Genomic DNA, 280,281 nt, shown 5'->3' with positions numbered 1-280,281 from the left:
GAAAGGCTGAGATGAAGCAGGCAAGGGGGTTTCAGACTAATCCCTCTTATTCTGTTATGCTGAGGGAGGACACTTTGCACAGTCCCCACCAGCAGCACCCAGAGCACGAAACCCCAGGAGACCACTCTGTTGCAGAGCGTGGCATGGGGAGGACACACCCCCCTCACACATTGCTCCAAATATAGATCCCATTAACCATTGCAATTAACACGAGCCAGGCCCTCTCTCCTCTTTGTCGCCCCAGCCAAAGCTGTACATAAAAATAACTGTTTATTACACAGCAGGCAGAGCCCGGCTTATCACTGCAGACAGGAAATTGCCGTGCAGAAACCGCACGTTTCACTTTTAATAAGTTTGGCAGTAAAACATCTCGTCAAACGAGGCCACGACAGGGCAATAATGAAGATTCCATGTGGCCTGTAATTGCTCACTGCTCTCCTGGGGGTGAGCCAGAAAGCGTGGAGCGAGGTGGGAGACGTATGGCAGCATCATCTGCCCTCACCTCCTGCTCAGGGAGCATCCTTCCTTATCCCTGGCAGCATCCCCGGATCACTGGCACCCTCCAGGACATGGCTGAGGAGAAGGTCTGTCCCATGGAGTGCTGGAGGAGGTGTCGGAGAAATAGGGTGGCTCTTGGTGCTCCAAGGGAAAGGAAAAGGTTTTCTGCTTTCCAAGCAGGACTTTCCAGCACTGAGTAGTCTTCAAGGCTGAGTGGGTACTCTTGCACACCATCCATCCCCACCCTTATCCAAGAGGGATACAGTCTCCCGGAGGTTTTGCACAAGTGGTCTTGGGGGGGGAACTGAGGATGGGGAACTCAGCATGGCAATGGAGGGGTCCCACAGGTATCCCTGTGCTGAACCTCTGCTACGGAGCTATCCTGCCAAAGGCCAGGAAGTGACACCGTGCCTGTCTGTTCTGACACCCTCGTGCTGGTGGTCTCAGGCCACCAGCTGGTGACACTTCAGCCAGGTGGCACCGGCTGCCAGAGATGGTCCCTTGCATCGAAGGGTGGTGGTGGTGTTTCCAGGTGCTCCCTTCATGATGAGTCTTTCTTTCCCTAAAGGAAACCAGGTCCAGCAAGGGATCGGTCAGTGCCCCAATCTATTTCTGTAGCTTCTCAGCCTCTGTTTGATCCTTTGGATGCTAGTGGACACAAACCAGCCTGACACAGGCCTATTCAGAGTGATGGGAGCAGCTCGGGGCACCCTGGCGGGGTACCCCAACCACAGATGGGTGATGGGGATGCACCATGCAGCCTGCAAAGCCCAGGATGATGAAGCAGTCCCTCATCACCTGTGGAGGCAAAGCTGGGTCCTTGCTGCCTTCTCTGAGTTAATCTCTGCCTGAGCTGCCCATTCCCACCAGCCATTCCCCCTTGGCAGGGAGGGAACAGAGAGGTCCAGGAGGATGTGGTGCAACCAACACTGTTAAGATGAGCTCAGGCATCGAGGTAATAGGAGACAAAATGATGCATGTCGAGGCTGGCACTAGGAAATGAGGCGGTTTAGAGTCACAGCAGGAACGTGCTGGTGCTGGCAGGGACCGCTGGCAGGCTCCCGGGTGGGCAGGAGGCTTTGTTCGCCTGCAGCACTGCTCTTGGGGAGTTTACCTGGAATTACTGATCCGCATTCATAAACATGATCACATTAATTGGCTGCCGAGGCTGCAGTCGCCGTCTCCTCTCAGCACTGGGACTTCATCTCCCTTCCCATCCCAAATGTCAGGATGTGTCTGTTCTTCCATCCACTCGGCACCATGGCCAAGGACAGAGAAGCAGTTGGAGAAAGGAAAGAGGCAGAGGATGGGTGAGTCCATGAGCCTGGAGCCAGTGACAGACACCCACTGCCACCACCTCCGTGCTGCAAAGCAGCGCCTTGAAAATAAACAGCAGACACCTTCTGGAGGGGACTGGGAGCTCTGCAGGAATCCCTGTAACCCTGGGCAGTGATGACTTGGGAACAGGCACCTGGGCTAGAGACCAGCTTTTATGGCAGGAGCAATGACTGGTGGGCAGGAGAGGGACCAGTTCCCAGCTGAGGACAGAGACACTCAGGCTTCTCAGCCTGAGACCAGGCTGGTGCTTGTCTCACTTGGAGCGGGGCCAATCACTTCTAGTAAATTATTCATCTGACAAATTTAGCCTGTTATTCTAGTCGTGCTCTACCCAGAGTTTTACAGATTTCATTATTATTTCAAATTGTGCAAACACCGCAGAAACCTCTCTGGGGCTCTGGCGCGCTCTGCCTTCATCTCAGCTCATCTGCCACACCTGGAACAGGATTTTTACCATCTAGTGCCAAACCCTCCTTCCCCAGCATGGCCACAGGACCTTGTGGAGGTGAGTGGCATCCCTGTTCAGCATTAGGCTTCTGCTGAGGGGAGAACTATCTACTGTGTGAGAACCATCTACTGATGACCTGGGGGTCAGTGGGATCACAGGAGACCATGGCACACCAATGGACCCATACAAACATATTCTGACTTTTTTTCACCTCCATCCTTGTATCTGGGGCAGGGGAGAAAAATGACAGCACTGTTCAGCACTGTTCCCTTGTATTCTGCACTATCTTGTTTCCTAAGCCTGGTCACCTTGGGAAAGCAGGAAAAGATTTTCCCTTCCTCCCGACATGCCATAATTTCTCCTGTGAGGTTTCTTTGTAGTCATGAGGGTACAGCTAAAACTTTGCACTGCCAAAGAGAATCATATGCCTCTTGCAACATATACAGCCTGGGAAAGGAAGGGAGATGGATGAGTTTTGTGGTGGACAAGCTAAGAGCTATCAGACCCATGAGTGGAGCAGCAATGTGTCTGGGGAGAAGTTGTCAACCAGGAATGGTCGAGGCACTTTAACCTTTCATCTCAACACAGAGTGTGAAGGAGAAGAGCAGCCAGTGACACCACCTCCTTGTCTGCCCAGAGCTGGTGGAGAAATGCCACCAGCATTGCAAGCCCATTTCCCCCACATCAGGGCTCATCACTCATGTGATGATGATCAGCTCACACTCACTTATGGGGAGAAAAACTGGGCAAAGAGGCCCAGGAATACCAAATGAACTATCCCCAAGGGCTGCTAATGCACAGTTTCACCAAAACCACCAGAAAATAGCATAAATTTCTACATAGGGACCTGCCAGGGCTCCCTATGGAGCCCTGTATTATGGGACACTTGAATTACTCTTATTAAAGGGGGATTAACTAGCTGAACAGCAGGGTCGGAAGTAAGAGATGCAAAACACAGAGCAACAGATTTAAGGAAGAGGTTTGCTGGCCAAAAGAAAAACATAAAAGAAATACGAAAAAATAAATTGGAGTGCTCTAAATCTTTTCTTTCTGACCAGGCTGAAGAAGCTCATGGGTGGTAAAAAAGGGGAACGACGGAGCGTGGAAACACTTGTCCTGCATCGCTGTGAGCCCCATTTGTGGCAGGGAGAGGGAATGCTCAGAGCGGGGCCCGGTGGGACAAGGATGGACGTGGTGCCTGGTTCCCTCTGGAAGACTAGTGATTTTGTTGTTGTATGGCTCATCCCACCACAACAAGTCACAGTCTGCCCTAGGGCGCACGGCCTCTGCCGCGACACCAAAGGCGTGGGGACAAGATGGTGACTGGGGCTGCCTGTGGCCCTTCTCCACTTCTGACCACCTCGGACGTTGCTTTTGTGAGCCTTGAGAGTGAAGCAACGAGAGGCGGGTCTGAAACCCCACCTTCAACCATGCCCTGCCCAGAGCTGCCCCCCGCGACCCTGGGGAGCACAGCCTGGAGGATGCAAACCTTGCAGGAGCTGCTGCGCCTCAGCCCACCCCACCGTCAGGAGGAGGGATGCCCACAGGGCCAGCACTGCACCGCAGGAAACACACAGGAAAACCACAGTTTCTGTGCCAGGCTGCACTCCAGGGCACGGAGCTGTATGCCCCAAAATAAAAACCACCCCTCCAAAACACGAGAGGCAAGCTGAATCGCTATAGTTGACCTACGAAAACAACAACCTCGTGGCAAAGCAATGAATTTACTTTTTGAGTACTTTCGTTTCTCGTGCACATATCTTTATGTCGCAACTTTGATTCTGATAACACTCTGTTGACCAATTACGCACAAACACGCAAAATATGCATAAAATTTTATCCCACCCCCAAAACCCAACACCTCGAAGGTGCCCTCCCCACAGGGTGAGAGTCCTGAAGCCATGAGCGTCTGGTTCTGGGACATAAACCCCAAATATATCCTCAGACATTCCCAATTCCCCCCTCGCGCTATAACCGGGGCCCCAGAAGCCCCGCCCACCGCTCAGCCCTGCCGGGCCCCGCCCCCGCATGCAAATCACCCGCCATTCAGCCAATAGGGGCACAGGGGGCGTGACCACGGCGGGACTTGCTCGGGCATGTGTGAGCGGCGGCTTCCGGGCGGGACACGTGGGGAGCGCGGCGGGCCCGGTCAGGAGCGGGGCACAGGGGGGACAGGGGGCCTTGGGGTGGGGGAGCAGGGGCAGGGGGGCAGGTACGGGCCTGGGAATGGGTGATGGGGCGGGCAGGGCGCTGGGGCCCGGAGCGAGGCAGAGAGAGCCCGGGTAATGGGCGGACAGGGCTCTGGGGAGCACGTAATGGGGTGGGCAGGGGGGGTAGTGGGGTGGGCAGGGGGGCTGCGGATCGGCGAGAGAGTTGGCAAGGCCATGGGGCCGGGAAAGTGGCGGTTTGGGACCGGGCAATGAGCGGCAAAGGGGTGGGGACAGGGTGTGACAGTGTGTCCGTGTGCACCTCCCCCCCACTGCCCCCCCCCTTCCCTGTCCCATAACTCCTGTCTGTGCCTGCGGGATGGGGGGGGTTCCTACGGGGTATGCGCGTCGTTTTTGACTGGGGAGAACGGGGGCTGCGCGGCACTCATGCCCCCCTGTGCACACTCCAGCAGGAATGCCACCTGGCAAAGGGCAGATGACCCCGCTGCTGCCCGCCCCGACGGTCTCTGCGCCCACCCTGCAGGGCACCCATGGCCCCTCCGCGGGGGGCTGCCCTCAGGCCCCGAAGGGTCCCAGCTCGCCGCAGGGCCGCAGCAAGAAGAAGAGCCGTAAGCACCAGCGGTTCCTGGAGCGCCGGGCACTGCTGGAGCAGAAGGGGCTGCTGAGCCCCCGCGAGCACAGGAGCACTCAGACCCCCGTGGCGGGGCCAGAGGCACACACCGCCCTCACCAAGGCAAATGGCACCATGACACAGCGCTCTGGCAAGGTCCCCAAGCCCAAACGGGTCATCTCTGCATCCCTGTCCCCATCTGCCTCTCCGGACAGTATAGCCAGGCACCACTCCGTACTGCTGTCCCAGGGGAACGACAGCTCCAAGAAGGTGAGAATGTCCTCACTGATCCTGCGCCCGGGCAAGTATGTGGCCATTGACTGTGAGATGGTGGGCACCGGCCCTCAGGGCAGGCTGAGTGAGCTGGCACGGTGCTCTGTGGTGAACTACGAGGGGGATGTCATCTATGACAAGTACATTCAGCCTGAGCTCCCCATCGTGGACTTCCGGACACGCTGGAGTGGCATCACCAAGCAGCACATGAAGAGAGCGATTCCCTTCAAGGCTGCCCAGGCAGAGGTGAGGGGAAAAAGAGAAATTAAAAAAAAAAAAAACAAAACAGTATGTTATCTGCCAAACACAAATTGGGGTTTTTGGTGGCCCATGCTGAACTGCTCTGAGGCAGAGACACAACCACAGGATGGGAAGCCTCTGAAGCTGTGCAGTGGGTTGTTTTGGTGGCTGTTGCTCCCTTCTGGGAACCTAAAAACTGGAAGTCAAGGAGCTTAATTTAATAAAAAATGGTTTATTTTATGCTTAATTGGTGTTTCTTTTGCTGCCTGTCTAACCCTTTCTGACTGTTCCAGATCCTGAAGATCTTGAAAGACAAGATTGTGGTAGGACACGCCATCCACAATGACTTCCAAGCGCTGAAGTACTTCCACCCAAAAGACAGGACTCGAGACACCAGCCACATCCCTGTGCTGAAGCAGAGGGCAGGGCTGCCTGTCAGGGCCAACGTCTCACTCAAGAACTTAGCCTGGCACCTGCTCCATAAAAGGATCCAGGTAAGCACCAGGAACCTTGAATGGGAAGCAGTTCCCGGGTTAGCTACAAACCTGTGTGGTCAGCCTGGCCCTCCCACCTCCATGGGTGCTTTTTGTGAGATGGAGATGGCACTTGTTCACCCTGTGCCTCTGGCTATAAATAAACTGGGAGAGCCCAGGGACTCCCAAGCTGACCATTAAACATCTCAGTAAAACGTGGACAGGACCTGTGCCCTCCAGAAAGTGTTGAAGAGATACCTGTACCTCCTTGGTTGCATCAAACCTTTGCTGTCTCCAAAACCCACAGCATTTGTGTACTTCTGAGCAAGCAGACAATGTGACCTGTGGGATTTTTGCTGCGCCTTTTGTCTAACTGAGGCTTTTCCCCCTTTGCTCAGGTTGGCCATAAAGGACACTCATCGGTGGAAGATGCTCAAACAGCCATGGAGCTGTACAGACTGGTGGAGGTGCAGTGGGAGAAGGAGCTGGCCCATAGCCTGCCCCCCCGGCCCCCCAGCCCCGTCACAGACCCCACTGCAGACAGCAGCCAGTACTTGGATGACCAGTACTGGCCCACAGACCTGATGGCAAGTGGCCTGTGATGGGGGACAGCATCTCCTCCGTGTGTTTTGGGCCATCCTGGTGCCTTCAGCTCTGGAAGGTGGAAGTGACCGCTGACCTCCTTCCCCAGGGCTTGTACTCCATGGGTCTGCCCAGTACCCAGCCCTGCCCAAGGATGGAGACATGGTGACACCTGGACACCAGCAATCTCCCAGAAATGCTGTCTGCAGCCCCTAGTTTGTGCACAGAAATGAGGGCTGTGGCTGCACTGTGTTCATCTGTCACTTTGGGATGAGTAGGGTCCCTGGCGTCAGCCTGGAGGAGCCCCCATGGGCATGTGTGGTGGGGGCTACCAGCACATCCTCCGTGCCTTCCATGGGCTTGTCCCCTTCCCAGATGGAAGTGGCAGGTTTTCCTGTGGAAGGACTGAGGTGTTTTGCTGATGCCCAAAGGTGCAAACCATCCAGGGCCAGTAAACGATCAGCTTCCTCCTTTTTTTCATAGACTTGTAAAATATGCTGAGTTGGAAGGGATATGTCAGGATCATAGAGTCCAACTCCTGGCCCTGCACAGGACACCCCAAGAGTCCTGCTGTGTGCCTGAGAGTGTTGTCCAAACACTTCTTGAACTCAGACAGGCTTGGTGCTATGACCACTTCCATGGGGAGCCTGTTCCAGTGCTCAGCCATCTGGGTGAAAAACGTTTTCCTGATATCCAACCTAAACCTCCCCTGACTCAGCTTCATGCCATTTCCTTGAGTCCTGTCACTGATCACAAGAGAAGAGGTTGGTGCCTGCCCCTTCGCTTCCCCTCATGAAGATGTTGAAGATTGCAGTGATGTCTCCCCTCAGTCACCTCTAGGCTGAACAAACCAAGTGACCTCAGCCACTCCTCATAAGGCTTCCCTTCCAGTCTCTTCACCATCCTCATGGCCATCCTTTGGACGCTCTCTAGCACTTAAAGTCTTTTTTAATGTGGTGGTGCCCAAAATTGCACACAATACTCAAGGTGAGGTCACAGCAGTGTAAAGCAGAGCAGGACAGTCCCCTTACTTAGTATTCCTTCAAGTCCTGTGCCTCGGTCGTTAAGATGTTGAAGAGAACTGGGCCAAGGATGAGCCCTGTGTAACCCCACTAGCGACAGGTTGCCAGTCTGATGTCACCCTGTTCACTCTTTGTGCCCAACCTGTGAACCAGTTGCTGACCCATCATGTGACATGGTTATCCAGCTGTGTGCTGGACGTTTTGTCTAGAAGGATACTGTGAGAGACTGTCCCAAAAACATTGCTGAATTCAAAGAAGATAACATCTACCAGCATGCATTGATCAATCAGGTGGATTACCCTGTTGTAGAAGGAAATCAGGTTTGATGAGCAGGACTTTCCTCTCATGAAGCTGTGCTGGCTGTGATTGATGGCTGTGTTGTCCTCCAGGTGTTTTTCAATACCTCCCAGAATAATCTTTGTGATTTTACTGGGCACTGAAGTGAGACTGACAGGCCTGTAGCTTCCAGGGTCCACCTTCTTGCCGTTCTTGAAAACTGAGACAACATTCGCTGGCTTCCAGTCAGCTTGGACCTCTCTAGATTCCCAAGACCGCTCAAAAGTCATTGGGAGAGGCTTTGTGATGACATCAGTTAGCTCTTGAAGGATTCTTGGATGAATCCCACCACACCCCATAGATTTGTAGGGATCCAGCTGCACAATAAAGCCTGAGAAAAAAGTCTGGATCTGATCAATGTCCAGTGTGGACAAGAGCATAGAATGCACTTCATTTTAAATAAATTATTGACATAATTGTCCAGTTCTGAATTAAAAACTGTTCTTGCTAAACCCTTGTGTACATTCTGCATGATTTGATCTGGCAGTTCTACAGGAGCAAGAGGGTGGGGTGAGATTGGCCTGAGTACTGTGTCATGCTCCAGGGCTTAAAACCCACCTGCAACTGGAAAAGGTGCTTCAAATGGCCTGACAGTGGATGGAGTAAGTAGTTCCTTGGGGTACAGGCTTGTCCTCTTTGGAGGAGCAGGGGATGGGCTTAGCTGGAGCTGTGCAATCCAGCACTTCATCTGCTTGGAGAAAGCTCAGTGCAAGCAGGCATCCTGCTCTGTCACCGTCCAGCAGCGGGGCTGTCCCAGCTCAGGGAGCTCCCTGTGTTAAGGAGAGGCACTGTTGCAATTTGCTCACCTCACAGGTCAGTGTTCCTTCCCCCAGCGTCTGTGAGTGAGAGCTGGGCAGGCATGGGTGACCTGTGGCATGGGTTGCTGTGATGGTGTGGGGACAGGGTGATGCTCACCTGCAGTGACTCTGCCTGTAGGTGACATATATGTGGCTGCAGAGATGCGTCCCAGCTGGGTGTGGGAGCACCAGAGAGGGTTTTGGGGCTGGACACGGAATTGTGTGCTTCCCCAGGGAACTGAACAGCCATGGTTATAGAAAATTAATAGTTTTTTGCCATGTGCCTCAAGGTCAGCCCTCAACAGCCCTTTAGCACAGTCCCACTGCCTGGGCTGTGAGACAGGAGGTGGCAGAGGGAGCTGGAGGGCTGCCAGCACCCTGGGGACTTTGGGGAGCCTGGTGCAGCACACTGGGATACAGCAGCCAGCACTGGAATGGAGCTCACAACTCCCTCGGCCAGGCTAGACCATCCCAGGCTTTTCCCAGCAAGCTGTGGGAGGTAAGGAGAGCTCAGCCCCAGCCTTGGGAAGTGGCCAAGGCAGTCGGGTGACGCAGGCACACCTGACGCACACAACAGTGCCATTACCAGGCACATCTTGCACTTCCCTTCTTAACTCCTCCTTACCTGGTAGAGGAAGCCAGGAACAGCTCAGAAATGCTTTGAAACGTGTCTGACACATCCAAAAAAATCTTGGTCCTCACAATGGCCCAAACACAACCATCCTTCAACAGATATAGTAACCTGGGCTCTGCTGTGAGCTCATGGTCTGAGCACTCTCCACTAGACCTGGTAGGAAATACAGCCTCACAGTAGGACTTTGAATCCTGCTTGTTCCATTTTCTCCCAGGTGTGTTCCTGGTGCAGCAAGCTGTAAAACAGGGCCAGCACCACCCCCTGTGCCAGCCTTGGGGTGCAGCTCAGCTGAGCCCCAGCAGAATGCCATGCAATGTCAGCAGGACCTGGCAAGGTATGGCAGGGACTGAACCCCACGGGGCACAAAGAGGGGTGCAGGAGGAGCACAGCTGGGGCAGGCTTTTCTGTTTCCTCCTCTCTGTCATTTCCACCTCTCCCAGTGGGGCAGGAGAGAAGTGAGGGTGTAGGAAAGGTGAAAGCTCAGTGGGCCTGCACGCAATGGTCAGATGATGGGGGCATTCTAAAGGCAATGCAGCAGCACTGTCTTCTGCTCCTGGAAAAGCAGACCCAGAGGAAAGACACAGCAGAGGGATGCTTTGCTTATGACCATATAACCTGGCCCATGTAACTGCATCCCCTCGGGGGGCACTCGAGTTCATGGGGCACCCCACAGCTCCAAACTTGTTTATCCACCTGAGTGGAGGAACTTGTTGCCTCCCCAGCCCCCTGCCCAGCACAGCCCTGGGGTTGCACAGTAGCACAAAGCACTGAGAGCTTGTCCCCACTGACGCCTCACTTATTTAACCCTCCTCCTGGAATTCCCTCCCTGCTTTGGGAGCAAATTTGGGGGCAACAAAGCAGGCAAAGGCCAGCTGCTCTTTGGTGCTGACACACCCTGCAAGCTTTGCCACAATCTCCAGTACTCTGGGAGGGTGAGAAACAAATTTGGGGGTTAATCCCTATTTGCATCAGGTGTGAGGGGCTTGGAAAACCCCAACACTGTGCTGCAGCCCCCAGCCCCCCACAAAAACTGCTGCTGAGCAAACCCCACACGGATGATTAGGGGTGGTGGCAATCTGCTCCCTGCCAACGATGTTTGCTCTGAATAATCTAAATGGTGACATTAGGCCCATTTTCACCCTCTGAGAGCTAATCAGGATTTTCACAGGTGTTTGTGAATATTCACCAACATGCCAACTCGGAGTTGCCATGGCTGAACACGCTTGGGCTCATCACACACTCTGGCTCATCCCACAAGCGGCCCACTGGTGCTCATGTCGGGAGGCTGAGCATCTTTAGGCGGATGAAGGAGAGCGGGGCTGTCTCACAATTTATGCTTAATTTTGCGGTAATTGAAGAATCTGCAGAAAACTCAGCCATTATCTCAACAACTCTGAACAATGATTAACCCAAACCCACGAATCCAGCACTGGGCTTTTTTATCAGAGGGAAAACATTGTCAAATGAGTTTTTTTCCAGCCAGCTGCGAGTGCAGGTAACCGATAAGCCCGTCATTGGAGTGGGGCTGAGCCAATGGGAGCTGATGGTGACAGCTTTTGCTTCTGTCTAGCAACAGCTTCTCCTTGAGCAGCAGACACAATCCAATTCTTTCTGTTGCTTTCATTGAGCTTCCCTCCTACTACATGGGAGTTTTCATGGGGGACACTCAGAAACTGAGTTTCATGTGGATTGCCCACGTTTTTCTGCATGTTTTGGTGTCTATTCCTGTCCTGCATGGTGAGAGCTTTGCAGCTGTAAAAGGCTCCATCCTGCTCATATCCTGGGCTCTGCTCACACCCTGTCTTGTCCATTCACCACAGCTCTGTCGGGTGGATGTTGGACACCCATAGGGTACTTGGAATAGCACCATAGCAGAACAGCAGCTGTACTGGGGGTCCCTGTATCAGAGATCTGTCTGATCACCAATGCCTGACCATGGTCCAGCACCTCTCCCATCTGCTGGGGGCTGTTTGCATGGGGACCACAACTGGGAGCAGCATCCCCTGATCAAACACCCGGTAAGCTTTGCTGCTGGCTCTGCTTATCATGGTACATGTGGTTGAAATGTCACATAAACTCCAAATCAGCACCATAGAATATCCCGAGCTGGAGGGAACCCGCCAACACCCGATTACACAGGATATCCCTAAAAATCACAACATGAGTGTCTTGGGGTGGAGCAATACCTAATAACAGCCTGGAGCAAGCCCCCAGCCTGAGACTCTCTGTCCCCTCGCTGTGGGGACACAGAGGGACAATTCACTCTTTTTGCAGTCAGAAACACGAGGCTTCGCTCGAGCATTCACCAGAGACCAGAGCAGAGGGAGGACCCGGCCCCCTTGTATCCCTGCCCCATCACTACCCCCACCCACCATCACCCCTCTCTACCCTCTGAGCGTAAATTAGAAGGGAGAAAACTCTCAGACAACTATAAATTAAAATCCTAGGAGTTTTAATAAGCTGCTTGGCCGGAAGAAGCAGATAGGTGTGATGTGGAAATGAATAGGCACATCTGGCAGCCGCTTAGCACCTGGGCTGCAGGAGGGGTGTGCGTGATGTGTGCGTGTGCAAACCCCAGCACAGCCTCCCGGATTGGCTGCAAAACTCCTTCCCGACCAACGCCGGGGAACGGGGTGGCCTAGCAACAGTCTTTTCCTAATGAAAAACAAGCCACTTAACTAACCATCGTGACTGTGTGCATATGAGAGGAAAAGGCACAGTTCCCAGCAGCTCCATCCTCCTTAGGGAGCTGGCCACAAAGGGGGCTGCAAAGGGTGAGCCGGACAGGTGGGGCAGCCTGACCCAAGTACCCCTGTACCTCTCAGTCCCTGCTCCATGGATGCTTTGGGTGCGTGGGTAGGGTTTGCTGTAGGCAAAACACAAAGAAGCTCCCGGGGATAAACCTGGGGGGGGGGCCTGGGGGTTGGGTGTCAATAGGTCATGGGGGCCATGAACTCCTGAAGGGCCATCTTTAGATCAGGAGTGCTTCAGGACAGCCTTCTCCTGGCAAGGTGTTCAATTCCCAGTATGGCAATATGGGGAGAGGACCCAGCCCAGCACACCAGCACTAGAAGCAGCAGTAGTTTGGTGTGGTGTTTCCTTCATCCCCAGTTGCTGCATCGGCTCAGGGAGCTTTAAGCTCTGCACCAAACCTGTGGTCTTTCAGCCTGCTTTCCCCCTGTCAGCTCACCTTGGGGGTGGTGGGGAGATGATAGAGCATCTGTGGTGTTCCTTTTAATTTTCCATTCAAAACGAGGCTTCATCTCAGCTGAAAGCACAGCCTGTGCTTCCAGCTCAGACCTGCCCCACAACAGAGCTGCCTCCATCACTCCGCTCCTGCACACCTGGGGCCCCTCACAAAGAATTAGAAATAACCCTTTATTATTCATTTTTTTCACAAACAAGAAAACATAAGGCAGAGCAGCAAGTGTGGTATGCTCCAGGCCAATATCCCTGCCACAATGGGTGGAGTCAGGCAAAGGCTCTTCTCTGGGGGGACCTGATGGAGAAAATTAAAAATTAACTGGAGTAGAGGGAAAGCACAAAACGTGACTCCTCAATCCTGAGTGGAAACCCCCCCATCCCGGTTTTCACTCCATTTCTGCCCATTTCAGGTTTGTGCCGTCCGGGCTGTTCACTAGATGGTGCCCTCGGGCTGCTGGTTCCTGAATTATCCCCTCGCAGGCTGGGATGGGATAGGGCCCGGCTCTACCCCGAGTTGCCAGGATGTATTTTCGGCAGCTCACCAGCACAAAAGTGGTGTGAAGGCCACTTACATTGCTCAGTGTTTTGGCATCTTTGGTGTCTGGTAATGCACTGCAAGCAATGGTTGCTCTCCCATATCCCAGGTCTACTTGAAACCATTAGTATTTACAGCCCTAAAACAGGAGGAGAAGATGGACAAAGAGGCAATTCCATGGCAAATGCATTTGAACAAAATAGCAGCTAACCATCCACACCTGTCACCAAAAAACATGTACAGCTCAAGTTTTGCAGCACCATGATGGGGGAAAGAGGAGGAAGACAAGATAACACCCATTAGTGTTACTAGGAAGATAGCACTTAATTTAGGAATGTAAAACAAGGGGCATAAAGAAACATTAGCTGTCTCTGTTGGGGAGGAGCCCTGCTATGGGCAGCAGGATGCAATGAGACAGGAATTCAGGGCATGCTGTGGTCCTGTGAATACAGGACCACCCATAGATCCAGGGCAGGAGCAGCCAGAGAGGCTGCAGGGCAATACTGGGATCAGTTTACCATCCTGAGACATCACTGTTTGCATTCAGCCTTCACCTGGCCAAGATGAAGGCTTTTTCCTTTTATTGGAAACCACTTCTGACTTTATAAGTTGGGGATCTCAGCCATGAGTGGCAACTTCCAGGGGCCAAGTCGTCCAAGGCCACTCTGTGGTGGCACTGTGGGACGTGCAGGTATCCCCTTTAATCTTCTGGCCTCTTAAAACAGCAGAACAATGGAAAAGATCAAAGGCCAGAGCTACACAGACAGGTATTTGTTGTCATTTTAAGATGCCATTAATATGCAATTTAGGGTGAAAAGGTTTCTCCAAAACTGATTTCTTGTTGTCGCTTATCTCTGCCCTGCCCCAGGCAAACCCTGAGTACTCCTCATACACAGGGACTCATAATCCTCCAGGTCCTGCAGAGCCATCCAGACATCGGGGGCTGAGCAACAAAGACAGGGAACTGTGCCAAATTTTTGTTGTTATTTTTATATTATCATTTTTAGGGTTTGGTTTTTGGTTTGGATTTTTTTTTTTTTTCTAATCCTAGGCTGATCAAGCTAGAAATAATGGGGGAGAAATTATGTTTGCCTTCAGCATCAGCAGCCTAAATGTCCTGGAGGGAGACATCTTATCAATGAGTCTTGAGGAGTTAACATCAGCAGGAGGCAGGAATGATCCTCTTGGCCTCTGGCATCATTGACTGCAATAACAAGAGGGGAAAATGGCACTCAGAGGCCTCCTTAGCATCTCTTGTTTTGGGGATGAATGTAGAGAATGAGCACATGAACACAACTGCCTACAGAGCCTCCTTTTGATCTTCTAGGTCTCCCTTATTGGAGGGAATCTTGACTAAACAAACTCATTAAATTGGGAATTTAATCCCAAGTACCTCCATGGGGACTGCTCCCCAACAATCAAATGATGCTCCCGCCTTGGACAGATTTAGGTTCATCCTACCTCTAGGAATGGCACCTTCCTTGCCACTGGATCCCACTCTCAGAAACCTGGACCTGAGACGGATCTGCCCCTTTAAGCCTGGAGACATGACAACCCACTGCCTCCAACCCTGCAAATAAACCCCCATATTTAGCACCTAAGTCCGTTGTCAGGTAAAGCTCCACATCCCTTCCATCTCCATGATTTGCCTTTGTGTAAGGTCAGGCTATCCCCTTGAGAGGGAACTGTTTTGCAGCCCATGGTACATTGAACAAGGATATGTTTTCCACGTTTACTTGTAGCTCAGGAGAGAAAATTTGCAGTAGGAAACCAACTCCTGGGTGGTGGGAAACACTTGGCAGAAATGGTCTCTGTGTCATCTCAAACCTTTGCTGGCACCAGGCAAGCACTGAGCCCCCCAGGAGGGGACAGGAGCAGTAGGTGTGGGGAGACAGAAAGACGAAGCAGCTGAAGGGAGTTGAAGGGGAGGGATTTTTCCCCTTAAACTTGCCTCTAACCACCTCAGGCCACCACTGCCTCCCCCAAGGGACCCATTTTGCCTCCTAACAGCTCTGTACATGGGAATTGCTGCAGTGGGGGGCCACGGGGTTATGTGAGGCTCCACCAAGTGTTCTGGGCACATACCCACTCCCTTGCCAGGAGTGGGCACAAAGTTTGAAGGCAGGGGGACTGACTGCATCCCCCAGCCCCCTGAGAGCCTTACAACGCAGGATCAGGATCAATCCTGCCTGCCTTCATCCCTCAAGGCTGGAGAACACCAGTGCCAAAGCCAAGACACTGAGTGTGTGTGCACCAATTTGGCCTGTCCCTCCGTCCCCGGGAGCAGAGCTGACCCGCTCGGCGGGTCCCGATTAACGGGACGTTTTTGAGCAAAAGCCTTATGAAACTGCCTTTCACGGGCAGCACAGAGGACAGTTGTTCCCAGGGCCAAACCTCCCTTCTCCCCTGCTCCTGCTGCGGGATTCTCGGCTGCTCGGAACCCGCAGAGCCCGTGGCGAAGGAGGAGAGGTGGGAAGGGGGATTTACGGCTCTGTGCGAGGCCAGTGGGAGGAGCTGTGCCGGGGCAGGGGCTTGGGGAGAGGGTGGCATCAAGGCAGGGCTGCAGCCGGCTGACGCCAGCCCCACTCTGCGGCCTGAGACCCTTCCAAGGCGCCAGCCGAGGTACAGATGTTCCCATTGTGCATCTTGGGAGCCTTCTCGGAAAACTCCAGCAGCTTCGTTCCTCAAGCTGCCTTTTTAGCTCCAGCTTTTGGGGTTTTTTCTCCTTTTTTTTTTCTTTTTTTGAAGCGTATATATAAGTTTGGAAGAGAGCCTTCTAGCTGCTGCATTTCTTTGCCTCATGCCAACCCCTTCAGAGTTTTAAGAGCTCCTTCCCCCACTTTGTGTGTGTCCCCCCCACCTGAATGATCGTCACCATCCCGGGGGCTGGCACTATTCTGCTCTGGTGCAAAGGAACCACTGGCAACCACAGCCTGTTTTATGCTGCAGGAGCTGGTTAGTGGGGTGAAACAGATGGGTGGAAGAGTGGGCTGTGCACCTGGGATCCTACAAACCAGTTCTGCTCTGGTGCTTCCAGGCGTTTGGTGCTTGAAGTACATGACCCCGTGACACACTGCTCCCTGACTCAGCTTTCCCACCACCAGAACAAGCAGCATTGCAGTGGGGAGAGGAGAGGTTTGCAAACCACTTTGAGATTCTAAGCTGCAGGGTTTTGTTTCCCCCCCTGCTTCCTATGGGCAGAAGCAGCTAAGGTGAGTCAAGAAGTGAGATGTGCAAGAGAGATGTTAGATGAGCCCTCAGATGCAGCAGGAGAGGCAGCTTTGAAAACTCAAGCTGAGAATGGAGCTGAAAAATGATGGAAGGATCTGGAGAAGAATCAGGCTCTTAGAACAGGATCAGGGCCAGGAATCAGAGCTACAAGGTGCTTGCCCCTGTCTCTAGCTCTGTATTTATGGTGTGCTTGGTTCCTCAAGGGAGAAGGACTGAGCAGTTCCTTGGGTTCAGTCTAGGTGTGAGGATAGAGAGATAAAACCCTGCTTTGGGACCTGCTCTGGTCCTGCATCTCATCCTGCCCTTGCTTAGAAATCATTTGGGCCAAGCCACAGAGCACCATGATTTCCCCATGGCTGAAGTTCCCGATTAGCCTCCAGGTCCAAATGCAAAAGAAAAGCAAAGAGAAAGCCCTGCAGTGCTCTTAAACCCTCATCCTGGCCTGAATCCTCTCTCAAGTACAGCATCCTTAATGTTAGTGGTGGACCCAGGTGTCATTTAGTTAAGAAGTGCACCTTAGAAGAGGAGAAATTACCCAATCTCTCCTTGCCAGCATTAGCAGCTTATGGATAAGAGGGTAATAAACAAGAATCAACTTCCAAAGAGAAACAGAAAAGCAACACCACTTAGAGCCAGAAAGAAACTGAAAGGGCACATTTGTAACAGGAAAGATATTTACAGGCTACTAGCAGCGAGGAAAGCCATGGCTTTTAAAGGGAGCAGGGGCAAAGGGCGTCTGTTTTTCAAAGCAATCAGGAAAGGGAATTCTGAAAAGCAAACACAGCTCCCTGAGACCTTAAAGAAAAGGCAGAAGATGGTGGGAGTCACCCTCAGAGCACAAGGACATCCAGATCAGGGACCAAACCAGGAGGCACGCCAGTGGCAGGGTGACAGGCAGGGCTGGTGGCGGGAGGGAAGGCACGGCTCCCACGAGCCCTTTGCTGGCGACAGACTGCCTTGGGAAACTCCAGGCTGGGGTTTTAATCTGGTCCTGCAGATAGGCTCTCCATATCAGTTTCCTCCTCCAGGCACAGGGCCCTTGGGGCTGGTGAGCCAGCATGTCTGCCCACTCTGATGGTGGCAAGAGGAAGAGGGTGGCTGGGGGTTGGAATCACTGTGGTGCTGATTTCATGCTATTTTGCTTCGTATGTTCTCTAAAAATCATGGACCACAACTGTGGGTAGCTCCCAGCCAGGCCACTGCAGCCAAGGCTCCATCCCCAACCCATAAGTACAACCCAGACTAGAATCTACTATCCTCCAATGTAGAAAATTGGGTCTTACAGAGACTCTTCCATAACCTGCAAGTTGCATTTAAATCACCCAAAGCTTTACCTCTACCCCTTCCTGTCTGTCTTTGAGATCCCTGTGCCCACCAGGAGCTGTGGCCCATCCACACTTTGGATGGGCATCCCAGACAGAGCATGGGCACAGTGAGATGCTGAGGAGAGAGGTTTCAGAGGCTGCCTTGCTGAACAGGGAACTTGAACACCTTTTTCACTCTGCTGAACACTTAAGCAAGGCAGAGAAAGCCCCACAAGACAGCTTTGAGGTGTCAGATCTGAGAAACTGAGAAGCATCTGTAGGATTAAGGAGCCAAGCAGAAGCTTTGAGAACACCTTCAGCCCCTTCCTATGACATCTACACCCCTTTTGAAGTCTTGGCTCATATCCTAAAAAAGCTAACAGTTATAAAGAAAAACAGAGAGAGAGGGAGGCATCTTCCAGCAAAGAGTAGTGAACATGCACATCCTACTGCTGTTCATTAAAAGTAGCTAATAATCTCATTTTTTTCCCAGCTCAGATAAAGCACTGTGTATAAGTAGATAAGAGGCTTACATACCCAGGAGGCTCAATTAATGTTGTTAGTTCACACGGCCTCAGGTACAAGACATTGCTGACCCCAAGCTGCTGCTACTAACTGTTTAAAGAATATCTTTATTTTAAGTTCTTATAATCCAAAGACTTTTATTTTTGTTTATTCCTATTACTCTCCTCATCTCCACAGCACTTCAGCACAATGTTCCCTGGCTCTACAGGTACTGCTGACTCTACATCAGCAGCCTAACAAAAATTCTCTTCCCTCCCCTATCACCTAAATCCTCACACAAAAAGAAGAGGCACCTGATGAGACTATTCTTACAGAGCCCCACTGCCAGTACGGGCAGGCTCAAGTGTGCTGGGTAGAGGCTGCTCTGCCCACCTGTAGCCTCTGTCCTACAGAAAGCAGGAGCTGCCTCTGGTGTTATTTTAAGTGAACATGTGGGGCCCAAGGGTGTCTGGGAAAGGGATGGGTTGTTTTTCTTACCCTGCTGGTCAAATTTGCTCACACTGAGGTAGTTTGGGCTATTTACTCTTCTGTAGTCTTATCAGAGAAGAAGCATTTGGTGATTTTTATTTTTTTCCCCAGAAAAATTGTGAGATTTGAGCTGGGAATGCATTTTCTTAGTGATATGCTGAGGTACAACTCCCAAAGAGTTTCTCTATCTTTCAGAGGTGGCTCTTAGGCTGTACCCTGTGCAAAACCCCTGTGCTGGGGCATCAACACGTCCTGCAGCTACTTAGTGGTTTTTTCATCACTCACTGGCTGCGGCAGCAGGATTTGGGCCTGTCTTTTTTCCAAAACAGCAAGGTGTCCTGCACTGCTGCACCCAGGAGGACAGCTGTAGCAAAGAAAAACAACCCAGAGATGCCCCTGAGCTGCTGGGGCATGGTCATGGGAGAGAGCTGTGCTACAGAAGCACTCGAGATAGTATGTGTGCAGTTCTAGCTGAGAGCTAGAGATGCCTGTAGGCCCATGTGGGGCACAGCTGCCATGAGCAGGATAACCATAGATCAAGGGAATAGCAAGGGTCAGGAGAGCTGAGTAGGGCTGTGTTCATGGCTGAGGTTTGCTCAGCACCTCTTCCACCTGCTCTTATGTCTCTGCATTGATGGGTGCCAGAACATCCTAAATATTTACAGGATGAGGCAAGCAGTCTAAGTGGAGGATGCTGTGCAGACGTGGTCAGCAAGCCCAGCGGTGGTGAGCAGGGGGTTCCCCTGCCTCTGTGGGATAGGGGCACAGCTGAAGATGTCAGCAGCTGTAGCCCACCCCTCATCCCTACTGGCATTGCCCAGAGCACTGCCTGTGCCCTGGCAATGGAACACAAATGTCTGCCTGTTTCTTCCCTCTGCTTGGATTTGGGAGGTTCCCTGACCCAACCTTCCAAGCTTTGTTTCCCTTTGGGCATCATTGGTGACCACATGTGAAGGTGACTTTCAGACACTTTCAATTCACAGCCTCATGCTCTCCCCAGCAACCCAACCCACCTTGCAGCTGATCTCACCCACATGTGGGTGAACCTGGCACAAAAGTACACAGCTGCTGAAATAAACACTGTGTTTCCTCCCAAGGTGGGGTACATGCTGTCCCTATGCTCCTGGACACACCGTGCTCCAGGTTTCATCCTGCATCTATAAACTGGTGGCTGTTCTTCAAGCCAGCACACACCCTTCCCCTCCTGCCTTGCTCCTCTCCACCAGCACAGCCCTCCTCTGGAACTTCACCCAGTCTCCAAAAGGCAATATGGGTGAGCTCTGCTGGCTCTCATGGCAGGAAGGCTTCAACAGCATCTGCATTGAATGGACTAGAGAAGATTAAGTGCTCTCTCACTCCTGAAAAGCACATTTAATTCACTTTCACTCTCTCCTCCCTCTCCCCCAGACCTCCCTGGCATCCAGGACACAGGGACTTTTATTATACCACTGAAAATCTCGAATGGGACTGATCTTTTTTTTTTTTTTTTGCCTGTTCCACCCTTTAGAGAAATGTCTCCTGTGATGGGTCACCAAGCTAATGTGTCTGCTGTCATGCACAGGCAGCTCTGGCCCCACAGCCTGGCAGGGGGCTCTCCCAGCCAGCATCTGCTTGGGGCTCAGAAGGCCACAAGAGCAAGATTTAAAGCTTGACAGCGGGGAGGCCTCCGAGAAAGGATGTGTTATCAGCCAGTGACAAAAAGTGTCTCTTGTCTTTCGGTCCCCTTCAGTGTTTTGGAGGAACCCGGCAGAAGCCCTGAGGTGCTGGTAGGGTGGCAACAGGATGGACAGGAGGCTGCAGATGGCTCTGGGATGGGACTAGCCTGCCTTACCCTTCCTCCTCTATTTCTCTCTGTGTTGGGCTATCAGTTTGTTTCCTTCCAGCCCTTTGCACTGAGCACCTGTGGCAGGGCACAGCTGCTTGACGACATATTTGAAATTCCAGAAATGTCTGAAATTAATTCCATTTCCTCAGCTTGTGCTGGGGATGCTGAAGGCCACTTCACTCCGGGTTTGTCCTGCTGGAAATGAGCTTCCCTTAGCATTGCACAGGGGCCAGCCATGAAGCTGGGCTGGGTTTATTCTTAGGGAGAAAAAGCAGGCTATGGCAATGTGAGGGATCATGGGTTATGCATGCACCTTCCTCTGGCTCAGCTCAGCAGCAAGGTTGCTGTCTCCATGGGGCCAAGCTCTCCTTGGTGTGAAAGCCCAAAGGGCAGCAGGAACGCAGGTGGGAATGCTTTTCTTTTTTTTGCCAGCAAGAAGCAGTCATAGCTCAGCATCCCTTGACTTGCCAGGTGTAGGTGTCTGAGTTTAAATGGGAAGAGACTGGATCCCCACTGGGGCAGACAACTGAAAAATGTACTGGCTGTGAGGTACTTACAGAAACCTCTCTGGACCTGCCTCATTAAAACAAACTGGGAATCCAAAGATTTCTCTTAGGAGATGCACAAGCAGGGAAAGGTGCACCTGCCTGTTTAGTGAGCTCCCCATCCCAGAGTGGCTTCTCTTTATTTGCTGCCCTTTACCAAGAGAGTTTTGAATTAATCCTGCATCCTATGCCTGACTTTGAGGTTCAGTGCCCCTCCAGCCCTCTTGTGACAGACACAAATTCACTGATGTAAATGTGACAGCGATTCTACACTGCTGCAGCCACAGCTGCTGCAGTGTAGGAGGGCACCTGCAGAGAGAAATACACTGCTGCCATTGCCTTCAGCCCTGTTTTTCATCCTTTGGGATACTCCAAGATTGTGTCCATGCAGAAGTCCATGGCAAAACTCCAGCTGTGCTTAAAGGTCTCTGGTTTCTTATTAGGAAAACTTGCTGAAGAAATAGTAATAAAAACAGTATTTCTGAAAGAAAACCAAATGCCAAGCAAGAATAGTATTTTCTCCTAAAGATGCGCCAATGATGAGAAAATCCCCAGTCAATAAACTGCAAGACAAATGCTAAGCTGCTAGAAATCAGGTGGGGCTGTCTCCAATTAGCCTGTTACCATGTGAAGGCAGCACATCTGGATTTTCTTTTGTTGCTCTGACATTTCTTTTCCAAAAGCCATAAGTGTCTAACATTGCTTTTATTTTTCCTCCAAGACAGTCCCGCCTTTCCCAGCGCTCATTCCTCTGGCAGTTGTGCTTCCCTACTGTAAGTGGGTGAGGTGCCAGCCTGTGCCTCCAGGCTCTGAAGAGACAGTTGTTTGCCCCAGGGAAGGTCTGGCAGGTGAATTTGAGCTGTATAAGAAGAGCAATAGGCTTTCAAAATCTGAACCTGCCACAGCAATGTTAACAGATCACCCTAAAGCAAGTCTTGCAGCTCTGATGGTGAGGATATCTTCTGATCTCCACTGTGTGGGAAAAGGAAAGATGTGAATAAGGCAAAGTGAAGCAAGACTTTCTGTCTCAAAATGACATCAGGCTTTGAAGATCAAAGATTCTTCCATAAAGTCCCTGCCATGGGCTTACCCAAAGGCTCCTGTAACCCCTGGATCTGCCATAGAAGTTGCAAGGGGGCCACTTTCCACCAGTCACTCAACAAGCTCTTGGGGGATGAGTCAGGCTACAAATAAGGGCACAACAGCCTGGTGTACCCACAGTTTGGATAAGGCATGGTGGGCTGTATCTTTCCTTCACTCAATAGAAATGGGGAGAAACCTGTCAGCCAATGGGTTACTAAAGTCTTTTGCCTTATCCCTTGTTCATGGCTTGAGAAGAAAGCACTTCTGCAAAGTGTGTTTTTGTTTGAAATGAGTTGTTGAACTCCTTCCCTCCCCAGGTGTCAGACTGCAGGACCTCTGTGGTGACAAATCTGCATTGCTTGCTCTGATGGAACACAGGTCAAATTTCTTTCTCAATCCCTCACTCCAAAAAGGCTCTCCAATATTTGCTTAAAAAAATCACTCTTTCCATGTCCATTCTGCCAGTAATTTCTCTTACTGGAATCTCTTGTAGTTCAAGTGCTGTCAAAAGAAGAAAAATTGCCCAAATAATCTTATTCCCTAGTGTTATCACACACGGGCTGCTCCATCCAGAATGTGTCCACAGTGGGGCAGTGATGGAGTCTCCATAATAATTATTATTATGGCACAACTAAAGCCTTAAAAGGGATAGTGGTTATGGGCAGGAAAACCTGCAGCTAGCAACCAGGTCCAGTTTATGCAAACACAACCTGACTCACAAAAGCCATAGTCAGAGGAAGAGTTGAGAGCTCCTTCTGTCATCCCAGGGCTCTTCCTGGCTTTTGCTGGGCTGGATGAGCTCTGGGGTGAGCTGTAGCCCAGGCTGAACACGGTACCAAAGCATGCTGTGTGTGCCCCAGCAATGCAAGCCCCTCTGTACTTCCCCAGGCCAGCCTGAGCTTGTGTGCACACCACAGACTCCTCTCACCACTTAACCAGCTGCAGGACAACAAGGACGGCTGAAATCCCTCAGTGTCAGCACTGTTAGGAGAGCAGGAAGAAAGTCCTGAAGGATTTCTCTTCAAGTAGCATAAATGTTTTCCAAGCCTCAGCACACATGGAGAGGATGCTTCTGTTTCCAGATCTGTCCCATCATGTCAGGGCTGGGGAAAGCAAGGATATCCATGACTTTCCCTGGGCACAGTCCCTTGAGGCCACACCTTATCCATTCACACTGACTGTAGCAACACCCCTTCTGGCTGTTCAGAAACAAGCTGTGTGTGACTGTACTCTATAAAGACATAAACTCCAGAAATTGCTGAAGAAGAGGACCCTGAGCTTTCTTTGCAGTGTATCACACTTCTCCTGAGTAGCACTCCCTCCTTGAGACGCTGGACAACACATCCAGCAGTTGTTCTGTGATGGATCATTAGTGCAGGATATGTGCTGGTGTCCTGGCCAACCTGTTCTTCCTGCCCAAAGTCAAGTACAATCTTCTTCTGTCCCTGTTTTACTGTGGGGAGAAGCAGAGAAAATTTCAAAAGAGTTTGTTCAGTTCTCATAGCAGAAATGTGACTGCCTGGTGCCTGCAGCCTGTGTCTGCAGAAGGGATGATCCTGCTGAGCTCCCTTCCCATAGTGATCCCTGTTGCTTTTATTATCATCCTTGCAGTCAGGCACATTGACCTAGAAGAACCTTGTTCCTACCTCTTTTACACATCTCTCTACCTTCCCTTTGTCTGGGGACAGAGCTCTTGTCCGGAGGATCAGGGAAGACTTCTGCACAATCATGTGCAGAAAGGTGGAATTCTGGGAGTGGGATATTTAGATGAGTATTTGGTGGACAGATGTTTCACAGCCATTATGTGAGCAGGAGAGGAGTTGAGTTTTGATATCCTAAAACACCTACCTCTGTTTTTTTCCTGCTGCTTTGCTGCCCATCTGTCCCAGGCCAGGCAGCCAGAAGAGGAGTGCTGACATTTGTGTGTGTGTGTGTGTGTGTGTGTGTGCAGTTGTCAGAAGCTGTTGGCTGGTAACAGAGGTGTTTTTGCTGGTGACCTCTGTGAATAGGGTTAAAAAGTGATGATGAAGGCAGCATTGCACCCAGGGCAGAGCCTTGCAGAGCCTTGTCTCCCGTGCCCCTGGGACAGGCGATTTTGGCAGTCTGTGGTGTTTCCCTGTGTGCTATGTCATGCCACACATTCCCAGTTCATGAACTAGGGGACAGCTACCCCAGCTCTAAAACATACCACTGCCATCTTTCTTCCCAGACATCCTGGCTCCCTCCTCCACAGGTTACCATGGGAGCCACAAAGCTCTGCCAAAGTTCACACCTTATAAGAACTTCTGAGTGGAAAATCCGAATCTGTGCAATTTCCACACTTTCAGTGGCAACCTCTCCATCCTTCCCCCACCCTTCCCAGTACTTTGTTATCCTATGGATCCACAGATCAGACAGTCCTCCCCCATTTCAGTGTCTATGCCCTGCAGCTCTGCTCTGTGCCTGCCCCAGCACTCAATGGAGCCATTGATTGCACACCCTGGTTTGCTTTGGCCTCCAGTTCAGCTCCTCAGAAATCCTAAAAAAGAGACACCAGCATTTCCCCAATGTATATCTAGGAATTAAGTATTTCAGGAGGGCTACACAGTCCCAGCCCTAGAGGTGCAGCAAGACCCACAGGATTTGACTTCATCTCCTCCCTGCTCCTCCTCAGGTCTCCCCAGGGATGAAGAGCAATCACTTTCTCAAAGCAGACATCACTTTCTCAATGCTGTGGGTACAGAGATCTCACAACTACTTATCTACAACCCAGGCCCTCCACCACTTGTTGACCAGCTCAGGGATTGGTCTATTTTAGGGCCTTTCTGCATGTATTCTGGGACATCCCTCTGTCCCCTCCTTCTTGCCCCTGAAGTGCCCTGGAGTAAAGGCATGTCCAGCTGGTTCACTGGCTGATGCTTTTGGCTTTATGTTAATGGAAAGTTTTCCTCTGCAAGGCAATTTTTTTTCCTTTGGCCAGTCACAACTAAAATCCAGTCCTCAATTTAGCAAGGACAGAGCAAAGGTCTCTGTATATGACTTGTGGGTTCTGACTGGCAGAACTTAACATCATATATGGTTGTTGACTTTTCAGGTTTACAGATGTACAAGTCACACATTTTGTAGACCAGCTGGTAGGAGGTATTTTCTTTAAGCTCTTTGAGAGCCCCAGTGAAGAACAGCGAACATTTCTTATCCCCAGGCTACATACTTATTTTATCCTTAAATGTTCTTAGTAACTATTCACAGATTAACTCTCTATTTTTCTTGAGGAGTAAAGGTGAAGATAAATTATAGATAGCAAGGGCTACCAACAGAGACAGGAGAGCACGGCTGAGAGCCTTTTTTCATCACTACAGTGTGATGCAGGGAATTTAACAATCTGCATGTTGCAAGGTGAAAATTACACAGACCCACATTTCGATGAGTTAGGTAAAGATTCACATATACATATTAGACATACATAAAAGCACATACACATGGAGAAAATGAGCTTAACTAATGGTTGTGCCTGGTACTTACATTGCTTTCTTCATGAAAGGAGCTCAGCATGGTTTATCAAGCTGTATGAGAGCACTTTTCCCTCGCCATTGAAAAATGGAGGTAGTTGTTTTGGTGTTTCATAGCAACAACTTGAAAGGGAAAAAACAGTGTCCAAGCAGAGTTGCTGGCTAGACTGGGGAGGCAGGTTTATTGGAGGGTGCTAATGCAGAGTTAGTTCCCTTCTTCCATCAGGTGCCAGGGGAACAATTTGGTGACCACAGGCTACCAGAGACCCCATCTTCCTTGTCAGCCCAAAGGCAACCTGTTGTGGTGTGGCTGGTCTTTCCATCAGAGCTGGCTTATGCTGACAGCTTCTTACAGAATTTACAAAAGAGTTTGACAACGTATGTCCATCCTGGCAGATGTTCCTTGGACTGTCCTGTCTGCTGGCACGGTGGGCAGCCCAGTCCTTGGATGGGTGGGAAAAAGCCTGGCTTCCAGTGGGAGCAGCAGGTGAAGGTGACCTCCACACTCTCTAGAAGACCAAGAAAGTTCTTACCTTGTGGACAAACATCTCGCAAATCAGTTTCAACCAGGACATACTTGGGTTCTCTGGAAATGCCTTATGGATCCATCTGCAAGCTTGAAAGGTATTCATTCCCTCTATCTACAGCATGATGGAGTCCAGCCATCCCAGTCCTGCCCAGTACTGCACTGTACTTTGTTCTTAAACAATCAGCAACCCACCCCCCACCAAATTTTTATTCCAAATTGTGCCATTCCTGATGAAGCATGTTGGTTGAAGGAGTTTTGGTGCCTGGATTGTCAGTCTAAGCTGTTTTTGCCTTGGCACGCTGTCATGGGGGGACCAGCACTGGTTTTCCATGACTGCTCATGACCCACAGCAAATGAGCAGATGAGAGGAAACATCTATCAGAGCCATCTGAGAATCAAGCACCACCACACATGGACCAGGGTTCTCCTAACTTCAGGGGATACTGTTCCATCCCAGTGAGCAATTTCCCATCAGTCAGAGAATTGTGTGGTGACAACAGAATGAGAAGATACCATTGGTATTGGCTTCATCCTTACTGTTGCTCTCTTCTCAATTCTAGCAGCCGCTCCTTTTTTTCCCCTTGATTCCCTTTCTCCTTTCCTCCCTGTCTCTTCTCCCCATGCCTGCTCCAAGCCATCTCTTCTTAATTACCTGCATGTATTTTTTAAAATGAAAGGGCTATACAAACAGAACCCTGTGAGTGCCAGGCTAAATTCCTAAAACAAGCTTTCTCTTCCGGGAGGAGACCCAAACACATCCACTCATTGATTGGGCCGCTAGCTGATACTCAGCTTACCCCCCTCCTCCTGTATTTCAGATAGGTTTTCTTTCTTTATTAAACGTCTCTAAAAAAACCAACAGATTGCCTGTGAATGACCACACAGTAGAATCCTACAAAGCTCCCATTCATGGCCAAGAAACTTGTACAATCCCAGTGGTGCAACAGAAAGGCAGCTCTTTATAAACCTACCTGAGTTAAAAGGTCAATGGCCATAAACTCCCCCTCCCTGCTTTCCTGCAGGGTTTGGGTTTTTAATAGTAATCGGTGCTTTTTTGCTGTCACAAGGAATAGGTCTTTTGAAGGGTGGAGGGAAGGGTTATTTTTTTGCTTGAGGGCTGCAGGGAAAGAGCTGTATCATGCTGAGAGATATGCCCCAGGACCCCTCCACTGCTGTTCCCTTTATTCAGTGGAGCTTTTGGTTGGATAGATTATCCCTGGCTTGGTTTAGTTTGTATTGCCGGGCCTGGAAAGCAGGGAAGTGCTTTAGCATGCACATGATCTGAAGCTGAAAAAAGCTCCTGTGGATGATGACCATGGATGTGGCCTCTGAGAGAAGACAGGCAATGGAGTTAAGTGGTCAAGAGTCCTAAAATCAGGCCAAATGTTTTGATCAAGGACAGGTGAATTTTTACAATGTCAAAAGTCTCAGCTCTTCCAGCAGCATCCTTTCCTTTAGCTTTGCTACATCTACATGAACATGAGCTCTACCTTCTCTGAGTGGGTTCCTGAGCCAGAATATTATGAAGAGCCTGTGAACATCATTCATTTAAACCTGTGATGGATTCCCAAAGAAGAAAACAGATGAGTAGGCTGTGCTGTGCTAAGTCAGGACCTTTGAGTCCCATTAGCAGAAAACTCTCAAGGGTTTGTCCCAGAAGGAAGAACATTTGCCACATTCTTGGGCTTCTAGGAATTGACCTGGATATTTCCTTATCTCTGATAGCTGTAAAATGTAACTGATTCTGAAAATGTTAAGTAATTTTTATAGAAACAATTAAATCCCTTTCCTAAAAATCCCTGAGGAGACAGAGTCCTCCATTGCAATACATAACTCATGTGACTTGCAAGGGCTTGCAGCTGAAGTGTTTATGGATTGAGAACGTATTTCCTATCTCAGAAACACATTTTTATTCAGGAATTACATGAAAGGGCAACAGTTCTCCATGACAGTAGGGATGGATGAATAGGTAGGTTTGGATGAAGGCAGTTTGTTCAAGTGAACTTCAAAGACATCAGCACACAAGTATACACACTCAGTGTGGTGGGAACAAAAGGTTATTTAAGTTCTTCCACTAAAAAATATCAATTTTTTTAGCATGTGTAAGGTGTTTAAGCCCATATTAATATCCTTTAAATCTCCCTTTCAAACACACTACAAAGCCTTTCAACGAAGGACTCATTTTAATGGACTTAGAGGTAATCTTGTTTTTTACCAAATAAAATAAAGGTTTCACTAATTAAAAATGTTACAACATTTAGACTGCTCTTTTCTTTCCATTTCTTTAATTAAAAGGCATCTTGGGGGAAGGTTTCGAGAGCTGTATCCAAGTTTAATTTAATATTCCTAATACCGAGGCCAAAAAGGAACAAGTTGTTCTTGAAAGAATTTCATCCAGGAGATGGAGAGGGTGGGAAAGGCTTGGCTTAGCTATGAGCAGCTAGTTCAGGTGGTTGGATCTGAGCAAACCCTTCACAAGAAGAACAAGGGGGTACGTGAAGCAGAGACGGCATTGCTTCGTCTCTGTTGCCATGGAGAGCGGGGTTAAAATAGACACACTTTTGAGTTCAAGGATGAGGAATACACTTCTTGGGTCCCTGAAGAGCAACCATAGTGACGGCAACTCTAGCCCCATGTTCTTGGTTACACATCCCACCAGCTATCCATCACCTCCGCAGAACATCATCTCACACAAGGGCTGCATCCCTCCCAGCCGGCCAACAGAAGGATGTGAGAGCTCGCTTTGTGCACTCATTTGACCACCCACACCACCCTGGCAGGCAGCTCAGGTACAAGCTAGAGGAGCAGGGCTGAGATTTGGTGATTCCTGTGTATTTGCTGAGAAATGGTAGGTTATCTGTTACTCAGTCTTGGTGGTCAGCAGGTATGGTTTCTTTGGTGGAAAACCAGACAGGAGAGGTTCTACTCCGTCCTCTTTCCTGTCCTCACTCAAACTCCTGTTGATGAGCACCTCCTCTGTGCTTAAAATCAGTGAAATTACCAAGGCTCATAAGAAAGCTTGTGTTTGTTCTCAAGGGCTGTTTTTAAACACAGATCCCTGACTCAGACACGAGTTGGCACAGTGGAGCAGGGTGGCCAGCTGCCTCACTGCAGAGAGGAACAAGTAGCTGGAGGCTGGAAGGATGTGAACTTCAACTGGCTTTGCCTCTAGGAAAGTTGCTGTGGTACCACACCCTGCACCTTCTTCTCCTCCTAACTGTGCTTGAACAAAGACCAAATCTCAGCCTGCTTTGCAGTGGACACCCTATTGCACAGTGCCACTCTCTGATTGACTCCAAATCCCACTACCTTGGCTTTGAGATGATGCAAGGCATTGGGTCAGAGCTAAAGGGTAGGGAGACAAAGAGGTCCTGGTATCCATATAGTGCACAAGCTTATGAGAAATGGCATCCTAAGGGCTGCAGCTGTTGTCCCTTTCAGGGAATGGGAAAGGGCCAGGGGCTTGCTTTTCCCCATGGAAGGAAGGAAATTGGGCTAGAGGATCATTGTAGGTCCCTTCCAACTGAAATATTCTATTCTATTCTATTCTATTCTATTCTATTCTATTCTATTCTATTCTATTCTATTCATCATCTAAGCCTATTTCCTTTGGCCAGTGAAGAGAGAGATGAAGTTCTGGCTTCTGCCTTGTTCCAATGAGCAGGAATAGGTGAAGCCAGGTGATGAAGAGGAAGGCTTCTCTGGCTTGATCTAAACAGACACCCACAGCACTGATCATGGGAGAGGGCCTGCTCTTCCACCTCTCAGCACAGAAGTGGAATGTCTCTTCCACTTCTGGGTGGAGGAGCCCTGAAAAACTCTTTTGGTCTTGTGATTGTTTTACAACCTTCATCTCACTCAGCACCTGAGCTGTGAAAACAAAGGATGAGATGGTGGGGGTCCAAACCTCAGATTCAGCAGGGCACCTTGTCACTAATTAGCATAGAAGGTCTCTAGGTTCACCCACTCATCCTTCCTGGACTATAAAAGCTATTTTCAAAGCCTGGCCTCGTGTCTTTATAGGTGTTGAGCAACGACACCCTTCCGGCTCAGTCACTTGCGTCTCTCCCACACATCTGTTAAAGGACCAGCAACTACTGTTAAAGGGAGCATGAGACATCAGTCACTTCTGGAAAATGTTAGCGTTTTCCTGCCTGATATACTCAGCTAGCCTGGAATTATTTAAAAAAAAAAAAAAAAAAAAAAGAAAGGACTTTTCCACAAGATTTCTGGGAGGGGTCTACAAAAAGGAACTTGTTGTCAGCCACAGCTTATGACTAATGTAATATAAAAAGCATCTGTTTGGCAGAATTTTAAGCAATGGACTGTTTCAGGAATGAGGGTATTATTTTATGTGCAAGGCTATATTTAGAATTTGTGGACTGCAGAGTCGCAAGAAAATAATTGCATCAAGGAAATCTGGTGGAATCACAAACCATGAGAATGCAAAGCCTGAATCATCTGAGCCCTCAGGAGCCTGGGATTTATTCCACCAGTGCTCACAGCAGCTCATCCATTTGTTGGTGTTTGAGGAATTTCCTTAGCTTTAAAGCAGTTTATGTTTCCCTGTTGATATATTGACCAAGGCAATAATTGCAGCATGTGAGAATGACTGAAGCTGTAAAATGGTCTCTAGACCCTTAGAGAATAGACTTCAAACTCTCTTGTTTTGAACTATCTCTCCTCCTCCCGGCATGGGTGCATCTGAAAGCTCTGAAGATAGGAATCCTGTTGTTCAGATGTGGCTTTTCAAGTGGTGATTCACACCCTCCTCACTTGGGCACCCTGGCATCTCCTCCTCCCAAGAATTGGTCTAGAATAGAAGATGCCCCAAGATGGGATGGCACTGCATTAGGCTGTGACACCTTCGTCCTCTGCACACCACGAGATCCTCTTGTGCCAGCGAAAATCCCCCCAAAGGGCTGTGGGCTCCTAGAGGATGCACTGCTTACATATATACAATTGGAGGTGGGAGGGTTGCACAGAGTGACTCTTGAGTCCCCATATGGCAGGACAGCAGATGTATGAGCTGATTGTTTTGAAATGGGGGGAGAGTTTTCAGCTCAGCTGTGACAGGAGCACGCAACAAACTCTCTGACCCTTACCTCCCCCTGTCAGTGCCAGACCCCTTCTCCCCACATCTCCCCCTACATGTGCACAGTGCTTCCCCTCCACCTTGTGGGGCAGATGGCCAAGGATTCAGAATTCAGAAAGTCCCACCACAGCTTTTTTCAGCCAGGGTGGCATCCCTATCCCAGCTTAGCCCTCCCCAGAAACATTCAGCTTCACGGCTCTTGGCAGTAGGCTATAGTGATCTTTTTGGACTCATATAAAATTCTACTATATCTGCAAAGCAGTGTTGATAGTAGAGGCCACAAGGAAAGCTGAGACATATTTCCTTCCAAACTCTTGTGTTGGATCTCAAAAATGATCTGATCTGGTGGTTTCATGTGTAGTCTTCAAGGCACTTCAACAGTTTGCAGTTGGCTAAGCTGATGGCTGGTTTTGTTTTTAAATTAAATAGGTATTTTTATTGAGGTTTTGCTTTGGTTGCACAGCGATGGGTCAGGCATGATCCTGACAGTCACTGATCTTGCCTTTTCTGGCAATAATAGCGTGTGTTTATCCCAGGGAAGCAGGACATGTGAAAGGTGCCAAGGGCTGGCTCAGATAAATTTGCCTTGCAAAAAAAACCATAATACCTCCTCTTCACTTCAGCAACTGAGACGAAGAGCATAATGGGTTTCAGTTACTTTTATTTGGGCAGGGAAGACAAGACCCTCGTCACAGCATCTCAAGGGACAGATGAACACAAACTGTCCATAGCTCCTAACCTCCCTCCAGCTGAAGGGCACGTATGGCACCTAAGAAGAGCCTCTTTCTTCACAAGTCAGTACACTGCCATAGTGTCCTCAGTGAGCAGGAAGGAGGGATGGGGCAAAAGAGGATTTCAGAGAAAGAGATGAGAGTGGTGGTGACATTTATTTCAAGACCTTCATGATGAAAGGTTCCCCACGCTGTGAGGACTCATTCATGCCATTTCAGAGCTGGCATTCAACCAGGGCTTAATCCAGTGCAGAATGAAATCAGGCATTATGAAGAGATGGATGGTTGTAATTGAAATAATAACATAAATATAATTGAAATATAAATATATGTATACACACACATACACACACTGTATAAAACCCCTGTGGAAACAACAATAACCTTTTAGCTCTGCAAGCCAACAAACCTATTCCTGTAACTGCCTCTAATCTGTATGTTTGCACCTGGGATTCTTTAAGGAAATGCAGAGTTGTAATTAACTGGGGGTGTGGAGAAGCCAGATGAGTGGGATATTCACACTATGAGACCAGAGTGTGAATATGCACTGGTCACAGGGATAAAGAGCCGGCGTGGTAGTTTTGTCCCAAGAGAACGTTTTACGTGCTCTCCTTCATCAAATAGCCCCACATTGCAACTCACAAATTTCCTCCAGTGACCATAAAGATTTTCAAAAAACTTTATTTCTGAGTTAGTCATTTAAAAAGTGACTCTGTGACATTAAAAAAGGCCCTTGGATTTCATTAGGCTCCTGCACAGCTTTAGCAGCCCTGAAGCTGGTACCAAGCTGCCATGTGAAGTTACAGTGCCTACATTGTTGGTGGGAACCTTAGGGAGAGAGGTTTCTGGACATGCCCTAGCGTCCACTTTCAGGTGATAACTTCTTGGCTAATAAACACATTTAAAACACAAAATATGAATTTCCCTTATTGCTTATGACGGAGTGGCTGCCAAGCATTGGCAATTAGGATTATGTCTGGAGGGGGAAGGGGCTTAGCCAGCACCTTTGGATGTTCAGTGCAGGAGACTTGGCTCACAGCTGAGACCGCTCCCACATCTGGCTAGAAGAGCTGGCTTGCTGTCACACTTAGGTGAAGCTTTAAACTGGGCCTAGGTCTGACTAGGTGAGGCACAGCTTGCCCCAAATTCCCATGGCCCAATCCCTGGGCAAGCAGTTCCTTCTTTTTCCCTCTCGACATTACTGTTTCTTGCCTGGTTTTATCTTGAGACCGAAAATTGTCTGCAGGGTCTCCAGATGCAAACCACAGCGTCAAAGGTGTTCAGGAGGTTCTATAAGCAAAAAAAAGGAGTTTATAAATCCAAATCTCCAATCAATCTAACACAGCCCACAATGGGTTCTTGCCTGTTCCTGTCCTGGACACTGCAGCCCACAAAGAGACTTTTGGAAGGAGATGATATTTGTATTGCTTGTGAGAAGGATGCTCTGTAAACAACTGAGACATACATAGCTATATCAAGTTAACACCATGGTGTGACTAGTGGGGCAAACAGAGAATCTGACAGAGCGAACTCTGGAGCTGAGAGTAACAGGGAGGCTTCATTTTGTCAAGGCAGATGTTGCCATTGGGTGGAGTGTCTGGTGTGTGTTCTTGTCAGTGACAAGTCTGAAAAATGCCAAAAAATTGTCATCGGTGATTAAACTCCCTCACGCAGGGAGGCTTTGGGAATGGTAGTCAATGGCTTTATAATTAGCAAAAATTACTGAGAAAAGTGTAATCTGAATGCTTCTTTTCTCTCATCAAAGACTTTCTGTCTCTAAGTCCCCTTCTGAGCTGGTCTGTCTCCCAGCCCAGCTTTCCTGTGATGACAAGGGACAACAGACTGCCTCAGATCACACAAGGCAGGACAGATTCACGCTTGCCAATGTGTGAATCATATAATGACCAAAGAAACTCTACTGGAGTCTTCGAATGCCAGTCAGCATTTGCATTGCACCTGATCCTGTCTGGGTGGTCAGTCCCAGGCACGGGGTTCCCTGCTGGGACTCACCTCTGCCAGCTAAAGCAGTGGATCATTCAGTAGACTTGGAGCTGGCTAACAGAGTTATAAGCCTGTGCTCTTGAAACTCTCTGATCCCCCCAACCTGCAACCCAAAGATCCAAACTTTAGAACTAGGACCACACCAGGACCTCCAACTCTGAGCTTGTCCTGCTGTACTGAGCACAGCTTCTGCACCTGGTACCATTAAATCCTCTTTTCTAGCTGGATCACACATGTGTGGCCGGAGGAACAGGAGCCTGGCAATGTTAAAGCAGGGTTGCTGACGTTTTAGGCACAAATTACACTCAGGAAATGTATCTGGTGTGGTTTTGCTCCCCGTCATACGTGTATGAAGGCTTGGCCAGCACATCCTGGCTGATGTGCAGAGCGTGCAGAAGCCTGAACTTTTCCTGTTGATGATCCCGAATGAGCCCCAGGGAACTGTGACAGATTCACACCCATGCTGGATGAGGCCCCAAGAGGATGCGTAACACCCCTTCTACAGGCAGATTGCATACATTAGTGTAGGAATTTCTCAGGAAACCCATTCTTAGGGAGAGCTGGCTTCTATTTAGCAAATGCCACATGAAACAAGCTGTTATGAGACTGCTGTCTTCCACAGTGTGACGAAACCCTTTTTTTTTGAAGGAGTCTTCTTGAATATACAGATTTTATCTTCTCCCCCTCCTCAAAAAGAAATCCACCATGCTTGTATCTGAGGCTATATTCACCTTCCTAGATGGATGGACATGCCTCAGCCTACTCCCATTCATATGAACCCAGGGAGTGTCACCAAAAACCAGTGTCATGAGGGTCTGAGTGAACAGGTACAAGGGAGCTGGTGGCACTGTGATTGTGTGTTGGCCTCAGGCAATACAGTGACAGTCAACAGCGTGATGTGTCACTTCTCAAGTATATAAAGCATGTATACAAACACCCACAGGTTGCTCCTGACTTCTTGGATGTGACTCCATTGATTGCAAGGGAAATGCAATGGATAGGGGAACAAAGAAGCCTCGGGAGAGGGACACAACACAAGTGGCAGGTATTGCTCCCACTGCATTCAACAGCTGGCCCTGTAAAACATACCACCAAACCCAGCAAATATCTGGATAGCAGAAGCCCCTGCTCACTGCTCCAGGAGAGGTCCCCAGAGGCTTCAGTGGAGCCTGGGGTTCCCACCGGAGCCAGTGCTCAGCCTCCCCAAGTCCCGCAGCCTCCGGTGAGCCTTGAGCAGCATCCTGCCCACTGACTGGAGCTTCTTAAGCCTCAAAGACTGGAGGTGTTGTTCCAGGCATAAGGCAGCAGTGTTTTAAGCTGCTGTTCCCCAGGGCTTTCTCTCACAAGCTCTGTGATTACGTCATGTCTCCAGTGAGGTCAGTGCTCAGATGGCTGTAGATGGAGTTTCAAACTGCTCCTGGCTTGCTGGCGTGCTCTTGCTGTGCAGGATGTGGCCAAGCCAACACCAGGAGGGTGCAATGGGATTGTCCCCCCTCAGTAGCCCTTTCTTCGGGGGCTGGCTTCCCACTGCACACCCATGTGAGTCCCGTGGTGGGAAGAAAGGGGCACTTGTTTCTTGCCTACTGTTAATAGAAAGGGCTGGAAGTGTAACCAGAAATGACAACTTGAGTGAAATGTGATGCCTCTGGAGGGGCCCAGAAGGCAGCAAAGTGGTGCCTTCCAGCCATGCCAAAGACCCTTTTCTCCCCCTCTCCAAAGAAGCAGTCAGCTTGGGAAATCTTGTTTTCACAAACGTATATTTTTCCCTGTAAAAACAATAAATGGTGTTATTGATGGGCAAAGCTGAGGTCCAATGTGGCCACACACTGTGAGGCTTGGCTGGCTTCCTCTGCTGTCGGTAGGCTCTTCTTTTCCCAAGGAGACTTTGGATACTTCCTTCTGCTGCAAGGGCCACACATAGAGACAGAACAATCCATTGAAGGATGCTGTATACCCCATCCAGTCCCATCCAGGACCTAGGAGGTGCAGAGGAGGCCGGGAGGATGAGACACTGTAATCAGTGCCTCTAACTCCTTCTGTCACTGCTGATCTGCAAGAGCAGAGCCTGCCTGAAGCCTAAAGGTCCAGTCCAAGCTGACCAGCCCATTTCTCAATAATAAATTTCAATGGACAAGGCTGTAAATTCATATACACACAGAAATTACCATCCTCAGGTGGAGAAACAGCTGTGAGCAATGGCTGCTCTTTCAGTCCCACATACCCCATGGGCAGGCCTGACTTAGACTCATCATTATCTCTCAGGTACAAGTGATTTGGGAGTTTTGTTGAGCACAGATGCTCAGGCAAAGGTCCAATCTCATTTGGATAAGGTCTAAGCAAGGAAGAAAACATTGCTTAGTGTCTGGCTTGGACAACGTGTAATTCTCAAGAGCTGTCTTCACAGTTTTCCCCCAACATAGTCTTTGACCAGTATTTGCCAAAAGAAAAAAAAAAAAAGGTCAAGCCCTACACAGATGTTAGAAAAGAAAAGTTAGAGCAAATAAATAGTATCTGGCTTCATACCAGGAATCCAAACTATGAACAAAACCCAATGGCCAGTCACCATTAAAGTAAACATAGCAGAAGAAACCAGAAACTGACCAAGATTTGATCTCTTCCCCACACATCTGCAATACCAAGCTGCTTCACTGCTTTACATCCCCCCCTGTCTCTCCGTGCTCCACGCATCACATCCCTTTCACAAGCTGACCCCCACGCGAGCACAGGCACACTCACACATGCCCACACACACACTCACCCTCACACACACCTTTTCCTCCTTTCCACCCAGCCCACTCCACTCGTTCCGGTCAGCGCCCTGGCTGCCATGGCAGGGATGCTGCTGATTCACATGTCGTCACTGGCAGCTCCTCTCCCACATCCCTTGGATCTGCTGCGCCGCACGTCGCTGGCGCATGGTGGGGCCAGGAGCATTCACCGCCGTGAAGTAGGGTACTGGGGCAAATGCCCACGGCATACCAATGAGGGGAGAGCTGCCCGTGAGCAGACACAGAGCAAAGGTTCCCTATTCTCTTTTCTTGGCTGACGGCACATGTGGGGCAGCGGAGATGTGGGAGAGCAGGGAAGGAGCAGTGTGAGCCAGAGACAGCAGTAGGAGCTCTGTCGCACTTTGGGATGAATGCTAAGCAGACCCCACCGGGCGGGAGCGCCCAGATGAATGGGATCCTTTCACATCAGCCTGACAGAGGAGGGATTTCATAGTTCTCCGAGCAGCACAGAGCTGCCTTAATCCAGGAGATACAATGCCCTGCTCATACGGCTCAGGAAACAAAATAAATATGTTCTTGCAAAGACATCACAATGAAGCTTTTAAGGACTCAACGTGAGAAGGCTCTACCTGGTTCTTGGGTCTCCTTGCATGTGCAGCAGCTAAGAGCCAAGTTTTTTATTTTCTCTGCTTTTCTCAATATTTGCCCCCATCGCTGAACCTGGCTCTGGGGTGGAGGAGGAAAAGAATATTTCCATGTCGGCTCTCCTCTAAAAATAAGCAGAAACAGGAACCCCCAGGTTCATTCTAAAGAAAACAATCACAGATAGTCCTGGAAAAAAACCCCAACAACCAAGTAGAAATACAATTTACTTTGCAGATCAAGTAAAAATAAGCAAAAAAAGACAAGAAGAGCTGGGGGAACAGTGTCCTGGCAGGACAGAGATGATGTCTGTTCCCCATGTCTACCATCTTTGGCATCTCTACCAAACAGCCATGACAGTAGCAGCATCATGCAGTAGCTGTGACTACAGAATAACCATGGAGTGAAGCTCAACATTGAGGACCAGTGGCCACTCTTTCCAGCTTCCCATTAATCCCACATGCAGGGATTCAGCAAAACAGCCCCACAGGGTAGCGATACCAAAGGCAGTCTATGTCAAAAATCAGCTGTCGATCTGGAGATGAGCCCTTTGCACCATGGCTTAATCCTCCATCAGGTGCCCTGGCCTGCAGGACTGCATGCTGCCCCAGCTCAGCAGAATCTGGTACCCAGCAAGCTCCAGACGGCTTTGAGACTTTCTCCACCTTCATCCAGCCATGAAACAAATTTCAGCCTGCAGGACTCTGTTGTCACACATCAGCTCAGGAAGCTGCCTGCCTGTTCTACACATGGAGGTACCACACAGCAGTATAAAACTGTCAAATCCACCCCTGAGATAGTTTTTGTCAAGCTGATCAAAGCGTGAAGACATGAGGAATGCGCAGAGACAAAGGTTTTATGACCAGAACTGGTGGCTTCTCCACCAGACCTTCCTTCCCTCACCCAGGCCATAAAACATCAGCTGACAGCAGAAGAAGTTGTCCCTCCTATCAATGAGCAGAGATGTACTTTTTGCAGACAAAGCTCTGCCTCCCACAACCCTAGCAGCCTGTTGTTCCACTACAAAACTTCTGGCCACATTTTGCTTTCCCCAAGTGTTAAGCTCTGTAAAGAACCCAGCGCCGGTGCCCATCATTGAAACGGAAACGCGCCTTCCAAAAATTAGCCTAACTGTGGCCCTCGCTCTTGGATGGGTGTTCACTCCCAAGTTCTGCAGCTTGTCTGGATGCAGAATAAAATGCCCACTTTTCTGCCAGCTTCCCCTGCCACTCCATGTGCGAGGACTGACATTCCTGTGCTAGAGCTGCCGAGGTGAGGCGGTGGGTTGGCTGGGAGAGCGGCAGCTCTGCAATTCCCCAGGCCCATGAGCTACCAGAACTGCCAGACTGTGTCAAGCAATGTGTGAGTCACCACTCAGCTTCTGCTTAGCAGTGAAGCAAAAATCCACAATTCTGGCAAAATTTAGGCCCTTTTATTATTCTTTCTAGCAGCCGTACCAAGCAGGCTCTTTTAGCTTCCCAAACCGAAGTTGAATAGAGCTGCCAAGGGCTGTCATTCCAAGTTTCTGTTTCTAATTTCCTTGCAGTGGAGATGCTGAGATGGCTGAGAATATTTCATTTTACCACCTGGCCGCCAAAAAGCTAGGTCTGCATTTTGGGTGATGTCACATTTCCTGAGCTTTGGAGAATGATTGTCTCTCCTTTCTCTTTTGGTGCAAAATGAGCTCAATCATTTAAAAAAAGAAATCCCTCATGAGCTGCCAAGGAAATACCAATGAGAGAGACAGGAACAAAAGCACAACTGTAAAATCAGGGGAGACAAAAGGATTCAATAAATCTGATTTTTTTTCCCCACACAGACTGTAGCATCCATGTCAGCTAATGACAAGAATTATTTGGTGACATTGGAAGAATTTGGAACAAATCTGTTCTTCTTTAACAGCCCTGTGTCTAAGCCACCCATCCCAGTGGGTTTGTGGTTAATCTGGCTAAGGTCTATGGCCTCTTTGACAAAAGCTGTAGCTCCCATACAGCCCTTCCTAGCAGGATTCATCTCAGAGATGTTGGGAAGATGAATATATGATGATGAATATGCTCTCAAGCTCAGTGGCTGAATTCATTTGTGTGGCCAAAAACCCCATTAATAGTCTGTACACACAACACATATAGTTACTTTTTAAATACAGAGGCATTGTCCAAAGGTATTTCCATTAGCCCTGTTTACTCCCAAACCGCTTGAGCTTAGACATTCTTGACGTCCTGAACCTAAATGTGGATGAAGTGTGAGGCAGCTCTCCAAAGGGTGAGACAGAAGGGAAATCACTGTGCCAAGCAGCTTTAATGGAAAAAACATTTGAAATTGCCACAGTTCACTATTTCTCTTTTTTTTTTTTTTTTTATCCTGGGTAACCCAAAAAGTGCAATGGCTGGGTTAGAGCAGAGATAAGGATTAGGTGCTCATGAAGAAAGAAAAGATATCAGTCAGGAGGGGAAGGCCAGATTTGGTTATAGGAGTATCTCACTACTGGAAAAGTTTGAAAACTGATTTTCTGGAAATTCCCACAGGAGCAGCAGTCTCCTCTTTGTCTGGGTATTTGCCTTTTCTCCAGTTTGCTAGTGAAGTGACCCCAGATTCTGTGAGAATGCTTGCTACCCCAAAGCACCTACAAAAGAACTCCTCTTCAGTGATTTTTGGGTTAAGAACTATCCGATGGCTCTTTCCAGTTAGCTCCTTATGCTGTGCCACACAAGTGCACAACTTGTACCAAGTTTCGACTTTGGTTTGAGTTTGATTTTGTTCTTGACTTTGTTGACTTCGGTTTTTTCCCCTTTCCGAATGAAAAAGAGGAAATCAGTTTAAAAGAGCAACAGCAAAAAATAGGACCTCTATGGCGAGGCCATGTGAGCAGATGACCAGCAAGGCTTAAAGGGTACAGGGATTTGCAAATATTTTCACCCAGGAACAATGTTCCACCACTTGTAAATAGCAGCAATTCAAACAGAGAGCTCAAGTTCAGAAATAAATACATGAATCACTGTTTTTATTCCTTAGTCACATTAGTTATTAAATCCTCAGGAACACCAGTTCTTCCACTCTCCTAGTTGAGCTGGGAAAAGCAAAAGTGTAAGGCCAAATGCTGACTCAGAGCAGCAAAGTAAAGCATATATGTCACAGAAGGGATTTTGAGAGTCATTCTCCATTCTTTGTTCCTCCTAGAGCTCTTCTGAGGCTCTCATTGAGGACTCACAGCTTTAGAAATGTGTTTTGGTTTGATCAAAATCAAAATAAAACTTTCCAGCTGAAGGAGAGCCTGGGGGTCTATGGGTGTGGGGTGGTTCTGCTGACTGGTGTGGAATGCAGTGGGGATCTAATCCCAGCCACAGCTGGCCATGGGACTTGACTCTTCTGTGTTGCCACCACTGCCTTAGACCTGCAGATCCTTGGAGCTATGCAGTGCAGGAGCCGGGAACAGTTCTTCTGCTGGCTGCAAAGGCAGCTAGTGTGGGTTCCAGTGCACCAGGCAAGCTTCTGGAGCATCTCCCAACATGCCAGGGATGGCAGCCACCACACAAGCTTTTATTCCCACATTTAGCCCCATAGAGAAACAGTGTTGGTGGGTTTTGGCAACAATGAAAACACATCAAAAAAGAAAATTCTTGGGAGAGGAAATGGGGAGAAAATGGAGAGACTGAGACTGCATCTCTGTCACCTAAGGAACAAAGAGAAATAGGCGCTGCTAATTAATGGTTGTTTTTCAACATTATGTAAAATGCTTAATGAAGTCTCATTTGAACAAGAGCTGCCCTGATGTGCCAAGGGATGTTTGAGCCCTTTCAGTCCTCAGCTGGCTCGCTCACACCTCGGCCCTGACGAGCCCGCCCGGCTGCTCCTGCAGAAGCAGGGCATTCATGTTCCCGGAGTGTTAATGATTTCACCCTCCATAAACCCGGCCACTCAACCGCGCTTAGCGGACACACACTGAGATGAAATGCTCTCTTTGAAGGCCAGGAGGAGGTGACAGGACTGAAGTTTCTTCCTGGGACAGTTTCATCTCCATCACGGGCGAGGTCCCCATGGAAGGATTGTCTCATTCCCATCTCCCGTGGAAGAATCTAACCCCCTTAGCCTCACTGGTATTGATAAATTTTAGCATAATGAGCCATCCCTTGGGCTCATGGAGGTTGTTAGTGGCTGACCTAGAGTATTTTCTTGGCTCCTGCTTTGACAAAGGGGCAGAGGACTCCATACATCCTGCAGCTGTGCCAGCTTTGAGGGGCAGAAGACCTTCTCATTGCTGAGCTCTCCAGCCCAGGCACACATAGTTAATTTCTTCCCCAAGCACTCAGTTGACAAATTTTACAGGAGGCTGGGAAAGTAATGAAAATAGTCTGCACTGCATGTTTATTTGAAAAATGCTATAAAACCCTCTGAATCATTTTCACACTGAGGTGATCTGACCAGCCCGACAGGGAATACTTAAGGTAACAGGCCTGGGCCTGCCTGCGTCACCCAGCTGGGCATGGTGCTCTATATTGCTGTTAGGTGCTCCAGCACCTGGGGGTGAGTGGGAGTCTGCTGCTATCTCTGGGCTACTCACATTTGCATCCAGCTGTGGGATCCCCTGGAGCACAGGACACAGGGAATAAACCTGAACCAGGGATGCTCCTGCGCTGGAAGTTCTCAAGTGGTGACTTAGGGTAGCACAGCATCATCCTGATCCAAGGCAAGGGGAAAGGAGGCAGCAAGTTAAAAATAGGATTTTCATTCTGTTTTCAAGGAAAGAAAATGATTCAGCCATTCAGATGAGGTGAATTAAATGTGATCCTGTCTCACAACCAAAGCACTATGGGGAGCCATCCCTTTAGATGAAACTTCATAGATTTGTCTCCCTGAAGTTCCTTTGCAGCTCAAAGGAACTACAGATTCCAATGTGACACAGTCTCTCTCCTTCTGAAAGGTCTAAGGGAATTGTGGGTACTACTGGATTAAAGTGTTTTCACTAGTAAGGCTCAATGCCAGTACAGATGTTTCTGTAGGTTTTGTCCTTGCTCCATGCACTTGGCTCTAGGGCTCAGTATTTCCCCCTGTGACTTTTTGCATAGGTGTTCATGGCAGAAAGATCCAAACCTGCCAGCTCCACTGAGTGAAGCAGCTTTATACACTCTCACACGATGGTAACATCCACTGAGAAAAGCCAAAGGAGCTTCCTGCTCCCAGCTGTCACTGTCCTGATGTCTTGGGTGGGGAAACCTCTGGTAACCAGCTCAAGGGATCACACAAGAGGGTGACGGGGCAGAAAAAGATGCAAATAAATGGGTTTACTCTGAGTAGAGCTGTCAAAGCTTGTTTTGACGAGATGTTGTCTGATTTCCTTGCTGGGCAAGTTCAGCCATCCATCTCAGGAGCAGGTGGGATGGTTCCCTGCCAGCAGGTCCATCACGAATGTGCTGGGGCAGTGAGGGGTGGAACTGAGAACTGGTGGAGGGTAAGGGTTTTCTCAAAGTAGGGAATGGGGGCACAGAAAGTCTTCACCTTCTGGAAGACCTGTGGTCCAGAGCAGATGGAAAACCAGGAGAGGAGCAACAGATTCTCCATAAAACTACATGGTGCTTTTGGAGGGAGGAAGGTATTTCTTTCATGGGGTAGCTGAGCTCAGAATTTGGACCAGTGTGTGAGACAACAACTCAAGCTGTGCTTCAGGAGGACCCAACAATGCTTTTCCCAGCGACCAGAGCTCTTTCTCCCTCTTCTGCATCAAGAAATGCTCTGCCATCCTGTGTCAGAACCTCTGTCCCCCAGAGAGGTGAGAGCAGCTTCAGGAGGACAGGTGAAATTCCTTAGCTGCTGGCATCGTGAACAGGACATGTCACATCAGTGCAGGAAGACAGGAAGGGGACACACACTGCAGACTTCCTGAGCAAACAGGGAACTCCATCCTGTCCCTGACACAGCCCCTCCAGCCACCTTTGCATGAGCCACACGCTCCCCTCCACGAGACTGACCATCTGCCAGCCTTCCTGCCTGTCCCTCCCATCCCCTCCTTCCTGCCTGCCCAGATAGTCTTTCCTGCTGAGGGAAAGCAAACAGCTTCTGTTTATTCCCTTTCCTCCATCTGCTAGTGTGTAATAGGAGCCTGTTCCACCATTTTCCCCCTTCTTTTCTCCCTTTGCCTTGCTGAAGGAGCCGTTCTCCATCGAGGCAAGAGGCAGCCACCTGCACTGCCCCACTGCAGATGTCCACCCTGAGACACAGTGCTTGGTCCAAAGGAGAAGACTGAGAAACAAACAAAATCTTCCATTTGCCTTGACATCTTTGAATATTTGTCACAGGAAGACAAACCCAAAACATGACTTTATGTGGAAAATGTCTCTTCTATTTTTGACCTCCCAAGGCTTTTTTTAAAATTGTAATTGTCACCCCTAATGAATTAAGAACGGACCTTTCCACAGGGAGAAATTTAAAAAAAACACTCATTCTAATATCACTCCTTCCTGTTCTACTCAAATGTGCAGGATAGCCCACAGACACTGAAAAGCTCTGTGGGATTTGGGGTCTGGGGTGCAGTGGAAACATCACAGCTCACTTGCACAGCTCCTCCACCACACAACACCACTGTTATGGACTCATAACAGGACACTCATGGTGTTTGCCCTGTTCCTGCACACTTCCGTGTGACTTTCTGTGGAGCTTAAGCATGAAAAATCCTGCATAAATACATAAACAAGATTATTTTCTAACTAAGCACCGTGCTTGTAATTTTTCTAATAAGAAATGGCTACAGAATAGCTGGGGGGACAGGTAGGGGGGTTTGAAGGTTCATTCTTTTTTCTTTCTTTCTCTCTATCCACCCAAGTCATATTCTCTGCATGTGACATCACATTAAGCTGTCCCCTGGCAAGACTAGAGCAGGTTCCCGACAGGGACTTGCAGCAAAGCCACACTCAGCATGACAGCATTTCTGTGACAGCATGTCAGCTCCCTGGCTGGATGTTCTTCCTACCCTGTACGTGAGTCCCACATCATATATTTCATTAATACTCTCCGGCAGCCTCACCCATGGGAAACTGGGACTGTGTTTGTCACATCAAGAGATGGCAAAACCCACCCCAGGGTCTGGAAGCAAAAGGAGCTGCTGGCAGCTTTTCTGAGTTGTACCTCTGCACTGCACAGGGAGTTCCCAACACCCAGCAAATACCCAAAACGTCCTAAAACTAATTTATTATTTTTTTTTAGTAGTGGGTGGAGATGGGAGGGGCTCTCCCACCCCCGCTGCGAGTTATCCAAGGTGAGTCTCAACTATATTGGTCTGCTTCCAAATAAAAAACATCATTGCTTACACATAGTATTTATATGTTCCTCCACCCTGGTTTTGGCTCCTTCCCACTTTTCTTCACAAACTGCAAGCTGAAAAGGGCCATTCAGGGAGGCTCAGCAACACAAACACGGCTCCAGCCCCTCTGCCAGCTCCCTGCTCCATAGTGAGAACAACAGATTTCAGCAGGAGAAAAAGATTTCTTGGCCCCTGTTAACATTTTCACTTCTCACACTCAGACTGTGTTCCCTTGGGCTTTTCTTTTTTCTCCTTTCCTCTTTTGATGCTAATTTTTGCAATAGAGACCTTAGCAGCAGAGCTGCAGACCGTGTAAACTCCAGCTGAATTTTATATTTCTACATAAGCCTGGGGAAGCAGCATCTTCGTCCCACAACCCCCCTTCTGAGATAACACTAAACCAGTGTAGGTGGCCCTTGGTTTCTGCTCCTGAAATCTGATTCACTACCAATAAGTGCAAAATGGAAAATAAACACAGATATGCATTTCCCCATTGTGGATTTGGGCATACAATTTGTTTGTGGGGGTTTTTTCCCTTTTCGGAAGCTGATTTTCTTGCTTTCTGTAGTTTATTAAGTGTGTCCTAGTAATCAGATCTTCAGTGAAGACAAACCAGTGTGACTCCACTTAGTCGCTGGAGCATGGCTGATTTGCATTTCACAACCTCTTCACACCTCAGTTCCAGCGACCTATAGGCATGTATGAACACACTTCCAGTGTCTCCATTAGTGCTATGAAGCCAATTTTGAGAGGAAATTCTCAATCTCTTCACCGTATATCAATTCACTGATGACATTCTTAAATTCTTGGACTGATAAACATGAATTAGATACCCCCTACTTATCAGTGCAGGTGAAATCTGGGTAAAAGCGGGGCAGAAGCTTCTCATCAAAGGGAAATGTCTATGAAGAACATCATTATTGTCCTGTTTTTGAAAACAAAACCAGGGGGCTGGGCTCTGGTAGACAACCACCAAATGCAGATGCCAAGTGAACAAAGGCTGTGACACAGAGATGACCCATGGGCTGGCTGGAATAACTCAGAAGCTCCTTAAAAATATGTAGGAGAAAATTCTGGGGACCTGTTCCCATGCTAGGGTTTGTGGTGGGGGTGGCAGGATGCTGAGCAGGTACTCCCATCAACTCCATCCCAAATGGCATCTCCTCTTCAGGTAGACAGAGACAAAGAAACTGGGAGAAGCCAGGGACTGAAGCTGGAGTTGTGCAAGACTTTGTATGGGAGACATGGGAGTAATGGCAAGCTGAGGGGAGACTCTGCAATAAAGCAGGCTGCGGGAAGGACACAGAGCTCTTCACTCCCACAGCACCACCCAGAGCTACACCATCCCCTGAGGACTGCTCATAAATCCTACCCCAGCCCATCTTCACTCTCCAAAACATCCCTGGCAAAAAGAGCACTGCTACCTGCCCTGATGTAACCAGACCTTGTCCTGGTCAGCTTGGCAGAACAGCACCGCAGGAGCAAAACCAGGTCACAGTTCTCTCCCTGGTGTCCATCACAACACTCTGATGCTCAACTTAGGAATCTTACAAGCCTTTCTTCTCCCCATGCGCTTGGGATGTGTGTTTGCTTTGGCCGCCGCGCCCCAACCTCCATTTCATTTATAATTTTTGTATCCAATCACTTTACACACAGCAATGGTCTCCAGTCAGAGCAGACACAGGTCCCCACTTGTTCCAGGCAGAGCCATAGACCACACAGTGTTCTGAGTCGCGAGGAGGAGGAAAATGGAGACAGAGAAGAAGTGACTGACAGACCCAGGATATGGCGAGTGGAGGGGACTGGGTCATGGGGATGCTGCCCCAGGGGTTTGTGGAGCTGGGTGAGCTCCATTTCTTAAACAGCTTTCTGTTGTCCACGCGAAGGAAGAGTGGTTTTTTTAAAAAAAATGCCAGCAAATCACAACTGCCAGCTGAATACAAAATGCAGTGTTGTTCATGGTGGGGTTTTTCATCCAGGACTGGTTTTGACTGTAATTTTCCTGTTGTTTGTTGCCACTTGTGGTGTGTGCGTATGCTGTTGTCAGCATGCTCTGGTGAAATGAGACATTGGTGGTTTGGTTTGTTTGCTCTTCTCCAGGAAATGTGACTCCCTTGTGGCAGCCTGGTCATGTTGCTCTCTCCTGCCTCCTCATACAGATGCAGAGGTTGTGATGGTGTCTTTCTAAAAGCCATTACAAAACTGGACCTAAGGGATGTACCCTAGAAAATACAGAGGACTGGGGTGAAGATGGGCACAGGATCCAGCTCTTTGTCTTAAGCACAGCCTCTGTTCTCACACAAGGACAAGACACTCATTGGCATCCAAGACAGTGAGGGAACCTCAGAGGGGTAAAGCCTTGAAGTGGTGGCCATCCATACACCAGGCTTTGCACCACACTCTGCATCTGGGCTGAGACAAACCTCGTAACTCAGTGGCAATTAACAGGTGCACTGAAGTTGCCTAAAGAATTACATAACATCCCTACCTCTTTCCTCCTTGAAGTGCTTATGGCTTGTGAAATGCCTACTGTATTACGCTGCCAACTTTTTCAAGTAGGATTTTATACTGCTCTTTATAAATATCAGTGCACACATCTATAATGTCACCTTAGGACTTGGCTAAAAATCTCCAGGTCTCATGGTTAACATGGTTTCTTGGGATCCCTTTTCAATTTTCCTTTGACAGGTGACTTACAATTCACTTCTATTAATTTTGCAACATGCAAGGGTCCCATTATGAAATAAAAGACCTATGACCAAAGACACACATCATTTCCAGATGCTGACCAAACACAGACCAAAAACCACCCTGATCGCTCAGAAAGGCCCAGAAATGAGACACAGATCTTGTCCTTGCTCTTGGGGAACTTCCCAACCTTCTACTTTGCTTATCATCTTTCTAAATCTTGCGTCACAAGCAAAACTTTGTGTCACAAACAGATGAAAGGGAATGCCTTTTGGGAGCGAGAAGACTGTCATCCCTGTGACTGTGGCAGCCTGGCACCGGAGAAGTTAAACCCCAGTAGCACCTCTGAGTGACTGGAATCCACAAAGGTGTGCAAATGGCAGCCAGCCCCTCAGAAGTGCTGAGTTTGCCCAGGGACTGCTAAATTCCTGCCTCTCCCCATGCAGTTGACATCTTCATCCCCACCAGCTTGCTGGCTGCCTTCCCTTCCCTGCGGAGCTGGGAGAGAGAAATGAAAACACAGATGACTATGAGGCTAGAGAAAATGCTCTGAAAAGGTGATTTCTGGCAAAGGAGGATTTGCCACGTCACGGGACACTTCTTGGCTTCAGCCCTACAAACAGCTCCCACCGAGGTAGCCAGCAGCCTGCACGGAGGAGGATGGAAAAGTACCAGTGAGTGCTCTCTCCCAGGCCTCCTCCTCCCAGGAGGGGCTCTGCAGACACCATGCACACACACCCCTCTGCTGTGGTATTTAACATGGGGCTGTGGGGAGCGTGATGCTTTCAGAGGGCACGGGCCTCAAAGGGTCACAGACACTGCAATGAGAGCAGGGAGAGTGCAGGGAATACCTGACCTGGTCCTTGCAAATCTGTATTAGAAAAGGGTCTCCAACTGGCCCTGATCCCACAGCTGATCCAGTACCCAACAAGGACAATGGAGGAGTCACTTGGACAGTCCCAGGATTTCCAAGCCTTGCTCCAAGGAAAGGTGTTAAATCTTTAGGCAACTCTTACCAAGCTCCAAGCCCAAGAACCACAAGATGCCCCAGAGAGAACAGACAGGTTGATCTGAGAGCTGGCTGAATATTTTGCAGTCACTATTTAAAAACGGGACATGAGCAATTTATAATGAAGCAGTGTCACCAGCTGGCATCTGAAAAGCATTTCCTCTCTGTCAACGAGCAGGAGAGAAACTGGAGGGAATTGTGTGAAACCAAATTTCATTTGCCTTTATTTATAAAATGATTCCCCAGCTCAGCAGCTGAGTAGCCTCAGAATGGTTTTTGGGATCCAGGTTCAGAGCATGTCCCCTGATCCAGCAGCAGCAAGCTCCTCAAGCCCTGTTTGTGGTGTGGTATGGTTCAACACCCAAGTTAAAACTCATCCTGGTGTCAAAAAGCATGCCAAGACAGCACATGTGTATGAATATCAGCAGTGGAGGCATGGCCATATTTTCTTAAGCTGATGCTACGTAAGAGATAAGAAAATTCAAATCCCATGTTTGTGGGCTTCGTGCAGCCATGCAGAGAAAGAGAAACAGCTTTCCTCTACCTCTGAATCTGATTTGCCCATTATCTCCCAGCTCCTGCCCTCCAGCCCAGGGAATAATTGAGAATACAGACCTGTTTATAATTCTCCTCCATAAGCACATGAGTCAGAGCTGCTGCCTTCATTTGCAGGTAATCACGCTAGTGAATGCAGCCACACTAGTTCCTTGCCTTTTAGCATCCTTAGAGGGGGTCTTTGAAGTTTTAATGCTTTGGATCTGGATTAGCTCTCTCGACTCATTATTTATGGCCATTTATCCCAACCTGAAACAGGTCCCACAAGCTCTCTGGTAAGTGGGATGAGAGATCATCTAATTCCAAAGGAGTTTCTGGCAGTGTCACTGTCCTCTACTTAAAACAGCACCATCGAGAACATTTAGCTTCATGATTTTTCTGTGATTTAATGCCATAATCACCCCTTCCTTGCCTCCACAGCTACCAGGGAGTCCTGGGGCCTGTTCAAGTCACCCCACTCTGACACAGAAATGCACTGTGCAAAGCATGTCTCATCTGTCTGGGCAAGGTGGGGAGAAAGGTAACATGTTGCATTGCTGCACAAGTCATAAATCATTATGTTTGTTCCCTGTCTGGCTTTGCTGGGCAGTGGGCAGTCAGTGCTGCGTTCATTCCTTACTTTTCATTACTCCTGTGGCTTCAAAGGCATTATCATCACATACCTGTGCTAGGACAGTGCTGCCACTTCCCCTTTGTAAATGGAAATCCAGTTACTGAGAGGACAAGACTTGCCAGAGGTCACAACATCCAGTAAGAAGCAATGGAAGGAACTGAACAGCTCAACACTGACACAGAGCATCCCTCCTCCTACCAGGGTGTAGGAAACCCACAGAGGGACAGCTCTACAATTTGTATCTCCCACCAAGTACCACGCACTTAACATAACTTGCAATCTGACTCATACCAATCCTAAGTCATTTTATAGGTGATTTGTCATTTGCTGTCAGTCATGTTCCTGGTATTAGATATTAGGAAAACCTTTTTTCATGGAAAGGTTTATCAAGCATTGGAACAGGGTGCCCAGTGAAGTGGTGGTGTCACGAACCCCGGAGGCGTTTAAAAGCTGTGTAGATGTGGCACTAAGGGACATGGTTTAGTGGTGGACTTGGCAGTGCTGGGTTAGCAGTTGGATTCAATCATCTTAGAGTTCTTTTCCAACCTTAATGATTCTGTGACTCTACAATGTCCCGATCCCATCAGTGAGCCTGCTCTGACCTCTGAAGATCTCAGCTTAGTAACATGGGAGGGAAGGGAATTAGAGAGCAGCACTCCTTACACCTCCAGCCACCTCCCAGAGCCTTCAGCTTTGCTAATATAGGAGGAGCATTAGTGTCTCCATGAGATGCAGTCTGTGGCTGTAGCTTGATTCTCTGCACTGGCCGAGTGCAAAGGTGCACTCAGACCATACAAATAACCATTTAACCCCAGATAACAGTTTAACTCTCACTTAATTCAGTTAAAGGATTGAACAGCAGGTATCTGTTGAGTTCTGGGGAGAAAAATACAAAGGCAGCAGGCAAAGGAGCCTGTTGATTTAGGAAGGGTGACAGAGAGAAAACAGCTGTCCAACTGAGCCGGGGAGCATGCAGCGAAGTGCAGGGCCCACTCTGAACCTTGCTAGACAAGGGTGCTCTGTGCGTGGAGAGCTGCAGAACTTCCAGTTCTTCCAGAAGTCCAGGTCTTGAGTCTCTGTTCCCTGCCAGATGCCTGTGGTCACCAGCTCAAGGGCACTGGCAGCCAGGACAAGATGACCAGAGCTGCCTCTTCTTTCCTCAGATCGCAGAGTTATGCAAATTGCTCCTGGCTTAACAAACTGATTTCAATTAAACACAGGTCTCTTTTTACCTGAAGGTTGCAACGCCATCCATGACACCACTAAGACCAAGAGGGTGTGTTAAATTCCTGTCGTCTTCATCCAAGGCCTGAAAGAACATGATGGCCAACAGACAGAGCATCCTCACTAATCCGGTTTGTACCCCAGACCGGGCACGGTCCTCGGCATTTTTTGTTTAGCACTCAGAAACCCATCTCCATGCACTCCCCTGCTGTTTTACTGATGAATCTTAACCTTCTCCCAAAGGACTTCATCCTGCCATCACTGGCAGGTGCCCTGGGTTTATGTTCTCTGTGACACCTTCAAAGCCTAAATATGAGTGCTGTGTCAGGGCCACTTCTTGCATTCCCATATTTCTTCTGTCTTCCCCATAGAGGCACTGTTTATGGAAACTGCCCTAGGACACCAGCAGAGTTCTAGTTAAGAGCATCAGAAGCCTTGGCCATTTTCCTTCAAGAGTACCCCACTGCTTTAATTTCTGCTCCCAACTGTTCTGAAAATGGGGGGGTTACCTCCTCTCCAGCCAGAACAGCTTATGATACCTATTATATTAGACCACTGATGTTTTTAGGAAGATTTACCAGCAGTTGTTTGGAACAAATGCCTAGCAGCTGGAGCAGGGCCTGGAGAAAAGACATCTTCCATAAAATCCCTCTCTGTACCTGATTAGAACTCAGCAGGCTTTTCTGGTGAGACACTGATGCAATTTTTGGTCTCAAAGAGGAACTTTTCAATAGTCTGAAGTGGCTTGGTTAGTGAATTAAGAACTGGACTGGGAACAAGATTCCTGCTTTTCAGCCACGTGGCTGTGTGCAGCTTTGGTCCCATCCTTTAAATCCGTTGAGTCAGTTTTTCATGAATTTCTATAAAGGGGCTGCTCTTGGGTAAGTCTGGACTGCCAGCAGCACAGCCAAGAATGATTAACCCAGGTAGCTTTAAATGAGTTAGCAGAAGTGCTAGAAGGAATCCAGCCCCAGGTGTTGCTGTGCTGTGGATTCAGCCCTCTCCCCTGCAGTGATGGGAGTGAGCTGGGAGGCTCTCAGTGCACCAGTGTGTCAGTGGTAGAGACACCCCACCACATCAGCCAGCCCACTGTTCACATCACTACAGTCTGCAGTGTGACTGCAGTAATACAGACACGCCCAAATTCTGCTGCCTGCTCCACCTTCAGCCTCTCATCCCAGACATTCACCTGGTCAGGTGGCTTCTGGGTTGGCTTCTCTACCCAACCCAGTGAGGGGAAATGTATCTTTGATCAATTCTTAAAATCACTTTTTCTCTTACTCCTGCTTTCTCTCTGCTGGTATTTTTTGGTCCCACTGGATGCTGGAGCTTATGCAGAGGTGTCTGACGTGAGAGGTGAAATAGGGAGGCAGCCACAGACCCTGCAGTCACGATCTGTGAGTCTCCAACGGCAGCAGGTTGGCAGCTTCTCAGCAGACAGCACTCACCCCAGGACAGAAAATTAAGTCTGAGTGTGTTTGAGGTCAGTCTGCTCTCAGCTCTTTAAAGCATCCCATTGAGATCTCAGCTCTTATTAACCAGTTCCTTCAGTCCCCTGCAGCTCATGGTCATGCCTAGAAAGGAAACCTCCTTCTACACACTGAAGTTCCCTCAGCAGGAGCTCACTGCAGTGCAGACCAGGGCCCCATGGGGAGGTTGAATTCAGGTGAGGGAGGCAAATGTATTGCTGTCCTGTGAGCAAGAAGCTGTTACACCAGACCAGTCCTTTCTTCATCTAGCCTCATAAATTTCCCGTGTAATTTCTTTTGCTGTACTGAAAAGTGACCATTTATTTCCAATCCAAACTCTCTCACTGGTTTCTGATCCTGGTTCTTTGACACTGATCTTGGGGCAGAAATTTCCCATCAGCTCTCTCCAGGCTTGTTGCTTCAAGGGACCTTAAAGTAATTGATTTGTTTTACATTGTATGCTTATATTCACTAGCTAAATGTTTTTCAAATGAGCTTCCTGTTCAAAGCTGGATTTCCAAAGAGGTTCTTGAGTAACTCCTTGTCATGTAGCAAGGGGTTAGTTTTCCTCCTGTGCTCAAGCTGCCTTTCTGGTTTAAGTCATGCAGGCAAGTTAAAATTAAGGTGTCTTTGTTTTGAAACTGCCAGAGGACAAGAGTGAGAGAGCTTGGCAGGGCCAGCAGCAGGGAGGTAATGCTTTCAGCATCCACTGGAATAAACAGCAGAGAGTGTGCTGGACTCTTATTCTGAGTGTGCTTGTGGGTGGGGACTACCAGCCTTGTGCAGGGGCAGTGATCATGTACCTGGCACAGGTGTTCATGGAGGCAGCGATGCCACCTGAGACCAGTGCTGTGGTTTGTGGGGTCTGTGGGGAGGGCCCCCGGGGTGCAGATCAGCACTGAGCCCAGGTAGCTGGGAGGGAGGATGCTTTGGATCACTTTGTTTCCAGCTCTCCCTTTCCCACCACTCGTGCCACCGTGTTTTGCCCTGGTGCCTGCTCTCTCCTGCGTGTGCCACACACTGCATGGCTGCAGCAAAGGCACTGGACCACTGGCTTTCCTAAACCAGAGACATGCCAGTAGCTTATTTGCCCACGTCAGCAGAGAAAAAATGAATGTCACAAACCAACCTCAGCACTAACGGACATGGAAAATTGGCAGGGAAGAGAGTATCATAATTGCAGTGGCTGCTGGAGCACGGAACAGTGCTGCCCAGAGACACACATCAAAGGAAAATCCCTGCCGACCCGGCTGGCTCTGCCATCAGCCCTGCTTCCCTCCTCCATCTTTTGTCTCCTGCCCTGAGGGTACAGTAAGCCAGAGTGCCTGCCAGCCCTCTCCCTCTGGATCCAGAGTGGGAGGTAAACACAGTGTGGCTTTAAATAAGGAAGAGTGGCAGTGAAAGGATCGATGCTGCCTGAGTGTCTCAGGGGCTGCTGGGGATGGGTGCTGTCCTTCCTCACACCCCAGCCTCCTCCCCACAGCCTGAGCGGTGCTAAATAGAGAAGCCTCTTTGGGGACAACTGGTACCAGGGCTTTTCCAGGGCTGGCATGAATCAGAGGACAAAGATGAGAGCCACACACAGGGCAAATGGAAAAATCCAACCAGCTCACCTTGCTGGTGGCTAACAGAGGGTTATTCTTGGCCACCCTCCCCCTGTACCAAGGAGGAGTGCTGTAAACACTGTCCCAGGGCCTGTCCTGCCTCCTGCTACAACTTCCCAATTAATCAGCATCCTGAGTTGCAGGCAACCGCTTAGTAATGGGCATAAACACTCATCTACTTAATCATATTCCCAATGCCCAGGTTGTCCTTGGCCAGCAGAGGCTTGATGAATGCCATGTTCCTCAGGTCTCTTCTCAGCCCCAGCAGCTCTAGTGCAGCACCTTCACCTGTGACAGGCAGGTTCCCCAGGCAGATCCTGCCCACCTAAGCGCCTTTCCTGCCCCTCCCTGATGTCTAATAGCAGCCACCACAAGCTTCACTCACCTCCTAAGCACAGCAGGAAAACGCAGTATATTTGTGCCTTCTGTTGTAAAGCTGGCACATGGAAAAACAGAGGGAGCATGGGCTGGGAATTGGAGATGTCCACAGAGAAATGACCTTCTGGATTGGAGATAGGTCAGAAATTTCAGGAGAGCCCAAGGGATATTCCAGCAGGGAATATCAGGCAGGTAAAGGTACAAAGTCAAAAAGAAGAGGAAAGGAGATGAGCTCCCAAGAAAGGGGGTTGGGCACAAACTGAATGGAGTACAGAGTGACTTCTTGCTTTGCTTCACCTCCACAGTTCTCCCTGATCAACATCATTAAGTTCGTGTCCTCTGCCAATACCACCATACATCCAGAGCAACACACTGCAGCAGCTGAGGCGACACACAAACAGTTGGGCTGCTGTTGAATTGCTGAATTATCCAGGTGCTGCTAGCTGGCTTTCAGAAGAGTTAAATATACTGATGTTCCCATCAAGAATGAGAAGACCAGGTCATGTCACTTTGCCCTCAAAGTCAGTGGCATTGCTATGAATATAACCCAGGAGTCTCTGCCTGTCCCTCTGCCAACCACTAGGCACTGCTCCTCCCTGATGTCTAATAGCAACCACCACAAATATGCCTCACTCATCTCCTAAGCACAGCAGGAAATAAATGGCCACAGTATATTCGTGCTTTCTGTAGAGCTGCTGTTCAGCTCTGGCGCTGCCCTCAGGTAACCTGGGAAAGAGTGGCTCTTGTGTGACACCCAAGACACTGCTGGCCACAAAATGATGTAAGCTTTAAAAATGAAACAAGCAGAAACAATAAGGAAGACAAACCAGAAAGCAGCAAGCACTTCATTTTCATGGGAAATGATTTGCAGGATTTGCAAGAAGAGTCCGAATGCCTCTTCCCCTGCCTGGGAACAAGTGTACCAGAGCACTGTAGGCTGACTTGTGGGCAGCTAAGTACACGTGAAGCAGGGATTTTTTAACATGGCCCTAGGCAGGGCTTTGCAGTTCACATCTCTGCTTTTAAATAATGGTACTTCTGTGTGTCTGAAGCTAAAGTGACACCTCAGCCTGGGTAGGGAGATCAGACAGTTCAACAATAGGTGCCGTGCAATAAGGTAGCAACGGGTGTCTCCACAGGTACATCAGTCCTCTACTCCTGTATCAGTGTCCCCAAAATAGATTAAAACATAAACTCAAGATCTTTATTTTCAGGGTTCTGACTGAGCCCAAGGGATCAAAAAATCCCACCTGAAAAGATCATATATCACTCACACAATTCTCTTTTTGAATGGAAATACACAGGATACAGAAAATGCATCAGAAAACTGAGAACTCTGGGGAATGCAAAGCCCACTGTGACAGGTTTCATGGAAACACCTGGGGAGAAAGAGGCCTATGGTGGGCTTTTCACCAGAGTATGGACAAGGCTGAGCAACTTGAGTCTGTCTTGGTAATTTTTGCATTAAAAGAACTCCTCTGCTGAGTGGGTTCAGCAGATGGAAGAAGTAGGTAAGAGCTCTTAAAGTATGTTAGAGAGGTCTTCAAAATAGAAGGACTGATTGGTTTTACACACTGGCAGAGAGTTAAAACTGAAACTGGGTGGATTTAACTGAAGGAGACACCAAGGGTTTTGATATTGAGAAGTAATTTGGGCCCTTGGACCTTGCTCTCCTCCCTGCATGAGAGTGGTGTCTCACCCACACCTGACCACCCAGGATGGTGGAGTCTGGGGGAGGGAATCAGGGAACATCATGGCCCTCAGTACCTTAGTTTGATTCCAGCCCCTGATGCACATGCTCCCCTCCTGAACAGTTTCTTTCTTACAGCTTGAACACTCCACATTGTCCTTCCCCACCATTTTGCAGGCAAGGTCCTTCTCCTGGCTGCTAGTGTTAACACAGGTTTCCCTTGTTCTGTCCCTTGAAATTTCCAGTAAAGCGCCTTTAATACAATCTCTCTGTGGCTGTGCTAATTATGTGTGAAATATTTTTTCCCCCCATAAACCAAAGAAAACAAATCAACACAGTAAGATCCTTTCTCTCAGGCTGTTTGGCAGGTCTCACAGTCTTCAAAAAAGTTACCTGAGGTCCACACAGTCTCTGCTGTCTTTTCACAACAGCTACTTTTGGGTTCCTGTAAAAAAACCCAACAAAAGAAAAGGTAAAACAAATCATAAAGCCCTGAAAGGCTATTTTCCCACCTGAATAGCCCCAAGCCAAAGGACAGGCTGTCTGCTGAACTGCGTGCTCTGTGTGGGGCCTGTTTCTGAAGGAAGGAGGGACATGGGGTAGAGTAACACACGCCTACCACCCTTGCTCCCTAGTGTGGGGGTTTCCTTGGTCTGCTAATTCTGCTCTGGTTTATCACTTCCCTCAGCTGCTGCTCAGTTCTACTTTCCCTTCCTTGTCACCCTGGCCATGCATCCAACCTATTCTAATAGTGCTTGGGAAAAGAGAGGTCAGAAAGCGAATGACCCTCAAGATGAGCGTGGCTGTCATTTCTTCCATGCAGGGAAGTATTATTACATCTTTTTTCCCAAAACCAATACCAAGCACATACCACTTAAGGCAACATTATCCCCATATTTAGGATTTATTTGAAACACCACAAAGAAGAATGAAAGGCAGGAAAGAGGTCAAGTATATGTGCTCTGGGAACAGCTGGTCTTGGGGCTGTGACTACGCCAGGTTTGTTACTCGCTCCCCTGAAGGGTCTTGGCATTACATCAGGTTTGGGCTCCCAGCCCATTCTTTCTGAGGTGGCTGGGCCCCTCCTGGGGACAGTGACGTTATTCCTGCAGCCTGACATCAGCATCATTACATCAAATCTCACCTTCTTGCCCGCTCTCAGCTGCCTCAGGGCTGTGAGATTCAAGTCACCATTAACTCACCCTTCAGAGGAAGCAGTTTTGTCACAGTGACTGTGCTGGAGCAGCATCATTGTATAAATCCCACTCAAACCTCAAAGGAGCCAACTGGGGCTGTGAGTTGAACCATTCCACCTCTGCTTACTCCAACCCCTCAGGGCAGGACCAGCTGGGGAATCCTGCAGCAACCCCAGCCCAAGGTGTCCCAGGCTGAGCCCTGAGCAGCTGCCCCAGCCCTGTGCACAGGGCTTGTTTCTGGAAATGCTGCATCTGGCAGGGTCCTTCCTACTTCACAAATATTGACACGGAGATCTCAGCAACTCAGCCAAGGAATAACATTTCCAGGGAGCCCTTAATCTGCAAAGCTGCTCCGATGAAGATGGGGAGATTTAGATTTTAGTCCTTTGCTTTCCTCTGCACTGTAGCAACTCCTCAGATGGACCTGTCCAAGCCTGACCCAGATTCGGGCACCAAAAACCTCTGGAGAGGGACAGAAATGCCTTCTGGAGCTGCAGCCACCACTTTGCAGACCAATGGGGGATGTTTCCCAAAAACATACAGATGCCAGGAGGCAGCAGTTGTCAAAGAGAGACCTGTTAAGAGGCTCAAGCACAGTCCCAGCTGGGTTTTTAAGAAAGCAACAGTAGTCAATAAAGTAGAAGTGTACAGGCTGCTGGGAAGGTGTCCTGAGGACTTCTCCCCTACAGTCTTACTTGGTCTGGCATTTGGCAGTGAGTGTGGAACTAATCCCAGTGTGGGTGCAAAAACCTAGGGCAGTTTGAAACGTTCTCTCCTAACACAAGCACAAGCCAAGGCAAGTTTTTCACACCAGCCACACCACAAGTGGCTCAACTCAGGCTCAAAAATCTATTGCTCATCTCATCCACCTAGAAACTCAGCAGAGGGCAGAAAGAGACAACAGTGTGTGGGAAGGGCCCAGCAGCACCGAGACAGGGAAAGGAGGAGGTTGTTTGGAGGTGTGTTTGATGATGGAGGGCCATATGAACATCTCCCTAACTCTGGATGCTCCTCTGAGAACCACTCCAGTGCTGGGGAAAGGATGGGAGGGTCACAACCTCCTCTCCAACCATGGTCTTTTTAATGGAAGGTTTGATCTGCCCCCCTGAGTACTCTGAGCTAAAAGGTGAGGCGGGTTATATATTCCACTGGCAGAAAAAGGTGAGATGTGCTATTAGGAGTAACCCTGAGGATATTTCTGGGCCTTCTGACCTGAAACTCCAGCTCCACCTAGCCACTCTACAATCTAGACAGAGAAATGTCCTCTCTTCTGCAGCAAACAAAAAGACACATTTGCTGAAGAGTGGAAAACAAGGAGTAAAATGCTGAAACCAGAGGAAGAGGTTTCATAGTTAAACAAACCGAGGGAGAGAAAGACTAATGATAAATGTAAGAGAAGTAGAAGGAACAAGCTACCAAATCACTGCCGACCATGAGGATGGATAATTTATCAAGGTTTCCATGTGTCATACCTGAAGAAGCCCCCTACGTTCTTCCCCATTCATACAGGCCTGCAACTGATCTCTGACTGCTCCAGAGGTTGCAGACAGCAACATCCAAGAGGGATCTTGCATCCACATCCATTACATGTGGGTCTGTGTAATTATTACTGTCGAATTGTGGAGCTTTTAGTGGGATTTTGGTTTTGAGATTGACTTTTTTACAACATTTTCTTGTTTACCAGCATGAAACCTCTTTCACTTGCAAATTAGGAAGCGAGATATAAATGGGAAGGGGAAAATGAATGTTCTGGGCAGGATTGAGAGGGTTAAGAGGCTCAAGGGATTGTGTTAATGGGATGACAGAAGAGGCTGAGTGCCCAAGAGATGAGTGTGCACCTCTTACTGAGGACTGAAAACCTGTTAACTACCATAAGAAAATCCCACTGCCTGCTGTGAATGTTCTTGGACTTTGTGCTTAAAAAATGACCTCTGGGCTGTTGCATGCAAGCAGAGCCAAGTCTCCCTGCAATCTCCTTATTCATCAGCTGAAACTGCTCAGCCTGAAGGATTCCTAGAAAGCTCTTTGCAACCCAGTGCTTTGGCCTAGTCCTATGCAGGGGCTTTAAAGCTACTGGCACGATGGCCATGACCTTCAGAGTGCGAGGTACAGAAGATGCTCCTTCTAGGTCCTAAGAGGAAGCCTCTCTCCCTCCAGAAATAAGTGACTCTGGGTGGGGAGCACCTCATTCACCCCTCAGCACTGAAATGCACAGGTTCATTCCTCCTGTTTCTCAGCAAAGACTGGCCAGAGGAAAAACCATACCCAGAGCTGCAGAGCAGCTCCTTCCATGATGGCAGGTTGCTGCTGGTGTTTCTGTTGAGCTTTCTTTTTGCCAACAACAAAATCAGCTCAATATTTCCTTGTGGAGGGGCATTGGTATGCTCAGGTCAAAGCCTCACCAGAGACCTCTCCCACCTCCAAAGCACCTGGCATATACCACTGAGGTCAGAGAAGCTTTCTGAAGAAGCCAGATGAAGTTACATCTGCTACTGCAGCCTATTTGCTTCTTGCTTTTTGCACTCCTGCATCTCCTCCCTGCCTCTGCCTCACTGACCTCAGAAAAGCAAACACTTTTCACTGGAACAAAACAAATGCCACAAAAGAACTTGTTCAACAAAAAGAGCAAACAAAACAAAAGGAGAAACTCTCTGCAGAATTTCCCCTGAGCAGTGAATTTCGCTGGGGGTCAGGGAGACCTCCAGGCTTCCCCTCTGCCGCAGGCAGGGGTGGCCAACCCCTCCTGGGAGCCCTGCACACTGCTGGGAGCGTGCAAAGTACGTCACCTCTGCTGCCAGAGCAAAAGGGTGCAAGACTGTAAATACCCAGCCCAGCAAACCTGCCGGGCTTGACGTAACCTCCCCATCAGCTTCCAAGGTCAACAGCGACCTGTTTATACTGTGCGGGGTGAGAAGAGGCATTCTGGGAGAAAAGCAAACAGAGGAGATGTCCTGTGCCCATACAAAAGGTGCTGTATTCCCGTGTTGCTCCATCCCCGGTTGGGAGGAACATAAAATTAGCACTGTTTTCATTCATTCATTGTACAAACATTCCACGTGGTACTCACCCCCACGGTTTCCTTGCTGAGCCTGAAAGTCTCCATCAGGGAGGCTGGGAGGGGGGCGAAGGGTAGGTTCAGTCCAAGCAGCTGATTAACAAGGTGAGGTGAGGGCATGAATGTGGCAGAAGGGGAAAAAAGGAGAAAGGGAGAGCCGAGGGTTGTGCGTGAGGGGAGTGTGCGTGGGCAGTGAGCTGCACACAGCATCACCCTGGGTAAGGGAACAGTCCACACTATACCTCCTGGAAAAAAGCTGTCTCGCCATCACCCAGGGGTGGCCAGGAAGGGTGGACACATATCACACACCGTGACCATGGAGCTGTGCAGTGGGAGAGAGGGCAGGTCCCTTGTACAACAGGGGCACTGTGGATGGAGCTTGATGGACTGTGCGGTCATGTCTTGACAGATTAACAGACCCATGCCACCCAGGGCTGCCCAATCCCACTGTTTAGGAGATGTCAGCCCTCCCCATCACCCCAAAACACAAGAGCAAGTATACCTGGGGTGTCCTGCAGGAATGCAGAAGGATGAGCACCCCCAGGGACACCGGCCATCCCCTCTGTGTGCCAAGCACCAGTCCAAATGGTGGTGTGAGCCTTAACACCACACATGTTTAAGCTAGTGGTGCCCATTGCCACCAGACCCTCCCTTTGGCCATCCAAGGATTGAGATAAGATGCTGGGCAGCCTGAACAAGCACAAGATGCCTCATCTAGGTGAGCCAGCATTGCCCAGCGCCAAATCTTTGACCGAAGGTGTCCATCCCCACTCCCTTCATACAACCCTGTTGAGCAATTGGAAAGACACCAAGCAGACGAGAGAAGCTAAAAAGAAGAAAATACTTTTAAAAAAAATCCACTTCCAAACAAACCCTGGTCTGTGCACACCATCCCATCCTCTGGCCTGGGATTCTATTTTTGTCAGGGGATGAACAAGCCACAATATCGGGGTGGGGGCGAGCGAGCCCCGCTGTTTACGTCTGCCGGCGCAGGACGGGCTGTGAGCAGAAGGCAGCTCATTCAGCAGGAACCAGAGCGCCCTGGCCACTGCAGGTTGAATAGGTACATTGTCCAGCACGGAGGTTCAGGAAGGGCACCGTTTCCAATCCGGGATGCAAACAGGGCTGGGAGAAGTTGTGTGTGTGTATGGGGTTGGCTTTTTAAATATGGGGTGAGTTTTCCACCTGCAACAACAAGGATGATATTCACTCTGGAATAAAGGGGTGCAGGTGCCGTGTTTGGGGGGGAGTCTCCTCTGTGTCCTTTTTACCCCCAGATGTTGACTCATTTCTTTTCAGTCCCCTCCCACGCTCTCAGGATAACATCTTAGTAGGCAAAGCCTGTGATGGAAGGTTTTAGACCCCTCATAATTTTTAGCTAGAGGGATTTCATCACTATCTCTTTCCATCCCTCCAGTGGGACTCCAAAGTGAGGCCATACAACCACCCTGCTCAGAGACCCAGTGACATGAGCTGTGACACGGACACTTCTACATTACACCATGCGTTCCCCATCAGGGGACCTTGGCTTGGAGAAGTGCAGGACTCAAATGTGAGGGTCAATGCCAACATTCTGAGGTGGCAACCTCGCCCTTGCAGAGCATCACTACCCATCACTGCTCCAGCAAAACAGCTTAGCAATGCAGCCAACACTCTTGAACTGCTGCAGCCTTTGCTGGCTTCAAAAGAGGGAATAGGGCTGAGAATGGAGATGTTCTGGCTGTGACATTGGCTTCGCCCATAGCCTTGAGCACGTTGCCCTGCCTCTGTGAGCCTCAGTTCCAGCGCCAGGGCTTCAGCAGCACCGCAGGGCAGCGGGAACTCAAATACTGATCACTAAAGGAACCTGTGGCTGATCAGGAAGCATCTGTTGCAACATCAGATAACTGCCTGGAAAGGCAGAAGCGATACTTTTTGGGCACAAGCTTAAAACCCCTGGATTGCCCCTAGATCTCCAGCACATTTTCCTGAGCACGGTTCATGGACTGAATTTGTGCATCACCCCACTCAATCACCTGTGCACAGAGCAGCTGGGATCCCATACCCTCTTCTCATGTCCCCACTGTTTTCTTTTAAATACCTAATTAGCTTTTAATAGGACACAGTAATCTCAGAAATTGTGTGATTTAGGGACACAAAACGCTCCTTTTCACCCTGAGAGTAAGGCAAGGATTTGAGCTGAGGGCTGTAAGATGACTGGACTGGTAGATGCAGGGAAGGAGCAGTAGCTCACAACAGTAAGTTGTTTGATTAGAACAATTTTTTAAAGCAGTTTGAAAGATTTATTCTTTGTTGTACTATTTGTTCTATTTCTTTCCCTCTCTCTCCTGGCTGGAAAGCCACCCAAGCCCACCTTTCATTGCTTTTGGAAAACTGCAACTCTCACCTTAATTGACACAACCTTCTTCTGTCTGGTGTTTTTTTCCTTTTCTGCCCATTTTCATTCAGTGACTTCTTCCACCATACATATTCTGGATATTCAATAGTTTTCACAGCAGAGCTATTATCCACTTTTCCTTGGCCACAGGGTTTGTTCTCTGTTTAAATATTTGCGCTCCCTGAAGGCTGAACTTCACTGGGAATAGACATAAGCCTCCCTTGACCTTTATAATGACATGTAAAAATCTTACCTAACTGAAAGCACTTTTGCAATGTGTTACCTGTATTTCAAAGAGCCATGAACTGTTGCTTTCCCACTTTAAACAAAAAACAAAAGCCATCTATGTGACTGTTTTTGACCTGGCCTCTCCTCAGCTTAAAGAACAAACAAACACAAGAGCAGTTTATGAATCACAATTTCTCTGAACATATTTAGCTGTTTTTCCAATCGTTCCTGATTGGAACAAAAAGCTGGGACAGCCAGCAGGTACTGAGCAGTTTCTGCCCCTTTCCTGAAGCTGCTAAGAAACCACTTTGTGTGGACCATCACATTTTCCTAGCTGGTCAGCTCCAAAGTGGAATTTTCTCTGTTCCTTGGCTTAAGCTCACCAAAGGTTTGGATGAGGTTTTCTTTGCCAAACCACAGCAGCAGTAGAGGGTACACAGGACTCACAGTTATTCCACAGCAAAACAACTAAACATGTACATTTCCCAAAAGATCTTTATGTTACAGGGAGAAAGGGCTGTGGTCAGGCTTGAGATGTTTCAGAGTGTCTCACGTATGTGGGTCTGAACAAAATCAGCCAGGTCACATTTTATAGCTCCTGTCTATGTGCTTTTTATAACCAGCTGGAAATACCGAGTCCTGCCTAAAGCATGAGCTGTCACTCCCCATCTGAAGTGTGTTTTGCCTGTCTCCTCTCATTGCTATAGCTACACTGTGCTGCCCAGTGCAGAGACACCCCAAGCTAGTGAGGAGGGGAGGCATGTGATGCTGCAGTGCTGCCTTGTCTGTCTCAGCCCAGTCAGCATCTGGAGGTAGTGGCAGCCCTAGGGTGGATCCAATGTCCTTTGAGGAGGTGGGAAGGTCCCCACTTTATCTCAGGCTCCAAGAGAGCTGAGAAGAGACTTTGGACAAGAGCTTGAAGTGACAGGACAAGGGAGGGTGGCTTTAAACTGAAAGAGGCTAGATTTAGATTAGATATAAGAAAGAAACTCTTCACTCCAAGGGTGGTGAGGCACTGACAAAGGTTCCCCAGAGCAGCTGTGGATGCCCCATCCCTAGAAGTGTTCAACGCCAGGTTGGATGGGACTTTGAGCAACCTGGTCTAGCGGAAAGTGTCCCTGCCCATGGCAGTGGGGTTGGAACTATATGACCTTTAAGGTTCCTTCCAACCCAAACCATTCTATGATGAAATAAAGTCCCAGAGTTTCAAGTGGTGCTGCAAAGGCACTGTTCTTTCTAATGGGTGTGAAGCTTTCCCACTGCCCTTTTGACTTTTAGCATATGGGCACCTGGTAAGTTTTGAAGTTAATATCTGTTCCTGCTTTGCTATTTAAAAAAAAAAAAAAAGGAATTGGGATATAATCTAAGGGGCAGACTCACAACTAAAATTTGGTATTGAATCTCTGAGATGGAATAAGGTACTTGTGGAAAGAAGGGAGTCTCCATGCTCTGTGGTCTGGGAGCATTACCTGTCAGGGTGATGGATACATGGCTGGGGGTTATGAACCTCAGGTCAAAAAGTGAGACAGTCAAGGAAGCAAGCTTTGAAGTGAGGCATGGGATCAAATAACTTATGGAGAGAGGAGAAACTATTATATCATAAACCAGAAAGCAAAGGAGGGTGTTAGGAAAAGAGAGGGAAGCACAGACATTAAAGATCACATTAAAAGAGAAATGGCAGGAGAGATGCTGAGGGCAGCCATGTGGCTTGGGTTCAAGAAAGGCACAGGAGAACATCCCTGTGCTCAATTTCAGACTTTACCTTTGCTTTAGGCTGGTAGTGATCTCTTCCATGTTAGAAGAGAACAGTACCAGCATGTTTCTTCATGCAAGCCTGAAGAACTTCAAACCCTGTAGCTCTATCCATGCTCAGGTTTCACTGCTGAGGTACAACAGGGTTTTCAAACAAAGGAATTTTTCTCAATTGTGAACATCTCAGCAGTTTCCCATCTGCTCCCAGCTGTCATCTGGCCCCTTCACAAGCCAAGTTGTAGATCTGCAGCAACAGACCCATTCCCTCCTCCCTGAGCAGAGCTTTTTGTCCCTCTCAAAGGTATCAGCATCCCCAACAGAAAAAAAAAATAAAAAAAACCACATTACAGTCCCTTCAGCACTTTCTCACAGCACCAGAACTGCCAAGGATTCAGTTATGGGATCCTTCTCAGAGTTTTGAGGTGGTTGCTTCAGGGTGCACCATTACCAGGTGTGTACAGACTTCATTTCTCCCCAGTTCGCCACAAGCAGCCTTCAGGCAAATTCACTCTCAAATGCATCCTTTCTCTGCCTTTATATCACTTATCAGTTACTGATGTTCCAGGTGCTTCCCTTTGCATAATGCTGAACATCCCTTCCCTCCCTCCATCACCTGCCTCCCTCCCTCAGCAGCCAGTGGGCCATGCAGGAGTTTCCTAAACTGTTCTGTTTGCTGCTGGTTTGGGGCTTCCCAGTACATCTGCTCATTTTTGCTCAGACTGCAGTGATATTAACTGCATTGCAGACACAAATACTTTGCTCAGGTTCCTTAATTAGCTTCATCTTATTTTAGTTTGAAAAAAAACACGTTCTCTTTTTATTACACAAACTATTTCTTCTCTCTCAACCGCTTGTGGTGCCCCAGCCAGTTTGCTTCCAAACCAGAAGGCTAAATTTAATCCCCCATTCCCCATTCAGCTTTCTCCATTTACAGTATTTTTTTGGTAATGCTTTTTTTTCCCCTTTCTTTTCTTTTCTGGGTTGGGTGTATGGTTTTTTTTTTCCCTTCTTTCCAAGAGGCTGGGCTTCCTTTTCTGTCCATAAGCCCTCCTATTTCCCCCTGCCCCCTGGATGCCTGCCTACCTTTACTCTAAAATCCAGAGGAGGATCCAATACACTTAGTTTGCCAGCTCTTCAAGAGGTATCTAAGGAGGCTGACAGGAGTTTGATGGTCTCTTTTGCAGCCAGTGGCAGCTAATGTGGTCTGAAACCCTCTCTCTCTTTTTTGCCATTCACACACAGTACTTACTCTTCAAGCCTGCTGCTGCTGCCACTGCCTGAAAGGACCTGAAATACCACACAGGGAATTTTGATTTCTTCTGGGGAACCGGGGAAGAAAAAAAAAAAAGGCAGGAAAACTCATCTGGAGATTGTGAAGAAGACATACAGGAACAGCAAGAAGTGGCAAGCTCTTTCCTTCTTGAACACCAAAAAAGACCTCATTTCTCTGCCAGGTGTATGGGACTTAGATTTTGGAAGCACTGCACTGAACTGTTAAAGGTAACGTATCATACTTTCCTCCCTGCTCTCTTTGGTGTCTTTTCCTTAACTTTCCTAAGTGCTCTAGAGAAGCAGGCTCTCAGTCAGGGGATTGGTCGTTTCCCTGGTGAGCAGCTAGCAGAGAAATGTGAGAAAAGTTGGAAAATAATTGAGCCTGAGCTTCTTCACAGTTTCCCTCTTGCAAGCAGCGCTGCTGTGAGAGGGGAGCCTGTGCCTGGAGTGTGCCCCGGTGTGATGGTCCTCACCAGCATCCCACCCCTTACAGGGAACAAACTACAGCCAGAGGCAACAGCTGTGTGTCAAGTTTGCTGGTTGGCTTGGGGAAGGGAGGGAAAGCAAAGATGGCTTAAGTGGTCCCATAGCCAAAACCACGAGGCAGGAGAGCAGAGACAGGTTATCCCTGTTCTCCCTCCCAAACAGACCCTCCAACCCATCAGTGTTTCTTTGTGATGGATTTCAGCTGCCGCTGGGGCTCGGGGGATGTGTCTGATCCTGCTCCTGAGCTCTGGGGATGGAAGCTGCCGGCACATTGATTTGTTGAGAGCATCCTGACCAGTGCCGGGGTTTCTCATGGTCACGGCTTTGATCGGTGTCCTTGCTCTGCCACGGGGCAGGCAAAGGGCGACCCCTGAGCTGGAGGGGTGTGAAGCTCTGTAGGGGCTGACAAGTTCGGGAAGAGAATGAAAAGAGCCGGGATGCTGGAGGGTTTTACAATGCTCCGCTTGCATGAAGATGTCAGGGATCAGCGGCTGGCAGAGTCCCCTGGGTTATTTCCAGTGAGTTGCTCCAGGCATTCCTCAGTACCTGCCCGCTTCCCGAATCCATTTGCAGACGAAGCATATTTTTAGCAGTAGTTTTCAGGGAGCTGAGCTCTTCTACAGAAACGGACAGAGCAAAACCAGCTTTATTTTTCAGAATCTCTGTCAGAAATTTCCTTCTTTTCAAGACTTTTCATGTAAACCTTGCGTTCAGTAGCCCTCTGCACACAGCAGAAAGTGTATGTTTTAACCTTTCCCTTTTGAGGGGTTTAACCAAAAAATGTCAGTTTGAAAAGCTTTCCTTGCTGTCTAAAATAGCTTTGCCAGATGTGGAAAGGGGGAAACATCCCACAACGAAATAGCTGGGAGAGAGGAATTTCTCAGCATTCCTCACTGCTTTGGCTTTCAGCTATAAGCTCCTGGTAAAGGATGTTGGCTGGGCAGAGGGGCCAGTGGTTTGGGGACCAGGTTTGGTGGGTTTTCAGATTCTGCAAAGGCACTTTTGGAAGTTGAACTCTTTCTTTCTTTGCTTTGGTTGTTTGATGTTATATTTTCCTGCTGGCTTCAAGAGTCTGTATCTGCCTGACAGGTCAAAGGGGAGATGTTGCCCCATTCTGAGATGTTTTGAGTTGCTGTCAGAGTGCAGGAAGGGGAGGCATCACCTCCCACCGTCACTGGATGGGGCAGAGGCTGAGCTCTTTCTGCAGCCTGAGCAGTCTTTGGGGGGAAGCTCCATCTGTTCCACTTGAACTGCTGTTTAATGTTTCCTATAATCACCTCTGTGTACAGTAGCAGGGTTTAACAGCAGCACGAGGGCTTGAGGATGGATGGGCAAAGACAGATGACAAGATAGGAAACTGAGGGTGTGAAAGAGATGCAGGGAAAAACTTATTAAGGAAAACTAGATATTAAACAAAATTCAGCAAACAGCAGCTCATCAACATAAAATACTCCCAAGTTAGTGAAGAGCATTAAGGGGTTTTTAGAGGAGAAGAGAATAGATGGTATCACTTAAAAGATAAAAACGAATTAATGAATCTGTAAACGAAAAAAAAACAGATTGCTGTTCAGTGCTCTGCTATCACTCAGAGATGCACATAATGATTAGGAACCCTGGAACTCCAAAATCCACTCCATTATTGGTCTTTTCTCTCCTCTTCCCTCTCTGGGGCATATCCTCTGCAAACGTAAGTTGCAAGACTGAGTGACTTCATTGCCTTCCCATGCTGACTTACATCCAGCGGGAACGTGGGCTGGTGGAGGGCCAACTGGTCTCATTTTAAAAATCAACGGGACCTTTCTTAGCTGCCTGAGGCATCTTTTCCACCACCACCCGCCTCCGTCTCCTTGCTTCCCCCTTTCCCTTGCCTGTGGTGGGACGGCTGCACTACCACAAGACAACCTAACCCAAGCTGTCCTCCTCCTCCTCCTCCTCCTCTTTCCCCCCTTGCCCAAACCCGCTGCAGCCTCCACGTGTGGAACAAGCCGGGCTGTGTGTGCCGCTCTCAGGCAGCTTCCCAGCAGCAGCAACAAAAGCCGTGTTCATAGCGGGTCTGGACCACATAGGGAGCCAGCGCACGACGGCTGCCGAGCAGCCCAGAGCAGCCGGGGCTGTTTAGAGAGTGAAGGGGAGAGAGAGAGGGACAGCAAAGAGAGGGAGCTGTTATATTTAAAAAAAAAAAAAAAAAAAAATTAAAAAAAAATAAAAATACTTGAGCCGAGTGCAACAACGGAAACCTTACAGTTTACTTTTAAAAACTCAGAGCTTCCTTGTGAGCGGGCAGAACAGCCCAGCCTGTGTGCGCGGGGCAGGACTGCGGGCTCTGCTGTGTGCACAAGGGCGGTGTGTGAGCGCTGCCTCCCTCCCCTCCCTCTCAATGGGCTCACAGTATAAATCTAAAGAAGCTTTTTGTTGGCCTGATGAATAGGCAGGGGGTTTTGTCGCGCTACCCGCGCTGCCTTTTTTGAGATGCTTCACACCGAGATTTTTTTCCTCCATGTGCTTTTCATCGGACTTTCCTTTTTTAGAAAAATTTCCATGTCTCCCTTGTATGATATTCCCCCTCCCCGGCGATTGCTCCGTACAGACCAGAGAGCAGAAGGGTGGGGGAAGGATGAGAAATACAGGAATCATTCGACTTGGGTACCCCAAGACTCTCTATGTGTTTTAGCTTTTGAGGTGTTAAGTAGCAGCCCCACAGACTGCCTTGGTCTAATTTCCTTCCCCTGCTTTACAAGCCCAACCACTGTGCAATCGGCTTCAGTGATCTCACGCTCCCGATGGCTTCAGCCCCTTGACAGAGGCAGCTGGAGCCGTGTCACCGTGAGCAAGTGAGGATGAGGGAGGTGATGTGACTCGAGCATGTTGGTCAGAAAGCGAGGTCCAGAAGCCACCAGGACCCCATTCCTGCTGTACAAGCTTCATGGAAATAGCCTAGGAGCCATTTTCCATGGCTCTGGCTGTCCCTGAGGCTGGCTGAGGGGGAAACCTTGTTGAAACCCAAGGGAAACCTGGGGAGCTGGAGGGGAGGACAGAGTGGAGGCCACAGAAAGAGCTCTGCTGAGAGAAGGGACCAAGAGATGAAATCAGGGGAATGGGAGACCTCTGACAAGTATAATCTTCTGGGGTTTCACCTTTGTAGTTGCTCTTTATGTCAACCAAGGCGTGGCAACACGTGGCTCTTCTATTTACCCCACTGCAAGCCAGAGGGCACCTGGGTCAGCTGAAGTAGGGAGAACTTTGGGCAACACCCATAATTAATTCAGGCGAGTAGTCCTACCTCGTTGCTCAGTTCCTCCCAGGTCGTCACTGTGTCCTGGTTGTGTGTAGGCTTATGACGGAAAGGAGCAGTGACTTCTGTGAAAAACTTGGGTGATGGGATGTCCCAGGAGAGGCAGGTCTGGGTGGTTTGACCTGGTAGATGTGCTTGCTATGAGATTAGTGAGGCACCACATGAATCTCAAACACGAGGATAGTCCTGGTTGCCACCATGTTATCAGGGAACTGCCTGGGAGCCAGGGACCTTCTGACACACCTTAGTGTGGAGGAGCTGAACCCAGCCTTCCTCTGTGCTCAGCGATGGGTAGGGCAGATCCTGGAGGAAAGGTACTGGCTTCGACAGAGGCCACATCAGGCAACATGAGACAAAAGGGTTTCTGCTAGAGCAAACATGTCACATCGCGGGGATGAAACAATCAGGAAAGGAAATTTCTTCTGGCAGGGTGGTGCTCATGTGTTAGGCCTGAGAAGAGTAAAATTGTCTATTAAGCCATGCCAAATAAACTTAGTGTGCATTAGCGGGAGAATATGGAATGTAAATACTCATGCTTCAAGGCAGAAGGTAACCACTAAATGCCTTGTGTTAAAAAGAAACTTCCTCCTCAGCCATTTGTTCCCTATTTTTCAATGATGAGAACTTTGCTCTGAAACTGGTAATATAGGTCTTGTCCAAGACAGGATACTGGTCTAAACACACCATTAGTTTCATCTGGTCTGGCAATTTCCATGTGCCTTTGGCTTCTTCAATGCCCTCGGTTAACACTGGGCAGAGCACTCAGACACTCTATTATTCATTTAATTAATGATGTAGACAACCACTGAAAGACAAAAGAAATCATCTGTGATGGCTACAGGACATACAGATTTGACTTAAGAAATTTAAATAGGAATAATTTGACAGGGGAAAAAAAATCCATAGGGGAAATTAACGGGAAATGATGACGAAACATCTTCTACCTGAGGTTAGATCACAGACGGGATGAGAAAGGTGTGTGAAGAAAATGCAAAGGCCAGCAGATGATAAACAGATGAAAACACTGCTGATCCCTTCCAGCTGGAGCTCCCATCCATCATTCACACCTATGCTGGGAAAGCAGACTCCGTGCTGGTGATTGAATAACCTGTAATCCACGGCAAAACCTGCTGCTCCTGCTGGGGTCCTGTATGGGGTCAGGGATAAACACCCCTGGAAATCCCTGGGCACTGCAGGCTTTGCACAGGGCAGGAACAGATTCAGTAGTTTTGCTGGCACAAATCTACTCACTTCAGAAGATTACTCTGGCTTAGCAGTCCTGTGGTAGAACAGCTATAGATCTCAGTGTAATTAGCATTACATCATCTGTACCACAGTTTCGAGGTTGAAATAATCATGTAGGTTACATATTGGAAATTACAGGATGGATTTCACATAAATTATTAACTGTCACTATTACTTAGCCCCAGAAAAATAGTTTCTGTGGTGTTTGGTGTATAAATAATAACCCAGCACCTCTATAGCGCTCAGCTTCAAAGTAATGCTTCAGTGCTGTACCACAACAAAGACACTCCCATTCTGTAATAACCAGTCTGCAAATGATGTCTTTTCCTCTGTTGTAAATTATACTGTGCAGTTACTGCCACTGCTGCTATTGCATTCAGACTGGTAAGTAAATAATACTCTTTCTCTACCATTGTATCTGGGGTTTAAATAATACCCTGTCCTCATACAATAGTTGGCATGTAAGTGTCACCCTCATCCTGCCCAGCACTTTGGAGTGCACAGAACATCCTGCTGCTGCAGAAGAAATTGCAGCTTTCCTCTCCGTAGTATTTGCCCTCTAAATATTACTCTGCTGTTTTATGTAGCATTTATTGTATAAATAATACCCTACTGCCTTATAGTAATTGATATGTTTGTGATCCCCTCAGGCTGCAGGGTTCTTACTCTGCTAACACTGCCTTCCTACACCAGCACTAGGTGACACAGCAGGGCTGTGCAAAGAGGGACACTGGGCTCCCAGCTCAGCCCTTCACCACTGTTACTTGGGCCTTCTCTCAAAACCAGAGTTGTCAATGGCCACAGAGCTAATGCTATCCTGCAACCATCACTGTGTGTTAGCAGGAAAATCCCTTTTCTTAACCAGCAACCCCACAGGATCATGACCCTTCGTGCTGTCCTTCAAGATCATGAGCTACTTTTCCAGAGATAGGGTAAAATCCTTGACCCTCCATAATTCCCAGATTCCCTGCAGTTTGCCTCCTAAAAGAAACAACCCCTTGATCTAACTTACAGCAGAGATCACCTACTAGTCCTACTGTATGGTTTCCTACCTGTTATAGGAGACATGAAATTATTCAGCACCACCAATAATGTTGTGTTTAGCAGAGGACAGGAGGGTCTTCATTGCTCTTGTTGTTAAGCTCTGAATCTGTCCAGCATTTTGAAATGCTTCAGACCAACCCCAGCACACCCCTGAGCCTTTGTGCAATGCTGTACCCTTTTCATCTGCAAAATCATTCCTGTATTAGCACAGCAATAGGAATATGCACCTTCCTTTATACTTTCAGTATTTGGGGCCATTCTGGCCACTTTTACTGCATCCAGATAGGCATGTGGGTTACAGGCATGAAGATCTCAGAGTCAACCAAGATCTTCATTTCAGTTCATCTTCAATGCTGTGCATCCAGCTCTCACTAGTACACACAGCATATCTCTGAATTGGATCACCCAGGCACCATCACCCCTCTAAACAATACAGCACCAAGTTCAGTGTGGGCTACAAAGCCTTCCTGAGAAATTAGATAAATTCTCAGGTGAGCTGGATATCATGCTGCCCCTTTTCCAGCTTTTAAATCCACACAGGACACATCACTTCTGTTCCTGTTTTGGTCATTTTTAGACAATGCCACTGGCCTCCTACTTGAATATGCATATCAAATCCACATAAACCCATGTACTTTATGAATATTATGCTTAGCCTTTTCTTTCCTAGGTGCTAAGGTCCTCTGCTCCCTCTGTATCCTCCATGGCAGCTTACCTGTTCACATATTGATGGAGAAAGGGTGTTTTGATAGCTCCAGAAACATAGTCTAGCTCCAAAGACAAGAAGCCTGGGGATTTTTGTGCTTGAAATGGAAAGCACTTTCTCACACTGCAGTCTCAGAGTAATGCTGAAGTTTTACTCATGCCTCCATTATGTGTATTGGTGAAAGTGAAGATAAATACACTGGTTGGCACCTTCTCTTCAACCCTGGCACAGTTCATTTCCAATTTCTTCTATTCTACAACTGGACTGCTCTCTGTTCTGCAACTGTAAATGCAGCTGACTGCTTTTCTGTGGCTCTGTATGTGGTATCTCAACCATCAGAGATGTCTTTCTCTTCTGTGCTGTTGGGTATAATTAAACAATAATGTTTCTAAACTCATGGGGTATGAGGGTCATTAGGCACTCAGCTGATTGGATTAATCTCCCTTATAAAATTAGTCCTTTTCCAGAGGCTGCTTTAGGGACTGAAAGCCTGTTTTGCAGCAGAGTCTCCAAAGACAGAGAGAAGAAGTTCTGCAAATTCCATTAGGTGTCTTGCTCATCCATTCGCATCTTTAAATTTTGAAATGCTGTGCAAAATTTGGCAGGCCATTGGAGTTTTACTAAAATATTTTGACATTCCCAGTAATCTCACAGCATCTCACAAGAGAGCACAAGAGAGTATCCTTTGCTACTGTGTCAAAACTTGTACTCAAAATCTTTGAAAGCTCAGTTTAGAAGCCATCTGCTAACTTTGTTAATGATTAGTGGGGCTGATTTCTCTTGCTCTCCAAAATACTTGTGACATCCTTATGGTAGGAAGCAGATTGCACTGAGTTGTGCACAGAGCAAGCACAGAGCTCACAGCCTAAGGGGAGAGGATGTCCAACATGGCTTTTGAACATCCCCAATGCCCACAGAACAAATATCACCATAGACCCTTACCTTCCCAATATACTTCCGTTAAAAATAATTGATTTAAAGTATGACTCATTCAACCATGTTTGCAGGAATGCTCATCCTAAATGTTAGACAATATTTTTGTTTTGAACATACAGCTGTCAACTAGATTTCCTGAACATTACTCCTGTTGTGTGGTTTATTTAAATTGTGGATCAATGTCCACTAATGCTGTGATGGCTCTCCAGTTGCATGTATGGAAACTCCACAATCTGGAGACTGCTCCCTAACAGTGCCCAAATGTTATGCATGATTAGATGCAGTTCTCACACTGTGTATAAAAGCCTTACAGTGTTTTCTTTGCTATATTGTCTTAAGGAATTAGTTCTTCTCCTGTCTGAAGGCAGAGTTCTCTGTACAAGCTTGTGGTGGTCTAAACATCCTCTTGAGGGCTCTCTCTGATGTCTTTTTGGGACTTGCAAACAGTTACCAGTCTAGACTAGGTTTTAATATCAGATCTTGGGCTTAATATTCCCAACCTCAGAGGTAAATGGCATCTTTACTGCTGATTCCAGTGGTAACTGGATCTGGCAACCAGATAATTTACCTGCCCATCTTATTAGAAGAATGACAAGACAGGTTGGTTAAAATAGATCATAATTATTATTTGCCTTTGAATTGGTCTTTTATGCCAATATTATAAAACAAATTTTCCTTTTTTACAGGTTTCCCTTGCTATCACTGCATGTTCAAGTTAAAATACCAACATAGCATGCTCCAAGATCCATTTTAAAGCCTATATCTTGTCCACTAATGCTGGACCATATTTGCAGGTTTTAAGCACTTTGCTAGGCAGTTATTTTGCCTACAAGGGGATCTGTGTTGGTGCGTTTCTGTTCCTCAAAATGTGGGCACTGTTGGTTTTGAGCTGTTCCACATATCTCTGGAAAAACAACATTTTCTGTTGCCCTTACAGAACAGTTCACCAAACACTGGACAACATTTTGGCACTTTTTCTTAACCACATCTCATACACAGGAATTTATTTACCTCTCAGAAAAGTCGGTATTCCCATCTAATTGCTGTTTTGGTTTCCTCCATACCTCACTTTCTCTTTTTGAAGACATACGGACTTTCCTTAGCAAACTGTAGATTCAGGCTTAGCAGAAGCAGCTCTCCAAATGTCTGTGGCTTATGTTAAGGTTAAATTTCATTCCCTTCACAGTCTACAGCTCACAGAACAATTTTATATTTCATATAAGAGCCTTGCTTTTATTCAGGATTCCCGTGGTCTCCCCAAATTCACATTTGTGCTCTCTAGGCTTGGCCAGCAGCACACTTTCTAGACTGCAAGATCTTTAAGGCAAAGACTGTTGTCTGCCTGTGCTGGGCTAATTCACTGGAGCCCTGAGATCTGAGCTGTAATGAAAGGATTATTGATATTCATTCATTGACCCCAGACTGAAACTCATTTTGAAGAGGGTAATTGTCTTCATCTTGCTCTCTCTTTCAATGTCACATCCACACAGTTGCTCCTAAGTAATGCTGTACCTAAGCCCACTCATAGAATCATGTATGTGTAGAGAGAAGGTTCTATATATACATAATATACCTTCAGGTCAACAAGTTTGGCTGTTTCAAGTGCAGTGTCTCCACTCTTTAGGGTACTTTCACCATGTGTTTGAAGGGAACAGACCTTTCAGTGTGGGCAGAGTTTTGAGAAGACACTGAGACCTCCTTTGGAAAAAAGGGAAAGGCTGTGATTGAGTTTTGGACCCAATGATGGGTCTTATGTGATTAAAAATGTATCCTTTTACATGTGTTACCTTTTTCAGAAAGTGTTTGTATGAGGGGGAATCTTTGGACTAAGCCAAAATTGAAATCTCAAGACAGGGAAGTGAAACTCTTCTGGCAATTATCCTCTCTCCTGTGCTGAGGGGACTCATTATCTTTCCTTCTGGGTGGATGAATACATCACAAGGAGAACGACATGCACCTTCATGAAGGGCCAGGGGCTGGAAAAGAACAATTTCCGAGGCATCTTTTCCATCACCTTGTTTCTTCCCTTTCAGCTTCCTGCCAGTCTCATAAAGTAGGACTTAAGGCTTTCGAGGTCTCTGATGGATTATCCTTCTCAGTGGCAGACCCAAAACAAGCTTGTTTGGCTGTTATCTTCTTTCTTGTCGTGTTTTGTTTTCTGCTGTACAATTTGGCCTGGTTCTAAAGCACCACTATAGTAGAAAAAAAAACAAGAGAAAGATTTATTTTCTGCCTGGAGTCACCATTGGTTTCTTCCCAAGAAGAAAAGAACAGGCTGAACCAAAGGGAGGAATTACTGTTTCAACAAAGTGACTTGACAAGTGAATAGGAGCAGTGGATGTGTGTCTGTGCACAATGGAACTGTCCCTAACAAGGAGAGCTGAGCATATCCCAGTCTTCCCTACGTGGTGAAATCCCTTTGGAAAGACTGGTGCAGGACAGGGTGGTTGACTGCACTTTGAGATACCTCTATTCCCCAAAAGGAATGGAGCAATGTTAAATTAAACAGAGCACTTACAGACTGAGCCAGTTAAATTAAGTTAAACACACTCTGTGCGTCTTAGTCAAGAGGGAAGAGAGCACTGCACCTCAGAATGGTCTCCTGGTACATGAACAGTTTGAGCACACAAAAAAAGGAAGGAACTGTGCAGGGATACAGAAGATGCTCAGAGGGCTGGAGCTCCTCTGCTATGGGGACTGCCTGAGAGTTGGGATGTTCAGCCTGGAGAAGAGAAGGCTCCGGAGAGACCTTAGAGCACCTTCCAGTACCAGAAGGGGCTACAAGAGAGCTGGATAGGGACTTTGGACAAGGGCCTGGAGTGGTGGGACAAGGGGTAATTGTCTTGGCCTGAAAGAGAGCAGGTTTAAATTAGATGTTAGGAAGAAACTCTTTCCTGTAAAGGTGTTGAGACACCAGTACATGTTGTCCAGAGAAGCTGTGGATACTCCAGTGCTGGAAGTGTTCAAGGCCAGGCTGCATGGGCCTTGAGTGACCTGGTCTAGTGGAAGGTGTCCCTGTCCACAGCAGTGGGATTGTCACTAAATGATTTTTAATGTCTCTTCCAACTCAAACCATTTTATGATTCTATGACTACCAGGTGCCATGAGATGGCAATGGCTGGGGGAGTGACTGAGGATGAATATAATGAGAAAACATGAAAGAAGAGATTATCTGGTGAGATTTTAATGGGCCTTAGACCATCCAAACGCTTACAGGAAAGCCCCTGGTTTGTACAGCCAGACAGCAGCCATGGACACTGCCCCTGCTCAGCACCCATTGACTGCTTGGCTCAGTCCCTGAAGGGAATGCATTGTCCACATAATCTTTCACCACTGCTAAAACTGTCAAGAGTGGGACAAAGTGGTCTGGGAGAGCTGGTCAAGGAGGAAATGAGAGGAGACAGTGAACCATTCTCCTGCTGTCATGCATGAGGCAGTTTCACAGGGTGCAATGCCCAGCCATTGATTAAGTTTTCCTAGAACCAGAGATGGGAGTGAAAAGCTGCTTCTCTTCCTTAATCCTTCCTGTTCCATTCAGGCTCCTAGAGAAGTACAAGCTGGCATGGCTGTTTTGTGCTCAATTTAGTTGTCAGAGGTTTGCTGGCAGAGAAAATGGAGAAATAGGAGAGTCTTGCTCAACACAGCCAAGGCAGCAAAACCCTCATTTATAGTCTGAATGTGAAGCTTGTGGTCTCTTTATACTGTGTGCCCTCTCCATAAAGTGGAAGGCAAAGTGAGCCCAGTGCCCACAGAACTGAGGTTCATCATATCAGTACCAGACAGCAGATAATTTTGATTAAAACCCACTCCAATGTTTTGGTTAAGACTCTTCTTCTGGCACCAGAGTCCATGAGATCCTTCAGCAGCAGTGGCAAAACCCACTTGCATTGTGGCTGGGGGTTCACATTGCTGCCAGAAAAAATATCTGGAGTCCTAGTGAGTAGAGGCTGAGAGGAAAAGCTCTTTACTTCTAGGAGACTCCCTCTGCTTGCCTTGCACAAAGAGTGTGTGTGAATGTTTGATATGCATGTGCCTTTCTAAAGAGCCACAAATACTTTGAGTATCTGGAATCAGGAGAAAACAGTAATCCCTTGCTTCTAAACTGAAAATGCACAGTAGGAAAAGATGCTTCTCCATCTTCTGAAGGAAGTAAAAAGTATGTCAAGAAATTGGTAGACTCCAAATCTTGCAGATCGTTTATGACAACTGGCAACAGTCGCTTGGACCACTGGCACTACTGCCTGAACAGCATGTGGCAGGATGGCTCCCCTCTTTCCAGCCAGTAACCAGAAAAACCCAGGCCCTCTCTCATGCCATTTACCCTTTTGTCTTCCAGGTCATCCCAAAGGGAGGATCAGTTTGAGATTCCACCTTCCTAGCAAAACTAAACTGTTCATGTCTTGAATTTATGAGGCAGGAAATCTACTTGGGAGGAAAGCTGGGGCTGAAACAGCCCCATTTAAGTAAATCTAAGCACAGTGTTTACACAATGTCTGGAATTAATGCAGAGAAAACTTTCAGGTGCCAACTTTGGAAAGAGAAAATGGGGAGCAAAAAGAGGCAGATACTAAGACTGTGATGAAGCTGGAAGCTCTTCCTCTAGGTTGGATGAAAGGTTGCTTTTAGTGCTGTCAAGCACCAGCAGTATTCTGTACTCACTAAGGCAAAGACCAAATGGGATGTGATTGTTCACTTATCTCTTTGTGTTGAGCTGTGACAGTATGGGGAGGTTTAGTATTACCAGCTGGGTGTATTCCCAGCATGAACGGCCTCTCCAAAGATGGTGATGGAGCTTGATACATGTAGCACATCAGCAGAAAGTGTCCTTAACAAGAGGTTGCTGCAGCTTTTGTACCTTATAAGAGGTGCTGATTAATGTGAAGACACTAATGCAAGCAGAGGCCATGCATAGTTTTACACAACTGATACCAGCCAGAAATGTGGCCACCCTACATGTCATTAGCCTAATCCAATGTGTGGCCATTGCAGGGGCCCTGGAGCCATACTTGTGTTCTTGTGGCTCTCACCTTGAATCTCCTGCGTTTGTTGTCATTCCAAGGCAGCATGATGTTTTCCTGTCTGCCTGGAGCACAGCAAGAGAAAAAATCATTGCCATTGTGAAACTGGCAGGGGCCAGCTCCATTATGTCTCTGCCAGTCTCTCCCAATGCTCTGTTAGGTGAACTTCCACATCCCATTTCTTAGGAGCACATAGGAGCATCCAAGGTGATTTCGGGTAGCTGAGTTATTGATTACTGACAGTAACTAGCAAAGTCAGTGAAGACTTAGGTCTCTGTGCCTATGGATTCTGTACTAAAATGTGGTTTCAAAGACTTTCTTGATTTCTAGAAAACCAACCTTCTGAAGGGCGGAGGTGGTCAGAGCAGAAGGGTTGTCCGTGAATTCTTTAAGGTGTCCTCCAACCCAAACTGTTGTACGTTTCTGTGGAATCTTCTCCCAGCATAGAGACACTGCAGAGATTTGCTTTTCTGCAGTCACATTCACACCTTGCTCTGTAGCTGCATCTTCACACCTCACATCCAGGGAGGATCTGGTTTCTCTTCTTTTGTGTTTTTGTATTTTTCCCCTTAGTGAAGGGGAGCTTCACTAAAGACTGACAGCAGCTCCAGAAAAAAAGTGTAAAGGGTATAAGGAGACTTTATGAAGTGCATAATCACCCATCAATCTCTAAAAGTTAGATGTCTAACAGTGCTCCAGGCTCCTTTGCCAGCTGACAGAAATGGCTGAACCCCTCTTTAAAGGTCCTCAGCTCAGACATCTATTTCATAAGGAGATGAATTGCTCTTTAGAAATTTCTATTTCTCTTCTTGGACTAGAGAGGATTTTGAGTGTGAGCTTCAGCCAGTCTCAAAGGCTCATTGTTCCCCTGAATTCAGAGGCTTCAGGGGCCGTTTGAGCGTGGCTCTGACTTTCCATATCGAGCAGACACTTGGAGCCATGGCAGCCCAAGGCTTGGTGCTGATCCCACACCTTGCATGAAAGGCTCCAGCTGTCATCTGCCATAATGGGCATTTTGAAACTTCTCTGTCCATGAAGGATAGAAAAATTACTGGGGTGTGTGTTGCCAGTAGCAGATGGTTCTGATTTCCCTGGAAGAGAGTTTGGGGAGGGTTGGTTTTATGGGCTTCTGCTGTTCTGGAGCCTGTGTGTTTAGCTTGCTGATGAAGTCAAGGAAGATGTAATGCAAAACCAGTGTAAATCAGGGGAAGATGAGAGCTGTTCTGTGGTAGATATCAAAAAAAAAGAGATAAATGCTTGTAAAAGTTTTTGTGTTCAGTAGGATGTTTGTTTCTAACCATATGTCTGAGCTCAGCTGACTAACTGAACCTGAACAGGATTGTTTAGGTTTTACTAATATTTCCTCTGGCTTCTTGCTTATTGAAAGCGTGACCATACATCCTTGAGTACTTTGGCTTTTCCTGTAGTGTGTGTGCATGATATAATTAGATAACCAGTTGAACTATAGCAGAAAGAAAAGTCATAAAGACACCAAAAAGGGTGTAGCATAGCACCACCTTGAGTCTCTGTGCCAGAGGACAGAGGAGCTCTGGAACTCATGTCATGGCTGAGGGCACACTGGTACCATCACCAGAGTGCATCAGCAGAGCTGTGTCTGACCATATTCATACCTGCAGTTGCAAGAGGTGCTTGAGGACAGGAGCCAGCTGAGACTTGAGCTGAAACTTCACATTATTCCCAATCTTCAACAAATGTTCCCTTTTTTATGCCTTATGCACTAGGAGTGCCTCAGTGCCATCACTTTGCCATCTCCTGTAGCAATCCAGGCAGCCAATGCTGCAGACCTGTTAGTGTGTGGAGGACCACATCCCTCGGTGACAAAATATCTGAGCAATTTCTGCCATGTGTCTTTCTGATTGGGGAAAAAAAGGACTTTATTGGTGCAGGGATGGTTTCAGAAACAGAGCAGGCGGGAGCAGCATCCAAACTGCTCTGTACATAAAGACCTTACTCTCAGAATGGTTTGGAAGCCAGACAGAATGGAATATTTCTCCTATTTTCTTTGCAGCTGAAAAAACATGAAAAATCACAGGAGTACATTTATTGCCGTATTTCCGTTCCAAAATTTGCATTATTAAAAAAAAAAAGAAGAAATAAAACTGGTTTTGCCCATCCCACTCACTTACCCCCACCACCACCACCATGCCCCCTTCCTTCCCTCCCATTTCCTGGATCAGCTAAGGCTTTTAGCAGAAAAACCCTCAGTCCTGCACAAAGGCTGGGAATACACAGAGAGATAATAAAGTGGTTTTTTGTACAGATCACAGATGAACAATCTGTAGTTTTACATGGGAGAGGGGAAAATACTGTTTGACTGAAGCCTACAAAGGTATGGGATATGCTGCCTAAACATTCATGAGAACTCTCTTGGTGTCCCTGCTGGGTGATGGTGTCTCCTCAGACCTCATCAAACCCTTGGTCTCAAGTGCTGGTGCCTGAAAATAACAGTGTTGAGAGAAGTCTGGATGGAGGTGACTGCATGTCCTAGAGAAACTAAGGTCCATTCCCTTATGGGGAATCGGCTGGGGATGGAAAACCAGTTGAAGAAAGAGAATCCAAGGCTAAATGAGTAGAGCTGGGCTTAACTCTTCTTCAGGATCCTCTTTACATCCATAATTTTAATGGAAATATTGGTTTTGGAAATTCTTTTATGCCCAAGCATATCTTCCAGGTAATAAGTGATATTTTATTAGCTGCCAGAAACAATATGTAAGTGTATTAAAGGTTTTCCAAAACTGAGAAAGAAGGAAGCTTAAAACAACCCATGTGACTCCATAGGAAAAAAAAAAAATAGGACAACTGCGGGACTAAGGATGATGGAAATAAATTTAATTGCAACAAAGGTGATTAACATGGTCTGGAGCAAGCAAAGACCACAGGAGAAACTTCAGATGGGACTCAACTAAAATAGACTGAGACAGAAAATGTTTTACAGCCAGCAAATAATTTAGGGTGTGCTGCAAACAGGCTATCTGGTTATTTTCCACTGTATGGTCTGACTGTGTAGGTACTTTGTTGAACTTTGACTGTACTGACCTTTCCTTTTCTTGCTCCCTCCACATTCTTCATCCCTTAAAAACTTGGGAATGCGGTTGGAAGAGCAAGGGATTAAACCAGTCTGCACACAGGTACACACTTCCCTCCACACACAGATTCTGAAATAAACATATTTACATGCAGCAAATTTAGGACACTGCACACAACCCAATACAGAAGCACAGCCTTAGGTTTAAAATAAAGAGGTAATAAACTTGGTGAAAGAGACAGTTGTTCTCGGGGGTAGGGAGCTCGTGAGTCTACCACCAGTTCCCAACCCTGTCTTTTTTGGAAAGGCAGGAGCTTTTCCTGAACCCTTCCTGGCTCAGGCTGAATTGGAGAGGGCCTTGTTTTTGTCTTGGGCACTGGTAGGATGGCTGGAATTTTTGTGGCAGTTTAGTTGGATTCTTTTCTCTCTGGACTGCTCAATATCCCACACAGGGACAGCCATCCTGATGCAGAGGTACAGCCATGGCCTGGTGTAACTTCTCCTGCCTCCTCCTCTCTTCTCACCACAAAAGCTGCCTGCTCCAGTTGCTCTCCCTGAAAGTGCAAATGGAGTTTTGCAGGAAAGCAACCTGCAGGAATGGAAGGTGTTTCTGTAACATGGACCTTGCAGAAAGTGTGATCATTGCTACTTGTGTGTAGGGCTACTTGTGCTGCAAGAATTAGTCCCTCACAGTGCTTCCTGCTAGAGCTTGGACAAAAATTTCTTAGTGATAATCCTAGGAAGAGCTCCACTGAAGTGTGTCCAGAACAACTTCTCTTCAAGGTGACTTTTTCTGCTAGAAGATAAGGAGCCTGCAACTGAATTGGAGTTTGCCAGCAATGACCTGGCAGCTCCTGTGAGTTCTGGAGCTCACCTTTTTCTAGTAGCCAGAATACCTCAATATTTTACAAAAAAAGTAGTCAAATGGGGTTATCTCCAGAGGCCTGTGTTATTTATGGCACATGTGGTAGGGATACTGGTTGTATCCTCAGTGTGTTTCTCAGGTCCACCTCTCCCCTTAGCCATTCAGTTACAGCTGGGGCCCAGTCAGTAAGATGCTGAGCAGGGGGCATTCCTGACACTGCTTAGCCTGCTCCAGGCTTTACTCTACCTTTACTCATGCAGCTCAGGTATTTACTTGTTATTGAGAACATTTCCTCCATGCTAGGTCCCATCTCAGCGAGCACACACTGATACTCCCAAGTGCTGAACTGTACCTGCCTGCTCCTTGGACACAGCTGCCTTAGTCTGAGCCCACACCTCTGTCAAGACAGCATCCATACTTGAGCTGGTCACCCTCCTCTGCTCTGACAGTCAGCAGAGAGGAATCATCAGTTTTAAGGCATATAATCTCTGCTGTATAACCTGTTTAGATGCTGCTTTAAAATGAGAGGAACAACTTCCCCAGTTCCCTTGTCTAGACAGACCAGGTCTCCATCATCTGGGCTATCCACATCTGCTCCCTCTTTACTTACTTGCTTCCAGAACTGCTCCTTCAAGCAGCTGTTTGCTCATTAACATGTGCTTGGACATCCCACTAGAGACAACACAGAGTAGAAGTATTGCAGCATGGAACCACTGCTGTAACAACAGGACATTAATCAAAGGCATTCCCAGCATAGCAAATCCCGACCAGAGCTGCATGCAGACTCAAGAGTTGGATCTCTTTGGCATGCTTAAGGAGAATGAAAAATGAAGATCAACATTGCAAACAGCACCCTGAGGAGTAGGTTGGGTTTCTAACTGGCAGGGACTCAACACTTTCGCAGAATACACCCAAAACATTGTTATTGTGATTTGTTTAACCACTGCTCACAAGGAAAATCCATTTTCTCTGGGCTTCTGTGGGATAAGAGGAGGTTAGGTTTCTTTCTCCATAGCTCAGCCAAACTGCAAAGATACTGCTGGTCCCAGCTGTTACCATATGAGGCTGTTTTTCCCTGTGAACAAAGCTTGAATTAGACTAGGAGTACATGAGTTTGTCTTAGCCTTTGAGACAAAGTGAATTTCTTCTCTTTAGAGCATTTTGTTCTGTGATGTCTAAGTGATGGACAGATGAACCTGCTCTCCTCCTACCCACTGCTAATGCACAGAGAAATAACAAATGTGTGGGACTCAGAACATTACCAATTTGCTGTAGGCACGGACCCTAAAAGTTTTTTCGGCCAGCCAACTCCCTTTATATTTAAACACCTCTGTTTCCCTGCTCTAGGATGTTTCTATTCAGGTCTAAAGCTGCCTGCCTCTCTTGGCTGAGCTTATCTCATGACATTCAGGGCTATTCATCTTACTTGGATTCTGGAAAAATGCAAGTTGGATGAAAGGTACCTGATCTAAGGAGCCTGGAGAAGTAAGAGGTTTTATTTAATGCTCAAGCATGTATCACGACTAAGGAATTAGTTACTAATGGCTAGAAGAGTGTCCTCTATCTGAATCCCTTCTGCTTCCAGGGCTCACATAATCTTTACTTTCGTATTTCTCCTTTTATCCGGAGGATGTGAGTGCAGGATATGCACTGGAATGGCAGCTATGGCATGGTGCAAGTAGATATAATCTGAGCCCAGCCTACAACCTCATTCCAGGGAAACAGTCCCTAGCCAGTGTTAGGCTGGTCCTTAGTGAAAGCAGGGACCTATTCTAGGAGGAATCTGGATGCACAGTTGTTTGTTCTGCAGGAAACATTCCTTGAACTAAACAAGGATATGGTTCTGAGAGTGGACTTCAGTTTCCCCACGAATCTTAAAGATTTGCCAAATCTTAGAAGCTTTATCTGTTTCAGGTTTTCTGCTTTGCCTCAAGTATTAGTAGCTGGTCTGTGAGCTGGACCTGTTCCCCAAAATACAGGTTGAGCCAATTTCCTTCTCCTCAGGTCCTTGCTAGTGGATATTTCTGCACCATCTTTTTCTGATATCCTCATGTCAGCCCAGAGGTGTGCACTAATGCACGGAGAGGAATTCCTGTTTGGTTTAATGTTGGATAATGGCAGTAGCTCTCATGAGTGACTGCTTTCTAGGACACAACATCCCATTGCAGGCATGCTCTGCATCTCCTGTATAATTTTATGTTTGATTCTATTAAAGCACAGTCTATTCAGTAACCCATTGGATCTGATACTGACCCCTGTAGATGCCCATTAGAAATATTTCCTTCAACGTCCGTGTCCCTCAGATGGATCCTGTTAGAGATCCACCACCCTGGCTTCTGCTAAGGCATTTTAGTGGATGTACAACTGACATTACACATCTTTATCATGGAACCCTGTGAAAGTCAAGCCTTATCAAAATCTAATTACATTGTGTTGCAACCATGCAGGCAGCTTTATCAGACAAGCTTAGAATCGTGCCAAATAATAAAATCAAGTTTGGAAGCACCTGTTTTATATACAAGTATCTAAAATAAGATTAATATTACACCTATTCTTGAGTGCTTAACAAATTGAAGTCTGTATCACATTTTCCATTATTTTGCCTGGAATTTTATGTCAATCAAACCAGCATGTGTCTATGAGGCTCATTGTTGTGTATCTTGGCTGACTACTGGCACAGTGCTTCAGTACTCAGGACCTGCCCCAGTGCTCCAGTGCAGATTTTAAATGAGCATCAGTGGGCCAGCAACTTACTCAGCCAGCTCTTCAAGGACTCTTGGGTATGGCTGTTTAACCAAGCTGATTTCAGACTGTTTATCCATAACAGATGGTGTTTCCAGTTCTCCTCGATTACTGAGGAGCAGAAGGCACCTCATTGTCCCCCACAGCCCATCCTATGGGCGTATCCCTCTGCCACTGTCCCAGTACTGACTGCCAAGCACTCTGACCTCCTCTGCAGCAGGGCAGTTGGTTTGGTAGTGGCCATCATTAGCCATCATTAGAGAGAAATGGTGGAGTCAACTGTTGTGCTGCACAAGGGGTTCATAATACATTGTCTAGGCAGACATCATTCCTAACCAAAGAGACACCCAAACATATGTGCAATTGCACAAGGTCCCCCTGAGGTTAGCACTTACCTGAAATTTTATTCCTATGCCCAGTAGAAACTGGGATATGTCCATTTGGTCTTGTTTAGCCCTACAGCTGCAAACTGAAGTCTGCACACTTCTCTGCCAATGTGTTCCATCCCTGTTCTCTCCTATTTTCTGCCAGTATAGCTGTCTCTATTCACTGAAGATAAAGTTTTGTGATATGTCAGGTTGAAATGAATGAGTGCATGGACATCAATTTTTTTCATAAGAGAAACGTTAATGCTGGACTGTACAGGATGAGGTTTATTTTTGGCCTTTTCTTGTGCCAGTGAGTATATTTAACGATCTACAAGGTCAATAGGTATATACTCAGAATGTTCCCTGTCAGCTGAAGTCAGATGGAATCTTTCTAGATCACAGGAGTTAAACAGCCAATATTTGGACAGGTGACCTCAAAGGAAACACCAGTGATTCAGTAGGCGTGGTCCTTCCTTCTGAGTCAGGGCTGAAATGTGATGCCAAATAATGCTGTGTTGCCAGAGGACATGGTTTTTATTTGAAATATTGAAACCAACTTGAGTCTTGATGGTGATTTAATATGCCATGATATTATACTGGATGATAATCCAGTTAGGATTAATTTAGTTGGCCTCCCTATATTGCTTCTGTCACTCAGTGTCAGCAGGATGCTTCTTTCTTTTCCTAAAGCTTTCAGAAGTAGAAGGTTGCTCTGACTAATTGAAGATCCCAATAGGATATTTTTAGGGTAGATTTAAGATGTGGATTTCTTCTACCAGTTCAGGATCCATTTCCACCATGTAGAGGGCAAATGCCCCTTCAGAGCATTTTAAGGAATATGAAATGCTTCCAACCATCTGGCCTGAGAGCCAGTGCTGGCTTGGGTGGGGATGCCCAATGAGGGGCAGCTCCTGTTCTGAGACAAAGGCTTAGTGGATGTGATGGTCCTTCTTGAGTAAAAATGTAATAAGTGTGAAGACCCGTTGTAAAATTGTCTTTCTGCTCCACAGATAAGATTGAATAACAAGCAAGAGAGTAGGAGACCAATATAATAAGTGATGCCTAGTAACACTTCTATCTGTTGTACATAGCAGAGCATCTTATTTATTTGTCTCACAGACTTATTTCTGAAGCAAGAGGAACTTTGAAACAGCATCCTTCCCCAGGGACCAGCTTTCACTGCCAGTGTGAGGAGTGTAGGAGGCTTAGGGGGCAGCTGAAAGCATTGCACTGCCCTGCAGCACTCAGCTCCCTGTGAACATACCACAAATCCTTTCTCCCTGTTATTTCTTGCAGGTAAACTATGACCACTTTACTATTAGTGTTTGTGTGTTTGCAAGTCATCACTGCAGCCAACTCTGTGGAGCTCTCAGGTACGTGTCCAGGGTATGGGAGGCTCCTCTGTTCGGGTGGCTGCTGTGCCACAGCCTCTCACTGCTCATGCACTTGCGGAGCCAGGGAGACAGATGCAGACAAAGGCAGATTTATGGGGAAACTTAGAAATTTCAGCATTCCCCTTTTTAAACATTATCATGTGTGATCTCGTAGCATGGGCAGCAGCTACGCTGCAGTGGAGCCCTTCATTCCCTTCATTCTCCCATCCAGCATTGATCCAAATGCCGAAAGCAACCCATGGTGCAGTGGTCAGTGTCATAACTTCCCTTTATAGACTAGACCAAAAAGGTTGTGTCTGAATATGTGAGTACAGGTTTGCACAGCAGATATAGGCACTGGATCATATGAAAGCACTGGATGTTTTGTATTAAATGTGTTATTAATGTAACCATTGCTTTGCTTGGGAACTGACAGACAGTAGTGATGGCCTGGAAGTCAAGATACCTGAGCAGTCTCCCCTGCGTGTTATCCTGGGAAGCTCCCTGAACATCCCCTGTTACTTCAACATCCCGGAGGAACAGGACACCAGTGTTATGCTGAACCCACGGATCAAATGGAGCAAGCTCTCAAACGGGACCGAAGTTGTCTTGCTAGTGGCCACTGGCGGGAGAATCCGGCTCAACTCTGAGTACAGGGAGGCAATTTCCTTGCCCAACTACCCCGCCATCCCCACCGATGCCACTCTGGAGATCAAGGCGCTGAGATCCAACCACACTGGGATTTATCGCTGTGAAGTGATGTATGGGATTGAGGACAGACAAGACACAATAGAGGTCCTAGTGAAAGGTGAGATCCTGCCCTTGCTCTTTCCTCTCAAGATCTTGCTGGGCAGAAGGGAGGAAGAAGTACACGGGTATTGAAGGCACAGCTCTTTCCACAGTCACAAGCCCTTTCCGTCAGGTCACAGATAAGGTGGTGGGTGGGTAAGCAGAAGTCATGGGCCAGGCATTTATTTTATCAGGCTAGGACCAGACTAAACAATCCAGTAAAATTATTCATGGCAGAGGATATGGCAAAAAAAAGTTATTTTTCTGGCAGAAGGTGAATTACAGAGACAGCAAAACAACATCCTTGACAGAAGGTGGAACTGGATACACTGGGTTGTTGCTCAGGCGTGTGAAGCTGGAACAGGGCCGTTATTAGACCTTTAATTTTTTCCAGGCATTTTAGGAGATGGGATGCCCTCAGCTGGAGAATTGGGCTGTTCTGGAAAAACTTTCATTGCCATCTTGCAAAGCCTATCCCAGTAATAGGTAGATAAAGCAACAAAAGTTTCATACAATTCTTATATTTTCTGTAATTTTTGCTTTCTGTACAAGACAGGGAGATAGCTTTCACTGCAGGACTGTACAAGATGAGGTTTATTTTCGACTTGTGCCTTCTTTGGAAAGAAAGAGGCTAGTGATGTGAGTGATGGCCATTGTCTTTTCCAGGCATCGTATTCCACTACAGAGCAATCTCCACAAGGTACACCTTGAACTTTGAGAAGGCAAAGCAGGCCTGCATCCAGAACAGTGCTGTTATTGCCACTCCTGAGCAGCTGCAGGCTGCCTACGAGGATGGGTATGAGCAGTGTGATGCTGGCTGGCTGGCTGATCAGACTGTCAGGTAAAGAACCTTGGAGGGGAAAGAAAAGCCACAGCAGGGTCACTAGGGAAGGGCTTCTGCAGTGAAGCCACCAACTGAAAATGGTTGTTAAATAGTAGCTGTTGTATCTGCTGGTGTGCAGAGGGAGGTGGTGGGTTGCTAGCCACTCTCTGACAGGGGGGATCTAAACTAGGAAAGCAGAGTGACCACTGTCTTCCTCAGCTGGTGTTGACAACTGAATGGACAGTGGCTTAATCCTGATCCTTCATCTTCTTCACCAGCAGAACCGATGCTGTGCCAAGATGCACAAGTGTGGCTCAGCCATACCGAGCTGTGCATCCCCCACTGGGGAGGTACCTTGTCCTGATGTCTTTGGTCAGTGCTCCAAGGGCCATCAGAGTAAGGGCAAGACAGCAGATCATCCTTCCCTTCCCCCACAACCCAGAAAAAGTAAAAAATCACCACACTGCACAGCATCCTCACAGCCTCCTGTGCCTGCCAGGGTCCTGCCCCCTACTCCTTATGCACCATCTCTCCTTCAGGTACCCCATCCACTGGCCTCGGGAGCGCTGCTATGGCGACAAGGATGAATTTCCAGGAGTGAGGACCTACGGTGTCCGTGAGCCAGATGAAACCTATGATGTTTACTGCTATGCAGAGCAAATGCAAGGTGATTTGAGGCTTTCATTTTTACTAGACAAAGAAACAGCCAAAGCCCTCATCATGCTTAGGCTGAACAACAGTAAATACAGGGGCAAAGGACTTAGAGAAAGGACAGGTTAAAGGTGGAAAAGCATATACCCCAGCCAGGCCAGTCTCTTAGTTAGACCTTGGACAATTTTAATGTCAAATGACTAATGCAGTAGAGAGGGTGGAGTCCACCTAACCTCCACTACAGTCCACATCATCCTGCCCGGTCATCCATTTGAGGATGTGACATTCAGAGATGTCAACCACTCATGCTTATGACAGGGATCCATTGAAATATTCAATACAACAGGACTGCGATTGTCCTTTATCTCCCTCTTGCCTCAGGGCTCCAACTGATTTGGTAAGTTCTGCTCCAGTCTGTATTCAGTCTGTAAGACTCACCTTCTTCTAGTATTTATAAACAGTCACCAACACAGGGTTGCGATTCAGCTCCAATACACAGGGCTCTTCATCTTATCCAAACTCTCAGGAGTGGGAAAGGGATGGAAAGGGAATTGGAATTAAATTCCACAGGTAATTCCTGTGCTAATGGACGGTGTGATTGCAGGTAAAGTCTTCTATGCCACTGCCCCGGAGAAGTTCACCTTCCAAGAAGCCTTTGACAAATGCCGCAGTCTGGGGGCGCGTTTGGCCACCACGGGAGAGCTGTACTTGGCCTGGAAGGACGGCATGGACATGTGCAGTGCGGGCTGGCTGGCCGACCGCAGCGTCCGCTACCCCATCTCCAGAGCACGGCCCAACTGCGGGGGGAACCTGGTGGGCGTGAGGACCGTGTACCTGTACGTCAACCAGACGGGGTACCCGCACCCCGACTCCCGCTACGACGCCATCTGCTACAGCGGTGAGTGCGCGGGGCCGCGGGACTAAGCAGCGTCTCCACACACCAGCAAGGAGCTCCCGCGCCAGAGATAACCTCTTGTTTCTTTAGTGCTTGGGTTTTTTTTAAAAGAGGGAGACAAAGCAGGTTTGGCAAAGGACTGGGTCCTTGTTCGGGTAGGAAGCAGATCCAGAAAGTGCACGGCTGCTTGACCTGTACAAGAGGCTCTGCGGGGGTGGGTATAACACAGCTCGCTTCTCTCCTGTCCTCCCACACCTTCCTGCTTTCGTAGCTCTCCTGGAGACACGGAGCAGAGCTCAGGTGCTTTGTGTACAGGACTTTGAATGCTGGAGATGGAAGAGAAGGAGAAAGAGAACAGGTCTGACCCTGAAGATGTTTATAGTGACATGATGTGGTACAGACACGTGACTGAGTTTCCGTGCTGGGATAAATCTGAGACTGATGCAGTCTCTGGCAATCATGGAGCAAAATTGCACCTAGGAAGTGGAGAGCATCCCAGCTGCTCCCCCTTTCTTCTAACTGCACACTTCTCCCTGCAGCAAGAAGTGGGCAAACCACAGTGTTAAATGGCCTATTCAGGGCAAGCAGAGACTAATATTCAAATGGGATTGCTATAGTTAAAAAAATAACAATATTTTCAAATATGTGTTTAAACCCTTCTGATCAGACCTATTGCATTAGTCCAGATGCATTTCCCAGACCCTTGAAGGTAACCTGTGGCCAAGCTAAAGACTGGTTCACCAAACCACAGCCTTCTTATTATCTCAGGGTTTGCATCTGAAATTGCTGTGTACAGTCAGGCCTTGTCTGAGCATATCTATCAAATTCTCTCTGAATCCCTTGATGTCTGAGAGGCTAAAATGAACTAGAGGGAAAATGGAACTGGAAATAAATAGAGCTGGGAAAGCAGTATTAGAGGAAATCCCTGACAGTTTCTCATTCTCTCTCCCTCCCCAGCCAACACCTGCTTTGCTACATATCCAAGATGTCCCATCCCTCTCTTACCTGTCCTCACAGTTCTGCTTTATGCTGCTCTGTTAACCTTGCCATAGGCTGACCTGCTCAACGGCATGTTAAGCACGTTCTCCTAGACCCGAGGGATGTGATTTGAGCAGGAAAGTGATTTGGGAGGGAACAGGTGGGAGCTGTTTGAATATATTTGGTACAGCAAGTGGCCTTGGCTGTCCTGGCAATGGGGTTCAGATGTTTGTACTAGGTGAGCTCTTAAGCTGTAGCCTTGGCGAAGCTAAATGAGATCACAATCCTGGTGAAGGCTTCATGTGTGAGGATCCAGTTGTTTTTCTCCCACGGCTCAGACAGACCTGTCGTGGAGGTTATCCAAGCTCCTCTACTTCCCTCCGGCCACCTTAAATTCCTTGCAGCAGGCACTAGAGGTCAGTATAGACCTGAATATGGGCAGGGTGTTCCCGGGAAGGAGAACAGGTAGCACAGCAGGGAATGTCCCCGCCGATTCACCAGCTGTGGAGCATGCAGTGGCTCGTTGCCTCGTGACCGTGCCCTCCGTGCTGAGGTGTTGCAGAGAGCCACAGAGGAGGAAGGAAAACCATTTCTTTTCCAAAACCACCATGACTTCCTTAATCCTCTCAGAGCCAGCAAACACCCAGATTCTTTTTGGAGGCGGCAGCAGTGCAGTCCACCTCCTCAGACTGACCTTGTCCTCTCTGATTGCTGCTTTGTATCCTGATGCAGGGGACGACGTTGAGACCCTGATCCCAGGGCAGTTCATCGATGAGATAGGGAGCGAGCTGGGCAGTGCTTTCACTGTCCAGACCGTCACCCAGACTGAGGTGGAGCTGCCCCTGTCACACAATGCCACGGAGGAGGAGGCCCGTGGCAGCATCGCCACCCTGGAGCCCATTGAGATCACACCCACCGCCACCGAGCTGTACGAGGGCTTCACTGTCCTGCCTGATCTCTTCAGCACCAGTGTCACAGTAGAGACAGCTGCCACAGAGGAGGAAAATGTGACCAGGGGGGATGTATCAGCAGTGTGGACTGTGCCTGAAGAGGTCACCACCATAGACTTAGGCACTGACATCACCACCACAGCCTTAGGCACTGCTGTCACCACTGAAACAGCAGAGGTGAGCTCGGTGGAAGAGGTCGTGGGGGTGACTGCCACACCAGGACTAGAGTCTGCCTCGGTGTTCACAGTGGAAGATCAACTGGTGCAAGTGACAGCAGCCCCTGGTGCCGGTCACCTCCCCGAGCAGCCCATCTCCCCCACGGGTAAGTCACCAGCACTCCAAGAAGCCTGAAAATCAGTTTCTCCTCAAGGTTAACCATTCAGCTGAAAGGAGCCCGAGCTTCTGCCATCACAGAGGGCACCCAGGTCCCTGGAGGTGTGCAGGCCTGTCTGGGGCCAGGGATAGGCTAAGTGCTTCCACTACAGTAGGGTAGGAGGTGAGAGGAGGAGGCTGTGGGCCACCCCATTACGTGCTGACAAGGGCTTAGCTGGGTGGTGGTTGGGCTGCAGTGGTCACAGTCTGCTCTCCCATATGCATCTGACTCCAGAAGAGGGGAAAGTCAAGGCAAAAAGATCCCAGAGGAGGGCAAAAGAGATCCCCAGAAGTGGCAGCAGAGCTCAATGAATGAGACATCTCCATCAAAGTGGGTTTGAGAGGGACTGGACCTTGCACTGTTGTTGGGAAGACCCTTTCTGGTCGCGCATCTCAGGGTAGGAGGGTCCTGTACCTGCTGTCTCAGCACGGCTTCTCTCCTCCAGGTGTGGTGTTTCACTACCGCTCTGCCACCAGCAGATATGCCTTCTCCTTTGTCCAAGCCCAGCAGGCCTGTCTGGAGAACAGTGCAGTGATTGCCACTCCCCAGCAGCTCCAGGCTGCCTACGAGGCTGGCTTTGACCAGTGTGACGCCGGCTGGCTGCGGGACCAGACAGTCAGGTAACACTACTGACTTGGGGACAACACCTCTCAGAATGACTATTCAGCCATGAAATCAGGGCTTTGGTCTGTCCTGCTTCTCTCTTCATCAGCATCTAAACCTTTGCTGGCCCAAGATTGTCTCCAGGCCATGATATCTAGTGGCCAATAGACCTGTTCTCCTCTACTTGTTTTCTTCATCTCCTAACCTGTGTATACACCTTGCACCAGTGAGCTCTCTTGGTATGTAGAAAAAGTAGAGGAAAATTTGTATTTTTTGCTCCAAGCTGTAAGTGGATTTGTCTCCAAGTCACACTGAGGGCTCTGAGCACCTGTAACTGTGAAGAGTTCATGTCCTGCTCCCAAGCACACTGAGATTCTTCAGTCCTGGGTACATAAGGCTGACCTTGGGTTACCTCTCCCTTCTTCTTTTGGTAGGTATCCCATTGTAAATCCCCGAAATAACTGTGTAGGAGACAAAGAGAACTCCCCAGGCGTGCGGTCGTACGGCATGCGCCCGGCCTCAGAGACCTACGATGTGTACTGCTACATCGACAGGCTCAAGGGTACGTTCTCCCCCTTCCCCTGCGCACCGCTGTGAAGCAAAAACGTCCTTCACACCTCCACATCTGTGTGTGCATGGGTGGGACGCAGGGATTCACACCCGTTTCCTCTCCCATCCCTCAGGCGAGGTGTTCTTTGCAACCCAGCCGGAGCAGTTCACCTTCCCAGAGGCCCAGCAGTACTGTGAGAGCCAAAACGCCACACTGGCCTCTGTTGGCCAGCTCCACGCTGCCTGGAAGCAGGGCCTGGACAGGTGCTACGCGGGCTGGTTGGCCGACGGCAGCCTCCGCTACCCCATCGTGAGCCCCCGCCCCACCTGCGGCGGGGACGCGCCGGGCGTGAGAACTGTGTACCAGCACCACAACCAGACCGGCTTCCCCGACCCGCTGTCCCGGCACCACGCCTTCTGCTTCAGAGGTACCCTCCCAACCCTGGCAGGACATGCAGACCTGTCTCCTCAGGGAAAGGGATTTCACGAGGGAGGTTGGGCGTGTTGGGGTGCCGGTTTATGTGAGGCACTTCATCGGAGTCTTGGATTGTGAATTTTTGGAAAATCCTTCCAATGCCTTTTTATTCCAGCTCTGCCTCCTGCGGAGGAGGAAGGGGTCACCCCATTCTTTGAAGATGTGCTGGCAACACAAGTGATCCCTGGAGTGGAGGGGGTACCCTCTGGGGAGGAGGTGACCGTGGAGACAGAGTTTGCCACTCCACCTGAGAATCAGACAGCCTGGGGGACAGAGGTCTTTCCAACTGATGTGTCACTGCTCTCAGGTGGGTTCAGAGCTTCTCTGTAGCCTGTGTCATGCTTGGCTGGTGGTGTAGGGTTGGGACACTCCCAAAGTATAAATAATTTTCCCAACTCCTTCTCTTTGTTTGCTCTTCCTTTTCCAGTGAGTCCATCTGCTTTTCCTCCGGCTACCGTAATACCAGAGGAAACAAGTACCAGTGCTTCCATCAGTGAAGTGTCAGGGCAGGTGACTGAATCTGCAGAACATCAAGTCAGTGGTGAATCTTCGGCATCCGGGTGGGTATCTGGAGTCCTGGACACAAGTGGAGAACCAGCTTCTGGAGTTTTTGAACTTAGTGGAGAACACTCAGGAATTGGAGAGAGTGGATTACCATCAGTAGACCTGCATACCAGTGGCTTCCTACCTGGAGAAAGTGGGTTGCCCTCAGGAGACCTGAGTGGTGTGGCTTCTGGTGTTGTTGATATCAGTGGCCTGCCCTCTGCAGAGGAAGAGGTATCAGTGTCTACTTCAAGGATACCAGAAATTAGGGGGATGCCGTCTGGAGCGGAAAGCAGTGGGCTGCCTTTTGGAGCTAGTGGAGAAATCTCTGGCACTGAGCTAGTCAGTGGCATGCCATCTGGAGAGGAAAGTGGACTTGCCTCTGGTTTTCCTACCATCTCCCTTGTGGATACCACATTGGTGGAAGTCGTGACAACAGTGCCGGAACGGCGAGAGGAGGGAAGAGGGTCCATTGGAGTCAGCGGTGAAGGAGATCTGTCAGGGATTCCATCATCGGAGTGGGACACCAGTGGTGGAATCCAAGGCTTGCCCTCAGGAGCTGAGCCCAGTGGGGAGCCCTCTGGAGGGCTGGAGCTCAGTGGGGAGCCTTCTGGGGTACCCAATCTCAGTGGGCTGCCCTCTGGAGGGTCTGAGCTTAGTGGATTGCCCTCAGGACTGGATGTCAGTGGAGAAACACCTGGAACACATGAGATCAGTGGCCTGGTGGACCTAAGTGGCCTTACCTCTGGTATGGATGGGAGTGGCGAGGCCTCCAGCATTACCTTTGTAGATGTCACTTTGGAGGAAGTGACAACAACCCCCTCAATTACAGAAGCAGAAGCAAAAGAGTCTTTGGAAATCAGTGGATTGCCTTCAGGAGGTGAAGATGCATCAGGCACGGTATCTGGGAGTTTAGACATCAGTGGTGAGCCCTCTGGGCATGTAGACTTTGGTGGGAGTGTGTCTGGAGTGCTGGAGATGAGTGGATATCCGAGTGGAGTGATTGACAGCAGTGGAGATGTCTCTGGAGTTGATGTCACCAGTGGTCTGCTGTCTGGAGAAGAAAGTGGAATCACTTCTGGCTTTTCCACAGTGTCTCTTGTGGATACCACTTTGGTGGAAGTTGTAACACAGACATCAGTTGCACAAGAGGTGGGAGAAGGGCCCTCTGGGATGATAGAAATCAGTGGATTTCCTTCTGGAGACAGAGGACTATCTGGAGAAGGCTTTGGAGCTGTTGAGACTAGTGGTTTTCCTTCAGGGACAGGAGACTTCAGTGGAGAGCCATCTGGGATCCCATATATCAGTGGAGAATTTTCTGGAGCCACAGATCTAAGTGGACAGTCTTCAGCAGTGACTGATATTAGTGGGGAGCTCTCAGGGCTTCCAGAAGTCACTTTAGTCACTTCTGATTTAGTAGAAGTTGTGACAAGACCAACAGTATCACAGGAACTGGGTGGGGAAACAGCTGTCACATTTCCCTACAGTTTGGGGCCGAGTGGTGAAGCCTCTGCATCTGGTGAACTAAGTGGGGAAACATCTGCATTGCCAGAAAGTGGCCTAGAAACATCCACAGCTTATGAAATCAGTGGTGAAACATCTGCATTTCCTGAAACTAGTATAGAAACATCCACGACTCATGAAATCAGCGGGGAGACATCTTCATTTCCCGAATTTAATGTAGAAACATCAACCATTCAAGAAATCAGTGGGGAAACCTCTGCATTTCCTGAAATTATCATAGAAGCATCCACAGTTCAAGAAGTAAGTGGGGAAACCTCCGCATTTCCTGAAAGTAGCACAGAAACATCCACAATACAAGAAATCAGTGGGGAAACATCTGCATTTCCTGAAATTAGAATAGAAGCATCCACAAGTCAAGACATCAGTGGGGAAGCATCTGCATTTCCTGAAATTAGAATAGAAACATTCACAAGTCAAGAGGCCAGGGGTGAAATATCTGGCTATCCTGAAATTAGCATAGAAACTTCCACAGTCCATGAAATTAGTGGAGAAAGTTCTGCATTTCCTGAAATTAGAATAGAAACATACACAAATCAAGAAGCCAGAGGTGAAACATCTGCCTACCCAGAAATTAGCATAGAAACATCCACAGTCCATGAAACCAGTGGGGAAACTTCTGCATTTCCTGAAATCAGCATAGAAACTTCCACAGTCCACGAAATCAGTGGTGAAACATCTGCATTTCCTGAAATTAGAATAGAAACATCCACAAGTCAAGAAGCCCGAGGTGAAGCATCTACCTTTCCTGAGATTAGCATAGAAACTTCTACAGTCCATGATATCAGTGGGGAGACATCTGCATTCCCTGAGATTAGCATAGAAACACCAACAAGTCAAGAAGCCAGGGGTGAGACATCCGCCTATCCTGAAATTTACATAGAAACATCCACAGTTCAAGAAGTAAGTGAGGAAACTTCTGCATTTCCTGAAATTAGAATAGAAACACCCACAAGTCAAGAAGCCCGGGGTGAAACATTTCCTGAGACTAGCACAGAAACATCCACAATCCATCAAACCAGTGGGGAAGCATCTGCATTGCCTGCTGCTAACATCAAAACAGCTGCCACATCTTTGGCCAGTGGGGAGCCCTTCAGTACCCCCGAGGAGGAGATTACTGATGCAACATCTGGAGCTGTGACACACTCCATAGCAGGCATTTCAGGGGAAACCTCTGTCCCAGACTTTGTAATTAGTACCAGGACTCCAGATGTTGAAACAGCACAGGGACCCAGGAACCCTGAAGAGGCTCAGCTTGAAATAGAGCTTTCCCCTCCTGCAGTGTCAGGACAAGAGACGGAGACAGCTGCTGCTCTAGACAATCTTCATCTGTTGGCCACCACTACTGCAGCCCTGCCTCAAGTCTCACAAGAAGCAATTGACGCATTAGGACCCACTACAGAAGGTAACATGTCTCATATGGAAGGGAAAACTTCATGGGAGGGAAGGGAGGGAGTGTGTATAGCTGTCGCTTTTTTGCTTTTTATACAACAGAGAACATTACCACAGAAGCAGCCTTGAACAGAATATTCTTTTAATGGAAAGCCACAGATATAAGGGGGTTTTCACAGGTCATGATTATAGAATCATAGGATTGTTTAGGTTGAAGAAGACCTCTATGACCATTGAGTCCAACAGTTAACCCAGCACTGTCAAGTTCACCACTACAGTGCCATATCTACATGTCTTTTAAATTCCTCTGGGGATAGTGACTCTGCCTTTTCCCTAGGCAGCCAGTTCCAATGCTTGGTAAACTGGCTTCACTTGACAGAGATTCCACGTTGGATGCAGCTGAGAACTTGGAGAAGATGGGCTGCAAGTCTCTGTCTTGTTCTGTTTCTCTTTTCATGATGTGCTGACTTGCTGCATATACCCACAAATGTTGCTGTGGAGTGGGAAACTCTCCCTCAGCAGCTTTGCAGTGTCAAGGGGTAAGAAGCAAAGCAAGCCAGCTAGAAACAGAAACCTCTGCTTTGAGCATCATCTGCACTCAGTGCAATGGTTTTGTTGGGCAGACTGCTCTGATCCCTTTGTCATAGCATGTGGCCACCCTCTGGTCTGTGTCTTATGCTGCTCTCTGCAGCTAGAACGGGATAAATGTGTGAGACAATGCTCAGAGCATCACTAGTTTGTGTCAGCTCTGCTGATAAATGCCCTTCTCTCCACCCTGCCTCTTTTCGGTGTTTCACTGTTCTGCCTTTGGTAAGATCCCTTGCTGCCAAGTATAAACAGACACAATATTTGAATATGAATGACCATTTATGGTGAAAACACTCTGCTAGAGTTCCGAAGACTGTTCCCTGAGCAGTGTTCCCATGCTCTGAAAGAATTAGCATACTGCAGTGAGAAGAAAACGAGATGCAAGATTGTTGTACTTGCCGGTGGCTGCTTCTTGGCCAGGGAAGGAGCCCAGTCCCAGGAACACAGGATGTCCTGCAGCATCCCTGGACACAGCTTGGTTTCCCTGTGCTGCCATCAGGATCTGGCACCTGGGAACAAGCCACGTTGATTGGTTTGAAAACTACCAATGCTTGTCTTGTTTTATGGAGCATGTGTTCAGTTCTCAAAGGACCACACGTTCATGTAGGACACGTTGCTTAAGTATGGTACAAAATGTATGTGCAGAGAGATTTGCTCTGTTCCTTTAGCTAAAGTATTATTAATTCCACCCCCTTCCACATTACCTCCTGAATGGCTTCTTTTGGTCAATTTACACGATTCAGCATAGGTATCTCTGAACTCGATAAGAGTCTGTAAGTGCAGGGCTTTGTGAGGCTCAGCCTGGTTTCTAACGTCATTTCCATCCCCAAAGTGTTTTGAGTGAGTCACTGCATTTCCCTCTGCGTCACTTCTCTCCCTCTGAGAGCACAGGTAATCACAAACCTTTGTTCAGTCCTGCTCACAACACACCTGCGGTCCCCTCTGCCTCTGCTGAGCAGCTGCACAGAGGATGCTGCACAAGAGGCTGAGGACAAGTCAGCAGGGTCGTTCCCACAGTGCTGGTCCAGCCTGGCATGGCATCCAGGGCTTGGCAGAGTGATGCAGGAGTTATGGACCCAAAAGCCCTTCTTGCACAACTCATGGGCTCTGCTTTTGGGCCATGCCCACTGCCACGTCCAAGCCCGGAGACAAAAATAAGCCAGCAAAATCAGCATTGAGGGAGAGGAAGGAAGCCAGTGAGGCTCAGTAAAAACAACAAAAAAAAAAAAGAAAAAATAAAAAAGAATTATTGGCCCCAAAATATGGTTTTATTCCACTGCTTTTTCTTTTTATAAATTACCCACAAGGCGATTGCCAGATTTTTCAGACCATTTGTTAGACAACATTCTTGTGAAGTATTGTGAAAGAAAACCATGTGTTCAGCAGCTCATGTGTGAAGAAAGTTGAAAATGTTCTGAAATTAGAACGTGTATTTGCAAGTCACAGAGATGATGTAACAGCTGGGGTTTCTTAGCAGGTGACAGCAAGAGGTAAGCAACGACTGCATGAAGCTTAATTGCAGACTTTCTGTAAACTAGAGATGGACTTGAGTACATGTTGTATGGCTGGTGCTCCTACCAGGGAAAATATTCCAGGGTAAAGCTTTTCTTTTTATTGATAGGCTTCTTTACTACAGTGTCTCTACAGGATTAAATGCAGTCCTGGCTGGGGTCTGAAGGAAGATCATCTGGGTGCAAGGAAGTGTACTGACCATGAACTTGCAACACCCCTGCAACAAGACAGACTTATTCTAGAGAATTAGGGCAAAGAGATGACAAAATAAATTAATAAATAAATAGATAGATAAATATATAAATTAATAAAAGAAAAGGATAGAAAAATAATCGTAGGTTTCCCTTTTTTGGTTGATACTCTTTATAATGCTCTGGGAATTGTGAACATTGAAAGTCCACGAGGAAAAACTGTAGCCTGGAACCCAGAATGCTGTTTGCAATGTTGTGGCTGCCTTTTCACTTGAAGCTTCCCAGTCTTGAAATTTATTCTTGCAAAAAAATCAGGTCTCATAACTGTGCCTTGTGCTGTGCTCAGGATTTGTGGATGCAGTGGATGCCCATTCAGTGCAATGAATTTTGACTAACAAGAAAGAATGGGTGAAGCTGGTTCAGCTTAAAGAAGGAGCTTAGAGTGAGGAGCTGTTGCCCTCTGGTCCTGTTGTTGGAGGGTTGCAGTTAGACACAGCAGCCTATTTAGCTGAATGATTTTAGAAGAATGGTATTTTTCTGCTCTGCTGTAGCCTCTGCTTCTCTCAAAAGCCAAGGCCAGAAGCATAAGAAGACTGAAGATTAACGCCTGGAGTGCCAGTATTTTTTAGTATTTAACCAAATTGAAGGCTATGCATGTACATGTCTTTAGTCAGCAGTTTGACTCCTTCGTGAAGACAGGAACCCCACAAGCTTAAAGAATTGTCCATAGGCTTGGCTTCTTCATCCAGGGTTTTGCCAACTCAGCGGATCTTTTTGCTTCTGGTAACATTTGAAGACAAATAATTATTAGCTGAAAAAAGCGTGCTGGCACTTCAGTGACAGACTGCGGTTTGGAGCACTCTGACCAGTCAATGACTTAAAAACTGCGCTCACATTGCAGGGGGAAAGGAGAAATGTGCTGAAATGGCATCTGTTCATGTGAAGTTTTGCTTGTCTCTGGTGAAACAAGTCCATGAATTCTGCTGCCTGTGGCCCCGGCACAGCAGAAGGTTGGAATGCAAATGAGGAAAGGTCTTGGTGGGCTTTCCTCATACTTCGCAAGCTGGAATTCCAAGGGAATTCTGTTGGTCCAGAGAAAATCACACAGAAAAAAAAAAGTCAAGAAAATGTTTATCTGCTTCATAATGTTTCACCTAATGTGGAATGAAAACTATGTTCTCAAGAAGGAGATGGAGGTACCAGTCCTGTCTGAGAGAAAAACAAAGGCACAGGCCATTTGTGGCTGACCAGATGATTTGATTTCTCCTGGATACACTGTCTGCTTTGCATCAGAATTTAGTTAGCTTGAATAAAACCTGCCTCAGCAGAGGTATTGTACAGTCCTTTACATGTCTGTTTACTTCTACATATAATATTTTGGAGACAGAGATGTCCAAATTTCCTGAGCTCTTTTTCCATAAGAGTGTTGAACAAATTGAAGGTTGCAGCAGATCAACAGGTCCTCCTCGAAACTTGATGATCTCTAGTAGAATAAAGGGTTTTTTAAGGATTCAGCAAAATCTGTCCCTTCTGCTACAGGGAGGGTTTGGTTCAATTATTGTAGTTAATTATTTTAATGACTTAATTGCTCATCACAAGTTGGCTATGTGATGTTCAATATTAGCATTTACCTTAAAATGTGAGAGAACTGGTTCCCCTAACTCCTCCTATTCTTTTCTTCTAGGAGTGACCCTTCAATTGCTCCAATGTTTTTCTTCTCTGTCTGAGCTATCAAATCAGTAGTTCAAACTTCCCAGCAGTCTCTGAAAAGCAAATTAATTGGTACCTGGATTTTTTTTCCCTCCATCTCTAGAAGATAATTATCTGGTTGGTCTCTGATTCCCTATGTGGATAATTGCACTTACAAGGAGGCCTATAAAGGAAGAGTGAGGGGCACAGGAGGCACTATTGGACATCTCTCCTACCTTTTCCCCTCTGCAGAACAAAACCAGAAGGGTACAGAAATACCCTAGTGTATATTACTAAACCAGTTACTCACACCTTTGGGAAAACTATAGTTTGTTCAAGGTTTGGGTGGTACCGACCTCTCTATTCACCAGCTGCTTCTCCTTAGTGGATGTTTTAAGAACAAAGCTGACCTTCTTAAATGGATATTCTTGCTCATCTTCCATACAGGCTGTCATGGAGAGAAATGCACAAACTGTACTGTTTTAAAAAGTGATAGCACTGTTCCTAGCATTCTCTTCTTAGCTCGGGATGAAGGATTTTAAAAGCATTTCTTTCTCACCACTGAAACTGAGTGTTCACTTTTACATGTCATTTGCTTTCTGAACAAAACTAGAGTCAATCTATTTCTCTTTCATTTCTAAAAGATTTCTCTATCCAATTTCCATGATCTCATACAGCAAATTGTTTCCAAAGGCACTGGGAGAATCATAGAATGGTTAGGGCTGGAAGGGACCTCAAAGATCATCTAGCTCCAACCCCCCCACCATGAGCAGGGGTGACAAGAATACTTCTGTTGTATTTAATTGCACCAAAAGAAAATTGTTCTGACTAAACATAGCATATATCTGGCAACGTAGAAGAAATCTTAGGAAGAAAATGGTGAAACGAATTCAAAGTTTGCATTGCAGCTATGTAACTCCCCTTCCTCTCTCCAGCCAACAGTTTACATCTTCTAGATGCAAGACCTCGTTTACATTGGCTATTTTCTTTTAATTGTTTTATTAAAAAAAAAGTACATCTAGAAGTTAGAGCTTGGGTCCTGTTAGTAGCAAAAAATAGAAAGTGTTGTGACAGTAGAATTGAATAACTTTTTGCAGCTTCTGGGCAATTTTAACTGCAGCATGAATCTTCTTCTAAAGAGTCACTAATTCTGCATTATCCTCAAGAAGTGAGTTAATAACATGTTCCAACTGGGTTTCCTATTCTTGGCACCGCGAGGCATTTTCTTCCTTCAAGAGCTGCAGCTCTTGAAAGCAAGGGCTGCCTCCATTCTGCATTCCACGGCACATCACTGTCCTTCCTTAGCAAGGGGTAATAATAGCAGTAGTCTTGTCTTGTTGTTGGCTGATAAGCACGTGAGCTGCATCTCAAAGCAGAGCTGACTTTTTGGATGACTGCTCAGCCAAGCAAATAAATAGCTCACGTCTGTGTGTGATCCCTGAGTGTCAAGGTATTGTCAAGGCACCTGGCAGGTGGTGCTGTGGAAGTGGGAGCTCACTCCATGCTGAGCAGAGCTGGCACACCTTGTGCATTGCAGGCTTTTCAGCTGGCTGAAGAGGTGTACAGTGATTTACTGACCTCATCTAGCTCTAAATGTGGAAGTGGACACATTTATAGTATATAAAAGGTATGAAGAAAATAGCCAAGTGTTGTGTGATAGATGCTATTTTTTTTTAATGGAGTTCTCCTCTCCCATAAATCCTGTGGCTTTGATGCAATATCCTAGAAAGCAACACCCACAAACCAACTTGCCGGGATTTCCAGAAGCAACATCATTACCAATTTTACCATTTGGACCTTTCTAAAAAGACCTCCAAGATCCAGATTTTTTGGGAGGACCAGAATCAGCAATACTTCCTCCAACCTGACAGATATGTTTGAGTTTTCCAATATCAGTTTGGTGAGGTGATTCTACCTCCAGATGAAGACAGGGTCAGTGCCTCAACACTGCAACAGGCTGAAGGGGGAGTTTGATATTTATGGTCAGCGTGTGTTTAAAATCTCTCCAGCCATTCGCAGCACAGCTCTGGGAAGAAAACCTGTGTGTATTTGTTGTTTGTTTTTCCAACACCACCTACAAGTACACACCCTTTCTTTATGTGTCATATATAAAAATGTATGTGTATATATTTGGAGAGATATGCAGCATATATATTATATGCAGAGATTTGTTTTTACAGCATATATAATATGTGCAACCATATTATATACAATATCTGTAAAAGGAAACTCTGTTCCAATGTTATTTCCAGCTGGAAATTTGTGGCAATGACTTTGCAAAGTGTGCCTGCTCCCCCCTCCTCCAAGACCAGGAATGGCTACTCACAGCAGGTCTCCTGCATATCAGAAGTGATCTTGGACATGCCAAGTTTTATTCCACATTGTTGAAGACAGCTGAAGACTCATTATCCTCTGCTAAACAGTCAGCTTCAGCTCTCCTGTGTGTTTTGTTCCCACTTCTGCAGCGTTCTTTCCACTTCATGGAGCCTAACAAATGAAGAAAAGCCTTTACTTCCTTGCTGGAGCCCACCAGAATCAACATGAACTTCTGCTGTCATCACTGTTGGGAAGCCCAAGGGGCCTCTAGAGTTGCAATCATCCTTCAGGATACCTAATTTTTCTTTATGCTCCCTATCATCTAGGAACTCCGGGTGTGACTAATAAGCAATACTCAGCCCTCTATTCTACTAGATTTGGGACTCCTATTTTGTTCTAGAAAGTCTCAAAGTGCTTATTAGTACCATGGAAACAGAATTTTCTTCACATTGCAGTGAACAAAGAAATCCAGAAAACATTCATAAGATGTAGAAGGACAATCCGGAAGGAAAAATTCCTTCTGTCAGAGAAGAACTGCAAAACTGGAGCAAGAGGTTCACCAGCCATTTGAGGAATGATTTCCTCACTAACCCTTCTCATCCACAAGAAGAGCATGGAGTGCTAGTCAATCACTGTTAAAGCTTTGTGTTTCTTCTGAGTGTGAAAGAAATGCTGCCTCTCATGAGGATCTAACCAGTCATCATTTATCCTAACCTGCGTGGATGTGCTCCCACTCTCTTCCTTAGTCTTCCTCCTTGTTTCTGAGTTGAATATATCTGAAATCTTTCCATTCCGAATGACTCATTCTTCTAATTCCAAAGCTCTCTCCACCAAGATAGAGTTCACAGCTGGAAAAGGTCTACCAGCTTCTTCCAGCCCCATCACAAGCAAAAGAATGAATAGTGAGACAGGTCTGGAGAAAATGGCACTGCACTCCAGTGTTCTTCACCAACAAAGAGGCACTCCTAGCTAGACCTAAGATCCTCAATGAGAAAAAGTTGAGAGTCTCTCTCTTTGAGCCCACCTCTTTTCCTCTCCGCACTTTCTTCATCTCCTCTGAGAAGAGATTTCTTGACACAGAACTTCATCTAAATTATGGTTAGGAAGAAACTTTTGGTGAGCACTGACAACCAGGAACACTGGTTATGAGATAGAAGTCTGTTTCAGGATGTTTCCATCACTTTTGAGAATTCTACATTCTTCCTCATAGACCCTTAGCTGATGGAGACACAGACATAAAATTTTCATTTTTGATGCATCAGGCAGAGGCAGCGGACAAGGAAGAGTTGTCACAGATGTCCAAGACACCAAGTGCTGTGTGTTGGCTACAACTTGCTCTGCTTGTTCTGATATCTTCAAAGTGGTGTTCAACCATCAGAAATCCCATGTCTTCCTTGTAGGGTGGGTTGGGTCTCTGGCCTTCATTCTTCCAGCAGCAGCAGTGGCAGTATGTTATAAAATACAACCCTCCCAAGTTCCCCCCAAAACAACTGATATTCCCTCCCAAACAAGCAAGGAAACAAGTTCTCCTGTTGGTGGAGTTGCCTGCCCAGAGCCCTAATGGAAGCCCTTGATTTCTTGCAGACACTGATGAGTGCCACTCAAGCCCCTGTCTGAACGGAGCCACCTGCGCTGATGGCATCGACTCTTTCAAATGCTTATGCCTTCCCAGCTACGGAGGGGACCTGTGTGAGATCGGTACGGCCTTACCTGGCTTCAGCTAATCTTACTAACTGCTGCAACAACTTGTTCCCAACCTACCCCCCCAAAAAAAGCTGATCCCTTGTGCTCCCATCAGTCCTGCCCTCATCTCAGTGATCTAACCTCTAACACCAGTTTAAAAAGCGCTTGGGAAACACTTTGAGGCTTTTGAATATGTATATTTTGGTTAGTTTGTTCATCACAGTACCATGCCCTCCAAGATTTCTAAGCAGGAGCTTCTGGTGTCTTCTTCAGCTTTCTCCTTTTTAAGTTTCTCTAGTGGAGCTCCACACAGTCCATAACAATGTTGGTCACAGACATCACTGTCTCTTTGGGTCAAGGATATTCCTGTTCATCTGTAACAGTAGGGAAACTTCTGAGTGCATCTTCACCCCAGGCAAACTTCCTCTGCTAGACTGGAATTTCATGGAAGGATGCTTCAACTGAGCCATGAAAAATGATTGTGTTTCTCTCAGGGAAAGTGCAGCTGAGAGAAGCCTCATTCACTCCAGGAATCTCCACCAATCTGACACAGCATGACATTTTTGTCATCTCTTCAGCGTGGCTTCCTGTGGCAAAATCAGCAGGGAATGTATCTTTGAGAAAATGTGAAGCAACCTATTTTTCCATCAAAATTAGGTACTCTGACCTGCACTAATACTTCTTTTTGTTTCTACAAGGAAAGAGAAAGAGTTGTGGTTTTTTTCTTAAAGCTGATTAAAGTTCAAACTTTTATCAGCTTAGCTTAGGGGAAGCTCTCCTGCCTTGCTCAAACAAAAGAGAAATAATTTTGCAGTGTCTTCTTCACCTTGACATGAGTAATGATAATATATATTGGATTTTCTTCTTCCCTTTCTCTGCATCCCTCTTTCTGCTTCCAATATGAACATATGGAAAAGGGTATAAGAAGAAGTCTCGGGATCACTGGACCTTCAGGGCAGGAATTGTGCTATCTTAACATCACTTTCCTAATGCAACCGAATCAGCCCTGGATCATCCATGATACCTGTTGCTGAAGATGCTTGTAATCCAACAACAGACCTTCTACTCTGCAGCTGCTTACAATCTTTTTTGGTCCAAACGAGACTTAATTTTCTCTTTTCTCTGATTTATGGACTCTGATGCTTGGGGGTTCTAGCCTGGGAGATGCAAGAGGAAGCCAGTGCCCCTAATTCCGTGGGGAATGTAGATCTCCATATTTCCATGAGGCAGACCATCCTTTCTGTCAGTCTCCAAGAACAGCAGGATGTTGTAGGTGAGCTCTGCCACCTGTGCACACAGATAGTCCTTGTCACCACAACACTGTCCCTACCAGGAAACAAGATTTTTATCATTCTTTTCCTTGAACATTGCTGTCATATTTACCCATAAGTAACAATTATGTAGGAAAGAGTGGCCTTTCTCCTAGGAAATGTCCTGCTGAGGTTCTGTATCATGTATGGTCCCCTTCCGAGGTTGTGATGACAAGGGATGGCATTCAAGATGCTGGAAAAGAATCTTAAATCTCAAAAGACAGAGTGAGTTCTCTGCTGACTTTGTGCAAGTGAGTTGCCTGCAAAACCCAAGAATTCTTAGAGCTTCAGCTACTTCTACATAACCCATTTCATCTGTTGAAGAAGGCAGAAAATGTGTTTAATGTCTCAGCTAACTACCAGCCCTTCCAACATCTATGAAACATCTGCAGTCTCCAGCTGGAATAACACCAGAAAGGTGGATTAGGAGGCATTAGTGTGATTGAAGGTTACAAGTAGTTTCACCTACCAAGTTTAACAAAGAAGAAAGAAAATGAGTACAGAAAAACCTACTGAAAAGGGAGAGAGGCGTGAGAACTCATGGAAGACCACCACTCCCAGGGCAGCAAGGGCCTAAGAAAGGATGGTAGATCAGGCATCTGAAAGGCTGATATTAAATATATTTTATTTTCTGTTTCCTTCAGTCACATGTAGCAGATAGATGTGTGGTGTTGCATTGCATGGGAACTGCTGAAGGTCTTTTCTAGTGGTTTCACCATTTGTCTCTGCTCTCCCTCCTCTGTGGTTTTACTCTTTTCAGTAAGTGCATTCAGTTCTTCAGTGTTTCTCAGCTGGTGAAAGATGTTCTGAAAAGCTGAGAAATGTTTGTACTTCCTTAGCAGCGTCCAAGCTTTTTCACTGAGATTTCATTTTCTCCCTAAACCATGGTAAGTTCCTGTCTCCACCTCTGTTCACCCATCTTGGTAGGTTTGCTTCTCTTCCAAAGCTCCAGAATCACACCAAGCAATGGAGACACTCAAACCTGGCAGTCACCTCTTTCATTTTCGACACATATGCATTGATTCTGGACATCTGGATTTGGATTTTGGAGATTGTTCCAAAGCAAGAAAACTCTGCAGGCCAGAAGAAGTGGGAAGAGAAGGGTTCTTGTTTGGTTAGTTCCTCAAAAACAAAGTTCAGGAACATGACACAGGGATTCAATTGCTCACAAATAAGTCGGTGTCATCCAGGTTTTCTAGTAGCAGTGGCAATTTTCCTACAGACACAGAATCTTCAACACAGGCTCCCCTCTCTGCGTGTCTTTGATGCCTTCTGACAGTTTTCCCTGGGATATTCCACAGGCAACAGTGTCAGGGTTTGCTTTTTAGTGAAAGTGACCGTGTGTTGTCCCATGCCATGCGAGCATGAGCTGCTAAGAGGTGAGTTGGAAGGCTTCCAGACCCACTCAGCAACTCATTTCCATCCCTTCTCTGTGTGTTTCAGACTTGGAAAACTGTGAGGAGGGCTGGACCAAGTTCCAGGGCCACTGCTACAGGCACTTTGAAGAGAGGGAGACTTGGATGGATGCAGAGACCAGATGCCGACAACATCAAGCCCACCTGAGCAGTATCATCACCCCAGAGGAACAAGAATTTGTGAACAGTGAGTGCTAAGGGCAGCCTGAGGCTGGGCAGGGGTCCAGCCATCAGACTCTGAGTATATGGGCAGGTTTATCCAAAATGCTGTAAAAACCACAATTTGCCCCACTGGTGCTCATATATATTCTAAAAAAGCTTCATCCTTGCATGGGTTCTTCCATGTTCATGGCACATTGAGTGAGGAGGGAGATGGACAAGTATGATACGGGGAAAATAAGGCTCCAGGGCAGAGACAGCTGAGATGGCAAAGAAATGCTTTCAACAAGGTGTAGGGCAATCACGACCCGCTCTTCTCTCCCCTTCTGCTCTTCCAGGTCATGCACAGGACTACCAGTGGATTGGCCTCAGTGACAGAGCTGTGGAGAACGACTTCCGCTGGTCCGACGGGCACTCTCTGGTGAGCCTACAGCCCACAGCATGAGCAGGCGCCAGCTTTCCACGGGGAGAAGAGGTTCCCCTTGGGAGGGAAGAGCCCCATGTGTTACATGATGAGTGCTTGGGTTGGGCATTGAGTGGGGGCAGCCTTAAACTTTGCAGGGCTCACGGTTTTTCCAAGCCAGTAGTAAAGCTGGTTGGCTCCTGACACCATCACGGCAGAAATAACCACTACAGGAGCAGTGCAAGCATTCCATGGTCACTGCTGAAGAGGGACATGGGTGAAGCAGCAAGGATGAAGGAGGGAGTGGGAGAGGGAAGGGCTCAGCCTTAGGTGAAGGGCTTTCCTCTCTTGGCAGCAATATGAGAACTGGAGGCCCAACCAACCCGACAACTTCTTTTCGGCGGGGGAGGACTGCGTTGTGATGATCTGGCATGAGAAAGGAGAATGGAATGATGTTCCCTGCAACTATCACCTCCCTTTCACCTGCAAGAAAGGAACAGGTCAGCACCCTGCAGCAGCTGCAGGACTGGAGCAGAGTCCCCAGTGCACATGAAATGAGTTTTGTCAAAGGGTGGTCAAGGGGGTGGAAGGAATTAGAAACAGAAGTTGGCCAAGGCTCTAGGAGAAAGTTTCACAAGGATTTGAAAATAAATGAGATGAGCTATCAAGGAATTCAACATCTCTAGGTAGAGTCATACCCTGGCTGCATCATCACTCCCACAACACCAGTTCCATGTCCTCCCACAGACACAGATAACTTTGTGAAGCTCAGTTCTCACTGCCTTTCCAGGAGGCAGGAGTGGAGCACTGAGGCAGAACCTTACTTAATTTCAAGGCCCATCACATAATTCCCATACCCCCCTGCCCATAAATTTTGTGGACAATCTCAAAGGGAGTTAAGGTTTTATCCGTGGGAGGAGTGACAAAGCTGTGTGTGCCCAGCCTGCAGCGGGCAGGCAGGAGCTGCCCAGGTCCTGCTCAGCCAGGCAGGACTCTTCTCATTCCCTATGTGTCTGCCCATCTCCTGCAGTGGCCTGTGGGGACCCCCCTGCCGTGGAGAACGCCAGGACCTTCGGTCGGAAGAAGGAACGCTATGAAATAAACTCCATGGTGCGGTACCAGTGCAACCAAGGCTACATCCAGCGCCACCTGCCCACCATCCGGTGCCAGCCCAACGGGCAGTGGGAGGAGCCACGGATATCCTGCCTAAACCGTACGTCTCAGTCCCTTTGCCTTCGGATTAGGGAGGGACCGAATGCACCCCTGTAGCTGTGAGAAGGAGCTGGGAATGAGAGGGGCATCGCCTTAGAGTGCAGGGTAGCTCCAAGCCAAGCAGAAGGGAGTATCACAGTTCCCTTGACTTCTTGAAAGCTTCCCCATGCTGGGGTTATGGAAGCTGACATCTTCTGGGCAGATGTGAGCCACATCAGCTGGCTGGAGGGACAGTCTGGGCAATTCCTGCCCTAGAAACTCCTCCACCAAGGCAGAGTAGGGGCAGCTCCAGAGCCAGGAAAGGGCAACAAGTTGATTAACAATGGCCCAGGCTACTAAAAGAAAGAAAAATAAATGGCTTCTGAAAGGGCAAGTTTTGGCACCACCTGCATCAACAGAGAATAGGAGGGGGGAGCTGTGATCTCCCAAGCCCTTCCCCTGTATCCCCCTGCCCTGGGACCAGACAGAAGTCCTGACGCAGAGATAAGCCAAGGGACAGGGCTGGGCTCCTGACTCTCCTCCTGTCAGGCCTCCAGCTAATGGCAGCCAGCCTTTTCCCTCTGGTGTTCCAGCCCAGTCCCACGCCTGCCTACACCCCTGTCCCATCCCTGCTTGCCTGCAGCTTCCCAATAATTTTATTGGCCTCAGACAAATCACATCTGTCCAGTGGCCTCCTTGCCAGCTTCTGGGCCAGCTGGGCAATTCCAGATAAGGCAGATTAAGCAATGGTCCCACAGCCAGGGAAAGTCGACACAGGCTTAAGGGACAAATCTCTGCCCCAGGGAGAAGATGAAAGGAGGAGGGATGGAGGACCTATCCAAGGGCGGCTGCCTGGTGCAGTCCAAGAGGCTGATTCCCTTGGCTCTGCCGTGCATCTGGAGAGCTGCAGGCTGCTCCCTGCATGGACTGCCAGCGATCAAGAGACCCTTTCTGTTCCCAACCAGCTTTTGCTGCTTCCACTAAAACCCTCCTGCAATTATCACACCAGAGTGGTGCCAGCTTCCAGGGAGACTGGCAGCAAAGATCAGGCAGAAACCTTGTCCCTCCCTGCCAGCCAGATGGGGCTGTTTCCCCTCCTGTGCCCTGAGCACATCCCACTGCTAATGGATACTGGGACTGTGGACTGGGGAGAGACTGATAGGGCAAGGGGAGAGGCAGGGAATTGGTACCCACGCCCACTCCACCAGCAGAGCTGCCCTCCCGGCCGGGCGCAGGGAAGGGATGGCACAGGCATCCGCGGAGATGATGCTCCTGCCCCGGCTCCCGCCCGGCACCGGGCACCTTCTCCCCTGGGAGAAGCAAAGCCCAGGTGCAAGGCGAGAGAAGGGCCGATTGTCCGTGTGTGGGCAGGCTGGCGCCGGGGCACACACAGCGACCCGCCGGGCAGCGCTGCCTGCGGCTGCCCGTGTTTTTCCAGGGAGCCAGGGGCCGGGGAGGCCAGCGCGGCACAAGCAGCGTCTCTGTCCCGGCTCCTGCCAACAAGGTGCCTTTTCTTCTATCCCACAGCCTCCAGCTACCAGCGCAGGCTATACAAGAGGAGCCCCAGGAGCCGGTCGAGACCCAGCGGCAGCGCCGTCCACAGACCCACCCATTAGAGCGGGGCGAGAGACAGAGGGGAAACGAGAGAGATTTTTAACGGAACAGTTATATTAACAGAGTCAATTTCTTCTTCTTCTTGTTGCTTTTTTGTCATATAAGGAAAAAAAATTATATTAAAGACAAACCCACCTTTGTGTATATATATATAAAAAAAAAATTAATGTTTTTCCAAGCACCAAAGCAAAACAAATTAGATCTCAGCATTTTTACTAACCGTCCGGTTCCAATTATCTTCGTGCCTTTGGGGACAGGGAGGGGGGTGGGTCTGCAGAGGGCAGGGGGTTAAGTTAAATAATAAAGATGATTATTTTTTCCTGATTTTATCCACGAACAATGTAATTATTTCTGTTATTTAATCTCCAGGGTGAACAGCACCTTTTGGGGTTTTATTTTATTTTTTTTTTTCCAGAATCCTTTTACTGCTGCAGCACGTCAGGGTGGGTGGGGAGGGCCGGGGGGCTGTGGTGGAAGGAGCTGTGGGAGGAGGGAGGCGAGGGGATGCTGAGACCCGAGACCCGGGTGCTGGGGGCTGTGGCCCCTCTCTGCTTCCCCAGCGCCCCCTCTGCAGCGCAGCGCCCGTCCAGGACAACGTGCTCTTTCCAGGGGACCGTGCGGGGCACCAGCGTTCCCTGCACCTATTTATATTTTTGAACATATACTATTTTGAAAAAATGATAAATAATAAAGAGAGTGAAATCGGAATGGGCGCTTTGTCAGTGTTGTTTTTTTTAAGGAAGGGGTGTGTCTCTCTGGGCTGGAAGGAGGGAGGGTCTCTCCCACGGTAAGGCAGCAAGGAAGGAAGGGGACCCCAAACCGGGTGCTCCAGGCTACATGGGAATGGCTCAGCCCCAGCCAGCACCCAAGGGTGCATCCCTGGGGACGACAGAGGTGGGAGGGGTGTCCCAAGCCCCAGCTGAAGAGGGACCTTACAGTAGGACATCACCCTCCCTGTTCGTCTCCCACCTCGGGAGGGAGTTAACTAGCATGCCTAAAACCCATCTAAAACCCATGGCCAGCAGGAACTGCTTCATCTTCCAGCTTTCAGTTCTGACACTCAGGGGCTTAATTAACACTCACTAATGAGGGAACACAAAGCCTTTGTCTGAGCTTGGGTGGGCACAGGGCGGAGCCAGCAGCAATAAGACAATGCTCAGCCAAGGATGAGACAGTCCTAGGCAACCAGCCAGGGATTCCCAAATCCTCTCTCCATGTCAGACTCCTCTCTTGTACTGGGAGAGAGATGGACAGCCACGTCACTCCAGGGCTTTCTCCAATTTATTAGAAGACGTCCAGGAAAATACATCTTTTCATAAACAACTGATCAAAGAAGAAGGCACCAGAATTCAAGTGCAGTCCAGGCAACAGGCACATGGAGATAAGGCACTGGCGCTCCCGCAGGGACAGGCACAATGACATCCTTCAGCGGGTCAGGGATGGGGCTGGAAGAGGGGCCAGGTGCAACAGAGACGCCTGCTCTCTACTCTGGCCAAATCCAGCTTTGCCTCACTCCCATCTCATGAACTTGGGGGTAGGACCAGCCTGGAAGGGCAGGCAAGTGTCGGTGACAACCTGCCACCGCAGGAAGGGGCCACCACCCATGGAGTGGCAGGGCCAAGTGGGGTGGCAGCTGTAGCCCACGGGGATCGTCCTTGCATACATCCCATGACAGGCACTGTCCCACGCTGCCCAGCTGGCAGCTGCCCCAAGCAGCTGCATGTGCCAGCTGCTGAGCAAGATGTGGAAAATATAAAGGAACAAAACAAAACAAAACAAAAAGAAGCCTCCCCCCATCCCACCTCCCCCCAGTCACCCCTAAAACAGCCCTGGGAAATGCCCAACACCAGGCACTGTCAGGCTGGAAACATCCTTCATCCAAGAAGGATCTCTCCTGGCTCCTTATCTCTCCTTGTAGCAGAAGACCCCAAACCTGCCCTTGCTGGGGAAGCCGAAGCTGCGGACACCAGGCTCTGAGGGGCCACAGTTGGGCCGGGGCTTGACAATGGGGTAGCGGACGCTGCCGTCTGCCAGCCAGCCGGCACTGCAGCGGTCCAGCCCCAGGAACTTCCAGGCAGAGTAGAGATGCCCCACCCGGGCAATCTCGGCCCCTGCATCCTGGCAGCTCTGCTTGGCCTCCTCCAGCGTCATCCCAGCGAGGCGGTCCAGGTAGAAAACCTCTCCTAGGAGGGAGAGGGCAGCATGAGAGGGGAGCATCAGTGCTGAGAGTCATCTGGAACATCCCCATCTGGAGCATCCCTGCCCGGTGCATCCCCATCCAGGCCGATCCCTGTGCCCTGAGGGGGAGATGCACACCACTTTCCCCAGGATCCCAGCCCCCCCCCCCCTGGCTCAGCACCCACCTCTGAGCGCGGAGGAGAAGCAGAAGGCATCGAAGCGGTGGAGGTGCCGGTGGCGCGGGCCGTAGCTGCGGATGCCCGGGGCGAGGTGCACGCCCCCGCAGGGCTTGCGGGGCAGGCGGATGGGGTACTGCACGGTGCCATCGGCCAGCCAGCCCGCGTTGCACCAGTCCAGCCCCTCACTCCAGGCCTGGAAGAGCTGGTTGAAGTTGGCAAGGATGGCACCTTGGTCCTGGCACACTTGCTCGGCTTCGTGGAAGTTGAGCCTGTACTGCCCGCGGGGAGGCTGGTAGGGGAACACGATGCCTGGAGGCAGATGGGATGCTCAGCTGGCTCTGTGGGCAGCCCACCCGCCCCGAGTTCAGCCCCAGCAGGAGACACAGGGGTCCCCGACCCATCCCAAATTCAGAGACAGGGACCACCCCAGTGTGGCAGAGCCCAAGGCTCAGGAATGCGGGGATGGGGCTGCTCCGGGCGTGCAGGCGCTAGCGGTGAGTTGCCAGCGACATCTGGTGGCACAGGAATACAGGGGCTTGGTCCTGGGGACACACGGACCCCCTCATGGGGACGGCACCTGCACATACAGGGATGCACAGACTATGATAATGGAGTTGCAGGGACCACCACCACTGGGTCGTATAGACCACGGCCCTGGACACACACAGACATTGGTCCCAGGGAGCCATGGACCACCTCTGCGGGGATGGAGAGATCATTGTCGTGAGGATGCATAGGCTACAGGAACAGGGATACAAGGACCAACATCATGGGGACATATGGGCCACGATCCCAGGGACACATGGACCACCAACATGGGGATAGATGGACCACTGTCACGGGGATGGATGGACCACAGAACCATGTGCATCACTATCATGGACACAGTCACAGGGACCTGTGGGGACAAGACACTGGGAGACAGGGCCAAAGGAATGGGCAGGGGCAAGCAAGAGGGACATTTTCACAGCTATGAGCTTGGAAGCAGAGTCAAGGCTGAGTCAGGTCCCTCATGGCAAGTGAGCAAGAGGGGCTGGACCAGTCACCAACATTCATCGCAAGAGGCATTGAGATATACAGAGCTGGGAGGGGAGGGGACAGCTGGACATGATGCAGCACAGCGGGAAGATGGGTGGGTAAAGGCAGGAAATGCTGCAGCCATGGGGTCACTCCCAACTCTAACTCCATAGCAGCACCCTCAGAGTCCCAGCTGTGCAGACTGCTTCGGGCTCACTCACTGCTGAGACCCTGCAGTCAGACAGCCCCGAGCCACCACCTCATCCCACCAAGCACCCCAGCCGCTTTCTGCCCACAATTGGCCTCCCTGTCCACAAAGGAGGAGGTGTCACAGAAGGTCAGGCTCACTGGCTTGGCACAGAGGGTCACAAGGTCCCCAGCATGGCCCCACCTTGCAGCCGCAGGTCCACCACGTCGCTCTCATCCTCCAGCCCGTCAATGACTTCACAGCGGTATTTGCCATCGTCCTTCAGGTGCACATCACTGATGACCAGCGAGGCCTCGTGCTGGCTGGCCCGGTGGATGTGAGCACGGCCCTTGAAGTCCCCAAAGGCCACATTGGTCTTGCCAATAGCAACCACCACGTCCTGCTCCTTGGTGTAGTCATCCCGTATCTTGGACCACTTGATGCGGATTTTGCGCTTATCTCCCAGGTCAGGCTCGTAGCGGTAGTGGCAGGGCAAGGTAACGTTGGCACCACTGTAGCTGTAGACAGGGTCTTTGGAGGTTTCCACCACCAGTCTGGCTCCATTGAAGTAATCTGGGGACAGGTAAGGAAGGCTTGATGGGCAGGTCAGGATCCAGGGCTGGGCAATGTCCCCAAATCTTCCCTCCAGCCACCACCTCTTCTACCATGAGCTTGCCCTGAGCACCCGTGGAGCATTCTTGACTGCTCCTCTGGACCCCACACCCCCCCAAGAAGTGGATCTCAGCCCCACCCAGAGGCGGGGGGGACTTCAGTCCCCTGAGACAACCTGCCAGCTCCTCCTATCCCCAATATACCTTTGTCCTGCCCGTTGCCCATGTCGTTCATGATGTGATTGTAGTAGAAGCCGTTGTAGAAGGGGTGGTAGGAGCCGCTGGCCAGCTGCAGCAGGGTGGCCTCCAGGAGTAGCAGGAGCAGCAGCATGGCTGGGAAGCAAGGCCAAACCCTGAGCCTGGGCTGAGAAGGGGGAAAGGACTGCTGTAACACCCCCCAAAATAGCCAGGAGCCTATGCCAGCACTGCCTGGCAGTGGTGCTGAGCAGACTCCATACCAGGGATGCAAGGAGAGGGGTGGAAAGAGCCAGCAGAGTGGCTCGCCTGCCCTCAGGGGAAGGTGCAGGCAGCAGGAGCTGTGCCCCCAGACCTGCCCCACAACCGGGGCTGCCAATCCCCTCCCTCCTCATCTTCCCGCCTGGGTCACACCGCACACACATTTGCTGCTGCTGCCCTTTGGGGCCTGTGGAGTGTCCAGCCTGGAGGGGAGCGCTGAGACCAAACTGGGGATGGGGCAGCTACAGAAACAGGATCCCAGGGAGTCCTTTGAACAGGGAGCACTGGGAAAACATCACGTAGGGGTGAAGGGGGAAAGAAATGGTGGAGCCCCACTGTAAGCAGCAAACTCGGTTTACAGAGGCAGCCGAGCATGCAACCCAGCCGAGGAGGTGGGGAGAGGGCTCAGGCTGCCTCTGCTGCCCCAGTTCCAGACAAAGCCCAGCGGCACTCACCATCCTGGCCAAGGACCCCTGACTCCGACCCAGAGCTCTGCACCACAGGCATGGCTGGCGCTGACCCCATGCAACACATTTCACTCCCAAACCACGTCCCACGGGTGGGGGCAGCCCGGCTGCCCCACAGCGCCAGAGACTTTTGCTGACCCGAGCTCTGGGTGCCTGGGCACCCACGGGTGCCCTGCATGGCGCTCACCCAAGGTGCTCCCAGGACTGGCTACTTGTGAGGATTCCCAGAGCCGGCAGAGGGGGCCCGGCACTCGGCAAGCCTCCGGCAGACCCCCTCCAACACCGGGAGGGGTCTGACATCTGTGCCCTGCTTAGACGAGGCTTACGAGTGCCTGCGAATGTGCCCCGGGCCAGGGGGCTATGTGAGAGCGGGTGCTCACCCCCTGCAGGGTCCGATACGGGGTAAGGTGGTGGTCTCCGGGGACCAGGGTGTGCAACCGACTGCTCTCACCACAGGTTGCTCACTGCCGGACTCTCCTCAGCGGTCAGAGCCACTGCTCACCGTGGGGTGCAGCCCATGCTTGCCACCCACTGGGATCTGCGGAACCAGTGCCCGAGGGCACGGGGTGCACCCTCCTGAGCACCAGCGCAGCCCCAGAGCCGGCACAGAGGTGAGCAGTGCTGCAGGCACTGGAGCCACGGGCACAACGCCACGTGCTGCCCACGCGCCCCAGGGTGGGCTCGAGGCACTGCAGCTCCACACCTCGGTGTGCAGGGCACCAGCCCTGCTCCCCCTGTACCCCAGTGCCTGGTGACACCCCCTCCCCCAGAGCCCAGCGTTGCAGTGACGTGCTGGGGGCCCGGCATTCTCAGCTGCAATGCCAGTGAGCATCGTGCTGCAGCACCCACCACAGCGATGTCTGGCACCTTCTGCGGTGATGCCCAGCTCCCTCCATGGTGATGCCATCCCTCCCTGTCCTCCATGGCAAGCAGAGTGCCCACCGCCCCGGAGTGCCAGCCCTCCCCAGTTCCGGCGCTGGGGCAAAGCCCTACTCACGCTGGTTGTGGGCAGGCTGCAGGCAGGCGTGCAGGCAGGCTGCAGGCAGATGCACTGTGTTTAGGGCTCTTGCAGGGCTGAGAGGAAGCAGCTCCAGGGCCTGCCTCTTAAAGGGAAACACACGTTTCCCAACCCCCTGCTTGCAGCCCGGAGCTGGGGTGGGTGCCCCCGGCCCCCTGCCTGCCTGCCTGCCCGCCCGCCCTGCCTGGCTGATGGCCTGGCCGTGCACCCACACGCTGCCCGCACGCTGCCCGCATGCTGCCCACACACTGTTAACACATCTCATCCGTGATGTGCCAGCTGCCCACGTTGCCCCCAGCTTAGAGAGGACAGCAGTGGGGAGCAAGGTGCCCCCATGGGGCTGGTGTGATCTTGTGATGCCCCATGCAAAGCCCTGGTGAAGTCACAGTGCCAGGAAAAAAACGCCATCCCTTGTCCCACATAAAACCGAGAAGATTGGTCTCAGTTCCCAAGCAAAGGTGGTGTCCAGCACACGTGTAAGGAGCACCGCAGGCACAAGCAGCTTGGGACAGGTGGGCTGTGTCAGAGGGTCTTCTGTGCCCAGGAAGTGCAAGGCAGCACCTGCCTGCTCTGGGATTTAGGAGAGGCTGCTGAGCTGTGGGGTTCAGCCTCTTCAAGGTCTGCTTGGGGCTGTGAGGGCAAAGCAGAGGCACAGAACCCAGGGTGAAAGCTCTGGGGTGCTCAGTTGCACCCACGTGAGGGGGCATCATCCCTAAACTTGGATGATGCCCTCCATGCCAGCTTCCACTGGCACACAGGTATGCAGACCCGGCTCCAAGAGTCCCCGATCGAGTCCTCAGGAAGGGCAGCACGGCGGCAGCGCAGCCGGGGGATGCCGGTCAAGGGGTGGACAGTGGGGCCGAACACATGAAGGAACCACAAAGCCGCGTGTGCCCTGACCCATCGACCCGCTGTCCCAGCCCGGTGCGTTGCATCACCCCCCAGTTTGTTGTTTTATGGCAAGGAAATGAGGCGTGGGGGCCCCGGTCCGGCTCTTGCCGCCGCGCAGGATGGCTTCAAGCCGGAAAGAAAACAACTCGTGTAAAAACAAACCGCCCCGAGGCTGGCTGGGGGGTGAAGGGGGCCAGGACCCCTTTCTGACAGCCCCCCAGCGTGGAGCGCTCGGGGTGCGATCTTGTCTGCCCGACGCCGCCGCACTGATAGGGAGCAGCCGGCAAGGAAACGGCGTTATCTGCCGCCAGCGCCGGCACGGCAGCCCGCGTTCCCCGAGGGAAGCCCCGACCGGGGATGGCCGTGGGCCCCGCGGTCTGGAGGCACTGCTCTTCCTTGTTCTCCTTTTCCCTGCGCACCCACCGGGCCTGCCAGCCCTCCCCGAGGAGGGACGCGGTGGAGCCGGGCTGCCCGGGGACATGGGAGTGTGACGGCCGGGCACGCCGCCTGCTCGCCTGCCCGGAGCAGCCTGTCCCGCAGCCCACAATGGAGGGGCAATTACATCTCCCGGCACTCTGTGCTGCCCTGCATCCTGGCCGAGGGTCTGTGTCCCCCCCAGCCCCGCCCCTTGGCCAGAGAAGATGGTGGGATGACATCCCAGCTGCATCCCGGTGACCAGTGCCCCCTTGCAGTTGCTTGCCCAAGTTGCCCGTGTACCGGTAATCCAGCGACTGGGATGGTTCCCTCCACCCCCTACCTGTGCAGGCAGACGGACAGCCCTGTCAGGGCACAGTGCTCCCTGGCATGGCCGTCCCATTGTTCCAGAGTCGAGGAACCAGCCCTGCAGTGTCCGGTGCTGCCTGAGCTGCTTGCACTACAGCGCCTGCAGCAGCCATCCTCTGCCCTGCCTGAAGAGGGGAGCGGCAGCAGGGAAGGGGACAGGAATGCTTTTGTGCATCTCTTTTCAACAACAGCTCCTGGCTCACCTTTGGCCACGACTCTTGTTTGGATGTAGCCAATGGTGCCTCTCCTTTCTCCTGGTCAACAGGCAGCATGGGGAAGGATCTGGCCACCGGCAGACCCAGAGGAAGAAGGAATCCCCTTCACTCCTTACCACCTCTTACTCTATTTGTGGCACTTCTGGAATGATCCCATATTTTTTTTCTGCTCCCTGAGGGAGAACCTGGGTAGGACCACAGGTTTCAGAGTAAGCAAAGCTGTGCAGGGTCAGCATAGTTCTGACCCAGGAGCACATGTTTAGGGCATGTGTTTAGGGCTGGCTGAAATTTTGACTGAATAGGAGCCATAAAAATGTCATCCCTGTCCTCCTTGTCTCAAAGCCAGCAGCTGACAGGTCCGCCGTGGCCCCACCAGAGAGATTTGTCCATGAAATGCCACTGGCACTGGATGATTCCAGCAGGAACCTATTGCCAAGGCCAGAACTGGGGAGGAACACTCACGTTCCTGGTAGGATAGAGGAGGTTATGATCTGTGCTGGGCTTTCTGGGTGGTGGTGAGAGGCGAGAGGATGCTCTCCCCGATGGCTGCTTCCTGAGGAACCAGCTCACAGCAGCTGGCAGCACAGGCAGCCGAGTCAGCAGGGTGCCACACCGTGCCGGCCATCCTGGCCTTCCTGCTGCTACAGCAACCCAGCTGCGTCCAGGAAGAGCATCCGAGGGATAGGGACAAACCATGAGAGGCTGTGCATGGCAGGGAAGGCACCCTGGCTCTCACCAGTGCCCCCATCCTGGGACTGCAGAGGAGGAAGGAAATGCCACAAGGTTGAGAAAGGGCTCAGCATCCGCCAGAGGGGCTCACTTGGGGGGTAGCAGTGGGCAGGGGAAGCAGCAGCCAGGGGCTGAGGATGAATCCCCTGCTCTGAGACACAGTATCTGCTCCTGTCACCCTCCTCACGGAGCCTCTGCCGTGTCTCTGGCTCAGGGTTGTCTTGGCTGGACTCGACGCGAACCGCTCTTATCTCTGCACCAGCTTCCCGGTGATAAGGGTGGTGTGTCTGGAGGTGAACCGGGCAGACTGTCCCCCCTGTCCCTGGCTGTAGCTGTGGCTGCTATTTGTCACCAAGCAGCCACAGCCACAGTGAATTCAGCCCAAGCTCTGCAAGCAGCCCCTCAACCCTCTGGTGCCTGGAGCTGGCACCCATGGAGTTAGGCAAGAACCCACCTCCCACAGGCAAGGCCCAAGGAGGGGATACCAGGATGAGCAAGGCACTGCTGGCAGCAGGAATGTGCATGAACGTTGTCCAGAGCTGTGGGGACAGAGAGCTGTGGTGGGAAGCAGGTGGTCCTTGGCCATTTGTACCAACCTCAGGGGTCCCTGCCCAGTGCGGCAGAAGACTCTGGAGAGGAGCAAATCTCCTCTGCTCTGTTCAGTCCAGTGCTCCTTCCCTACAAGGGACCCCACCCTCAGTGCAGGGGGATCCTGCCCCACCCCTGCCCAGGAGGGCTCTGCTGGGAACATCCCTGTGGGCAGCCCTGGCAAAACTCACAGCTCCCTTCAGCCCTGGGATCACGCTGGGGTGTAAGAGCCAATCTAGCTCCAAGCTGGGGTATTTGCTAGAGGATCAAAGCCAAATGAGGAGACAAAGGGCGTGGGGTGCTGATAGAGGCTTCCCCTCCCCAGGTCCCTTCCCACTGTGCCTGGCCAGCTGCGAGCACAGGCTCCGGCAGCTGCAGACAGGGCGGAGGCAGCAGGGAAGATGTGCATAAAGCCCTGATACAGTTTTTCAGACTGGGAAGGGAGCTAGGAGGGTCTGTGAAAGCAGGAGAGGTGTGTGGTCAGCACAGCAGCTGGCAGCCCCCCAGGATGGAGGAGCCAGGTGGCTCAGAGGGGATCCTGGCGGATCACTGGACCTGCCGGGCTTTGGGAGATGGTTCTCAGGGAGGCACAGAGCAGACAAGCCAACAGCCCTAAAGTTTCAGCTGGTTTTAATACTGTCAGAGACACCCCGGAGCAGGGCTGCCGCCACCATCCCACCCAGGCTCCCTTGGCCCCACGGCCACTTCACATCCCAGCAGGCAGGGGAAGCATCGCTGCCAGCCCGGTACCGCCCGCCCGCGCTCCCACCTGCCGGTGCCGGGTCTCGCTCATCTCCTACTGCTAATCCTGAGAGCATTGCAAGAGGCTCCTCTCCACCCCACAAAAAGGGGAAAAAAAATCAGGTTACGAAAAGGGTCATAGCACAGCTCTCTACCTGCTGCATTTGGGTGGTTTAACTACCACCTTTCCCATTTTTTTCCATATCCTTGTGGATACAAAACCATCCCTCCCCACTACCAGATCGCAGTCCCCCTGGTCACCACTCAGCTCTGGGGACAATGGACCTCTAGACACCCCAAACTGCAGTGAGTCAGGGATGGCAGCAATGCTGAGACTTGGGAGGACACTGGAGCTGGCACCCCAGGAAGGGGAATGGGGAATGCCTGCCTAAATGCCAGCCATGGTGCCTGCTGGAGCATCCAGCGGGTAGAGCCACCAGTAATGGGGACCCAGTGCCTCTTGACAGGAGCCATCTCATCACTCTCCTCGCACTATGTGGTGTTGACACCACAGGCAAGGATATCCAGGGCCTGGCAAAATGGGCTGGGTACAACAGCTGAGTTTTTTCAGAGGATTTTCAAGAGCCCCTGCTTGCAGATGTGCAGGGAGCAGGAGGGACAACGGAGGCTGCAAGCCCAGGGTGCCTGCCCTAAGCCCCTGAAAACTGCTGAGCCCCAAGAAGGTACAGGCAAGGGACTGCCACTGGCTGCAGACTCTCTGCTGGAAGCAGAAGCAAGAAGGGGGAGAAAATTTGTCCCCAGCTTTAGCTGGGAGTATACAGCCAAGCCCTGATTGCAGGACAGGGTCCCCCAGCAAAGCCCCATTTGCAGGATGGGGTCCCCCAAGGAAGCCCCAGTTGCAGGAGAGGATCCCCCAGCCAAGTCCCAGTTGCAGGGGGGGGTCTCAGCCCTGGTTGGCACGGCAAAAGGGCAGGAGCCGTCCCCACATCCCACCTGCAAGGGCCCCGTAAAGTGCAGTGCTGCAGCCCCAGCACCAACGCGGGGCAGGGGAGCCCTCTCGGCTGCCTCCCGAGTGTGGGGACATGGAGAGGGGGTGTGAGGTCGGAGCAGGAGCGGGCAGGGGCGGGCAGGGCGCAGGCTGGGCGGCGGGGAAGAGCAGCCCCGTCCTTCCTCCCCACACGCCTACTCATCGCAGCCCAGCAGCTCCACGCGCAGGGTGATGCGGTTGTGCCAGGCCACGGGCAGGATGCGGACGAAGCGGGCGTAGAAGGGCACGTCGAACACGTTCTTCTTGTGTGAGTAGTTGTCACTGTTGCCGTGGAAGATCTAGGAAGGGACAGGTGGGTTTCAGTGCTGCTGGGACCTCCCCACTGCCACCCACCCCTCCCCACCACAGCATCCCTGAGCCCCAGAAGGTCACTGCCCACACCCACCTTGGTACTGTTTGTCTGGCCATCCCGGTATAGGGTCCAGGACGTGCCATTGTCACTGTAGGCCACCTTGTAGGCTGCCACATACTGGATGTGCCCAAAGTCACGGGCTCCTTGCGTGATGATTCCTGTCACCTTCTTCTGGTCCCGGAGGTCGATCTGGCACAGGGACAAGGCTTGTCACAACTCCTTTGTAGGGGCGGTGCTCCCACCCCACAGCACCCTTCATGTTCCAGAGGCATTCAGGATGAGCTGGCCCTCAGGGGTCAAGAATGGAGAAAACACCACTTGACCCCCACCTCAATGCCAGGTAACACATAAAACACTACTGTGAAATATTTGATCCTTCAACACTCACAGCATTTCTCAAGGTAATCTAAAGTGGGCACAAACCCACCGCCTCAGTGCCCTTGCCCACTCCCACCATCTCCACATTTTTTGCTGAAAATGTCAATGTGGGAATGACGGTAAAAAATCCCCATTCAAAAAAAATTAAGGATTCCCGGAGGAAATGCATTTCCACTGGAAAGCAGTTCTTGCTGAGAAAATATGCCGTTCAGCACAGGCTGACATTTGGGTTCTAAGTGAGATGGTTTCTATTCTCTTTAGTCTGCCACGCTGCGCTACTGCTGCTGGCGCAGGGTAAACCAGGAAAGGAGCTGAAAGTCTCCTTAATTTAGTTCTTTTTCCATGTTCATCAAGGGCAGTTCCAGCTATACAATATAAATCCTGAGTTTATATGTAAATCTATACACACATACACAAACAGTGGTCTGTGGTGCAACAGCCCAACTCAGCGTGTCATCCTGACCCCAACAGCCAACGTCTTGATAAGCTGCTTTATTTAGGGCTGTGAAACAGCTGCTTTTAATCATTTCCCAAATAAAAAGCGGGACAAATATCTAAACTGCTTTGTCCTATTATGTCATGTGAATCATGTGAAAAGTATAAAAACAGGGTAGGAAAGGAAACCGAGAAGGAAATTTCAAAACTATTTGTTTCCATTCCAGACTGAGAAGAGAAAAGCAAACCTGATTTTTTTTCTGCAAAACAGAAACATGGTGTTCTGGGCAGCCAGAGGGTCATGGGACAGTCATCTCAGGTTGGGATGGCATTTCCTCAAGGGGTGATGCAGAGTTGGGGTGTTGTATGCTTGATGTACCCACGAGGTACAGAGACAGCACCACCTTGTCCCTATGGGCATTGACCCAGAGCTCCTGGACTGCTGTTAAAACCAGTGGCTGTGGTCCCATTCTGACCTGCCCCTGTGTCCCCAGCTCGGGGAGTGCACTGCCAGGCCATGTGCCCCACAGCAAGGTGCTCTGCCCACCCCATCAGGGGTGCCCATCCTCCTTCCAGCCACCTCAGCACAGGAGGTGACCCCAGGCACACGAGGTGGCCCCAGACACAGCTGGAGAAGCTGGGGAGGAGACACGAGGTTACAGAGGGAGGGCCCAGAGACCCACCTGCAGCCACTCGGACTGGCCGTTGTTTAGCGCGGTCCAGGCGTTGGTTTTGCCCGTCGTGTCCAGGCGAGCGTAATGGGGGTGCCAGGTAAAGGCATCGATGCCCCAGGTCTTGTAGACGCTGGAGGCTGTGATCTGCTGGTCGGAGATCAGGCGGGATTTCATGCCCAGAGGCTCCGAGCAACCTGCCGTGTTGAAATACACTGTAACACAACAGTTTACACAGGCAGTGAAAGGGAAAGAGTCCACAGCACCGACGCGAGCAAAACCCCGCAGCCCTGCCAAGAAGCCATCCCCACATTCCCATGTTTCCATTGCCTGGAGCAGCAACAGGGCCAGGCAGGGAAATGCTCAGCAGAGGTATAGGGCTGCCTTTTCCCAGGATTTTTAGCTCCCAGCTATTCCCTGTCTCACAGTGCCTCCTGCTGCAGAGACAAGCAGATGTCCCCACAGCACAGTACAGCACAGCCCTGGAATATAGAAAGCTTTGGCAGGAGGCAGAGGAGGATGTTTTCATGAGTGAAGAGAGCAATGCAAAGGCATCCCCAGCCAACATCATGGATGGTGCCACACCCACATAGCAGCAGGATAGGACCCAAGCCCCCACAGCATCCCACTCCCACACAGACACATGAGTCCCACTCGGCTGCTGGAGATGTGCCACAGAGCAGGAATGTGGGCGGCACAGGGAAAGGGCTCACCCCTCACATTTCCCAGAGTACTTTGATCCTCTGGTGCTTTTCAAGCTCCTCGGCAAGAAAAGCAGCCAGTTCACAGCTGGAGCTGACAGGGAGGGGTCACAATAAAAAGTCCTGGCTTGGAAGGTGTTAGAGGTGTTAGCAGCACGAGAATGCAGCTCAAGCTGGCTGAGCCAGTGGGATTAACAGCTTGTGCTCCCCAAACGCACCCCAGGGTATTTCCAGGCACCAGCCTCAGGAAAAACAAGCACTGACAAATCCCTTGTGCTGGGTGATCAGAAACAGGACAAGGGGTGATGCCCTGCTCCGTGTCACCCCCTGCCCTGCGGTCCCTGGGGAGGGGAGAGCCACCAACATTTACCATTCATCTCACAGCCGATGAGCTCAAAGCGCAGCGTGCAGGCCCGGCGGCACATCACGGGGTAGATGCGGATGAACTGGGCCGTGATGGGGGGGTTGAACATGTTGGTCTTCATGGTGCCATAGTCCATGTTCCCCTCAAAAACCTGCAACAGTGAGCAGGGCTGAGTGGTCCAGCCCTCCCACAGCCTCCTGCATCAAATCCCTTGCACAGCAGACGGACAGACCTTAGCATTGCCAGTGGCAATAGGGCTGCCTTTTCCCAGGATTTTTAGCTCCCAGCTATTCCCTGTCTCACAGTGCCTCCTGCTGCAGAGACAAGCAGATGTCTCCACAGCACAGCACAGCCCTGGAATACAGAAAGCTTTGGCAGGAGGCAGAGGAGGATGTTTTCATGAGTAAAAGAGGGGAAAGCTGGGCTCTGCTCTCCTGCCCTGGAGCAGTGCGTGACTTTGCAGCAGCTTCAACACTCTCAACAGAGCTTTGCAATACTTTCTAATTCATCCTCACCCCCACAGAGCCACACATGCAGCAACATCCACTCCCTCCCACTATCACAATGCTCCACAAATCATGAAAAAAAGCAGAGAGGTAACTCGCTTCTTTCTTTTTAACACAACAAATAGAGTCAGGTCATGTTTTCATGCATTTTTTTCCACTGCTGCAGAAACAAGAGGAATTTTTCATTTTTGTTAGGCAAAGCAGATACTCACAACCATTTCCTGGATGCTCAAAAATCCACCAGGAGACATTTGCCATAAAGAACTGAGAGTGGAGAGCACTGCAATCTGTGAGTATTTCTGCTCTGAGACACACCCTCAACTAGTGCTTAGTGCAGACACATAAGCCACCCAAGCTGTTCAGTAGCACTGTCAGACCATGCCCAGTTCCCAGTGTGTCAGTGATAAAGATATTATCTGAATGACCTAAATATGTCAGTGCCGCTTCTTTGATTATGCTTATTAAGGTCAATTAAACAGAGGCAGAGAGCACTTCTCGGCACTGGAACTGCCTGTGCCATCTCACTACTAGGATGGCTCTCAACACGGCTTTGGCCCAGGTCAAAAGCATTTTTCCACACACAGGGACACTTTGGGATGCAGCTCACAGCGACTCCAGCACGGGGTGGGGGGAGCTGGGACACCCCCTATGCAGAGCATTGCAGCCCACCTTGTCTACATCCAGCTTCTCATCCTTGAAGAAGGTGAACTCCCGCCCGTCCAGGCTGTAGGCGACTTTGTAGGCGCGGACGAACTCCTGTTGCCCCACGCGGCGCGCGCCCTGCGTGATGATCCCGCTCAGCCGCATCTTCCGCAGCAGGTTGGCCTGTGGAGGGGAGGAGGATGAACAGGGTACAGCACAGAGAGGGTGCACAGCCCCTGCACCCATCAGCACCACCAAGCCTGGATGGGAGGATGGGCTTACACTCAGCATTGGGACTGGGAGAGAGGATGCCCAGGACACTATGACTTCCCCCAGGCAAAAGCCCTCCAGCCCTCCAGCCCTGCATCCCATGGTGGGCAGACCAGGGATCACCACTCCAGGTTCCCAGCTTCTTCCAACAGACTTGCCTTCTCCAGGCACATCCCAAGATGCCCCTTGCTGCAGAAATTTAGCCCCGCATTTGCCACCAGGAGCAGGGAAATCACATGACAGCAGTGCTGCAAGATCAGCCACGGCTACCGGGGCTGCTCTCTATGCTGGTGCTCCCAGTCCTGCCACAGGTACCTGGATCCAGGGGCTCTTGTCATAGTTGCTGGAGGTCCAGGCATTGACAATGCCGTGGTTGTTGAGGCGGGCAAGCTCTGGCCCCCAGCGCTGGAGGCCGAGGAAGCCGTAGTAAACAGAGGATGCCGAGAGCTGGGCGTCAGAGATGGCTCCTCCTTCCATGCCCAGGAGAACAGCACAGCCTGGGGACAATGGGAAGATCAGGGCCAAAGAGAGACAGTAACCAGGGAGCAGAACTAGAGGTCATTTGTTTCTTGTCTGGGGATACAGAAGGAGATGAAGGCCAGTCCTAGGATCTGGTTGTCCCCAGGGTGTCCCCTGCTCATCAGCCCTCATCCAAAACCACACCATCCATCTGTTCCCCTCACAGTACAGAGGTCTGGGGTGAAAGTGCCATCCGGGGGCCACCTCAGAGAGAAGACAGCAACTTCCCAAGGATGTTCCCTCCATTAGGACCAGGCTGGCTGGCATCAAGGGCAGCCAGCACACCAGCACCCATAGCTGCCCTTCAGATCCCCTAACCCAGCTGGTGAGACCTCTCCTTGGCACACTGGCAATGACAGACAGAATAGCGGGGAACAGGGAAGGAAAGGGAATTCAGTACAGTTAGTACCAGCGACTTACGGACGTGGCAGGTCTTCCCCAAGAATGGAGAAGGACACTTGCAGGTGTAGTCACCATCCAGGTCCAGGCAGGTGCCTCCATTTTTGCAAGGCTGGGAGGAGCACTCGTTCTTGTCTAGGAGACAGAGTGGGGGAGCTCAGGAGGTGATCCCAGAATCAATCCTGGAGAGGAGACCCCTCATTTGGTGCAGCAGGAAGAGGGGAGGCATCCCCTTTGCAAGGGCCATGGCAGAGTCCCTGATGATAGGGTGGCACAGGTTGAAGCTCTAACCCAAGGAGCCATCTATACCACATCCCCACTGAGTGCAATCACAGGAGTGCACTGGGATACTCAAGGCTGGGAGCCCACACAGAGCAGGTTGAGCCTTGAGGCATCCCTTGTCTCATTACTCGAGGCACTGTGTCCCTCCAGAGATGCAGAACAAGGCTCAGACACAGCCTGCCCCTGTGCCATGGTCCTTCCCTCCACCCTGCAAGTTGCAAAACAGCCCATGGTCCCTGACAGAAGCTGGTGCCCCACACAGTCACAGCTGCAAACACCCTCCAGTTGTTAGCCTAGAATTGTCCAGAGGGACTCCAAGCCTTAGTGGACAAGCAGCTTCCCCTGGCCCCCTCACAGCACCATACTCACTGATCTGGCAGTGCACCCCATCGTACCCCGTGGGGCACTTGCAGATGTAGTCAGTGAAGACGTCCCCTCGGTTTGGGACCAGCTGGCACTCGCCATTGTTGTGGCAAGGATTGGGGTGGCAGGGGCCTGGGGAGGGGAAAAAACAGGTGGAAAATAAGAGCATCCAGTGGGCTGCCACTCCCCAGACATTGCATTCCCCCCAGGTGTATCCCGTCACCATATCCATGCTTGGATCTCCACTCTATGTGTCCATCCACCATCAGCAAGGCTGGACCCCAGGGGCAGTGGTACAGGACCACAGCAAGGGCATACTAACTTCCTGCAAGGCTCCTGCTCCAGGGAGCACCCAGGAGAGGGTCAGCTCCTCACCTTTCTCCGTCTCATTGCAGTCAATCCCAACGTAGCCCTCAGGGCAGATGCAGAAGAAGGGGGCCTCATTAATCCCAGTCAGGCAGGTGCCCCCATTCTGACAGTGGTTCACATCACAGAAGTCACCTGGGAGTAAAGCCATGTGTCACTGCAAACCATCCCCGAGGCAGGCATCCACCAGAACCCCATGGATGTACACGAAGGCATCCCAACCCAAAAGCAGGAACTAGTCTGCTGCAGATTCCACGAGGAGGGGAGCACCTGGAAGGGACCAGCTGCTGGATCCTGCACAGGGCTGCTGACATTCAAGAGTGATGGTCAAGACCAGGAGCACGAGAGAGCAGCAAGGACCTGCTTTGCTCTGGCACATTAAAAAAGGGGTTTAACAGAGCCTGCACATCAAAGGGAGGACAGGGGAAACCCAGGGCTTTGGTGCATCAAATGTCTCTGACATTTGGCTGGGAAGCAGGGATGGCCAGGCTGGGGTGCACTTGGGCACGAGCAGGACAGGATCATTCAAGGGAAAGGGGCTGGTGCCACTGCTGGGTTTTGCTCATGAAAGTTTGTACTTGTAAGAACACAAACAAAAAAAAATGCAGGGGGAGCCTGCATGCCTCAGTTCCCAGATGCTGGAGACATGCAGGGAGGGAGTACAGATTCCATCCCTGCAGAACATCTGCCAGACTTTCATCAGTCTCCAAGCAGCTCCCACAAGGCAACCCCAGCTCGCAAACAGGTTCCCCCAGGGAACTGGTAGGGCTGCACCATCTTCTCTGCCTGTTCATCCACTTCCAACATCTCCCATGGTATAGGGTTTACATGGCAAGGCAGTGGTGGTGGCAAGAGGCTGGAAGGGTGGCTCCTCCAAGAAGACACCAGGAGGTGCTCCCATGTTGGAGACAGCGAGTCCCAGACAATGCCAAAACAGACCCTCTGCTGCCCAAAGCCATGCCCATCACCAGCAGTTGGGTTGCTTCTGTGATAATAAACCCAAGACAAAGTAAAAAGCACTGCACAGCAGCTGTGGGCAAGGAGTGAGAAAAATGTGAAACAGCCTTGCAGACACCCCCTTATTCACTTGCAGAGAATAAGGAGGAGAAGGACGTGCTCCAAGTACTGGAGCAGGGATTCCACTGTAGCCCATGGGAAAAGATCTGTCTCCCTGCAGCCTGTGGAGGACCACAGGGGAGCAGATATCCACACCGCAGCCCACAGAGGATGCCAGGCTGGAACAGTCTCTTCCTTATGGACTGTATCTCATGGAAAGGACCCACAACAGAGCAGCTCACGAAGAACTGCAGCCCATGGGAAGGACCCACGCTGGATCTTTGCCTTCTTTTTCCCACCCTATCCTGTTGAGGAGGGGAGTGAGTGAAGTCAGCCCACCGCACCCATCAACTTTCTGCTCCCCATTGCAGGGCTGAATCAGATTGCAAGAGCTGGGCTGAAATTCCTCCCACCCTTAATTAAGTCTGCCCTAAAAGCTGCAAGACGGCAACATTCTCCATAAACCTACATCAGATTTCCACAGAACTGGCTGAAAGCCTCAGTAACTCCTCACCAAGCGCTAGGACAGCACATCCCTTGATGGCAGGCTCTTCTCTGCCACACTGCAGGAGTCAGAGCAAGGGCTGAACCCAGGTGGAGACCCAGGAATAACCCTTCACTACCTGCATGACCTGGAGAAGGTGGAAGTTAACAAGCTGTGGGCTCGCTGCCCAGACCCACACCAAACAGCACAGTTCTCATTAGCCTAAGCTACTACTCAGTGAGCTCCTACTCATTAGTCCTATAATAGCAGGACTCCTTCAAGTTAATCCTACTCTTCCTGACACTCCACATCTGTAGGGTACACACTGGTGGCAGACAGGCCAACATCAGAGGAAGGTTTCCAAAAAGATGCTGTAGCTCCCTTAGCTCAGCCTCAGGAGGCAGAAAAACTTGGGCAGCGGTTCAAGTTGCTGCCTGCACTGCCCAGCCTGTTCTGCATGACCTCATGCTCCATCAATGCGCTGCCATGAGCTACACCATGGGAAGAGAGGGCTCCTGCTGATACTGGGGATGCCTTTGCCCCACGCCCCTCCACAGGTCTCAGGCACATCCAGCCTCCCCATCCCAAGGATCTCTCCCGGCAGCCAGCCAAGACCTTGCAGACAGAACGACCTCTGTTCAGCAGTGGCTGCCTCCCCAGGCATGGAGCACCAAGGAACGTGTCCTCCCCAGCATCCTCACTGCCTCCAGCGCAGGAGTGTCTGGGGTGGGACACCGCAGCAAAGCAGCAAGGGCTCCTCCCAAGGTCAGGACAGGAGGGGTCCCAGTTTTATACTTCAGTTATTCCAAGTAACTGGACTCCCTTTTATTCTCTCCCAGGAATAATCCCTTACGTGGTGGGTCTCAGTAGCCAGCCCCCTTCCTAGCAGTGAGGCACACAGGTCACATTTTCCACTGTAGCAAGCAGTTTTGGATGCTCCTGGTTTCGGAGCAGTTCAGCATCTCCATCCTCCACACTCATTTTTCTCTGGTCGAGGACAGAGCTGTCACAGACTGAACACTCAGGAACCAAGGCAACAAAGATCAGCCACTGCTTTTGAAAATGTTTGCTTATATGAACCCACAGCCTGGCTGGAAGGCAAAAATAACATCCTCCAAATACTGCGACAGCTCATCCCAGCAGGGCTGGGGGAGGTCAGGTCTCGAGAGGGCAAAAAGGGCACCTCAGCCCAGGGAGAGTGAACACAAACAGGGCCTTCCTCACCTCTTCCTGCTGCCCTTTGTCCCTTGGCCTGGAGCCTCCACTTGGGCTTTGCTCCCCTTTTCTCTGGTCTCCTCCATCCCTTTTTGGAACCAATCGCCCCAGACATGACCCACAGGGTGATGATGGTGCTGCTACTCCCCGGGGTTCCCTTGGCCAGGCCAGCCGGGCGCGCAGTACCAGGCGGTCCCAGGGAGGTTGTTTACATTGTGAGCACGGTTATCTCAGCCTGAGAGCACGGGATAACCCGGCTGAGCGACTCACGGCTCGGGAGCGAGGACGGGGCCATGGACACGAGTTCCTCTGCTCCTGCAGCGGCAGCCCTGGGGCTGCTCACCCTCTCACTCGCACCCCTGCACCCCACATCCGGCAGCTGGGACCCGCTCACCCTGCACCCCACATCCTCTCGCTCTGCATCCAGATCCCCAGCACCGCGGATCCTCAGCATCCCGGCTTCCCCTGCACACTGGACAACCTCTGCACCCTGGATGCCCTGCACTCCGGATCCCTCGCACTCCAGATCCCCACCATCCCGGGATCCTCGGTACTCTGGATCCCCTGCTCCTCACGCTCCCCTGCACCGCGGATTCCCTGCATACCGGACAACACTGCACTCCAGATACCGGATCCCCAGCACCTCAGGCTCCTCGCCGCCCTGGCTCCCCTGTACCACGGGACCCCCGGCACCTCTGATCTCCGGCACTCCAGCACCCCACGCTCCCTGGCAGCGAGGTTTTCCTGCACCCGGGCTCCTCGGCATCCCGGGCTCCCCGGCACTCACCGGCCACGAGCAGCAGCAGCGAGAGCCCCAGCGCCAGGGCCAACGGCAGTCGCAACAACCTCGCCATCCTCATGTTGCGTCCCGAGCCGCGCCGAGCCGATCCGTGCGATCCCCACCGAGCCGCTCCGCTCCGCTCGCCGCGGGGCTCGGGGCGGGCAGTGACTCAGCCCGGCCCGGCGGCCCCACGTGCTCCGCCGCCCGCCCCCGGGGCGGGACCGGGACCGGGACCGGCCCCGCCGAGCCTGGCACAGCCCCACCGAGGGTCCGCGACCCGGGGGGAGCCCCCTCGGGGGTGCAGGCAGCACTAGGGGTGCAGGCAGCGCTGGGGGTGCAGGCAGCAAAGGGAGCACCGCAGCCAGCCCGGGGTGTAGGGTTCAGGCAGGCAGCAGGAGGGAGAGAGGCAGGGTTGTGGACTGGGCTCAGAGCCAAAGGTGCTTCATTAGCAGCCTGGAAGTAAGAGCCGCCACGGGCAAATTGATGATGCTCCAGTGCGGGGGGTCCGCTGGTTCGCCCCACGCCAGACCTTGACCCTCGGCTGGCCGGCGGGGACTTCTTGAGCCTGGCAGTGCCCATGGCTCCCACCCCTGGCAGGCAGAGGGTGCAGAGCTGGGCTGGGATGTACTTAGGGGCTGACAACACTTGGCAGGCGGAAGAGCTGTTTTGCAGCACAAACCCCACTTTTCTTTCCCTGGATGGGATGAAAGCTGGCGAGGGCTTCCCCTCTGCTGGACAGGGAACACTAGTGCCCTGTGCTGCCCTTGTCATCCAGCATGCCAGTGGCATGGGGTTTTCCCAAGTTCCTCCTAGCTAGCATCGAGGAAAATAGCTTTCATCCAGGTTGGGCATACACGGGAAAGGGACTGGGAGGGACATAACAGTTCTCTGCCCAAAGCACCACACCACAGCTACACTGGTTCAGCCACAAACTAGCTCCTCTTTGAGCTGTGCCCAGCCACCAAGGGCTGGAAAAGCCCAGCCATGCTATTGAGAGGAACTGGTGCCATGTGGGGAACTCTGCCCTGGAAGGCAGAAACATATTTAACCCTGAAAGACTAAAGCATATTCAGGCTAAATCCATATTCAGCAGCAAATTCTTTGGAAAAGAGCACTGCACAGCACAGGAATGCTGGATCATTTGACCCTGTAATGGAAAGCCCTCCTCCTCCTAAATATGAAGCTGATTTTTATCTCTTCTTGCAAAACCCTCCATTTCAGCATTAACTAACCCACCTCAGACAATTGGGCTGCTCATATTTATGTGTTGACTCTGCCCAAGTGTTGCTACATTACTGCTTTTGGCAATGCAGCCACGGCAGCAGCCGCAGGCCGGGCAGCCCAGCCAGGCCATGCACTTTGACCAGTCTTCCCAGTCCGCTCCAGTGTCCAGCTAATGCTTTTCTCAGATGCAGTCAACCAGTGCCCATGAGAGCACCCAAACTGGGAGTGACACCCCAGGGACAGACCTGCCGGCAGGTCCTGGTGCACTGGTGATTTGTCAGAGTGTCAGGACATGAGGAACATATGGAACTGGACACGTATTCCCACCTACATCCATCACCCTTGCTGGTGGTGTTTCCTTTAATTAATAAAAACCCAAAGGAAACTCCAGGTAGAGTTTAAACTCCAGTGCAGGGAGAAACAGCAGCTGGAACAGAAAGAGAAGACAAGACACAGTACTTGCTTTCGAATAACCCTTCAACCTCAGGGTAATTACTGCTGTGGTGTTCCGACAAAAACAAGGTCAGAAGGAGGAGAGTGCAGGGCAAGATTCCCAGGGCTGTGCATAAGCAACTAGGACAAGGGTGTTTGTTCGGCCTTTTGAGGGGCTACTGCCTGGATTAGTCTCAGAGAGAATGCAAGACCCAGAGGGAGCTGCAGAAAAAGCATCAGCCTCTCTAAAAACAGAAAGCAAAATGTTTTCCTTCTGTCCCCAGAGGCATGGATGCCGATGTCCTGAGGAACACGCATGGGAAAGGATATTAAAAAGTAAGTCGTGGAGGCCTGGCGGAGCAGTGCTCTCTCCATAGGGATGGTGCTTCCTGCAGGCATCAGTGAATGGAGACCTCCAATAGAGAGACATCCCAATGAGAAACCAGGGTTGGGAAGAGTCTGTGCAGTCCCAGCTGGCAGTGGGAAGCTCTGGTTATGGGAAGCAGAGAAGAGAAGAGAAGAGAAAGGAACAACCTCTCAAGGACAGAGAAGCAAGAAGGAATGGAGACAGCTCCCACAGGCGAACACCACGCCTGAGCTCATACAGCTGCCAAGTTTTCGCAAGGGATGGCTCTACTTGAAAGAGTTGGGTAGGTCGAAGGTCAGACATAATTTCACTCCCTTCTGCAGGGACTACTTAGGCCTTGTTATAGCAGGATTTACCACTGGGTTTGGTTTCTTCTGCATGGAGATCTGCCAGGCTTTGCTGTGCTACAACCCTTTCCAAGCTGTGCTGATAGCAGATAGCCTGGTTCCCGTAGCTGGGGTGATAAAGAAGAAAATAGGTGATGGGGCCACTTGTTTCTCTGATGCAATCCTCTTTAATTTCCAGCTTATACAAAGGTGTTTTCCTGTGAACAAGAGAGGTGAACAATACACAGCCCGCCCCTTGCTCAAGCTTAAAGCCCCCATCTGCCATAAAACTGGCCAGGGTGCATCCCATGGCCAATGAGTGTGCAGTGATGGCTCAGGTATCAGCACAGATCTGTGTTCCTTCCCTCCACTCCCTCTCAGACACTCACCTCTGAACCACAGGATCTCTCACTCCACATCATCAGGTAGCAAAGATGCCCTCCCCACCCCCAGCAAAGTCCTGCTGAGCCCTTGCACAGATCTTTTTTTCGTAGCAGCTCCTATTGTTTGAACTATCTGTTCTGTAAAGGAGTTCACTGGCTTAGGTTTATCTCATAATAAAGTCAGCCGTTACACCCCAGAGGGATTCCCCACCCTAAACGCTCCCACAACCCTCCTTGCAACATGGTTTTCCTCCCTCACTCCAGCTTCAAGAGCCCAAAAAAAAAACCCTGCCAGAGGTAGCCAGCCTCATTCCTCACAGGCATGGCTCTGTCCTAGAGCCCAAAGTTGTGGTTCAGGTCACAGCACAGGTCCTGGGAAGGTTTCCTGCCCCGTGGGATCAAGCCTCCCATTCTGCCACACGTCAGCCACTCCAAGCAGGAAGGAGAAATGATCGCAGCACCATAGCAGTGGATTAAGCCCCAGTCTGCTCCTAATCCCTCTAACAGGATAACCAAGGGCTTGTGCCAGCATCTCTAACCTCCTGCAGCCCCAGCCAGCGTCACTGCCTGCCAGCCTGCCAGCACGTAGTTTCAATAGCTGCAGAAGACATCCACTGGCCCAGACAATCCTTGTATGTAGCTGGACTTCTCTGTTTATAGAGTTTTCTAGAGTAAAAAATAGCTTTCCACACTCTCTGCCCTTTCCACCAAAAGGGTGACAGTTTCTTTAAAAAGAGGCTGTGCATTTAGGGATGTGAACGTTTAGGAATCAGGAACTTCAGGGAGAAAACCTAGATACTGAATATCTTTAGGGCTAGCTGGGTACAGCTACTGAGTGCTCTTCAGAGTATCTAAAACTTTCTGATTTAAAAGGAAGAAGGCAAAGGGCAGCACCGTCCCCTAGTTTTGCTTAGCTGCCCACTGCTGATCCTGTTGGAGCTCAGATGAGATTCCAGCCAGTTTAACTTCAAGTCCTTTGCTCTAACCTAAATAAACAAGATTATACCCAGCTTAGAGCTGGTGTGTCTGTGTAAGGTACTTAATATAAGCACCTTTATATAACCCCCTTCTCTGAATCCTTTGCAGTCTTTAAGGATTTATCCATGCTTATCTCCAACAGAAAAGGTGTTGCCTTTATCTTCATTTGACAGATGGGAAACCAAGGGCTAGAGAAGCTGGAGGGAAGGACATGTCTCTATTTTGTCCACCCAAAAGCTAGGCACGTGGGCTTGGCCTCTTTCACACACTTTCTCATCACTGGTAACAGCACCATTTCCAAAGGTCATTTGTACATGCTACAGCAGGAATTACCCTGGGAAATTCCTGTCTCCTCACTGATGATGGATCAGCACTGACCTCTGGTCAGGACTAAACCCCTGTGTAGTGATTCCCTGTGGTGCCTGTCTCAGAGCACTGCCCGGGATAGGCAGAGCAGAGGCCACATCCCAGATTTGCCTTGCCACTCTCTAGCCTGTTGCTTGGAAGCACCCATCCAGTAACGGAGTTGGCACTCCATGGTACACCATGATGCACAATCGAAACCGCTTATGGATTAGCAGCTGGGAGCAGCATGACCGTGCCTGAGCACCAAGCAGATGCCACAGGCAGATAAGCCATGGCTCTTTTGTTCTTTTTCAGGAAGCTCTTGGCAAGCTACTGCCTTGACAAAGCACTAACTTGTGTCCTTGATAACTTTATCATCCAGGTTCCTCTGATAACCCAGGTTTCTGTGTCAGGTTTCTGATCCTTGCCCTGTTATCACGATCTCAAGACCACTCCTTACTCAAGCCAACAATTTGGTGCATGTGCTTCTGGCATACGCTTGATGGAAGGTCCTCCAAGAGCTGCAAGGATCAAGGCAAGTTTGCAGCCTGATTAAACACAGGCCCTGATGGTGCTAATGCTATATGAATATGTAACAACACGAATGAACTCTAATGAGCTGGGCCACAGGGTTTGTTTGCAAGGAGCCCAGAACCTGTCTTACCGGCTGGTGAAGAAGAGGCAGTTTGCTCATTATGGCACGCTCCCCTCCCGCCCATCCATGCCGGGGAGAGGCTCTGCCCAGGTGGAGGCCTTATTAATTTGTAAAGTTGTCTTTTGATCTCTATCTTGGAGCATAATGAGAAGGTTTGAACTCTGCCCGTCCCACCCTCTCTGTGCCTCCCACTTGCTCTTATCCCCCAGAACCTGGCAGGCAAGGGGAAAACTGCCACAGCTCTGGGATTCATTTCTTCCTGGAGAGAGGAATATTTGGGGCCTTTTAAGACATAGTTCAGTAGACACATCTACAGCAATGTAGCAGGACAGCACCAATCCCTGCATACCCTCCTCTCTGTCACACAGACACCTGATCCTGGGGGGAAATAAGGGCAGATCAAACCTCAAAGGCAGCTCCTTATTCCCTTGGTTCCCCCAGCCCAAAGCAGCAATCAGAGGCCACCTGGAGCCAGTTGTGTCCCTGTGTGGAGCACCATCGATGCAGGATGTTGGCTCCTATAGGACCTCTGCTCTGGAAGGAAGTTCCTGGTGCCCTGTGCCTTCCCCTGGAGCTGCTACAGGAGCTCCTGTGCTGGCAAAGAGCCACACATCCCCCCATGTAATGACCCATCAGTCTTCCCCTTGTGATGTAATCTCTCTCCCACCCTGGATCAATCCTGCACTCCTGCACACCGGTTGCAGCTCCTTCTCCACCGCTTCCTGCCCCTTGGGCTGCAGCCTCCAGAGCCACAGCAGAAACCACAGCAAGAGCTTGTTTGGCACTGTAGTCTGTGTCCAGGAGAGCCAGCTCGGCCACTCAGTTACTCCTCTCCCATGACTCCTCCTTTCCTCAAAAGGAAATGAAAACAAGCTCCAAGCCAGACATGTGTCCTCAACGAAACCCATCTGTCAGAGCCATCGCCACGGTCCGACTGGGCTCTTGCCTGGACAGGGCGTCCAGACCCGCCATGGAGAAGTGCACGTAGCCAGTCCCAGGGGCAGCACGCACCCAAGGGGACACGAGGCCGGAGCAGTGGACACCACGGGACTGCCAGGGCAGCTGTGCTGTCCCCAAGAGATCTGCCTGGGGCTGTGCTACCTCCCTTCTCAGCAGTGACAACAGCTCCCAGGCAAGGAGCCAGCTGATAGCTCTGCACATCCACAGATGTCTCCATACCGTTTCCATACACACCAGGCAGAGTGGTGACGACCTCCTTAGCAGGAACAAGAGTGTCCTGAGGGGCAGAGGTATCCACCCATCCCCTAGCTGCTTCACAAATTTCCTCTGAAGGAGGTTACCTAGATCTTAGTTTTGTATCAGACCCTTGTAAAGTCCCATGTGATTCTCCCTCCCTGCCAGGAGGCTTATACTAAAGTGTTTTTAATACATCCATTGTGTTAGTCATACCCCATATGTCCTCTGCAATCACCCCTCCTTCTCAGTGGGATCTCCCATCACACCAATTACTTTGTCCAGCCTCTGACAGAGCCTTTATTAGAGCATGAACCCATCTGCCTTCTGTCATCCACCCCCCTCCAGGCATTTTCACATTTCACTGTTCCCTCTCATGTCCTTTTCCTGTCCCACAGCCCAGTTGATACTAGATGCAAATCCCACCTATTCTGCATTCTCCCAGTGTCCTTAGAGAGTTAAGTAGCTCCAGCTCCAGTACTGAGTCCCTACATGCCCCCAGCTGGCAATGGGCTGCTGCCCTGACAACCCCAGCAGTAAAAACAGTGGCTCTTGCTGCAGACATCCAAAGTAGACACAGAGAGTGAAAACACGTGAGTTTCACAGCCCCTCTTAGCTCTTCAACAGAGCTCCGCATCCTCCTGGGGCATTCCCTCTGGTCCATGTTCTGGGCCAGGTTTGTTTGTGCCTCCTGGAGATGTGCCCCAGGGACCTATGGATGCAGCCCCAGCACTTCCTTTGCTGTGTGCGGTGGGACCAGGGCAATTATTAGGGGCTTGTGTGGTAACCCATGTCCAGTTTAGGATGCTCCCTTCCAGTCCTTGCTACCCCACCTCAAGCTCGAAGTGGAAAACAGGAGGGAGGTCACCTACATCAAGACCTGATGTGGCTCATTTCTGTGAGCGAGGCGACTGCACGGACACGGTGCTGCACGCACTGTGCACCCGAAAGAACACCAGAACCTCCCCGTGGCCCAGAGGGAGGTGCAATCCCTTTAGCTGTGAAATGGGGCTCCTTTGCAGTCTTCCTCCTCCCTTGTCTGCCTGCGCCTTCCCAGTTTTGGTAGGCTGTCTTCTCCAACACCTGGGAAGGTAAGCACACTTGCCTCACCTGCTGCAGGCGGGCAGAGAGAGCAGCTCTGCCAGCTGTGAGGACAGTGACCCCACAAACGCAGCCCCACGGTGGCAGGGCTGTGTTTTGCAGAGCACGTGCAGCCCCATGCAGGAGGCACGTTCGCTCCTCCTGCCTGTGGTGAGCTGGCAGGCTTTCCAGGGAGCCGCGATCTGCTCACAGAGCTGCTTGTTCAGGAGCGTGCTATGTTTTTGCCTGGTCTTGCAGCTGCCTGTCAGCTGCTGTACAAACACAGCCCTGTCTCCCGTGTCTATCCTGTCTCCCCTCAGCCCTGCTCTTTGTGGGGCTCAGGATGAGCCACAGCTCAGCTGGGTAAACAGGAGCTGATCCTCCCCAGCAGCCGAGGGCTTTGCAGCCTCAGCCGCCGTAAGCAAGAAGTGCTCCTTTATTTTTCTCCCAAGCAAATCTCTCTTTCATCATTCAGTAGATCTGAAGCCCTTAATTGGACACAGTAGCTGATGTGATCCTCTGCTTTGGTTTCATCTTCTATTTTCTTTCTTTATCCTCTGCTTTTGTTCCACTCAGCTTCCTTATTCTCTGATCTGTTCCTCATTTTCTCACTCTTTTCCCCCACTCCTGTCTCTGTCCCCTCTTTCCTTTTTCACCCACCAGAGAAAAGCCACCCTTTCTGTATGTCACCTTTTTGGGTGCTAAATAATGAACTAATGAACTATTATAGTCTGAAAAAGCCTTGGAGGTTGTTAGTAACTATAACCAGAACCTTGGTCTTCAACTCAGCTCAGAGGCAGCGTTTCCCGCAAATTTTTACCTGGCTTTGAAGGGGTGCCGAGCAGGGAGGGAGGAGGACGCCCATTCCCTGCAGCACAGCACCCTCTAGCCTCCGCCGGGGCGGTAGCTCTTCCCTGAGCTGGAAGCAGGAACGACCTCCACCATCATCACTCAGCCACGCATCCTGCATCCTCCCACGCTCCCTACATGGCCAGCCCTGTGTAACTCCGGCAAAATCCTCCTGCAGCACCATATCCAAGGATAGATTTCATGGGAACTCCAGGGATCAGGATCATAACTCTGGTCTGACGTGTGATAACTCAGACGTCATTTCCCAAAGGTTGAGACATCAGCTTTGCCAGGTGGAGCCTGCAGTGAGTTCAGGTGGTGTCAGCCCGGAGACGGGATCATTACACAGCGTCAGCAGCGCTGGTTACTTCCTCTAGCCCATGCAATACTTTAACTTGGTGGTGGTACAGGCAGGGTTTTCCAAGGGGAAGTGCTGCTCCTGCAAAGCCGGCTGAGGTCACTGAGTGGTGTGGAATCAGTGACTGCAGTAGCTCTGCAGTTGCTGTGTTTTCTTGGGAGGCTGATCCACAGCCTGCCAGGTCCCTGTGCATGGAAAAGGGTAGTCACCCCCAGCACGCCTCTGGATATGGCAGCAGGCCTTCCCCATTTGGCTGTGACTGCCAATGCATCTCCAGGAAAGCATCAAGCAGATAGGGATGTTCTAGATTAGCCTTTCATGCCAGCCACCGCACTTTTCCTTGCTGCCTCCTGCCCACCCGTCCACCCCACAAAACATTCTCCTGTGGTTCCCACCAGCCTTACCCACAACCCACCTCCCTGCACCAGCATCAAGCCTGTTTCCTCTCATCCCCATTTTCCTTCTACACCTCCAGGAAACAGAGCTCTGGTTCTCTGCTCCCTAACACCATCACTCATTCTCCCAAATCACAACTGCAACCATTTCCTTTGTACTCACCCTCCTCCAAAGACAGTTGTCTGTTCCCTCCCTCCCAGACCTTTCCAGATTCCCACTATTTTGGCACAAGGCAGTAGCTTCCGCCTCCGCTCATTTTATTTCCATAAATATTGCTCTCTAGGAAGAGGTCCTTCCCCATTCCTCAGGCAATACTAAAATTTGGATTTTTACAAGGGGTTGATAATCCTATTGTTCACTTCACTGAGCATTTCAGTTTGCAGGATTGCAACCCTTCGTTCTCCTCAGGCACCACTACTTCCATGGAAAATTTTCCAGAGAAAATATTTCACAAGCAGCCACTGAAAAATAAATAACTATGGTTTTAGCAGTCTCCCTCACCAGCTTTCTGAGGCAGGATAATCATAGTCTTTCCAAACTCCAACCTCAGGAACACAGTATAATGGCAAATGTCAGACAGACCACTTGGGATTAAACAGAAGACCAATGGCTTCCTTTATTCAGCATGACATCTTGGAAACACTCCAGGAGAAACTCATACATCCTTCTGGTTCTACTACATCAATTTGTTCAAGTCCATCCTGCTTTCCACCAGAGATGCCTCCTCTCCCTGCTCTCCAGGCCTGCCAGACACCTGCTGCTCTGATGCCACCTCCCCTGCACGGAACCCCTCTGCTTGTGCCAGTGGCTTTAGGAACAGGTGCCACACCAAAGCACCACTTGGCTCCTGCAGCTGTGTCTCGCTTCACCAAAATGTGTGATAAAGGGGCGGAAGTGGGTGAGAGCAAATAAGAGGTGGCATAAGAAGTGGCTGCGGGGACAGGTCTGCTCAGCCTGGCAGCTTTTGGTGAAGAAGGTAGGAATTTTACCTAACCAGACCCCCTGGAAAATTCAGGGGTGTTGTGGCACAGATTCATCTGAGGGAAATACAGATGGATTCTTCTCCTAGAGCACCGAGACTGCTTGTGGAGCCAGGCAGGATTCAAGTGCCATGGAGCATCCAGAAGCAGGACCAGCAGCACTGCTGTTGCTGGGGAGTGATTTTCAAAACCTTTTTCTCCATCCAGCAGCTGTGGCTGGATGTGGGGTAAAAGCTGTGAGCTGGCTATTTGGAATTTGTGGACAGAGCAGCGGAGCACAGCCTGGTAAAGTGCTCAGCTAAGTGGCATTTCTCTTTCAGCCTAAAGAATTTGGGAATGCAATAGCCCATCTGCTCTGAGATGATTAGTGAAGCTCCCTGTGTTAGCAGTCAGAGCCCTCTTGGGTTTGGTAGAAAAACAAAAAAGGAGTCAAAAAGTCTCTAGCAATGGCTTTCAGCCATTAGAGACCAGACCTGTGGTCTACAGGGGACAAAAAGGTGGACAGCAGTACCCAGCAGGGCTGACTGAGGTCAGTCACTTCAGTTCTATAATTAGGAAATAAATACCATGCTAAATAAACCCAGAGTAGAAGCTTTTGAGGAGCGTGACAGAGCTGGAAGTTGGAAAGGAGCAGCTGAATGAGAATGTGATGGAAAAATACTGAGCAGGTGGGCCACGTGCCACCTCCCTGACTGGTTTGTATGATGCAGCCATTCTCCCATCCCAGGCACTTGCCTCCGTGCGTTGCCAGCTCCTCAGGACAGAGGCTGGGCTATTTAGAGCTCTGCAAAGTGCCCATTACGCTTTTAGACACCATTTTCAGAAAACACGTAAGAGTGCAAAGAGCACTGTGCCTCCAGATCCAACAGGCTCCGGAACAGCACGGCTCTGCAGCCCACGAGCCAAAGCCTCGCTGGCACTGCAGGGAAGGCAGAGCGGGAGAAGAGGAAAAAAGCATTGCCTTTATTTCCATCTGCAAAGCTTTTTTTGTGCTCACATGTCACTGACAGGCACTTTGCTTATTTTCAGCTGGCAATCAAGCCCTGCCTAAGAGATGTTTTCCTTTTTTCTCTCTGCTACACCACTGGCAGAGATGAACACCCTGATGTTTCCTCCAGCAAAAAGGTTCCCTCGGGGGTGCAAAGTCCACGGGAGTCCTTCAGCACACGGCGGGTTTGCTGAGCAGGAGAAAAGCTGGGCCAGGGGAAACGAAGCAGAAAAAGAGTTTGAGTTCCTTGTGGCAGCAACAGCCAAAAAGTGAGAGGGATGTGAAGAACAAAAGGTGACTGTCACCACGGTGTTGCACGGGGGTGTCTTCAGGCTGGCTCAGCAGCACGTGGAGTTCTCTCTGCCTGGTACCTTTCCAATTGCTGCGTTTAAAAAGGTGGAATTATCATCAGTCTTTTTTTGGCCTCTGTACAGAGGTAATTGCCTGCCCAAAGCACAAGGCAAAGCTGCATTTTTCCCCGTGCCTGCAGTTCCCTGTACACACATTTGGCCCCTTTGACAGTATCCACACTACTCAGAGAAGGATCCTCCTGTCTCTAGAGCATTAGGGTGTTCATGGACACCCCCATCCCACTTCCCTGCACTAACATCAGGTAGAAACATCTGCTGGGCTGGTGCTGCCAAATCCTTCCCACAAGACTGGGAATGAAGCTCGGCCCTTCCCAGCACCCTTCCTTTTGGGATGGTTCAGGCTCCTGCTCAGATGGCATTTCCTGAGCATGAGCTGTTTGCTGTGAGTGGCACAGCCTCTCTGCTGGCTCAGGGCCGGAGCGCTCCACCTACGGTAACGCTGCTGTTCCCAGCACCAGCCCTATGGAGCGGGCCGGCCAGAGCAACTCCCTGCACGCACTGAGAGAGGGCAGCTCCCTTCACAAGCCCTTTGTATTCCCAAAATGCTCTTGCTCCCTCCCAGACACCCCTGCTCCCACACCACAAGGTACAGCTGGAACCCCCCAAGGTCACTCAGAGTGAAATGCCAATGACTCGCACCGATTCTTCTTCCCCTTCCTGGAGACACGGTACCTTTTCCATCACTTCCCTTCTTACTGCAATAAACAAAACTCAGGATTTTGGCTACTGCTGCCACAGCCACCTGGGAATTTGTGCTGCCACCTCTCCAGTGTTAAGTCCCCTCCAGTTCTTGGCTCTCATTCCTCACTGGTGCATCTGAGCAACCCTGGTGTAAAAGACCATCCTACGTTTCATTTCTCCTCAGCAAGAAGCGGGCAGCTGAGAGTTTGGTTTGCTCTGCTTTGTGGCAGGGTCCATAACAAAGCTGTCTTCTAACAGCTGAGCTTCTCTCAGGTCAGAGAAATCTCCAACAGCCTCAAGGATTTAAAATAAAAGCCTTACCCAGAGGCTCAGCTCTGGTCTGTGGCATGTTTTCCTGCCTGGATCTGTTTTTTCCTGCCCGGATCAGATGGTGAAGGAGCTAAGGTACACCCGGAGTCAATTGGACTGCAATTTTGTGTAATCAAACTCAAACACATTCCTGAAATACTTAGTTAAGCCTGATACCGGATGTTTATCTGCTGAGCCTATCTGGTAGCTTGATCACAAGCATAACTCAGCTGCCTTGAGACACACCAAACCTCAGCCCAGCTGAGTTGCTGACAAATTTAGCAACCATAAACCCTGGGCAATCCCACAAGGTTAATTAAATGATAAGGAATACTGCTGTTTGACTGAGTGGTGCAGGATCACAACTGGAGTAATCGAGGAGGAGAGGATGCCGCTGTTTGTTCTGCCACCGTCACTCCAGCAGTTCCCTCTCTCCCCTTCCCTGTGACTCAGGCTACAGCAGTTACTCATCTCTCCACATGCACAGCGCCCTGGAAAATGTGACTTGTTCCTTGAGAGCTTTCTCTACGTAGGAAGCTCCAACTCCCAGTAAACAGAGGAACCAAAATGTCTGAAATGAGAGGAAGGATTTTTCCACCCAGTTATATAAAGCAACCATGAGCACAGCTCGGAACAGTTGATGTTACCAGCAACGTAATGCATGGCTCTTTTGGGATAACACAAGAAAAGCAGGTTTATAAACAACACACTGTGGACAGTTTGTTATCTTATAATTTGTTTCCCTCCAGTGCCTCCCTGACATGGTGGGGTCCATCCACCTTCAAGTGGATTTTGCTGTCCGTCACACCCCCCACTTGTGAGGAGGACGCTGGGCATTCCTGTGCCTCTGAGGGACCAGGGAAAGCCCTTCCCTGCTGCTGGCACAGCCCAAGGGTGGTCCCGGTGTTTGCCACACACAGGTGGCCTGTGGGCCCATGGCAACCAAACCCAGCGTGGTGAAGGCCCTGACACCATTTTTAAGGCCCTAAAGTATTGTTCCTGAATGACTTTTAGTTGCAACACGTTATTACATGACCAGCATCCAGCACCAGCTCATAAGTAGCCTAGAGGGGGCTTTGGCCCTCAGGACTACGGAGCTCCGCATCACTGAGGGGTGAATGTGTCCCTCATCTGGAGCCGCTCCCCACGCAGCCTCCCCTGCACCACGGGCGTTGGCTCCGGCGGCAGGGAGCGGCGAGGCTGAGGATGGAGCTGTGGCTCTCTCAGGCTCTGTCATGGCGCCGACGCTCCCGGCCCCCCTCCGGCACGGGCAGCCCCGCCCCCCGCACCCTCTGCCGCCAATCACCGCTCTCCGCCTGACTGACAGGCGCCGAAGCCAATGGAACCACGACGCCCCGCCCCACCGAGCCTTCTCCAGCCAATGGCGCCCGCGCGTCTCCGCTGGAGCGCGCGCTCCCGCCTTCAACTCCCTTCTGACCAATCGCCGCGCGGTCCTAGGCGGAAGCGACACGGCGGGGGCCAATGGGAGGGCGAGGGCGGCTGCTAAAGGGCGGCGGGCGGCGGGCCCACGGCAGACGGGCGGGAGCGGCGGCGGGAGGAGTGGAGGGTGCTGTGAGCCCGGTAGGGCCTGCAGGTGAGGCGGGGAGCACCTTCCCGTGGGGCTCGGGAGGTGGCCGGGTCTCCCTCCCGTTCTTCTCCCGGCGGTGCGTGGCCGCAGGGGGCTGCCCCGCGGCCGGGTCTCGCCCTGCCCAGCCGCCGTGCGTTGTCCTCGCGTGTCTATTGCCCGGGGCGGAGGTGGGGTATCCCTCGGCGTTGGGTTCTCCCCGGGGCTGGAAGCTCTGGGACTGGCGGTACGGTGACAGCCGCCCCCTGCCCTCCCTGGGGATGTGAAGCTGGGCCGGGAGCTGCACATCCCTGTGCTCGCAGGGAGGGAAGGCCGGGGTGGGATGCTATCGGGAGCTCAGTGCAGAGCAGAGGGTGGCCCTCGTGTGGGTTAGAGCCAGGGCAGCTGTGCCTCCGGCTGCCAAGTCACATTGTTCTCCCAAACGGCTTCTTCTCTGGTGCTCCAAGGTCCTGGCCCCGCAAGGAGCATCTCGCATCAGCTTCAGACTCCCTTTTGTTAGATACTATGTACCTACTTGTCGGCCTGTGTGATGGGATTGCTCCTTTCTGCACCTTCGCGTGTAACTTGTGACTTCCTCCAGCTCACGGTGGGTAGGTGCATCTGTTACAGCTGATGAAATCCCTCACCTGACACTGAACTTCTTTGGAGAGGTTTGTCAGCAGTAGCTTTATTCACGCAGTTATGGCTGGAGGGATTGCATTCTGCATTTTCATGCAGGTCTCCTCAGAGAATTCATAACAGCTTCCTCTTATTGTTGATGTACAATTGTCAGTGGCCTGGCAAGCACTAAAGATTCCTGTCTGCCTCTTGCAGGTTGCTGCTTGGCTTCCACAGCACTGGTGCCTCATTCTGTGACAAATGTTAGTGGCTTGTTAGTCAGCTAACTGGTACAGTATATTCATCTTACAGGCCTTATTTATCACACTCAGCCACGTTTGTGATATTGCTCAGGTTGACATGTTCTAGTCCCTGCTGATATGGTGTTCTTAAGACACTCAGTTCAGCTGTTTGCATTTGTGATATCTCATCTTCAGGCTTCCTTCGATAACATTTATTTCCTCTACAGGGAGTTTTGTTATTGACAACTCGTCTCTGGTTGTTGTGTTATCTTTTCTTGGTTTGTCTCTGTCCTCTCTTAGGTGCTTGCTTAGTTCTCATTTCACAAGAGGAGTTTCAATGGATTCTCCTGTCTCTTGGATCAGTGGACGTGCAGCTGTTCTTATTTGAGGCATGGCTTATTTTGGTCTCAAAGTCAAGAGTAAGAACAGTAAGGTTATTAAAAGGGAAATCAGAGCTAATGTTTGGGTTCTTCTATTCTCTTGCCTTATTCTTAAAAACAGTTGATTTTGCACAGGAGGTCCTCTGTGTTACTGAGTGAATTAGCTGCACAGAAGATGGGGCTGATCTAAGATTGTGCCAAACTATTGTTTTTAGGGGTGGAGAAGATGGGGAGTTTGGGGATAAGTCCTTCCATCGTGCACAACTGTTTCTGAAGAAGTTAAACTTGAAAATTAATTTATTCTACTCTTGTAAAAGCTATATTTTTCTATTCAGGGAATGAATAGCAGCTTAAGCTCTTAGTGTTTCATAAATCTGCTTTATTAAACTTGTCATGGGAAAACGCAGAGATTAACACGTTGAAATAGTTGTTCTGGGATGTGGCACTGGGAAAGAAAGATGGCTGAATAACATCCTCTGTCCTTGACACATGTTGTCCGAATCTACTAAGTTCCAATTGTACTTCTAGGTGTGATTTGGTGCACAACAGGAAATGGTGGCTTTAGAGCAGTGATTCAAACCTTCTGTAGTTTAACCTCGTTCAATAGTGGAAATGGCCTGGGTGCTGCTGGATTCACATTGTCCTGTTATTCCCTTTTTTTGCTCTGTATCTCTTGCCTCCTCATCTCTACTTTCACACTGCCGGCTCTGGCAGTACCAGAACTTGGAATAAGTTAACAAAGAACAGGGTTTAGCAAAGTCTCTGGTAGGGGTTTAAGTGCTGGGATCTTATAATAAGCTGGGTGCTTATAATTCCTATTGCAAGGTATAGCCTGAAACTGGTGGTTTGGACTTTCCAGCAAAAGCCTAAATAACCACAGTTTTGCTAGTTTATTGGAGTCTTCATCTTTGCTTTTGAGTTTCTCTGAAACAGTGTTTCATGAGGTGTTATAGCTCTGAATTGCTATTCTTACGGTGCTATAGAACAATTGATCTTCTGTGCAAATATTTGCCCTTCTTCAGCCTAAATATCTTGCAGAGTTTAAATTTATATACAGTTAAACAACTGATCAAACTCAGCTGACTGACTGCAGTACCAAACAGTTGATTTAATTTCCGTGTGCAAGGGCACATTGTCCTTCTTGTGGAGAAGCAAAGTCCCGCTTGCCCAACATATGTGGGTGGCAGTGATGCTAACCCAGTCAGGCAGCTAACTCGGCCTCTTCTGGCTCTGGGAAGGCTTGTACGCCCAAGGGCTTGTCTTTTCTTCAGCTGTATCAGTTGACTTAATAATAAAGATTGTCTCTGACTGCCAACCTTGCTTTGCTGATATCAGGCAGCAATAATTGAAAATGCTTTGCCAAGCAGTTCTGTACAAACCATATGCTTGAAGCACCTTTGTGCCTGTGCTCTGTTAGAGGTAACTGGCGGTGGAAGGAGGTGTCACACTTGCCAGGGTACAGATTTTTATCTGTACCTCTGGGTTGACCAAGAAGTGCGGTTGCCTCGCACTTACTCTGCTGTTGAGAAATACTTGTTTCCTTTCATCGTGGGTTTGATCTGACTAAAATAAATGAGAGTGACAACTTCTTCTACTAATATGGACTGAGCCCTTGCAAAGACCATTCCAAAATGTCTTACGTATTAATTTCAAGTAACTGAGATACAGCCCTATTCAGGACATTCCGTCCTCAAAAAGCGTAGTACAGACTCCTCAAAAGGGGACAAAAGACTGCTGTTGAGAGGGTCACTCTTCAATAATTTGTCCTGCTTCTAAACTTAAATCTTCAAAGATGCTTTTGCATAGAGCTGCAGGTTCCAGAAAGGTTACGCTGAAGGTGTTCAAGCCTGGCTGTCCCTTAACTGGAGCACCCAGTTCTGTGAAGGTTGGGCATATGTGACTATGAAAGGTTGCACTAAGTGAAATAAGCAGATGCACAGTCACTTACAGTGAACGTCCTTGTAAGAGGTAAGGACAAAATGTCCTAAGATGTATGCCTATAATATCTCTAGCCTCTCACTTGGAATTCAGCAGGAGAGAGGGCAATGTAGCAGTGGTGGTAATTGTGTGTTGGTCAGGTCCTGTCTCTTTGTATGTAATTCTTCTGTCCTGAAATGTTATTGCTTCGTTTTCAATGTTATTACATGAATTGGACTTCTCTAGTGTGAGCCTTCTATCAGTCATGGACAGACTCTGAGAGAATGACTCTGCAAATCTTCTGTTCCCCGGTGGAGAGGAGCTGCTCACTGGGGAAAAAAAATAAGGTGTTTGAAGGCCTCAGTCAAGTGGCACCTCAGCTTTGGATCATGTTCAGATATAGGTGTTTTCAGACTACTTGAACTGGACCAGTCTTGAATAAAGTTCTCTTACCTGTGTTGTGCTTTGGGATAGGTGGTCTTTCCTTGCTCTGCAGCTGGTCTGGTGTGGAGCATGTTCCCTACTTGCTTGTCTGTGCACCCTGTGGCTGAGCAAACAGCTGTGATGTGCTTGGACTTTGAGCTGCTCCTCCAGTATGAACAGCTGAGCTCTGCAACTGGGGATGGAGGGGTTGGAGTTGGAGGGTAAATGAGGCTTTAACAATATGATGCTGTGCTTCAAAATATAGTGAGGGAATAGAGCAGACTCCTTGGGGATGTTGGTCTGTAATGTAGTTTTTATTAGCTCTCCCAGCTCTATGGCTTGATGCTGGGATCATTCCCTCAACTACTGAGCATGGATTGCCAGGTTCTCTACAGCCTGTTTACTCCACTTCTTCCCTTGAGCTTGATGCTGCTCGCTGGCACAGGGTTGTATGATAAGCAGCTAATGCTGTAAGGCTGTGGAAAGGTGTTACCCAGTATTTCTCTCTGTATGTAGAAGTAAGCTTGACATCTTGTACAAGAAGCTGAAGCTTTGCCCTGTAGTTCCATAAGGCAGTGGTCAGGGTGTGACGGTCCCAAGTATCCTGTATCTTATCATAAAGGAAAGGCTTATGTTATCTAAGCAAACATAGTTGTTTGACTACTGCAATTAATCGATTTCTGTGAAGTCAGAGCCTTGTTCTGTGTTTAATCATGTTCATCAGGTGTGTGCAATAAAAGCTAATGCAGTGGTTTTCAATCCGTCTGAGACAGAGGAACCAGATAAGGCAACATACACGGAGTCTACATAGCAACCTCTTTGGGCAATACACAAAAGCTGCCTGTGGGGCAGTTGAACTATTTTTGATCAGCTAAAATGATATTGTAAAGAAACAAAGGCAGTTCCTGTAGTTGGAAGGAAGTGAAATTCAAGGCTCATTTGACCGTAAATTGCCCTTTTTGGAGACCTGAAGGACCTAAAGAGCCTTTGGCCCTGTTGGCTGTAGAATTGTTCTCGGGTGCTTCTTAGGCGAGTTGCCTTGGGATATACACCCAGCCTTCTTAGGTGGTTGATTTCTGCTCTGAAGATGTAGGATTCCTCAAAGTCAAAAAGGAAAAAGCTCCAGTTAAATGCACCTGTCTTTCTGCTCTGATGGTGCCTTGTGCTGGGAACTTTATCCCTGTAACCTCACAGTACCTCTAAACTTAGTATGAGCCAAGTATTGTAATTCATGAAAAGGTCAAATTCCAGTGAAGGCACCAGCCAAGAAATTCTTTTTGGAACAGGGTGTAAACAATGCTTGCTGGTGTCTGTACTTGCCAGCCGGCCAAATCCTGGCCTGGGTGCAGGCTCTGGCACGAGGTGGAGGGATTTGCACCAAGGACTTCCATGTGCTGTCCAAGTAGTGGTTTTTTTAACCATCCTTGTGAGGGGACATGTCAGTGTGCCCTCTGTGTTTGGAGATAAAATCTGTCAGATATAGGACAACAAAACCATGGGGGGCTTTGCTGGACTCCTGAGGACTTCGCTTTATCTCTCGTGGCCACATCTAACCCTAAGCTTAAGTTCTTGAAGTGCTCAGCTAATTCTTAATTATACCCTCTGTGCTCTGAGGTCTGAGACTTAGTTGGCTCTTTGAAATGGCCAGAAGTACTGAGTGATGCATCAAGATGATCTCAGCACTTGTTTCACATGTTTTTCTTTAAGCCACCGCCAAAGGTTATGGGAGGTTTTGCTCTGGATAAGCTTGGGCTGGGTACATGCCAGTCTCAAGATAAGTGGTGTTGTGACTTGCTTTGTGTGCTTAAGCTGATGAGGTATAGTGCTGGTGTGGTCCTAAAATACTTGTATCTATTTAATTTTCTTGAAACAGAGTAGCAGTTTAGACTTGACACTTTTCCATCGAAAGGAAATCATTTTTTTTATACAAGTGCTGGGTAAAAGGTAGGATATGGGACTGGGCAATAAAGCTTGAGGCTTTCTTCATGATTACTCTTGAACAGGTTCCTATAGTTGTGTGGATTGTGTGCCTTCAGACTGCCCTCCAGTGCTTTACAAAAAGTCTGGCAGCCTTTCCCATGAGGACACATGCTTCAGAGCCTTTCCAAGGTATATTCATCTTCATCTGGATGGTCTCAAAATATCTTCCTCTGCATTGAAACCCTTGAATGCTCAGTAATGTGACATTTCTGTATGCTTCCTGGAGTGAGATTTGAGTAATATGCATAAAACTTGCCTTTATTTAAAAAACTATGCACTGATCTGGCTTTCAAACCTCGCTTAAATAAAGTTCCCTTCTCCATAACACGGTTCTGAATATCTTACCTGGCAGTGACAGGCCTGTAATTTCTGGTTTTGCAGTGTATCTTTCAGAAGAGGCATTAGGTTTGGTTGATATTAAAGACAATTAATTTCCTAGAAACATTTCCCAAAGAACTAATTTCAGTGAAACAGCCATCCTTCTTTGCCCTTCAAAGAGGTGGTAAAAAAAAACTTACTTCTGATCTGCCTAGGAACAACTCTTAAAGTAGAGTGAGTTTGCTTTTCTCTTGTCTAACGTACTTACTTTGAGTTTTATTCCCCAAGTGGACACTAAAAATATATTAAACCAGTCCAAGAAATGTGTGGTGCATTAGTTAACAAAGTCTGTCTGCTTAGTCTGTCAGAAGCAACTTCTTTGACTCTTCTGAATCTTTGTGGGTAAGAGAGTATCACACTACTTGGTGGAAGCTGTAAAAGCATAAGAAAGGGGATTTTTAAAGACTTTCAGTGTTGGCCAGGCATGCTTCACTTTGGTGTCCAGCTGAGCAATGAGAGCACCAGTGAGCCAGAGTGCTGACTGGTGGGAGGGCAGCTATGAGGCTTTTGTACTGAGCTGCCATTGCTGGAAATGGCATTCCTTCAAGATTCTTCAGTCAATGTAATGGAGCATAAAATATCTTGCTAGTGGAGTCCCTTTCAAAGAGGCCTTTGCTCGTGTCTGTTCCATGTAGCTGCATCTTTGCTTTAGCCAGAAGCGTTTCTAGTGAAATGAGGCTTTCAGTGGCTCATTAAAAGGCCTGAAGGAAGGACCCTGTGGGAATGGCTTCCTTTAATGTCTTTGCTTTTTTTTAATGTTGGCTTTCCAGTATGCACAGTCAGACTCTGCTTCCATGGGTGGAGGAGCTGTAATGCTTGGTAGTTAACAAATCCTGATTGTGCTGCATTGAGTCACAGCATGAAGTGACTTCTGTCCCTGGAAGAGTTTCCTTTCCACAGGAAGCCTGTAACTGAAACGTGTACAAGTCCTGGATTTGTTGACAGTTGTGTATTCACTTACTATACAAGTAAATATTTTGATGGCTTTTCCAAAACTTAGTGTCTTTAAAAGGATAGTAAGGAATTTGCTGTAGCTCTCCTGGCTTTTGTTGTACTTGTTTCTGTTCCTGTCTGGAAAGGGGAGACATGGGTTTTTTTTTTTCTCATTGTACTTGTACAGGTGAATTGCACTTTAGCAAATAGCGCTGAAATGTTTCCTGCAACATGATTTTCAGCTTTTTGTGATGAAAGGGGAAATGAAAAGACCACAAATTCAGCACTTACTTTCCAGTGATTGATTTTAAACTTAGCTCTCAGTCACAATTGGGACTTAAGAACATTACTTAAAAGGGCTGTAGGTCTTGGGGGCTGTCATGCCTGTGATTCTTTAAAAAAAAAATTAAGGTTCTTCAAAATAACATCCTTGGGACCAAGAGTTTCAAGTTCTTTGTGTTCCTCAATGTGGATCTCAAACCCTGTGATGGATGTACAGGCAGGCTTGATTGCTTCCAGTGGTACACTTACTGCCTCTTGCTAGTTTTGTCTAACCTGCCAGAAGTGAATCCAGTGTTCTGCATACAGAAAGGACCAAATGTTTGTCCATTTAAATTAGTGCTGACCCTGTTAGAGGATATTCTAGATTAAAATTTGTCTGGCTCAACACTGTGGTTATCTGTCCTTTTTCGTAAACAGACAAGTTTATTGGGTCAATGCAAAAAGGGTTTAACAAAACAGAAGCAAGGTGACCTTATCCCAGCTGGTAAAGAGGGAGGCATTTGTCCTATGTGATTAGAGGCAGAGCTCAAATTCATTTTATTAGGCTAAACCCTTGAAATTTTAGAGCAGAGTGCCTTGACTCAGCCCCTGCAAATCTACCCTGGCTGAGATGGGTCTGTTTAGGACTTCAGAAATACCAGACTGTAGAGGAGGTACCTGAAGTGCCACAGCTGGATCCATAGGGCTTGGAGTTTACCAATCTAATCTTCATGGACTTAGATCCATTGCTTAAATAATCACTGCAGATACCTGTGCAACTGCAGCAGCAGTGCCAGCTTTGTGTTACATCTACAGACTGATCTGAGCTTTTGGGTGAAGATCCTGACAAGTACATGATCCTTTAGCACATGTTTGAGGTGTGTAAGTTGAGTGAATGTGTGTTTAGACTGTCTTAAAATGGAAAAGTACTAGTTCACAAGTGTCAAAGCATAATCCTGCCTACCAACAGCTGATTTTTCTGTAAGTAATATCAAGCTGTTTTAAGGGAGTGACAGGCTAAAATGAGATCTAAAAGTATCAGAAAAGACGTGGTGTGTTTGTAATCTGAAGATGATATGGGAGAGAGCACTCTCAGGGAGATAGGGCTTAGCTGGATCAGTTACACTGAATCACTAGTACAAAATCCTAATGACTAATTGTGCCCAGGTTTATTTTTAACAAATTCACTAAGGTGAAAGCTGTAAATGACAAACTATCTTAAAATCCAGGTGGCGGGAAGGTCTGGGATAAGTCTTGTATTAGTGTCTCAATTTTCTAAATAAAACAATGAAAGGAATATGTTAACAGAACTCCAGGGAGTTTCAGCTGTGGAAGACTTGCTCAAGCACCTGGTTGTCCTGGAGTTCAGGAACTTGGTCTGCTCTTCTGCCACTTGTGCCTTCTCTGGGGAAGCCATTTCTGTAGTTTGCCTGTTGTCTCCTACACAACTGATGGTGGGGTTGGTGAAAATATACTAAGTATGGACATGATACAGCTGAACATTTTACTTGAACTCTTCATTGAGATATGTGATGCCAATGTAATCTTCTGAGTAGAAGATGTCTTTTTGTGGCCCACTCTGCTCCCTTCTACTGTGAAGCTCAGAATTGGAAAATAAAAGCTTCAGAGCTGTCCAAAATTAAATGTCTCTTCTTTCCTCACCTTCTGTTCTGTGATGCATATGGTTACGGTGGCAGAAACTTGCAGCTTTTCAGCACACTGTTAATCAATAGCTGATGTCATTTGTGTTTTCTTCCAAGGGATTTTGGTGTAGCTGCACTGAGTACAGAAAGTACTTCTGATGCTCTTCATTCCTGCTAGGAAGAATAAAGCTTTGATATGATCTGTCCTGGTGGTATGTTTTCCATTTGGAAGCAGCAGCTGTGGTAGGGAGCAGACAGTTCTGGAGCTTTTCCTGGAAGCTCTGATTCCCCATCGATTTGTTGTGCCTGTAGGAAGCCAATTCTAATTGTAAATATCACTTACGCTTTTATGGTCACAGACTGAAAGCTCTGTCCTTTATTGGCATCATCAAATTCTTGTAACAAGCCTTCTTGCATGTGCACTAGTATTAATTAGGTGGCTGTGTCTGAGCCTCCTGTGGCTCTCACGGTCTTGAAGTGTGATATGTTGTAACATCTCAAAAAGCAAGTGTGGGAACAAGCAGAGACTGTTTACAAGCTTCCATCTGTAGGAGTGAGCTGCCTTGCTAAGCCTGAATAAAAGTAGCAGGAAACTTCTTTCAGTCTGGCTTCACACTTCAGTAACAGTGTAGATATTGCAGGAAGTTGAGTAAAACAGCATCCTGTTAATTCTGGTCTTTTAAATACAAAGGGATTAGGATAGTTCTTCTAATTTGGTACAGTGCTGCACTGTTTTGCAGAGATGGGGTCTGTCTCTGCTCATGAATGTGTATTTACATACTGCAGATGCATTAGTATGCTGTAGGCAAGTGATCTAGTCTGGAATCTGTTCACGGGCAAGAGATTTCTGATGCAGATGGATCAGAGTTGAAGTGGTTATGACTGACTACACAAATCACTAGCAATGTCTGTGGTGGGACTTTTGTATAAACTTGTGTTTATCTCCAGCTGAGAGATGCAGCTTTATCAGTAATAATCAATTTGCTTTTCTTCCCTTCACAGGGTAACTCCTGTGGCACGTGGATCCAGAAGGTGACAAGTCTACTGAGGACTGGCAGGTTTTTTTCTAGTTTGAGGAAAAACTGAAATTGGTAAGACTTGGCTTGTTGGTTGATATCTTACTTGGGTTACCCATATGACTGAGGAAAGACTGAGGGAAAAACCTACCCCTTCAACAACTGCAGCCAGCTATTTGAACTGTGTGTTCAAAGAAAGCTGGATCAGTTTAAGAACTTGATTTCAAGCCAGAAGGATGTATTTTTTTTTTTTTTTTTTAGTTCTTTTCCCTACCTCTGTTCCTTTACTCTGAAGCCCTTGAAAAACTATATATTAATCTAGCCCTTCGGCTGCAGAACTGCAGTGAACTAAAAGAAATGCTGAAATTGCCAGTACATAAAGTGACCACCTTAAACAGAGGCAGGATTTAGTACCAGTATTCTCATGGAATTGTAAAACTCAGGCTGAGGAACTAACACAGTAGTTCTTTCAGGTTCTCATTTTCAAGTCTGTCTTGTACATTTGTGAGGAAACACACATCCAAAGCTGCTAAGGTGTCTTTATAGACTGACTTTTCACCTGGCTTCTGTTTGAGCTGTGGGTAGTCTTGTGCAAGATCCTGAATGCATTGACTGGCTGCAGACCAGGGCTTGACACCTGAGACACTGGTACAATTGTAATGCAGCACTGATTAGGAATCAATCTCCTTCCCAGCTGATCACCCAGTTTCTATTTCTTCTGTTGGTCAGGGTGCTTAGACCAGTACCAAATAAATTTCCCTTCATCTTGAAAGTTGCTAGTCTGAGTTGATATGCTAGGATTTCTTAGCAGTGTTGACTAACAAATTTAGTTGGTTAGCACAGTTGTGTATTTTACATGACAGTTGATACATCCAATGGTATATTTCTAAAAGCTTTTATTTATTTTTTTTTTTTTAAATCTCCAGGCTCAAAATGAGTGCAATATTGGAAACCTCTGAGCTGCCAGCAGTGTTTGATGGGGTGAAGCTGGCTGCAGTTGCTGCTGTGCTGTATGTTATTGTTCGCTGCTTGAATTTAAAAAGCCCAACTGCCCCTCCTGAACTCATTTACCAGGACTCTGCCTTGGCCCGCTTTCTACTCAAATCATGCCCACTTCTGACCAAAGAGTAAGTACATTTTTTCCATGTTGACCTGTATTATAGGAATAAGAACTGCACTTACCTCTTCTTCTGCCTAGTGTGTTTCTTAAACCTGGGTGCAAATAAATTGGTGCAGGGTGCAATCTTGATAAAATAAACCTGTTCCAAGTCAAGCATTTCATTATTGCTAGTGTCCCAGGTACCTGGAGTTAGGGCCAACCCTTGTTGTGCAGGGCTCTCCACGGATTCAGTCAGCACTTGTTCGTGTTCTTGTACTCCTTTCTCTTAGAGAGGAAATCTGTTGGGGGTCACAGGGAGGAAATGGTTTTTATGCTGTGTCAGTGTGCTTATAATGAACACAGGGGTGGCTATTAGTTTTAAAGTGCCTACTCGTATTTGAAGTGCCTTAAGTTGATTGAAAACTAATTAAATGTATTACTGGGTAGAGCACATCATAACTAGTTTAATAAAGTGATGACATACTGACCAGCTCTAAGGCTGTTGCATTCACTTCAGATTGACCTTATGTCAGCTGTGTATTTGAGCAGGCTGATCCTTGACCCTCCATTCTAGGACTTTCAGAATCAGTGCAGCAGCTTTTATCTTCACCAGTAACCTTCACCAATAATAGGAAGCATTTAGTACAATTTCATGAGCATTTGGAGGGACAAGGACTTTGATTACAGTATTTATCTTCTGCAATCACTTTGAAAACTTGCAAGTCCTATTTAGAAGCCCTAAATACATCAATTATCTAGTAAGTGCTCAGTGCAGCTGCATGAACTTTCCTTTTGGATCTCAAAAGTCAAACTGACTTAAGGATAGTCATTCTAGGGGAGATGAGAGGCTTTTAGCAGTGCTGTGTTGGGTGCCTTGATTACATAAGGTGTAAGATATGAGACCATGAGGTCTGTAAACTTTTAGAGGAAACAAAGCATTATCTGTTTTTAAATTGGAACCCAAAGAGGGTTCTGTGATGCACTCCAGGTTCGGTAGTAATGTGTGTTTGGATTCTTGATTATGTCCACTGCCTCAACTGCAAAGCAATTACATACCTAAAAAATACATTAAGGAGGTTCAAGTTACTTGGTACCTTAGACACTTGCCATCTCAGTGTAGCAGTCCAGATTGACATAGTCACTGAAGGAGAAAGCATGAAGGTGTGCTGATTACCAGTCTTGAAGGCATATTAGTATCAGCTAATCTTTGGAAATGGATTGGAAGCTAATTCAGAGTCCATATTACCCCTATTTCAGCTCTTCTCACAGCACAGGCTCTTAGCACTACTGTATTACAGCCATGTTTTTGACTTTCAGTTGGAGAACAAACCATACCCTAAAGAGTGAAAATGCAGAACATGTACTGCAATTTTTAGACATCTGTTGTGCATTAATTGCAGGTGTGAAGAGCTGCTTGCAGAACCCTGGTGTTGTGTTAGTAGTGTGCAGTTTTGGGTTGTTTTCTCTGGATCAGCTGAACTCAGGCTTGCCAACTTCTCTGAAAGCTGCAGCAGTGATCTCCAATACATGGTTCTTGGGTAGAATACTACCTGAAAGGTTTCCATTACCCCAGGAAGCAAACTCAGCTGAAACAAGTCAGAACAACGTGTCAATAGGTAGTTGTTCAGTCCTCTTACCACTGTACCTCTGTTAAGGAAGACAGGAATATAATTGCTGTTGGGGATTGAAAGGATTTATAGGACAGACAGCTTTAAGATGATGTATATGTGGGTTTTTTTCTTACTATTGATGTTATCATGGACTTTTTTCAATACAGAAATTAAAAAAAAAATCAAAGAAATCCTGTCTTTAGGCATGAAAGTCACCTGGGGACTAAAGTGGAACAAATATATTTAAATTCCTGCAATTATGCATGAAATAGTTTGCAGGACTAATTAGCAAAAAGCTGTGTGAAAACAGCTTGTGCCATACTCCACTGAAAAATCTTGCAAGGCTTTGATTACTTGCTAATTATTCAGAGTGTTAGGAAAGCTGATTAAGCAGCTCTTTTCAAATTCTACCATGAAAGCAAAATAAGTAGCCCAGCAATCCCTTTTGTTATATCAGTGCTGGGTTTGTTGTCAGATCTGTTATATGACCAATTCTTCTCTACAGAAGAATGTTCACAGCTGTGAACTGGCTTTCAGACCTGGTTTGTTCAGCTCCCTTACACTTCAGGGAGGAAGGGGTGAGGGTACTGCTGGGAAAAACAGGGTGGCAGGGAGAAAGCAGAAATAAGCAAAGTTATTCTATCTGTGCAGGTGTTCAAAAGTACTTGGAGAAAACACTTTTGGACTTTATTTTCCCTTTGTGGCACCATCCTCACCCATGAACTTACCCATTGTAACTGTGGTGTTGTTCAGTAAGCCAAGTGGTGGTAGATGAATAATTTAGGAACTTTGAATTGTAAAACTGCCTGAGATGGCTGCGTGCCAGGTACCTTGTACTCACTGATGTTAGTACTGCTTTTTACAGTTCTCTAAATTGCTAGAAGCTTTCTACTTATCTAGCAAACACTGGTAAGCAAAAGAATGTCTTCTTAGAACTCGTGTTTTCTTACCTCTGTCTCCCTTCCTCTGCTCTGTCCAGCTTTGTACTTTGGCTTGCCAAGTGGAGTAGTACAATCAGACCCCTTTTCCATTCAAATTGCTGCTGCTTGCATGGAAGCTCTTGCAAATGAGCCCAACTATTGGTGCTCTCGAGCCCTTGGGCCTAATCCCTGGCTGCAGCTGTCTCCTTTTCCTGTCTTTCAAATGGGTGCAGAAAGTCCTTCATCTGCTCTTACTCCCGTAGAAATGCAGCGTTGGCTCTTTGATTCATGAAGATAAATTTGGCCAGTGCTTGCTGTAGTAGACTAGACTTTTTTTGGCTGTTTACAATTTATTCTATCATCAAGTGTATGTATCTTTATTTCTGTAGAGATGTGGCACTTGTCATCCCTATCGAAAATAATTATCCTTGCTGTCTGCACACTTTTTATCATCAATAAAGGCAAGCTCCTCAAAGATTGAAGCAAATGACTGTCAAGCCTGTTAGTAAACACTGTCAAAGATCCAGCCTAGATCCTTCTTATCCTTTGTTTGCACACTAACCTATACTGGATAAGTAGGCTGCCTGGTACTAGAAGACTCCTTTGCACTGTCACTGCGCTTCTCCTGGATGCAAGGAGACAAGTAGTCAGAAAAGCTGTCTTCAAGCTTTTCAGTGTTCTTTTCTTCCTCCTAATAGCAAGCAGTGTTTGATTCCTGTCAACTCCTTAGTGTTTTACCCTGGGAGGAACACTTCCAGGAGAATAATAAACTAGAACAACAGTGTTACCCCTGAAGCTTTGGCAGGTGAACATGCTGAGAGGTAGAGGAGAATGGCAGCTCCCTATTGGTTAAGTCGAAGTGTTAACCTTGGGGAGAGAAGCAGCCTCGGGGTTTTGAGTTCTTGCTGGGTGCTGTGGCATTGGCAGCAGCCTTGTTCTCCAGTTCTTATCATCAAAAAGCCTTCACCCTCTGAAGGAAGACTGTAAGTGCTGTAATCCTCATGCCTTGTTTCCACTAAAATACTTCTTTGTAGTCAGTGAAGGTTGAGGGAGGGGTGTGTTGGGCACTTTACTAAATAAAAACTGCCTAAATGGTGAAGGAGGTGGTTTAACCAAGGAGGCCAGTCTGTTCTTTTAAATAGTTTTAACTTCATACAGTTTCTATGGGCAGCAAACACTTCTACTCCAGTTGTTAAGCTCAGGGGACATGGAAGCTCCTTAAGCTGCTTAAATTTTTTTTGTTACATATTTGCTCTGTTTTCATCATACTGAGCAGCCTAGATGAGCTGATGCAGAAAAAGCTGCTTTCTATATATTTGTGGGAGGGGGTTGAACCCTGCAGACTTCTAGATGAGTTTTCTTGATCAGAATTCAAATTGCATTCCCTCGCATCAAGTAAAGGACAAGGTTCAAAGTAAGTTTGATTTTGTAAAGCATTCTTTAAATACTTCCAAACTGCTCAATAAAGGGGGAAAAAAATAATCTGTCACCTGCTGTAATGCTGGCAGCAGTTCTCAGGGTGTCCTGACATGGACAAATTGTAGGCTCTGTTTTCTCACCATCAATATCCAAGGTACTACAGGACATCAAAGGCCATTTAAGAGTTAATGTTTAAAGTGTTAATCTCCTCGGATGAAATGAAGTAATGCTCCAGAAATAAGCCTGTTGCTGAACTTCCACTTCAGATCTTTGAGGACCCGAATGCTGATGCTTGCTAATAAAAATAGCACGGTTTTTATGTGCTTTGTGTGAGCTGCTTATACAGCTGCTGCTTTCCTAAATTCCTGCATACTGAGCGATGTACATGCTCTAAAATTATAATCTACTGCCTGAGAGCCAGTAAACTTAATCAACAATCACATGTTGGAATTGTTTTAAATATTAAAATGCTAGGAGAAATATTTATGGAAAACCTAGGAATTCTCTTGCTGTTGGGCACTGTTGTGTGCAGCCACCTATCAAGATGGGGGGCTGTGCTGCACAGTTGAAATGCAAATTTGGTGCTAAAACATTAGCATTTGTGAGCAGATTTATGTAACTGAACTCTGTACTCTCGTGCCATATAAGTCAGCTTCCATAATAAGTAACTTGCATCCCCAGCCCTGTTCTCATGTCTGCCTTCTGTTGCAGAATCCTCTTACTGGAAGTTATAGGGCTGGTTACTGGAAGACATAACTGCTTCAAATATTTATCTTTACCCAGAGTCCCTGCTGTCTATTGCAACCAAATCAAAACAGGAAAATGAGTCAGTTAAAAGCCTTTGGGTCTGGAGCAAACTGGGAAACCATTTTTGTTTCACAGACATAAAAATATCCATTTCTAGCACAATGCAACTTTTCCTTTGGATTTTATCAGTACATGCTTCTCTGTGTTACTGTGGTACGTTATTCTTGTCCTTGTGTGGAGGTCTTGGCAGGAGGTCTTCCTGAGTGCTGTTCACCACCCAGCTGTCTGCTCAGCTTCTGTCGCCATAAGCCACTATTGCAGAACAGTGAAAATGCTGCTTATAGGCACTGTTTGGGCCTGGGCTCTTGTACATCTGTGAGCAGCTTCACTGGAACAGGATACTGAGGAATACATAGTGAGTCATCTCCATACGGGGAAGTTTGCTGTGCTGGGGTAATAATCTCTACAATACACTGCTTTTCAAAACCACTTTGGTTTATAGCAGACATAGAGGAGTTGAAGTCTTTGAAGGCTTTCTCTGTTTCTGCTGATTATCAATGCTGGAGGGAAGCCAACTGCTTTTGAGTGAAGGGCCCTTGTTTGAAAGACATGGTTAAATTTAGCTGTAGTGATAGTTTTAGCATAAATTCTGAAGGGCAATGCTCAAATGTGCCTTAGACTGAATACTACTTAGTTGCTCAGCCTGCATGGTTGTGTTGCATCCTGTTGAGCTTGTTTTGTTAAGGTAAGCCACAAGAAGGATAACCTGAGTACATGCTCTTCTTGTCTGCAGGGTGTTGTTTTGGAGGAGCATCTTTTTCAGCTGTTTACCATGAGGAACGTTGGCTTCACTACAGAACAGTCTGTGCTAGCTATTGCTAACAGCACTGGGTTTTTTCAGCTGGGTTGAATATGGGAATGTCTTTGGAACTGTTTCTCACATAATAGGCTTAAATAAATTTTATCTTTCAGAGGGGTGAAGGCTTTTGCACAATTCCTGGTGAATCTTTTCCCTCACCAGTGTGGTATTGTGCACCTTCATGGCTGAAGAGTTCTTTCTGTGCTTTCCTCTTTGAATGATTTTAGTAAATGCAAGCTGAAAGTCCACACAGCCCTGTATAAAAAGATGTCCAATCCCTCAATCCTGTACAGTCTTGCACTATCAGACTCAGTACTTGGTCTTGGAAGTTCTTGTAGACTTCATCTCACTGAAAGGCATGGAAGTCACTTATAGGAAGACTTCAGAAATAGATTTATCCATTCCTAAAATGGAGGGTCAACAGAGAGTGTGATAGACAGACCATATGTCTGATTGTGCTATAGATTATAAGGATCTTGTCTTTAATTGAGGGCAGACTTTACCTGAATTCAGTGATAGAGAGGAATCACTGTCAAACATTTAGTAGGTTTTGCAGTAGTTAGATTGGCATCTTGTCTTGGTAAACAAAAGTAATATTTTTTTAATAGCTGCTTGTTTTTGCATCAATCTGGTAAGGTAAATTTTAATCAGTCTTAGTTTTTCTCTGATAATGCAAGATCTGTACGATCTAGGCAACTTCTTTCCCCCTCCCTGTTCAATCTCCCTGCTGTTCAGTCTCCTGGAGCCTGGATACTTAACTGATGTGTTTTGCCTCACAACAAGCCTGTCCCTTAAAGGTTGATGGACCTAAACAAAACTATTGGTGAGATCAGCTACTGCTCGAGAATGTTTGGATGTATTTCAGAGCTTTAACTGCTTTAAAATAAAGTGCAAACTGTAGAAATACACTTTAAAACATACTTAAGTATTACTAAATAGGAGTAACAAAACTGCATCAGAGTACTATGCACATTACTCATGCTGAGTCTTGACCTTTAAATATTTGAGTGTGTATTTTCATGCAGAATGACTAACACAAGGCATCTTTGCTGCAGGCAGTGTGATGCTTAAGCAGCTGACTGGAGTTAGCATAATAAAAGATAAGCCAACATTTGACTTGGTCCATAGGATGCTCAAACACTTGTTCATTCTGAAAGGAGCAACAGTGAGTGTTCCCTTGTCCATAGGGCTTCACAGAGTTTAAGCTTTGAGGAAGATGTGGAGACTGTAGGTATCATTTGTCCACTATGGATACTCACAGGGATTCCTGCCTTAAATGAAGAATGTATCAATGAAACTGCATGTGCTGTTTGCCCGTAAAAGTAGCATAAAGGTTTGAGTTATTGCAGATGGGTTATTCAAAATCAGGTTTGGGGGTCTCTTTCCCAAGAGGAACCATCTGTGGAGGCAGACTGGTAAGTAGTATGCTTGAAGCCTTTTGTCTTAAACTCTGGCAGTAGTGGTGAGTCTTTGAAGACTCTTCTAATTTCCTCTCTAGGAACACCCTGTGGTATCTGCTGCTGCATCTCTTCCAATGGATGACTGTAACCTATAGCTGGAAACTGAACTGTAGATTAAACATGAGGAAAGGTTTTTTGCTGGCAGAGATCCTTGATTTTTGGCTTATATTTCTTTTTCTATCAAGATGGTAGCAGTAATCAGTGACAGCTGTATAGCTTAGCTGCTGTAGCTGAAGGTATTGCTTCCCTGTTAGCATCATGGGGTAAGATTTTGAGATAAATGTTGATTTGAAAAGCACTGTATGGAAGCAGAATTGCCAAAACTTTCCAATGCATATGCTTAACCCAAAATTGGAAACCATAAAACAATGTTGACATCTGAGTCTCTTCTAGAAGAGCTACAAATTCTTATTATAGGTTGTATTTGTCAGCTCCCCTCAAAAGCTGCCAGCAAACCCCATCTGTAAAGGATGTCTGTGGGGAAAAAAATACAACTGCAGTCAAGCACAGTGTAGTGTGGAGTATGGCTGCTGACCTGAACTGGTGGTAAAGGGAATGACTGGGGTGAAGCCACTGTTTTTCCTGATGTTAGAAGAGCAGTGTCTCTGCCAGTGTATCTGGCATAATAGTTGTGTTCAGAGCCTCTTCACTGAGCTGTTTGTGACTCGAGCAGAACCATCTGTGGTTCTTGTGCAGTCTGGCTCAGTTTGACTGCATTATTCCAATGGATGTCTACTCTGAATCGTGAGAATGGATCCACTGACTTTCTACCTCTACCAGCTATTTCAGAGGATGAGCTTGTACAGTCCCTATCATTAGGAATCTGCACAGCTGCACGTGGTACCTGGCAAGACCCAGTGCAGAGGTGCTGGGCTGACAGAAGAGGGGTAGTGCTATTGGCCTTGTATGGATCCTTTGAAAAGCTTTATAGTTGAGTGATCAAATCCAAGATGCACTGAGGGCCAATTTACGAGGTTGCTGCAAAAGCTGCCAGCTGATGCTCACCTTTATTGAAGTGGCAGCTGCTTCTACAGGAATCTAATTTGGGTTTCTTTGGGAAGTGCACTTGCAAAAATTTGAGCAAAACTACAGTGAACTGCTGTGTTGCTTTGACTGTAAGAAGTCTCCCTCATAGATGAGGGAAGAGAGCAGGGAGAAGGAGCATACTGCTACTCTTATCTTGCTAAACAAGCCTAAATAGTTCTTATTTTGTAGGAAGTCTTTTTAAGGAGTGTGCGGGGGAAGAGGGAGTTGCGGATATGACACATAGGAGCTGGCATGGGGAAGGTCCAGCTGTGTGAGTAGGTAGTGTCAGAGCACAGAGGTAAGGTTTCAGTCACATTGTGGATTATGGGCTTAAGTAGTAAATTTGAGTCCTGAGATGCTAGTTTTCTGTGAACAGGGAAGAACATGATCTCTGCTTCATGTGGTCTCAAGAATTCAAAGGGAATAACCAGAGGAAGCCCTAAACACAACAGGGAGGGAGTTGCTAATCTCTCAGGATCCAGGGTGGTGTCAGCAGCTCTAAAGCTTCTTCTGGATACCCTGTTCCGTGTAGCAGAGACCACAGTTTCTTGATTGGAAGCATGTCCCCTGGGACTGCTGTTCTAAACAATAAATGCTTTCCTGTTCAGAGCTGATAGAACTGTCTTTTTCAAGGCATCAGCTCAGTCTCCTTTGCTGAGTGGCCAGGTGACTTTCCCACATGGTGGTGGTGTAGGGCACAGTATGTTTCCTGTTACACCACTTGCAGCTCTGCTTGTACTAAAAAAAACCTGATAACTAAGCCTTCAATGCTTTCCAGCACATAGCTATGTTTCTCACATATCTGTTTTGAGGGCCAGTAAGCCAGGAAAAGACAATCTGCTTTGTCACCTAGCTTTAATATACCCTTGATGAACAAAAATAGTTGGTAGACTCACTCCTCTGATTGAGAGGGATTTATAATTCAGCAAAGCTTGGCCAGTTCTGAATGGGTCTCTTAAAATTGTCCCAAATTTACCTAATTCTGAGAGGCAAAATCAACCTGTCCCGTGCTCTTTGCTTAACTTAGTAAAGCAGTTCTGTGTAAAATGGTCCCAACCAGCAAGTCTTTCAGTTTTCTAAAACTTGCTGTGGATCCTGTCATTTCTGCTACTAGCTTGTACGGGTAAGTGCTTACACAAGGTCATGTGGCTCAACCCAGAAGGCTTCAGTGTTTCAATTAAAACAGATTTACAACACTTTACAGTTCTAGAGGTCACTTTGGTTGGCTGGCAACATGGAGTCCCAGTCTCACCGAGGCACAAGGCCTCTGTATTTATTGAGGAGCATTTGTGCCTCTAACATCTCAATCTAGAGGAATGTCAGGGTTTTGGCTGCTGCTGCTGCTATCGATGCTGTTTTTTTAGCTTTGAGAGTATTTTGGTCTCTCCTTTTGTGTAAGGCTGCAAAGGTCACTGCTGCCAGTTCAGTCATAGCAAAAACAATTCCATATCTGTTACTATATTTGGTAACTGGTGAGAGATTTGTTATGGGAGTGCTTATCTGTTCTTAAAGGATCATTAACACAGCAAGGGTAAGCAATTAAATTACTGCCTTTCAGGTACATTCCACCGCTGATCTGGGGAAAGAGTGGACACATCCAGACTGCCCTTTATGGGAAAATGGGGAGAGTGAGATCACCACATCCATATGGACTTCGCAAGTACCTCACGATGCCAGATGGAGCAACAGCCACATTTGATCTCTTTGAGCCACGGTCTGAGCACTGCATTGGAGGTCAGTCAAACAGCTGCTGGCTGCTAACCTTGATTCTGTGCTCTGGGAGACGGATGAAGATAGAGCCCATGACTCCCATTTGGCCTTCAGAAAAAGCAGATTTCTTTTTTTAATTGTCAGTGTTGAGATCCTCGTGGTACAATGTGCACTAGAACAGTTACTGTTATCTTTGTAGCTGAAGAGAATCTGAACAATGCTTCTCTAATGAGGCAAAAATTCAGTGGCTAGAGCTGGTAATGTTGGAGCTTTGCACATGAGAGTGATAGCTAATTTGAAGAGCATATGCTAATCCTGAATGTAATTTACTGTGGTTACTTGAATTACAACAATTACTTTCTTCATTGATGAAATGATATCTTGTTAAAGTAGTGAGCAGTGTCAGCAGATCAAATATCATTAGATTAGCCACAAAGTAGATGATGGTTAATGTCAGCTGATCAGCATGTCTGTGCTTAGCAAAGCTTCATTTCAAAGATCTGTATTACACCCAGCTCTGGACGGGAAATGAGGGGAAAATAGCATAACCAGTCTACTTGGTGCATGAATGAGCACTGGGCTCCACAGCTTCCACACACAGCGCAGTCACAGCAGGCTGTCAGAAGGCAGAACATGTGTAATGTCAAAAATGTCCATCAAAGGGAAGAATATACTCTTGGTCTCTAGGCAGTGTCTGTAGAACTGTTTGCACAGCTTTCCCTGAAGTTAAAAGCTGTTCATCTCCCACAACATGAATTGCTTTTTCACATCTGCAGTGCTGGAGCTGCTGGTCTCCTGTCCTGCACAGGATTTTTGGCAGACTAGTAGGAATTTTAGCTTGCTTGTGGTAGATGGTTTCCCACGGATCCGGAATGGAAACCTTCTGAGCCTCTTCATTTGCATGAACTGACATTTACTTAACTTCCTCCCCTGTCTCTGTGCACAGAGGATGTCACGATGGTGATCTGCCCGGGGATTGCCAACCACAGTGAGAAGCAGTATATCCGCACCTTTGTCGACTATGCCCAAAAAAATGGGTACAGATGTGCTGTCCTGAACCACCTGGGAGCCTTACCAAACATCGAGCTCACTTCTCCACGAATGTTCACATACGGTAGGTATTTCATGGCACCTGGGGCACTTATTTTCAAGCTTATGGAATTTCTAGGCATTGATCAGCCTCCTTCAGGATAACACAACTGCTGCACCCAAATGAGGGTAATAGTTTCTTACTGTTTCCTAGGAACTAAACTGAGCTTACATGGGAGGAGGAGGAGGAGAAGAGGCTAATAATACTGAATTCACTTTTTCTTGGCTCTTCTGCCAGCTCTTACACATGTTTTAATCAAGGAGGCATGTTTTTGAAAACTTCTGGAAAAGAACTCCTCGTAGGTCTACCACAAGCCTGCTCAAATGATTTTAGAGATGCTGAAATTGCCGGTTTAGTGGAATGTGAAACAAATCTGTCTCTAAAGGATAAACGCTACTTCTGAGGCTTTGTAAAATGTGACCCGAGAGGAGTTTGTACCACTTCATCCAGAAAATACGTTTCTATCCTAGGAGGATTAGCCCTGCCTGTAACACAGTGCAAAGAAACAGCAACAGTTCTAGAGTATGACAGCAAAGCTACAGAAGTGGTAGTGCTTAACTGCCGTGATTTTGGGCTCTCACCTTGAGTGAGATGTCTTCCTTGAGCTAGCAATGAGAAGAAGTAAAGGATTTGGAACAGCGTTAAGGGTGACTCCAGCTAGTCTCAACTGCCCTATTAATGAGTCATGGGATCTTTGTAGAATGTGGCCTTTTTGCCTGTGACCTAGTCTGCTTGTTCCTGAGCTCTCCTGAGCCTTTGTGTCCCTCTTTACTGTAAATATATATAGGAACACTGTCAGGAGTCAATTGTGGGTTTACCAGACTTGTGCTAGGTTTTAAGATGACTGCGACAGATACTGCTTAGAGTTTGGATTAACAGTTAGAATAGTTATCTCGAGTGGTTAAATTGCCAAAATAGAAATATTGTGCTTTGAGATTCTGAGTCTGGCAGGCAAATAGGCTGTAATGCTTTGTTGCTTGTTTTAGAGTTATTAAATCTACTCCTCTTTGGAAAATTCACTTCAGGAATATGAAGTACCTTCATTTGTACTGAGGCCCTAGGCTGTTAGTGGCTGCAAGCCTACCATGTCTTCAAAACTAAGCTTGTCCTCATTAAAGCATCTGCTTTTTTTGACAAAAGTTGAGAGCTTGCTTTAGGCCTTAGGGAGTTACTCTCTAGTGCATCTGTTGAGGCATACCTGTCTGAGTCTTTTATAACCTTGGAAAAGGCAAGGAATGCATAGCACTTCCTTTGAGTAACGGAGTAAATCACTTGGCAGAGTTGCTTGTTAAGTAAAGAGCAGGCTTTACTCTGCCTCCAACCCAAATAACACAGTGTCCTTCTAGCTTTGCTGTATTCCAGACATATTTGTTGAGGAGCAAGTAGCCTAAATATGGGATTCGCTGAATCCTCCAGCCTAAATTTGGGATTCACTGAATCCCAGCCACTACATCAAGCTTGACCTGTTGCTATTCTAGCTTTGGATTTCTGAGCTGCCCTGAAATCATGAAGGTCAACCACTAAAGTGTTTTGACTTCTGGCTTCTTCCAGAGGAAACCAGAGCAAGGCAGCTTTTGTTGTCTTGAGGAAAATTGCTCATTAAGACTGTTCACAAGGGAGTGCCCAAGCCCTGCTAGATTGCTCAGCCAGGAGCTTGCTGTTCCACTGAAACAAATACAAACCCTGATGTTCAGAGTCTACTCTAGAGGTAGATAAAGCCAGAGTGATGTCTAGGATGCTACAGCTGGGTTGGTACAGGGTAGAATCCCAACTCTCAGAATTTATCCTGGACAAATTCCACAGGGTAGAGCTGAATTTCTGACTCTAAACAGCAAGAAACATCTGCAGTTTTATTTCTGTTATTCATGTGATGCCTTCTGTGGTTTGCAGTCTTAATCCAATGAGGAAGTTAACAATGTGCATAGATAGTTGATACCAGTGTACTAATGCCATCAGTTTAGCAGCTTCTCTGTTTCCTTTTCTCATACTCAAAGGCAGGAGAAATAGCTGAAAGTACTCAAATGTTGCAGGTATGGAGGCCTTCAAGTCTGTCAAACAATTGGAGGATGCCAGAAACTGGACCCCTTGGTCCCAGTAGCCTGTGGGATCCAAATGGGTGCTTGCTGAGAGCAGAATAGATCTATATAGAGACACCTGACTCTTCCCTTGATGTGAGGATACCCATGTGTCCTTTAGAAAGCTGCAGTATCTTTACTTCTTTGGTGGTAGCAAAGGGCTGTCTGTCTCTGCTGAAACCCTTCCCCCTGATTCCAGAGGGAATCCTGCTTAATCAGGCTCTGCAGGAGTCTGCTGAGAGCTCTTCCTGAAAAACCACATCCCCTTCCCACATCAGTAGGGATTTGGGGACCCGTGACAGTCTCGTGAAAAGCAAAGGAGGCAACTGCTTTCCACACAGCCCACTTCAGAAGTGGTAAACTGCCTCAGGAAGGTAATGAGGTGTGGTACTCTTCCATTGTAATGTCAAGCCTGGAGTTGCTGGACTCTGCATTTTAGGCTGTTTTAGAAGAGTTTCAATTGTCACATCAGCTGTTTCCGTGATTTTTAAGTGCATAAATTTCATCTTACTTTGGCACTCTCTCAGAACTGAGCATGAGCTAAGCTCCCCAGGACTTTAACAGATGTATGAACACATGTGTGAATCAGAGCTCTTAAAACCTTAAGGCTATTGAAAAGTCAGAAAGGGTAAGAAGCTGAACTCAAAGCACGCAACTGAAGCTTCAAGCGGGAATTTAAGTATGTAAGAAGATGACTCTTTAACTTTGTCCTTTTTTTTTTTTTTTTTAGGTTGCACCTGGGAATTTGGTGCCATGGTGAATTACATCAAGAAGACCTACCCTCAGACCCAGCTGGTTGTCGTGGGCTTCAGCCTGGGTGGAAACATAGTGTGCAAATACCTGGGAGAGAGCCAGGCCAACCAGGAGAGAGTCCTGTGCTGTGTCAGCGTGTGCCAGGGGTACAGTGCACTGAGGTGGGTCTGGAGGCTTCTCCATCCTGGTCTCTTCTGGGAGTGCAGGTGGGGGCAGATCCTTGGCAGGGTACATGTGGAAGGGCAAAGTGAAGACAGTTGTTTCTCTTGTATTGACCTGGCATGACAGACTGCAGTGTGCAGGATGCCACCCTCCTGAAGGAGCAGCTAAAGCTTTGTTGATTGGAAAGACTTAAGCTTCTTGTCAGCAATGCAAACAGGTTTTCTGTACCTGGCCAGGTACATGCTGACAGCTTCTGGGCTGTGCTTGTGATGCTGTCTCATTGCTACAGTGTCCCTAGAGGAGGCATCCCCCGTGCAGTCCTGGTGTAATTAACCAGGCAGGCTGGGCAGTGTGACCAGCTGCTGAGCTGATGCCAGGTTTGCAAGCAATAGTTTACACTGTCTCATCACTCTGAAAAGTATCCCGTGGTTCCTAATAGCTTGTTTGCCTTCAGTGTTTAGTTCCATCTGGAGGCTTTTACCCGGGGAGACTGGAAAGAGACACAGCACATAGACTGTCAGTCCATGCTGCCCTCTTAGTGTGTGTCACTGAAACAGTGCTGTGGGCTGATGAGATGGAGGGGCACTTGCAGCTGTTCTAGAAGTGGGAAGTTGGGGAGGAGAAGGCTTTTATAGCCCTGGAGTCTGCTGAAAATTTTAACATGTCTCCCCCACCATGGAAGCCAAGGCTGTGGCACTTCAGGAGCTATGGTGGCTCCACTTGCCTGTACTGATGGAGGGTCCAGGCACAGTGCTGCTGCTTGAAAACTGGTGCCTCAACTAATGTGCTTTTTTACTCCATGTGTGCACAGTTAATGAAGCCAGTGTAACTGGCTAAGCAGCTGTTTTCAGTTTTTACTTTCTGTACACTTGGACAACTACTAAGATGTATCTGACTTTACAGTAATTTAACTGCAGTTTTTGAGCCACAAGGTTATTTACAAGGCAAGAGGGGCTGTTGAGGCTCAGGTACTTGGTTCATGATACTTAGGACTGATAAAAATGGTGAAAACTATGGCAGAGCTGTGAGGAGCTTGCTATGGAATTTGGCCTCACAGCCCAGTCAGGGTAGCTGGAACTCTCGATGCTGCTGATGCTCTGCCTGTATAGGGACCAGTTTGATGTTCAGCAGTCTGAAGATGCCTTTTATGAATTAGGCTCTTAGAGGTAAAAATAAAAAACTTTTCTGGAAACATTAAGATGAGAGTATAAGTTTAATATACATGTAATATTCCAGCATACCTAGTCCCTTTTGAGGTCCGATGTGATACTGCTAAAATATATATAATCTCCTGCTAGTTCACACCCTTAAAATCTGAACAGATGCTGCAGGAACAGCTGTTCTGCTTTGTTTCAAGTAAAATGTTCTTAGCTGTCCTGGGGTTCTGGCATAGAGTACACAACATCCTTTTGAAGCCAGCTCCTTAATTGCAGCCATCAGACAGGGTTTGCAGGAATAACATCTGGCTGAAGTCCACTTGCTTCATCTTGTTCAATTACGCAATACTGTATTTCTGGTCTCCAAAATTATGTTTAGAGTAATGCTGTGATGCTTACAGGGCAATGACAACCTGATTAACAATACTCCACTTGGATATTTGTGTGGAAAAACAACTGGCTTTTTTTTTTTCCCTGAGTTTAATGCAAGTGTTGGGTGGGTTGTGTGGATTACTGAGCTCTTGCCTCCACCTACTGGGTAAACACTTCCTAGCAAACCTCCTGTCACAAAACATCTGCTCTCTATTACTGGTTAGCCAGCAGGAAGTCTTTTCAGGTCTTGTCTCCCTACCTAATATCTGCTGCTGCTTTAAATGCTAATTAGCTGAAGAATTAGGGGAAAGCAACATCTACTGAGCGAAAGACAGGAGAGAGAAGGCCTTGTGCCCTGGTTATAGAAGTGGGAGGATAGGAGGTACAAAGCACCTCCATGTAAGTGGTTAAAGCCTTAGCCTTCCTAGGCTTGGTCAGGTAGATTAAAATAGCTGGCTTCAGCCTTCTGGGCTACATGGAAGTGGAATACCCTGATAGATGTGACTAGTTAGTTTACAATTCCATTTTTTAATATTGATTTGTCCAGCCTTTATCCCCCAAATAACTTTAGGAAGTGAAAGAAAAAAATGGTGGTGAGCAAGGGATCTCAAATAGGAAAGAAAGCATTTCCAGAGCAAGAGCAATACTAGGATTTGCCAGAAGAATGAGACTCTTAGTTTAATGAATTAACAGAATCTGGGGAATGTGTTCCCTGAGGCTAAACAGGGACAGGTCTCCTTATTCCTTAATCTCTGCCTGCACAGGCTTGATTCTGCTTCTTGATCTTGTGGAATGCATCATCTCCATAGCTACAGGCTGTGGGGAGAGACCTCAGCTTTAAAACCTGGGCAGTCCTCAAAATATGGGAAGCTGCCTGTGGTGTTTTTTTTTTTTTGTTTTTCTTTTTTCCAATGCTTACAAGCTCTTCATGTTGGGAGCACTGCTGTACACTGCAGGGAAATGTAGTAGCTTTAACATCAAACATCTTGTAATAACTTAGTAGGTTTGGAAAATCTTTTGTGAGGAAAGAAATGCGCATTGTCCTATCTTCCTTCATTCCCCTGCCCTGGCATAAATGTGGTAGGTATAATCTGGCTAAACAAAAAGATTTTGGAAGGTTTGGTGGTCTGTTTGTTGGTTTGTTTTTTTTTTTTTAAAGAAATTCTGTGCTCAGGCATTGCTAACTACAAGAGAACAGCTTGCTCTTACTCTGGTAGGGGATTTGCTGGTTATGGCTTGGGAGGTCATGCTAAATCTGCTGCAGTTCTTATAGTATGTTAATGTTTAAGTGGTAAAGTGCTTCAGTAGCTGAAACTGCTCCCAGCATTCTTCAGTCGCTGGGTAAATGATAGTGTGTTTCCTCAGTAACAGCAAACCCTGCAAAGACTAAAGCTCTAACCTGCCCATGACCCTGCATAGCAAAGGAGTGCTGGTATCTGGCAGAGCTCACAGAACTGTGGATGGCTTTAATTCTGTTTTAACAACAGATAAGCTGTGAAGTGCTATTCTGCTTTGAGAAAAGGTAAAGACAATTCAGATGATACTTGCAGCTGCAACTAGTATTTATTCTTACAGTTCCTGCCAATGAAGCTGTGTCTGTACATATTGGAAACATCTGCACAAATTATTTCCTCTGCAGAGCTATATGCACAATAGGCAACGCTGTTCAGCAATGGGTTTTGGCCCTTTCCTTGGTAGTGCCATAATGTAAATTACATTCAACTTCTGCAAAGGGATACTTTGTCAGTGTTTTGGATCTTGATTGATGGCTCTTAAATGCTCTTATCAAAACTTCTAATTTTGTTGTGCAAGATGAGACTGCAGATCTGTTTTCTGATAGTAACAAACTTCATCAAAGTGGAAGTCGTTTCCTGGAAAAGGTTAAGCTGTGGCGGGGGAGGCCTGGAGGTTTGTTTACATAGCCTCGAAGCTGCCATGAGATGTTAACAGTGTATTAATCTGATCTTTCGAGATCTCCATTAACAGCTTTGTTTGTTCTGCACTGTGTTTTTTTTCTAGGGCACAGGAAACCTTCATGCAGTGGGATCATTGTAGAAGGTTTTATAACTTCCTCATGGCAGACAACATGAAAAAGATCATCCTTTCTCACAGGTACTGCAGTGCATCACTTACACTGATGGTATTGATTGGGTCAATTGCTATACTGGATTTATCTTCCTGGTCCTTTAAAACAGGACTCCTGGAAGTTCTTTGATTGGTCTTTAGATGAACCAACAGAGAAGGGGAGCCTGTGTCAACCTCATTAGTGTACTGTAAAACATACAAATAAGCTTTGGTCCTCTTGTTGAAAGAAAGGCTTTGTTGTCCTTCTGTCTTCTCTGAAAGCTTACTCAATGAATAAACAAGACATGCACAGGAGAACATTGCAATTAGACTTCAAAGTCGAGTATTCTGCATCTGTTTCACTTCTAGCCAAAGAATTCCCTATTCAAGGAGCCTCTTGTTCTGCCACCTACCTGAGGTAGGACTAATCTTCAAGATCTACTGTATGGAGCTGCTGCTTATCAAATAAGCAAATAGTCAAACCTGTAGCTCTGGCTTCTAGCTGTTCCTCTAGAAAAAGCCTGTAGCCAGCAAAATACTTACTGTTGCTGTTCCTGGAGTGCAAGTGCTGCTGTTGCGATCCGTGTCTCTCACATAACAAAGGAATGTGTGTACTAAACAGATGACGTACTAAACAGATGACATACTCAATGTTGTTGTTTTCTCTCACTAAAAGTTCTCTGGATGGTACTTTCTAGGGCAAGAAAGTACCTCATCCGTGCCTGACTGGAGAGAAAAGGAGAGGAATATCTAAGATCCACTGAATTAAGAGCATGTGTTACTTCAAACTTTTGGTTCTTTGTTTACGCTCTTGTGCAGTATGAAACACTTGTAGAAGTTAGGGCAGCTGATGTAGGATGATCCACATAATTCATTCCAGATTTACAAATATTTAGACAACTTGACCAAATTTAACATCTGAAGTTAGGTAAGCTCCCATTAAAAGGTACTTAAATTTGTAACCCAGAAAAAGCCAGTGCTGGCTTGAAGGCAAGTATGTTAAGTAAACTTTTTCCATAATCACTTGTGCTCTTAGGCAGCTCCACCAAATCAAACCTAGCTCTGCCCTGCAGCTGCCTCTGAAAGGGAATAAAAATCCCTTTCCAACTTGTGTCTTTTTTTTTCTTCTGTTTGTTCGGGGAGAAGTTTGTTCTGGTAAAGAAACATTCTCTCCTGGGGGCAATAATTAGTTATGACAAGTGTCCATAGTAAATAGCTTTCTGCTAAGGTAATGCCTCAAGTAATTTCTGTTGTGTGAGCTAGGCTGATGTCTGTGCTGGGGGGCTTTAGGGCCAGATGGTGGAGGAGATGCTGTGCCCAGGACTGCTCATGCTCTCACCCAAACCACACACAGGATTGGTCTGAAGCCAAAGAACCCTCCCTCTAATATGCAGCCTCTATTGCAAATACCTTTAGTACTCTCTGTTCTGGGAAGATTGTTTTTAGAGGCCCCATCATGCAGTTTTTCAGTTTATCAGGACAACATTTTTCTCTGAGGAAGCTGCTAGGGTTTCTGTTATGTCATGCTGCAGGGGGAAGTGGACAAATATTCTGTTCTAGTTCCCAAGAAAACCTCATGTATATGTAGCCCACTTCTAGTCTTGTCAGATTTGGCAGACTCACTTGTCCCTGAAACAGGTCCTGCTGCCCTTTTGTTGTGTGGATGTAATTCTTGATGTTACTCTTTCAGGCAAGTTCTTTTTGGAGATAACATGAAGAAGCCACAAAGCCTGTCAGATGCTGATCTGAGCAAGCTCTATACAGCAACATCCCTGATGCAGATTGATGATAATGTGATGAGGTATGAGGGACAATTCTCTGCTCCTCTATAGAATTCTGAAAGTACCTACTCTTCCCAGTGTTGCTCTTGCATGCCCCTTGCTGTGCCTGTAGGAATCTGCTGATATACAGTGAGCTCAACTTCAAATTCTTACTTACCTCCACTCTGAAGAAAACTTAGCAGGAAAAACCTTACTATTGACAGTCACAGCTTCTTTAAAATAATCGAGGAGGTGTTTATCAGTAACACCTGAACCTGCAGCCTTTAAAATGTAGGAATAACCTGCTCTGCTGGTGAGCTCTAGCAACAAACAAACAAAAAAAAAAAAAACAACCAAAAAACAGTGGAATGTGAAAAGCATCTCAGAACAGCTCATGGATTTCCTTAGCTCTCTTTGAATCTTGTGAAGAACCTTCTCCCCAAAAAACACTGCTGCTTTCTCAATACCTATGAGGGTTAGTTGAAATAATACAACTTAGTTGTCATACTAACACCTAAATTAAGTTCTCTGCTTTATTAAGCAGTAGCCTGTTATTGCCTGTGTCCTTAACAACACCACAGCACCTTAAGTGGCAGTGTCCATACCACAGCATGTTCTGTGTCAGGCAATGCACCTTTGCAAAATGAAGCTGTAAACTTATATATAGGTCTCAGCTATAACACTTCTGGCAAATTTGGAGTATTGTTGGCTGCTTATTAAAAAAAAAAAACTATTCCCTGAGAGGAAAATCTCCCTACTTGTTTGGCCCAACATACCAGCTATGTTGTCTCTTAGATAAAAACAAGGCACTTGAGTATAGGTTTACTGAATTCTGAGGGGCTTATCAAGTATGTTTGAGCTTCATAAGCTGTGGTGAGGTTGTATTTGAAAAGGCTTTCAGGAAAAGATGAACAAGATCATAACTTTTTCTTTCTTCTACATGTACAGTTAAGTGAAGTGGGATACTATAAAAGAAATGCCCTGAAGCCTGCTAGTTTTCAACTTGTATTTTTAACTTGCCCATGCTCTCACAATGTCTGAGTAAGCACAGAAAGCATAAAGGCATGTAATGCCAAAGGTGGGTTTTGCAAAGACACTGGGTATTAAATTCTTTGAAAATTGAGGCATCATTCCTGTTTCTGCGTATATGTCCTCACTTGAAAGTAACAGTCACATGGGTACTAGAAGCAGATGATTGCAATGACAATCTGCTCTATTTCAGGAAGTTCCATGGCTACAGCTCACTGAAGGAATACTATGAAAAGGAAAGTTGCCTGCAGTACTTGCACACGGTAAACTCTTGCAATAGACTGCTCTTGTACATTCATTTTCCTACTGGAGAGAAAATACTCTGTGGCTTCTGTTGTTGATACCTGACCCAGCTGTCTTAGCGAGGATTTTCAGAAATAATCAGGCACAGTATATTGGAGTGGGATTTCAGTTCTTGCTACCTCTAATACTGGGGGTAAATGCTCTGAGCTCTAACCAGGTCATAATTCTGGCAGGTGGTAGCACCCAAGTGATCTGGATAAGGCCGTGTGTTCAGCTGAGCTGCTCTGAGTGCATCATGACAAGGTGGGAAATGGGTGGTGGCATAGAGCCTGCAGTTTCCAGGAAGAAAGGTTTACTAGATGGCTGTGGAAGAGACTTGGGACACTATCTGGCAGGCAGATGCTTAGTAGAGCAGAGTTTTGCAGAAGTGGAACTGGGATTAATTCTTCCTTTTTCTGCTGAACCAAAGGATGGAGATGTTCCAAGGGAGTTTCCTGGACTTCAACCAAGGTGTCCATAACAGAGCTGGCACTAGCTGCCTGATGTGCAAAGCAGAGGAAAAAAAGGGTGTAACTATTTGGGTTCTGAGAATGGGAACTTGATCTGTGTTTGCTCTGATACACCCTGGCCTCTTTCTTACAATTGAGCTGGGGGGAAACAATAAATTAACTCTGCAATAAGTAGTCTTAATTGAATTAAATGAAGATACTTTTACAGTTGGTAGATTGACATTCAAATATGAACCCCTTACTTTTGTTTTTTTCCTTTTATGCCATATTTTTGATACAGATCTATGTTCCTCTTCTGTTGGTTAATGCTGCTGATGACCCTCTTGTCCATGAGAGTCTTCTATCGATTCCAAGAGCTCTTTCAGGTATGCTGAAGCAGTCTCCTCCAACTGTGCATATTTGTGCACCTGCAGCTTGCTTATCACATCATGATTCACCATCTCAAAGCATCTGGACTTCCTCCCTATGTCTCTAATGCTGTGGGAGGTGTGCTAAGCCTCTTTAAATCACCAGTTGCTAGAACTAGCAAGGCTAACCTTGAGCAGGCAAGAACTTTAGTCCACTCTGCTGTTTTGGCTTGTGTTGATAGCCAGCAGGTGACATCCAGGTTATATTCTTGGATGGAAAAAATGATTCCTTATGTCTTCATTCCTCACTGGGATTTAATAGAATAGTGACAATCTGGAAGAAGCACAGATAAACACCCCCCTTTGATGATGGAAGAGGGAGAGTGTGTGAATGGCTGTGTCACTTGGCACTGGACTGAGATCTCTCCCTTGAAAGGAGTTGAGCTATCTTCAGACAAGGAAAAAGGAAAATTATCTGTATTAGCTCAGAAGGGGGAGCTGCTGCTGCTTCATCACACAAATAGTGGGTGGGCAGGGAAGGAAGCAGGCTCCATTCTTTTCCTGGTTGAAGGCTGTGAGCAGAGAATCTATCCACAGGAGCAAGCACAGGGTTTTTTTCAGTATCTATGAAACAAGATGGCTGAGACACTGTCAGAGTTTAGTGCAGCTTGACATGGTGCAACAGTCCTAGTTCCAGTGGATGTGAGTTAAAGATGTTCATTTGTTAAAGATGGTGCATTCTTAGAGCAATACAGCTATTGCTGTAAGGGCCTGGCCAGCAGCATTTCTTGGGCAGCCTTGTGCTGTCAACTTAAGATGGTTTCATTCTCAGCTCAAAGATGTTAACCTTCTGGAACTTTGTTTCCTTTTGTTTTACAGAGAAAAAAGAAAATGTCATGCATGTGCTGCCCCTTCATGGAGGCCACCTGGGATTCTTTGAGGGGTCTGTACTGTTCCCAGAACCTCTTACCTGGATGGATAAGCTCGTGGTGCAGTATGCCAATGCCATCTGCCAGTGGGAGAAGACAAAGCCTCACTGCTCGGATGCAGAGCAGGCCATGTCTGCCCAGGAGTAATTGACCCAAAGACTCTGGATCACTTCAATATATCTCCCCCTTTGGGAACATCTTGTTCCCTCACCTGCTGCTTCAGGTTTCCATTCTCCTTGATATCCTATGGCTGGGGTTTGATCACAATATTTTCTTCCGAAGTGGAGTTAAAGCAGAGGTTAACATCTGGTCAGAGCACTTTTGGGTGTATAGTCACTTGGGTTTGTAACTTACTCCTCTGCTTGAAGAATTAAGTTGCTGACTGTGGCTTGTTACAGGGCTACTGAGCTAAAGATTGCTTGCTTTAATATAACAGAAGTTTCAAATGTCGAAATCTCTTCACCTGCTGGTCAGAAAGTTGATCTGCAGCATTTGTTTAAGTATAAATGACCAGGTAACTATGGTTCTGTCCCCTGTTCTGGTGCTGGAAAAATACCTGTACCAAGCCACAAGCCAGTAAATGTTCAGTCTGTAAGCCACTAAAATGTGGCTTGGAAAAATAGATGCTTGACTGCAAGTGGAGTTTCAGCTTTGCACCATCTCAAGGGAAACCTTGTAGTTCCTAGGAATGCACTTGCACAAGTGAATCACTTTAAAAATATTCAATTTTCTATGCTTCAGCTGTCTGTGGTTTGGGGTGGCTTTATACTGGGACTCCAAGTAGAGAAGAGCTGCAGCCTGGTAATGCCAGTTAATGTTTCTATGTGTAGACATTTTCTCACTTCAGGACCTGATCCAGTCACTTTGTCATTTTTGCCTCTCTTTAAATGCAGTCATCTTTTCAGTACTGGATTCTTTGTTTGACCCAGGGCTGGCTCTGGCTTCCAAATGGAAACCCATGATCAAGAATCTGCAGGATTTCTCCATGAGATCGATTTGTTTGAAAGAATATTTCATGGAGAACTATGGACTCTTAGGGATTAATTGGCAGGGGGGTGGGATGTATCTCTTTAGATTTATTCACCTTATGTCATGGCAAATAATATCAAAGTTCTTCCCCTTAGCTTTCAGAGCATCCAATGGTTTTCAGACATGACTTACCTTACAGTTGATGGGGAGCAGGATGTGTCTAGCTCTGTGCAACTGAAATGACATCTTTGCATGGCTGACTACTTCTATAGCTGTATAATGCTATAGGATTACTGGCTCCAGTAAGACACTGGGCTCTGTCTCACTTGAATTTCTTTTCCACACTCAGATATCCCCTTCTAGTTTTAATGTGCAAAGTGAGGTGTGAAAGCTGGTTGCAGAAAAGATGCCTACTCACTTGTGCTTTTCCTTCAAGTGGTTGTTATGGTCTGTGCCAAGATGGTTATTAAAGACTCTAGTCTATCTCCTGGAAGGAAAGTTGTCCCAAGACAATCTGGAGACTGAAACTTTGTGGTAAAAAAAAAAAATCTTTTTTTCTGTTTGTTCTGTCAATATTGTAGTTTCATTAATCCATCTTCAGGATTTCTTTATCACAGTGTCAGTGAAATTCTTTTCCTGTCACAATTCCCACATCAGCACTTTATTGCTTCAGCCTTGGTCTGTGTTCCAGGCACTTTAATTTATAACTTAAGGGTGAAACAAGCAGCAGGACTTCAGTCTGATAATACAGGGGAACAAGCCTTCTGGACTGCCCTGTCCCTGAACTTCAGTAGGGTGGAGAGGTGGGTTTTTGGTTTAATAAAGCAATAATTAACTATTGTAGCAAAGGTGCATTGTCATATCAGGAAGTTTCTTTCATTTGCCTTAGGCCAGACACCTTGGCCTGTTACAATGAACTGTGGATATCTGCACATTCCCCTTGTTAGTAAATCCAGGTTTCCTTTTTCCTTCAAAGAAAAATGAAACCGAGTAAAGCTACAGCAAGACTTGACCATGCTTGTGGCTGTTCCTTAAGAACTATTTTAGGGCATCAGTTAGCAAGGATATTCTTAGCTGATGGATATCTTGTCTCTGTGTTATCCTCTTGTTCATACTGCATCACCAAAATATGTCATAAAAGACATTTCAGTTTTTTGCTTAAGTAGTGTTCATGCAATATTCATTGGTTATGACTTAAATATTTTCTCACTTCAGCAAAGTGGAGTGCAAACAACACTTGTACACATCAAATAGATACAGTATAAATTTAGGTGTCTCAGTCTCCTAAAATGAGGTGAGCAACTGGGCAGTTCTCAAAGCAGCAGGAGCTGTAACTTTGTCTAATGAAACAGATTTTTCTTTCAAGTTAGAGGGTCTTTCTGAGGAATACTTCTTCCTGTCCCACAATCCAAGCCCTCATAATTCAGAAGTGCCAGTGCTGTGCACTTCTTGAAACTCTCAAGAAGTAATATGGGTCACTGTCTTGCTCCTTTGCCCTGTTTTTGCACTTGCATCTAAAACTGTTCAAATGGCTTGTGACTTGACTGATTCTGGCCTCTTTGGGGAAGAAGAGCTTTTGTCATGGCTTGTTCATGCAAAGGTTTCTGGAGCCTGAAGTTCAGCTTATTAAGCCGGTGTGTGGAAGCAGTGGAAAAAAACCTATTCTCTCTGTCTCAGCCAACTTGATGCTTCTTTCAAAGCAAGATTTGTGGTCATACATGCAGAGTCAAATCTTGGGGAACTGGGAGAGGAGAAAATTAAGCTGCAGTGCATATTATCTGAAGATCTTGAAATTGTCTATTAAATCTTGCTACCAGCAATGACTGACAACTGATATCTGGTGCCAGTGCCCCTAGACACATGGGACTTTGGCCAGTCCTCCTCTGAAATACTCTTACTTCCCAAAATAAGGCCGTACTAGTCTTGTTATGTGGGCAGGTGGTCTTCATTTGCCCAGTGAACACAAACTTAAGTGCAGTCTGAATTTTTCAGTCTTAAAGGTGAGGTTGTCTTTCATCTCTCTTCAAGACACATGAAGCTGCTGTGGTGTGCACCTGTAGATCATTGCAGTATGGTCTGATAGAGCAGTTCAAGATCACAGCATGACAAATCTGACGTGTGCTCTGCTTAGTTTCAAACTGGGATTAGAAAAAGCATTAGGAGAGTTCCTCCACAGATAGTCTCATGGTATACACACCTTTCCCATCACTGGATGTAAGTAGCATTTGAACATAAACCCTAAAGACCTTCTCAATCAGTCAGCAGGTTGCAGAATTATTATTCTTTGATGGTTAGGCTGGTCCAACCATCACCTTTGCCATTTTTCTGGAGAGATCTGAACATGATAGGTAAGAAGCTCAAGCTTGCTCTTACTGAACCACCTTTTTAGTGGTACCTTTGTTAGCTTCTAAAGGGAGGTGTTTTCAGATGGGACTGGCAGTGTTGTAGTTGCACTGTAAAGGCAAACACTTGAACTTCCCTATGGTCTTTTTCCTGAGTGTTTTTCTGCAGTTCCTGTTTGTGAAGATACAGGTTACAAAGGGAGGGCATTTAGTAAAAATATTGGGAACTATTAACTCCAGTACTGAATTCAGCCAAGCTATTCTGTGTGTCATCTGTCCTGGGTCTGCCACAAGTTCCTAGACCCACAGCCCTTTGACACGTGGTGCCTTGCCCTTTTTCTCCTCCTCCCTTCACATCAGCATATCTAGAGACTTCAGTAACAGCTCTGTCGGAGCTTTTGGGGCTTTGCTTTTTGGTAAATGAATTTTTAGACACTAGGTATCAAGGCACATCCTTGTGTACACTGTACAAGTGTGTGCTGACTTAAAAGACCTTTGCGGGCAGCCTACAATTAGCTACAGTCTATTTCAAGGCATAAAATAACAATGTATATAAGCAGTGGATCATTTGCAGCTCTCTGCTCCTCTAGCAGTTGGAACTGAGTCATAGAAGCAAGGTTTGCTTTGCTTGGTATGCGATTTGTTTGTCTTACAATCCCAAAGTTCTTGTGTCTATTAACACTCCAGCAGCATAGCTGGAGGTAGATTAAGTGACTACATCTGAAAAGAAAGAGCAGAGAGTAACTTCTTCAGGATTTAATTGCCAAACAGTTTAGTCACCTGGATTGCTTCCAACTTTTCCTGGAAATACTATGCTTGTCTGGAGCTTATTGAAACTCTTCAATTTTTATTTTTTTTTTTTTTTTTTTTTTTTGTGAGACCAGAGAAGGCTTGAGCCTTCTGCTGCATGTAGGAGTCATTTGTTGTAAAGAGCATCTTGTTTCTGGCTTGAGCCATACTCCTTGTGTCCTTATTCCTTAGGTGGGTCTGTTCATTGGGAAAGTCCTGGAGCCACAGTGACTCAAAAGCAGTGTCTCCTTCATGGCTTTCTAGGTGAAAAGCAAAGAGCCCTTCTTGGTGTGAGGACTTTGAGTTTTCTCCAAGCTTAGACTGCCTCAAAGCAGCACCAGCCCAAGATGGGGGAGCCCTATAACTGTCCCCTCTTCTCACTGGGAGTAGGCTTTACACAGGCCTGGACTTTGTCTGCTTTCCATGCCGTGGTGTGGAAGGGTTCTTAGGGTTCTCCTGAACATCTGTACAAGGTGGCACAAAGCCTTTTTGCTTTTGTCTGAATGACATTGCATTGTAGTCAAAGCTCTTTCATGACTAGAGATGAGACACAGAACTTTCTTCTAGGATCTCCACTATAGTTCTACTGGGATGTTGACCCTTCTCATGGCTCCTGACAACTGGGAAGTCATTAAAATAAACAAAAAGCCAAACAAAACCCACTTGTATTTGATACAAGCAAACCCTACTGCTTAGCCCAAGTCAACAGCTTTCCAAAGAAGCATATTTTCTCATGTTATGTGACAGCTTGACCATAATTCCTAGTGACAGATCACTAGATGTTCTTCTTGAGAAAGCATAACCTCTTTTCTCTGAAATGTCCAGGCCAAAGAGGTGTGTGAAGAGCTTGGGAAGAGGAGACCTGTGCTCTTGTTTTGCTTGTGCAGCTGTATTAGAACAGGCAGAGTGACTTCTAATGTTCTTGGTGAGCAGTTGACTACAAAAACATTTTCAATTTGGCAAAATTATATTCTGCAACCATCTCTAAATGCTGCCCTGAAGAAACTTGTATATTGAGACACCCTCCCTGCTGCCATGTTCTGAGTCAAATTCTCTGGAGCTGAGAGCTTCAGGGGAGATGATTTGCAACTAGCAATGCAATTTTTCTATATCTGCTGATGTTTACCTTTAAAATTATATATAAATATATATAAAACAATGTCTTTGATTTTTTTCATTAATTTTTGTTCTTGTGTGGTGTAAAATGGAAGTCACTGCAAAACAAAATGTAATTTTGTTATCTTTGATTTGGTGGGATTTCTTTATTTAAAAATAAAGGACTTATTGAAGTCAGTGCTACATCTAGTTGACTGTGTGTGAAGTTATATATGTTGGCAGAGGCTCTCAGTCTTCCCTGAGGCCCAGTGTGGGGAGCTGGCTGGAGGGGTGACTTTATCTTCTCCCCCTTTCTCCCTTGCATTACATAATGCAAGCACTAGTGCTGCTTGAGCCTTTCCCAGTTGCCTTTTGTCTTCTGGACAAGAGGGGGTCTTTGCCATTCTGGTGGAGAATGGGCACAGCATCAGCTTAAACTGCATGCCTGCCCTGAAAATAGTGAAGAAGGGTTATTTTTGCCAGTGGAGAACATCTGTTATTTTACCCTGCCTGACAGGGAGTGGATTTCCTAACCTTTCAGCTGCTGGCAGAAAAGACAACAGCACCTCCTGCCAGGACAGTGACACCTTTGAGCCCAGAGTATACAAAAGCACTACTCACCTGACACTTAAGAGCTCACTGATGTGTGGTTCATTATCTACAGACCAAGTGAGATAGAGGTGGAGGGTAGCTTGGACTTGTGAGTCCTTGGGGCAGCAAGGTTGGGACAGCACTGTTGCTGCTCTTCCCCTGTAATGGGAATTACTTTGTGGGAATTGCTTTGGGCTTCATCTCTAGTTTACTGGCCATTGAGATTTAGCTGTTAGTTCTGCTTTAAACCTGCTTCCTGGCTTGGTCAGAGTCACTGCTCCCTGCTCTATTTGCTGTGCTGTTCTGTCTCCCTGTCAAAGCAAGCTACTGGCTGACAATCTGTCCCAGCAGTGGTGAGCAGCCACAGGGACCTCACAAAATCTGTCACTTTCCAAGTCCCAGAGGCAGCAGTGTGGTGCTTCTGTCTGTATGGTTTTGTTGGGTTGTTTGTTTTTTGTTTCCTTTTCCTGTTTTCACAAGCTGCAATTGCTCTGACTCCCAGGCAAGCTGTGCTGTTGTGTTTGCACTGGCCTGATGGTTGCAGAGTTGTCACACGTGGTTTCCTTGGGATGGCTCCAGATGCAATGAGGAGCCAAATGAAGCCAAGAGGTGCCTTTTGCTCTCCCTCTGGCCTCTTGCACAAGGTTGGCACAGCCTCAGGCTGGGACTTGCCATGCATGGCCTCACCATGCTGCTGGGGCTGGAGCAAACAGATTTAACCCCAGTGGCCTCTGGCCAAACAGGCCCCATCTTCCCTGTGGCTTCAGAGCCCACGTCCTGTTTGGTTTGAGCCTGAGCCAGTGCCCTGATGAATGTGGCTCTTGTCAGTGCCCTCCACCTCGGCCAGCTTTGGGGGGGAGGGCTGCTCTGGCTGATGAAAGATGAAGATGGGAGGGGGGACAGAGCACACTGCAGGACTGGGATGAGGTAACCCAGGCAAAGACGAGTAACTTGCTCCTCTCCCAAGCCCTGCTGCTGACCAAGGGAGAAGATGGTCTAGAAATGGGTATCTGATCAGCTCCTTGGAGGAGGTGCCTGGTTCATGGACCAGAACAGACTGCCTTGCCTGGACAGCTACTTCTGCCTCCCTCTTCCCCACCCAGGTTCTACTGACTCCACATTAGCAAGGTCAAATTAGCATCAGGCACAGCTTGTTTACTGGGCCAGGACCCTCCTCTGCCCTCCACCCTGGCTTTTGGTTGAGCTTCCCTGACTAAGCTCCCTCTCACAATGCAGTGCTAGGAGAAACAGCTTTTGAAGGATTTAGGAGCGTACATTCTGCTTGTCTTTCATTATTCTGTGCTTGAAATCCATCTCCTAGTCTCTGGCTGCTGCAGCCTCCATTCCTCCTCCCTGCCTGCCTGGCTGAGTAGAAATTAGGCAGAGCCAGCTCTGCCCCAATTGGGTTTTTCTTTGCATCTTTTGGGCTGTTTTCTCCTTCCTGGTTAGGGCAGGTGACTAAGAATTGGGGGTCATTGCTCAGGCAGGGGTGGGACTTGATCTGGGATGCAGGGGGGATGGAGACAGACAGCTCCTTGGTCCTTGTGCCAAAGGGTAGTCAATGATGAGGGACAGGGGTCTCCTACGAAACACTGATGCTCCTGGCCTCCTTAAAACCACCAACACAGCCAGTGCCCCAAAAGCTGCGTCCCTGTTCCTTACCACGAGGGACCCCAGAGCTCTGTTGTTAAACACTTTATTTCTCCCTCGCTGTAGCCCTCCCTTCCCAGAGCAGACACTCTCCTGTCCTCCCCCCACAGCTCCAGGGAGTGCTGTGGGAGGGGGCTGGTGGCCTCCTTTCTCTGCTGGCTCCCAAGGGAAGGGCCCGGGAGGGACAGAGCTGCCGGGCAGCCCCGCTGCCTGGAGCGGGGAGGGGAGGGACAGGCGTGGAGCAACGCGCCCAGAGCGCCTCGTCACGAGCAGTCACTCGACCAATGCTACAGAAAGGAGGTGGCTGGGGTTAGGGGGCCACCTCTGATGCTACTGTACAGGGCAGGGGGAGCAGGCCCCTGCTTTAGAGAGCTGTGTCTTCAGACTCGATGCGGGGCCCAAAGAGCTTCTCTGCAGTTGCTTTGCCGTCGTACTTGGGCAGGTTGCCACCAAAGTCTGCTGGCAAGATGTCAGCATCGATCTCCTGGTAGAAGGACTCCAGCTCCTCCCCGTGCACAAAGACCTGGAGGGAGATGGGAGTGACTCTCAGCAGAAGACTGGAGCCATTCTTCCCAACTGCTCTGTTTCACCCAGAGATGTGCCTCCAGCTCCCTTTCCCACACTCACCCTCTCCAGCAGTTTGCTCTTCAGGAATGGTTTGACCACGTTGTAGGTGGTGGTGAAGTACCAAGGCTGGTGGATGAAGTGGACAGCCTTGAACCGTGCTGGGAAGGAGTCCTAGGATCCCAAACCAAGACATAGATGGTTACAGATGGTGCCCAGATCTGGGCAGGCAGCAGTGGTCACCCCAGCATTGCCACAGCTCTCCTTGCCCAATCTCCCCTTCTCTGTTTGATGGCCCCTTTGTGTTCTGACCCAGAGGATCAGCCATCCCAGTCCCAGGAGCACCAGGAAGCTGAAGAGCCTCCTAGATAGCTCATTGCTCCCACTCCCTGAGAAGGATCACATCTCTGCTGTCCTCCTTCCCTGGGGAGAGCTGAGTCTTTGGCCTCTGGTCCAAGGACAGAAATCCTGAAGTGCCTGTAAGTCTCCATCCAGCCTGGGTAGGGCTGGGCCGAGAGGTTGGTGAGGAAAGACCTCCAGGTTGTGCCATAGGATGTTGCAAGTGATGGTACTACTGGTCAGACTTTTGAGAGGGCAGGGAGATGGGGTGGGAAAATTAGGATCCATTTTGCAAGGATTAAGCCAATTAGCTGGCAAGGCAAGGAGGGGGTGATGGGAAACAGCCTCTCCATGATGCCTTCTCATTGTGCCATTGTGGTGGCAATCCCAAACCCTCCTGCCTCCCTTCCCTAAGCTCTCTGCTCCACCAGGGCCCTCTCTGCTGCTGGGCGCAGACTTGGCCACCTCACCTGCAGCATGTCCACCATCTTCTTGAGCTCAGAGGGTTTGATCCCTGATGCCTGCTGCATGGTGAAGCCCTTGAAGTTCTCAACAATGCAGAACCCATTGATCTGGGTCTCTTCGTTTTCCAGCAGCTTCTCCAAGATAATACAATAGGCACGAAGGATCTAATGGAGAGGAGAGACAGTGGGGTCTTGTATGAGGTCTCGTCTCTAATAGGAACCTGCTGTAGGAATCAGGAGGTTCCCAGGAAGAGTCCCATAGAGTGTTAGCCAGGGTCTGCTTGTCACAGCCAGCCCCAGGACTTCAGAGGAGGGAGGGCATTTCAGGGGATGCTCAGCCACCACCATATTCCCTTTCAAGGCAGGAGCATCTCAGATCTGGATCAATGATACGTTGCAACCAAATTCAGAGCTAAGCAGAAAATGGAGCTGAGAGAAGCTGTGAGTTACGTGCCTGGAGACCTCTTTGCCAAGAAGCCCTTTCTGTGCCCTCAGCTTCCTCCTCTGCCCTGTACATGCCTCCTTTCTGAAGGACCTTGTTTTAATGGTGTGGTGCCTTTCTTCACCCCATGTTACCTGGGCTGGGGGATGTACACCCCGAATTTGGTCCGCACCTTGCACTGCACTGGAGGGGAAGGAAGGAGAACACTTTCGGATGGGCCATGCTTTCCCAGGCTTCCTCAAAGGATAAATTCAGAGGGCTACAGATTGGCTTCAACCTGGATGTGTGTGTGGACATGCGTGTGTGTGTAAGGATGCTGTGCTCAGACCTGCCAGCAGGAACAGTCCTGGAGCGGGACCCCACCCTGCTCTGGGAGCGGTGTCTGAGGTGAACTGACCTCATCGAAGGTGATCTCCTCATAATCCCAGTTCTCGATGTTGAAAAGCATCACCACCCGCCCATGCTTGTCCCTGCTGGCCAGGATGCCGGGATAGCCGGCCTCGATGGTGCTGCGCACGGCCTCGGGGCTCAGGTTCTCAAAGAGCTCGGGGTACTGCTGGCGGAAGTTCACGTAGCCTGGGGAGAGGCAGAAATTGAGAGGACAAGGGCTGCTTGCCCAGCCTCAGGCAGCTGGGGGAGCTGCCACAGATAGGATGGACTGGCAACAGTGAGATGTCAGTCCTGACCCCCAGAGCTCTGCCTGGGGTCCACATGGGTCAGGACTCCTCCGGCAAAGGGGGGGGAAAGAAGCTCAGCAGCAGACCAGCCCCAGCATGCCCGTTGTTATCCTCCCCTTGCTGGGAGCTTCCCATACCTGCCTTCTCTTCAACACCTCAACAAGCAGATAAAGTAATTTTTCCCCCCATTTCCCTTCTCTCCTTCCTCTCTGTTTGGGTGACATCCCCAGCTCCCCTCTCTTGGTACCCTGCAGGCACGAAATAAGGAATTTCGTCCTGGGAAAATGCAGGCAAACAAAACAGCTCGTTTGGGAGCCAGCACTGATAATTACAACTCATTATCTCCCAAGCTGACACAAAGAAGAGCAGAGCTGGAGCCAGGCAGGTCCCAGTCGGCAGCCAGCCTCCAGGCTGCCCTCCCGCTTCTCCTCCACCCCTATGGGTCACTCCATCCATCCCTATGGACGAGGGGGTGCCCCAAGCCCTCCAGCCTGCCCCCAGCCTTTGAGGTGTCCCAGGGATGCTAAACTACCCAAGGAACTGTGCATAGAAGCATCGTGGGGTGTAGGACTGGCTCCTTATAGGGGTACAGAGGGGTGAGTATAGGGCATGTATAGGGCATAGGGATCTCAAGGGGATGCAGCCCAAACCATCTGGGTTTTCTGCACAAATGAAACATCCTGACACCACCAAATGCATTTTTTTCCCATTTTGTTTGGTAAATTGGCAAGGAATGGCATTGCCCTGGTGTTGCAGGATACCTGGCATCACCCTCACTTATTTCTTTCCCCATCCCAGCTCTTTCTGAGCCCCTCCAGCCCTGTCTTTTTCTATTTATCCTCTCTCTTCATCCCCTTTCCTTGCCAGGGTCCTGCTCTGCCAGCCCAGCCCAGACTGGGGGCCTGGGAGGCACCAGCACAGAGCTGAGGGGCTGCTGGTGGACGTACCCCACCCTCACCCAACATCACAGCCCTGGACCCCTCCCCACCTTTCAGCAGCTCATAGGCCCTGTGGACATCGAACTTGCGGGCGCGGATGAAGCGGAGCAGGAAGGAGTCGTCCTTCCCCTGCACCTTCTCGGCCACCGCCTTGCAAACGTCGTCGCCGCTCGCCTGCTCCTGCACCAGGTCCCGCAGCGCCTTCACCGCCACCCCCCTCTGCTCCTCCGTCTCGTTCAGCTCATCCTTTGCCTGAGGGGAGCAGAGAGGGCACCCAGCTCAGTGATGCCCCACAGAGGTTCTGAAACACCCTGGAGGTCATTTAGGCACCCAAAAACCAAGGGAGGACAGTCAAGTTCCTTGCGGCATCTCAGCACAGGGAGGGCAGGCTCACCCAAGTCCCCTACTTGGAGTCACTTTGGGGTTAGTGCATCCCCAAATGTAAGAGCTGGTCAAGGGTCTCCTCTGACCCCTGAGAAGGAGCAGGAGCCTTGGGCTGCAACTGCCCCCCCACTCCCTACAGCCACCCTCACCTTCTGCAGGGTGTGTGGGGGGATCTTCTCGCACTTCCCGAAGACGGGGCCATGGTCCTTGGTGGTGAGGCGCTCCAGCTTGGTGCGCAGGGCCTGCTCCTCCTCCGAGACGATCCGGAACGTGCCCGTCTGGGGGTGAGGAGAGCATGTGGGGTCTCCCCAGCCAGCCCCCAGCTCCCTGCCCCACTGCAAGTGTCCTGGGGCAGGGAGAGCCTCCATGCATGACCCAAGAAGATGCAATGGGATGGGGATGGACTGTGTGCTGCCCAGGCTCCCCACTGCAGGCTGAGAGCAGCTGAGGGGGCAGGGGGTGCACAGGGTTAACCCCATCCCAGCACTGCAAGGAGGGGATGCTGAGAGCCTAAAGGATGGGGTGGTGTGGGGGCAGTACTCACAACTGCAGACATGTTGTCCTCTGTCCTCTGTCAGCTGCAGGACACTGTGAGAGGGAAGGAGGAATCAGCAGTGCTGGTGATCCTAACGATCTCTGCAGTGCTCCTATGCCCCATCCCCTGCCCCTCTTGCTCAGACAGGGGTAGAGATGGGTGCCCCAACCCTCCTCAGCTCCATCACCTACTGTCTGTATCTCTGCCTGCGTGCAGAGACTGAGCAGCCTGGAAACACCACAGATGTTTAAAAAGCAGCTTGAAAATATGTGCATTGATCATCTGATACCTTCATATGTTTTTCTCACTCTGCCTTTCCTCTGGAGGCTGGGGACATCTCATGGGGACCCCCTCAGGCTGTGTGAGCCTGAGCTCACACAGCAGTGTTCTGTCTCAGACCACCTTCACACAGGCAGAGGTGAGCACCCAGCTTTGTTCAGGCAGCCAACTCATCCTTTTATTGCCTTTTGTTTCTACTACCAAAATAAATAATATCCCCAAAATAAATAATTATCCCCAAAGAGTTTCCCACACCCTCAAGTCCAACCGCTCCAGCCCAGAGCCCACCACCAGCTGCAAGGCTGGACCATGAGCCTCTCGGCATCTTGCCAACGCAGTCTTGGTGAAACACCTTGTTCCCATCCCTCAGGAGGAGACGGAGAACTGCCTTCATCCTATCTCCAGCATCTCCCCCAGCCTGTGCTGGGCTGTAGGACCAGCTCTGAGCTCAGGCTGTGCGAGGGATGCTTGGCTCCAGCATTTGGCTCAACCATCTCCCAAGAGCATTCTCTTTCCCTCCAACTCCTGGGGAAGGGACAGGCATCCCTTTTTTCCAGGCAGTAAAACCAATCCAAGCGCTAGAGGTACCAGGTTAAGTGAGGGCAGGATGACAATCTTCAATGCAGTCCTTCCCAGTGGAAAGAGTTCTAGATACTCACCAGGGAGAGGAAAAGCTGAACTGTCCACAGAAGGTCAGTGCACAGGGCCGAGGTGGACGCAGGGATGGTGAGGCCAGAGTGGAGCAGTGAGAAAGCCGGGCGAAAGCTTTGTAGAGTCACCGGGTTGGGATTAGACCGTCACAAGGCATCAACTCACTGCAGCTTTGTAATTAAGTCAGCACAACCCAGGCAAAAAAACCCATTAAAACATTACAAAAGGCAGCTGAGGAGAAGGAAGGAGGGAGCTGGGGCTCGGCCGGCCAGCGGGAGCGTGCGTGGAGAGGCGGGCTGGGATGCCGGACCCGATTAACAAAGTATAAAAGCTCCTTGTTGTGTAACTCGCTCATTAGCGCGGGGTAGGGGTAGAGGCAGGTGGTGGGCAGCCTGCCATCTCAGCCTGCTCCCCGGGGAAAGCAGGACAGGTCTCTTCCCCAGCTTCTGCCCCAAAAGCTCTGGAAAGGTCCTGCTGTGGATTTGGCTGTGTGGGCAGTCTGACTGCAGGGACAGGACTGTGGCAGAGGACGCTCCTGGGACTGGTCTGTCCCGGGGCTCTCCAACTCCTCCCCAGTGAGGCCATCCAAACCAGCATCCATATGGGGCCCCTTTCAGCTTTTACAATAAAAAAAAACATGGCCAGAATTTTTACAACATCCTCAAGTGCTTGGAGCTTTGGGAACTGGAACCCATTTGATTTCCAGGGTGATGCCACAGACCTATGAGGGAGGGGAGCCCTGGGAAGTGGTAGGGACCACAGTGAGTCCACATGTGGGTGCAGCGGGATGGCAAAATGAGTTTTTCTGGGACGCCCCAGTACGCTGAAGCTGCATAGAGCAGGAGATCCCTTGTAGCCTTAACTCTTTGGGTCCAGGATTGTGGGAGCTGGGTGAGGATGTGGTGAGGATAGAGCTGTGCTCAAGCCCAGGAGAGGAGCTCAGCTGCACTCTTACAGCGATGCGGATTTTGGGGAGGTGGCAGGGCAGGGCTAAGCACCAGAGCAGGGCTGAAGTGGCTTACACAAGGCATGTTTTGTAATGCCTCTGGGATTTACGGATTTGGGTTCCACACAGGGATGTCCTGCAAACAGAGCTGAGACCCCAGTGTGAGGGAGGGAGGAGGAGGAGGGCACGAGACTCCAGATGAAAGGCGAGGGTGCTGCTGATGGAAAACTGGGACTTGTGCCAAACCCCTGAGCAATGCTGCCATGGCCAGAGGCACAACAGCCAGAGGCACTGGGCACTGCCCTTCAGAGGAGACCCTCAACCCTCCTGCCCCCTTTCAACACCAGCCCTGGTGCAAGGCTCAGCTCCCTCCTACAGCTCTTTGGACCTCTGTCTGCAGCCCAGCGGGCAAGACAGTGCACAGTGGGGGGACACTGTGAGTGTAGGGGTTCCCAAACAGACCCAACAGTGCTCTATTGGGGTGGCAGAGAGCACCAGAGTGATCCTTTGGCCACCTGGGTATCCTGTTCATCATAGATGAAGTAGTTTTGCAGGCACATGTAGAGCCCCTGGCATCACCAAATGAGTGCTTTCTCCTGGGAAAAGGGGTCTCAAGGAAAGGAGTGGTAGCCCCAATGGGGACCTACCCTGGAGTGTTGTGATGGAGCCCTAAGGGGACCTCTCTCTCAGGTCTGGTTATCCCCCTCCCCATGGGCCCTGGCCCAGGGCAAACCCGCTCCCCTTGCTCAGCAGCATCAGCTCCCACTCCACGTGAGCACGGGGCTTGCAAAAGCTCCCACGATGTGCTGGCACCGGATCTTTTGGCTAAATCCCACTGCTTAAAGGCAGGCTAAACCTCCTGGTACGCCCAAGGCCACCCCTCACACCCCCCGGAATTAAGGGGCTTTTACTCAAATGTATCCTCACGCCACGTGGGTGGCACTCGCGGGGCCGGGTGCCGCTGATGCAGGGTGGCCCTGAATGGGCACTTTGTGCCAAGCACCTCAGTGCCCCCTCCCAAACTGCCTATCTCATGTGCCTGCACCCCATGTCACCCAGCATCCCACTCTGCACCCCACGTGCCTGCACCCCACTCCATACTTCTTCAACTCCATGAACTTTGCTGTGCGAGTGACCGTGCACTGGGAACAGATTGCCCAGAGAGGCTGTGGAGTCTCCCTCGCTGGAGATGTTCCAGAACCGTCTGGACACAATCCTGTGCCATGTGCCCTGGGACCATCCAGCCTGAGCAGGGGGTTGGGCCAGGTGACCCCACTGTGGTCCCTTCGCACCTGACCCATCCTGCGACACCGCGCCCCGCGGGACTCGAACCCGCGGCCCCGAGGGCGGCCCGGGCGGGAAGGGAAGCGCGCGCCGGGGGCGGGAGCTGTTTCCCGGGTGACGCGCGGGCGCTTCCGGGCGGGAATTTCGGGGTGACGGAGGCGCGGCCCGGGGGTCCCGGGCGGCCCCTTGTCCCCATGGCCCAGCGCATCCTGTCGCTGGCGGCCGAGGAGAGCCCCGAGCGGCTGCAGGAGGCCCTGCAGAGCCTGGGCGAGGCCGAGGTGCGCGGGGAGCGGGGGATGCGCCGCCCGGGCAGCGCCGCGGGCGGGGGGCGGCTCACAGCGTCCCCTTCTCTTGCAGCTGGGAGAGATGGTGACCAGGCAGGCGCTGAAGGGCAGGGAGACGGCGGCTCTGCTGAGAGGGATCTTCAAAGGTGGGTGATGGCTGAGCTGCTCTCAGGGGGCTGCGGCCCCAGTGCTGCTCACAACACAGGTGGGTGCAGCCCGTGCTGAACAGCACATGGAAGTGTCACTTTTGTTGTAAAAACCCACTCGTCAGGGCTGTCGCAGGGAAACAAGACACCCGAAAAAACATAGCAGATAGCAGACTGGACTAATAGAGTTGTAATGAGCTTGTGATAAGTGGGATTTATTTTGGGAGCACTTAGACACCTTGGAGTAAGACTGAGCTGGCCAGCTGAAAAACAGATTACCAGGCTGGTTCTTCCTGACATTTTGACGGTTCCTGATGTCTGGCATCAGGCTGGGTGAGCCACAGGGTGTGATAACAATGTTGAGTGCTTCAACTACTTTATCCAAGAGATTCTCATTTTCTGTGCTCAGTTTTCTTTTTTTATTATTATTTTGGGGTTTTTTTTATTGTTTTTATTTATTTGTTTTGTCAGATAGATAAAATAGGGAGTTGCAGTCAGGTGACAGTTTATCCCTGCTGATTTCCTGTAGTTTAGCAACATGTTGTTACTTGCATAACTTTTTTTTCCTATTCTTTCCTCTCTATTATTTGCTTGCTATAAGGCTCCCCCTGCTCTCAGCGAAGTGGTGTTCTCAGGAGACTCCAGGTTTACAAGCACTGTGTCCCACTAGTGGAGTCAGGAGACCTACATTTGGGCAAAGTGTCTGAAATCATAGGACTGCTGATGCTGGAGGTAAAGCTCCTTTAGGCTGGCTTTCCTGGGCTCTGCTGGGTGTCATTTCATATGTGGATTGAGATACTTCACTAAGCCACTGAGGAAAATGAGTTGTGTCCTTTCCACAAATCTTCCGTGGACTAAGTTAGCTGGAGTTGGAATTTGCTTTGTGTGTGAATTTCACTGTGAGAAATGTTATCTTCAGCTGGTTTTTGGTGACAGTTTGGATGTATGTGTGGAATTCTGTGCACAGCCTCAGGCTCTTTCCTGTTGCATGTCCTCCCAGGCCCGCCAGCTGCCAGGCCATGCATTGGCTGAGCTTGCCAACCTGTTTGTTGATGTTATTAAAGGCGGCAGCCTCTCTAACGGGAAATCCTTGGAGCTGTTTTCCACTGTTCTCACTGTACTGGCCAGTTCAAAGGAGAGCCTGGCTTATGGGAAAGGTAACCCCCATCAGCTACTTCTCCTGCACTTTTTCCTCCCTTCCTCTGGAGCCAGCTGCTAAGACTTTTGGTTTTTCAGGTGAACTGAATGGGGAAGAGTTTAAGAAGCAGCTGATAAATACTCTCTGCTCCAGCAAGTAAGTACATCTGCCAGCTCTTAGTCACGTGGCAAAACATTGTGTTTCATTGTTTTGAAAAGGACATCCACTATGAGCTGTGTGTCCTGTTCTGTCATCTTTGAATCTGTGCCCTCTGTGACAGTGTCTTCTCTGAGTGGGAAGGCAAGGGAGCACCCTGTTCCCAGATCTGGTGAGACCATTGCATGAACTGGTCTCAGGAAGTGCTTGTTTTTATTCCTTTCTTGGTATTTGCTATTGTAAGGGCTGGGGTGGTTCAGAACCATTGTAAATGTGGGTGGTTAGGGTGGTGCTGATGAGTTCTGGTGGAAATCTGGCTTCTAATCTTAGTATCAGAATGTAACAGGGAAATGGTGACACTGAATAATTGTGTAGGAGGGAAGAGATAGATGATAATCCTGCTTGCTCTCAGTCTTCTAACATATCTTTGTTTCACCAGGTGGGATCCTCAGTGTGTAATACATCTTGCCAACATGTTCAGGTAATTATTTTTCCCTTCAACATCAACACTGCCTTATGCTGTGATCATGTCCATGTCCTATTTAACATGTAGTCTGGGGCAAGTAGGAATAGGAGGTCTGACCATAGCAGGTACAGCCCCATGGGTGGTTGGTCGATGAACATCCACACCAGATCCGTGTGGATACAAAACCCAGCTGTGCAGGCATGTCCCAAGGGCTAGGCATGGCATTGTGGTTTTTTTCCATGTGTGAGTGAGCCTTGGAAATTAATATAGTAATGAATAAGAATCTTTGATTCAACAGGGATATTCCACTATCAGGAGAGGAGCTGCAGTTTGTGGTTGAAAAGATCCTTAGGATGTTCTCCAAATTAGACCTGCAGGAAATTCCCCCTCTGGTCTATCAGCTGCTGCTGCTTTCTGCAAAGGTAAAAGTTCATGGGAGCTGGATTTCCTCTAAGCTTATACTATCAGAAAAAAAATGTCCAGACTAATCTATAGGCTGGATTTGGACAGGGATTCTGATTGTTCCCAAACCATGCTGTAGGGACACAATGGGACATCAGTAGGTTTTCTCTAACTGCCTCTAGCCTGAAGAAGCTGACTGCTCAGAGAAAGAAAGAACCTTGATCTTCCTTGTGGGAAAAGAAGGAAACCTTTGGGAAATAAGGGATGAGCAGAGACCTAGCAGACAGCAGAGAGGATTGGTTTTTTTATTGTTCTCAAGTGTGGTTTTGCTCACTCTCTGTGATCTTCACACTATAATAATAGCTCATGCAGTGTGACTGTCTTCTGGGCTGTTGTCTGACTTGTACAGGGAATGTGTCATCTACTGTGCTCTTCCTCCAGAGCAGAGCACATCTCTGCCCTTTGACAGGGTGATGTGCCTCTTTTGCTTACTTCATTTGTGATCCAGTCAAAGACAAATTATATGTGTGTTATAGGAGGTCATTTGGGTCCCCTAGCCAAAATGTATTGTTAGATTTAAAGTTAGGAGTTTGAAAGCCTTCTCAATTGATTAAAACATAAAGGATCCTTTCTAATTAGTAACAACTTCAAAAAAAAAAAGGCAATCAGAGCATCTGAAAGCTTGAGTTTCTTCCAGCTCTTCAATAAGTGCAGTCAAAAGAAATATGCAAACTGGAAATCTGAAAATGAGCCACACAGGAGTCCTTCCCTGCCTCAGCAATTTATGGAGGGAAATGAAGGATACCATGATATTTGTGATAGGTGTGGGAATAGAGTGTAATTCTCTGGGATACTGCAGGCCCTGCAATGGCTTAATGTAATGTTCTGTCTTGCAGGGCAGTAAGAAGACTGTTTTGGAAGGAATCATCAGTTTTTTCAATCAGCTGGATAAGAGACAGAAGGAAGAACAGAGGGTACCACAGTAAGTTCCTGCACTGTTATCCCCTTTCTTTACTACCTGGATATTTGTAGTCACCCTGGTCCTGTCCAAGGTTCCTTGAATTTGAATTGTTAAACCTTGTACAAATACGTCCTCCTGGATCCATAAGAAATGATTTATGGCTTTGGATGGCTTGGGTTTTTTTTCTGATAAAACTTACAGGTCAGCAGACCTTGAGGTAGCCACAATGCCCCTGGACCAGCTCCGCCACGTGGAAGGCACTGTTATTCTCCATATTGTTTCTGTCATCAACCTGGACCAGGACCTGGGCGAGGAACTAATCAGACATCTGAAGGTATGGCAGGATGGAGCCATTTTCTATTGGTACTATTCTTGAAGATGTTGAAGCAAGGTTTTTAAAACTTAGTTGGTTACCTGGAGAAGGGATGTAATAATTTCTATGATCACAGTCACGTTCTCTTTAACAAGTGTTGTGATATGTTTGAAGAGACATGTACCCAGTGGCTTCCTGAACTTTCAGGACACTTCAGTTGAAGATAACAAGCTTTCTGACTGTTCCTTACTGTTTTCTAGACTGAGCAGCAGAAGGACCCTGGTAGAGCCCTGTGTCCCTTCAGCGTGGCTCTTCTGCTGTCGGTTGCTGTAAAACACAGACTGCAGGAGCAGGTATGTGGGTCATGAACTTGCAGAGAACTTCCATGGGGATACACTCTGCACTCCTTGTAAAGGAAAGGAAGCCTGGTGAGGTAGTAGTCCCATCAGAATTAGGCTTAAAATGGTTTCAGGATGCTCGTGGGGAGGCAGTTAGATCATCGGCATGCTGTACTTTACTGAACACTAGAAAAGACCCCAGAGCAATATCACAGTTTTCCGGAGTTGTGATTCCTGAGGGTTGGTATTGTAGGATGAGAAGAAAAGCAGTCTTCTTTTTCTAATGTTTTGGCTCTGTGTTGGCCACATGAAAAGCATCTGGCAGCAGGTTACCCTCCTTGAAGCATTTAATGAGGCTAGTGTATTTGTCCTGAAAAAGAAGTGAGTTGAGATTTTTGGCAGGCAGTACTGGAACTTGTGCCCTGGCCAGTGCTCTTACTGGAACGTACCCAAGACTATACACGTCCCATTTCAAAGATCATTTCCTCACACTTAATGATTTTATGTTCCAGATATTTGATTTCTTGAAAACATCAATCACAAGAAGCTGCAAGGACCTGCAGTTCCTTCAGGCCTCCAAGTTTCTGCAGGATTTGTTTCCTCAACAATATGATGTAAGCGCTGTAATTCTGGAAGTGGTGAAAAATAGGTGAGTTGTTGCCACGTGCTGCAGAACATTCAATGGGCTTTGGGAGGGGGGAGAGTTTCAGCCTTGCTAAAATACTCTGGGATGCTAAATACCAAATACCATGTGCTGGCAGGGATCAGTATCAAAATCCAAAGTTTTTATCCCAGTTTTATGTTGGCGAATTAAAGAAAAAAAAAGGCAACAAAATATAGCTGTACAAATCTGCTCCTTTTACCTCAAATCTCAGAATCTGGTGGTATAAAGGACTAAACTAATCAGGACCTGATCTGTTTTTCTTACTGAAACACTTAGAGTGTGAGTCATGCTGCTGGCTGTAGTTTGTGTTCCAATCAAGGCATGAGGGATATGTTCTCTGTTTTCATCTCCCACATGGTTAGTCCTTTAAACATGCTGTGGGATAGCTCTGGTCTGTCACCAGTTGTCCTTTAGTTTGATGGGAGGCATTCCTCTTCTGTCTTTCTCTCCAACTTGAAGATCTTGTGATCAGTAGGATACTTGTGCACCCTGACTGTGACATACTGTTATATTCAGATCAGACCTGAGTGCACATCATTCCCCATAGCAAGGAAGCCTTTGAACTGGAAAGGAAGTCTGATGGAGAACTAGGACTGCAGAAGGTGTTGTGCTGAGCACCTGTCCCTCAGCCTAAAGACAGTCACAGAGTTGTGAGGGATGTCATCCTCCCTGCTGTCATCACGTGTCTCTCACTGCTGCTTTGCAACCTGGACGGACTGCAGAAGATTTTTACCTCAGACTGCTCTAATCTAAACTTTCCTGTGACTAAGTTGTTTCTTCCCTGGTCCATTTAATGTTTTCTTCAGTGCATTTGGCTGGGACCACGTTACTCAGGGCCTGGTGGATCTCGGCTTCAGTCTAATGGAATCATATGAACCAAAAAAGCCCTTTGGAGGAAAAGCTGCTGATACCAGTTATGGCCTTTCAAAAATGCCAGCCCAGCAGGCTTGCAAACTGGGAGCAAGTATCCTGCTGGAAACATTTAAGGTAGTGTATGTTTTGGAGAGGTTTTGAGCAGGGAAGGAGCTCTATTCTTATTCTGCCTTGGTAAATGGTGTCAAAACCTTGCCTGCTGTATCCATCATGAGTGTTTTGCAAACATTAGTCTCCTATTTGGCCCTCTTCAGCTGGAAGAGGCCATCCTCATAAAGACCTAATCCTACTCTGTTCCAGCTACTATGGTACTTGTGTAATCCCTATTACAGTTTCCAAGAAACTAGGGAGAAAGTAGAGAAAATCAGAGGTGCAAATAAAATCTGACAAGGTGGGATTGAAACCCATTCTTCTTCACTGAGTTGATAAATTTGCATCCCACAGACGATTTGCCCCATTATGTTTTGACTGTGCCTCTCTGGTGTGCTGGTTCTGATTGTCCTGGGGTGAAATCTGAGTTGATCTGTGTGGATTTATCTGAAAGGGACTTCTGGTGACCATCCCAGCTTACCTGTCTTGTGAGGTATAGGAATATCTTTATGTAGTTTTGACTTTTATTTATCGTTCTTTCTCATTTCAGGTTCATGAGCCCATCAGAAGTGAAATTCTTGAGCAGGTCCTGAACAGAGTGCTCACAAAAGCAGCATCTCCTGTCACCCACTTCATAGGTAACAGGAAAGGGAGAAAAATGTGCCGTGCTCCGTGGGCAGTCACAACATAGCTCCTCAGAACATGTTAGGGAATCACACAATGGTTTGGGTTACAAGCCCCATTTGGGTACCAAAAGGCTGCAACAAGGTCTCCACAGAGCCTTCTCTAGGCTGAACAACCCCAACTCTCTCAGCCTGTCTCCATAGCAGAGGTGCTCCAGCCCTCTAAGCACTTTTGTGCCCCTGCTCTGGACCCACTCATCTATGTCCTTCTTGTGTTGAGGACCCTAGAGCTGGACACAGTACTTCCAGGAGGGTCTTGCCAGAGTGCAGTGAAGGGGCAGAATCACCTCCCTCACTCCGCTGGCTGTGCTGCTTTTGGTGCAGCCCAGGATGTGGTTGGGTTTCTGAAGCTCCTGCTGAAATGACCTGAAGCCAAGAAAATCTGTTGTTCCTTCTCCTCTTTCTGAGGTATCAGCTGCATCAGATTACCTTGCATTCATCACAGGTGAAAAACACGTTTGCAGGCAGTTGCCATGGAACAGCTGACGCACAGAAACTGTACCATCAGTCAGTAACCTGTTCCACATTCCTAGCTGTGCCTTCCTCCTTGTCCTTGGGCAAGTGCTTGGGAGCCACTGGGGCTGCTGAGATATCTTTGCTGCAACCTTTTCTCTTACACCTCAGTGCCCTCTGGTGGGGTGAGGCCCTTCAGCCAGGCTGGGAGAGTTTTACACTTGGTGCCTGCAGCAGAGCTCAGGTTTTTGAAGCTCATCCTGTCACGACCTCTCTGTGTAATGGAAGGTCTTCAATTACTCTGTAATTCTTAGCTCTACAGACATCTTTTGCTCAGACTTTTCTGGCCCCTTGGCATCAGCTGCTCCTTTTGTCCTTTTATTTTTCAGAGTTGCTGTCCAATATTGTTGTGTCAGCTCCTCTTGTGCTTCAGACTTCATCCTCCAAAGTCACAGAGACCTTTGACAACTTGTCCTTTCTGCCCATCGACACAGTGCAAGGGCTCCTCCGGGCAGTGCAGGTAAAGCTTTGCGTTCCTCCGTGAATATCCTTGCTAGTTTAGTTTCAGCAACAGCTCTGGGCCACAATTATATGCATGATCTGATAACCCTCCTTATAAAATAAGCCTTCATCCTGTGCTGTGGTGTAGCACAGAGCTGTTCTTCAAGCATGGATTTGCATGTGCCCTCTGGCAAAAAGCATATGGTGTGGTCTGGCGTGGGACCGAAACCGCTCCGTGCTGACCTTTCATCTGGAAGATACCCAGATGCTGCACCCTGTAGAAAACTAAGTATACAGTGTTTAGCTGAACAGCTGTAGCTGTCATGTTGATTTTTCTTATTCCAAGCTCCATGTCAGTATTTCTCTTTCACTGGGCAGAGATGTTGCCCTGGTGTTAAACTTTTACCTGCTTTGTCCAACCTGGGGATAACATTCCTTTTCCTAAACCTTGCACTGTGTCCTCACTCACCTGCTAAGATGTCTCACTGCTACAGCTCTATGGGTTTCCTTTTCTATTTTAAAACATTTTGGGTCTCCTACTGTACTGACGACAGTGTTGGAAATGCAGGGCCAGATGGGCCTGAGGAAGATGAGCTCATATGCCCCAAGGGCTTGGCATGCCTTAGTGCTTTTCTCTCCAAAGGTTATTTTCCTTTCCAGCCTCTGCTCAAAGTCAGCATGTCAGTGAGGGACTCCCTGATACTTGTTCTCCAAAAAGCTATTTTTTCCAGGTAAGCTGGGAAGGGGATGCTTTGAAAAAATTTCTACAACTCGTTTATGGCTTTGGAGCAGAAATATTTTTTTTTGTTTTGGCTAAGTGTCTTCTTACTGTGTTCTTCCATAACTAGATGGTGACATCTCCTATCCCTTTATCCTAGGACTGTAATACAGTCACAGCTCTACTGAACCAAGCCCCAGCTGCATGGGCTTTGCAAATTCAGAAAGCTGTTGGAAGCTCCAAATAAGCAGGCAAAATTAAAACCAATTCCAACATGTGTCTACACAGCTGAGTACATCCAGGTGCTAGGGAGAGTCTGGAAGGAACCACTGATCAGAATGCTGAGCTGCCACCTTCCCTCTGATCCCTTACACGATGGTAGAGAAGCAGCCTTGTTATCTTGGGAATGCTTTGAGCAAAACATCCTGCTGTGATCGTGGATTTTCTTGGACAGTGGCTGCTTGTTTATGAATACAGAATTCAGAATTTAGGATTATAATTCAAGGCAAGGGACTTGGTCTTGGGAAAGACCTGGGATTTCTGTGAGCAAAGCAAAACACCAGGTTTTTGTTAGGAGTTTTTCTACTCTGAGGTCTGTAAGACTCCCCCATTCCAGCTTTCAAGGGACATTTAATACTTGGGTCTTGGCCTGGGGCTCTCCCTCAGTGTGAGCATTGCAAGGACAGAAAGGGAATTGAATATTGTGGGAGTGTAAAGCAAGGGAGTTCCCAACAAATTGCCAAGCTCTTGGCTGTTTGGGACTGTGCTGCCCTTTGGGGAAATACAGTTCTACTGGGCCCAGTCACTCCATATTTGTGGTCTTTTTTTCACTGCTGAGTTGATCTTGTATTTACTTCTGAGCTTCTTGCCTCCATGTTCCCTTATGTTTCTCTTTCGTGCCCCAATTCCCAGGCAGCTCGATGCTCGTAAAGCTGCAGTTGCTGGATTTTTGCTTCTCTTAAGGAATTTTAAGGTTCTGGGCAGCTTGTCCTCTTCCCAATGCAGCCAGGCCATCGGTGCCACTCAGGTAAGTGCTGTTCTGCAGTTCTTGCTGTGAACATAGGAGACAGTCTCGTGTCTGACATGCACTGTTTGAAAAAACTCAAGAGGGGAGTGTTTCCCCAAAATGGAAATAAAACTTCAGTAAGGATTAGTCCTGGAAGGAAAGCTTTGGGAAGTGCAATGTGCAAAGAGAAGCTGGTCTAGGGATGTTGCTGTTCAGAGTCATTCTCTTACAGCACAAAATATTCTGGGGAGCATCCCCACTGCTCCGTGAGGATGATAAGGAACCTGGAAACACACTAAGGACTATTTCAGTGATTGTTCAGGGGCCAGACCTTTTTATCACCTTGCTTCTGTGTTGTGATATCTGAGAATATACCCAGTATAATGTGACTAATATTCCCTCTCAGATCCAGGCAGATGTTCATGCCTGCTATAATTCTGCAGCTAATGAGGCCTTTTGCCTTGAAATCCTGGGCAGCCTGAGGCGATGTTTGAGCCAGCAAGCGGATGTTCGACTCATGTTATATGAGGTAAACGTAGTTTTTTCAGTCTCCTTTTAAACAGCTTTTCTGAAGTCAGGTTCTGCTGCAACCACAGGTAAATAATGATCACATTGTTGTGGAAAACAGCCTATCAGCTCAGTTATGTTCTTCTTGGGACACGTGTACCAAAGACTGGGTTTTTTTCTCAATCCTTCTGCTTCTTTTTATTTTGGACTATTATAAACCCAAGGACATGTTGATATATCTTCCTCAGCTCATGCATTGCTTAAGAGCAAAAATGCGTCAAAGTCTGTCTTCCTGTGTGGTGTGGCCTGGGAAAAGGGGGGTATGTTTGATGCCCAGTGAGGAGGAGTGGTATAAAGGCATTGGATAGATGTGGAGCTGTTGAGAGTTAATTATGGGCTCCAAAGAAAACCCTGACTGTAGAGTATGGAGAAACTTCCTCACAAACTGTCTTTTCTCCTCTTCCTTTCCAAGTGTCTAGAAAAACTTGAGTGTCCCTTAGATCTCCTGTGACAAGTGGCCATTCTTGAGTGTGTATAACTGTGATATATGATATAACTGTGGGGTACTACCTTGAGGAAAAAAACCAGTCCAGGTCAGAGAGATTTTGTTTCCTTCTTGACTTGGTTGGATTGACCTTTGGTGAGCTGCAAGTTTTAGATGTGTTTGTCACTGTTGCTAGAAAACTTGAGTGCTTGCTTTATCCGTCCACTGAGTTTTCTCAGTCTGCAGGATTTGTTGCCTCCTACAGTTTCCCCACTGGCTTGTTTTGCCTTTGAAGCAGGATTTCACAGTTTGAAGTTGGATCTAGTGCTACTGTTAAATAGCAGTGAAAGTCACTCTGGGCTTGATGCCACCGCTGCTAGGGAGATACAGCTTGTGAGAGGGCCCCTGTGAGGAAATTCATACTCTTTCTGATTCATACCTTCTTTCTGCGGTGCCTTTGCTTTGCCAGGTATGGAGTTGTACACTGAGCACATTGTTACTTCCTCATGGTTCCTTGCAGTGCCAAAGTGTCATTGCTGTCTTATGACGCCAACTTATCGTGCCTGTGGTTCATTTTCTGTGTTGTGTCAGCCCACTTGTCCTTCCTTCCTGTCTACAGGGTTTTTATGATGTCCTTCGCAGGAACTCCCAGCTGGCCAGCTCCATAATGGAAACACTCTTGTCCCAGGTAAAGTACTGCTCCGTGGTGGGGCTGTAAGGAACTCTAAGAATTCTGCACTGCAACCAGCACAGCAAACAATTCGGGTTAAATGTTGGGGAAAGTAGTTCTCCCATACACTGTTTAAGTGCTGCAACACTGCCCTAAGGAGGTGTTCAAATCCCTGCTATGTTGAAAGAGCAGACTAGGTAAATGTCTGGAGACTGGTTCATAACCTGTCACAGGGTGGAAGAGGAAGGATCTCTTGGAGCCCTTTCCAACCCTTCAGTTCTTAGGTCATGTGGGAAGTGTGAGCCTGGAGAAGTGCTTTGTGCTCTCCCTGTTCCTTAGCAGTGCACAGCAGTTACCCTCCCATACTTCCCTAAGGATGTGTGCTGACACAGTAATTATTACTGCTGTCCTCCCATGGGGAGAATACCCAAGTCCATGTAGGATCTGGGAGGATTAACTCATCCCCCAGCAGTGTTGCTCATGGCAACAAGACAATCACATTTCCCCAGTCCATTGGACAGGCTGTGCTTTCTTTGAGACAAGTAATTTTCTTCCCTTTAATCATCCATAGAGTTCATGCTGACTAATTCCAGCTTTCCCATGACAGTACAGGGTCTGGGAAAGGAACATGAACTGAGCTAAGACAGCTTTTGGGTAGCAGAGGGGACTTAACAGGAAGCTGGTGTAAATGTATAAATTTTATGGCGTCATTATACATCTATAACTTTCCCTATTCGGTTCTGTATCAGTACTCAGAGCATATCTCTTTCCTGTGGTGCCAAACAGCCAGGAATTGGTGCAAGCGTGGTCTCATGGGTTTGTTTTCATGCCAAGTGTAGCCTCCAGAGCTGTCTGCACCTTTAGGCCAGGAAGGTGAGTGCCAGGACAGGGCACTCAGGTGCTCAGGGCAACAGCAGCAGCTGTTGATCCTCACTGTTAAAAGGATGGGTAGCACTGCAGGTGGAGTGCAAGTGGTGTTACATGTTGGGGCAACACACCAGCAAGTGGTCAGATTATTTTAGGGCAGTGACATGTCCTGGCTGAGAGATACATGAGGAACTCAAGAAGGGATTTTAATCACCAGTAGAGCAGATGACGTGGCTCACATATTTGTACTGTCCCATTATTGCAGTGCCAGCTTTCGCTCTTTAAAGTGGGGTACAAACACTATTGTATTCTATTTTCAAACATCCTAAGAGGCTCAGTTACCAAGTAACTAGTTATTTTTATTTCTGGTTTTCTGTGACAGATAAAGCAATATTACTTGCCCCAGCCAGACCTCCTGCCTCCGCTGAAACTGGAAGGATGTATTATGGCTCAAGGAGATCAAATCTTTCTGCAAGAACCACTGGTAAGAGCTATATTGCCAGGCTACAGCTGCAAGCTCATCTGTTACATAGCATTTTAGTTGTCCTGCTACATGAGCTGAATACCTGGTGCTTCTTCAGCTTCTTCTAGCCTGGAGCGATTCTTTAAATGACAACAGAGCTGGGCATCTCACCCCTGCCTCAGGCTATTTATTAGAGCTCCACTAGCACAGTGGTTATGGGGACCTGTGTGAAAAATGCTGTAGGAATAGTGTAGTTCTGTTATCCACTGTTGAGTTCACCCTGCGGGGTTTTTTTCCCTCCTTCAACTTAATTCCACATAAAATGGTTGTGCAGTGTGTGTGTAGCAGGGGGAAGAATCTGCCCTTTGGTTTTGCTCCTTTGAAATTGTTGGAGATGAGACCTCAACAACTCGTTGGACTTCCAAGAGAACAAATTCAAGTTAATCACTTTGTTTTCCCCTAAGGAAGCTTGTGTGCTGTGCTGCAGTAGCACATGCAGGAATGGAGCAGAGTCTTCAGCTAGAGAGTCCCTTTGGCATCTCCTTCAGCAGCTGAGGTAGCTGGGTGGAGGGAGCAGTGGGAGTTCAGTTTATACATCTCATCTAGGCAAGAACATTGAAGCTAGAGCTGGGTAGTTCTGTGTAGGATTACTGACCATCTCAGTCTAGGAATGAGGCATATTCTTGAGACTCAGGGCAGCTCTGAAGGCAGCTACAGCTCTTTGCATCCAACTATAATAGTCTGGCCCACGTCCACCTCTACCAGTGACCTCCAGCTTGCAGGCTGAGTGTGACTGTGGCTGTTTCCTTCAGGCTCATCTGCTCTGCTGTATCCAGCACTGTCTCGCCTGGTATAAGAGCACTGTGAATCTGTGCCAAGGATCTGAGGATGACGATGAGGAGGAGGAGGATGTGGGATTTGAGCAAAACTTTGAAGAGATGCTCGAATCTGTCACACGACGAATGATCAAGAGCGAGTTGGAAGACTTTGAACTGGTAAATCAAATTTTCAGTTTGACTCAGTGGAAGAAGATGCTGAGCTCTTGTCAGGTTTTGAAAAGATTTTTCACTTGTTTCCTTTGCCTCTTAGGATAAATCGGCAGATTTTTCTCTGTCTTCTGGTGTTGGTGTGAAAAACAACATCTATGCTATTCAGGTGATGGGAATTTGTGAGGTTCTGATTGAGTACAATTTCAACATTGGGAATTTCAGGTAAAACATCAAGTCTTACCCTCCAGCACTAGCTGTGCTACTGTTTGCCCATCTCTTTGGAGTACAGCCTCATTGCAGGCACAGGGTGGTAGTGCAAAGACAGAATCAGTGATGTTTTCTGAGTGTGAGTGCCTTGTGGCATAGCCACTCACAGAGCCTTGGGGAGTGTTTTCCTTTTGAATGTCATGTGATGTGGGAGATGGGATCTGACATTTTGTAGAAGAACAGGTCGAGGAGGAATGGATGAGGTATACACTGTTAGGGAGGTGGGAAGATGTCATATGTCATTGTTTCATCATTTAGGGAGTGTCATTGTTTAATTTGGCAACTGAAGCTTCAAATGGGAAACTCCAAGACTGCATTTTCTCTGTTAATGCTTTCTACTACTTCATTGCAGTAAAAACAAGTTTGAGGATGTCCTAGGCCTGTTTACATGTTACAACAAACTCTCTGAAATCCTGAAGGAGAAAGCTGGAAAGAACAAATCTGCCTTGGGCAACAAAACGGCACGGAGCTTCCTGTCCATGGGTTTTGTATCCACTCTGCTCACAGCTCTATTCAGGTGAGAAAGTGTCCAGCTCTCTGTGGAGCAGAGCCAGACATCAATTCAAACCATGTCTGTTAGTGTATTTGGAAAGGCTGGTGGAACTGTGCCCTCCAAGTGTTCACTACAAGCTACCAAAGCACACCTTCCACCCTGAGCTCAGCCAATGATTTTATTTGTAAATATTTGTAAATCCAAATATTTGGATTTTGAATCTCGTAGGCCATTCCCGAGCTTTTATTGTGCATCTTCAATTCTCTGACAGTGCTCTTGGTTCCTCAGGGACAATGCCCAAAGCCATGAGGAGAGCCTGGCAGTTCTGCGCTCCAGCACAGAGTTCCTGCGCTATGCTGTCAGTGTAGCTCTGCAGAAGGTGCAGCAGCTGGAGGAGACGGGACAAACTGATGGACCAGACGGACAAAATCTGGAGAAGATGTTTCAGAACCTCTGCAAAATCACGCAGTGAGTCACTGTGGCAGGTGGAGACATCAGCAATGCATTTTGGGGACTTTTGATTCTCAGGGTTTTGAAAGAAGAATGCAGTCCATAACCGTTTCAAACAGTTATTGTTCCTGGGTTGAGGTCATTGCCTTTCTTTGCTCCTGAGAAATCAGGTGGAGGCACTACGGTTTCTGTGCCAGAGTGAGTGATACAGCTCTAATAATGGTACTTGGCCTGGAAGAACCAAGCACCGTCAAACTCTCATTTTCAACCCCTCTCTGACTTTTGGCTCATCACTCATTGTCACAGAGAAGGTAGGATGATTACAGGCTGAATTCTTGAGGCCTCTGGAATGCAGTGAAGTTTAAATTCACTTCGAGCTACAGTACAAAACAGATGTATGAGGGACACAAGCTTTAGAAAACATTTTTTGTAGGACTTCTGCAAGATGCTGGAAGACATTCATGCATCTAATCCTTTGGAAATCCAAGAATGTGAACCATGTAAATGTCTTTTGGAATCTAGGTCATATCTGCATGGGGTCTTTTCAGAGCCCAGTCAGCAGAGAGCACAAAATGCAAATTACCCCTGCCATGCATAATGCCGGTTTTGTGTCTCGCCCCAAATAATAGAGGCTATTTTTGTTGCAGTCATTAGGACTACATGTGAGCTACATGTTTTGCGTGATTGGACATTGAAATAGAATAAGATCATCTGTGCAGGCGACAGAACTAATGAGAAGAAAGGAGAGGGAACAAAAAAGGGAAGAAGTGGTCTTAGGGGAGCAGGAAAAAGATGTTTGCCTACAAATAGAAAAGTCTCCTTTGGGCCAAACAATTTTGCTTTCCTCACAGCTTTTTATTTTGCCTGCCTTTACACTTCTGATTTTATTTATAGACAGCCCTGTAGTGAATTCTGACATTTCATAGATCCAAAGTGCCAAAAGAAAAGCTCTTTTTGTCACTGGCAGATTTGACACCAGTGGTCAGGGTTTGGGTAGCCTGAGAAAGAAAGAAAGCTGGATGGAAGAAATGAGTGTATAAAGATGGACTCGAAATGGGATTGGAAGGTCCCTTGGCACCTGGAAAGAATTAAATTATTTAACTGTGCAGAAAGAATGCAGTAGCTGTTTTGCTGACATTGAAATAAAATTTTAAAACCAGATCTCTTCTCCCACCACTTTCCTATAGAAAAAAGACCTTCCAATTTAGTTATATTAAAAATACAATCCTAAGAGTAGAATCTAGTTCTTGCCCTGTGCATCCAGCTTTACTGGACTAAATCTCATCTCTCATCCCACAGGGTTCTGCTTTGGAGGTACACTTCAATTCCCACTGTTGTTGAAGAATCAGGGAAGAAGAAGGGAAAAAGCATTTCACTCCTGTGCTTGGAAGGTTTGCTGCGGATCTTCAACACGGTGCAGATCCTGTACACTGCCAGGATTCCCCAGTTTCTGCAAGCCCTGGGTAGGCACACAGTACAGTTCTGCTCTGGTTTCTGACCTTCGTGTTCCAGCCCATGTGTGGGCAGGTAGGGACTTAGCAGCCTTTATCCATAGCAAGGGAGAGAGGGGTCTGGTCCTTGTATGTCAGTGATAAGGTGGGCTTCATAGCATTTGTGTCACACCAGACACAAATTCCAGAGATATCTTTACCTGCTTTTATAGAGCTCTAAGTCTGTCAGCAGAGGATAGTTGGGGTCTGATATAACATTCATCTATTTGAAGTTTGCCTTTAACACATTTCCCCGCTCACCACGGTTCTGCAGTCTGTATTCCTCCTCTAGCTGTGAGCAGTTGCAGTCTTTCCCACTTTTGGAAATAAATCCTGTATTCTGCTCTTGGCATTTAGCTTTTTTTCTGCACCTCTCTGTCTCTGCCAGATATTACTGATGGTGACGCAGAAGAAACGGATATTAATGTCACGGAGAAAGCTGCCTTCCAGATCCGACAGTTTCAGGTAAGTACCACTGTGTGCTGCAAGTGTTCCAAAGCACTTGGAATCCTGGCAGAAAGCACTGCTAGCTCTCTTTTGCTTGACCACAGGGTTGAGTATGTGATAGCAACTGTGGCACTGATTCATTACCAGTACAGAAAAGTTTCTGATCCCTAAGAAAAGCTTTTTCAGGGTGCTGTGCAGAGCTGGATGGAAGTGCTTGTGTATTTACAGAACTATAGGTTCTTCAGTGCAGCATAAACTTATCTGAGTATTGTAAAAGTCATACTGAGTCATAAGCAGCCTCTGTGTAAGCACTCCTAACAAAAAGCAGTACCTGCTCTTTAGAAGACTCCTCTTTTTATACTCTTTGTTATTCTCCTCGCTGCTGATCCCTTTATCTGCTGCAGCTTCTGGTTATTTGCTTCTCCAACACATGCACACTCAGGGACTGTTTTCCTTCCTATGACCAGAGGTCCCTGGTGAACCAGCTCAGCAGTGCTGAGGACGACTTCAATGCCAAGGAAACGCAGTCACTCATCACAGTTCTGTCCACATTGTCCAAACTCCTGGATCCGGCCTCGCAGCAGGTACTCCACAGCCTTCATGTGGTGGCAGGGATGGATGTTGTAGCTGCAGGTGTGGGAAGGAGATTATCAGGTTGGGTTGGGATCTACAGGCACAATGTGTCGAAAGAACAGTTTTGTTATGTTCTCAAGGGTTCTGCTGTCACCCTCCTGCAAGGACAGTTAAGAGCAAGTTTTCTTCTCATCCCACTGCTGCATCTTCTGATCATGGCTTTGGGCACCTGAGTGATTTGTTTGCCTGAGCAGGGACTCCTAACAGAGCCTAGCTGTAGTATTGTCTCCACATGGGAATAGAGGCAAAAAAGGCCAGCAGACTTGTGTCCAGTCCAAACTGGCTGAGTGCCTAATTCCTTCCATGCAAGGAGTCATTTTCTAAAGTGCCCGAATTTTACAAGCTAGGAACTGCACTAAGTGTGCCAGAAGTCTGGAGTCATCATTTACCTTAAATTAAATGGAGCTGTTACTTTGTCCAAGGGAATGTATCGCCATTCCCATCCTGGATCTCAGCTTTTCACTTGTTAGTAGTTTAAGTGTCTGTTGTGGAACTTCATAGAGCACAGCTGGGTGCCTTCTGCCATGAGGGGGGACTTCACTCATCTTTTGCTGTGATTCATTGTCTTGAATTTTTATTAGTAGTAGTAGTAGTATTGTGCTTTGAATTGTTTCGAAGTCATGATATCTTTTCTCTTTTTCTGTAGTTCCTTCAATTCCTGACTTGGACGGTCAAAGTTTGCAAAGAAAATGCTCTTGGTAAGTAAGCTTTGGGGAGCATGTTTAGATGTGATGTGTCAGGTCTGATATTAGACCCTTGGATGCTCTGCTGTTGTCTGTCCTGGTTTTACCTCTTTAAGATACATTCATGTCCCATTCTGTGGCAGATTGCCATGACATTGTGGTTATTAGCACAAATCTTAGAGAAAGAACTAAAACTATTAGTGTTGCTGAAGAAAAGGAAGCCACTCACCTACCTGAATTTTCTCCCTTGTTATTTAGGCTCAAGTCAGGATTTATACTCTGGAAAAATAGTATTCTTGTCAGAGTTTGTATTGCACTTCCTCAGTGCTTTTGGTCACAATTTTTCTGTGAGCTGAGGGCTCCAGTGAGCCACACTTCCCCTTGCACTATTACATGTGATGCCTGATGTTTTGAACTCTGCTGCTGTAACTGCAGTATTTTGATAGGATTTTAACCTACTGTGGATCATTTTGGTTAAATCCGCACTGAATCTGAGACTTCCCCTCGCTGGATGTCTGGTGTTCCTAAGTAGCTGGGGGAGCTCTGCGCCTGATAATGTGTTGTTTTCTCTTCCCCACAGAGGATATCTCTTGCTGCAAGGGTTTGCTGTCTCTGCTCTTCAGTGTCCACGTTCTCTACAAGAGCCCGGTCAGTCTCCTGCGGGAACTTGCACAAGACATCCACGCTTGCCTGGGAGACATAGATCAGGTGTGATGCAGAAGCAGCCTAGCCCTTCATCACATAGTGCTGTCAGGGCAGAATTGAGTGCACCTCTGGTATAAACTGTGTGACAGCAGCTGGAGTTTTATTCACCAGAATTTGTTTTCTCTCCTCTGGCCAGGACGTAGAAGTGGAGAGTCGGTGCCATTTTGCCATAGTGAATGCCAAGACTGCAGCCCCCACTGTCTGTGTGAGTCAAAATACTGTGTGTGGAACAATATGTAGAGTCCAGGGATAAGGTGTGACAAACAGCTTGCAGGTTCCCATTGTGCCAAACTCCTCCAAAAACCTGTTTTGTTTTTGGTGTTTCTGTCTTAGCTGCTGGTTCTGGGTCAGGTGGATAAGGTCCTTGAAGAGGTGGATTGGCTTATCAAGAAACTCACCAGTCTGGGGTCCAACACATCAGGTAATAAAAGTCCAATTATTAATGTTACATGTTTTGTCAAAACCAGATGAAGACAGAGAGGAAAAAAGGTATCTTGGGATTTTAAGACAGCATCATCTGAGGGCAGGTTAAACTCTCCTTCAAACTGGTTCTACATGAACAATGTAAGATAAGGGGCGTTGTCACAAAATCCCTCCAGTGATCCCTGTGCCACATGGGTGCTTTGTGCATTGGACACAAAGAGGGCCTTTTGTGCCTCCCACCTGCACAAAAGGATTCATTAGACACACATTCACCAAGTATTCATCTCTTTCTTCTAGAAGACCCTTCTCAGCCATCAAACCAAACCCAGGCTCTGGAGAAAGGTGTAATTCTGCAGCTGGGAACTCTGCTGACAGTCTATCATGAGCTGGTGCAGACTGCACTCCCAGCAGGGAGCTGTGTGGACACACTGCTGAGAAGCCTCAGCAAGACATACACAATTCTCACCTCCCTCATCAAACATGTGAGTGTGCTCCTCTGACAGTGAGCTGGCTATGAGCTAAAAGCTTTCTTCCCATCTGCTGCAGCAAGCTCACAGTGACCTCAGCAGCTACACTCAGAACTGGGCTGTTGATCTCTTGCAGGAGCTGAGCCCTTATTCTATTGGCTTTCATGCCCTCAATTTTGTGACCTTTCTGAGCAGTGATAGTTGTACCAGTGGAGATAAGGGGAAGCTTCTCTCCAGCTCGACTTGGCTTTCCATGGCTTGGAGTGGCTTTTTCCAGTATATTTTGTGGGTTCCTTAGTGCAGGTCTGTGCCAGAATGAACAGCACTAACAGTGTTCTCACGGTACTCGTCAATCCTGCCCTTGCCACTCATTCCCATTGAAGGCCCGGGGCAGGACCTGAGGGAACAGGGCCATGAAAGCAGGCCAGTGGAGCTCCTTTGAGACAAGGTGGTGAATGCCCCAGAGCTCTTCTCTCACAGCTCTGGAATGCAGACATGTGATATAGCAAGCCACTGTGGGGGATAGTTGTTGCAAATCCTGCCCTCCCCACTGCGCTGTTGGATGAGCTGCTTTGAGCTCTGCCTGGATACAGGATGAGAACAGCATACCTAGAAGAAACTCATGTTTTTCTTGCAGTATATCCAAGCTTGCCGCAGCACCTCGAATACCATTCCAGGAAGGCTGGAAAAGCTGGTGAGTGTGAGCAAATTGCTGGAGGAAATGGCTCCTTGCCTCGAGTTAGGAGTAACACCAACCTCTCTGCTCCTTTGCAGGTGAAGCTCTCAGGTTCCCATTTGACCCCACAGTGTTACTCATTCATTACTTATGTACAGGTAAGGCCTAAATTAACTGGCAAAATCACAGTCAGTCTATCTCATGCTGAGTGGTGTATCAGCTGCAGTACATGGGCACCTTTGGGGATTATTAATCTTCCTGACATGAGTTGAGTTTCTTATAGTTCAAGCTTTACTATGTCAAATAATAGTATAAGACATTTCAGCACCAGTGGGACTGAGCATGCTGATTTCTGCTTGAGCAGGGAAGGAGCTGGTTTTCAGTTGTTTTTTTTTTTTTCCCCTGTGTTCATGTGGGTTTTTTTGGATGAGATTAATACTGCTGTTAACCACAATGGCAAATAAAGGTCAACAACACTGCAGTCATCACAGTGTGAAGTAATGTGGGTGCCAAAGACTGCAGTGCTGAAGCTGGGATTTATCTGCCTGGAGAGGAGCTGGGTACTCGTGTGAGGACCACAGGAATTGAACAACATATTGGGGAAGGTGTCATGGTGTGCAGAGCTGTCACTGCTGAGGACTTCTCACACATGCATATTTCAGAATGTATAAACTACGAAATTAGTTTTTCTTTCCTTATTTTTTGTGTTTACCCTGAATTCCATTCTTGTATCGCTACCTTTCTGTCATGTAGCTGGTAATGCTGTTAGCTGGCCAGAGCAAGGACTTCTCTGGCTTTACTGAGCTGGCCTTTCTTCCCTGCTAACCCTGTAATGACACATCTTTTGGCATCCTCCTTCAGAACATCCACAGTGAGAGCTTAAGCTTTATGGAAGAGAAGAAAAAGAAGAAGAAAGAGGATGAAGCTGCTGCAGTCTCCACAGTCATGGTAAGACTGACTCACTCTGTCAGAACATGGGCTGTAGTTGAACTTGGAATCATACCTCGAGGCTTGTTGTTACCTGGTGGCTTCTTACAGATCACCAGGGACAAACTGTCATTTGGGCCTTTAAGTAAAAATCAAATTTAATCTACTGTAACTTCAGAGAAGTCTAAAAAAGCAAAACCAAAATACAACCAAAAAACCACAATGAAAAAACCACCTTCACTAAATGCAGCCTAAAAGCTCACAGACATGAAGGAAAGGTCAGTCTGGATAGTCTTGTGATCTATGATATTTTTAACGTTTGGGGTAAGCTATGAAATTACAGATATGGGCTAATTTATTTGAACCACTATTGCATTCTCTTTAAGTGTTTCTTAATTTTATCAGTACATTTAAAGATGAAGGAATGGATTCCACTAAAGTAAAGCAGTTGAAAATGACTGGATTATTTGGTTGGGAGCAAGCGAGCAGGCTGGCAGGTTCCTGGTCCTTGATGTCCTTTGTTTGTGCTCCCAGACAGCATCTCCTCCATCTCATCAGCTGTCCCAGACATTCCTGTGATGTTAAGGGTTTAAAAGCCACAAGCATGATCTTCCCAGCTCTTCCCTGAGTGTATGGAAACGGGCTGAAATGCTGCATATCCTTTACCACTCTGTCACCATGGGGAACAAATACCAGTAGTGGTAAATAAACAGGACAACAATGTGGTGAAACATCAGTGTGCTCCTTGCCTGGACAGCCTGTGCTTGTGATGCCTTGGGAGAGCTGGAGCAGAGGAACTGCTGCTCCCATTGCTGTCAGGGATATCAAGGGCTCTGGACTGCAGGCAGAGTACAGAGCAACACATAGGAGAGCCTCACTGCAGAACCATCCTGGGAGTCAATTTAAAACTAGTAGCAAAGCTGGCAAGGCTTGCTGGGGCAGGACTGATAAGGAGTAAGGCTACTGAAGACACTTGTCTAACCTGGGAACGTCATGGTCTTCATGTCATGCTACAACACCACTGTTCCCTTCTAAATCTGACCCATCACACTCCTCTCTGCATTTCAGGCCAAAGTGCTTCGAGAGACCAAACCGATCCCAAACCTGATTTTTGCAATAGAGCAGTATGAGAAGTTCCTTATCCATCTCTCCAAGAAGTCAAAGGTAATGTAAAGCAGAGCTCTTCTGTGACCTGAACTCGGTGGAACAGTGGGATCGAGGGCATGGTGGAGAGCTATAGCTGGCCCACCTTTAATAATGCTCAAATTAGAAAGGTGTAAGGACTTTTCAGCCCTTGCCCACACTCCTGGCCCAGCACTACTGAATTGCTGCCATACTGATACCAGCCCATGTCAGTGTCAGTCCTGCCTGTGACCTTACAGTGTGTGGTTTCTGGTGGAGGAGAAGCGTGCACACCTCAGGCCAGCTTTCCTCACCCCTCTCTCCCAGTCTGTGTCATGAAATGTACCACAATGGGGTACTACATGACCGTGGGAGTAACTGGCAATCACTTGGCTTTTAGGAACACATAAATGGGCCACTGGATGGCATGGGAGTGGGTGCTTTTTCACCTGCCTTTTGCTTCAGTCCTGCGTTATTACTGCGATGGACTCAGTCCCAGTGCTGTGCAAGAGACTAGGCAAGGTAGAGAACTACACTAAGATGCTAATGGCTTGATGTCTTCTCCCCCTGGTTTCACCTTGGTTGCTGCAGGTGAACCTGATGCAGTACATGAAGTTAAGCACCTCCCGGGACTTCCGCATCAACGCATCCGTGCTGGACAGCGCCCTGCAGGAGCACAACACTGAGGATGCTGAGAATGAGCCACACAATGACCAGGTCAGCATTCATTTAGCTGCTTTCACTGATAGGTTTCCCTTTCTTCAAAGGCCAACTGTATTTGTGAGTTGTGCAGGCATGTGTGAAATTAGGACAGCCTGTCTTCCCTGGGTTAGCTCTCATTTTAATACTCAGCTAATAGGAAGGAGTGAACAGTTACTCTGGTCAACCCCTATACCCCAGGCCTCTGCCTTGAGTGGCCTTTATTTCCATGTACTAGCTTTCCGTGTTCCTGGTCTTAGGGAAGTGAAACTGCTCTTAAGGCCTTGTTCTTTGCCTCAGCAAGCAGAAAGGTCTATCAGTGTTACCCCTGAGGACCTACTGCCTGGCCAGGATCAGGCCTTTGCAGCATGATGCAAAGTGGTTTTACATCCAGGTTAACTTTTGTAGATAAAGACCTGGCAGGGCAAACTCTGCAAGGCATCATTCTCCTCAGACCCATCTCTACTAGACAGTGCTGGTGAAGGCAGCATAACCTGTGCTGGATAAGAAAAATAAGCTGTTTGCTGATTGTCCAGGTTTTTATTGGTGTGTCTGTCCATATTTTCCTGAGTGTTTCAATAAGCCAAAACCCAGGACACAGTCCCTGTCCTGTGCCACTGGTAGCCTGTGATCTAAGTTCCAGCATGAATTCGAGAGGGGGGTTGGCCCACAGGGAAAGTCTCAGTGGGTGACAGAAGTCCCATATTCATGTCATTTAGTTAGGGAGAAAAAAAAAAAAGAGCTAAATCCTTTTCAGCACATCTGGTTTCTTGCTTTAGATAAACATTCCCTAGACTAATCACACAAAAACAATCACAGTCTGTACTGCTACTCTCTCCCTCCCCTCTCCAGAGCAGCGCAGCAGAGCACACAGATGAGAACCAGGAACCCAAAAAGAAGAGACGGCGAAAAAAATAAACCGGGGCTGCTGCTGCTGCTGCTGCTGCCTCCTCCCACAGTGCCTGTTCCGTGGTGGATTCACCTTGGTCTTGGAGAGCTGCATGTATGGAGATGATGGTTTATTGTTTCTCTTGTCAAATACTTATGCCTTCTTCCTTTGTGCCCACGGGAGTGCAAGCAGCGACTCTGGCCCCTGTCTCAGGTTTTACAGGTGGCCGCTGCCCTCAGAAGCACCTCTGCTATTCAAATATGCTGCTACCAAAATCTTCTTCCCCAGGAACATCCCTTCTTACAGCAAAAGGGAAATGGAGTGACTGGAATCAGTCCCTGCCAAAAGACCTCCTTAAAGGACAGCGAGGCTCTGGCACACAGTCTGGACAACTGTCCTTCTGGCACTCTAGCGTCATCACTTCTTCTCCAGCGAACCTTTGGTTATTTCAATTATCTGATATATATCCAGTGCTTCCCCTGGAAGACAAGGGGACAGTCAGTTCCCTGCAGTACACTCAGACTCTGCAGCATAAGACAGCGATAGCCGTGGTTTGCTTTAGTTCAGAGCGTGTAGCACAGAAAGCCTTAAATTTATTCAAACTTCTGTTTTGGGTGGTGGTGAGAACACAAGAACCAGCACCAGTAGGAAGCTGGGAACACAAGCTGTTCCACCTTGGAGTTGAAGCTGCCACGTGCAGCTCCTGAGCAGTGAGAGGCCACAGCTTCCTCTGCCCAGGCTGGTTTTGCCATTATGTTTTTGCTGTTTTGTTTTTGCTGACCCTGATTGCGATGCACTTGTTTAATTTGCCTTGTTCTTGGTGAGAACACAAATGCCCTTTTTGCCCACAGAGCACAAATCCTGTTTCTAAAAGCACCTTTTGCCTGTCAGACTCCTAATAAAGGTTACCCAAGGGTGGAGTGGCTGATGTGTGCAATGACTGAGAGAACAAATCTGAGGGCAGGTTTGTCCTTTATCTGGGAAACAGCTGCTGCACAGCAAGGAGATGATGGGTCAGGAAGCAAGGGGCTCATGAGGTGCCTCTGCCGAACAGAGGAGCCCTCAGGGAGTGACTACTTAGGCCAAGTGCTCTGCCTAAGCTGGGGATGCCCATGCAGAGGGGATTACAGGGTGTAGCTTGCACAGACATGCTCACCTTGAGGGATGCCATACTTCTCCATCCCCATTGGATTTGAGGGCGTCACACAGTTCATGGTCACCTCTTTCCTTAGGCACTGGTCAATATCCACCGCACTGAAGAAAGCCACTGACTGTGGCAGATCCTGGAGGCCCAGTTTGTAGGCAAACATGCACCTGGGAGAACAAGACAGCAGGGGGGATGCTGCTGGACATCACTCTTGGCCTTGTCACACCCAGTTCCAATCAGCCACAGCTTCACCAAAGTGGCCAGCTACCCCTCACAGGTCACTCTGCACCCCCATCGCTCAGCAGGTGGGGGACAAGGTGCTTTTTAAGTCCTGGGTAGCAGGAGGGTCAAATATTGCTAAAGTGGGTGTGAGAAGAACAGAGTAACAGTCCCTCCTCAGAAGTAGCGGAGCCTCCTCGTGAGAAAGGAAGAAACCAGCCCTTCACTGCTGGCTAATCCTCCCAGGCAGGCAGAGCAGATGCTGGATTTTCCCAGCAGGAAGCCCTGTGCTTGCAGGAGCTGGCACAAAGGCAGGAACGTCAGGGTGCCTGTCCCGCTGTGTCTGCTGCACTGGCACAGAAAGGCTGTTTGTGGTGTCCCTGCCTCCACACGGGAGAAAACAGCTCAGCCTTGGATGGCTCCTGTGTCACCAAATAACCCCACAGTGCTGGGAAGGGGATTTGGCAAAGCTGGCTGTGCCGCAAGCCGGATCAACAGGAACCCTTTGAGATCAGGAGCCTTCTAGGCTGAGCTTAGTTTTGCATGGGGCAGGGAAGCAGTGGGACTGCAGAGATGAGCCGTGCCCCCTGCTCTCCCCTGAAGGCAGCAGGGAATGAGGGATGGGACAGTTCAGGCTCCCAGTTGCTCAGCCAAGCCCGAGGGCTGCTGCCACAGGATGGCTGCAGACCAGAAGGGAGCAGGAGGCGATGTGTTCCCATCCCAACAGAGCACAGTGACTGGCCCCATCTCTGCAGGAGCCAAAAGCTGATGATATCCCCCTCTTGCCAGCATATTATCCCTGGAAATCAAAGCCGAGGTCTATTTACAGCCACCTTAAGTCACGCATGAAGGAACTGCAGCCTCCAGCGCTGCTAACTTGCCCTGAGCAGAAGAAAACTGCTCTGCACCAGTTTGCTGTAGGCACAGCCAACCCCAGCCCCTTTAACTTGCCTGTCTCACCCCAGAGGCACTTCTGCTCCTCCCCAGGAGACACCACAGCTGTCAGGTCTCACCTTGTGAGGAGGTTGGTGATCTGCAGGGCCAGGGCTGCCCGGTAGCGGTCTTGCTGCTGGACCAGGTAACGCACCTCGTCATGGATGCTGATGCAGAAGCGCCCCTTGATGTCAAACTCCTCGAAGAGCCACTTCATGGCGACCAACATGAGGTGCAGGTAGTCAACAGCTGAGCTCTGCACCACCCAGTTCACTCTGCTGGTCAGAAACTGGTGAAAGGAAACAGAAATGGATAGTAAGAGAGCACTGGGTCCAGGGCATGGCCCCCCCTACAGGACAGCTCCTGTGAGAAATCTGTTAAATTCAGGGTTGTTGGGTTTTCTTGATCCCACAGAGATAAAGGGACAACGGGTTTCCTGAATGGCTACAAGAGCCTACTGGGTCTCCAGCACCTAAGAAGGGCTGAGCATGGAATCACCGTCTTGGAGAAGATGAGGAAAGCCCAATGCTCAGCAGCCCAGAGCTGCATCCTTACCTCCCCCTTGACCACGGCGGGCTCCAGGGCCCTGCTGATGTGACAGCCCAGCACTGGGGTCTGTGGGGTGGGGGATAAGGCGATGCTCTCCAGCTTGTTGAACATCTCTGACTCGGTGCCTCCAGCCCACACTCGGTGCCCCACCACATTCCACTTACCCCTCTTCCGGGACCTGTGCGGCAGAGAGAAGGTTTGATGGAAGTGTGGGAGGAGGCTGCAGGTCCTTGTTTGAGAACCTCAAACACTCCCTCCTGGCTTGAGGCAGCTGGATGAGACCCTGCTAATTGTTCACTGGGAGAGTGGGTGAAATTGAGAGCCCACCCCCAGATCAAACCTCCCTGGCCCTGGAGGAGCAGAGAGCACCAAGGCTATCCAGCAGCCCCATTTCCCTTCTCTGCCCCCTGCCTGTCAGGCTGCAGCTCCCTCTGCCTCACATCCCAATGGATGCCACAGAGCCACACAGGCTCAGACCATCTCACCTTTTCATGGCTTCTCTCTGGAGTCGCTGGACATCCTGGGCTGACACCGATCCATCCTCCGCCCTGTCCACTGCCAGGTCCAGCTGCCTCACCAGCCACTCCCCCTCCTCGGACAGATGAAACCTGGAGGGAAGAGCGAGTAACCCAGCTCCTGCGGGACACTGCCACCATCCCTGTCCCTGCTCAGCCCGGGAGCACCCACCTGCGGATGCCCTTGGTGACCGCGTACATCTGCTGGGCCTTCTCACGCGCCTGCTGCTGCGTCAGCCGGTGGTTGAACTGCATCAGCAGCCGCTCGGCGAAGGGCTGCCCGGCCCCGTAGATGCGCCCGTAGTTGAAGACCTTGGCGTGCTCCCGGCTGATCCCCACCGTGGCAGCCGTCTTGCTGTGCAGGTCCGTCGCATTGCTCTTCTTGCCCTGCAGGGTCATCCAGCCGAAGGCCGTGCAGCCTGTGGGAGGGAAGCAGAGGTTGGACATCAAAGGGGATCAGGACTGGGAGGTCACCCCACTACCCAGCAAACACGCTCCCCTGGGGCACGGCCCCGGCTCACCGTGCATGCCAGCGAAGTGCGCCTCGCCAAGGACGGCGGCTATCCAGAGCTCCTGGGAATCCACGTCTGCGCCCACCAGGGAGTAGCCGGGTGGCACCTGGACCATGGCTTTCAGCTCACTGCCCACCCGGTCAGCCTGCAGGACACAGTATGCAGCTCAGCACAGCCCTCTCCTCCTCCCCGGCACAACCTTCCTCCCGCAGCTGCAATGTGCTGGCACAGCAGTCTTCGTGCCCCTCAGTTTTGCTCTCAGTCAAAACCAGGTTTAACACACATATGGGGCATCACCCACTTGGTCAGTCCCTCCAGCACAAAAGAAGGGGAGCTTGAGGAAGGACAGAAGCAGGCACTTTGGTGTTTTCTTCTCCTTCCACCGAATCCTAAAGCCCCAGACCCTCTGCTCACTCCTTCCCCTCTCCCCAGCTCACAGCACATCAGCAAGAGAAGGGCCCCAGCACTGGTCCTGCCACCTCAAATCCCAGCATCCATCCCCAACTCCTATTTCCAACACAGGTAGCTCCCACCAGTCCAAAACACACAGAGGGCACCTCAAAACACCCCATAAGAATCCAAGCAGGGCCATACCCGGGCATTGCTGGCTGTCAGCCAGGTGGGCTCCACCGCCCGGCGGGTGATGGTGCCTGCGGTCACCACCTGCGGCAGGATGGCTCCGTAATTGTCCTCCTCGTTATAGTCAGGGTGCCTGGGAGAGAGGTGAGGGTGAGCACCATCCTGTGAGAGCCCTCCTGGCGTGAGGTAGAGGGAACAACAGTCCAGATTTGGGGCGTTCCTCCCCGTACCTGGTTACCACACGAGGCAGCTCTCCCTTCTTCAGCCACACCACTATCTGGGAGCTGGGGAGACACAAGGTAGGTGAGATGCTGAGCCCCCCACGCACCCATACGAACTCCCCTGGTCACAAAGCAGCCTCCACCCACAGGGATGTCAAGGTGAAAGCAGCTGCTCACCTGATCCGCTTGTGAGCATTCCTCCAAAATGAGATCATTTTGTTAATCTCAAGGGCTCTGGTCCCATGGGTGCGGCCCACAGCAGCCCGCAGGGTGCCGTCCTCCATCTGGGGCAGGAAATCCTTGGCAAAAGGGCTTCCCACATTGTTTTCATTCCCGTCCTTCAGCAGGAAAAGAGGTGTCAGGGCTCAGTCACCACCAATCCACAGCAGTAAAGCTCTGTGCATCCTCCTGTGCCAGCTACAGACACGCATTTCCACCACCCAATCCCATGGGATGAGATCACGTGGGTCCCAGGAGTGCTGCAGCACTGGAGTGACAGGAGCCCCAACTTGCCTTGTGAGGCAGCTTGAAGAACCAGCACCCAGGGATGTTGACATCGTTGTAGGGACCGTTGCCATGGTGGTACAAGGGCTGGCTCATCTCCAGCCTGTCGCACAACTCATCCACCTCCTCCTGTGACCAGCAATGTGAGGTGATGCCAGGAATACCTTCAGGCATGGCTGGAGGGGGAAATCAAGGAAAGAAGGACCAATCCACCACCCCATCCCACAGGAACCCCCCATACCTGCACCAGGCTCTGGTCCACCCTGCCCATTTTCTCCTCTGTATCCACTTCCACACGGCTCAGCTCCTCCACCTGAGGCATAGAGGGACCATAGGGGAGGCCAGGTCAAACACCAATTATCCAGTAACCCTTATTATAGGGAATTTTTTACTTGCAGAGCCTGGAGCTGGACACAGGGTTGGTTTTCACATGCACAGAGGAAGAAGCACAGCCCCACACCTCACTCCCAAAGGACCCTCCATCCCTTCCTTCACCTTCTGCCACATTGTGCTGCCATCCATCACCAGCAGCTCTTCCTCCATGGCACCCTCCAGCCCCGGGGGCTGCTCCTTGCCTTTCTCCAGGCAGTACTGCTTGTACAGGTTCTCAATCACCCTGGTAGAGGAGAGGACAGGGCTCACACAACCACAGTGGGGCCTGAGGCTCTGGAGCACCACCTGGGCAGAGCCCCAGAGAGCTCCCAAATACCCCCACGGAACATCCCCCAGCTCAGTAGGCTACTACATCCTTCTCACCTGTATGGGCAGGAAGGCTCATCGATCTCTGAGGGGGTTGCTGGCAAATTGTCCTGCCGTCCTGGCACCAGGTATCCCCAGCCATGCTTGTCTGAGTAATGGAGAGGGAAACCGTCCCAGGCCAGGCGCATCAGCTTCGGGGTCACCCTCATCTGCAGGCTGATGAGGCTGGGTCCGGGCACCCACCCCGCCTCCTCCAGGCGTGGGCACAGCTTGCGGTACCAGCTGGGGAGCAGCAGGGATGGGTCAGAAAGCACAGGGCAAGCCCTGGGGACACCCAGGGTCCCCAACTCACCCCGGGTGGCCTGGCAGGTGCTGGAGTCTCTTGGGTTGCAGTGTGACTGTCTCCTTCAGGCGCTCCAGACAGAGCTGGCTGGCAGGGACTTTCAGCTCCTCATCCTCGCCGGGGGGACCAGGGTCTGGTGGGACAAGGAGGACTGGCTGTCAAAGAGCCTCCATGACACTCCTCTGGGAACAGGGACCTCAAACCAGCCCCCCACCACATGCCCCAGCATGGGGACACAGGCCAGCAATGTTTCACCTTGAAGCACCAACAAACCTTGTCCCTTTTTCTGGGCACCCCTGGGAAGGCATCCCTGGAACACCCCTTGTCCCCAGGGATCACCTGTGCTCACCCTCCTGCCACTCCTGCGCTGAGCCTTCTGCGCCTGTTGCTGCCAGGGAGACTTGGCTGTTCCCATCCTCATCTTTCTTCTTCTTCTTTTTTGGGTTCTTCTTTTGTTTAAACTCCTGTGTGTCCCACTCGAGATCCCAGAGCCAGGGGTCATCCTTGTACCTGATGACATGCTGCTGTCACACCACAGCTTTGCTCCTGTCCCTCACATCCACCCACAGTCCCCCAAGGACCATCTGGCATCTGGGCTCCTTCGTGGGAGCAGCAGGACCTGCAGTCCCAGCCCGTGGTACCTGTGCTCGTGCAGCAGCTGGCAGGCATCGTTGGCCAGGTTCATCAGGGACTTCTTCATTTCCTTCTGCAGCTCCTCGTAGACGCCCTGAGCATCGTCCAGGTACCTCTTCCAGTTCCCATTGACTGGCAGGTAGGACACCCCCATCTCCAGCATCCCTGCAAATGTCACAGGGTGGGGACACCTAGAGCCCAAAGCAGTGAGGAATTAGACATCTGATGGAGCAGGTTGTCCCTGGAAGCACCAGGCTACGACAGACCATGAACGTGTCTTCACCCAGAGTTTCCCAGCCTCACATAAGAGCCTCAGTGTTCCTCCCCTAAACCCACAAGGATCCCTGTATCTTCTGCCTGCCCTGTGCATCAATTGCTGCCATAAAAACAACCCTATGTAACAACCCCAAAGCTGTACCGCTCTGAGCTGCCTCAGGAGACCTACTCACCTCCTCCAGCCATGCTGTGCTGCTGTTTATTCCTGCTCACCTACACAGGGGAGGTCTGACATCCCTCCTGAAAAGAGCTTCAGGACACTCTAAGGACAAGAGGAGCCACATCCCATCCCTAGAGGGATTGTGACCCTTCCTGCTGCCCACTAAGCCCACAGCCCCTTGGCCAACATCAGTCAGAGCTTGGTAACTCTCACCTCTCCATGAAGAGTGGCAGCTGCTCCTGAAATACCTCGTGGGTGGCCTGGACATCACGGGCACAGTACGACATCAGGTCCTGGGGACAGCGGCAGGTTGGAGCAGGCAAAGAAGCCACCCCCCTGCCATCACAGGGCAAGGCACTGGGGCTGTCATAGCAACTACCCCAGCAGCTGGTACCACCCTGCTCCCATCTCCAGCTCCCACTGTCAGGATGTGATGGGATGGCCTCCCGCACCTGGAAGTTACTCCTGATGTCAGCCATGGTCCCCTTCACAAAGATCTCCCGTGCCTCCTTCTCCAGCGGCTCCCCCCCGACGTAAAGCGCATGCACATCCACCAGGTTGTTGATGCTGCTGACGTGCACCCAGTCCCACGAAGTCATCTATGGACAATGGGGGGTCAGACAGTGTGGGACAAGGACTGGCCATGGATGAAATCAGGAGGGATAAAGGATACTGCTGCTCCAGTTTAAACCAACGCCACCTCATCTGGAAGGTGCTGGGAGAGCTTCACTCAGCAAAGCTGTTCCAGCAGATCCCATTCTGCCAGCAGAGGAGCAAATGGTCCCATTACAGCAGCACACAGCCCCCTCCTGCCCGGGCCACTGCCAGTGGCTCAGCTCCCTCACTCACCGCTGGCCCCTCTGTTTTGCTGCGTGTTTTCTTCATGTGCTCCTTGACCTGCTGCATCCCCTTCCTCTTGCCATGCTTGGCAGCCATCCAGAGGCTGCGCTGGAAGCCTGTCAGCCCCGAGATGGCCATGTGCATGCTCATAGTGTCCAGGAAACGCATCTTAGAGCCCTGGGACACAACAGGGGGAAGAAAAGAGAGGGTTTGGGAAATGCTGAAGAAGCTGCAAGTCCTCTGCTCAAGCTGCTTTTGTCAAGACAAGGCTTTGTCTCCCACATCCATCTTTTGAGAGCCAAGAGCACCCCCAGCACAGGCTGTCAGCTGCTCAAAGGCTCCTGCCACACCCCCAGCTGCCAACCTGCAGCCTCCAGCAGCCTTCAGCAGCCTTATGGGGTACAAGAGTATCTCTCTCTGAAGAGATATAACCTCAAAGTACTCTGCAGGACAAAGTGAACACAACCCTGGGGTACCTGTGCAGAACAGCATCTGCAAAATAACCCCCAGGAGCCAATGCAAACAGTTATCTGCGTCAGAAAATGCAGCTGCTGGGCATGAAGCAATGGCTCGGCAGTTCACCTGGATAAGGTACTGCTCCTTGATGAATGCCCGGTCGAAGGCCACGTTGTGCCCCACCACCACACTCTCCCTCCAGTCCTCCTTGCCGGCACAGCTGGCACCTGCCGGGCTCTCCATGGGGATGAGGTCGGCCAGAGTGAGGTGGCTGGACCAGGAGTATCGCTGCTCCAGCAGCCGCCTGCTGCACCACGAGTACCTGCAGGGGACACGCAGCTGTAACAAATAAAGCAGGAGCTCCTGGGACAACAAGCACCTGCTGTGCTGTGGGGTGCTGAGCAGGATCCCACCTGTGGGAGAGAGGTGACACACCCTGGGGAGTGCCACACTTGCTAACCAGGACACACATGCCACATCCCAGAACCATGCTCTGGGGCTTCGTTGTGTTTTCCCTACAAGCCAGTGGAACTGCAAGAAAAGGCTCCACTCAGGAGCATCCCCATCCTCCCGAAGCTGTGTCCCCCCCACTGCTGTGACTCCCTTATCACTGCTGGCACCATATCTCACCAGGCATTTGGTGAGACCACCACAGCCAGCGTCGGGCAGTGGCCATCAGCCACGCACACCTCCACGTCCAGCACCATCGCCCGCTCCTCGGGGAAGTCCACAGGCTCTGCTCGCCCGTCAGGGCTGTAGCGGGTCCAGCCCAGCTGCCATGCCCACTGGGCAGGCAGGGGGGGCAGCTCACACCGCAGCAGCTCGTGTGCCGCCTCCAGGTAGGGCAAGCTCTGTTTCTGTGCCAGGAGGCGAAAGTGCTCGTCGATGTTGTCCCCGTACATGCGGGGCAGCCGCAGGTCCACGTCGGGCAGCGTGGAGGTCTCCTTGCCCCACAGGTCGTGGCGCTGCAGGTGCTCCACGCTCCGCTGCACGTCCGCCGCCGAGTAGCACACCTGGGCACCGCGGAAGATCTGCTCGTGGAGGGTCCTGGAGAGCATCTGGATGTTGAGGGGGTTCATGCGCCGCTGGCCCGTATTCTGGCTCATCTCCTGTGGCAGCGGGTGGCTGGCCGAGGAGCTGGAGGGGCATCGCTGGGGCTGGGGGCTGCAGCCCCTCACCGACCGCCTCCAGGGCAGGCGCCTCATCGCCCCCCGCTCCGGGTGTGCCCCGGCTGGAGCTGCGGGGAGAGAAACGGCGCGGGGTGAGCTCGGCACTGACCACCACTGCAGGCCCCCCAGCAATGCCTTGTGCAGCCATGCACCCCTCTGTGCAGCCGTGCCCCCTGTACAGCCGTGCCCCCTGTACAGCCGTGCCCCCTGTACAGCCACATCCCCTGTACAGCCGTGCCCCTATAAAGCCGTACCCCCTGTACAACCGCACCCCCTATACAGACAGCCACATCCCCTGTACAACCGCACCCCCTATACAGCCATACCCCCTGTACAGCCGTGCTCCCCATACAGATGCTTCCCTCTCAACTCAGTCCAGGCTCCCACCTGGTCCCCTCCGCGCCTCCCGGGCCTGGCTCGGCGGGCAGATCCAAACCGGGGCGCTCCCGGCAGCTTCCGGCCGCGCTGACGTCCCGTCCCGTCCCGCCCCCTCCCGCTCCCGGCCCGGCCCGCCCGGGATTCCTTGAGTAGGGCACGCGGGAAGGCGGGAGTGGAGGCGGCCGCGTGGCCTAATGGATAAGGCGTCTGACTTCGGATCAGAAGATTGCAGGTTCGAGTCCTGCCGCGGTCGTGAGGCAGCGCCGCACTGGTGCTGATTCTTTTGCTCCTTCATTCTGTGCCGTGGCCCCGCGGCTGCTGCGCCGCCGGTACTGGGGTCGCTGCACCCGCCGGTCAGCGTTTTGCTCCTGTGTTCAACCGGAGCGCAGAAAAAGCGGGGAGCGGCTGCTGGGACCACGAGTCGGGCAGGGCGGCCCCAGGTATCAGCCCTCGGCAGGGGTAGGAGGGGAGCACTCTGTCATCTGAGTTCTGCGGACACACGAGCTCCATCCATTTCCTCCGCCCCGCGCCCAGGGTGATGGGATCAGCACCCACCGCCCTCGTCCCTGTCATCCTGGGAGCCCCGAGCCTCACGGGTGGGTTGGGAACAGCGTGGGGACCGGAGTCTGTGGAGCCAGAAGTGAGAGCTGGGCACGAGGTGTACGTGGGAACATCTCGGCCGCTGGGGATGGAGCAGTCTCTGGAGAGGCAAGGATGAGCACTGGCTGTGGGGTAATGGGCTGTAGGGTGCAGGGAATGGATGTATGGCACGGGGAAGGGGATGTAGTGTGCAGGGAATGGGATGTAGGGTGCAAAGAATGGAGTGTGAGGAATAGGATGCAGGGTATGGGTTGCACAGTTCAGGGGAAAGGCCAAAGGTGCAGGTAATGGGATTAGGATGCAGGGTATGGGTTGCACAGTTCAGGGGAAAGGCCACAGGTGCGGGTAATGGGATTAGGGTGCAGGGAATGGGATGCCAGAATCATGGAAAAGGCCACAGGCTGCAAGGAATGGGATGTAAGATGTAGGGAATGGATGCAGGGTGCAGGGGTTGGGAAAAAGGTCACAGGTGCAGGGTAGGGATTGCAGGGTGCAAGAAATGGGATGTGGGATGCAAGGAATGGGATGTAGGGTTCACAGAAAAGGCCACAAGTGCAGGGAATGGGATGCAGAGTGCAGAACAGGGGATGCAGGCTGCAAGGAATGAGATATAGGGTGCAAGGAATGGGATGTAAGAGGTAGGGAATGGATGCAGGGTACAGGGGACAGGATGCAGGTATTGGGGAAAAGGCCACAAGTGCAGGGAATGGGATGCAGCGTGCAGGGCAGGCATTTCAGGGTGCAAGGAAAGGGGTGCAGATTGCCAGGGAAGGGAAATAGGAGGTGCCGAGGTCAGAGCAGGTGAGTGCAGGCTCCCTGGGCCCCGCAGGAGCTGTTCTGGCCGGGAAGGTGGCTCCTGGCAGAGCGCAGCTCGGCCTTGGCATTGCCGGGCGCTGTGCCGAGCCGGGCCAGACCGAGCCGAGCCGTGCCGGGCCGTGCCGAGCCGCCAGGTGGCGCTGCGGCCCCGCCGGTGCCGCCCGGGCCGGGCCGGGCCGGTCCCCGCGGGGCCGTCGGGGCGCGGACACCGCTCCGGTCCCGTCCCGCTCCGCGCTCCCCACGGGGCACCGGGCAGGGGCACCGGGCACTGTGACCTCCCCTTCGCCCCTCCCGGCCCCTGCGGAACTCCAAACCCGGAGTGCGGCTCCTCCCCAGTGCTCCAGCTTCACACCACCCTCTCCTTGTGGGTGCAGGACTGGGGGAGATGGAGGGTGAGGAGCTGCAGCACCCCGTTCTCTGCAAAGGCAGAGCGGGCATGGGCGCGGTGTGGAATGTGAGAAACGCATACACACATGCACAGCGAGATCCTGCGTTCTGCGGCTTTGAATGCGTTTCACGGCCCCCCCGGCGCACCCCAAAGTACCTGCTGGCCCCCAGCCTGAGATTCGATGGGGGGTTGTGCTTCACCCTATTTCACCTGGCAGCGGAAGGTACCCGCTGCCTGAGCCTGGCAGGAGCCGGCCCCGCAGGGGATGCCTGTCCTCGGCCACCTCCATACCGGGAACTTAAGGTTTCCCGGTCCTTCGGCAGGAGTTTGGGGGCGCACGGGGTGCAGAGCCGGCAAGAGGGATGCTCCAATGCTGCGGGTGCTCTGGTCAGGAGGGAAAAGCCATGAGCTGCCCTGGGACGAAGCGAGGAAGTGTTTGGGAACCCCCGGCTACAGGGTAGCTCTGGGGAAGGACCTCGATGCACTTGTTCTCCCTTCGGTTGCATTATATTAACACCGATTTCTCTTATTTGGGGTCTTTTATCTACTTATTTTTATCGTGGTCGCGAAAAATTAAATTAAAAAAAAATCCAAGCCCGCTGCATCACAAAAATTCCCCCTCTCTCCAAAGCGGAAATAAAAAAAATTTAATTCTCCTCGAAATGCTTCTCGCGGCAGTGCCCTGGGGAGGGTTGATGACAACGAGCTCCGCTGCATTGTCCACAGGCAGGACCGGGCCAGTGCTGCCTATGGTTCACCCGGGTACAAGCAGAGAAGGAGGTTCGAAAAGGCATAGCACCACTGTATTAAAAAAAACCACCGCTGTAAACAACCCGAAATAACCTCAAAAATCCACCGTTTCAGCAGAGATGGCTGCAATGCATAAGTCGAAATGTGGTGTGTATAGTCTTTTTTTTTTTTTTTCTTTCCTAGGCTTTTTGTTTTTCTGTCTGTCTGTCGGGGAAGCATCCCCGTCCCGGTGCGCCCCGTCGGGGTCGGGACGGGAGGTGGGAGATGCGACTTCTCCCCCACTTCTTGGAGACCCCACTCCCCGCCGGGAACTCGATGCTGTCGGTCGGATAATGGGGCGGTGGGACTTTGTTTAACCCCGCTGCCCCCGGGGCCAGGGGTCAAGGGCTTCCTCTTCCCCCGGGACATGGTAGAGAGGCCGTCGGTCACAACAGGAGGACCGCGGCGGGGAGGGGGATGTGACGGCCGCAATGTTCCCCCCGCCCCGCCGCGGCCCTCACGTGCGATCGGCGTTGGACCCCGTAAACCTCCATGTCTCCCCGGCGTCGAGAGGTTGAGGAAGGCTCCAGGTGGGTGTTTTGGGGGAACAAGAGGCGGTCAAACATCAACACGGGACAGAGGGGCATGCGAAGAAGCGGCCCCTGCCCTACAGCAACCCCGGCTCTGCCTTCCCCTCCCAGCTGGAGCAGGACGTTTTTACCGGAGTGCCGGTTTTATCGGAGTTTCACCCCCTCCCTCCACAGGCAGAGATACCTCAGCTGCCCCCCCGGAGCCAAGAAACGGGAGAGAAACGGGCAATTTTTATAGGTGACGTACGGGCTTACGTGAGAATCCGTGCCCAGCACTGCTCTTTCAGTTTTTTTCTCCTGAAATAACCCTTCCGTGCAGCTCGCACCCCCCTATTCCAGCTCGCACCCCCTTTTCCAGGCTGGGGGGAAATCGGGAGAGGGAGAAGCGAAAGGGAAAAGAAAAGCATCCCCCAATATCCCGTTTTTTTCCTGCTCGGGCAGCGAGCCCCGGAGCTCCCAAAGTGAGCGGCGAAGAGGGCGACGGGAGACGGGCGGGAGCCGGCTCCTAGGTGGAGGGGTCGAGGGTGGGATGAGAATAGGGGAGGACCGTCCTTTTCGGGATCAAGGGAGAACCAGCGAGGGAAGGAGGCTGGCGGCACCACAGGCATCCGAGGTAAGTCCCTCTCCCTCCCGCAGCGGTGGTACCTCAGCCCAGGCGCTGCTGCGGGGGATGCTTTGAGGGTTCAAAGGAGCCCGATCCCGGGGGATGCCCATCCCCGGGGATGCTCCGTCCCAGCCAACGGGCCGAGCTCTGCGGGGCCCGGGCTGCTTTGGTGGCTGTGGTTTCTGTGGAGCTTGGTGCCGGTTATCCCGGCCCGGGGGCTGCAGGCAGCCCCTGCCCAGCGCCCTGCCCGCTCCCTCGGGGCTGGGCCGGGGTCCCCCCGGGCCGAGCAGCCCACGGAGCCCGCTCCCAGCCCCCGGGGCTCCTCCCGTGCGTGTCTCAATTCGCTCAGGCTTGACTTGGCAATAAGCTCTCTCAATAGGGTGACAATAGAGCCCCGGTGGGACCCGAACAAAGAATTTGAAAGTAGTTAAATTGCAGGACACGTCCATCGCCTGGGTGCTTGAATTAAAAAAAAAAAAAAAAAAAAAAAAAAAAAAAAAAAAAAGAGAGAGAGAGAGAAAGAAAGAAAAAATCGGAGAAAAGAAAAAGGAGAGAGACTTTTCTTTGGGCTGGTGAGAAAATGCTCAGGGTAAAAGTTGGTTTGGCGTCTTCATTTCAGCGACAATGGAGCAGAGCTAATTCAATAGGAAACGCGGGGATTTTTTAATGAAAAGACCGCCGGGGTTACACCGAAGTTAAGCTCTTGTGAATTAATTATTAGGGCAAATAAACTGGGAGGGGGGGGAGAGCTCGGGAGGGAGTGTTGCAATTTCTTAATATTCTCCTTTTCGTGTTTAACGACAATGCCATTAGGTTTTCGACTCTGGGTGAGCAAAAGGATTTCTTACACTCTCTTGGAAGAGGAGAAGACGCGCTTTTTTCCCCCTCTCTTTTTCCTTTTTTTTTCTTTTTTTCTTTTTTTTTTTTTAATGGTGTTAATTGCTTTTAAAATAAAATACGACGGAATTTGGCAACGAGCTACAGTTTCTGCTGGCGGTGGCATTTGCGGTTGTATTTCCTTTCGTGGCAACTCGCAGATGCAAAAAGGAAAATAACGGGGGAATTTAAATACATGAATATAAAGGCGAGGCGGCATGTTCGGCTGTTGCAGATCTCTCGGGCTCGATCGGTTTATTTTTTCCTACATAGAAAACCTGTCTGGGGATCCCTGTGTATTCATCGGGGCGGCGAGAGACTCCTCAGAGCCGCTCCGGGGCATCGGTGGAGTGAATCGGAGATAAAAAATAGGAGCCAGGTTAAACGCAGGAAGGAAGAGGAGGAGAGGTCGGAAGCGAAGTAAAGGTGTGCCAGGAGGGATTGGGGGGGTGGTGGTTGTGTTTTTGGGGGGAGGGCTTTTTTCGCCTTATAGCAGAGGCTGCAGGTGGTGCAGTGTGTGTGTGATTCTGTAGAGGCGGTGAGGACGACAGAGGCGGAGGGGAGCGGAGTGGGGACGCTCCGGCGGTACCTGCGTGCCCTCGCCCCGGTCCCAGCTCGCTGCGGCCGCTGCGCTGCTGCTGTCGGGGAGAACCGGGCTCCGGGGCTCGGCCTGTCCGTCGGGGAGAACATTGGCACGGCATGGCACGGGTGGGCCCGAAAAGACTCCAGGAAGGACCCCCTTTCCAGGGCAGGGGCTGCGGCCCGGAGACAGCCCGTGCCCTGGCTCTGCCCGACGGCCACAGGCGGGCCGTACCATGCCGTGCTGTGCCGTGCCGTGCCGTGCCGGACACTCGCGGGTCAGTTCAGCATTTGGACAGCGGTGCGGGGCCGGGGTGGTGGCCGCGGGGCCCTGGGAGATGCCCGGGGCAGCGGAGGGCAGGGGCGGCCGCAGCCCTTTCCCTGTCCGCCGTGACTGGGGGCTGTTCCTCAAGGGAAGGGGGCACCGCCGAGAGGGGGTCGGGCTGCGGGGGGGAGCCCAGCCCTGGCTCTCTCTCCGGAGAAGTGCACCCCAGAGCCGGGGCCAGTGGGGTGCCCGGCGGGGCGGCCAGGTAAGCCACAGCAGCCCCGCGGGAGTGGGTGGCAGAGGGGCTCACCGCGGGTAGGGAGGGGGTACACGACCCCCCTCCCCCGGGCAGCCCCGTCCTCGGCGGGTAATTAAGGGGTGAGGCGGAGGGGCTGCGCTTTCTGCTCGGCGGAGCCTGCCAGCCACCAGCCCCCGCCGCCACCGCCGCCTTCCTCCCGTCCTCCTCCTCTCCCCCTCCCTCCCCCCGCCTCCTCCCCTCCCCCTCTCCCTCCTCCTCCTCCTCTCCGCCATGGTTGGAGTGAATAGGCGGCTGCCGGGCTGACGTCAGTGCGGGCAGAGCCTGCCGGCGGCGGCAGCTCCCGGCCAGCGACCAGAGCCGGCACCGGCAGCAGCCGGGAAGACACACGGAGCGCGGGCAGAGCCGCCTCCACCACCCCCGCCGACCCGCGCCCGGGGCTGGGGGCTGCGGGGGACACCGCTCGGCCGGGAGCAGCCTTGCCCGCCCCTCCGCCCGCCCCGGGGAGGGGAATGGCCCCGCCGCCCGCTTCGCCCGGGAACCGCCGTCCTGCCCTCCGCACGGCAGCAGAGTGAGTGTCGCGGCCGGGCATCGCCGCTTCGGCGGGGCGGCCCCGGGGAGGCGGGAGGGCGCCAGGGGAGACGTTTGCTCCGGGGGGGGACACACCAGCTGCCGGAGGGGGAGGAGGGAGTCAGGGAGAAAGGGAGGGGGGAGACGAAGTTGGGTCGGTCCCCACCGGAAAGTTGGGCGCCTTCAGGTGCCGGCACCACGCAGGACCGAGACCGCCCCGCGCCGCACCGTGGCCCGGGCTCACCCTTCACGGGGGACCTTTTGCTGCCGGAGACGCGTTTGCTCCGGCAGCCTCTCCCCATCTGCCCGGGACATTGGAGCTGGACAGCAGGGCCCGGGGAGGGCTGAGTCCCGACGGGGCGGAGGGGAGCCCGGGCCGAGCACTGCCGGGGTGCTGCCGAGTTGCCCCCAAATCTCTCCGTTCGCCGGCCGGAGAAGCTGCATCGTATAAAACGCTTTTATGAGGCCGAGCCTCCCTGGGCATTCAGGCTTTAGGCCGTGGGAGAAATCTCGGGTTCCCGGGGAAGTTCTTCCTCCCGATGCAGCGGGTACTGCTGCTGGGCCTGTTTTTCGGGGGGAGGAGGGGGGCACAGGGGCGTCCCGCTCCCCTGCTTGGATTTACCGCCGAGGAGCAGCAGCGTGGCTACCGCTACTCGTGTACAGCTTCTGATGCTGGAGGATTTATTTCATTTTTCATTTGCTGTATCCCTTTTCTTTGCTTTTTTTAAAAAATACATTTTATTTTATTTCATCCCTGCTTATTATTTTTTAATTTTCTTTCTTTCTTTTTTTTTGTTTTCTTTTTTTCTTTTTTAATTTTTTTTTCCTCACATTAATTCTTCCCTTCTGCTCCCTGCCTTCCCGTGAATAATTATTTCCTTGGGGTTTGTTGTTTGTTTTTTGTGTTTTGTTTTGCTTTTTTTTTTTCCCGTATCACCCTGGAAGTGAAACGCGTTTTAGGCCTCAGCCTTAAGGAAACCCGAATCATAGCAGTGCAGGTGGCCTGAGAGCCCGTACCTGGCCGGATCCCCTCGACGTGCCTCCACCCCCGGCCCTCGGCCGCGCAGCACCTCGCCCCGCCGAGTGAGGAGGGTCCGGGACAGTCCCCGCCTGGGCCTCGGCCCCGACGGCCGGAGAGAAAAGAGCAGCCGGGGGTGAGACGCCGCCACTTTGCCTTTTCGGCGCCGGGGCTTGCTCAGAGGCGGCTTTTAATTGCTAAGCAAAGCGACGCGTTTCCCTCACGCCCGTCGGGAGCTGCCGCTTCTTTGCCAAGCCCCGATGGTGGGGAGAAAAGAAAAAAAACAAACAAAAGAAGCACAACCCCAAAAAACAATTAGGAGAAGATGCAGCTCGAGGCGGCGAGGCGCGGGGGGTTACTCCAGGTTGGCTAAAAATAACTTCTCCTAATTAAAGAAAAGTGACGTCAGACGTGCAGGACGTAGAAGAGGGGAAGGCAGCGGACTCTTTACTGGGCGATCACGTTAAATAATTCAGGGGCGGCCCGGTGACCGGGCTCTTCCGAGGTGCGGCCGACGGGGCCTCTTGCCTTGCCCGGCGCGGGGTCAGGGGAGGAGGGAGCGGGCGGCGGGACCGTCCTGCCCGCGGGTGGACGCGGAAGGCCCGCGGGGCCCCGGGGCCGGTGCAGCACCATGGCCAGAGCCACGCCGGCACCGCCGCCCCTCCCCGTCCCGTCGGGCCGCGAGGGTTGTTTCCTCTCGTGAGTGCGTGCAGAGGAAGGACGGTCCCGCGGCCCCGGTGGGCGGCTCGGGTGAGGCAGGAGGCGGACTGGCTCCGGTCGATGCCCGCTGCAGCCACCGGAGCTCCGGAGCACGGGCAGCCCTCGCTGATTCCTCCCCAAGATGCTCGCTAGTGCTTTGCCCTGTGCCAAGGAGCCATTTTGTAGGCATCCTGCTAAAACTGTACCAAAAAAGAGTCCCAACCTCTCCTTCCCCCTCCGCAAAAAGAACCCTAAACCCAACAAAATAGCAAAAAAACCACAAAAAACCCCCAACAAAAACAAACAAAATCCCCCAAACAAACAAAAAAACCCAAACCCAGAACCCGAAGCCTAAAACGAACCAAAATACTCCGAGTGCCAGGTATTTTCTCCTAGGTGCTGGGGCTCTTCCTGCACGGAGAGGGTCAAGGCGAGAGCTCCGAGCAGATCAAGGCATTGCCGGAAAGGATAAGGGAAAAAATATTATCCTATATATTTCTCCCAAGAAAATCACCTCCTTTGAGCGGCAGAGAGAGGGGATCCCGTCTCCAGCCCCGAGCAGCCCGGCGAGGTGCGGTGGTTCACCCGCAGCATCCTCGCCTGAGCGATACGGCGTCCCAGGGTTTCGGCGCGGCGGGCGGGAGACCTTGCACGGCGGCAGCCGGGCAGAGCTGCGGCTTAGCAGGGCTGGCTCTGCCCTCCCGGGCCCCCTCGCCGCTGCCGCAGGGGCGGCGGGGCTGGAGAGGGGCCTCATCGCAGCCAGAACGGCCCCGGGAGCGGGAGAAGCTGCCGGCGGCGCCCCAAACTGCTCCCCGCCACCGCGGTGAGTACGGGGGCCTCCTCCATGGGGGGAAACCGAGGCCGGCCCCTGGGCCCCGTGCCCGCTCGTACCGTCCCTGCGCCCCCGGGCCGCCCTCGGAGGTGGTGGGGTGGATGAGCGCCTTCCCCCGCCCCAGCCGCGAGCACACCGACAGCGACCACCCTAACAGCGAAACCCATAAATTAAGAGAAAACCCAAGGCCCGAAAATTAAGCAGATCCGATTCGTGGCAATTTTTTCCCCCCTGTCTCCGGGGCAGATTAAAATAAACCGCGGCCAAACCCCCTCCCGAGCGCCTCCGGGCCGCGGGGAAGGCAGTGAAGGGTTGGGAACGGAGAAAATATTTCTCCCCACCTTCCCCAGCCCCGTGGGGGCGGCCGGAGCACCCCCGAGCCCGTTTCTCGTTAGGCAGGAGGCAGGAGGGAACCTGCAGTTCCCGGGAGCCGGGCAGGGGCGGCCGGGCTCGCCTGGGCGCCGGGAGCAACACCGGCTCGCGAAGGGCTGGCAGCCCTCGTCCTTTAGCTTTTAGCCTGATTGAGATAGTAGATTTTATTTATTTAATTTTTAATTTTTTTTTTTTTTAAGGGGATGGCGGGGAGGGGGAGGGCGAAGAGAGGCAGAAATAAATAACCCGAGCAGAGCTCGCCGGGAGCCGGCGGGACCGGCAGGCAGCGCTCTGCCGCGGCTGCTCCCGCCGCGATCGCTTCGTTTCGCGGATCCCTCGTTTTGTAGCAGGTCACATTTTACTCTCGTCTGGGATTTAAAGGAAGGCGATGTTCAGAAGCAGCGATGGTTGCAATTTTTTTTTTTTTTTTTTTTTTTTAATGAGGAGTAGGTCAGTTAAGCACCCCAGATAATCATATTTACCTCCTGGCATTTTAGTCTGATTATTGATGCTGTTATTATTTGTACGTGCCAAATTCGCCGCTACACGCGTATCGCGCTATGAATCTGTGCGGGAAATAGCAGACCGTGGAGGGGAAATAATTAAAACGGAGGGGAAACGAGGAGCAGAGAAGATCGGTGGGGGATCGCGGGTGCGTCCCCAGCCCCCGGGACACGTCTCGGGACGGGCGGGCCCCGCGTTTGGCTGCGCGAAAAGGGGCCCTTCGGGCTGCCCCCAGGTGCGGAGACCGGACGGGGAGGGCATTGTTTGGGGAGGAGAAGGTGTGAGGGAGGTGCGCTGAACGTGCGGGCAGAGGAGGGGGGACCATGGCGGGGAGAGGGAAAAATGGGAAAAGGGAGAAGTAAAGGGGTCGGGAATAGGAAAAGAAAATGGATGGAAAGAGAAAAGGTGGGGAGAAAGGAAAGGCCAGGGAAAGAGAGAGCGCAAATGGGAGAGGGGAAGGGGAGAAGAAAAAGAGAGAGAGGGGAAAGGGAGAGGGAGATCTGAAAGGGAGACAGAGGAAAGAGAGAGAGGGGAGTGCCTAGGATAGGGAGAGGGAAGTTAGTTGCGGTGCAGGGCCATGCAGGGGTGGGTGCTGCCCGCCTCTCCCGCTCCGCTGCCGGCCCTGCGGAGCTGCTGCGGGGGCACGGAGGGGCGGGAGGAGGCGGGGGGTGCAGAGCGACCCTCGGCGCAGCCCCCGGCAGAGGCCGGGCGGGAGGAGAGCGGCCGGTCCCGCCCGGTGCCGTGTCGTGCCGAGCGGTGCCGAGCCCGCCCCGTCCCATCCCATCCCACCCCGAGCCGCTGGAAAGCCCATCCCGTCCTGGAAAGCGCGGGAAAGGGGGCGCTGATTTAAATGAGGGCCCGGGGATTGGCTGGGCGCGGCGTGACGTCACTTCCCAAAGGGGGCGATTACCATGCGAGGGGAGTAGAAGTTGGGCAGCGGGGCGGGAGCGCGAGTGGCGCTCGCCGGGCCGGGCCGGCGGGATGGGCACCGACGGGCTCGGATCGGCCCCCGCGACCCTGCCCTGCCCTGCCCTGCCTTGCTTTGCCTTACCCTGCCTGGCTCCGCTTGGCTCGGCTCCGCTCAGCGCAGCCCGACCTGTCTCGGTACGGCGCGGTTCGGCTCTGAGCCCCCGTGGCTCTGCCCCGCTTCTCGTTCTCTCCGCTTCGTATTTATCTTTCTCTCTCTCTCTTTCTCTCTCTCTTTTTTTTTTTTTTTTTTTTTTTATTTTAATGTGTGTGTGGTTCCCGGTGGCAGCTCCCGGCCGCCCTGCCCCGGCCGTGCCCGCATCCTGGAGCGGACGGACGGACGGACGGACAGATGGCCGGCATCCCCGACGGAGGGATGTTTCTGTCTTTGGTTATCTAGCTGTATGAGTGTTGTGGAGCCATCATAAAGCTAGATAACCGAAAGTAGAAATGACTTCCAGACCTACTCGCCCGGGGGAAGCGGCCGCACCAGGACCGGCGGTGCAGAGACGGCCCGACTCGCAGCCTTGGGGCTCCAGGTAAGGGCTGCGGCTCCGCGACCTTCCCGTCGGGCCGCTCCGGGCAGCCCGGGGCTCCGCGGCAGCAGGCGGGAGGGACGGGGACAGGGGGACGAACCCTGCGCCAATTCTTCCATTGCCAAAGAAACCTGGGGTTTAACTGTCGGTTAAACGCACCTCGAAATTCACTCCTCGGCTGCGGGGTGTTGCGGCTCTGGGAGGATGGAGAGAGAGCGAGCGCCCTCCCCCAAAAAATCCTCCCCCTATCCCAGCCTACAGGTCAGACCTCGAAAACCCGCAGCTTTTGGGTATTTACCCTTCTCTCTCTCCTTCTCTTTTTTTTTTCGGCTTTGGATTTGATCCTGGCCTCCCTTTGGAAGGTCAAGTTAGTGATAATGTGACCACTTTTCTTGCGCAGTGGCTGTTGCTTTTGTCCGTAGCTGCAGGGATATGCCCAGAGAAGGGGTCCCGCTGCTGGGTGCACTCCTCCGGCGTGCAGCCGCCCGGCCCAGGGGCTTCTTTGGGAGCCCAGCGCTTGGCAAGGGACAAAGCCTCCCTCACCTTCGCTGAGAGCCCCAGAAGTTGAAACATAATGTGTATTACAATGTCTGGCAAATAATAATAATAAAAAAAAGGGGGGGGGAGGGAAAAAGAAAAGAAAAGAAAAGCAATTGGCACATCTGCATTCCGTTCCCATGGCGACAGAAAGCACCGCGCTCTCTGCCGAGCCTCCCCGGCACGTTTTCCCAGCTGGCGTGGGGCGAGCGCCCCTGGCCGGGGTCGGGGTCCCCCGGGGCCCCCCGGCACCCTGGGGCAGGCCAGGAGGCATCACCACCAGCCCCTGGCCCGGCTCTGGCAGTTCGCATCCCGCAGGGATGATCCCCGCGCTGCCGCCAACCCTCGCGGGCCGTGACAGCTCCGGGAAGGCTGCAGAGAAAAATCTTCCCGTGGCTGCGGTTACCAGTGGGCTGTTTGCTGGCTCTCTGCCCCCCAGGAGATGCTGCGGGAGACTGGGGAGGGCTTGGGAAGGTGCTGCCGCGCTCCCGCTGCTCGGCGAGGTGGAGCGCGGGTACCCTGCCCCATCCTTTTCTCCGCAGTGGGCATCCCTTGCCGAGGGAGAAGGTAGCACAGCAGGGCCGAGCCACCCGTGCCCACCGGCGTGCAGGGACGGCGAGAGGTGGGAGCCCCCCCGCACCTCGGAGGCAGGTTTTCCACCTTCACTTGCACGGGGTAATGGCGTCAGATGCCACGTAGGCCCGCAAAGCTAAATATGCCTGTGCACCCTTCCAGGGCCAGCAAAGCACCGCCATAACCACAGTAAGGAAAAAGGATCTCAGCCTGAATTTGGCTATACCGGGAGAAAGAAAAGTTCTGAGGAGCTGTTATTATATATTCTAATGAGAAGTCATTGGAGAAATTAAAAAGGGCAGAGAAAGACGAAGACGCCAGCACTAATTCCGCAGGAAGCCTCCCAGGGAAAAGGCTGTGTGAGTGTGAACGCTGAAAAGCATGAAGGCCTGGAATTAGACTATCATTTAGAAAGCGTTACTAATCCGAAGTTACAGCAGTAATTCCATGATTTGCTGGGTCCCACACGCAGCGCCAGAATTAAAGATACGGATTTTCTAGAAATGTAACTCAACTGTGGCACCGAGTCTCGGGAAGATCCGAATGAATCATTCATTCCAAAGGCAGCGAAAGACGTGTCATTAAGAACCATCCTCCTTCTCTCCAGCCCATCTGGAATATGTATACTCGATGCAATCCCAGAAATTGTGGAAGAGATTGGAGGTGGGGAGGAGGGAATGTAGTCCTTTCCCTCCTTTATTATGTTGGTTATTTTTAAGAAATAATTTTCCAATTATTTTCACAATATTGTGAGTGGTGCTCAATTCTTCTCCTATTTATTTTTTTCCCCCTTTCCTACGCCAGCATCGAGTCAGGTGCAAGCGGTTTCAGTGGAGATGCTTTAAAACTAGACTGAACAAAGCAGGAGGGAACTGAGCAAGGTGGTTGATGAATGCATTTATTCCGGAGTAATGATTTGATGGGGGATGGAGGAAAGAAACATTCAAATTCCTAATGAATATAATTCAGGAGGAATCATTCAACCAGCGTGTTAGAGAAAATCTGTTTGGTGGGAGTGTTTCTGCACTGGCAGAACCCAGGAGGTATTTCTGTCCTTGGCTTTTGTAATTGCAAAAGGTGAAAATATAAAAAGAGGATCTGAGGAAAAAAAAATATACACACATATAATAAATGTCTTTGTGTGTGTGTATATAAATACATATATATATATATAATTTCATGAAATAAAATGCAAGTGTGGCAATCCGTGTCTACATGAGAACTCTTACAAAGGATCAATGCAAGTTTTTTCACCTTGCTCTTTAATCAGGTAGTCAGAAACCACCCTTGACTTCTACTATATTTTTTTTCTCCCCAAAATTGCCTGTTCTGAGCTGATTTTTCAGATATTTTTTCAGGCTGTGGACTTGATTCACTAAGCCCAGAGCAGTGTCCCCAAAGGGGATTGAGACAGGGACCGAGCGATTTGGCCTTTAGTGTCCGGGAGAGAGAAATTGCAGTTGAATTTTTTCTGGTGCTTAAATTCTTCGCTTTTGCCCCCATTGTTGACGTGAACCTGCGGGTGTTTGGAGGAGATGTGGAGGTGGCACCCCCTCAGTTAATGAAGGAGGTGGCAGTGAGTGATGGGGGACAGTGGCATGAGAATCCCCAGCTCATGGGGAGGGTGGAGGGCGAGGAGGCAGATAAAGCCCCCCAGCAAATCCCTACTTGTGACATACCCGCTGCATTTAAAGAGTCCCTGGCAGCCCACTGACAGGTCTCTGCTTTCTGTCTTTTTTTTTTTTTTTTTTAAGTGCTATGGTGGAAGAAAGGTCCATAAGGGTCCGTCCTTGGGCCAGGGATGGATTTTGGCTACACATGGTTCCCTTTGTGGCTTAGCCTTTTGCCCTATATGTGTAGCTGTTGGCTTTGGATGGGTCTTTTCCCCTGCGTAGCCAAAACCCCAAAGGGAAGGTGTCTCTTTGGGCTGTGCTGAGAGGAGAGCCCACAATGTCCTAGCATTCCCAGCTCTTTCTCTTCTCAGTGGGACTCTCCTGGTGGAGCAATGGGATGCAGCGTAGGCCAAATGTGGGTGAGGTTCCTGAAGCTGGGCCGTGATGTCTTTGTTCTTCAGGCTGAGGTGGGGATGGGCAGAGGGAGACAGAAACAGAAGAATCGGTGTGTGCCATTGGGGGATAAATGGAAAATATAATTTGTGGGTTTCACCTTGGGGAAATGATCTCTGTGGCATTGAGTGCTCCAACTCACGATTTCCGATCTTTTCCTAAGACTCGGCCACCATGCAGCGCGTTTGGCTCAAGGGATGAGGTGAAGGGGGTTTGTACCAGATACCTGGGTAAGCCAAACTCGCCTGGGCTCAGGGGCAGATGGAGAATGGGATATTACATCCCTGCTATTCGAAGAAGCTGCCTTGGAAGCCAGGCCATGCAAACCCTCCCGCTTGGTTATGGATGAAATCCCATCAATGGGCATTTTTGTGGAATTGCCTGGCAATGGTGTGTTCGATGCTTGGGGCTGGGCTCAGCCATTTCTTTTGTCTCTCTTGGCTCCCATCCCCTCTCTGCACCCTTGATGCAGGTGGACAGTGCCTCCCTTTACCTGCTGCTCTACCCTGGCTTTGTCCGTGCCACCTGAGGAAGGGCAGAGTCCAGGGCCTTGGATGGCACATCCAACCTGTGGCTGCGGATGGGTGCTGCTCATGCACCAAGGAGGCATTCTGGCTGCGTGCTGGAAACACACCTTCTCATTTCTGCGTGGAGGGAAGGTGCTAATTTGGCATCTGTGCAGGTGCAAGCACTGAGGGCTGGTGCCTGGCACGTGGCAGTGCACGTGTGCCGTTCGTGGGGTGGGTACCCCGTGTCACTCCTGTCACCAATGCTCCCACATCACAGACCCTCAGTTTTCTCTGGGTGTCTCTGGGGGCCACGAGCATAAGATGGACCCGTGGCTGCCCACCTGGCTTCCCCGCCACATGGTACTGGGCGTCGCCCTGGCTAGGTCAGGGATTTCCGTGCCTACAAGCCTAGTCACCTCAGGAAGGTGTTTGCCAAGAGCCAGGCTGGAAAAACACTATCTCGAGCTTTTCACCATCCCTCTGTCCCTCTGGGTGCACGTGTTTGGAACCAGAGCTTGCTCATGAAGCTGAGCCATCACACTGCCCACAGCCATGCTCCCAGGATCTGCAAAGAGTCAGGACAAGGCTCTGGCTTTCCTGTTTTCTGATATTTATTCAGGGGCTCAGGTTTGGTTAGGAGCGTTTGCCTCGAAAGCTGAGGAGTGGAGGTAAAAAAAAGAAAATGGGGGAGCAAAAGAACACAATCTCTGGCAGTTAGCTGTCTCTTGGAAACTCAGTTTGCTGTTCCTATAGAGGCTTTCTCTTTTCCTTCACCCTGGTCTGGCCTTAAGTACCACTTTAAGCGGGCTTTGCTCATTCACATCCAGGCTCCTTAGAGCAATTGAGCCCGCGGGGGTTTGAAAAGAAGGGACAGTCCTTCAATGGCAGGACCTTGGGCCAGGCTAATTGGTTTTGGTTCAAGGGGATACTGGATTTGTGAAAAGCCCAAAGACATCTTTCCCACGCCAAATCCCAGCTCTTCAGAGGGGGAAGTGAGGGGTGCTGGGTGGAGAAGGGAGCTGAAAGAAATGTGGTTTAGTTGAGGAACCTCTGTAAGGATCCAGACGCCCACCAGGCTCGGCAGGGCTGGGTGCAGCGGGGGGCAGTGCCCAGGGGAGCATGGCAGCAGGGGGACTGTGTCCCTCCTCCTCAGGGCAGGTGGGTGGCGGTGGCTGGCTCCCACCTCTGGCACTCTGGCAGTGGTGGCCTGGTTTCATTAAAACCAGGCTTTTTCAATGGATGCCAGACTCCTGTGGAGATGGCAGGAATGAAGGAAGGATGGGACCTGCGTCCAGAAACCAAGTTGCTTCTGTGTACTCGCCTGTGCAGCCATGGGGGGAATTTGTTGAGGTCTCTTGTATCTCATTTTGATTTAGGAATTTATTTATTTTTAAACATTGACTCTCTCTGGCACCATTCCAGCAGTCCCACGACCTTTACTCTCCTCAATCCATAAAAATCACTTAATTATTAGGCTGAAAATCAAGGCTTGGAAACAAAGCCAGCTTATGGGACCATCAGTTCTTGATATATTTCCTGAGAGGACATATTTCTGGGCACCTTCAGAGCAGAGCACGCAGCTTGTTGGATATGAGATATCAAGGCATTATTTATTGAGGAAGTCTTCACACTCCCTCATCTGTTATAATTAACTGATGACATTTTTTTCTTAGGTTCAAAATATGGCGAAAAAGTGTAATTAGCACGAAGCTGAGGCACTGCATTAAAATGTCTCCTATAGTTAATGTAGAGTAGTCGTGCTATTTATTATAGGAGGAGCTGGCTCTGACCTCTGTGTTGCCTAACAGTTTTTATTGTAAAGATTCTTGAACTTTTTTTTTCTTTTTGAGCACCTCTGACACTCCCATTGTTTGCTGCGGGCCCTTGAAATTTGTCCGGGGGAAGCGCTTTGGCTAGAGAAATGCCTATTCTTTGTCTCTTAAATTCCTTTCAGGTTTAGCTGAATTATGAATTGGTCAGAATTGCGATTTCACTTTGGTTGCCTCTTGAGGTGGTGGTGGGGGGAAATTAAAATTTATTGTTTCCCTGGAATAATAATAACAGATCAGGAGCAGGGTGAAGCCATGGACTCCCACCACTTTATTGAAGAGCTCTGGACCAGCCAGGGAAGGTGGGAGGATGTTTACAGCCAGCTCCATCACCCTCTTCCACCTTTAGCTCATATCCTTCTAGCATGGCCCCACCTCCTGGGAGCAAACTCCTCTGGGTCCTGGAGCCAGGAGGAAAAAGTGTAGGGGGTGTGGGTGTGTTGGCCTGGGCACTGCCAGCCTCAGCGGTCCCCTTTCCTGCCGGCCCCAGGAGAGCAGCCTTCTGCCGCTGCCAGATAACATTAGTCCTGTATTTCATAGTGGCAGAAATCTGTGCCGAGGCTTGGGGCTTGAAATCGTTCTGCCCGCACAGGATGAAGCAGGGATGGGTGCGGGGTGGAGGAAGGGGAATTTGTTACACTTGCCTACAATTGTTTTTCTTTTTACTTATATAAACAATCTATTATTTATTAGCTATAAATAATGCATTTTTCTGTATGTTTAGAATGCACGTGATTTCTGTATATTAAAAATGTACATGGTTGAAGGCACCAAGGCAGGCGCTGGCAAGTCAGGGGGTACCCGATTTCATTTTGACCACGAGACGTTAATTCAGCCTCTCCCTGCCCGTGCCCTTACGAGGCTGACAACACGGTCACAGCCTATTTTTAGCTCCCTCCCTCTTTTCCTGTCCAGAGTGGCTGCACAGCGAGGTGGAATTAAGGTTGCATGGGCAGCCATAAATTGGGCACTTCCTAACTTCGAAGTGCTTGACCACACAATCTAAGCAAGGGCTCTTCAGGGCAGTATTTCTGCATGTGGCATTATCTGCGTTGGCCAGGCACGTCAAATACAGGGGTAGAGAAGCCTTAGAGCAGAAAAGACCTATCAGACTATTGAAAGTGCTTGTTTGAATAGATGAGGGAGTCAACAGAACCTACACTTGATCTGAGCTAAATGGCCAAGAAGATGTCTCCAAGCTGAGAGGGGGAAGCCTTTGTTCCTTCAGTCCCAGCCTTGATGTTTTCTTTGCCTTTGGTTTTGCCTCGTTCTCTCCTAGGGAGGTTTGGGCTCCTGCTCTGGAGGAACCTTTGGCTTGCGTTGTGAATTCATGTGCTTGTGAGAGCGAGGGTGTCCCTAGGAATGTGCACCCCCATACTCACTCCCGTCACCGCACCAGCAGATGTGTGCTACCAGCTCACAGATACTTGCTGATTGGCGTCCTTGCCTTGCCTTGCCCTGCACACTCCCTCTTTCCCATGTTGCTGTCAGGAGCTGTTCCACATGTTGGAGGGAAAGGAGAGGCCTTTGTGTTTTACATAGGAGGGATAATCTCATTTTTAACTGCTGGAAGAATTACTCCAAAGGTGATTATATGCAATGCACATTTATCTTTGCTTGAAATAGCACTTTTTTTTGTTGTTTTTTTTTTTTCTTTGTTTACTGGTGAGTATCTCCATTCCAACTCTCAATAAGATGCTGGCTGTCTGTTTTATAGTGGAGTGGGCACCCCAAGCAAATCCATCTGGGAAGTAATCAGCCTTTTGTTTTACTTTCCTGGGTGTAATGCAGTCACAGCCCTTTGCACATACTTGTGCTGATACCAGAGCATTCTCCCCTGGCCAGCAATGTATTTGCCCTGGGTTATAATTACTTGACCTGGCAGTTTTGCCTTGTGGATTCCTGGAACCTGATACCTGCCTGGGGCTGTGTCTGGATCAGCACGGGTATCTAAGTGTCCTACATTTGGGTTTCCATCATTTGGGTTTGGCTTGTGTTCCCTGAGCATCTCTTTCATAACTTTCCCCCTTTCTCCTGCCTCTCAGTTCAGCAAAGGGCCTGTCTATCTGGATGCAGGCAATAAACATCTGTTCTCACCCTCACTTCTGTTAATGAGATAGAGACAGGTAAGCATCACACATACCAACTTCCCTGCTCTCAGCAACATCAAGGAAATGGTGACAAGCTATTAATGGAAAGTGATGGTCTGGGTGCTAATTAGTGCTTCCTTTTCAACTTTTACCTACATGTCTGCCGAGATGCCCATCCCAGTCTCTCCTCTCTCCTTGCATCCCTTTGTTTCCAGCAGGTTCCATGTTCACTGTGCGCATCCCATGTCAAAGAGGCTTCTCTCTTTATTTTTTCTCTACCAATCACTTTCTGCATCTCTTTCATTCCCTCATTTTTCTGTGCACCCTCATTCTCCTGCAGTTGTTCCAGGCAAAGAATAAGCACCATATTATAGTAGGATTTGAAATCTTGGGGATGGGACATGTGAAGTTGGTCAGGAGTTTCTCATCTTCATCAGTAGGTAGTAATATTTGCTTGTGGCACCAGTGCACGGGGTCAAATTACCCTGGGGACATGAGGTCAGAGATCTGTCCCCTCTTCCCACAGGTAATGCTGTAGTGAGGCTCCCAGCAGCTCACAGGTCTTGATCATGGAGTAATTAGTATTTAAAGCAGATCCTCTGGTAATGCCCAGAGACTAAGTAGGACAGGCTTCTGTGGTGTGAGCCTGCAGGAGATGACAGGTCCTGCCCCAGAGAGCTTGTGGTCTAAACTCTAAATGATTTTGCTGTCCACCAGACCCTGTTAATGGCTGTTTTTTGAGATCCAGCCCAATTTATGCTGCTGCAGCAATGTGATTCCTGGTCTCAGCTTGGTGCCCAGTCTCTCCTGTTTCTCTTTCTTCTGGTCCCTGGGCTCTGCCCCTTCCCCAGGGACCCTAATCATCCCCTCCTCACCTCTTTTGCACGGGCTGTGGGTTTCTTGCTGCCAGGCTTGTGTCTCAAGGAGCTGCCTAATCTGCCCCTGTCATTCCCAGTCACAGGCTCTGCACACACCATAGCTTTATGGGGAATGCTTGCAGGGCAGTGGGAAGAGGCAGCCATGGTTTGCACATCAGCTAATTAATTTTCATGACTGAACGGTGCTGCCTGGTCTCTTGTTTATACTCCTCGCCGCTCCCCTTCTCCCCCTCCTCGCTGACACACACACAAGACGACACATCTCGTAGGAACGTCAGCATCCTTCCACAGCCTTGAGACGCGAGCGGTTATTCTGTTGGCTTGTCAAACGCGGGTTTCCCTGCTTCATGGTACACAGGGGCCCCCTGTTTCACATTTGCTGATTCTTATTAGACCCAGCGCGCCAGGGCCTTGTCTCTCCCCGCAAAGCAACGTGCCGCATCCCATCCATAAATCCAACCCTGGAACAAAGCCTCTTCTACCCTGCCCCATATTTCTACCCAGCCTGCCCGCTTTCCCCTCTCTCTCTCTCTCTCCCCCTCTCCCGTGCTGAAGGTTTCCTAGTGCCAGGGAGATATGATAATTCTTGTGAAGAGAGCATGAAATGCCTCTGCTCTTTGTGTCTGTTTAATTCAATGAGAATCCCAGCCCCAGATGTCATGAATGGTGGGCTTTGTGCTGGCCCTTCCTAAGCCCTAACCGCCAGCCCAGCTCTCTGTCTTTCTTGTTTCCCACCACTGGATACTGATTAACAAACTAAATTATTTTTCCTCCCTAATGATGTTTTCCCACTTTGCCCACCAGGCTGGAAGAAGCCACGGGGAGGAAAGAGTTTGTGCAAAGGATGAGATAGCCAGGGAGAAAATTAAAGAGACAGTGTTGCTCTCTGGGCTCTGGCAACGCAGGTCCGCTCGGCTTTATTTCCTTATTAGAGAATGGGGTCGTGTCTGGCTGTATTTTACGTGGCTGGGTGTATTTCAGCCGAGGGATGGGCTTGAAAGCATCTGCACAAGGTACGCTCTGGAGCATGCCAAGGTCCGTAACTCACTTGCAATTGTGTGTGTGAGTTTGCATGGTCCCAAATTTAAGGTCTCTTTTCCAGCCGTGAGTGACATGTGGTAATTACTTGACATCCGTCCATGCATATGGGAACCTCTTTCTAATTGAGACAAATTCTCTTTTCCTTAATCAGACATGACTGAGAGTTCGTGGAGTGGGATGCCGTGGGAAGGGCTGGGACGTCTCCACCTGAGCAAGGAGAGGTGAGTCCCTGGAAGTCTTGCTGAAGGATCAAGTCCAACTCGTGCATGGGAGACCAGCTCTTTTACCTGATCCCTCCCTCCCTCCCACAGCCAAATTCCCAGCCAGGTTTTGAAACAGGGCCAGTTGTTAGCTGCTGCTAGAGAGGACCAGCAGCAATAATCCAGGGAGCCTGGATGGAGCTGAAGGCGGGTGGCCAAGGAAGGATCATGCAGAGCCACCTGCTTTTTGGAGCCCAGCAGTGCCTCCTTGCTGGGCACCAGTGAAGCTGTGGCCAGCAAACACCCTCCTGGAGCAGGGAGAGAGGATGGGTGTCAACCTGGTGAGGAGAAAAGGCAGTAGGGAGGGAGCCTTTCAACAACAACCTGGAGGTCTGGGTTGTGCAGCCGGAAGTCATTGAGAGGGGGTTGGTTTGGTATTTCGATTTAAAAGAACAAACAAACAAAAAAACAGAGGAGACCCCATGCTGGTGGTGTGGGCTCCTCTCAACTGTGGCATGGGCAGGGTCACGTCTGATGGACAGGGCACGACAGAGAGCTGGGTGTACTCAGGAAAGCTCTGTGGTGGTGCAGGACTCAGCCCTGTATTTATGAGACAATGTATTTATCTTTCACAATTGAGACCTCCAGTCAGAGAGGGCCAGAGACTTGCCTTTCCCTGTGCAGATCTGGGAGACTTGTGCAGGCTCAGCTTGTAGAGTGGCTGCTCCTCTCAGAGCCACGCTGATGCTGCGGTACCCAGCCATGGTTCTCCTTTTCCTCAGCTTCGACTGAAAGGGGGAATAAACCAAGAAAAAGGAGCTGCTTGCCTGCACCCACCAAACCCCTGCAAGCACACCCACTGCTTCCAGCAAAGCACTGCCTTGTGTATGGCCTTTGCTTCCCACTGCAGTCACATCTGACCCTTATTACTTCTGCAAGGTAGAACAAGGCAGGAAAAATGGCTGTGCAGCGAGTTTCTTCATGCGCCAGGATTTATTAAGAACAATAGGGGAAATCAATCCATCTATGTAGAATACATCGCAGGCTGCAATGGGATAAAGCATTTATTCCGCTCTTGAAGGGTAGAGCTATAACTCATGGGAGTTAGTGCTCTGGAGTCCCTTCCCTTCATGTGTGCAAAGAAATGCTTTAGCCCATGGCAACCTACCAGCTATTGAATTTGTGTGGAGAATCTGCCGTCCTTCCCCTCTGCCGGCCCCTTTTTGGAAGGCGAGTCACTCATTAAAACACACCTCTGGAAAAATGAAGGGGCTGTCGGTTCGAAGGCATCTCTGCATCTCAGTTTTACTTGAAACAGAAAGGGTATAGAAATGTCTCAGTGATGTAAAAGCAACCTCCCACCGATTCTGAACGGACAGATTGTGCTTAAACCAACGTAGGATTTGCTGCAACTTTCTGCTGATGCCCAAAGACCAGGCTCTGCAATTACAGTGGAGAGGGATGGGTTGGGGTGTTGTGACAAGGCAAGATGCTGTGCAGGGAGATGTGTATTGTGCGGCTGAACACCTTCACTGCTGACTAGATAGATGTGTGTGTATATATATAAGTACTCCCTGTGCCCAGCTCTCTACTCGTGGTAGAAGGCATGCAGTGCAAAGACTGGAGCAGTAGTTAGCAGGGGCAAAAGGTGACTGGGATTTGTTATAATCTTTCTGGGTGTGAGAGAGTGTGAAGGCGGGGGGGGCAGGGTGGGTGGCATTAATAGTGAAATGGTATTTTCACTAAGCCTATTTTCACTGGGTCTAATCTATGTTGTGGGAAGAGGATCTCTTCAATAGGGCAGACCCAGCGAGCTGGGGTCTGGGCAGCTGAGGAGTGTGGGCAGGGGAAGCGTGGCAATTGGGCAGACACGTCAGACGGCCTTCCTCAGCAGAGATGACTTGGTAGGTTGCGTGCTGCTGGGCAGATGGGGTTAATTCTTACACCCAAATCAAAAGGCAACTGAGGGTGGAATGTTTTATTAATGAAAGCAACCCTTTGTGAGTATTCCTCCTGAGGCACGTTCCCTCCACCCGCTGCCTTCCCCCCTGGCTGCTGTCTGGCCCCACGTCTTGCTCAGTACCTGCTCAGCTGCCACTCACCCACTGATAGGTTTCATCAAGAAATGTCTCCATATGTGTCTAAGTCTGGAACCTGGGTATGTAGGATGGGAAGAGGAGGAGGGATAGGTCCTTGGCCATGCTGTAGACAGGGGTGTGCCACAGGCAGACAGAGCTTGGGCTGTCACAAGTTGCATGTCAGCCCATCGTCTTCTGCAATGGTGCTGCAGGAGTCACCTCTTTGGTACCAAAGAGCGAGAGAACCAGAGTGTTTCTCTGGTAAAAGGTAAAAGAGAAGGTTGAAAGCGGGTAATTCAGTGGGCTGGGGATGAAGGGGACAGTGAAGCTGGAAATTGGGTTGGGGAAGTTGGAAGTGCCTTACCCACCATCCATCCCCTTTCCCCTCCCACTGCCCTGCTGCCTGACAAGCAATGGGCTCAAGAGAGGAGCAGCCAATTTCTGTGCACCAGAAAGCAGACTCTCCTGGTCTTTCTTGCCCTGCTGTCTCCCTATGCCCATGTCCTCAGGGGCCCTGGACAGCTTGTTCTGCCAAAGGACAGGGCTGTGGGAGTAGCAAGGGCTGTGTGTGGAGATTTTTTCTGTCACTTTGTTAAAAATAAAACAAAAGCTGGTTTATGACAATTGATTCAGGAGAAAGAGGAAGTGGAGCTCAATTCCCAGAGCACCTTTTAGCAAGGCTCTGCCTGCACGCGTGTGTGTCGTACGCGTGTCAGAACTGAGCACCCACGGAAGGCCGGGTCGGGAAACCTCACATGGAAGCGGGGAAAAGACCCCAGTGCATGGCTGCTTCCCTGAGGGAACCCCCGCAGGGCTAATGTTTGATCTGAGGCTCAGTTGTACTCCTCTGAAACCTTGGGATGTCAGGAGCTCGAAGGGAGCCTGGGATGGAAGAAGATGCTATTTGCATTTTCCTATGAATGCATCTATTTGTATAAATCTGGTGTCTCTGTGCATGCGCACACTCCCCTACGCATGCATTTGTTTGAAGAGCAACACACTGTCCCCATGGTGTTCTCTGCTCAGGGCCAGAACTGGTTAGTCTGAAATTCAGACTCTTCCTGGAGGAGCTGCAACTCCCCTCCCCACTTCAAATCTAGTGATGGCTACGGACACAGGAGTCCCGAGATGGTTCACCATGCGATAGTACAGTTTCATTGTGGGGGATGAAGGCTCCCCCTTTCAAATTTGCACAGACATCAAAAGAATCTAGAAGGTTCAAACAGATCACAACGTAATCAAAATGCCAAGCCACCGTCTGCTTCTGCCTTTGGGTTGACAAGCAGGATTAGCACCCAAGGGAAGCAGGGTGTAATAGTGTTTCACGGGCACTGTGAACAGCCCAGAAGTGTGCGGAGTACAGAAAGGTTAGCCGAAGGGCAGGTCTAGCTACAGACGTACAGTTGGGGGGTGGATTTTAAAGCAAGGAGCTGTACATGTACAACCTCTGTGGATATTTACTTTAGCAGAAGGCAGGACTCTCCTGTATACCAGTTATGTCACACTGGAAGGAGTTTAAACTGGAGAAAGCCAGCTTGAGAGTGGAGATATGAACCAGTGTGGCGAGGAGCAGCAGCAGTTGACCTACAGTCCTGTCATTATAATGGTGTGGTTTGCCATGTAGACATCCCCGGAGCAGAGCAGCTATCCTGCCATCCCTTATGTTTCACTGTCTAACTGAGATGTATAACACGGCCCTGCCTGTGTGCAGTTGCAATCACCCTGTGGTTCTCTGCAGAGAATTGGAGCAGGTGCCGAATTTTCAACCTGCGTCATGTGCCTATCACACTATGTGAAATAGCCCCGTCATGGCTAAAGACATGTGAAACACTTCCCAAATGCTGCTTTAATGTCAGTAATTGCTGGTCCTGTCCTGAATACAGCCTGAGATCAGGGATATGAGGGTTCCTTGGTTGGTATTTGGTGTTGCTCATTTGGAGAACTCAACAATGCTGATGTGTCCACTGCAAAGCTCCTATGGAATGGGAAATGTAGCTGTGGCTTTGTCTGTGCTCTCTGTTAACTGTGCCTTCTCCTTTTATAACTGACCTTGTTTTAAATTTGTGTTACATTAAGGTTTAGGAAGCTCACTTCTTCTTTAATGGTATCTCTGCAGTTTTGCTTTAGGATTTATTTTGTTTTGGCCAGGAGAAAGGCAGAATTTGCCCATAACTCACTCTCAGAATGCTGGACAGGTGAGATCTTGCCTTGTAGCTCTCAGACTGCTGCATCTGTCCAGGCCTTTTCTTCCAGGGCCAGTCCAGTGCCCAGGACTCACAGGACAGATTGAGGCAGGGAGCTGTGCCCTGACAATGGCTGCCCGTGTGGGGATAACGCCATTCCTGTCCAAGGGGAAGGCCACGGAAAGGGCACAGCCGCCTCCATGGCCATGAGCAGGGCGCAGGCAATATGTGCTGCCTGGTGAAGGAGAAGCGTGTCAAGACTGTTCCAGGCAGGAGGGCTGGGGAAGAAGCTGAGGGAGCACTGCATGCCCAGCGCCTTGGCACATGAGCGGGGCCCGGGCTAAGATGGCCGCTCGCCAGCACACTCTGGCCCACCATGGCAACTCCCTCTCTCCTGGGGCCCCCGTTTCCCGGCTGCCGCTGCTGCCGGGTGCCCACCGCCTCAGGGCTGGCGGAAGGGAGCCCACCGGGACAGGCCAGCTGCGGGCCTGAGGCAGTGTGGGCCCTGGCGGCCATTTTGCGGGAGGCGAGCGCCGCCTGTAAGATGGCCGCATGGGCATGAGGTGGGGTGCAGCGCTGCCTTGTCCTCGCCACACTGCCTCCCTCACGCCGTCCCCTCCTTATCTTGCTAATTACCGATGAAGGCAGAACAATAACGGGAGCTGGCATGCCCCAGTTCTTTCTCTGCCACCTCCTTCCTCGGGCGGAAAATCTGCGCGCACACCTCCCCCCCCGCCTGCCAGCCCCTCTGTGATATTAACTGAATTAACATACTTCCTAATTTGCCCTGTGTTTTCCCTGTGCTGGCTCCCAGCCGCCTCGTCATGGCTTCTCCAACTGGTGGGGAAGAAGCGAGCACGTTCATCCCCTCCGCTTGTTTGGTTATATGCGAAAAATCCTTAATGACATCTAAAAGGGGTGGTGGGACAATAGCTCACGCGGGGTTTGGCAGGAGACGTGCGATATTTACCCTGCCAGACCATCCTCGCTGCCGCTTTGCCGAGGGATTACGACGGCCGCCGTCCCCGCGTTCCTCCATTTATTTATTTTGCCGGTGGCGGGGGGGACGCGTTGGCACGCGGCTGCTTTGTGCGCCTTGCTTCACCTATGAAAAGGACACATTAAGGTGTTGCCATAAACCCCCGGATGACAAAGAAAGCGCCTTTCTCTTCGGCTCGTAGGCAACAATGACAGAAGCCTTTAAAACCATGATTCCCCCCCCCAACGATTGCAGAAGGCTTCCCCCTAAAAGGAACTTAAATACATATCATTAATTCTAAAGCGCTGAGCTCCTGCTAACTATGCCATGCTTTTTGTTTCTGATAGTATTTGTCCGTTGCAGAGAGCAAGCCAAGGATGCAGAGCCTCTCCCACCCTCCTCCCTTTGTTTAAGTGACAAAATGTTTCTATGTTCTTGTTTAGAAAATAAACCTTTGTGGGTTTTTCAGCTTTTAGTTTTATTTTTTTTCCATTTATCCTGGTGTGAAATCCAAACTCCCCTTCTTTCCATATCTTGGGAATCCATGTTCCTCATGATCAATTTTTCCTCCTTTATCTAAAAATACAACATTATTTTATAGCATTACTCTGAAAACGCAGCAGTAATATTTTGAATTTGAGTATTTGGAGCTTCAGGATATTGCAATATTTTTTTTTACAAGCGATGAATGAAATGCAATGATTTAAGTGTGTAATGCACAATACAGATGCCATGCATTGTAAATACATTTCAGGGGCATAAAATCCAACACAGAGAGCCAGTGTTCCACAAAAGCCGGGAGTCCAAAAATAACTGTAAAAATGAATTGTCTGTCGGGACGAATCTCTCAGATCCGAGCCCATATTTGCAGGGTTACAATATACAACTGGCTTACTTATTGGCATAAATATCTCATTTTAAAATGCCAATGATAAACTGAAAAAGAGGTGAAGGAGATATTTGACTGATTACTGGATGCCATGGATTCCCTGCGTTTAATTTCATACTTACATGCTATTTACTTATCCCATGTTTATGGGTATGCGCTTTAGCTTCATATAAATCTCTCCTGTCTGCCTGTCTCGCTGCGTTCTTTTCTCTTCTGCCATCCCATCTGCTTCTCATGGTCCTTCTCCTGAAACCACATCACAGGATCTGATGGGAATAATGGGAATCCGCCTCTGGTCTCTATCATAAACATGCCAACGTGGGCTATTGTGTCAGGAGCCGGCGGTCACCAGATGGTGCTTGGTTGCCCAGGGTCTGTGTCGCTGGGTTTGGTCTCTTGATAAACCAACAGCTTCTTTAGCATTGTGTTTTCTCCCAAGATCTACCTACCCAGCCTGAGGAAGTTGTAAGGACCTTGGGTAATGCACCCCAAAGGATGAAATCTTTCTGGGTGCGTTGAGCACTTTGCAGCCTCAGCCACGCAGCTGTGAGCTGCCCTTGCGGAGCTGAGGTTTGTTAATCCCTATGCTCAGCTGCGTTCACCCTGTCTGCATTCCTGGGAAGGAAAACGAGTGTGGTAGTTAGGACTGAATGCTGTCTCCATGTGAAAAGTGGTCCATGTCAAGTTGAGCGGACATCTTGCTATCTTTATGTATTGGTCTTGGGAAGACAGGGCAGGAATATCTCTGTGGTGCAGACAAAATCAAGCCATCTCCTCTTGCCTAGGCTCCCAGACAACCCTTGAGTGTCTGCAAAAGGACTGGCTTGTGCATGTATCATTGAGAGATGGAGATGTTACAGACAGGGACTGAGGTATGGGGCTTTTCCCTGTGAAAAAATGTCCTCCAGCTAGGAGAGACCCAGGGACAAATCCTGCTCTTCATTCGGTGCCTGTATGTCTTCAGGAGGTCCTGGACATTGTTGTGCATGTGAGCTGCAGAGGGGGGATTAATACAGAAATAAAGATTGAAGATAAAAACAGTGAGAGCAATGGCTCTTCCCGAATGCAGACAGATGGAGAGAGCCTGGCATAATTACATTTAGCGAAGGGCCACCATGAATGAAACCAATTAAAGGAGAAGCAATGCTCGTATGAGAGAGCGAGGGAGAGAGGAAAGCAACCACCTCTTTTTGGGCATGCACCTTCCATGGGGGGTGAGTCCTGCGCAGTCCCCAAGTCATGGGTGAGCTTGTGCATGCACCTGCCTCCTGGCTTAGGGGGACTTTGCTTATCTGCCAGGGCGAAAAAAGAAGGAAATAGGAAGCATCGGGTGCTGGCAGGGCCGGCGCGGAGCTGGCTTGCAGCCAGCCCCAGCCTCGCCATCTCCATTGTCTCATGGCTTTAATGCATGCCTAGAAATCCAGTATTTAGGATTCAAGTTACCGTTGTAAAGCAGGAAGGTCGTGATCAGCGCTGCTTGGCATGGATTCCTCCGGCAGCTCTTTTGCCTGCATGCCCCATGTTGGGATGGTGTTGGCAGAAGGCCTGGGGCTCGGAGGCTGCAAGGAGCACGTCTTTTCTGTCTCTGGCATGGTGTGCACCTTGCAAGGGATGCTGCTGGCTTTGGGATTTAGGGAGGGCAGCGGGAGGTGTCCAGAAAGCCACACAAAGGAAAGGTTTGAATTTCCTGGGCAGCCAAAGCTGAGCATGTCTTGCTGACAAGCTTGGCATAAAATCTAGCAAGGCAGGATCAATGTGTCTCTTCCTTTGGCTCTCACTTGGTGGGAGCTTCACGAGTAGTTGCTGCTGGTGGCCAAGGCTAGGGGAGGCTTTTGGGACTATTCCTCCTGATTTCATTTGTAGTCCCAGAAATGGCTGTTTTCCAGCTTACTTTCCTTCTTCTACTATTCTGCTCTCAAGGGGAGGTGCCTTTTGGATAGAAGAGCAGCTGGCAAGGCTGGACTGGAATAATTCACAGGGGTTTTAGTACAAAGCTTGGGATTTGGGGTGTCTGTAGCAAACCACAGCAAGTGTAGTCAAGGACTATTTAAAAGTCTCAGTTCTCACTTAAAAGTAATAGAATTATGCTAACAAGAAATGTATTTAGGGACATTGCAAGGAAAACTCTGGAAACAAGTCAAAGACCTTGTAGGGCTTAGACATTACCAGTCTGAAAAGAAATCCCTCTATATAGTTGGCTTTTTTTGGAATGAGGCTTAACAATTTTGGGGATCGAGACTCAAAACTCAAGGCTGACAGTCCAGGATGCTGCATAACACTGAACAGGGAGTGAAAGAGAGTCTGATCACACTGGGTTGCATAGTGGCTGGCTTGGGTCTCAGGAGAGATCCCAGCCACTGTTGTATGGCCCAGGGCACAGAGAAACTTGGACACAGAGGTCTGTGGTCTGGAAGGTAATAACTGATGTTGTTGGTCCCTGGCACCCTATTCTGTAAGAGACCAAGTGAGGGATGCACATCTGTGTATATGCTTCTGGAGGCAGTGGGGACAAAGCTGTGCAGAGGCTGCTGTGCCTGTGGACATGTATGACTCTGTCTCATTCTGGGAACAGCTTGAAAAACAGTATTTGACTTCCACACAGCCAGTACTCAGAATAAAAATGCCTTTTAAAATTTATTTGGTCCTTGCTTTAACTGAGAGGTCACGTACTGTGTGCAGCACTGTGGAAGACTGCTTAAGAGCCAGAAGAGGAGATGCTGTCTCTGTGGTGTCCTCATGGGACCGTGCAGGATCTCCCCAGGCTGCAGCAGACATGTCCCACGTTGCCACTTGCACCAGTGTCTCAAGGGAATGTTCTCCTTCAGTCCATTTGTGATACATTTCATAGGCATTGCCCTGGTCCCAGTGGCCGCTTGTCTGAATGTGCTATTACCAGTGTGAGTTTAAATATGTCTTATACAGAAGTACTGGAGCTCTCTGAAATGAAGGACAAACTGCATGCGTGAGTCTGGACTTGTACAAGCATTTCAAGCAGTTGTGGTCCTGCGCCGTCCCCAGGCTGGGCTTCCTCATGGCCTGGCACTGAGAAGCAGAGTAGAAATGGAAGGCTCAATGAGTGGGTGTGAGCCTGGGACCCATCTGACTCATTTTGCTTGACATCAGGTGGATGGGTGATGTGTCAGAGCAAGCTGAGAGCTTGGGAAGGAAATAAATAGTTCACGTAGATAAGTGCTGGCTGGGGAGCCCATCAGGGGCCTGTTCCCTTGCAAAGGGAAGATCTTTCCTACAGCTCATTGCATTTCTGTAGGTTCTGACTGACTTCTGCCTCCTTGCCTCCTTCCCATCCCCAAATGCCAGAGGTTAAAGGAGTGCCTGCTATTGCTGCAAGTGCTTGAGGATGTGGTAGGAAATGGCTGGTCTTTGCTACCTAATCAGCAGCATGACTGAGCGCTGAGAAACAAAGGCTCCGGTTTCTACATTCTCTTCATCCTTCTTCCGTTCCTTCCTAAGCCCTAGAAGAAGCTGCTCTACTGATACCACAGGATGTTTCTATAGATTCCTCTGAGGATGTATGGATGTGGAGGGAACTGCCTTGCTGTGTGCACTGGGATGAGGATGGTGATGAAGTGCTTTATTCCAGCCTTGGATCAAGCACTCCTAGGGGAGGCACGACTGGAGGAACATCTCCTCTGCTCAGGCTATTCCCAGTTGCAGTTGTCTTGAAGCCCTGCAAAGTGCCCTTGTGCCTCCTTTGGGGAAGAGCTGCCTGTGTTGACCCATTTGAACATGGAGCAAGCAGAAACAGCCACAGATGCCTGCTGTAAGCTTTGTTTGCTCCATGCTCCAAAGGCAGCACCTGACCACCAGGGTCAGCCTGGGATTGCTGGCACCAGTGCTCAGCAGGGCCAGTGCACTTGGCTGAGGGGCTGGGAGCTGCAAGAACTCTGCCGAGGAGGGATTCTCTGCATCGTGGGGAATGTTCACATTTGTGTCCTCTGATCAGACCCACTCAGTTAGAGTCATAGTGGCAGACAGGGACACAGGGTGTTTGAACTGCATGCTGTGCTCCTGAGGGACTTGCTTTATGGCTGTGCAGAATTAGTCTGTGTTTTCTAGGCCACCTTTGAAAATGGCTGAAAATTTGCTTTCCATAGCCTAAAAACTGTGCATCTGTGTTTGACTCCTTAAATGAAAGGCAGGGACTAGAAATCTGTGACTCGAGACCTCAGACAAGCTATGAATGGCTCAGTTAGGGTGGAAATGGGCTTTGCAATTTGCTTTGAACACAGTGAAGTTTTGCTGCTGTTGTTCCCCCAGTTTGGGCACAAGAGCCATGTTGAGAAGCATCCCAGCTCCTCTCTGCTGCCCCAAGTTGCTAGGACAGAAACATGTCCTTTGGCAGGGCTGTCTGGTTTGGGAAGGACTGGACTGGCACCTCTTTGGTGCTGTACCTTCGTGGCTGTGCTTGGAAAGGGTGTATGGGCACAAGGTGATCAAGCTCAGAGAGAAGGGACGTCTCTGGTGACGACCACTCATGTTGCCATGCAGCCCTGAGGAGCGGGAGGCTGTGTGTCAGCCCGATGGAAGCTCTCTGCAGGTCCTCCTGCCCGAGGAGCTGGCAGTGACACATTTCTGACACAAACTGAGAGGAGATGCCGGCGTGAGATCCCGGTCATGTCATCTGGGATCAGGTACCAAACCCAGCCATGGCTGCAAGCAGTGAAGGAAGCAGCTGCCCCAAGCAATGGTGAACATGATCCAGAGCTAATCCCGAGGTGTCTGCTCCCTGTGTGTGCCTGTGGCGAGGTGCTATCCTCGAGGTCTCCCAGCCCCACACTGTGACTGCTCTCAGGGCTCTGGTTCTCTGTATGGGGATGCTGTGGATGCCAGAAGGATGCTGTGGATGCCAGAGGGATGCCGGCTGAGGATGTGATGGGTTCGCACTGGGCTCGCATTAGATGACGGGTGCTGGCTCCACAGGGTGCAGGCACAAACATCTCAGGGGGATTTGCTTTCCTGCAGAGCCTGCTGCTCTCACAGGAAGATTGAAGAATTCTGGTCCTAAAGGGATGAATGCTACCTGCACTTTGAAGGCAGACATCCCAGGAACCATAGGGAAAAAAAGACACCTACTGATTTTTTTTTCTTTTTTTTTATTTCTCCCTGTTTCTGTCTACCTATCAGCCTGTCAACCAGCTAGATGCTAATCCACAGCAGCAGCAGCACAAATAAAGCTAGACTAGAGGGATGCTAATTTATGCCTGGATTTCATGCTTTGTTTTACTTCTCCACTTTATTGGACAGAGTAGGCTTTGTGAGTGACGTAAAATGTTGCGTGTGCTCTCCCCATGGCAGGTTACTGCACATGCAGCAGGAGAAGTTCATTTCTCCGTAGCCCCTGCAGCCTTGCACATGCCTTTCTCTGCCTCCCCTGAGTCATTTGGGGGGGGTTGTTCCTGATAAACCTCCATCAGATAAGGACTCGCTCTAAGTTTTGTTACCCTGTATGTGAAACCCAGGGATGTGTTTTCAGTCTCATTGTGTCTTCTCTGATGGTGCCAGCATTTATGCATCTAAACTGTAATTTTTTACGCTCTTGCTGGGTAACCAGACTACAGCCTCTGCAATTTGCATGAATAAATGTCATGTAAAATCATCCGTTCATGGGTAGTGGCCAGCTGAAAAGTTATGTTGGGAGGCAATCTGTTCTGAGTGATCTGTGTAATGAGATATTGAGATTTACACCTCTCAATGTCTGAGGGGAAAAGCATGTATAGATTTAAGGTCACAGCCCTGAGGTGACCTTACCTGTGTGGTGCAAGTAGGTGAGGAGTTTTATTACTTGTTGCTTATGAAACTCAGATTGTTAAACAGTTTCATAATCTCTGGTGAGCAAAAGCCTTTGAAATGGACTGTCTTAGAATAAAGGAAAATTTAAAGAATTGTCAAATAGGTTTTAGTAACAGAGGGTCTTGCAGGGTTTCTTGCAAGGGTCTTGTATGGGATCCACACAAGGGCTGTAAGGATATGGGAAAGGAAGGATCAGCTGTCAGAGGCAGGGAATGGATGTGTTGAAGGATTGATGAGGTCTTCAGCTCTTATTAGAGGCAAAGGGGAAGAGATGCCCACATACCTTTGAGTTTTTGTGCTTACCAGGCTGGTACTGACTCTTCCCTGCAGCCAAAGCTCCATGAGCAGAGCAGCAAATCACTGGTGAAGGAGAGAACAGCCAAGATGGAGCTAAAGGGGGCTTTGAGATGGCCACATTGGCAGGGATCTATGAATTCCTTTACTTTTTCAATCAATTTTTCCACAACTCCTGCTGACCTCTGCAGAGCAAGTTGGGGGGATGAGCCCGTAGGTGCGTCTTGTACTGAGGTCTGTCCTCGGCTTCACCAAGTTAAATCCTAAGTGATGATTTAATTGCGTTCAGTAAAAGCTGCCCAAATTTACAGCATGGAAATGAGAGCAGAATCACAAGTGTCCTTGTTTCCCTTTACCGTCAAATAGCTTTTCTCAGCCTTGACTCCTGCAAGCTGATCTCTGTAGGGTTTTATTTCATTCGCTGTCTTCATTGCCCTATTAAAACAACAGCTCTGTCCCCGAGTCCCTGCATGTCACTGTGTGTCGAGTGCTTATCCCTGTGTATTGGGGCACAGGAATGTGGCAATAAAACCGCTCACAACCACTTGTTTGGATAAAAAGCACAGATTTGCTTACTTGGCAGTAGTTTCCCTTTTTAAAAGCAGAAATGTTTGCACAGGTGACTTGTTTTGTTGCAGTGGTTGTGGGAAAGAAATGTTTTGCCTCATGCATGTTCTGTGTGACATTTTTCCCTGCCTTGTTTATAGCAATGTCCAGGAATCTCTTAGCTTTCCTCTTATGGAAAGCAAACAAAGGTCTAGGGGGTGGATCTGGCTGCAGGAGCAATGTCGGAGGAGCTGGGCTAGCTCTGCCCACCGCAGCAGGGCTCATGTGGGTTTGCATCACAGCTTTTCTCTTCTCTGACTAAGCTGATGGACAGGAATAGTTTTGTACTCCTAAGGTGCATCTGTTTGTGTAGGAGGATGTAGGATTGTGGCATTTGTCTTTGCAGCTTTCTCTGGGCTCCTCAATCAGGCTATCTTTGGGCTGATATCTGCTCAGATGGGGGGGAACCTCTCGGCAGCATCACATCTTGCATGGCGCAGGTCCTCACGTGCAAACGCCGCAGGTTTACAGAGGTATCTGGCTTTGTGCGGGTCTCAGAGCCAGCCTCTTTGAGGTCTCTTTGTTTTGTCTCCCTCTGGGTATCTTGTGCGGATGCATTTGCATATATGGAAAACGTTGTCATCATCTTCTCCCCCTCCCCAGCTCCCGTTCCCTTTGCCCTGCTGGCTCATGGGCATTTCCAGCTGAACAGATTCTGCCAAGGCCAGCCAAGCGCGGTGGGCTGGGGGCTCACATTGCCCATCTGTACCTTCGCAATTTCCTTCCCCAGGCGTGGCTGGGGGGTGGTCAGGGCGTTGGGGCATTTTTTTCCTGTTTTTTTTTTCTCCTAGTATTTAATAACTCACAGTAGGCAGACAGTGGGGTCCTGAAGGTAGTTTGGTTCAACCCCTGAGCCCCCAGCCCTGACACCCTGCTACTCCTTCCCTTTCTTCTCACACTGTATCATGTCTGGCAGCAGCACCAAAGAGAGCAGTCTAAACCATGCAGTGAGGTTGCTCGCTTGCTCTAAATCCAGAGGCCAGGTTTATACACTTTTTGTTCCTGCCTGGAAAGCCTTGGAGTGGTTATACCAATAAATCCCTTGCTCCTCCATGAAGATGTCCTTCCCAGGACATTTTAAGTCCCTAATCCTCTCCAAGACATCTCTGGCTCTATCTTCTCTTCTCTAACCTGTACTTGCCCCCCTGCTGCCAAAGGCTTGAATGCCCTGAGGCTTCATCCCTCCAGTCTGCCATCTCTCCGTGCACCTCTGTGCAGCCCTGCTCCTGCTCCCGCTCCACTGTCCCGACTTCCCGCTGCCCGCCACAAACCGGGGACAAGCTGGGCCATTGGAGCAGCCAGGGGAGGAAGAAGGGGGTGGAGGAGAGACGGGGCAGCTGCGAGGCTTGTGTTAGTAAACACTTCCTTGGGTTCACATTTTAATTCCTTACCCCCCTTCCACATCTTCTCCCCCATCCTTTCCCTTTTCTATATGCTCACACAATGAGACCATTGTCAAGGGGTGATTTGAATGAGGGGTCTCCGGGCATGTTCCCAGCATTGTCAAACAGAGTGGGAAAAAAACCACAACTCCAGCCTAGCCAGGAGGACCAGACCAGACTGAGACAGATGCCTAAATTAGTGACAAAGCCTTTTGAATGTCCCCCCTAGACAAGGGTTGCCTTGTGCATGCGTGCGTGTGTGTGTGCATGCTCGTGGGTGTGTATTTGTGGCTGGGTGGCAGCTTGCATGTCTCCCCATGTTAATTAGTTTTGCATGCATGTCTGATAAGGTGCCAATGAATATATTTGTACTCCTTCCATTGGCGAAAGCTGTCTCAGCGGCGGGGGAGATGCAGGGTGGTGGGGGTGTGCTCAGTGCAGCCTGGCAGCCCGGGGTAATTGAGCTGTGTGGAGCTGGGAGAAGAAGGGGTGAGGGTTGCATCAGCAGAGCTGGGCTTCCCAGCAATGAGATCTGCTGCTTTCCTTGCAAATCATGGAGAGTTTAAAAGAGAACTGAGCCTTTTTTTGGTTCACTAGCTCTTTCTCTTCATCCTGCCTGATTGTCTGGCTGAGGGTCTGTAGGCTCTTTCTTCTCCTCTGCCCTGGGTGTCTGTCTCTCAAGTCCCTTAAAAGGTGTTTATTTCCAGTGGATTTATATCCATCTTTGTATACACACATACACATGCGATCACTCACACAAAGCCACAGCAACAAAACCCTTGCCTGCTTCTCCAGAAAGGGAGTCAAATCTGCTACCAGTTACAAAATATGGGAGGGAAGTGAAGCGTGTGGGTGCCAGGGGTGGAGCAGTGGAAACAGGCAAATGGAAATGCAGAACAGGAGTTGGAGAGACAGAGATAACGTGTGCTATAAAGGATTTATCAACATTTGCTCAGGATAGAGTTATTAATTACCAATGCAAAGAAAAGTCTTTCTACATCCCCAGCGTATGGACCAGCACATAATGTCATTCCTAGAGTCTGTTATCATCCATCCATCCATCCATCCATCCATCTGCATTCTGTAGGTTCACACAAGAATTCATCGTATGAGTAGGGATGTAAACACCAGTTCACATCTAATTAATTTCCTTTCTAAATTAATTTTGCATCCTTTCCCTTAAATCAACAAGACTTAAGAGCCCACATACATTTCTTGAGCAGAATGGGAAAAACTCATTAATGGGCCAAGATGTCTTTTCTGCCCGTGGTCCTGTCTGTGTCTGAGCAGCTGCCAGATGCCAAAAGAGGGATGACCCAAGGCTGCTCTGAAATCGAGGTCATTTTGGGAAGTTTTGTTGGAGCACAGCTTGCCTGCTGTGGAGTTTGGTGGCACCAAGTTTCATCTTGGCTCCTATTTGCTTTGCCTTATATTCCATACTTGGATCCTGGTGCAGTGAAGGGATGGAGAGCAGGGCTGGCCCTGCAGAGAGCCTGGGTGGGAGATAGCTTGGTCTGATCAGCAGAGTGCAGGGTTGACTCCTTCTGATGGGATGGCTGGGGAGGAGAAGGAACAAGGTAAGGTGGCCATTGACATCAGCAGGGTTCAGGTTGGGAAGGGCTGACACCTCTTCCCCTACTGGCTCTGCAGCTGCACTGGGCTTTCCTCTGCTACTGGGAGAGAAGCTGGGAGGTGACATGGAGACAGTGACAAAGCCACCTGTCTGGAGGAGAGCTGACAAGTCCCCAGCAGGGCAGAGTGAGCTGCAGGAGGAGCAGCTCTGCTTTGTGCTCAGAGAAGTCCAGGAACATTGTCAAGGCCAGGCTACACCTCCCCATTGACCTGCATGGGGCATCTCTGAGGGAGCCTAAAGAGTGCCCCAAAATCCTCACTGCCATTCCAGCAGTAGGTACAGCGGGCGGTTCATCACTAATGTGCAAGAAAAAGGGACTCCCATGAAACACAGGTCTTCAGTTGGAGAACAAAGGCAATTTCATGTGACTTATCAGCGGTGCCTAATTGTGCAGGGTGAATAATGAGCAGCCGGGGAGGCAGCACTGCAGTCCCTCCCTGAGCTGCAGCCGCTGGCCGTGGCTGGAAGCCCCAAGTCAGTGCCATCAGATCGTGGGCATCCTCAGAGAGGTGCAGCCCCAGCACTCTTCCTCTGTGCCTGTCAGAGCCGTTTGGACTCCTCCATTGCAAAGTAATTGTGTGATGGATGTAAGAGGGGAACATGCTGTTGGAAAAAGTCACTCTGCAGTTGCTCGGACCTTTCATTTACGCAGAGGGTAAATGTGTCATCCGTGCCTGACCCAGATGCAAGGTGGCCTTTAATCACAAAGAAGAACCAGGCAAAGGGCTTGCAGTTCCCTCCCTGTCTGGTGCCTCATCCCTGAGCTGAGGGACCCCTTTCAGCTGATCTCCCCCCACTCTGCCCTCCTCTCCTGTTTGCACATCCCTATCTCTCCTTAATTCTGCTCCCAAAGTCTGGGCTGGGCTGTGGAAACCGCTTTGTCAGAGCTCCTCGCCATGTTGATCTGCCAAAGGGGTTTTTTTCCCTTTCCCTGTTGGGATGACTATTCCCACACAAGCAAAGCCTCTTAATGAATCCGTGGCAGCAAAGCAGGTAACGTGCTCGCCCTGCCAAGGCTACTTGGCACAGCTGGAGTCACGTAATCAGGCTGGGCTGCCAGCCGGGGACAGAGCGGGAAGAGTTAAACTGAGGACAGTGCAGAGACAACTAATCCCCAACAGGAAGAGTAGCAGAGACCTCCCTGTCCTTCATCATCCTCCCCCTCCATTCATGGACTCTTCCTCCCTCTCCACCACATCCTGTTCCTCTCCCACATCCTCCCTTTACTTATTTCTTCTTCCGTCTTTCTCACCCTCCTCTTCTCCATTGCTTTCTCACTCCTCCTCCCTGATTTCCCTCCCACCCCCCCCTCCAGCCTGGTCTTCTCTCACATGCTCCGTCATGTCTCCAGAGCTGGTTTTTGAGTGGGACTGAGGGACAGTGTATTTGGACTGTGGTGGAGGTCACAGCTATATGGGGATTGTTTAAAAGAGATTTGCCCACATCCCAGCCCATGTGACCAGCCTCAGCTGCAGGTCTCTCTTTCTTAATCTGGAGATAAGCGTGATTATCCGAGGAAGGGCTGTTCGGAGCTTTGTAACTGTGACAGGGGAGCTTTCAAGTCGCACTTTGCTGGCAGAGCAGCGTTTAAAGCCGGGGAATCAGATTCCAAGCGTGGCTTTGCATCTCTTTTCTGCTGGGAGCATGGTGCAGGGCTGGCAGTGGGGATGGGAGCTTTATTAGGACTTTGCTTATGATGCGGAAAAGGAGTTAGGGGAGGGAAACGGGGGAAAGAGGGAGGTGAAAAAATCCCAATTTGCCGTTTCCCCATCAGTGGTGGCACAGGAGAGGTTGGCACTGATTCAAGGGGACAGGCCAGCCTGAACCCTGGTGTAGAGCAATAAGGTCCGTCAACCTGGGGTCTGGCTTATTTTTAGCCTGGAGTTGTGTCTCCTTGTTCTGCGCTACCACGCCTCGCTCTGTTGAATCCCTCACACAAGAGGTCTCTGGGGCCCTGTTTGGAAATGAAATGCTGTTTTAGCAGCTCCCATGGTACAGCTTCCCTGGGAGAGATGGCAGGGCCAGCTTTGCTGCCCGATAAACACATCGTGCCCCAGCACTCAAGGCAGCCAACTCCCTGTCCAGAGAAATATTTACTGGAGATGGGCCCTTATGGAGCATCTCTGCAGCCAAGGCAGGAGTGTAGGAACATATAGCAGTTGTGTAGTTTAATATCATATCGGTGTCTTGTGTTGCTGGAGGCCGAAATATTTAACATCTCCTACAAGTGACACCGTCCCCAAAGATTTCTTCAGCTGGGACAGGCATCAAAATAGGGTTTAGTGGAAATGTTCAGCTCTGGAACAGGCGCTGGTTTGCTTCTATTTGTAGACTAGAAACTCGGAGCAGAGACTTGTAACAGCGCTTCTTTTGATGGAGATGGGTCAAGGAGAAAGGAACCTGGATGCATGCCAAGGGCGGGAATCTGGGGCAAGGTTGAATCAGGACGAAGTGCCAGCGCTTTGGACCGTCACTTGGGCAGGACTCATTGTTCTTGCCATATCCTCCTTGGAAACAGTTCAGCTTCCAGCACAGCAGCTGAAGCCAGCCTGATCCAAAGGACACGCTGAATCCCATCTGCTCCCCCCACAGCACCCATTCTTAGCAGGCGGGAATTTGCAGTGAGAACACCAAACAGCCCCTTTGGCTGGGCTTGTTTGTGGAGGGGCAGTTTATTGCCTGTGTCAGGACAGTGAGGAAAGAGTATATCGCTCTTCTTCCTCTCCCATGAAGGCACATCTCATTTTTGCATCTTTCTGCCACAGTGGCTGGCCAGCCAGCCTTAAAGCAGCCCAGGACATGTACCTGTGCCTGAGGATTAAAATGTGTCTCTGCAGGGCAGGTAGCTCAGTTTACCTCCAGTGGTTGCAGAAGGGAAGTGGTTGCAAATGCATCATCTTGAGAGCAGGCTCTGAAACATCTCCCACGTTGCCTGCCTGTCTCTGGAGCCCTACACAGCTGCTCTGTGGGTGGAAGCTCTCTTTTCCTTGTGCCCCCATGAACTTTATTTTTTGCTATTTTTCTTTGTATGCTGCTTAGATGAATGCTCTTCAATGCCTACAGCTTATTCCAGGGCTTTGCTGAGGATCTGGCCTACACATGTAGCCTTACTCCAGGGCATGGCTCTTGAAGAAACTAGATGGACGCAGCATCTTTTTAGTCTGGTAACTGTAAGACCAAACAGCCCAAATGCCAACCTGCAGCCGTGTTGCTCAGATAATGCCTGTGCCCCAGTGGAGAACAAGAGCTCCCCTTGAAATCCCACAGCGTTGGATCCGGCAGCGGGAACGTGGGCAGGAACATGTAGGTGTTGGCATGTGCAGGCAGGAACACGTGTATGCCAGGGCAAGCGTGCCCATCTCTGCAGGCACAGTCCCACGCCTGTCTCTGCACCAGCCCATCTCTGTGCACTGGCCTCATGTGAATCTGCCCCGTACCTGCCTGAAATGAGGGTTTGGGGGCTTAGGGCGACTGCAAGGGCTGATGGCAAATTTACCAATGGTAAATAAGGGGAAGCACAGTAGATGGGATTAATGGAGAGATCCGTTCGAGATGCAGCAAGAGAAGGTTTCCTGATGCAACAAACGAGGAGCTAAAAAAAGGAGCAATGTGGTAGATATAGGTGTGAGATCAAAGGCTGTGACAGGGCCAAGTCAGAGGAGAGGTTGGATCCAGGAGCAGTTTCTGTTCCTGGGTGTCGGGTGATGCTGAGGAGGGTGAAGAAAAAGCACTGGCTGCTCTGAACAAAAGCAGAAGGGAGATGGGAATGAGATGGAGGGAACAAAGCAGAGGTCACAGAACAACGAGTATGAATCTCAGGGATTTTGGAGGACCAACTGGGTGGCTTTCCATGCTGGTTGAAAGATGGGCTGGAGAAGGAGGCTTCCACTGAATGAGGATGTGCAAGGTGGTTGTGGCCCATGACAGGGAGCCAGCAGAGTTCTGCAAGTTTGAGGCACAGGGTGGCTTTGGGATAAAGAAGCTGTCACAGTGACAGGGTGGGCGGTTTCCAAAAGGTGAACAAGGTTTCCAGGATAGAGAAAAGGAGCTCCACAACTGGATTGGGAAGAGCTGAGTCATTTCTCCAAACACTATGTTAGGCCAGGTGCTGGAGTTCGAGCACAAGCTGGGCAATAACACATGCAAGGGACTGGAATGCCTGCACATCATCTTTAAGCCATACTGGGCCTGCAGCTCACCCTGTGGCACCAGGACTCTGTGGGGTCCAAGGGGAAGGGAAGAGCTCTGGCAACTGCATTTGGATTCTCCTTAGACTCACCCAAGCATCCACTATCACTGCACTGGTGTCTGAGATCCAGGGCCTATTTGGGTCCTTGCTATCATTGCTGTTGGTCAGGGCTGTTTCTTACAATGCCCTGGCACCTTGGTGTGCTAATCCAGTTTTTGTGATTGATGAAAAGCAAAAATCTTGACCAAAAAACATGTTTGCTTGCAACCTCATTGCCATAGTAACAGAGGTCCTGAGGACACCTCTGAAGTAGGTCACCATGGACCCCGTTTTGCTGCATCTCGCATCATGGCATGGCTCCAGAAGCAGGGTGCACCCACCACAGTCCAGCCAGGCATCACCCTGGCACAGGGATGTGCCAAATATGCTCAGGAAAGGCCAGGCTGGAAAACTGCCCTCCGGTGACAGTGCCTAAGGGTGCCAACAGCTGTCCTGACCTGATCACGGGAAACTTCTGTCCCTCCTGCTGCCCCCATGCCAGCTTATGGTGTCCCCCAAGTCAGGGCTCCCTTCCATCCTCCCCTCTCCCCATCCCCCACCTCCTCGCTGCCTCCCTCCCCCCTTTCCCCCAGCGCCTCTCCTCCTGCTTTGCATAATTTTCCATTTTCAGTGTCCCCTTTTCTTTTTCTCCTCTCCATATGGTGCGTCCCCCTCTCTGCCTGGCGCTGGAGCCATCCTTAACAAGCTCAGCAAAGCCCTCTCTCTCAGGGGCTGCACATGAAAGATGCTCTGTAAAAATAGAGGCTGGGACAGAGCTCCCCCTTTTTTCCCCCCTTGATTTATATGGGGCTGGGATGTGGGAACGTTTCTGAGTCGCATTTTAGAGCCGCCGGGTGCTCGTGCCTGTTCTCTCCGGCCATTCAGTGCAGACCCCAAAGGCCAGCTTGTCCCCAGCCTTTGATCTGCAATGCAGAAAGAGTGGCTGGGGCAAGTTTGTGCCTCTCATCCAGCCCTTGCCCTCATTTTGGCTGGCAGGGAGAGATGCCCTGTCCTGCCACACCAGGGAGAGGCCATGCCTTTTCCTCTCAGTGTCTGGTGGTCTTTTCCAGCTGGCTATTTTGGCTCCCTCCTACATCCCTGGCACCATGAGGACCTTTGGTCTCACCAGGTCTCAGCAGGCTGGGTCATGGTGAAGCAGCGGGTCATGGGATTTGTGATACACAGCGACTCTGCACATCTAACCCACCACTGCCCCTCTCAGCTCCACCATGGATAATTGCCAGTGAGCACCCAGGGACGAGTGGAGGGTACTGGAGCTGAGCAAAGGGTACTGGGGCTGGTGATGCCTGCCCAGCATTTGATGGGTTAAGCTGGTCTCCAGCTAATTTCTCCCAGCGGCTCCCCTCCTCCTCCTCGTACTTCTGTATGCAGCAGGCAGGGCCTCAGCGCAGGTTCCTGCACTGAGCTGTTGCCAGGGGAGTAGTTAGGCGAGTCTGAGCTATGTGGGGAAAAGGCCCGGGCTGTCAAAGTGTCTGAGATGAACCATAGCCCAGTCCCCCTGCAGCTGGGCCCAAGCATGCATCAGCCCTTGTTTGGAGCCTGGGAATGGCAAAGCCCAGGGAGGTTCAAGGGCAAACTTGCTATTCATTAGTCAGGGGTCCTTGACGTTCCCACTCTCTGTCTCCCTTCTTCTTCTTCTTCTCTTTTCTGTCCCTCTTTTGACAGATTCCTGGGTGCTTTTGGGGAAAACTCCCCTCCTCCTCCTCGCCCCGGCAAAAGCCCTCCACATAAACTTCCCCAGCAGACAAGGCAGGAGGACAATAACGTCAGGGCCACGATGCAAACGAGAACCAGCGGAGCAGCCACGTCCCCCGGGTGTCCTTTCTCCCTGGTCCTTCCTGCACTGCCGCGGGAGAGCCGACGCATTCATTTCACTCATCTTGCCCATCGCCGATGTTTTATTATCTTGATGCTTGCAGGAAATTGTAACTTGAGATAAGGAAAATGTCAGCCGCCTTCTCCTCTCTCCTGTAGCCCAAAGCGCCGGGAAGTTCCTCCGTAGGAAATGTAAATGCTTGCCCAGGTGCAGAGGATGAGCACGAGATGGAGGGAGCCTCGAGAGGCCGTGCGAGCATCTCCGCCAGGAGATAAAACTCGCAGCGTAGGCGTAACACGGTGCCTCCCTCCCACCCCCGCTGAACAGAATATTTCATAGCTCTTAGAAGCCGAAGCTCCCTTGTAATTATCCAAAGTAAACAGCACGTGTTATTAGTTTAAAATGATTTTTTTTTCCCCCTCCCCGGGCCCCTGGAGCAGAATGGAGGTGTAATTGTGCTAAGGAGTTAGCAGGGGAGAGCACAGCTTTTGGTCACATTCAAGTTGGAGGGCTTGAGCCAGGGAGGCTGGTATGAAAGGCTGGTATTTGCATAAGCAGCGTGCATCCCTACAAAAAAAGAAAGATATCAGGGGCTTGCAAAATTCAATCAAGGCTGGGAGGGAAGAAAAAAAAAAAAAAGGGAGGGGTGGAAGGGAGGGGGGAAAAAAATTGACAGTGAAAAAGGTTTTTCTAAGTAACACCCTGGCGAGATTAAATTGTCCAGAAAGTTTCTCCGTGTGAGCCGGTGAAGCGGAGGCTGGGCTGAGGGCAGGGGAGGAGCGGGGTCCCTCCTTCCTGGCCTCAATAGGGGATAGGAATCTGATTAGGCAGAGTGTTCTGCATCCATTTACCATTATTTGAGGTTTTTTTTTTCCCTTCCCACCGCCCAGAATTGCTGTGGCGGGGCAGTTTGTCAGCTTATAAACCTCAGTGCTGGCTTTGTAGGGACACAAGGAGGCATAGGAGCAAGTCTTGGAGCAGAGGCTGACCTGTAATTTCAAGTATTTATGCATTGTTTTTTTAAAAAACAGTGATAATAATTCCACATGCTAGTTTGTGGGATGTTTTCCCTGCACAGGGCATTGGAGAGGGAAGGCAACCTTGGGCTGGGAGAGGGTCCTGATGGAGTCCTATCTTTGCAGACACCCACAGTGCTAGGCTGAACTCTGACTGTAGAGAAAGTGCATGCAGGAGATTTAGGCTTTCCTAAAGCTTATGTCAAATAAGTTGGGTCAGACCATCCCCTCCTTCTCTCAGCTACTGAGTGCCTGCAACTGCTGCAAAATGAAGCTGCAAATGCACCAGGCCAGGCAGAGGGTAATTTCCAGGGCAGGTTGATGTCTGGTACCAAGGAGCAGCTTCTCTATCTGCACCATAGAGGAGCTTCTCTGTAGGCCACAGCAAGCTCACCCTGTACCTGCAGAAGGCAGAGGGCTTTACCTGCCAGGTAAAGGCTTTTCGCTGGTGAGCACAAGGGTTCAGCCTCCTCCTCCTCCTCTCCTGGGCTTGCAGAAGCACCCACCACCATTCGGATCTCGTCTGCCCTGACCTCAGCATCCTTACCAGCCTTGGGGGGACATTGGGGATGACTCCTGATCTCACACAGGACAAAGAAGTGCTGAGCCTTGGCTTCTCGCAGCCTGGGTCTCCCTACACACATGCCAGCATGGGCTCCATCCTCTCAGCACCCTATTTCTGCAGAGGCAGTCTTTGGTCCTTCCCCAAACACATGCACATGGGGTGGGTTTGGCTTCTCGCTCTCTTAAGTTTTAGGCTTGCTTCAAAGTTGTGAAAAGGAAGGGATTTTCCTTGGATTTCCATCAAATGCTTTATGAATATTGCAATAAAGGGGTTACAGAAGATCTATTTTTAAGAGATAGAAAAAATACCCATGAAAATTGCAGCCTGGACCCCAGAGTGTAGAGTATTTGCACAGTTCAAAGAGTTACGGTGGTTCATCCAGTCACAGCCCGGGAACGTCGTGGTGCGACCTACAGCAGATCACATGCTGGCTACTCCCAGGGCGGCTCATTAGAGAGCCACACAGAAGATTTATCTCTTAAAATGGGCTTGCAAATATTTTATAAAATTTGCAATATTTTATAAAATTACAATTTGGTGCAATAGAAAGAATAAATTAGCCAGCTGATGGTTCCTTTTGCACTCTGGATCCAAGTGTACTCAAGGATTAGTTATATTACTCTTTACCCCTTCCAACATAACAGTTTATAGGCAAAGCAAAGGGAAGACAGCAAAGGCATGGGACTGGTTTAGGGGCTAGGGAATATACTCTCAACATGGATAAAGTGTAAAGGAAATAGAGAAAAAATCAGGAAAAAGGGAGGAGAACATGCTGCAAGGTGCAAGGTGTGTGGGGCAAAGCACAGGAGGTACAAGCAAAGCTGAGAAGGGGACTTCTGCTGAGTGTCACAGCTTCGGCTCCAGCTCGGTGTCTTGGTATCACTTTCTCCAGCCAGGCAAGGGCGCTGAGGGCAGGGAAAGTTAACACGAAGATTAAAACATCAGAGGGCTGTGCCTTTAGTGGCTCTGACATGCAGAGTAATCCCATGCCCCAAAGCCTAGGGAGGAAGGACAAGCGGTGAGCCCTCCCCTGGCTGGCGGTGTTCGGGGCAGGCAGAGGTAAGGGGTTGAGGCGGGCGCAGGGTAAGCTCGGTGTCTTGAGGACCGTGGTTTTCCCAGTTGGGAAGGGGAGAGGTGGTCCAGAGCTGTGAGAAATGTGTGGTGAGGAGGGAAAGAGGATTGGAGTTTCGCTCCATCAGTGAGACAAGTTGGTCTGTTCTCAACCGAGTGCTGCTGCACCATTTCCCTGACAGAGATCATAACCACTCCATTTTTTTTTCTTTCCTTCCTAGATCCCAGCAAGTGGAGAAGGGATTTTTCAAGCCCGTGAGTTCCTTTGAGCTGTTGGCTACCGCCTGCCCAGACTTGCCACCTGACTTCTCCGAGTTTCTCCAGGAGGGTCCCAACTGCTTCTGCATTGGCCCCAGAGAGGAGGCAGCTTTGATTCATGAGCACAGCGGGTTTCTGCATCACTTCGAATCACGCCGGTCCACCCATGGGGAGGGAGCCAGGGCAACACAAGGGATCATCCCACATCACTCCTGTATGTTGCCTTCAGTGCCCTCAATACCCCTGAGCAGGACCAAAGCACTTAGACAGAGAGACCCAAGCCAGTCACTGTAACAACTGGTGAAATACCAGGTGTGCGAAGGTTGGAAGGAGCTTTTTGCTCCCAGCTTTGCTCATGGAGCAGAGCTTGGCCCTTGCTGCTCTTGATCCCTGGGTCTGTGGAGCTGTGGGAGCACGGCCTTCCCAAAGGTGCTGTGCTTGTGGCCCAGAGGACCGTGAGCCTGTCCAGGCCAGACAGCCCTGCTGCTGTTGTGCTGCACCCTCTCTGTTCCTGTAAGAGAAACGTACTGCCTGTAATTATCTCCCATTCAAATCCCGCCCCCCCATGCACTGTTGAAAATAAACTCTCCCTTTTGCAAAAAGTGAGCCGTGTGATTTGGTGCAATCTCAAGATGGAGGAGGCAATGGGCACAAAATAAACCCAGGCAAATCAACAGGGAAGTGGGAGCAGCCAGGAGCCAAGCGGCCGGGCTGCGCCGTGCCCCACATCAGGCACATTTCCCTGAAAGCCTGAGCGAATCCCTTGCTGCTCAATGATCTTTATTTGGTCTGAACCCCGTCTGGGAAGTAACCGCTAAACCCAATGCAAACAGACCCCCGTGAAAGAATATAATGAATATGTCTCTCAAATGATTTGGAGCCCTTCTGCCTGCAGAGCAGGGTTCCCCATTGTGCCCCGCTCCCGGCGTGCTCGGGGCAGGCTGCGCGAGGTGGCCGCTTTCCCAGCTGAAATCCGAAAAAAGCAAACAATGGGTCAAGGCCGGCATTGTGCAAGCCCAGGCAGGCAGAAGGAGCGCAGCCCGGCATGGCCAAGTTCAAGGCTGGGCAGGGGGCCGGGCGCGCGGGGATGCTAATGGGGGCTGCGCGGGGGCCGTGGAGCAGGGGGGTCAGGGGCTCTGCGTGCCGTTATCCTGTGCAGCCACGAGCACCCAAAAACCACTTCACACAGAGGCAAAGGGATGTGATGGCCCAGTGCAGTGAGGGGTGCTGGGGGCACTGGTGGCACTGGGGAATTTGGGGTTGCTGGGGGGTTGCTGGTACTTAGGGAGCTGGTATTGCTGGGGAGGGTTGGTGTGAGTTGCAGGACTGGTGCTTCTGGGGATGGACTGGTGTTATCGAGGTGGTACAGGGGTATCTGGTGTTGCTAAGGAGTATGACTGGGGGAACTGCTGCTGGGGGGGGGCTGCAAATGGAGATGATGGCACAATACGGGGCCCTGCTAGTGCAGTGTGCATTCTGGGGGTGATCTGGGTTTGGGAGCCTCGCAGAGGACACTGCCTCTTTGGGTCTGCCCAGTGCTCCAGGCCCGAGCAGGGACCCCCCCACGCTCCCTCGTCTCCCCGGCTCTCCCCCCTCCCCGGATGAAGTGTGCGGAGACAGGCGGAGCGGCCCGTGGAAAAACACCATGGAGGGCCCGCACAAAGGGGGTTTTATTCAAATTTGTTTAGAGTTTAGCGGATTTGCATGAAAAATGTGTGAGAAAAGCCGGCTCCAATGACCTCATCCCCAGCTGCCATTAATGTTCAATTAAGTGCTGAATAGTAGCAAAGGGGGGACCGGCCGGGACGTGCAGAGAATCCAGGCTCGGGCGCAGACTGTGAGAACCGGGCGGCCCCCCCGACCGTCTGGCCCTGGCCAGCCCCGACGGGGTCCCCCCGCCGCCGCCCCCCTCCGCACCGGGAGCTGCGCTGAGCCTGTCGGGTCTCAGCCCGTCTGGGTTATTCCCCGGATTACTCGTATCCTGAAGCAGAGTGCCCCCCCGGCAAAGGTGGGTGTTTGGGGGGGTAATGCCCGCTCACTGCGCCGCCGGGGCTGTTGTCACTCACTCCGCAGCCCGCCCGGCCCAGAGCCGCTCTCTGCCTGGCAGACGGTGTCAAAGCCCAAGTTCAAGTCCACGCCGAGGGGCTCTGCCCCGGGATTCCCAGCTCCTTTCCATCCTCCGCCTTTTGTTCGCCTCTGACAATTGCTCTTTATTTCTTACACACCCCCAGCCTCCCCCCAGCGCCCCCCTCCCTACCCGCACTTGGCACCGTTTAGCTGTCTGCCTGCAAACTTAACAACCCCAGTTCTTGGTATAAGCACTCAAATTATCCCTCTTTCTACATATAAACACGGCCCGGGGTGTGCGGCTCTCCCCGGCCGCGGGGTCCCCCCGGCGCAGCCCGGCTACCCCGCACCGACCCCGGCCCCGGCCGGAGGAAGTTTCTGCTGCGGGACACGGCAGGAGAAAACGAGCCGGATCCAGAGCCCCCCGCTCTGCGGGGCTCCCCCGGGCCAGCGCTCAGGTAAGGCAACACACATCCCCATTTGCTTTTGGGGGGCTGCCTCTGCTGCGGGGCGTGATGACACAGCAGGTTTAGGGGAAAGATGGGGAGGGTCTCTCTTCAGGGGTTCCCGCATACTCCAGCAAAACCAGCCCTGCCTCGGGCACGCTGATGCAGAGCCCCGAGCCGGCCTCCCCCGGGGGTGCGGATCCCCCCAGCTGGGGTGCGAGGGGGACACTGGCTGGCGGGGGCAGCCCGAAAGCCAGGGGAGGGGACCTTCCCAAACCTGCCTCTGCCCCGGCCTGCCCTCTCTCCGCCCCCCTCGCGAGGGGAACACCCACACGGGGAGCGGGCTGGGGGGCACCCCAGCGGGCCCCTGGGACTCCCGAGCACCGACATCCGCGGGTCCGCTGCCCTCCGGGACGGGGCTTCGGAGCAAAGCCCGCTCCGGGGGTCAGCAGCAGCATCCCAGCTTGGTCACACCTCGCTCTGCACAGGTGTGATACGTGGGATTGAGGAGGCCATAGGGTGACCGGGAGGGGGCTGTGTGACCCCGCAAATAAACCCCCTCTCAGCACCTGCAGCTGGGTAGTGCTGGGATAAACTGGGGCAGGGCGGGTCCGAGGGCATCGGACACATTTGGGGTTTCGGCTGATTTTTTTTTTTTTCCAAGACAATTTCGGGTGAAGTAGGAGGAATAAACACACACGCTCCCACACCTTTCGCGTCCAAAACAGAGATAAAGGACGGAGGGAGCGAACACACCTTCACTGGGGAAGGGAGCAAGATTTGGGACAGGGGGAAAAGAAAGGAGGGGATAAGAAGCTGAGACAGGGAAGAGGTGGGATACCGGGTGGGGAAGCAGGAGTGGATTCCCCCAAACCTGTCCTCGAGCCCAGCGCAGTGAGGCGGGCGCCCTTCACCGACGCCTCGGGGCGGGGCGGCCCCGCGGCTCGGGGACACCGGGGGAGCCGTGCCGTGCCTCGGGCCCGGGGCTGTCACGTCGCATCGCGTCACGCAGCATCGTGGAGTATAATATGGAGCCATAAATTATAGCTTAACATAGAATATATGTGTTCTATACATATATACGTGGAATGGAGCGTATATTGTATTGCATTGTAGCCGCGAACTGTGAACGGGTTTCTCCCCGTCCGAACGGCCCCTGGAGTGAATGGGGGGGGGGGGGGGGTCGCGCCGTGCTGTGCCGAGGGTGCGCTGAGGTCGCCGCAAGATCTCCTCCCTCTCCCCAAAACAGTCCTGCGCTCCCACAGGCGTGTTTAACGGTAGCGGCGTGGGCACACCTCGGGGCCGTGGGAGAGGCCGCGCCTTTTTTTCTAGTGGCTATTTAAAAAATCCGCACTGGCACCGGTGCCGGCGTCCGTCCTTTCTGTGGGCCCGCAAGCGTGTGTACACACGGCTGCTTCTCCCTGCTAGTGCCCGTGGACACACCTCACCCCTCTCAGCAGAGGAACCAAGGGCGAGCCCCTCCGGGGCACCCACCCGCGGCTCCGCGGCCACGGGGACCTCGCACAGCGGTCACAAGTAGCCGGGGGCTCAGCACCCGGGCAGGTGCCGGAGCCCCTCGGAAGGAGGGAAAAGACTTTTCCTCCGGTCGGTGGGAAATAAGAAATACCCCCGCGAGTGGAAACAGCCAGGATTTGGCCCTGGGTGTGGGGAAGGCAGGATGGAGAGGGGAAAAGAAGGGATGGAGGCGAAAAAGGGATGTAGCGGGAGAGGGAGTAGGAGGAGGGAATGGAGAGATGGAAGGGGAGAAGGACGGATGGAGGGAAGGAGGGGGAGAAGGAGGGATGAAGGGTAGAAAAGAAGAAATGGAGGTTGGAAGAGGAGGGATGAAGGGTGGAAAAGGAAGGATAGAGGTGCGATAAAGAGGGATGGAGGCGAGAGAAGGAAGGCTGGAGAGGGAGAAGGAGGAATGGAGGGTGGAAAAGGAGGGATGGAGGGGGGAAGGAGGGATGGAGGGGGGAAGGGTGCCGCGCCCCCGATTGGCTGCTTAAGCACAAAATCCGGCGATGGGTTTGTGGGGAGGGGGCGCAGATGGGCCAGGGGCTGCTGGAGGGCAGAATTAGGTGCTTGGGCGGCTGCAGGGCCCCCCCGGCAGCCATTTTGTGGCAGTACCTGCCGTGGTGCCAAGGCTGGGCGGCGGGGCTGGAGTAGCGCCCTGCCCGGCCCTGCCCTGCCCGGCGGGGCCGTCAGAGTCTCGGGGAAGGGGGAGGCCTCCACGCCACGGTGGGAAACGTATTACTGCGCCCGCCACGCTTGCCCATTGACAGAGATAAACATGCAAATGAGTCGCTTTGCATGTCATTAGCATACAGGCAGATTGCGGGGGGAGGGGCCGCAGTGTGCGCACTGCAGCGTGCTTTAATGCAACACCCAAACAGCCATTGCGGGTCTCTCCCGCCAGCAGCACCTGCGGCTCCCCGCGCCCCCCGCCGCGGACAGTGGCACCCCATCACCCTCTCTCACCACCCGACCCGCCAAGCCGCCACCGGGGCTGCCCCTCCGGGTACCCGGCTCGCCCAGCCCGGGCTGGGACTGCAGAGCACAAAGACACACAGGAATAAATAAAACCAAACCTCGGGCAGTGTTCTTTTGGGGCTATTTCTGTTTTTTCACCTATTTCTGTATTTTTTCACCTGGTGCAGGGAAGGGAGCGGGCGGAGGGCCCTCAGCCGCCGCCTCTTGCAGCCCCGCTCCGCTGCCGCCTTTAATTCGTGGGGTGGGTGGAGTGGGGAAAAGGAGAGAGAAAATCGGTGGATTTGGGGAGGAAAGGTGCAGGGAGGGAGCACGGCTCTGGCTGAGGGGTCCCCGCTGCTCCTGGAGGTGGGGGGCGGCCGGGGTGCAGCCTCTGGGGGTGCGTCTGCAAACGACGGGTGTGAACCCGATGTCCGTGTCCCTCTGTGGACGAGGGTGTGTCCGCGACCTCTGTATGTGCCGCACACGCGTGTTGCATCCCCGCAGCATACCCGGGTGGGTGTGCCACGCCGCGGGTAATCCACCCCGGGGTGGATTATGTGGTACCTGTGTGTGTCCCGCACACGTGTGTGTACATGAGTGGGGGGTGTCCACACACCCCGGGCATCCGTGGGGCGCATCCGACCGCGGGATGGGCACAGCACCCACGGCCGGGGGGTGCGGGGAAGGCCACCGCCCCTCGCTCGCAGTTGAGACGGAGGGATTCACCTTGGCCGGGCTTCCCCTCCTCGCCGGCCGCCCTGCGGCGAGGGGGGCACAGCAAGGCGCCCCGTTGTCACCCCCCCGGGTTTTCGTTGAAGAGGGAACAGTTCTCCCATCCTTGCGAGAAAGGCAGGAGAACAGCCTGCGACGGGTCGTGGGCAGGGGAAAACGCATCCGTGGGGCAATCCACCCTCAGTGGGAAAGGGGGGACACTTCCTGGGCACCTTTGTCCTCCCACGCCCCCAAAATCCCCGCACGACTGCGCTGAGAGAGCGGGGAAGCGCCCTGGCACCACGGATGCAGGGCTGGGTGAGGGACCCAGGAGCCCCTCGCAGCGGCCGCTCCGCAGCCCGGGGGAACCCGCCGGGGAATGAACCCCAGTCCTACTTAGGGGGCACTCGGCAGGGAAAGCACCCCCTTTCTTCTGCGTGCTCCCGAGCCGCGGCACAGCCCCATGTCCCACACCTCCCAGAACAGCGGGTCCTCACTCTGCAAAGAAACAGGTTTTTTGGTCTCGTAAATAAATCCGATTTTTATTCTTGAAAAGAAACACACTTTTTATTCTTGTAAATAAACACAATTTTTTTTCTCTTGCAAATAAACCCGATTTTTATTCTAGCAAATAAGTCCGCTTTTCTCCACCTCGGTGGTTTATTTCTGGCTGGAAAAGACAAGGCGGGGAGAGGGTGCGGGGCCGGACCGGGTGTTGTTTTGGGGAGGGGGGAACCCAAACTCGGTCCGGCGCTGAGAAATAAAATCGGGCTTTATCATCTCTGTGTCCCACTGCAGAGGAGATAAAAACATCGGTGAATTTGTTTTCCAAAACAATGTTTAAAACCTCGAGTATATCTTTTCCCCGTATGTCTTCGGGAGAGAGAAAATTCAGAGCAGCCCCGTTATGATTTTTTTTTCTGCTGAAAATTCCACCCAAATCTAGTTAATAGATTATTATTGCAAATAATGCCGCCTCTTTTTTTAGCAATTCAGTATACAATTGGAAATTAGAAACACCGTTGTTTGGTCTTTGGTTTTGTTTTTTAAAATTATTATTATAAGTACGTTTTGTGGTGTGGGGGGGTTAAGCTTTTTTTTTTTTTTTAATGTACCTGAAACACAATTTTCTTAAGCTTAAGCAGCCCTTCAGAATAGCCCGCTGGATAAAATTCGGAGGTTCTGCCTTTTAAAACGACAAGTGTTAAGTGAAGGCTTCGGGAGAAGCCCCGTGGCATGGACAATGCCGAGCAGGGATGACTCT

General features: G+C 49.7%; 8 protein-coding genes, 2 long non-coding RNA genes and 1 other non-coding gene across 17 annotated transcripts; 6 read left to right on the top strand and 5 right to left on the bottom strand.

Annotated features, from left to right (window-relative positions):
* The first annotated feature begins 4,373 nt into the window (after nt 1–4,373).
* On the top strand, nt 4,374–8,434 carry LOC127475425 (apoptosis-enhancing nuclease-like). Of its 2 annotated transcripts, none has more exons than XM_051797275.1 (4): nt 4,374–4,432; nt 4,902–5,581; nt 5,869–6,069; nt 6,447–8,434. In XM_051797275.1, exons 1-4 carry the CDS (start codon nt 4,381–4,383, stop codon nt 6,648–6,650), a joined length of 1,137 nt encoding a protein of 378 aa, XP_051653235.1. In that variant the 5' UTR covers nt 4,374–4,380; the 3' UTR covers nt 6,651–8,434. The 2 variants fall into 2 exon arrangements, with proteins under 2 accessions (XP_051653235.1, XP_051653236.1); XM_051797276.1 differs by having other exon boundaries at nt 4,376–4,432; nt 4,905–5,581.
* Nucleotides 8,435–40,972: 32,538 nt separating this feature from the next.
* Nucleotides 40,973–56,305, bottom strand: LOC127475430 (uncharacterized). The gene is made up of 3 exons (XR_007906215.1): nt 56,269–56,305; nt 41,913–42,081; nt 40,973–41,024 (listed from the first exon to the last, which is right to left on the bottom strand). It is a non-coding gene; the product is annotated as an uncharacterized LOC127475430 (long non-coding RNA).
* A 30,501-nt stretch (nt 56,306–86,806) lies between these two features.
* ACAN (aggrecan) lies at nt 86,807–111,710 on the top strand. Of its 2 annotated transcripts, XM_051797267.1 has the most exons (17): nt 86,807–86,876; nt 87,313–87,684; nt 88,332–88,506; nt 89,028–89,155; nt 89,744–90,037; nt 91,745–92,284; nt 92,781–92,955; nt 93,373–93,500; nt 93,622–93,915; nt 94,078–94,269; nt 94,390–97,431; nt 105,299–105,412; nt 108,151–108,309; nt 108,620–108,702; nt 109,040–109,184; nt 109,715–109,897; nt 111,403–111,710. In XM_051797267.1, the coding sequence occupies exons 1-17, from the start codon at nt 86,807–86,809 to the stop codon at nt 111,489–111,491; spliced, it is 6,183 nt and encodes a 2,060-aa protein (XP_051653227.1). In that variant the 3' UTR covers nt 111,492–111,710. The 2 variants fall into 2 exon arrangements, with proteins under 2 accessions (XP_051653227.1, XP_051653228.1); XM_051797268.1 differs by lacking the exon at nt 105,299–105,412.
* A 1,049-nt stretch (nt 111,711–112,759) lies between these two features.
* Nucleotides 112,760–117,650, bottom strand: HAPLN3 (hyaluronan and proteoglycan link protein 3). Its single transcript, XM_051797277.1, has 5 exons — nt 117,582–117,650; nt 115,866–116,025; nt 115,255–115,623; nt 113,853–114,155; nt 112,760–113,672 (listed from the first exon to the last, which is right to left on the bottom strand). Exons 2-5 carry the CDS (start codon nt 115,990–115,992, stop codon nt 113,392–113,394), a joined length of 1,080 nt encoding a protein of 359 aa, XP_051653237.1. The 5' UTR covers nt 115,993–116,025; nt 117,582–117,650; the 3' UTR covers nt 112,760–113,391.
* Nucleotides 117,651–121,421: 3,771 nt separating this feature from the next.
* MFGE8 (milk fat globule EGF and factor V/VIII domain containing) lies at nt 121,422–132,523 on the bottom strand. 2 transcript variants are annotated; one of them, XM_051797273.1, is made up of 10 exons: nt 132,349–132,523; nt 128,816–128,941; nt 128,447–128,572; nt 127,817–127,930; nt 127,193–127,374; nt 126,635–126,790; nt 125,466–125,610; nt 124,407–124,609; nt 122,944–123,099; nt 121,422–122,836 (listed from the first exon to the last, which is right to left on the bottom strand). In XM_051797273.1, the coding sequence occupies exons 1-10, from the start codon at nt 132,419–132,421 to the stop codon at nt 122,693–122,695; spliced, it is 1,425 nt and encodes a 474-aa protein (XP_051653233.1). In that variant the 5' UTR covers nt 132,422–132,523; the 3' UTR covers nt 121,422–122,692. The 2 variants fall into 2 exon arrangements, with proteins under 2 accessions (XP_051653233.1, XP_051653234.1); XM_051797274.1 differs by having other exon boundaries at nt 124,407–124,591; nt 132,349–132,522.
* A 13,252-nt stretch (nt 132,524–145,775) lies between these two features.
* Nucleotides 145,776–184,354, top strand: ABHD2 (abhydrolase domain containing 2, acylglycerol lipase). Its single transcript, XM_051796348.1, has 11 exons — nt 145,776–145,852; nt 155,600–155,688; nt 156,540–156,740; nt 166,312–166,487; nt 167,410–167,577; nt 170,359–170,542; nt 174,092–174,184; nt 175,827–175,937; nt 177,119–177,188; nt 177,958–178,042; nt 178,904–184,354. Exons 3-11 carry the CDS (start codon nt 156,547–156,549, stop codon nt 179,098–179,100), a joined length of 1,278 nt encoding a protein of 425 aa, XP_051652308.1. The 5' UTR covers nt 145,776–145,852; nt 155,600–155,688; nt 156,540–156,546; the 3' UTR covers nt 179,101–184,354.
* Nucleotides 184,355–186,331: 1,977 nt separating this feature from the next.
* RLBP1 (retinaldehyde binding protein 1) lies at nt 186,332–191,891 on the bottom strand. Its single transcript, XM_051796534.1, has 8 exons — nt 191,671–191,891; nt 190,742–190,785; nt 190,347–190,475; nt 189,864–190,065; nt 188,596–188,774; nt 187,763–187,921; nt 187,017–187,127; nt 186,332–186,912 (listed from the first exon to the last, which is right to left on the bottom strand). The coding sequence occupies exons 2-8, from the start codon at nt 190,751–190,753 to the stop codon at nt 186,754–186,756; spliced, it is 951 nt and encodes a 316-aa protein (XP_051652494.1). The 5' UTR covers nt 190,754–190,785; nt 191,671–191,891; the 3' UTR covers nt 186,332–186,753.
* Nucleotides 191,892–193,898: 2,007 nt separating this feature from the next.
* FANCI (FA complementation group I) lies at nt 193,899–217,514 on the top strand. Of its 2 annotated transcripts, none has more exons than XM_051796563.1 (37): nt 193,899–194,170; nt 194,250–194,322; nt 194,924–195,054; nt 195,323–195,479; nt 195,559–195,616; nt 196,056–196,097; nt 196,381–196,504; nt 197,381–197,466; nt 197,647–197,779; nt 198,019–198,111; nt 198,609–198,745; nt 199,567–199,747; nt 200,274–200,361; nt 201,249–201,379; nt 202,021–202,091; nt 202,991–203,105; nt 203,491–203,613; nt 204,695–204,763; nt 205,995–206,096; nt 206,888–207,070; nt 207,165–207,286; nt 207,684–207,848; nt 208,113–208,292; nt 209,574–209,737; nt 210,153–210,229; nt 210,679–210,795; nt 211,491–211,542; nt 212,108–212,235; nt 212,369–212,437; nt 212,566–212,653; nt 212,953–213,137; nt 213,760–213,816; nt 213,897–213,956; nt 214,660–214,746; nt 215,794–215,889; nt 216,439–216,564; nt 217,399–217,514. In XM_051796563.1, the coding sequence occupies exons 1-37, from the start codon at nt 194,087–194,089 to the stop codon at nt 217,462–217,464; spliced, it is 4,020 nt and encodes a 1,339-aa protein (XP_051652523.1). In that variant the 5' UTR covers nt 193,899–194,086; the 3' UTR covers nt 217,465–217,514. The 2 variants fall into 2 exon arrangements, with proteins under 2 accessions (XP_051652523.1, XP_051652524.1); XM_051796564.1 differs by having other exon boundaries at nt 212,956–213,137; nt 217,399–217,464.
* On the bottom strand, nt 217,474–227,682 carry POLG (DNA polymerase gamma, catalytic subunit). The gene is made up of 23 exons (XM_051796565.1): nt 227,578–227,682; nt 226,652–227,258; nt 226,148–226,343; nt 225,575–225,742; nt 225,178–225,324; nt 224,939–225,018; nt 224,298–224,480; nt 224,006–224,166; nt 223,666–223,789; nt 223,371–223,595; nt 223,110–223,230; nt 222,856–222,927; nt 222,624–222,743; nt 222,288–222,448; nt 222,120–222,173; nt 221,905–222,022; nt 221,320–221,455; nt 220,971–221,217; nt 220,769–220,891; nt 220,290–220,461; nt 219,815–220,023; nt 218,592–218,749; nt 217,474–217,914 (listed from the first exon to the last, which is right to left on the bottom strand). The coding sequence occupies exons 2-23, from the start codon at nt 227,224–227,226 to the stop codon at nt 217,853–217,855; spliced, it is 3,612 nt and encodes a 1,203-aa protein (XP_051652525.1). The 5' UTR covers nt 227,227–227,258; nt 227,578–227,682; the 3' UTR covers nt 217,474–217,852.
* Nucleotides 227,683–227,748: 66 nt separating this feature from the next.
* TRNAR-UCG (transfer RNA arginine (anticodon UCG)) lies at nt 227,749–227,821 on the top strand. The gene has a single exon. It is a non-coding gene; the product is annotated as a tRNA-Arg (tRNA).
* A 2,493-nt stretch (nt 227,822–230,314) lies between these two features.
* LOC127475135 (uncharacterized) lies at nt 230,315–273,923 on the top strand. 3 transcript variants are annotated; one of them, XR_007906102.1, is made up of 6 exons: nt 230,315–230,691; nt 230,803–231,304; nt 232,109–232,597; nt 238,522–238,771; nt 248,443–248,512; nt 273,285–273,923. It is a non-coding gene; the product is annotated as an uncharacterized LOC127475135 (long non-coding RNA). The 3 variants fall into 3 exon arrangements; XR_007906100.1 differs by having other exon boundaries at nt 230,315–231,304; XR_007906101.1 differs by having other exon boundaries at nt 230,315–231,304; nt 240,041–248,512.
* The last annotated feature ends 6,358 nt before the right edge of the window (nt 273,924–280,281 follow it).

The sequence above is a fragment of the Manacus candei genome, unplaced genomic scaffold (genome assembly GCF_025592945.1).
Source record: "Manacus candei isolate 608988 ecotype Guabito, Panama unplaced genomic scaffold, ASM2559294v1 h1tg000046l, whole genome shotgun sequence".
Classification (NCBI taxonomy): Eukaryota; Metazoa; Chordata; class Aves; order Passeriformes; family Pipridae; genus Manacus; species Manacus candei.
This window is presented reverse-complemented; position numbering and strand designations above follow the sequence as displayed.

What these genes read in the sequence shown, in the direction of transcription:
- LOC127475425 (XM_051797275.1), top strand. Translation starts at nt 4,381, where the DNA reads ATGTGTGAGCGGCGGCTTCCGGGCGGGACACGTGGGGAGCGCGGCGGG. An exon ending in TGGGGAGCGCGGCGGGCCCG is followed by an intron (nt 4,433 to 4,901) that starts GTCAGGAGCGGG and finishes TGCACACTCCAG; the next exon opens with CAGGAATGCCACCTGGCAAA. An exon ending in TGCTCCATAAAAGGATCCAG is followed by an intron (nt 6,070 to 6,446) that starts GTAAGCACCAGG and finishes CCCTTTGCTCAG; the next exon opens with GTTGGCCATAAAGGACACTC.
- ACAN (XM_051797267.1), top strand. Translation starts at nt 86,807, where the DNA reads ATGACCACTTTACTATTAGTGTTTGTGTGTTTGCAAGTCATCACTGCA. An exon ending in AATAGAGGTCCTAGTGAAAG is followed by an intron (nt 87,685 to 88,331) that starts GTGAGATCCTGC and finishes TGTCTTTTCCAG; the next exon opens with GCATCGTATTCCACTACAGA. An exon ending in GCAGCCCATCTCCCCCACGG is followed by an intron (nt 92,285 to 92,780) that starts GTAAGTCACCAG and finishes TCTCTCCTCCAG; the next exon opens with GTGTGGTGTTTCACTACCGC.
- HAPLN3 (XM_051797277.1), bottom strand. Translation starts at nt 115,992, where the DNA reads ATGCTGCTGCTCCTGCTACTCCTGGAGGCCACCCTGCTGCAGCTGGCC. An exon ending in GGGCAACGGGCAGGACAAAG is followed by an intron (nt 115,624 to 115,865) that starts GTATATTGGGGA and finishes ACCTGTCCCCAG; the next exon opens with ATTACTTCAATGGAGCCAGA. An exon ending in GGTGGACCTGCGGCTGCAAG is followed by an intron (nt 114,156 to 115,254) that starts GTGGGGCCATGC and finishes ATCTGCCTCCAG; the next exon opens with GCATCGTGTTCCCCTACCAG.
- MFGE8 (XM_051797273.1), bottom strand. Translation starts at nt 132,421, where the DNA reads ATGAGGATGGCGAGGTTGTTGCGACTGCCGTTGGCCCTGGCGCTGGGG. An exon ending in TGGGGTGCACTGCCAGATCA is followed by an intron (nt 127,931 to 128,446) that starts GTGAGTATGGTG and finishes TCTGTCTCCTAG; the next exon opens with ACAAGAACGAGTGCTCCTCC. An exon ending in GGGGAAGACCTGCCACGTCC is followed by an intron (nt 127,375 to 127,816) that starts GTAAGTCGCTGG and finishes CATTGTCCCCAG; the next exon opens with GCTGTGCTGTTCTCCTGGGC.
- ABHD2 (XM_051796348.1), top strand. Translation starts at nt 156,547, where the DNA reads ATGAGTGCAATATTGGAAACCTCTGAGCTGCCAGCAGTGTTTGATGGG. An exon ending in GTCTGAGCACTGCATTGGAG is followed by an intron (nt 166,488 to 167,409) that starts GTCAGTCAAACA and finishes CTCTGTGCACAG; the next exon opens with AGGATGTCACGATGGTGATC. An exon ending in ATTGATGATAATGTGATGAG is followed by an intron (nt 175,938 to 177,118) that starts GTATGAGGGACA and finishes GCTCTATTTCAG; the next exon opens with GAAGTTCCATGGCTACAGCT.
- RLBP1 (XM_051796534.1), bottom strand. An exon ending in AGATGGTGGACATGCTGCAG is followed by an intron (nt 187,128 to 187,762) that starts GTGAGGTGGCCA and finishes TTGGGATCCTAG; the next exon opens with GACTCCTTCCCAGCACGGTT. An exon ending in AGAGCAAACTGCTGGAGAGG is followed by an intron (nt 186,913 to 187,016) that starts GTGAGTGTGGGA and finishes ATCTCCCTCCAG; the next exon opens with GTCTTTGTGCACGGGGAGGA.
- FANCI (XM_051796563.1), top strand. Translation starts at nt 194,087, where the DNA reads ATGGCCCAGCGCATCCTGTCGCTGGCGGCCGAGGAGAGCCCCGAGCGG. An exon ending in CTGCTCACAGCTCTATTCAG is followed by an intron (nt 207,849 to 208,112) that starts GTGAGAAAGTGT and finishes TTGGTTCCTCAG; the next exon opens with GGACAATGCCCAAAGCCATG. An exon ending in TCTGGGGTCCAACACATCAG is followed by an intron (nt 212,654 to 212,952) that starts GTAATAAAAGTC and finishes TCTTTCTTCTAG; the next exon opens with AAGACCCTTCTCAGCCATCA.
- POLG (XM_051796565.1), bottom strand. Translation starts at nt 227,226, where the DNA reads ATGAGGCGCCTGCCCTGGAGGCGGTCGGTGAGGGGCTGCAGCCCCCAG. An exon ending in AGCGCAGGAGTGGCAGGAGG is followed by an intron (nt 223,790 to 224,005) that starts GTGAGCACAGGT and finishes TTGTCCCACCAG; the next exon opens with ACCCTGGTCCCCCCGGCGAG. An exon ending in CACCTGCCAGGCCACCCGGG is followed by an intron (nt 223,596 to 223,665) that starts GTGAGTTGGGGA and finishes GCTGCTCCCCAG; the next exon opens with CTGGTACCGCAAGCTGTGCC.